The following is a 272,925-nucleotide window of genomic DNA, read 5'->3' on the forward strand; positions in this document are numbered from 1 at the left end:
TTAAGGTCGGGTACGTTGCCCTCTCCCAGCCTCCCCCCTCGGGTCAGAGCCTCAAGTGCGCCCATCCCCCAGTCGGTGCGCACCCACCCCATTCCTAATGGAGGTGTATGCCCATCCCCTCCCCCCACCCGCCCGACACCCACCCGATGAAGGTGATTCCTCTGTGTCCACTTAGGTGTCCATCGGTTCGTACCCATTTGCTGGTGAGCGCGAGCACGTGGTGCTCGTGTGTCCATTCTTGGGCTACCTGGCTTACTGGAACGGGTTCCAGCTCTGGCCAGGAGAACCACGAGAGGTGCCCTCTCACCGCTGCTCCTCCTAGCTGAATAGCACTCCGTGGTGTCCACGCGCCACATTTCATTTACGCACTCGTGGGTCGCTGGGCACTCGGGTCGCTTCCAGGTCTTTGCGATTGTGACTTGTGCCCTGACTCTAACCCTAACCCTTACCCAGCCCGTCTCCTCCTCGGCCCCTGCCTGACTGACTCCTTCCCGCCCGGCCTGTCACCTGTCACCGTCCTCTGCCCCTGCCTGACACGCTCCTCCCCGCCCGGGCCGTCACCGTCCTCGGCCCCTGCCTGACGGGGCTCCTCCGTCGCCTGGGCCTTCCAAGGGCTTGGTGTGGACGCTGGTTCCAGGACGCCCTCCCAGGAACCCGGTAGCAGGGCGGCCGCAGCGTCTCGCGCCACCCAACCGTCCGCCGGCCGGCGGCCGGCGCTAAGTGGCCTGCGGGGGACGTGCCCCCACTGTGGGGCGGGCGCCCAGCCTGGTGTCTTCTCTGAGGCCCCGTGGCTGCTTTTCCCCCCCGCAAGGGGAGAGCCGCGGAGGTGGGGACCGCCTCCTCGTGGGGACGTACACCCGGCTCTCCACGTCGGATTCCGGGGCTCTCTGTCCTGCCAGAAGGCCCAGCTGGCCTGCGGGTCCTTAGAGTGGCAAAAACATCCGAAAACTGAGATTGAGGGTCCGGTGGTTGTCTGCACTTTTGTGCTGGGCACCCCAGGGAGGCCCGGGGGCTGGCTGGACAACGCGGTCTGCTGGGCAGGGGGGGGGTGTGGAGGAGCAACTGATGCCCTTTGCACTTTGGGTAGCAAGTGTCTGAGGTGTCTCTGAGCCCTGCGCCATGTCGGGGGGGTGGGGGTGGGAGGTCGGGGGGGTGGAGGAGCAGGAGGAGGAGGAGGAGGAGGTGGGAAGGGCCGTGGCCTGCAGTCGTGTTCCCGGGGTGGCTTCTTCCACAGGCTGCTTGGCCTGGGCTCCCTGCACCTGGGCCTTTGGAGGACTGGCCCTGTGCTTGCCAACGCTTCCCCTGCAGGGACCCAGAGCTGGGAGGTTGCACCTCTCAGCCCTGGGTCGGGCAGAGCCCCAGCGGGCCATGCCCACAACCTCTCTCAGCACGGGTCCCCCAGAAGGCTCCTTTGGGACCAGGATTCTCTTGCGGGTGACTCTTTAAGGTCTGGCCCCTGGATGGAGGGGCACCAGGAGTAGAGGAGCAGGAAGGGGAAGCGGGTGGCCATGCGAGGGGACACTTTCAGGCCAAGTCCCAGCTTCAGCCTGATCCTCCTGGGAACCCCGGGGTGTACGTCACACCTCCTGGTTGTCCCGCTCTGAGACAAGGAGCCGGGCTTCGCATTCCCCCAGCAGCCAGTCGTGGGCTGAGGACACCTGGGGCGTTGGGAACTCCCTGGCTTCTCCTTGGCTTAACATCTGGAGCTGCTTGTGAATCGTGCCGCCACACACACCCGAGTGCAGGTGTCTTCTGCACAGACTGCGGGCCTCGCTCTTCTGAATGCCGCTAGCTCGCCACCCACCCACGGGTGAACCTGGTCAGGGTACTTTCTCTCGGGGGCAGACTCTGATCCTGGCGGGCTACCGGTGTTTCTGTTTGCTCGTTTCTTTCTTCCATTTCGGGAAAGGCTTCCTTACTGGGTGTGGAAATCTCCTATGCCTTTCCTCGCCTATTCTGTCAGCTTTAAAATTCTCTTTCAGTTGCCACCCTCACAGATGGATTAGGAAACTCTTTCCGGTGCACTCATTAGTGAAATGACCTCAATGAAGCTGGAATCCAATATCTAATCGCCGATTTTTAGCGAGTCCACACGCCAGGGTGGTCGGGGTCCAATGCAGCCCCGGCCAGGCCCAGGCCCCTTGGACCGGGCCACAGGAGGACACAGAGGAGGGTCCCGGCCCCCACGGTCGCGTTGCCGGCAGTTCTCCAAGGGCTTGGGCGTTTTCCAGAGGTAGGAGATGGAGGGGACTGATTTCTTCAGCGCCCCACAAACCACGCCACCCCACCCATGGGACACATCCCTAGAGAGAGAGAGAGACGCCCCATACACTCGCTCCCCTCCCCCATGCGCAGTGCCCCAGCCCGGGCCCGGGGTGAATAGGCGGCAGCCCACCCACAGGGTGGGGGGCGCAGCTGAAAGGGGTTGTCGGGGAGGGCGGCCCCTGCCTGGGGTCAAAGGGCGGGCGACCCGCGCGTGCGCAATCGGCGGCGGCGGCGGCGGCGGCGGCGGCGGCGGCGGCGGCGGCGGCGGCGGCGGCGGTGGGGGCGGCCACGAGCTGGGGGTGGGGGGCGGGTAGGTGAAGGAGGCTGGAAGGTCTCCACCTTGGCGAGTCCAGCAGTGGAGGCGCATCTTGTGTGAGTGTGAGTGAGTGAGTGTGAGTGTGAGTGTGTGTGTGTGTGTGTGTGTGTGTGTGTATAGAGAGACAGCCCCCCACCCCGGCCCGCCGCTCCCTGCCCGCCCCGCCCCGCCCCGCCTGTCACCCCCGTCCCACGGAGCCCGCCGGACCCGGCCGGTGAACTCAACAGGCCCGGCCCGGCGCCGGTCAGCGCCGGCGCGGGGCCTGGGGCGGGAGGAGGCGGCGGGGAAGCGCAGAGAGGCTCGGCTTCTTGAGCGGGGCAGGGGCGCCCTCCGCCGTCTAGGGCCACACCACCCTGAACGCGCCCGATCTCGTCTGGTCTCGGAAGCTAAGCAGGGTCGGGCCTGGTTAGTACTTGGATGGGAGACCGCCTGGGAATACCGGGTGCCGTAGGCTTCTTCTTCTTTTTTTTTTTGTTTTGCCTCTTGTTCTGTCCCCTTTCTGGGAGCGAGGCGGCGGCCCGGGGTGGGGGTCACCCCCACCCTCAGCGCCCGCCGCGGTGCCTGGCGCCCCAGCCCGCACCGTGGGGCCTCCTCTTGTCCCAAGCCGCGACACCGCCGTCACGCGGCAGCATGCGTGGCTTCTGGACTGTCAGGTCTCAGACCAAAGGTCTGCTCTGTGGGAACCGACACGCTGGAGGAAACCTTGAGAGTCTGAGAGGGGAGGGAGTTCCAGAAGAAGGCCAGGATGTCATTTTGAGGGAGTATGTGACCAGAACTCGTCCCGTTGCTTTTGGGGTTCTATGGGCTACACGTAGGAATCTTTGGTGGTGGCACCTGATGTTGGGGGATCCGGAGTCACACCCAGACCTGCTCCACAGGCCTCCTTTTACTTTTCTCTTCGGATTCATTATTTTTAAAAAGTGTCTCTTATCTCTATGATTGCATTTTCTTTTCTCTCTCTTTTCAAGCAGATGATGGGAGTCCAAGTATTAAGGTGACATGTGTTGCCCGTGCCCCCCTCCCCCCTGTGTTCTTATTCATTTACCTCTGATGTTGTTGCAGCGTATTGTGGGGGTACCAATGTTAAGGTCGGGTACGTTGCCCTCTCCCAGCCTCCCCCCTCGGGTCAGAGCCTCAAGTGCGCCCATCCCCCAGTCGGTGCGCACCCACCCCATTCCTAATGGAGGTGTATGCCCATCCCCTCCCCCCACCCGCCCGACACCCACCCGATGAAGGTGATTCCTCTGTGTCCACTTAGGTGTCCATCGGTTCGTACCCATTTGCTGGTGAGCGCGAGCACGTGGTGCTCGTGTGTCCATTCTTGGGCTACCTGGCTTACTGGAACGGGTTCCAGCTCTGGCCAGGAGAACCACGAGAGGTGCCCTCTCACCGCTGCTCCTCCTAGCTGAATAGCACTCCGTGGTGTCCACGCGCCACATTTCATTTACGCACTCGTGGGTCGCTGGGCACTCGGGTCGCTTCCAGGTCTTTGCGATTGTGACTTGTGCCCTGACTCTAACCCTAACCCTTACCCAGCCCGTCTCCTCCTCGGCCCCTGCCTGACTGACTCCTTCCCGCCCGGCCTGTCACCTGTCACCGTCCTCTGCCCCTGCCTGACACGCTCCTCCCCGCCCGGGCCGTCACCGTCCTCGGCCCCTGCCTGACGGGGCTCCTCCGTCGCCTGGGCCTTCCAAGGGCTTGGTGTGGACGCTGGTTCCAGGACGCCCTCCCAGGAACCCGGTAGCAGGGCGGCCGCAGCGTCTCGCGCCACCCAACCGTCCGCCGGCCGGCGGCCGGCGCTAAGTGGCCTGCGGGGGACGTGCCCCCACTGTGGGGCGGGCGCCCAGCCTGGTGTCTTCTCTGAGGCCCCGTGGCTGCTTTTCCCCCCCGCAAGGGGAGAGCCGCGGAGGTGGGGACCGCCTCCTCGTGGGGACGTACACCCGGCTCTCCACGTCGGATTCCGGGGCTCTCTGTCCTGCCAGAAGGCCCAGCTGGCCTGCGGGTCCTTAGAGTGGCAAAAACATCCGAAAACTGAGATTGAGGGTCCGGTGGTTGTCTGCACTTTTGTGCTGGGCACCCCAGGGAGGCCCGGGGGCTGGCTGGACAACGCGGTCTGCTGGGCAGGGGGGGGGTGTGGAGGAGCAACTGATGCCCTTTGCACTTTGGGTAGCAAGTGTCTGAGGTGTCTCTGAGCCCTGCGCCATGTCGGGGGGGTGGGGGTGGGAGGTCGGGGGGGTGGAGGAGCAGGAGGAGGAGGAGGAGGAGGTGGGAAGGGCCGTGGCCTGCAGTCGTGTTCCCGGGGTGGCTTCTTCCACAGGCTGCTTGGCCTGGGCTCCCTGCACCTGGGCCTTTGGAGGACTGGCCCTGTGCTTGCCAACGCTTCCCCTGCAGGGACCCAGAGCTGGGAGGTTGCACCTCTCAGCCCTGGGTCGGGCAGAGCCCCAGCGGGCCATGCCCACAACCTCTCTCAGCACGGGTCCCCCAGAAGGCTCCTTTGGGACCAGGATTCTCTTGCGGGTGACTCTTTAAGGTCTGGCCCCTGGATGGAGGGGCACCAGGAGTAGAGGAGCAGGAAGGGGAAGCGGGTGGCCATGCGAGGGGACACTTTCAGGCCAAGTCCCAGCTTCAGCCTGATCCTCCTGGGAACCCCGGGGTGTACGTCACACCTCCTGGTTGTCCCGCTCTGAGACAAGGAGCCGGGCTTCGCATTCCCCCAGCAGCCAGTCGTGGGCTGAGGACACCTGGGGCGTTGGGAACTCCCTGGCTTCTCCTTGGCTTAACATCTGGAGCTGCTTGTGAATCGTGCCGCCACACACACCCGAGTGCAGGTGTCTTCTGCACAGACTGCGGGCCTCGCTCTTCTGAATGCCGCTAGCTCGCCACCCACCCACGGGTGAACCTGGTCAGGGTACTTTCTCTCGGGGGCAGACTCTGATCCTGGCGGGCTACCGGTGTTTCTGTTTGCTCGTTTCTTTCTTCCATTTCGGGAAAGGCTTCCTTACTGGGTGTGGAAATCTCCTATGCCTTTCCTCGCCTATTCTGTCAGCTTTAAAATTCTCTTTCAGTTGCCACCCTCACAGATGGATTAGGAAACTCTTTCCGGTGCACTCATTAGTGAAATGACCTCAATGAAGCTGGAATCCAATATCTAATCGCCGATTTTTAGCGAGTCCACACGCCAGGGTGGTCGGGGTCCAATGCAGCCCCGGCCAGGCCCAGGCCCCTTGGACCGGGCCACAGGAGGACACAGAGGAGGGTCCCGGCCCCCACGGTCGCGTTGCCGGCAGTTCTCCAAGGGCTTGGGCGTTTTCCAGAGGTAGGAGATGGAGGGGACTGATTTCTTCAGCGCCCCACAAACCACGCCACCCCACCCATGGGACACATCCCTAGAGAGAGAGAGAGACGCCCCATACACTCGCTCCCCTCCCCCATGCGCAGTGCCCCAGCCCGGGCCCGGGGTGAATAGGCGGCAGCCCACCCACAGGGTGGGGGGCGCAGCTGAAAGGGGTTGTCGGGGAGGGCGGCCCCTGCCTGGGGTCAAAGGGCGGGCGACCCGCGCGTGCGCAATCGGCGGCGGCGGCGGCGGCGGCGGCGGCGGCGGCGGCGGCGGCGGCGGCGGTGGGGGCGGCCACGAGCTGGGGGTGGGGGGCGGGTAGGTGAAGGAGGCTGGAAGGTCTCCACCTTGGCGAGTCCAGCAGTGGAGGCGCATCTTGTGTGAGTGTGAGTGAGTGAGTGTGAGTGTGAGTGTGTGTGTGTGTGTGTGTGTGTGTGTGTATAGAGAGACAGCCCCCCACCCCGGCCCGCCGCTCCCTGCCCGCCCCGCCCCGCCCCGCCTGTCACCCCCGTCCCACGGAGCCCGCCGGACCCGGCCGGTGAACTCAACAGGCCCGGCCCGGCGCCGGTCAGCGCCGGCGCGGGGCCTGGGGCGGGAGGAGGCGGCGGGGAAGCGCAGAGAGGCTCGGCTTCTTGAGCGGGGCAGGGGCGCCCTCCGCCGTCTAGGGCCACACCACCCTGAACGCGCCCGATCTCGTCTGGTCTCGGAAGCTAAGCAGGGTCGGGCCTGGTTAGTACTTGGATGGGAGACCGCCTGGGAATACCGGGTGCCGTAGGCTTCTTCTTCTTTTTTTTTTTGTTTTGCCTCTTGTTCTGTCCCCTTTCTGGGAGCGAGGCGGCGGCCCGGGGTGGGGGTCACCCCCACCCTCAGCGCCCGCCGCGGTGCCTGGCGCCCCAGCCCGCACCGTGGGGCCTCCTCTTGTCCCAAGCCGCGACACCGCCGTCACGCGGCAGCATGCGTGGCTTCTGGACTGTCAGGTCTCAGACCAAAGGTCTGCTCTGTGGGAACCGACACGCTGGAGGAAACCTTGAGAGTCTGAGAGGGGAGGGAGTTCCAGAAGAAGGCCAGGATGTCATTTTGAGGGAGTATGTGACCAGAACTCGTCCCGTTGCTTTTGGGGTTCTATGGGCTACACGTAGGAATCTTTGGTGGTGGCACCTGATGTTGGGGGATCCGGAGTCACACCCAGACCTGCTCCACAGGCCTCCTTTTACTTTTCTCTTCGGATTCATTATTTTTAAAAAGTGTCTCTTATCTCTATGATTGCATTTTCTTTTCTCTCTCTTTTCAAGCAGATGATGGGAGTCCAAGTATTAAGGTGACATGTGTTGCCCGTGCCCCCCTCCCCCCTGTGTTCTTATTCATTTACCTCTGATGTTGTTGCAGCGTATTGTGGGGGTACCAATGTTAAGGTCGGGTACGTTGCCCTCTCCCAGCCTCCCCCCTCGGGTCAGAGCCTCAAGTGCGCCCATCCCCCAGTCGGTGCGCACCCACCCCATTCCTAATGGAGGTGTATGCCCATCCCCTCCCCCCACCCGCCCGACACCCACCCGATGAAGGTGATTCCTCTGTGTCCACTTAGGTGTCCATCGGTTCGTACCCATTTGCTGGTGAGCGCGAGCACGTGGTGCTCGTGTGTCCATTCTTGGGCTACCTGGCTTACTGGAACGGGTTCCAGCTCTGGCCAGGAGAACCACGAGAGGTGCCCTCTCACCGCTGCTCCTCCTAGCTGAATAGCACTCCGTGGTGTCCACGCGCCACATTTCATTTACGCACTCGTGGGTCGCTGGGCACTCGGGTCGCTTCCAGGTCTTTGCGATTGTGACTTGTGCCCTGACTCTAACCCTAACCCTTACCCAGCCCGTCTCCTCCTCGGCCCCTGCCTGACTGACTCCTTCCCGCCCGGCCTGTCACCTGTCACCGTCCTCTGCCCCTGCCTGACACGCTCCTCCCCGCCCGGGCCGTCACCGTCCTCGGCCCCTGCCTGACGGGGCTCCTCCGTCGCCTGGGCCTTCCAAGGGCTTGGTGTGGACGCTGGTTCCAGGACGCCCTCCCAGGAACCCGGTAGCAGGGCGGCCGCAGCGTCTCGCGCCACCCAACCGTCCGCCGGCCGGCGGCCGGCGCTAAGTGGCCTGCGGGGGACGTGCCCCCACTGTGGGGCGGGCGCCCAGCCTGGTGTCTTCTCTGAGGCCCCGTGGCTGCTTTTCCCCCCCGCAAGGGGAGAGCCGCGGAGGTGGGGACCGCCTCCTCGTGGGGACGTACACCCGGCTCTCCACGTCGGATTCCGGGGCTCTCTGTCCTGCCAGAAGGCCCAGCTGGCCTGCGGGTCCTTAGAGTGGCAAAAACATCCGAAAACTGAGATTGAGGGTCCGGTGGTTGTCTGCACTTTTGTGCTGGGCACCCCAGGGAGGCCCGGGGGCTGGCTGGACAACGCGGTCTGCTGGGCAGGGGGGGGGTGTGGAGGAGCAACTGATGCCCTTTGCACTTTGGGTAGCAAGTGTCTGAGGTGTCTCTGAGCCCTGCGCCATGTCGGGGGGGTGGGGGTGGGAGGTCGGGGGGGTGGAGGAGCAGGAGGAGGAGGAGGAGGAGGAGGAGGTGGGAAGGGCCGTGGCCTGCAGTCGTGTTCCCGGGGTGGCTTCTTCCACAGGCTGCTTGGCCTGGGCTCCCTGCACCTGGGCCTTTGGAGGACTGGCCCTGTGCTTGCCAACGCTTCCCCTGCAGGGACCCAGAGCTGGGAGGTTGCACCTCTCAGCCCTGGGTCGGGCAGAGCCCCAGCGGGCCATGCCCACAACCTCTCTCAGCACGGGTCCCCCAGAAGGCTCCTTTGGGACCAGGATTCTCTTGCGGGTGACTCTTTAAGGTCTGGCCCCTGGATGGAGGGGCACCAGGAGTAGAGGAGCAGGAAGGGGAAGCGGGTGGCCATGCGAGGGGACACTTTCAGGCCAAGTCCCAGCTTCAGCCTGATCCTCCTGGGAACCCCGGGGTGTACGTCACACCTCCTGGTTGTCCCGCTCTGAGACAAGGAGCCGGGCTTCGCATTCCCCCAGCAGCCAGTCGTGGGCTGAGGACACCTGGGGCGTTGGGAACTCCCTGGCTTCTCCTTGGCTTAACATCTGGAGCTGCTTGTGAATCGTGCCGCCACACACACCCGAGTGCAGGTGTCTTCTGCACAGACTGCGGGCCTCGCTCTTCTGAATGCCGCTAGCTCGCCACCCACCCACGGGTGAACCTGGTCAGGGTACTTTCTCTCGGGGGCAGACTCTGATCCTGGCGGGCTACCGGTGTTTCTGTTTGCTCGTTTCTTTCTTCCATTTCGGGAAAGGCTTCCTTACTGGGTGTGGAAATCTCCTATGCCTTTCCTCGCCTATTCTGTCAGCTTTAAAATTCTCTTTCAGTTGCCACCCTCACAGATGGATTAGGAAACTCTTTCCGGTGCACTCATTAGTGAAATGACCTCAATGAAGCTGGAATCCAATATCTAATCGCCGATTTTTAGCGAGTCCACACGCCAGGGTGGTCGGGGTCCAATGCAGCCCCGGCCAGGCCCAGGCCCCTTGGACCGGGCCACAGGAGGACACAGAGGAGGGTCCCGGCCCCCACGGTCGCGTTGCCGGCAGTTCTCCAAGGGCTTGGGCGTTTTCCAGAGGTAGGAGATGGAGGGGACTGATTTCTTCAGCGCCCCACAAACCACGCCACCCCACCCATGGGACACATCCCTAGAGAGAGAGAGAGACGCCCCATACACTCGCTCCCCTCCCCCATGCGCAGTGCCCCAGCCCGGGCCCGGGGTGAATAGGCGGCAGCCCACCCACAGGGTGGGGGGCGCAGCTGAAAGGGGTTGTCGGGGAGGGCGGCCCCTGCCTGGGGTCAAAGGGCGGGCGACCCGCGCGTGCGCAATCGGCGGCGGCGGCGGCGGCGGCGGCGGCGGCGGCGGCGGCGGTGGCGGCGGCGGTGGGGGCGGCCACGAGCTGGGGGTGGGGGGCGGGTAGGTGAAGGAGGCTGGAAGGTCTCCACCTTGGCGAGTCCAGCAGTGGAGGCGCATCTTGTGTGAGTGTGAGTGAGTGAGTGTGAGTGTGAGTGTGTGTGTGTGTGTGTGTGTGTGTGTGTATAGAGAGACAGCCCCCCACCCCGGCCCGCCGCTCCCTGCCCGCCCCGCCCCACCCCGCCTGTCACCCCCGTCCCACGGAGCCCGCCGGACCCGGCCGGTGAACTCAACAGGCCCGGCCCGGCGCCGGTCAGCGCCGGCGCGGGGCCTGGGGCGGGAGGAGGCGGCGGGGAAGCGCAGAGAGGCTCGGCTTCTTGAGCGGGGCAGGGGCGCCCTCCGCCGTCTAGGGCCACACCACCCTGAACGCGCCCGATCTCGTCTGGTCTCGGAAGCTAAGCAGGGTCGGGCCTGGTTAGTACTTGGATGGGAGACCGCCTGGGAATACCGGGTGCCGTAGGCTTCTTCTTTTTTTTTTTTTTGTTTTGCCTCTTGTTCTGTCCCCTTTCTGGGAGCGAGGCGGCGGCCCGGGGTGGGGGTCACCCCCACCCTCAGCGCCCGCCGCGGTGCCTGGCGCCCCAGCCCGCACCGTGGGGCCTCCTCTTGTCCCAAGCCGCGACACCGCCGTCACGCGGCAGCATGCGTGGCTTCTGGACTGTCAGGTCTCAGACCAAAGGTCTGCTCTGTGGGAACCGACACGCTGGAGGAAACCTTGAGAGTCTGAGAGGGGAGGGAGTTCCAGAAGAAGGCCAGGATGTCATTTTGAGGGAGTATGTGACCAGAACTCGTCCCGTTGCTTTTGGGGTTCTATGGGCTACACGTAGGAATCTTTGGTGGTGGCACCTGATGTTGGGGGATCCGGAGTCACACCCAGACCTGCTCCACAGGCCTCCTTTTACTTTTCTCTTCGGATTCATTATTTTTAAAAAGTGTCTCTTATCTCTATGATTGCATTTTCTTTTCTCTCTCTTTTCAAGCAGATGATGGGAGTCCAAGTATTAAGGTGACATGTGTTGCCCGTGCCCCCCTCCCCCCTGTGTTCTTATTCATTTACCTCTGATGTTGTTGCAGCGTATTGTGGGGGTACCAATGTTAAGGTCGGGTACGTTGCCCTCTCCCAGCCTCCCCCCTCGGGTCAGAGCCTCAAGTGCGCCCATCCCCCAGTCGGTGCGCACCCACCCCATTCCTAATGGAGGTGTATGCCCATCCCCTCCCCCCACCCGCCCGACACCCACCCGATGAAGGTGATTCCTCTGTGTCCACTTAGGTGTCCATCGGTTCGTACCCATTTGCTGGTGAGCGCGAGCACGTGGTGCTCGTGTGTCCATTCTTGGGCTACCTGGCTTACTGGAACGGGTTCCAGCTCTGGCCAGGAGAACCACGAGAGGTGCCCTCTCACCGCTGCTCCTCCTAGCTGAATAGCACTCCGTGGTGTCCACGCGCCACATTTCATTTACGCACTCGTGGGTCGCTGGGCACTCGGGTCGCTTCCAGGTCTTTGCGATTGTGACTTGTGCCCTGACTCTAACCCTAACCCTTACCCAGCCCGTCTCCTCCTCGGCCCCTGCCTGACTGACTCCTTCCCGCCCGGCCTGTCACCTGTCACCGTCCTCTGCCCCTGCCTGACACGCTCCTCCCCGCCCGGGCCGTCACCGTCCTCGGCCCCTGCCTGACGGGGCTCCTCCGTCGCCTGGGCCTTCCAAGGGCTTGGTGTGGACGCTGGTTCCAGGACGCCCTCCCAGGAACCCGGTAGCAGGGCGGCCGCAGCGTCTCGCGCCACCCAACCGTCCGCCGGCCGGCGGCCGGCGCTAAGTGGCCTGCGGGGGACGTGCCCCCACTGTGGGGCGGGCGCCCAGCCTGGTGTCTTCTCTGAGGCCCCGTGGCTGCTTTTCCCCCCCGCAAGGGGAGAGCCGCGGAGGTGGGGACCGCCTCCTCGTGGGGACGTACACCCGGCTCTCCACGTCGGATTCCGGGGCTCTCTGTCCTGCCAGAAGGCCCAGCTGGCCTGCGGGTCCTTAGAGTGGCAAAAACATCCGAAAACTGAGATTGAGGGTCCGGTGGTTGTCTGCACTTTTGTGCTGGGCACCCCAGGGAGGCCCGGGGGCTGGCTGGACAACGCGGTCTGCTGGGCAGGGGGGGGGGGTGTGGAGGAGCAACTGATGCCCTTTGCACTTTGGGTAGCAAGTGTCTGAGGTGTCTCTGAGCCCTGCGCCATGTCGGGGGGGTGGGGGTGGGAGGTCGGGGGGGTGGAGGAGCAGGAGGAGGAGGAGGAGGAGGTGGGAAGGGCCGTGGCCTGCAGTCGTGTTCCCGGGGTGGCTTCTTCCACAGGCTGCTTGGCCTGGGCTCCCTGCACCTGGGCCTTTGGAGGACTGGCCCTGTGCTTGCCAACGCTTCCCCTGCAGGGACCCAGAGCTGGGAGGTTGCACCTCTCAGCCCTGGGTCGGGCAGAGCCCCAGCGGGCCATGCCCACAACCTCTCTCAGCACGGGTCCCCCAGAAGGCTCCTTTGGGACCAGGATTCTCTTGCGGGTGACTCTTTAAGGTCTGGCCCCTGGATGGAGGGGCACCAGGAGTAGAGGAGCAGGAAGGGGAAGCGGGTGGCCATGCGAGGGGACACTTTCAGGCCAAGTCCCAGCTTCAGCCTGATCCTCCTGGGAACCCCGGGGTGTACGTCACACCTCCTGGTTGTCCCGCTCTGAGACAAGGAGCCGGGCTTCGCATTCCCCCAGCAGCCAGTCGTGGGCTGAGGACACCTGGGGCGTTGGGAACTCCCTGGCTTCTCCTTGGCTTAACATCTGGAGCTGCTTGTGAATCGTGCCGCCACACACACCCGAGTGCAGGTGTCTTCTGCACAGACTGCGGGCCTCGCTCTTCTGAATGCCGCTAGCTCGCCACCCACCCACGGGTGAACCTGGTCAGGGTACTTTCTCTCGGGGGCAGACTCTGATCCTGGCGGGCTACCGGTGTTTCTGTTTGCTCGTTTCTTTCTTCCATTTCGGGAAAGGCTTCCTTACTGGGTGTGGAAATCTCCTATGCCTTTCCTCGCCTATTCTGTCAGCTTTAAAATTCTCTTTCAGTTGCCACCCTCACAGATGGATTAGGAAACTCTTTCCGGTGCACTCATTAGTGAAATGACCTCAATGAAGCTGGAATCCAATATCTAATCGCCGATTTTTAGCGAGTCCACACGCCAGGGTGGTCGGGGTCCAATGCAGCCCCGGCCAGGCCCAGGCCCCTTGGACCGGGCCACAGGAGGACACAGAGGAGGGTCCCGGCCCCCACGGTCGCGTTGCCGGCAGTTCTCCAAGGGCTTGGGCGTTTTCCAGAGGTAGGAGATGGAGGGGACTGATTTCTTCAGCGCCCCACAAACCACGCCACCCCACCCATGGGACACATCCCTAGAGAGAGAGAGAGACGCCCCATACACTCGCTCCCCTCCCCCATGCGCAGTGCCCCAGCCCGGGCCCGGGGTGAATAGGCGGCAGCCCACCCACAGGGTGGGGGGCGCAGCTGAAAGGGGTTGTCGGGGAGGGCGGCCCCTGCCTGGGGTCAAAGGGCGGGCGACCCGCGCGTGCGCAATCGGCGGCGGCGGCGGCGGCGGCGGCGGGGGCGGCCACGAGCTGGGGGTGGGGGGCGGGTAGGTGAAGGAGGCTGGAAGGTCTCCACCTTGGCGAGTCCAGCAGTGGAGGCGCATCTTGTGTGAGTGTGAGTGAGTGAGTGTGAGTGTGAGTGTGTGTGTGTGTGTGTGTGTGTGTGTGTATAGAGAGACAGCCCCCCACCCCGGCCCGCCGCTCCCTGCCCGCCCCGCCCCGCCCCGCCTGTCACCCCCGTCCCACGGAGCCCGCCGGACCCGGCCGGTGAACTCAACAGGCCCGGCCCGGCGCCGGTCAGCGCCGGCGCGGGGCCTGGGGCGGGAGGAGGCGGCGGGGAAGCGCAGAGAGGCTCGGCTTCTTGAGCGGGGCAGGGGCGCCCTCCGCCGTCTAGGGCCACACCACCCTGAACGCGCCCGATCTCGTCTGGTCTCGGAAGCTAAGCAGGGTCGGGCCTGGTTAGTACTTGGATGGGAGACCGCCTGGGAATACCGGGTGCCGTAGGCTTCTTCTTCTTTTTTTTTTTGTTTTGCCTCTTGTTCTGTCCCCTTTCTGGGAGCGAGGCGGCGGCCCGGGGTGGGGGTCACCCCCACCCTCAGCGCCCGCCGCGGTGCCTGGCGCCCCAGCCCGCACCGTGGGGCCTCCTCTTGTCCCAAGCCGCGACACCGCCGTCACGCGGCAGCATGCGTGGCTTCTGGACTGTCAGGTCTCAGACCAAAGGTCTGCTCTGTGGGAACCGACACGCTGGAGGAAACCTTGAGAGTCTGAGAGGGGAGGGAGTTCCAGAAGAAGGCCAGGATGTCATTTTGAGGGAGTATGTGACCAGAACTCGTCCCGTTGCTTTTGGGGTTCTATGGGCTACACGTAGGAATCTTTGGTGGTGGCACCTGATGTTGGGGGATCCGGAGTCACACCCAGACCTGCTCCACAGGCCTCCTTTTACTTTTCTCTTCGGATTCATTATTTTTAAAAAGTGTCTCTTATCTCTATGATTGCATTTTCTTTTCTCTCTCTTTTCAAGCAGATGATGGGAGTCCAAGTATTAAGGTGACATGTGTTGCCCGTGCCCCCCTCCCCCCTGTGTTCTTATTCATTTACCTCTGATGTTGTTGCAGCGTATTGTGGGGGTACCAATGTTAAGGTCGGGTACGTTGCCCTCTCCCAGCCTCCCCCCTCGGGTCAGAGCCTCAAGTGCGCCCATCCCCCAGTCGGTGCGCACCCACCCCATTCCTAATGGAGGTGTATGCCCATCCCCTCCCCCCACCCGCCCGACACCCACCCGATGAAGGTGATTCCTCTGTGTCCACTTAGGTGTCCATCGGTTCGTACCCATTTGCTGGTGAGCGCGAGCACGTGGTGCTCGTGTGTCCATTCTTGGGCTACCTGGCTTACTGGAACGGGTTCCAGCTCTGGCCAGGAGAACCACGAGAGGTGCCCTCTCACCGCTGCTCCTCCTAGCTGAATAGCACTCCGTGGTGTCCACGCGCCACATTTCATTTACGCACTCGTGGGTCGCTGGGCACTCGGGTCGCTTCCAGGTCTTTGCGATTGTGACTTGTGCCCTGACTCTAACCCTAACCCTTACCCAGCCCGTCTCCTCCTCGGCCCCTGCCTGACTGACTCCTTCCCGCCCGGCCTGTCACCTGTCACCGTCCTCTGCCCCTGCCTGACACGCTCCTCCCCGCCCGGGCCGTCACCGTCCTCGGCCCCTGCCTGACGGGGCTCCTCCGTCGCCTGGGCCTTCCAAGGGCTTGGTGTGGACGCTGGTTCCAGGACGCCCTCCCAGGAACCCGGTAGCAGGGCGGCCGCAGCGTCTCGCGCCACCCAACCGTCCGCCGGCCGGCGGCCGGCGCTAAGTGGCCTGCGGGGGACGTGCCCCCACTGTGGGGCGGGCGCCCAGCCTGGTGTCTTCTCTGAGGCCCCGTGGCTGCTTTTCCCCCCCGCAAGGGGAGAGCCGCGGAGGTGGGGACCGCCTCCTCGTGGGGACGTACACCCGGCTCTCCACGTCGGATTCCGGGGCTCTCTGTCCTGCCAGAAGGCCCAGCTGGCCTGCGGGTCCTTAGAGTGGCAAAAACATCCGAAAACTGAGATTGAGGGTCCGGTGGTTGTCTGCACTTTTGTGCTGGGCACCCCAGGGAGGCCCGGGGGCTGGCTGGACAACGCGGTCTGCTGGGCAGGGGGGGGGGGTGTGGAGGAGCAACTGATGCCCTTTGCACTTTGGGTAGCAAGTGTCTGAGGTGTCTCTGAGCCCTGCGCCATGTCGGGGGGGTGGGGGTGGGAGGTCGGGGGGGTGGAGGAGCAGGAGGAGGAGGAGGAGGAGGTGGGAAGGGCCGTGGCCTGCAGTCGTGTTCCCGGGGTGGCTTCTTCCACAGGCTGCTTGGCCTGGGCTCCCTGCACCTGGGCCTTTGGAGGACTGGCCCTGTGCTTGCCAACGCTTCCCCTGCAGGGACCCAGAGCTGGGAGGTTGCACCTCTCAGCCCTGGGTCGGGCAGAGCCCCAGCGGGCCATGCCCACAACCTCTCTCAGCACGGGTCCCCCAGAAGGCTCCTTTGGGACCAGGATTCTCTTGCGGGTGACTCTTTAAGGTCTGGCCCCTGGATGGAGGGGCACCAGGAGTAGAGGAGCAGGAAGGGGAAGCGGGTGGCCATGCGAGGGGACACTTTCAGGCCAAGTCCCAGCTTCAGCCTGATCCTCCTGGGAACCCCAGGGTGTACGTCACACCTCCTGGTTGTCCCGCTCTGAGACAAGGAGCCGGGCTTCGCATTCCCCCAGCAGCCAGTCGTGGGCTGAGGACACCTGGGGCGTTGGGAACTCCCTGGCTTCTCCTTGGCTTAACATCTGGAGCTGCTTGTGAATCGTGCCGCCACACACACCCGAGTGCAGGTGTCTTCTGCACAGACTGCGGGCCTCGCTCTTCTGAATGCCGCTAGCTCGCCACCCACCCACGGGTGAACCTGGTCAGGGTACTTTCTCTCGGGGGCAGACTCTGATCCTGGCGGGCTACCGGTGTTTCTGTTTGCTCGTTTCTTTCTTCCATTTCGGGAAAGGCTTCCTTACTGGGTGTGGAAATCTCCTATGCCTTTCCTCGCCTATTCTGTCAGCTTTAAAATTCTCTTTCAGTTGCCACCCTCACAGATGGATTAGGAAACTCTTTCCGGTGCACTCATTAGTGAAATGACCTCAATGAAGCTGGAATCCAATATCTAATCGCCGATTTTTAGCGAGTCCACACGCCAGGGTGGTCGGGGTCCAATGCAGCCCCGGCCAGGCCCAGGCCCCTTGGACCGGGCCACAGGAGGACACAGAGGAGGGTCCCGGCCCCCACGGTCGCGTTGCCGGCAGTTCTCCAAGGGCTTGGGCGTTTTCCAGAGGTAGGAGATGGAGGGGACTGATTTCTTCAGCGCCCCACAAACCACGCCACCCCACCCATGGGACACATCCCTAGAGAGAGAGAGAGACGCCCCATACACTCGCTCCCCTCCCCCATGCGCAGTGCCCCAGCCCGGGCCCGGGGGAATAGGCGGCAGCCCACCCACAGGGTGGGGGGCGCAGCTGAAAGGGGTTGTCGGGGAGGGCGGCCCCTGCCTGGGGTCAAAGGGCGGGCGACCCGCGCGTGCGCAATCGGCGGCGGCGGCGGCGGCGGCGGCGGCGGCGGCGGCGGTGGGGGCGGCCACGAGCTGGGGGTGGGGGGCGGGTAGGTGAAGGAGGCTGGAAGGTCTCCACCTTGGCGAGTCCAGCAGTGGAGGCGCATCTTGTGTGAGTGTGAGTGAGTGAGTGTGAGTGTGAGTGTGTGTGTGTGTGTGTGTGTGTGTGTGTATAGAGAGACAGCCCCCCCACCCCGGCCCGCCGCTCCCTGCCCGCCCCGCCCCGCCCCGCCTGTCACCCCCGTCCCACGGAGCCCGCCGGACCCGGCCGGTGAACTCAACAGGCCCGGCCCGGCGCCGGTCAGCGCCGGCGCGGGGCCTGGGGCGGGAGGAGGCGGCGGGGAAGCGCAGAGAGGCTCGGCTTCTTGAGCGGGGCAGGGGCGCCCTCCGCCGTCTAGGGCCACACCACCCTGAACGCGCCCGATCTCGTCTGGTCTCGGAAGCTAAGCAGGGTCGGGCCTGGTTAGTACTTGGATGGGAGACCGCCTGGGAATACCGGGTGCCGTAGGCTTCTTCTTCTTTTTTTTTTTGTTTTGCCTCTTGTTCTGTCCCCTTTCTGGGAGCGAGGCGGCGGCCCGGGGTGGGGGTCACCCCCACCCTCAGCGCCCGCCGCGGTGCCTGGCGCCCCAGCCCGCACCGTGGGGCCTCCTCTTGTCCCAAGCCGCGACACCGCCGTCACGCGGCAGCATGCGTGGCTTCTGGACTGTCAGGTCTCAGACCAAAGGTCTGCTCTGTGGGAACCGACACGCTGGAGGAAACCTTGAGAGTCTGAGAGGGGAGGGAGTTCCAGAAGAAGGCCAGGATGTCATTTTGAGGGAGTATGTGACCAGAACTCGTCCCGTTGCTTTTGGGGTTCTATGGGCTACACGTAGGAATCTTTGGTGGTGGCACCTGATGTTGGGGGATCCGGAGTCACACCCAGACCTGCTCCACAGGCCTCCTTTTACTTTTCTCTTCGGATTCATTATTTTTAAAAAGTGTCTCTTATCTCTATGATTGCATTTTCTTTTCTCTCTCTTTTCAAGCAGATGATGGGAGTCCAAGTATTAAGGTGACATGTGTTGCCCGTGCCCCCCTCCCCCCTGTGTTCTTATTCATTTACCTCTGATGTTGTTGCAGCGTATTGTGGGGGTACCAATGTTAAGGTCGGGTACGTTGCCCTCTCCCAGCCTCCCCCCTCGGGTCAGAGCCTCAAGTGCGCCCATCCCCCAGTCGGTGCGCACCCACCCCATTCCTAATGGAGGTGTATGCCCATCCCCTCCCCCCACCCGCCCGACACCCACCCGATGAAGGTGATTCCTCTGTGTCCACTTAGGTGTCCATCGGTTCGTACCCATTTGCTGGTGAGCGCGAGCACGTGGTGCTCGTGTGTCCATTCTTGGGCTACCTGGCTTACTGGAACGGGTTCCAGCTCTGGCCAGGAGAACCACGAGAGGTGCCCTCTCACCGCTGCTCCTCCTAGCTGAATAGCACTCCGTGGTGTCCACGCGCCACATTTCATTTACGCACTCGTGGGTCGCTGGGCACTCGGGTCGCTTCCAGGTCTTTGCGATTGTGACTTGTGCCCTGACTCTAACCCTAACCCTTACCCAGCCCGTCTCCTCCTCGGCCCCTGCCTGACTGACTCCTTCCCGCCCGGCCTGTCACCTGTCACCGTCCTCTGCCCCTGCCTGACACGCTCCTCCCCGCCCGGGCCGTCACCGTCCTCGGCCCCTGCCTGACGGGGCTCCTCCGTCGCCTGGGCCTTCCAAGGGCTTGGTGTGGACGCTGGTTCCAGGACGCCCTCCCAGGAACCCGGTAGCAGGGCGGCCGCAGCGTCTCGCGCCACCCAACCGTCCGCCGGCCGGCGGCCGGCGCTAAGTGGCCTGCGGGGGACGTGCCCCCACTGTGGGGCGGGCGCCCAGCCTGGTGTCTTCTCTGAGGCCCCGTGGCTGCTTTTCCCCCCCGCAAGGGGAGAGCCGCGGAGGTGGGGACCGCCTCCTCGTGGGGACGTACACCCGGCTCTCCACGTCGGATTCCGGGGCTCTCTGTCCTGCCAGAAGGCCCAGCTGGCCTGCGGGTCCTTAGAGTGGCAAAAACATCCGAAAACTGAGATTGAGGGTCCGGTGGTTGTCTGCACTTTTGTGCTGGGCACCCCAGGGAGGCCCGGGGGCTGGCTGGACAACGCGGTCTGCTGGGCAGGGGGGGGGTGTGGAGGAGCAACTGATGCCCTTTGCACTTTGGGTAGCAAGTGTCTGAGGTGTCTCTGAGCCCTGCGCCATGTCGGGGGGGTGGGGGTGGGAGGTCGGGGGGGTGGAGGAGCAGGAGGAGGAGGAGGAGGAGGTGGGAAGGGCCGTGGCCTGCAGTCGTGTTCCCGGGGTGGCTTCTTCCACAGGCTGCTTGGCCTGGGCTCCCTGCACCTGGGCCTTTGGAGGACTGGCCCTGTGCTTGCCAACGCTTCCCCTGCAGGGACCCAGAGCTGGGAGGTTGCACCTCTCAGCCCTGGGTCGGGCAGAGCCCCAGCGGGCCATGCCCACAACCTCTCTCAGCACGGGTCCCCCAGAAGGCTCCTTTGGGACCAGGATTCTCTTGCGGGTGACTCTTTAAGGTCTGGCCCCTGGATGGAGGGGCACCAGGAGTAGAGGAGCAGGAAGGGGAAGCGGGTGGCCATGCGAGGGGACACTTTCAGGCCAAGTCCCAGCTTCAGCCTGATCCTCCTGGGAACCCCGGGGTGTACGTCACACCTCCTGGTTGTCCCGCTCTGAGACAAGGAGCCGGGCTTCGCATTCCCCCAGCAGCCAGTCGTGGGCTGAGGACACCTGGGGCGTTGGGAACTCCCTGGCTTCTCCTTGGCTTAACATCTGGAGCTGCTTGTGAATCGTGCCGCCACACACACCCGAGTGCAGGTGTCTTCTGCACAGACTGCGGGCCTCGCTCTTCTGAATGCCGCTAGCTCGCCACCCACCCACGGGTGAACCTGGTCAGGGTACTTTCTCTCGGGGGCAGACTCTGATCCTGGCGGGCTACCGGTGTTTCTGTTTGCTCGTTTCTTTCTTCCATTTCGGGAAAGGCTTCCTTACTGGGTGTGGAAATCTCCTATGCCTTTCCTCGCCTATTCTGTCAGCTTTAAAATTCTCTTTCAGTTGCCACCCTCACAGATGGATTAGGAAACTCTTTCCGGTGCACTCATTAGTGAAATGACCTCAATGAAGCTGGAATCCAATATCTAATCGCCGATTTTTAGCGAGTCCACACGCCAGGGTGGTCGGGGTCCAATGCAGCCCCGGCCAGGCCCAGGCCCCTTGGACCGGGCCACAGGAGGACACAGAGGAGGGTCCCGGCCCCCACGGTCGCGTTGCCGGCAGTTCTCCAAGGGCTTGGGCGTTTTCCAGAGGTAGGAGATGGAGGGGACTGATTTCTTCAGCGCCCCACAAACCACGCCACCCCACCCATGGGACACATCCCTAGAGAGAGAGAGAGACGCCCCATACACTCGCTCCCCTCCCCCATGCGCAGTGCCCCAGCCCGGGCCCGGGGTGAATAGGCGGCAGCCCACCCACAGGGTGGGGGGCGCAGCTGAAAGGGGTTGTCGGGGAGGGCGGCCCCTGCCTGGGGTCAAAGGGCGGGCGACCCGCGCGTGCGCAATCGGCGGCGGCGGCGGCGGCGGCGGCGGCGGCGGCGGCGGCGGCGGCGGCGGCGGCGGTGGGGGCGGCCACGAGCTGGGGGTGGGGGGCGGGTAGGTGAAGGAGGCTGGAAGGTCTCCACCTTGGCGAGTCCAGCAGTGGAGGCGCATCTTGTGTGAGTGTGAGTGAGTGAGTGTGAGTGTGAGTGTGTGTGTGTGTGTGTGTGTGTGTGTGTATAGAGAGACAGCCCCCCACCCCGGCCCGCCGCTCCCTGCCCGCCCCGCCCCGCCCCGCCTGTCACCCCCGTCCCACGGAGCCCGCCGGACCCGGCCGGTGAACTCAACAGGCCCGGCCCGGCGCCGGTCAGCGCCGGCGCGGGGCCTGGGGCGGGAGGAGGCGGCGGGGAAGCGCAGAGAGGCTCGGCTTCTTGAGCGGGGCAGGGGCGCCCTCCGCCGTCTAGGGCCACACCACCCTGAACGCGCCCGATCTCGTCTGGTCTCGGAAGCTAAGCAGGGTCGGGCCTGGTTAGTACTTGGATGGGAGACCGCCTGGGAATACCGGGTGCCGTAGGCTTCTTCTTCTTTTTTTTTTTGTTTTGCCTCTTGTTCTGTCCCCTTTCTGGGAGCGAGGCGGCGGCCCGGGGTGGGGGTCACCCCCACCCTCAGCGCCCGCCGCGGTGCCTGGCGCCCCAGCCCGCACCGTGGGGCCTCCTCTTGTCCCAAGCCGCGACACCGCCGTCACGCGGCAGCATGCGTGGCTTCTGGACTGTCAGGTCTCAGACCAAAGGTCTGCTCTGTGGGAACCGACACGCTGGAGGAAACCTTGAGAGTCTGAGAGGGGAGGGAGTTCCAGAAGAAGGCCAGGATGTCATTTTGAGGGAGTATGTGACCAGAACTCGTCCCGTTGCTTTTGGGGTTCTATGGGCTACACGTAGGAATCTTTGGTGGTGGCACCTGATGTTGGGGGATCCGGAGTCACACCCAGACCTGCTCCACAGGCCTCCTTTTACTTTTCTCTTCGGATTCATTATTTTTAAAAAGTGTCTCTTATCTCTATGATTGCATTTTCTTTTCTCTCTCTTTTCAAGCAGATGATGGGAGTCCAAGTATTAAGGTGACATGTGTTGCCCGTGCCCCCCTCCCCCCTGTGTTCTTATTCATTTACCTCTGATGTTGTTGCAGCGTATTGTGGGGGTACCAATGTTAAGGTCGGGTACGTTGCCCTCTCCCAGCCTCCCCCCTCGGGTCAGAGCCTCAAGTGCGCCCATCCCCCAGTCGGTGCGCACCCACCCCATTCCTAATGGAGGTGTATGCCCATCCCCTCCCCCCACCCGCCCGACACCCACCCGATGAAGGTGATTCCTCTGTGTCCACTTAGGTGTCCATCGGTTCGTACCCATTTGCTGGTGAGCGCGAGCACGTGGTGCTCGTGTGTCCATTCTTGGGCTACCTGGCTTACTGGAACGGGTTCCAGCTCTGGCCAGGAGAACCACGAGAGGTGCCCTCTCACCGCTGCTCCTCCTAGCTGAATAGCACTCCGTGGTGTCCACGCGCCACATTTCATTTACGCACTCGTGGGTCGCTGGGCACTCGGGTCGCTTCCAGGTCTTTGCGATTGTGACTTGTGCCCTGACTCTAACCCTAACCCTTACCCAGCCCGTCTCCTCCTCGGCCCCTGCCTGACTGACTCCTTCCCGCCCGGCCTGTCACCTGTCACCGTCCTCTGCCCCTGCCTGACACGCTCCTCCCCGCCCGGGCCGTCACCGTCCTCGGCCCCTGCCTGACGGGGCTCCTCCGTCGCCTGGGCCTTCCAAGGGCTTGGTGTGGACGCTGGTTCCAGGACGCCCTCCCAGGAACCCGGTAGCAGGGCGGCCGCAGCGTCTCGCGCCACCCAACCGTCCGCCGGCCGGCGGCCGGCGCTAAGTGGCCTGCGGGGGACGTGCCCCCACTGTGGGGCGGGCGCCCAGCCTGGTGTCTTCTCTGAGGCCCCGTGGCTGCTTTTCCCCCCCGCAAGGGGAGAGCCGCGGAGGTGGGGACCGCCTCCTCGTGGGGACGTACACCCGGCTCTCCACGTCGGATTCCGGGGCTCTCTGTCCTGCCAGAAGGCCCAGCTGGCCTGCGGGTCCTTAGAGTGGCAAAAACATCCGAAAACTGAGATTGAGGGTCCGGTGGTTGTCTGCACTTTTGTGCTGGGCACCCCAGGGAGGCCCGGGGGCTGGCTGGACAACGCGGTCTGCTGGGCAGGGGGGGGGTGTGGAGGAGCAACTGATGCCCTTTGCACTTTGGGTAGCAAGTGTCTGAGGTGTCTCTGAGCCCTGCGCCATGTCGGGGGGGTGGGGGTGGGAGGTCGGGGGGGTGGAGGAGCAGGAGGAGGAGGAGGAGGAGGAGGAGGTGGGAAGGGCCGTGGCCTGCAGTCGTGTTCCCGGGGTGGCTTCTTCCACAGGCTGCTTGGCCTGGGCTCCCTGCACCTGGGCCTTTGGAGGACTGGCCCTGTGCTTGCCAACGCTTCCCCTGCAGGGACCCAGAGCTGGGAGGTTGCACCTCTCAGCCCTGGGTCGGGCAGAGCCCCAGCGGGCCATGCCCACAACCTCTCTCAGCACGGGTCCCCCAGAAGGCTCCTTTGGGACCAGGATTCTCTTGCGGGTGACTCTTTAAGGTCTGGCCCCTGGATGGAGGGGCACCAGGAGTAGAGGAGCAGGAAGGGGAAGCGGGTGGCCATGCGAGGGGACACTTTCAGGCCAAGTCCCAGCTTCAGCCTGATCCTCCTGGGAACCCCGGGGTGTACGTCACACCTCCTGGTTGTCCCGCTCTGAGACAAGGAGCCGGGCTTCGCATTCCCCCAGCAGCCAGTCGTGGGCTGAGGACACCTGGGGCGTTGGGAACTCCCTGGCTTCTCCTTGGCTTAACATCTGGAGCTGCTTGTGAATCGTGCCGCCACACACACCCGAGTGCAGGTGTCTTCTGCACAGACTGCGGGCCTCGCTCTTCTGAATGCCGCTAGCTCGCCACCCACCCACGGGTGAACCTGGTCAGGGTACTTTCTCTCGGGGGCAGACTCTGATCCTGGCGGGCTACCGGTGTTTCTGTTTGCTCGTTTCTTTCTTCCATTTCGGGAAAGGCTTCCTTACTGGGTGTGGAAATCTCCTATGCCTTTCCTCGCCTATTCTGTCAGCTTTAAAATTCTCTTTCAGTTGCCACCCTCACAGATGGATTAGGAAACTCTTTCCGGTGCACTCATTAGTGAAATGACCTCAATGAAGCTGGAATCCAATATCTAATCGCCGATTTTTAGCGAGTCCACACGCCAGGGTGGTCGGGGTCCAATGCAGCCCCGGCCAGGCCCAGGCCCCTTGGACCGGGCCACAGGAGGACACAGAGGAGGGTCCCGGCCCCCACGGTCGCGTTGCCGGCAGTTCTCCAAGGGCTTGGGCGTTTTCCAGAGGTAGGAGATGGAGGGGACTGATTTCTTCAGCGCCCCACAAACCACGCCACCCCACCCATGGGACACATCCCTAGAGAGAGAGAGAGACGCCCCATACACTCGCTCCCCTCCCCCATGCGCAGTGCCCCAGCCCGGGCCCGGGGTGAATAGGCGGCAGCCCACCCACAGGGTGGGGGGCGCAGCTGAAAGGGGTTGTCGGGGAGGGCGGCCCCTGCCTGGGGTCAAAGGGCGGGCGACCCGCGCGTGCGCAATCGGCGGCGGCGGCGGCGGCGGCGGCGGGGGCGGCCACGAGCTGGGGGTGGGGGGCGGGTAGGTGAAGGAGGCTGGAAGGTCTCCACCTTGGCGAGTCCAGCAGTGGAGGCGCATCTTGTGTGAGTGTGAGTGAGTGAGTGTGAGTGTGAGTGTGTGTGTGTGTGTGTGTGTGTGTGTGTATAGAGAGACAGCCCCCCACCCCGGCCCGCCGCTCCCTGCCCGCCCCGCCCCACCCCGCCTGTCACCCCCGTCCCACGGAGCCCGCCGGACCCGGCCGGTGAACTCAACAGGCCCGGCCCGGCGCCGGTCAGCGCCGGCGCGGGGCCTGGGGCGGGAGGAGGCGGCGGGGAAGCGCAGAGAGGCTCGGCTTCTTGAGCGGGGCAGGGGCGCCCTCCGCCGTCTAGGGCCACACCACCCTGAACGCGCCCGATCTCGTCTGGTCTCGGAAGCTAAGCAGGGTCGGGCCTGGTTAGTACTTGGATGGGAGACCGCCTGGGAATACCGGGTGCCGTAGGCTTCTTCTTTTTTTTTTTTTTGTTTTGCCTCTTGTTCTGTCCCCTTTCTGGGAGCGAGGCGGCGGCCCGGGGTGGGGGTCACCCCCACCCTCAGCGCCCGCCGCGGTGCCTGGCGCCCCAGCCCGCACCGTGGGGCCTCCTCTTGTCCCAAGCCGCGACACCGCCGTCACGCGGCAGCATGCGTGGCTTCTGGACTGTCAGGTCTCAGACCAAAGGTCTGCTCTGTGGGAACCGACACGCTGGAGGAAACCTTGAGAGTCTGAGAGGGGAGGGAGTTCCAGAAGAAGGCCAGGATGTCATTTTGAGGGAGTATGTGACCAGAACTCGTCCCGTTGCTTTTGGGGTTCTATGGGCTACACGTAGGAATCTTTGGTGGTGGCACCTGATGTTGGGGGATCCGGAGTCACACCCAGACCTGCTCCACAGGCCTCCTTTTACTTTTCTCTTCGGATTCATTATTTTTAAAAAGTGTCTCTTATCTCTATGATTGCATTTTCTTTTCTCTCTCTTTTCAAGCAGATGATGGGAGTCCAAGTATTAAGGTGACATGTGTTGCCCGTGCCCCCCTCCCCCCTGTGTTCTTATTCATTTACCTCTGATGTTGTTGCAGCGTATTGTGGGGGTACCAATGTTAAGGTCGGGTACGTTGCCCTCTCCCAGCCTCCCCCCTCGGGTCAGAGCCTCAAGTGCGCCCATCCCCCAGTCGGTGCGCACCCACCCCATTCCTAATGGAGGTGTATGCCCATCCCCTCCCCCCACCCGCCCGACACCCACCCGATGAAGGTGATTCCTCTGTGTCCACTTAGGTGTCCATCGGTTCGTACCCATTTGCTGGTGAGCGCGAGCACGTGGTGCTCGTGTGTCCATTCTTGGGCTACCTGGCTTACTGGAACGGGTTCCAGCTCTGGCCAGGAGAACCACGAGAGGTGCCCTCTCACCGCTGCTCCTCCTAGCTGAATAGCACTCCGTGGTGTCCACGCGCCACATTTCATTTACGCACTCGTGGGTCGCTGGGCACTCGGGTCGCTTCCAGGTCTTTGCGATTGTGACTTGTGCCCTGACTCTAACCCTAACCCTTACCCAGCCCGTCTCCTCCTCGGCCCCTGCCTGACTGACTCCTTCCCGCCCGGCCTGTCACCTGTCACCGTCCTCTGCCCCTGCCTGACACGCTCCTCCCCGCCCGGGCCGTCACCGTCCTCGGCCCCTGCCTGACGGGGCTCCTCCGTCGCCTGGGCCTTCCAAGGGCTTGGTGTGGACGCTGGTTCCAGGACGCCCTCCCAGGAACCCGGTAGCAGGGCGGCCGCAGCGTCTCGCGCCACCCAACCGTCCGCCGGCCGGCGGCCGGCGCTAAGTGGCCTGCGGGGGACGTGCCCCCACTGTGGGGCGGGCGCCCAGCCTGGTGTCTTCTCTGAGGCCCCGTGGCTGCTTTTCCCCCCCGCAAGGGGAGAGCCGCGGAGGTGGGGACCGCCTCCTCGTGGGGACGTACACCCGGCTCTCCACGTCGGATTCCGGGGCTCTCTGTCCTGCCAGAAGGCCCAGCTGGCCTGCGGGTCCTTAGAGTGGCAAAAACATCCGAAAACTGAGATTGAGGGTCCGGTGGTTGTCTGCACTTTTGTGCTGGGCACCCCAGGGAGGCCCGGGGGCTGGCTGGACAACGCGGTCTGCTGGGCAGGGGGGGGGGTGTGGAGGAGCAACTGATGCCCTTTGCACTTTGGGTAGCAAGTGTCTGAGGTGTCTCTGAGCCCTGCGCCATGTCGGGGGGGTGGGGGTGGGAGGTCGGGGGGGTGGAGGAGCAGGAGGAGGAGGAGGAGGAGGTGGGAAGGGCCGTGGCCTGCAGTCGTGTTCCCGGGGTGGCTTCTTCCACAGGCTGCTTGGCCTGGGCTCCCTGCACCTGGGCCTTTGGAGGACTGGCCCTGTGCTTGCCAACGCTTCCCCTGCAGGGACCCAGAGCTGGGAGGTTGCACCTCTCAGCCCTGGGTCGGGCAGAGCCCCAGCGGGCCATGCCCACAACCTCTCTCAGCACGGGTCCCCCAGAAGGCTCCTTTGGGACCAGGATTCTCTTGCGGGTGACTCTTTAAGGTCTGGCCCCTGGATGGAGGGGCACCAGGAGTAGAGGAGCAGGAAGGGGAAGCGGGTGGCCATGCGAGGGGACACTTTCAGGCCAAGTCCCAGCTTCAGCCTGATCCTCCTGGGAACCCCGGGGTGTACGTCACACCTCCTGGTTGTCCCGCTCTGAGACAAGGAGCCGGGCTTCGCATTCCCCCAGCAGCCAGTCGTGGGCTGAGGACACCTGGGGCGTTGGGAACTCCCTGGCTTCTCCTTGGCTTAACATCTGGAGCTGCTTGTGAATCGTGCCGCCACACACACCCGAGTGCAGGTGTCTTCTGCACAGACTGCGGGCCTCGCTCTTCTGAATGCCGCTAGCTCGCCACCCACCCACGGGTGAACCTGGTCAGGGTACTTTCTCTCGGGGGCAGACTCTGATCCTGGCGGGCTACCGGTGTTTCTGTTTGCTCGTTTCTTTCTTCCATTTCGGGAAAGGCTTCCTTACTGGGTGTGGAAATCTCCTATGCCTTTCCTCGCCTATTCTGTCAGCTTTAAAATTCTCTTTCAGTTGCCACCCTCACAGATGGATTAGGAAACTCTTTCCGGTGCACTCATTAGTGAAATGACCTCAATGAAGCTGGAATCCAATATCTAATCGCCGATTTTTAGCGAGTCCACACGCCAGGGTGGTCGGGGTCCAATGCAGCCCCGGCCAGGCCCAGGCCCCTTGGACCGGGCCACAGGAGGACACAGAGGAGGGTCCCGGCCCCCACGGTCGCGTTGCCGGCAGTTCTCCAAGGGCTTGGGCGTTTTCCAGAGGTAGGAGATGGAGGGGACTGATTTCTTCAGCGCCCCACAAACCACGCCACCCCACCCATGGGACACATCCCTAGAGAGAGAGAGAGACGCCCCATACACTCGCTCCCCTCCCCCATGCGCAGTGCCCCAGCCCGGGCCCGGGGTGAATAGGCGGCAGCCCACCCACAGGGTGGGGGGCGCAGCTGAAAGGGGTTGTCGGGGAGGGCGGCCCCTGCCTGGGGTCAAAGGGCGGGCGACCCGCGCGTGCGCAATCGGCGGCGGCGGCGGCGGCGGCGGCGGCGGCGGCGGGGGCGGCCACGAGCTGGGGGTGGGGGGCGGGTAGGTGAAGGAGGCTGGAAGGTCTCCACCTTGGCGAGTCCAGCAGTGGAGGCGCATCTTGTGTGAGTGTGAGTGAGTGAGTGTGAGTGTGAGTGTGTGTGTGTGTGTGTGTGTGTGTGTGTATAGAGAGACAGCCCCCCCACCCCGGCCCGCCGCTCCCTGCCCGCCCCGCCCCGCCCCGCCTGTCACCCCCGTCCCACGGAGCCCGCCGGACCCGGCCGGTGAACTCAACAGGCCCGGCCCGGCGCCGGTCAGCGCCGGCGCGGGGCCTGGGGCGGGAGGAGGCGGCGGGGAAGCGCAGAGAGGCTCGGCTTCTTGAGCGGGGCAGGGGCGCCCTCCGCCGTCTAGGGCCACACCACCCTGAACGCGCCCGATCTCGTCTGGTCTCGGAAGCTAAGCAGGGTCGGGCCTGGTTAGTACTTGGATGGGAGACCGCCTGGGAATACCGGGTGCCGTAGGCTTCTTCTTTTTTTTTTTTTTGTTTTGCCTCTTGTTCTGTCCCCTTTCTGGGAGCGAGGCGGCGGCCCGGGGTGGGGGTCACCCCCACCCTCAGCGCCCGCCGCGGTGCCTGGCGCCCCAGCCCGCACCGTGGGGCCTCCTCTTGTCCCAAGCCGCGACACCGCCGTCACGCGGCAGCATGCGTGGCTTCTGGACTGTCAGGTCTCAGACCAAAGGTCTGCTCTGTGGGAACCGACACGCTGGAGGAAACCTTGAGAGTCTGAGAGGGGAGGGAGTTCCAGAAGAAGGCCAGGATGTCATTTTGAGGGAGTATGTGACCAGAACTCGTCCCGTTGCTTTTGGGGTTCTATGGGCTACACGTAGGAATCTTTGGTGGTGGCACCTGATGTTGGGGGATCCGGAGTCACACCCAGACCTGCTCCACAGGCCTCCTTTTACTTTTCTCTTCGGATTCATTATTTTTAAAAAGTGTCTCTTATCTCTATGATTGCATTTTCTTTTCTCTCTCTTTTCAAGCAGATGATGGGAGTCCAAGTATTAAGGTGACATGTGTTGCCCGTGCCCCCCTCCCCCCTGTGTTCTTATTCATTTACCTCTGATGTTGTTGCAGCGTATTGTGGGGGTACCAATGTTAAGGTCGGGTACGTTGCCCTCTCCCAGCCTCCCCCCTCGGGTCAGAGCCTCAAGTGCGCCCATCCCCCAGTCGGTGCGCACCCACCCCATTCCTAATGGAGGTGTATGCCCATCCCCTCCCCCCACCCGCCCGACACCCACCCGATGAAGGTGATTCCTCTGTGTCCACTTAGGTGTCCATCGGTTCGTACCCATTTGCTGGTGAGCGCGAGCACGTGGTGCTCGTGTGTCCATTCTTGGGCTACCTGGCTTACTGGAACGGGTTCCAGCTCTGGCCAGGAGAACCACGAGAGGTGCCCTCTCACCGCTGCTCCTCCTAGCTGAATAGCACTCCGTGGTGTCCACGCGCCACATTTCATTTACGCACTCGTGGGTCGCTGGGCACTCGGGTCGCTTCCAGGTCTTTGCGATTGTGACTTGTGCCCTGACTCTAACCCTAACCCTTACCCAGCCCGTCTCCTCCTCGGCCCCTGCCTGACTGACTCCTTCCCGCCCGGCCTGTCACCTGTCACCGTCCTCTGCCCCTGCCTGACACGCTCCTCCCCGCCCGGGCCGTCACCGTCCTCGGCCCCTGCCTGACGGGGCTCCTCCGTCGCCTGGGCCTTCCAAGGGCTTGGTGTGGACGCTGGTTCCAGGACGCCCTCCCAGGAACCCGGTAGCAGGGCGGCCGCAGCGTCTCGCGCCACCCAACCGTCCGCCGGCCGGCGGCCGGCGCTAAGTGGCCTGCGGGGGACGTGCCCCCACTGTGGGGCGGGCGCCCAGCCTGGTGTCTTCTCTGAGGCCCCGTGGCTGCTTTTCCCCCCCGCAAGGGGAGAGCCGCGGAGGTGGGGACCGCCTCCTCGTGGGGACGTACACCCGGCTCTCCACGTCGGATTCCGGGGCTCTCTGTCCTGCCAGAAGGCCCAGCTGGCCTGCGGGTCCTTAGAGTGGCAAAAACATCCGAAAACTGAGATTGAGGGTCCGGTGGTTGTCTGCACTTTTGTGCTGGGCACCCCAGGGAGGCCCGGGGGCTGGCTGGACAACGCGGTCTGCTGGGCAGGGGGGGGGGGGTGTGGAGGAGCAACTGATGCCCTTTGCACTTTGGGTAGCAAGTGTCTGAGGTGTCTCTGAGCCCTGCGCCATGTCGGGGGGGTGGGGGTGGGAGGTCGGGGGGGTGGAGGAGCAGGAGGAGGAGGAGGAGGAGGTGGGAAGGGCCGTGGCCTGCAGTCGTGTTCCCGGGGTGGCTTCTTCCACAGGCTGCTTGGCCTGGGCTCCCTGCACCTGGGCCTTTGGAGGACTGGCCCTGTGCTTGCCAACGCTTCCCCTGCAGGGACCCAGAGCTGGGAGGTTGCACCTCTCAGCCCTGGGTCGGGCAGAGCCCCAGCGGGCCATGCCCACAACCTCTCTCAGCACGGGTCCCCCAGAAGGCTCCTTTGGGACCAGGATTCTCTTGCGGGTGACTCTTTAAGGTCTGGCCCCTGGATGGAGGGGCACCAGGAGTAGAGGAGCAGGAAGGGGAAGCGGGTGGCCATGCGAGGGGACACTTTCAGGCCAAGTCCCAGCTTCAGCCTGATCCTCCTGGGAACCCCGGGGTGTACGTCACACCTCCTGGTTGTCCCGCTCTGAGACAAGGAGCCGGGCTTCGCATTCCCCCAGCAGCCAGTCGTGGGCTGAGGACACCTGGGGCGTTGGGAACTCCCTGGCTTCTCCTTGGCTTAACATCTGGAGCTGCTTGTGAATCGTGCCGCCACACACACCCGAGTGCAGGTGTCTTCTGCACAGACTGCGGGCCTCGCTCTTCTGAATGCCGCTAGCTCGCCACCCACCCACGGGTGAACCTGGTCAGGGTACTTTCTCTCGGGGGCAGACTCTGATCCTGGCGGGCTACCGGTGTTTCTGTTTGCTCGTTTCTTTCTTCCATTTCGGGAAAGGCTTCCTTACTGGGTGTGGAAATCTCCTATGCCTTTCCTCGCCTATTCTGTCAGCTTTAAAATTCTCTTTCAGTTGCCACCCTCACAGATGGATTAGGAAACTCTTTCCGGTGCACTCATTAGTGAAATGACCTCAATGAAGCTGGAATCCAATATCTAATCGCCGATTTTTAGCGAGTCCACACGCCAGGGTGGTCGGGGTCCAATGCAGCCCCGGCCAGGCCCAGGCCCCTTGGACCGGGCCACAGGAGGACACAGAGGAGGGTCCCGGCCCCCACGGTCGCGTTGCCGGCAGTTCTCCAAGGGCTTGGGCGTTTTCCAGAGGTAGGAGATGGAGGGGACTGATTTCTTCAGCGCCCCACAAACCACGCCACCCCACCCATGGGACACATCCCTAGAGAGAGAGAGAGACGCCCCATACACTCGCTCCCCTCCCCCATGCGCAGTGCCCCAGCCCGGGCCCGGGGTGAATAGGCGGCAGCCCACCCACAGGGTGGGGGGCGCAGCTGAAAGGGGTTGTCGGGGAGGGCGGCCCCTGCCTGGGGTCAAAGGGCGGGCGACCCGCGCGTGCGCAATCGGCGGCGGCGGCGGCGGCGGTGGGGGCGGCCACGAGCTGGGGGTGGGGGGCGGGTAGGTGAAGGAGGCTGGAAGGTCTCCACCTTGGCGAGTCCAGCAGTGGAGGCGCATCTTGTGTGAGTGTGAGTGTGAGTGTGTGTGTGTGTGTGTGTGTGTGTGTGTATAGAGAGACAGCCCCCCACCCCGGCCCGCCGCTCCCTGCCCGCCCCGCCCCGCCCCGCCCCGCCTGTCACCCCCGTCCCACGGAGCCCGCCGGACCCGGCCGGTGAACTCAACAGGCCCGGCCCGGCGCCGGTCAGCGCCGGCGCGGGGCCTGGGGCGGGAGGAGGCGGCGGGGAAGCGCAGAGAGGCTCGGCTTCTTGAGCGGGGCAGGGGCGCCCTCCGCCGTCTAGGGCCACACCACCCTGAACGCGCCCGATCTCGTCTGGTCTCGGAAGCTAAGCAGGGTCGGGCCTGGTTAGTACTTGGATGGGAGACCGCCTGGGAATACCGGGTGCCGTAGGCTTCTTCTTCTTTTTTTTTTTGTTTTGCCTCTTGTTCTGTCCCCTTTCTGGGAGCGAGGCGGCGGCCCGGGGTGGGGGTCACCCCCACCCTCAGCGCCCGCCGCGGTGCCTGGCGCCCCAGCCCGCACCGTGGGGCCTCCTCTTGTCCCAAGCCGCGACACCGCCGTCACGCGGCAGCATGCGTGGCTTCTGGACTGTCAGGTCTCAGACCAAAGGTCTGCTCTGTGGGAACCGACACGCTGGAGGAAACCTTGAGAGTCTGAGAGGGGAGGGAGTTCCAGAAGAAGGCCAGGATGTCATTTTGAGGGAGTATGTGACCAGAACTCGTCCCGTTGCTTTTGGGGTTCTATGGGCTACACGTAGGAATCTTTGGTGGTGGCACCTGATGTTGGGGGATCCGGAGTCACACCCAGACCTGCTCCACAGGCCTCCTTTTACTTTTCTCTTCGGATTCATTATTTTTAAAAAGTGTCTCTTATCTCTATGATTGCATTTTCTTTTCTCTCTCTTTTCAAGCAGATGATGGGAGTCCAAGTATTAAGGTGACATGTGTTGCCCGTGCCCCCCTCCCCCCTGTGTTCTTATTCATTTACCTCTCATGTTGTTGCAGCGTATTGTGGGGGTACCAATGTTAAGGTCGGGTACGTTGCCCTCTCCCAGCCTCCCCCCTCGGGTCAGAGCCTCAAGTGCGCCCATCCCCCAGTCGGTGCGCACCCACCCCATTCCTAATGGAGGTGTATGCCCATCCCCTCCCCCCACCCGCCCGACACCCACCCGATGAAGGTGATTCCTCTGTGTCCACTTAGGTGTCCATCGGTTCGTACCCATTTGCTGGTGAGCGCGAGCACGTGGTGCTCGTGTGTCCATTCTTGGGCTACCTGGCTTACTGGAACGGGTTCCAGCTCTGGCCAGGAGAACCACGAGAGGTGCCCTCTCACCGCTGCTCCTCCTAGCTGAATAGCACTCCGTGGTGTCCACGCGCCACATTTCATTTACGCACTCGTGGGTCGCTGGGCACTCGGGTCGCTTCCAGGTCTTTGCAATTGTGACTTGTGCCCTGACTCTAACCCTAACCCTTACCCAGCCCGTCTCCTCCTCGGCCCCTGCCTGACTGACTCCTTCCCGCCCGGCCTGTCACCTGTCACCGTCCTCTGCCCCTGCCTGACACGCTCCTCCCCGCCCGGGCCGTCACCGTCCTCGGCCCCTGCCTGACGGGGCTCCTCCGTCGCCTGGGCCTTCCAAGGGCTTGGTGTGGACGCTGGTTCCAGGACGCCCTCCCAGGAACCCGGTAGCAGGGCGGCCGCAGCGTCTCGCGCCACCCAACCGTCCGCCGGCCGGCGGCCGGCGCTAAGTGGCCTGCGGGGGACGTGCCCCCACTGTGGGGCGGGCGCCCAGCCTGGTGTCTTCTCTGAGGCCCCGTGGCTGCTTTTCCCCCCCGCAAGGGGAGAGCCGCGGAGGTGGGGACCGCCTCCTCGTGGGGACGTACACCCGGCTCTCCACGTCGGATTCCGGGGCTCTCTGTCCTGCCAGAAGGCCCAGCTGGCCTGCGGGTCCTTAGAGTGGCAAAAACATCCGAAAACTGAGATTGAGGGTCCGGTGGTTGTCTGCACTTTTGTGCTGGGCACCCCAGGGAGGCCCGGGGGCTGGCTGGACAACGCGGTCTGCTGGGCAGGGGGGGGGGTGTGGAGGAGCAACTGATGCCCTTTGCACTTTGGGTAGCAAGTGTCTGAGGTGTCTCTGAGCCCTGCGCCATGTCGGGGGGGTGGGGGTGGGAGGTCGGGGGGGTGGAGGAGCAGGAGGAGGAGGAGGAGGAGGTGGGAAGGGCCGTGGCCTGCAGTCGTGTTCCCGGGGTGGCTTCTTCCACAGGCTGCTTGGCCTGGGCTCCCTGCACCTGGGCCTTTGGAGGACTGGCCCTGTGCTTGCCAACGCTTCCCCTGCAGGGACCCAGAGCTGGGAGGTTGCACCTCTCAGCCCTGGGTCGGGCAGAGCCCCAGCGGGCCATGCCCACAACCTCTCTCAGCACGGGTCCCCCAGAAGGCTCCTTTGGGACCAGGATTCTCTTGCGGGTGACTCTTTAAGGTCTGGCCCCTGGATGGAGGGGCACCAGGAGTAGAGGAGCAGGAAGGGGAAGCGGGTGGCCATGCGAGGGGACACTTTCAGGCCAAGTCCCAGCTTCAGCCTGATCCTCCTGGAAACCCCGGGGTGTACGTCACACCTCCTGGTTGTCCCGCTCTGAGACAAGGAGCCGGGCTTCGCATTCCCCCAGCAGCCAGTCGTGGGCTGAGGACACCTGGGGCGTTGGGAACTCCCTGGCTTCTCCTTGGCTTAACATCTGGAGCTGCTTGTGAATCGTGCCGCCACACACACCCGAGTGCAGGTGTCTTCTGCACAGACTGCGGGCCTCGCTCTTCTGAATGCCGCTAGCTCGCCACCCACCCACGGGTGAACCTGGTCAGGGTACTTTCTCTCGGGGGCAGACTCTGATCCTGGCGGGCTACCGGTGTTTCTGTTTGCTCGTTTCTTTCTTCCATTTCGGGAAAGGCTTCCTTACTGGGTGTGGAAATCTCCTATGCCTTTCCTCGCCTATTCTGTCAGCTTTAAAATTCTCTTTCAGTTGCCACCCTCACAGATGGATTAGGAAACTCTTTCCGGTGCACTCATTAGTGAAATGACCTCAATGAAGCTGGAATCCAATATCTAATCGCCGATTTTTAGCGAGTCCACACGCCAGGGAGGTCGGGGTCCAATGCAGCCCCGGCCAGGCCCAGGCCCCTTGGACCGGGCCACAGGAGGACACAGAGGAGGGTCCCGGCCCCCACGGTCGCGTTGCCGGCAGTTCTCCAAGGGCTTGGGCGTTTTCCAGAGGTAGGAGATGGAGGGGACTGATTTCTTCAGCGCCCCACAAACCACGCCACCCCACCCATGGGACACATCCCTAGAGAGAGAGAGAGACGCCCCATACACTCGCTCCCCTCCCCCATGCGCAGTGCCCCAGCCCGGGCCCGGGGTGAATAGGCGGCAGCCCACCCACAGGGTGGGGGGCGCAGCTGAAAGGGGTTGTCGGGGAGGGCGGCCCCTGCCTGGGGTCAAAGGGCGGGCGACCCGCGCGTGCGCAATCGGCGGCGGCGGCGGCGGCGGTGGGGGCGGCCACGAGCTGGGGGTGGGGGGCGGGTAGGTGAAGGAGGCTGGAAGGTCTCCACCTTGGCGAGTCCAGCAGTGGAGGCGCATCTTGTGTGAGTGTGAGTGTGAGTGTGTGTGTGTGTGTGTGTGTGTGTGTGTATAGAGAGACAGCCCCCCACCCCGGCCCGCCGCTCCCTGCCCGCCCCGCCCCGCCCCGCCTGTCACCCCCGTCCCACGGAGCCCGCCGGACCCGGCCGGTGAACTCAACAGGCCCGGCCCGGCGCCGGTCAGCGCCGGCGCGGGGCCTGGGGCGGGAGGAGGCGGCGGGGAAGCGCAGAGAGGCTCGGCTTCTTGAGCGGGGCAGGGGCGCCCTCCGCCGTCTAGGGCCACACCACCCTGAACGCGCCCGATCTCGTCTGGTCTCGGAAGCTAAGCAGGGTCGGGCCTGGTTAGTACTTGGATGGGAGACCGCCTGGGAATACCGGGTGCCGTAGGCTTCTTCTTTTTTTTTTTTTTGTTTTGCCTCTTGTTCTGTCCCCTTTCTGGGAGCGAGGCGGCGGCCCGGGGTGGGGGTCACCCCCACCCTCAGCGCCCGCCGCGGTGCCTGGCGCCCCAGCCCGCACCGTGGGGCCTCCTCTTGTCCCAAGCCGCGACACCGCCGTCACGCGGCAGCATGCGTGGCTTCTGGACTGTCAGGTCTCAGACCAAAGGTCTGCTCTGTGGGAACCGACACGCTGGAGGAAACCTTGAGAGTCTGAGAGGGGAGGGAGTTCCAGAAGAAGGCCAGGATGTCATTTTGAGGGAGTATGTGACCAGAACTCGTCCCGTTGCTTTTGGGGTTCTATGGGCTACACGTAGGAATCTTTGGTGGTGGCACCTGATGTTGGGGGATCCGGAGTCACACCCAGACCTGCTCCACAGGCCTCCTTTTACTTTTCTCTTCGGATTCATTATTTTTAAAAAGTGTCTCTTATCTCTATGATTGCATTTTCTTTTCTCTCTCTTTTCAAGCAGATGATGGGAGTCCAAGTATTAAGGTGACATGTGTTGCCCGTGCCCCCCTCCCCCCTGTGTTGTTATTCATTTACCTCTGATGTTGTTGCAGCGTATTGTGGGGGTACCAATGTTAAGGTCGGGTACGTTGCCCTCTCCCAGCCTCCCCCCTCGGGTCAGAGCCTCAAGTGCGCCCATCCCCCAGTCGGTGCGCACCCACCCCATTCCTAATGGAGGTGTATGCCCATCCCCTCCCCCCACCCGCCCGACACCCACCCGATGAAGGTGATTCCTCTGTGTCCACTTAGGTGTCCATCGGTTCGTACCCATTTGCTGGTGAGCGCGAGCACGTGGTGCTCGTGTGTCCATTCTTGGGCTACCTGGCTTACTGGAACGGGTTCCAGCTCTGGCCAGGAGAACCACGAGAGGTGCCCTCTCACCGCTGCTCCTCCTAGCTGAATAGCACTCCGTGGTGTCCACGCGCCACATTTCATTTACGCACTCGTGGGTCGCTGGGCACTCGGGTCGCTTCCAGGTCTTTGCGATTGTGACTTGTGCCCTGACTCTAACCCTAACCCTTACCCAGCCCGTCTCCTCCTCGGCCCCTGCCTGACTGACTCCTTCCCGCCCGGCCTGTCACCTGTCACCGTCCTCTGCCCCTGCCTGACACGCTCCTCCCCGCCCGGGCCGTCACCGTCCTCGGCCCCTGCCTGACGGGGCTCCTCCGTCGCCTGGGCCTTCCAAGGGCTTGGTGTGGACGCTGGTTCCAGGACGCCCTCCCAGGAACCCGGTAGCAGGGCGGCCGCAGCGTCTCGCGCCACCCAACCGTCCGCCGGCCGGCGGCCGGCGCTAAGTGGCCTGCGGGGGACGTGCCCCCACTGTGGGGCGGGCGCCCAGCCTGGTGTCTTCTCTGAGGCCCCGTGGCTGCTTTTCCCCCCCGCAAGGGGAGAGCCGCGGAGGTGGGGACCGCCTCCTCGTGGGGACGTACACCCGGCTCTCCACGTCGGATTCCGGGGCTCTCTGTCCTGCCAGAAGGCCCAGCTGGCCTGCGGGTCCTTAGAGTGGCAAAAACATCCGAAAACTGAGATTGAGGGTCCGGTGGTTGTCTGCACTTTTGTGCTGGGCACCCCAGGGAGGCCCGGGGGCTGGCTGGACAACGCGGTCTGCTGGGCAGGGGGGGGGGTGTGGAGGAGCAACTGATGCCCTTTGCACTTTGGGTAGCAAGTGTCTGAGGTGTCTCTGAGCCCTGCGCCATGTCGGGGGGGTGGGGGTGGGAGGTCGGGGGGGTGGAGGAGCAGGAGGAGGAGGAGGAGGAGGTGGGAAGGGCCGTGGCCTGCAGTCGTGTTCCCGGGGTGGCTTCTTCCACAGGCTGCTTGGCCTGGGCTCCCTGCACCTGGGCCTTTGGAGGACTGGCCCTGTGCTTGCCAACGCTTCCCCTGCAGGGACCCAGAGCTGGGAGGTTGCACCTCTCAGCCCTGGGTCGGGCAGAGCCCCAGCGGGCCATGCCCACAACCTCTCTCAGCACGGGTCCCCCAGAAGGCTCCTTTGGGACCAGGATTCTCTTGCGGGTGACTCTTTAAGGTCTGGCCCCTGGATGGAGGGGCACCAGGAGTAGAGGAGCAGGAAGGGGAAGCGGGTGGCCATGCGAGGGGACACTTTCAGGCCAAGTCCCAGCTTCAGCCTGATCCTCCTGGGAACCCCGGGGTGTACGTCACACCTCCTGGTTGTCCCGCTCTGAGACAAGGAGCCGGGCTTCGCATTCCCCCAGCAGCCAGTCGTGGGCTGAGGACACCTGGGGCGTTGGGAACTCCCTGGCTTCTCCTTGGCTTAACATCTGGAGCTGCTTGTGAATCGTGCCGCCACACACACCCGAGTGCAGGTGTCTTCTGCACAGACTGCGGGCCTCGCTCTTCTGAATGCCGCTAGCTCGCCACCCACCCACGGGTGAACCTGGTCAGGGTACTTTCTCTCGGGGGCAGACTCTGATCCTGGCGGGCTACCGGTGTTTCTGTTTGCTCGTTTCTTTCTTCCATTTCGGGAAAGGCTTCCTTACTGGGTGTGGAAATCTCCTATGCCTTTCCTCGCCTATTCTGTCAGCTTTAAAATTCTCTTTCAGTTGCCACCCTCACAGATGGATTAGGAAACTCTTTCCGGTGCACTCATTAGTGAAATGACCTCAATGAAGCTGGAATCCAATATCTAATCGCCGATTTTTAGCGAGTCCACACGCCAGGGTGGTCGGGGTCCAATGCAGCCCCGGCCAGGCCCAGGCCCCTTGGACCGGGCCACAGGAGGACACAGAGGAGGGTCCCGGCCCCCACGGTCGCGTTGCCGGCAGTTCTCCAAGGGCTTGGGCGTTTTCCAGAGGTAGGAGATGGAGGGGACTGATTTCTTCAGCGCCCCACAAACCACGCCACCCCACCCATGGGACACATCCCTAGAGAGAGAGAGAGACGCCCCATACACTCGCTCCCCTCCCCCATGCGCAGTGCCCCAGCCCGGGCCCGGGGTGAATAGGCGGCAGCCCACCCACAGGGTGGGGGGCGCAGCTGAAAGGGGTTGTCGGGGAGGGCGGCCCCTGCCTGGGGTCAAAGGGCGGGCGACCCGCGCGTGCGCAATCGGCGGCGGCGGCGGCGGCGGCGGCGGCGGCGGCGGGGGCGGCCACGAGCTGGGGGTGGGGGGCGGGTAGGTGAAGGAGGCTGGAAGGTCTCCACCTTGGCGAGTCCAGCAGTGGAGGCGCATCTTGTGTGAGTGTGAGTGAGTGAGTGTGAGTGTGAGTGTGTGTGTGTGTGTGTGTGTGTGTGTGTATAGAGAGACAGCCCCCCCACCCCGGCCCGCCGCTCCCTGCCCGCCCCGCCCCGCCCCGCCTGTCACCCCCGTCCCACGGAGCCCGCCGGACCCGGCCGGTGAACTCAACAGGCCCGGCCCGGCGCCGGTCAGCGCCGGCGCGGGGCCTGGGGCGGGAGGAGGCGGCGGGGAAGCGCAGAGAGGCTCGGCTTCTTGAGCGGGGCAGGGGCGCCCTCCGCCGTCTAGGGCCACACCACCCTGAACGCGCCCGATCTCGTCTGGTCTCGGAAGCTAAGCAGGGTCGGGCCTGGTTAGTACTTGGATGGGAGACCGCCTGGGAATACCGGGTGCCGTAGGCTTCTTCTTTTTTTTTTTTTTGTTTTGCCTCTTGTTCTGTCCCCTTTCTGGGAGCGAGGCGGCGGCCCGGGGTGGGGGTCACCCCCACCCTCAGCGCCCGCCGCGGTGCCTGGCGCCCCAGCCCGCACCGTGGGGCCTCCTCTTGTCCCAAGCCGCGACACCGCCGTCACGCGGCAGCATGCGTGGCTTCTGGACTGTCAGGTCTCAGACCAAAGGTCTGCTCTGTGGGAACCGACACGCTGGAGGAAACCTTGAGAGTCTGAGAGGGGAGGGAGTTCCAGAAGAAGGCCAGGATGTCATTTTGAGGGAGTATGTGACCAGAACTCGTCCCGTTGCTTTTGGGGTTCTATGGGCTACACGTAGGAATCTTTGGTGGTGGCACCTGATGTTGGGGGATCCGGAGTCACACCCAGACCTGCTCCACAGGCCTCCTTTTACTTTTCTCTTCGGATTCATTATTTTTAAAAAGTGTCTCTTATCTCTATGATTGCATTTTCTTTTCTCTCTCTTTTCAAGCAGATGATGGGAGTCCAAGTATTAAGGTGACATGTGTTGCCCGTGCCCCCCTCCCCCCTGTGTTCTTATTCATTTACCTCTGATGTTGTTGCAGCGTATTGTGGGGGTACCAATGTTAAGGTCGGGTACGTTGCCCTCTCCCAGCCTCCCCCCTCGGGTCAGAGCCTCAAGTGCGCCCATCCCCCAGTCGGTGCGCACCCACCCCATTCCTAATGGAGGTGTATGCCCATCCCCTCCCCCCACCCGCCCGACACCCACCCGATGAAGGTGATTCCTCTGTGTCCACTTAGGTGTCCATCGGTTCGTACCCATTTGCTGGTGAGCGCGAGCACGTGGTGCTCGTGTGTCCATTCTTGGGCTACCTGGCTTACTGGAACGGGTTCCAGCTCTGGCCAGGAGAACCACGAGAGGTGCCCTCTCACCGCTGCTCCTCCTAGCTGAATAGCACTCCGTGGTGTCCACGCGCCACATTTCATTTACGCACTCGTGGGTCGCTGGGCACTCGGGTCGCTTCCAGGTCTTTGCGATTGTGACTTGTGCCCTGACTCTAACCCTAACCCTTACCCAGCCCGTCTCCTCCTCGGCCCCTGCCTGACTGACTCCTTCCCGCCCGGCCTGTCACCTGTCACCGTCCTCTGCCCCTGCCTGACACGCTCCTCCCCGCCCGGGCCGTCACCGTCCTCGGCCCCTGCCTGACGGGGCTCCTCCGTCGCCTGGGCCTTCCAAGGGCTTGGTGTGGACGCTGGTTCCAGGACGCCCTCCCAGGAACCCGGTAGCAGGGCGGCCGCAGCGTCTCGCGCCACCCAACCGTCCGCCGGCCGGCGGCCGGCGCTAAGTGGCCTGCGGGGGACGTGCCCCCACTGTGGGGCGGGCGCCCAGCCTGGTGTCTTCTCTGAGGCCCCGTGGCTGCTTTTCCCCCCCGCAAGGGGAGAGCCGCGGAGGTGGGGACCGCCTCCTCGTGGGGACGTACACCCGGCTCTCCACGTCGGATTCCGGGGCTCTCTGTCCTGCCAGAAGGCCCAGCTGGCCTGCGGGTCCTTAGAGTGGCAAAAACATCCGAAAACTGAGATTGAGGGTCCGGTGGTTGTCTGCACTTTTGTGCTGGGCACCCCAGGGAGGCCCGGGGGCTGGCTGGACAACGCGGTCTGCTGGGCAGGGGGGGGGGGGTGTGGAGGAGCAACTGATGCCCTTTGCACTTTGGGTAGCAAGTGTCTGAGGTGTCTCTGAGCCCTGCGCCATGTCGGGGGGGTGGGGGTGGGAGGTCGGGGGGGTGGAGGAGCAGGAGGAGGAGGAGGAGGAGGTGGGAAGGGCCGTGGCCTGCAGTCGTGTTCCCGGGGTGGCTTCTTCCACAGGCTGCTTGGCCTGGGCTCCCTGCACCTGGGCCTTTGGAGGACTGGCCCTGTGCTTGCCAACGCTTCCCCTGCAGGGACCCAGAGCTGGGAGGTTGCACCTCTCAGCCCTGGGTCGGGCAGAGCCCCAGCGGGCCATGCCCACAACCTCTCTCAGCACGGGTCCCCCAGAAGGCTCCTTTGGGACCAGGATTCTCTTGCGGGTGACTCTTTAAGGTCTGGCCCCTGGATGGAGGGGCACCAGGAGTAGAGGAGCAGGAAGGGGAAGCGGGTGGCCATGCGAGGGGACACTTTCAGGCCAAGTCCCAGCTTCAGCCTGATCCTCCTGGGAACCCCGGGGTGTACGTCACACCTCCTGGTTGTCCCGCTCTGAGACAAGGAGCCGGGCTTCGCATTCCCCCAGCAGCCAGTCGTGGGCTGAGGACACCTGGGGCGTTGGGAACTCCCTGGCTTCTCCTTGGCTTAACATCTGGAGCTGCTTGTGAATCGTGCCGCCACACACACCCGAGTGCAGGTGTCTTCTGCACAGACTGCGGGCCTCGCTCTTCTGAATGCCGCTAGCTCGCCACCCACCCACGGGTGAACCTGGTCAGGGTACTTTCTCTCGGGGGCAGACTCTGATCCTGGCGGGCTACCGGTGTTTCTGTTTGCTCGTTTCTTTCTTCCATTTCGGGAAAGGCTTCCTTACTGGGTGTGGAAATCTCCTATGCCTTTCCTCGCCTATTCTGTCAGCTTTAAAATTCTCTTTCAGTTGCCACCCTCACAGATGGATTAGGAAACTCTTTCCGGTGCACTCATTAGTGAAATGACCTCAATGAAGCTGGAATCCAATATCTAATCGCCGATTTTTAGCGAGTCCACACGCCAGGGTGGTCGGGGTCCAATGCAGCCCCGGCCAGGCCCAGGCCCCTTGGACCGGGCCACAGGAGGACACAGAGGAGGGTCCCGGCCCCCACGGTCGCGTTGCCGGCAGTTCTCCAAGGGCTTGGGCGTTTTCCAGAGGTAGGAGATGGAGGGGACTGATTTCTTCAGCGCCCCACAAACCACGCCACCCCACCCATGGGACACATCCCTAGAGAGAGAGAGAGACGCCCCATACACTCGCTCCCCTCCCCCATGCGCAGTGCCCCAGCCCGGGCCCGGGGTGAATAGGCGGCAGCCCACCCACAGGGTGGGGGGCGCAGCTGAAAGGGGTTGTCGGGGAGGGCGGCCCCTGCCTGGGGTCAAAGGGCGGGCGACCCGCGCGTGCGCAATCGGCGGCGGCGGCGGCGGCGGTGGGGGCGGCCACGAGCTGGGGGTGGGGGGCGGGTAGGTGAAGGAGGCTGGAAGGTCTCCACCTTGGCGAGTCCAGCAGTGGAGGCGCATCTTGTGTGAGTGTGAGTGTGAGTGTGTGTGTGTGTGTGTGTGTGTGTGTGTATAGAGAGACAGCCCCCCACCCCGGCCCGCCGCTCCCTGCCCGCCCCGCCCCGCCCCGCCCCGCCTGTCACCCCCGTCCCACGGAGCCCGCCGGACCCGGCCGGTGAACTCAACAGGCCCGGCCCGGCGCCGGTCAGCGCCGGCGCGGGGCCTGGGGCGGGAGGAGGCGGCGGGGAAGCGCAGAGAGGCTCGGCTTCTTGAGCGGGGCAGGGGCGCCCTCCGCCGTCTAGGGCCACACCACCCTGAACGCGCCCGATCTCGTCTGGTCTCGGAAGCTAAGCAGGGTCGGGCCTGGTTAGTACTTGGATGGGAGACCGCCTGGGAATACCGGGTGCCGTAGGCTTCTTCTTCTTTTTTTTTTTGTTTTGCCTCTTGTTCTGTCCCCTTTCTGGGAGCGAGGCGGCGGCCCGGGGTGGGGGTCACCCCCACCCTCAGCGCCCGCCGCGGTGCCTGGCGCCCCAGCCCGCACCGTGGGGCCTCCTCTTGTCCCAAGCCGCGACACCGCCGTCACGCGGCAGCATGCGTGGCTTCTGGACTGTCAGGTCTCAGACCAAAGGTCTGCTCTGTGGGAACCGACACGCTGGAGGAAACCTTGAGAGTCTGAGAGGGGAGGGAGTTCCAGAAGAAGGCCAGGATGTCATTTTGAGGGAGTATGTGACCAGAACTCGTCCCGTTGCTTTTGGGGTTCTATGGGCTACACGTAGGAATCTTTGGTGGTGGCACCTGATGTTGGGGGATCCGGAGTCACACCCAGACCTGCTCCACAGGCCTCCTTTTACTTTTCTCTTCGGATTCATTATTTTTAAAAAGTGTCTCTTATCTCTATGATTGCATTTTCTTTTCTCTCTCTTTTCAAGCAGATGATGGGAGTCCAAGTATTAAGGTGACATGTGTTGCCCGTGCCCCCCTCCCCCCTGTGTTCTTATTCATTTACCTCTCATGTTGTTGCAGCGTATTGTGGGGGTACCAATGTTAAGGTCGGGTACGTTGCCCTCTCCCAGCCTCCCCCCTCGGGTCAGAGCCTCAAGTGCGCCCATCCCCCAGTCGGTGCGCACCCACCCCATTCCTAATGGAGGTGTATGCCCATCCCCTCCCCCCACCCGCCCGACACCCACCCGATGAAGGTGATTCCTCTGTGTCCACTTAGGTGTCCATCGGTTCGTACCCATTTGCTGGTGAGCGCGAGCACGTGGTGCTCGTGTGTCCATTCTTGGGCTACCTGGCTTACTGGAACGGGTTCCAGCTCTGGCCAGGAGAACCACGAGAGGTGCCCTCTCACCGCTGCTCCTCCTAGCTGAATAGCACTCCGTGGTGTCCACGCGCCACATTTCATTTACGCACTCGTGGGTCGCTGGGCACTCGGGTCGCTTCCAGGTCTTTGCGATTGTGACTTGTGCCCTGACTCTAACCCTAACCCTTACCCAGCCCGTCTCCTCCTCGGCCCCTGCCTGACTGACTCCTTCCCGCCCGGCCTGTCACCTGTCACCGTCCTCTGCCCCTGCCTGACACGCTCCTCCCCGCCCGGGCCGTCACCGTCCTCGGCCCCTGCCTGACGGGGCTCCTCCGTCGCCTGGGCCTTCCAAGGGCTTGGTGTGGACGCTGGTTCCAGGACGCCCTCCCAGGAACCCGGTAGCAGGGCGGCCGCAGCGTCTCGCGCCACCCAACCGTCCGCCGGCCGGCGGCCGGCGCTAAGTGGCCTGCGGGGGACGTGCCCCCACTGTGGGGCGGGCGCCCAGCCTGGTGTCTTCTCTGAGGCCCCGTGGCTGCTTTTCCCCCCCGCAAGGGGAGAGCCGCGGAGGTGGGGACCGCCTCCTCGTGGGGACGTACACCCGGCTCTCCACGTCGGATTCCGGGGCTCTCTGTCCTGCCAGAAGGCCCAGCTGGCCTGCGGGTCCTTAGAGTGGCAAAAACATCCGAAAACTGAGATTGAGGGTCCGGTGGTTGTCTGCACTTTTGTGCTGGGCACCCCAGGGAGGCCCGGGGGCTGGCTGGACAACGCGGTCTGCTGGGCAGGGGGGGGGGTGTGGAGGAGCAACTGATGCCCTTTGCACTTTGGGTAGCAAGTGTCTGAGGTGTCTCTGAGCCCTGCGCCATGTCGGGGGGGTGGGGGTGGGAGGTCGGGGGGGTGGAGGAGCAGGAGGAGGAGGAGGAGGAGGTGGGAAGGGCCGTGGCCTGCAGTCGTGTTCCCGGGGTGGCTTCTTCCACAGGCTGCTTGGCCTGGGCTCCCTGCACCTGGGCCTTTGGAGGACTGGCCCTGTGCTTGCCAACGCTTCCCCTGCAGGGACCCAGAGCTGGGAGGTTGCACCTCTCAGCCCTGGGTCGGGCAGAGCCCCAGCGGGCCATGCCCACAACCTCTCTCAGCACGGGTCCCCCAGAAGGCTCCTTTGGGACCAGGATTCTCTTGCGGGTGACTCTTTAAGGTCTGGCCCCTGGATGGAGGGGCACCAGGAGTAGAGGAGCAGGAAGGGGAAGCGGGTGGCCATGCGAGGGGACACTTTCAGGCCAAGTCCCAGCTTCAGCCTGATCCTCCTGGAAACCCCGGGGTGTACGTCACACCTCCTGGTTGTCCCGCTCTGAGACAAGGAGCCGGGCTTCGCATTCCCCCAGCAGCCAGTCGTGGGCTGAGGACACCTGGGGCGTTGGGAACTCCCTGGCTTCTCCTTGGCTTAACATCTGGAGCTGCTTGTGAATCGTGCCGCCACACACACCCGAGTGCAGGTGTCTTCTGCACAGACTGCGGGCCTCGCTCTTCTGAATGCCGCTAGCTCGCCACCCACCCACGGGTGAACCTGGTCAGGGTACTTTCTCTCGGGGGCAGACTCTGATCCTGGCGGGCTACCGGTGTTTCTGTTTGCTCGTTTCTTTCTTCCATTTCGGGAAAGGCTTCCTTACTGGGTGTGGAAATCTCCTATGCCTTTCCTCGCCTATTCTGTCAGCTTTAAAATTCTCTTTCAGTTGCCACCCTCACAGATGGATTAGGAAACTCTTTCCGGTGCACTCATTAGTGAAATGACCTCAATGAAGCTGGAATCCAATATCTAATCGCCGATTTTTAGCGAGTCCACACGCCAGGGAGGTCGGGGTCCAATGCAGCCCCGGCCAGGCCCAGGCCCCTTGGACCGGGCCACAGGAGGACACAGAGGAGGGTCCCGGCCCCCACGGTCGCGTTGCCGGCAGTTCTCCAAGGGCTTGGGCGTTTTCCAGAGGTAGGAGATGGAGGGGACTGATTTCTTCAGCGCCCCACAAACCACGCCACCCCACCCATGGGACACATCCCTAGAGAGAGAGAGAGACGCCCCATACACTCGCTCCCCTCCCCCATGCGCAGTGCCCCAGCCCGGGCCCGGGGTGAATAGGCGGCAGCCCACCCACAGGGTGGGGGGCGCAGCTGAAAGGGGTTGTCGGGGAGGGCGGCCCCTGCCTGGGGTCAAAGGGCGGGCGACCCGCGCGTGCGCAATCGGCGGCGGCGGCGGCGGCGGTGGGGGCGGCCACGAGCTGGGGGTGGGGGGCGGGTAGGTGAAGGAGGCTGGAAGGTCTCCACCTTGGCGAGTCCAGCAGTGGAGGCGCATCTTGTGTGAGTGTGAGTGTGAGTGTGTGTGTGTGTGTGTGTGTGTGTGTGTATAGAGAGACAGCCCCCCACCCCGGCCCGCCGCTCCCTGCCCGCCCCGCCCCGCCCCGCCTGTCACCCCCGTCCCACGGAGCCCGCCGGACCCGGCCGGTGAACTCAACAGGCCCGGCCCGGCGCCGGTCAGCGCCGGCGCGGGGCCTGGGGCGGGAGGAGGCGGCGGGGAAGCGCAGAGAGGCTCGGCTTCTTGAGCGGGGCAGGGGCGCCCTCCGCCGTCTAGGGCCACACCACCCTGAACGCGCCCGATCTCGTCTGGTCTCGGAAGCTAAGCAGGGTCGGGCCTGGTTAGTACTTGGATGGGAGACCGCCTGGGAATACCGGGTGCCGTAGGCTTCTTCTTTTTTTTTTTTTTGTTTTGCCTCTTGTTCTGTCCCCTTTCTGGGAGCGAGGCGGCGGCCCGGGGTGGGGGTCACCCCCACCCTCAGCGCCCGCCGCGGTGCCTGGCGCCCCAGCCCGCACCGTGGGGCCTCCTCTTGTCCCAAGCCGCGACACCGCCGTCACGCGGCAGCATGCGTGGCTTCTGGACTGTCAGGTCTCAGACCAAAGGTCTGCTCTGTGGGAACCGACACGCTGGAGGAAACCTTGAGAGTCTGAGAGGGGAGGGAGTTCCAGAAGAAGGCCAGGATGTCATTTTGAGGGAGTATGTGACCAGAACTCGTCCCGTTGCTTTTGGGGTTCTATGGGCTACACGTAGGAATCTTTGGTGGTGGCACCTGATGTTGGGGGATCCGGAGTCACACCCAGACCTGCTCCACAGGCCTCCTTTTACTTTTCTCTTCGGATTCATTATTTTTAAAAAGTGTCTCTTATCTCTATGATTGCATTTTCTTTTCTCTCTCTTTTCAAGCAGATGATGGGAGTCCAAGTATTAAGGTGACATGTGTTGCCCGTGCCCCCCTCCCCCCTGTGTTGTTATTCATTTACCTCTGATGTTGTTGCAGCGTATTGTGGGGGTACCAATGTTAAGGTCGGGTACGTTGCCCTCTCCCAGCCTCCCCCCTCGGGTCAGAGCCTCAAGTGCGCCCATCCCCCAGTCGGTGCGCACCCACCCCATTCCTAATGGAGGTGTATGCCCATCCCCTCCCCCCACCCGCCCGACACCCACCCGATGAAGGTGATTCCTCTGTGTCCACTTAGGTGTCCATCGGTTCGTACCCATTTGCTGGTGAGCGCGAGCACGTGGTGCTCGTGTGTCCATTCTTGGGCTACCTGGCTTACTGGAACGGGTTCCAGCTCTGGCCAGGAGAACCACGAGAGGTGCCCTCTCACCGCTGCTCCTCCTAGCTGAATAGCACTCCGTGGTGTCCACGCGCCACATTTCATTTACGCACTCGTGGGTCGCTGGGCACTCGGGTCGCTTCCAGGTCTTTGCGATTGTGACTTGTGCCCTGACTCTAACCCTAACCCTTACCCAGCCCGTCTCCTCCTCGGCCCCTGCCTGACTGACTCCTTCCCGCCCGGCCTGTCACCTGTCACCGTCCTCTGCCCCTGCCTGACACGCTCCTCCCCGCCCGGGCCGTCACCGTCCTCGGCCCCTGCCTGACGGGGCTCCTCCGTCGCCTGGGCCTTCCAAGGGCTTGGTGTGGACGCTGGTTCCAGGACGCCCTCCCAGGAACCCGGTAGCAGGGCGGCCGCAGCGTCTCGCGCCACCCAACCGTCCGCCGGCCGGCGGCCGGCGCTAAGTGGCCTGCGGGGGACGTGCCCCCACTGTGGGGCGGGCGCCCAGCCTGGTGTCTTCTCTGAGGCCCCGTGGCTGCTTTTCCCCCCCGCAAGGGGAGAGCCGCGGAGGTGGGGACCGCCTCCTCGTGGGGACGTACACCCGGCTCTCCACGTCGGATTCCGGGGCTCTCTGTCCTGCCAGAAGGCCCAGCTGGCCTGCGGGTCCTTAGAGTGGCAAAAACATCCGAAAACTGAGATTGAGGGTCCGGTGGTTGTCTGCACTTTTGTGCTGGGCACCCCAGGGAGGCCCGGGGGCTGGCTGGACAACGCGGTCTGCTGGGCAGGGGGGGGGGTGTGGAGGAGCAACTGATGCCCTTTGCACTTTGGGTAGCAAGTGTCTGAGGTGTCTCTGAGCCCTGCGCCATGTCGGGGGGGTGGGGGTGGGAGGTCGGGGGGGTGGAGGAGCAGGAGGAGGAGGAGGAGGAGGTGGGAAGGGCCGTGGCCTGCAGTCGTGTTCCCGGGGTGGCTTCTTCCACAGGCTGCTTGGCCTGGGCTCCCTGCACCTGGGCCTTTGGAGGACTGGCCCTGTGCTTGCCAACGCTTCCCCTGCAGGGACCCAGAGCTGGGAGGTTGCACCTCTCAGCCCTGGGTCGGGCAGAGCCCCAGCGGGCCATGCCCACAACCTCTCTCAGCACGGGTCCCCCAGAAGGCTCCTTTGGGACCAGGATTCTCTTGCGGGTGACTCTTTAAGGTCTGGCCCCTGGATGGAGGGGCACCAGGAGTAGAGGAGCAGGAAGGGGAAGCGGGTGGCCATGCGAGGGGACACTTTCAGGCCAAGTCCCAGCTTCAGCCTGATCCTCCTGGGAACCCCGGGGTGTACGTCACACCTCCTGGTTGTCCCGCTCTGAGACAAGGAGCCGGGCTTCGCATTCCCCCAGCAGCCAGTCGTGGGCTGAGGACACCTGGGGCGTTGGGAACTCCCTGGCTTCTCCTTGGCTTAACATCTGGAGCTGCTTGTGAATCGTGCCGCCACACACACCCGAGTGCAGGTGTCTTCTGCACAGACTGCGGGCCTCGCTCTTCTGAATGCCGCTAGCTCGCCACCCACCCACGGGTGAACCTGGTCAGGGTACTTTCTCTCGGGGGCAGACTCTGATCCTGGCGGGCTACCGGTGTTTCTGTTTGCTCGTTTCTTTCTTCCATTTCGGGAAAGGCTTCCTTACTGGGTGTGGAAATCTCCTATGCCTTTCCTCGCCTATTCTGTCAGCTTTAAAATTCTCTTTCAGTTGCCACCCTCACAGATGGATTAGGAAACTCTTTCCGGTGCACTCATTAGTGAAATGACCTCAATGAAGCTGGAATCCAATATCTAATCGCCGATTTTTAGCGAGTCCACACGCCAGGGAGGTCGGGGTCCAATGCAGCCCCGGCCAGGCCCAGGCCCCTTGGACCGGGCCACAGGAGGACACAGAGGAGGGTCCCGGCCCCCACGGTCGCGTTGCCGGCAGTTCTCCAAGGGCTTGGGCGTTTTCCAGAGGTAGGAGATGGAGGGGACTGATTTCTTCAGCGCCCCACAAACCACGCCACCCCACCCATGGGACACATCCCTAGAGAGAGAGAGAGACGCCCCATACACTCGCTCCCCTCCCCCATGCGCAGTGCCCCAGCCCGGGCCCGGGGTGAATAGGCGGCAGCCCACCCACAGGGTGGGGGGCGCAGCTGAAAGGGGTTGTCGGGGAGGGCGGCCCCTGCCTGGGGTCAAAGGGCGGGCGACCCGCGCGTGCGCAATCGGCGGCGGCGGCGGCGGCGGGGGCGGCCACGAGCTGGGGGTGGGGGGCGGGTAGGTGAAGGAGGCTGGAAGGTCTCCACCTTGGCGAGTCCAGCAGTGGAGGCGCATCTTGTGTGAGTGTGAGTGAGTGAGTGTGAGTGTGAGTGTGTGTGTGTGTGTGTGTGTGTGTGTGTATAGAGAGACAGCCCCCCACCCCGGCCCGCCGCTCCCTGCCCGCCCCGCCCCGCCCCGCCTGTCACCCCCGTCCCACGGAGCCCGCCGGACCCGGCCGGTGAACTCAACAGGCCCGGCCCGGCGCCGGTCAGCGCCGGCGCGGGGCCTGGGGCGGGAGGAGGCGGCGGGGAAGCGCAGAGAGGCTCGGCTTCTTGAGCGGGGCAGGGGCGCCCTCCGCCGTCTAGGGCCACACCACCCTGAACGCGCCCGATCTCGTCTGGTCTCGGAAGCTAAGCAGGGTCGGGCCTGGTTAGTACTTGGATGGGAGACCGCCTGGGAATACCGGGTGCCGTAGGCTTCTTCTTCTTTTTTTTTTTGTTTTGCCTCTTGTTCTGTCCCCTTTCTGGGAGCGAGGCGGCGGCCCGGGGTGGGGGTCACCCCCACCCTCAGCGCCCGCCGCGGTGCCTGGCGCCCCAGCCCGCACCGTGGGGCCTCCTCTTGTCCCAAGCCGCGACACCGCCGTCACGCGGCAGCATGCGTGGCTTCTGGACTGTCAGGTCTCAGACCAAAGGTCTGCTCTGTGGGAACCGACACGCTGGAGGAAACCTTGAGAGTCTGAGAGGGGAGGGAGTTCCAGAAGAAGGCCAGGATGTCATTTTGAGGGAGTATGTGACCAGAACTCGTCCCGTTGCTTTTGGGGTTCTATGGGCTACACGTAGGAATCTTTGGTGGTGGCACCTGATGTTGGGGGATCCGGAGTCACACCCAGACCTGCTCCACAGGCCTCCTTTTACTTTTCTCTTCGGATTCATTATTTTTAAAAAGTGTCTCTTATCTCTATGATTGCATTTTCTTTTCTCTCTCTTTTCAAGCAGATGATGGGAGTCCAAGTATTAAGGTGACATGTGTTGCCCGTGCCCCCCTCCCCCCTGTGTTCTTATTCATTTACCTCTGATGTTGTTGCAGCGTATTGTGGGGGTACCAATGTTAAGGTCGGGTACGTTGCCCTCTCCCAGCCTCCCCCCTCGGGTCAGAGCCTCAAGTGCGCCCATCCCCCAGTCGGTGCGCACCCACCCCATTCCTAATGGAGGTGTATGCCCATCCCCTCCCCCCACCCGCCCGACACCCACCCGATGAAGGTGATTCCTCTGTGTCCACTTAGGTGTCCATCGGTTCGTACCCATTTGCTGGTGAGCGCGAGCACGTGGTGCTCGTGTGTCCATTCTTGGGCTACCTGGCTTACTGGAACGGGTTCCAGCTCTGGCCAGGAGAACCACGAGAGGTGCCCTCTCACCGCTGCTCCTCCTAGCTGAATAGCACTCCGTGGTGTCCACGCGCCACATTTCATTTACGCACTCGTGGGTCGCTGGGCACTCGGGTCGCTTCCAGGTCTTTGCGATTGTGACTTGTGCCCTGACTCTAACCCTAACCCTTACCCAGCCCGTCTCCTCCTCGGCCCCTGCCTGACTGACTCCTTCCCGCCCGGCCTGTCACCTGTCACCGTCCTCTGCCCCTGCCTGACACGCTCCTCCCCGCCCGGGCCGTCACCGTCCTCGGCCCCTGCCTGACGGGGCTCCTCCGTCGCCTGGGCCTTCCAAGGGCTTGGTGTGGACGCTGGTTCCAGGACGCCCTCCCAGGAACCCGGTAGCAGGGCGGCCGCAGCGTCTCGCGCCACCCAACCGTCCGCCGGCCGGCGGCCGGCACTAAGTGGCCTGCGGGGGACGTGCCCCCACTGTGGGGCGGGCGCCCAGCCTGGTGTCTTCTCTGAGGCCCCGTGGCTGCTTTTCCCCCCCGCAAGGGGAGAGCCGCGGAGGTGGGGACCGCCTCCTCGTGGGGACGTACACCCGGCTCTCCACGTCGGATTCCGGGGCTCTCTGTCCTGCCAGAAGGCCCAGCTGGCCTGCGGGTCCTTAGAGTGGCAAAAACATCCGAAAACTGAGATTGAGGGTCCGGTGGTTGTCTGCACTTTTGTGCTGGGCACCCCAGGGAGGCCCGGGGGCTGGCTGGACAACGCGGTCTGCTGGGCAGGGGGGGGGTGTGGAGGAGCAACTGATGCCCTTTGCACTTTGGGTAGCAAGTGTCTGAGGTGTCTCTGAGCCCTGCGCCATGTCGGGGGGGTGGGGGTGGGAGGTCGGGGGGGTGGAGGAGCAGGAGGAGGAGGAGGAGGAGGTGGGAAGGGCCGTGGCCTGCAGTCGTGTTCCCGGGGTGGCTTCTTCCACAGGCTGCTTGGCCTGGGCTCCCTGCACCTGGGCCTTTGGAGGACTGGCCCTGTGCTTGCCAACGCTTCCCCTGCAGGGACCCAGAGCTGGGAGGTTGCACCTCTCAGCCCTGGGTCGGGCAGAGCCCCAGCGGGCCATGCCCACAACCTCTCTCAGCACGGGTCCCCCAGAAGGCTCCTTTGGGACCAGGATTCTCTTGCGGGTGACTCTTTAAGGTCTGGCCCCTGGATGGAGGGGCACCAGGAGTAGAGGAGCAGGAAGGGGAAGCGGGTGGCCATGCGAGGGGACACTTTCAGGCCAAGTCCCAGCTTCAGCCTGATCCTCCTGGGAACCCCGGGGTGTACGTCACACCTCCTGGTTGTCCCGCTCTGAGACAAGGAGCCGGGCTTCGCATTCCCCCAGCAGCCAGTCGTGGGCTGAGGACACCTGGGGCGTTGGGAACTCCCTGGCTTCTCCTTGGCTTAACATCTGGAGCTGCTTGTGAATCGTGCCGCCACACACACCCGAGTGCAGGTGTCTTCTGCACAGACTGCGGGCCTCGCTCTTCTGAATGCCGCTAGCTCGCCACCCACCCACGGGTGAACCTGGTCAGGGTACTTTCTCTCGGGGGCAGACTCTGATCCTGGCGGGCTACCGGTGTTTCTGTTTGCTCGTTTCTTTCTTCCATTTCGGGAAAGGCTTCCTTACTGGGTGTGGAAATCTCCTATGCCTTTCCTCGCCTATTCTGTCAGCTTTAAAATTCTCTTTCAGTTGCCACCCTCACAGATGGATTAGGAAACTCTTTCCGGTGCACTCATTAGTGAAATGACCTCAATGAAGCTGGAATCCAATATCTAATCGCCGATTTTTAGCGAGTCCACACGCCAGGGTGGTCGGGGTCCAATGCAGCCCCGGCCAGGCCCAGGCCCCTTGGACCGGGCCACAGGAGGACACAGAGGAGGGTCCCGGCCCCCACGGTCGCGTTGCCGGCAGTTCTCCAAGGGCTTGGGCGTTTTCCAGAGGTAGGAGATGGAGGGGACTGATTTCTTCAGCGCCCCACAAACCACGCCACCCCACCCATGGGACACATCCCTAGAGAGAGAGAGAGACGCCCCATACACTCGCTCCCCTCCCCCATGCGCAGTGCCCCAGCCCGGGCCCGGGGTGAATAGGCGGCAGCCCACCCACAGGGTGGGGGGCGCAGCTGAAAGGGGTTGTCGGGGAGGGCGGCCCCTGCCTGGGGTCAAAGGGCGGGCGACCCGCGCGTGCGCAATCGGCGGCGGCGGCGGCGGCGGCGGCGGGGGCGGCCACGAGCTGGGGGTGGGGGGCGGGTAGGTGAAGGAGGCTGGAAGGTCTCCACCTTGGCGAGTCCAGCAGTGGAGGCGCATCTTGTGTGAGTGTGAGTGAGTGAGTGTGAGTGTGAGTGTGTGTGTGTGTGTGTGTGTGTGTGTGTATAGAGAGACAGCCCCCCACCCCGGCCCGCCGCTCCCTGCCCGCCCCGCCCCACCCCGCCTGTCACCCCCGTCCCACGGAGCCCGCCGGACCCGGCCGGTGAACTCAACAGGCCCGGCCCGGCGCCGGTCAGCGCCGGCGCGGGGCCTGGGGCGGGAGGAGGCGGCGGGGAAGCGCAGAGAGGCTCGGCTTCTTGAGCGGGGCAGGGGCGCCCTCCGCCGTCTAGGGCCACACCACCCTGAACGCGCCCGATCTCGTCTGGTCTCGGAAGCTAAGCAGGGTCGGGCCTGGTTAGTACTTGGATGGGAGACCGCCTGGGAATACCGGGTGCCGTAGGCTTCTTCTTTTTTTTTTTTTTGTTTTGCCTCTTGTTCTGTCCCCTTTCTGGGAGCGAGGCGGCGGCCCGGGGTGGGGGTCACCCCCACCCTCAGCGCCCGCCGCGGTGCCTGGCGCCCCAGCCCGCACCGTGGGGCCTCCTCTTGTCCCAAGCCGCGACACCGCCGTCACGCGGCAGCATGCGTGGCTTCTGGACTGTCAGGTCTCAGACCAAAGGTCTGCTCTGTGGGAACCGACACGCTGGAGGAAACCTTGAGAGTCTGAGAGGGGAGGGAGTTCCAGAAGAAGGCCAGGATGTCATTTTGAGGGAGTATGTGACCAGAACTCGTCCCGTTGCTTTTGGGGTTCTATGGGCTACACGTAGGAATCTTTGGTGGTGGCACCTGATGTTGGGGGATCCGGAGTCACACCCAGACCTGCTCCACAGGCCTCCTTTTACTTTTCTCTTCGGATTCATTATTTTTAAAAAGTGTCTCTTATCTCTATGATTGCATTTTCTTTTCTCTCTCTTTTCAAGCAGATGATGGGAGTCCAAGTATTAAGGTGACATGTGTTGCCCGTGCCCCCCTCCCCCCTGTGTTCTTATTCATTTACCTCTGATGTTGTTGCAGCGTATTGTGGGGGTACCAATGTTAAGGTCGGGTACGTTGCCCTCTCCCAGCCTCCCCCCTCGGGTCAGAGCCTCAAGTGCGCCCATCCCCCAGTCGGTGCGCACCCACCCCATTCCTAATGGAGGTGTATGCCCATCCCCTCCCCCCACCCGCCCGACACCCACCCGATGAAGGTGATTCCTCTGTGTCCACTTAGGTGTCCATCGGTTCGTACCCATTTGCTGGTGAGCGCGAGCACGTGGTGCTCGTGTGTCCATTCTTGGGCTACCTGGCTTACTGGAACGGGTTCCAGCTCTGGCCAGGAGAACCACGAGAGGTGCCCTCTCACCGCTGCTCCTCCTAGCTGAATAGCACTCCGTGGTGTCCACGCGCCACATTTCATTTACGCACTCGTGGGTCGCTGGGCACTCGGGTCGCTTCCAGGTCTTTGCGATTGTGACTTGTGCCCTGACTCTAACCCTAACCCTTACCCAGCCCGTCTCCTCCTCGGCCCCTGCCTCACTGACTCCCTCCCGCCCGGCCTGTCACCTGTCACCGTCCTCTGCCCCTGCCTGACACGCTCCTCCCCGCCCGGGCCGTCACCGTCCTCGGCCCCTGCCTGACGGGGCTCCTCCGTCGCCTGGGCCTTCCAAGGGCTTGGTGTGGACGCTGGTTCCAGGACGCCCTCCCAGGAACCCGGTAGCAGGGCGGCCGCAGCGTCTCGCGCCACCCAACCGTCCGCCGGCCGGCGGCCGGCGCTAAGTGGCCTGCGGGGGACGTGCCCCCACTGTGGGGCGGGCGCCCAGCCTGGTGTCTTCTCTGAGGCCCCGTGGCTGCTTTTCCCCCCCGCAAGGGGAGAGCCGCGGAGGTGGGGACCGCCTCCTCGTGGGGACGTACACCCGGCTCTCCACGTCGGATTCCGGGGCTCTCTGTCCTGCCAGAAGGCCCAGCTGGCCTGCGGGTCCTTAGAGTGGCAAAAACATCCGAAAACTGAGATTGAGGGTCCGGTGGTTGTCTGCACTTTTGTGCTGGGCACCCCAGGGAGGCCCGGGGGCTGGCTGGACAACGCGGTCTGCTGGGCGGGGGGGGGTGTGGAGGAGCAACTGATGCCCTTTGCACTTTGGGTAGCAAGTGTCTGAGGTGTCTCTGAGCCCTGCGCCATGTCGGGGGGGTGGGGGTGGGAGGTCGGGGGGGTGGAGGAGCAGGAGGAGGAGGAGGAGGAGGTGGGAAGGGCCGTGGCCTGCAGTCGTGTTCCCGGGGTGGCTTCTTCCACAGGCTGCTTGGCCTGGGCTCCCTGCACCTGGGCCTTTGGAGGACTGGCCCTGTGCTTGCCAACGCTTCCCCTGCAGGGACCCAGAGCTGGGAGGTTGCACCTCTCAGCCCTGGGTCGGGCAGAGCCCCAGCGGGCCATGCCCACAACCTCTCTCAGCACGGGTCCCCCAGAAGGCTCCTTTGGGACCAGGATTCTCTTGCGGGTGACTCTTTAAGGTCTGGCCCCTGGATGGAGGGGCACCAGGAGTAGAGGAGCAGGAAGGGGAAGCGGGTGGCCATGCGAGGGGACACTTTCAGGCCAAGTCCCAGCTTCAGCCTGATCCTCCTGGGAACCCCGGGGTGTACGTCACACCTCCTGGTTGTCCCGCTCTGAGACAAGGAGCCGGGCTTCGCATTCCCCCAGCAGCCAGTCGTGGGCTGAGGACACCTGGGGCGTTGGGAACTCCCTGGCTTCTCCTTGGCTTAACATCTGGAGCTGCTTGTGAATCGTGCCGCCACACACACCCGAGTGCAGGTGTCTTCTGCACAGACTGCGGGCCTCGCTCTTCTGAATGCCGCTAGCTCGCCACCCACCCACGGGTGAACCTGGTCAGGGTACTTTCTCTCGGGGGCAGACTCTGATCCTGGCGGGCTACCGGTGTTTCTGTTTGCTCGTTTCTTTCTTCCATTTCGGGAAAGGCTTCCTTACTGGGTGTGGAAATCTCCTATGCCTTTCCTCGCCTATTCTGTCAGCTTTAAAATTCTCTTTCAGTTGCCACCCTCACAGATGGATTAGGAAACTCTTTCCGGTGCACTCATTAGTGAAATGACCTCAATGAAGCTGGAATCCAATATCTAATCGCCGATTTTTAGCGAGTCCACACGCCAGGGTGGTCGGGGTCCAATGCAGCCCCGGCCAGGCCCAGGCCCCTTGGACCGGGCCACAGGAGGACACAGAGGAGGGTCCCGGCCCCCACGGTCGCGTTGCCGGCAGTTCTCCAAGGGCTTGGGCGTTTTCCAGAGGTAGGAGATGGAGGGGACTGATTTCTTCAGCGCCCCACAAACCACGCCACCCCACCCATGGGACACATCCCTAGAGAGAGAGAGAGACGCCCCATACACTCGCTCCCCTCCCCCATGCGCAGTGCCCCAGCCCGGGCCCGGGGTGAATAGGCGGCAGCCCACCCACAGGGTGGGGGGCGCAGCTGAAAGGGGTTGCCGGGGAGGGCGGCCCCTGCCTGGGGTCAAAGGGCGGGCGACCCGCGCGTGCGCAATCGGCGGCGGCGGCGGCGGCGGGGGCGGCCACGAGCTGGGGGTGGGGGGCGGGTAGGTGAAGGAGGCTGGAAGGTCTCCACCTTGGCGAGTCCAGCAGTGGAGGCGCATCTTGTGTGAGTGTGAGTGAGTGAGTGTGAGTGTGAGTGTGTGTGTGTGTGTGTGTGTGTGTGTGTATAGAGAGACAGCCCCCCACCCCGGCCCGCCGCTCCCTGCCCGCCCCGCCCCGCCCCGCCTGTCACCCCCGTCCCACGGAGCCCGCCGGACCCGGCCGGTGAACTCAACAGGCCCGGCCCGGCGCCGGTCAGCGCCGGCGCGGGGCCTGGGGCGGGAGGAGGCGGCGGGGAAGCGCAGAGAGGCTCGGCTTCTTGAGCGGGGCAGGGGCGCCCTCCGCCGTCTAGGGCCACACCACCCTGAACGCGCCCGATCTCGTCTGGTCTCGGAAGCTAAGCAGGGTCGGGCCTGGTTAGTACTTGGATGGGAGACCGCCTGGGAATACCGGGTGCCGTAGGCTTCTTCTTTTTTTTTTTTTTGTTTTGCCTCTTGTTCTGTCCCCTTTCTGGGAGCGAGGCGGCGGCCCGGGGTGGGGGTCACCCCCACCCTCAGCGCCCGCCGCGGTGCCTGGCGCCCCAGCCCGCACCGTGGGGCCTCCTCTTGTCCCAAGCCGCGACACCGCCGTCACGCGGCAGCATGCGTGGCTTCTGGACTGTCAGGTCTCAGACCAAAGGTCTGCTCTGTGGGAACCGACACGCTGGAGGAAACCTTGAGAGTCTGAGAGGGGAGGGAGTTCCAGAAGAAGGCCAGGATGTCATTTTGAGGGAGTATGTGACCAGAACTCGTCCCGTTGCTTTTGGGGTTCTATGGGCTACACGTAGGAATCTTTGGTGGTGGCACCTGATGTTGGGGGATCCGGAGTCACACCCAGACCTGCTCCACAGGCCTCCTTTTACTTTTCTCTTCGGATTCATTATTTTTAAAAAGTGTCTCTTATCTCTATGATTGCATTTTCTTTTCTCTCTCTTTTCAAGCAGATGATGGGAGTCCAAGTATTAAGGTGACATGTGTTGCCCGTGCCCCCCTCCCCCCTGTGTTCTTATTCATTTACCTCTGATGTTGTTGCAGCGTATTGTGGGGGTACCAATGTTAAGGTCGGGTACGTTGCCCTCTCCCAGCCTCCCCCCTCGGGTCAGAGCCTCAAGTGCGCCCATCCCCCAGTCGGTGCGCACCCACCCCATTCCTAATGGAGGTGTATGCCCATCCCCTCCCCCCACCCGCCCGACACCCACCCGATGAAGGTGATTCCTCTGTGTCCACTTAGGTGTCCATCGGTTCGTACCCATTTGCTGGTGAGCGCGAGCACGTGGTGCTCGTGTGTCCATTCTTGGGCTACCTGGCTTACTGGAACGGGTTCCAGCTCTGGCCAGGAGAACCACGAGAGGTGCCCTCTCACCGCTGCTCCTCCTAGCTGAATAGCACTCCGTGGTGTCCACGCGCCACATTTCATTTACGCACTCGTGGGTCGCTGGGCACTCGGGTCGCTTCCAGGTCTTTGCGATTGTGACTTGTGCCCTGACTCTAACCCTAACCCTTACCCAGCCCGTCTCCTCCTCGGCCCCTGCCTGACTGACTCCTTCCCGCCCGGCCTGTCACCTGTCACCGTCCTCTGCCCCTGCCTGACACGCTCCTCCCCGCCCGGGCCGTCACCGTCCTCGGCCCCTGCCTGACGGGGCTCCTCCGTCGCCTGGGCCTTCCAAGGGCTTGGTGTGGACGCTGGTTCCAGGACGCCCTCCTAGGAACCCGGTAGCAGGGCGGCCGCAGCGTCTCGCGCCACCCAACCGTCCGCCGGCCGGCGGCCGGCGCTAAGTGGCCTGCGGGGGACGTGCCCCCACTGTGGGGCGGGCGCCCAGCCTGGTGTCTTCTCTGAGGCCCCGTGGCTGCTTTTCCCCCCCGCAAGGGGAGAGCCGCGGAGGTGGGGACCGCCTCCTCGTGGGGACGTACACCCGGCTCTCCACGTCGGATTCCGGGGCTCTCTGTCCTGCCAGAAGGCCCAGCTGGCCTGCGGGTCCTTAGAGTGGCAAAAACATCCGAAAACTGAGATTGAGGGTCCGGTGGTTGTCTGCACTTTTGTGCTGGGCACCCCAGGGAGGCCCGGGGGCTGGCTGGACAACGCGGTCTGCTGGGCAGGGGGGGGGGGGTGTGGAGGAGCAACTGATGCCCTTTGCACTTTGGGTAGCAAGTGTCTGAGGTGTCTCTGAGCCCTGCGCCATGTCGGGGGGGTGGGGGTGGGAGGTCGGGGGGGTGGAGGAGCAGGAGGAGGAGGAGGAGGAGGTGGGAAGGGCCGTGGCCTGCAGTCGTGTTCCCGGGGTGGCTTCTTCCACAGGCTGCTTGGCCTGGGCTCCCTGCACCTGGGCCTTTGGAGGACTGGCCCTGTGCTTGCCAACGCTTCCCCTGCAGGGACCCAGAGCTGGGAGGTTGCACCTCTCAGCCCTGGGTCGGGCAGAGCCCCAGCGGGCCATGCCCACAACCTCTCTCAGCACGGGTCCCCCAGAAGGCTCCTTTGGGACCAGGATTCTCTTGCGGGTGACTCTTTAAGGTCTGGCCCCTGGATGGAGGGGCACCAGGAGTAGAGGAGCAGGAAGGGGAAGCGGGTGGCCATGCGAGGGGACACTTTCAGGCCAAGTCCCAGCTTCAGCCTGATCCTCCTGGGAACCCCGGGGTGTACGTCACACCTCCTGGTTGTCCCGCTCTGAGACAAGGAGCCGGGCTTCGCATTCCCCCAGCAGCCAGTCGTGGGCTGAGGACACCTGGGGCGTTGGGAACTCCCTGGCTTCTCCTTGGCTTAACATCTGGAGCTGCTTGTGAATCGTGCCGCCACACACACCCGAGTGCAGGTGTCTTCTGCACAGACTGCGGGCCTCGCTCTTCTGAATGCCGCTAGCTCGCCACCCACCCACGGGTGAACCTGGTCAGGGTACTTTCTCTCGGGGGCAGACTCTGATCCTGGCGGGCTACCGGTGTTTCTGTTTGCTCGTTTCTTTCTTCCATTTCGGGAAAGGCTTCCTTACTGGGTGTGGAAATCTCCTATGCCTTTCCTCGCCTATTCTGTCAGCTTTAAAATTCTCTTTCAGTTGCCACCCTCACAGATGGATTAGGAAACTCTTTCCGGTGCACTCATTAGTGAAATGACCTCAATGAAGCTGGAATCCAATATCTAATCGCCGATTTTTAGCGAGTCCACACGCCAGGGAGGTCGGGGTCCAATGCAGCCCCGGCCAGGCCCAGGCCCCTTGGACCGGGCCACAGGAGGACACAGAGGAGGGTCCCGGCCCCCACGGTCGTGTTGCCGGCAGTTCTTCAAGGGCTTGGGCGTTTTCCAGAGGTAGGAGATGGAGGGGACTGATTTCTTCAGCGCCCCACAAACCACGCCACCCCACCCATGGGACACATCCCTAGAGAGAGAGAGAGACGCCCCATACACTCGCTCCCCTCCCCCATGCGCAGTGCCCCAGCCCGGGCCCGGGGTGAATAGGCGGCAGCCCACCCACAGGGTGGGGGGCGCAGCTGAAAGGGGTTGTCGGGGAGGGCGGCCCCTGCCTGGGGTCAAAGGGCGGGCGACCCGCGCGTGCGCAATCGGCGGCGGCGGCGGCGGCGGTGGGGGCGGCCACGAGCTGGGGGTGGGGGGCGGGTAGGTGAAGGAGGCTGGAAGGTCTCCACCTTGGCGAGTCCAGCAGTGGAGGCGCATCTTGTGTGAGTGTGAGTGTGAGTGTGTGTGTGTGTGTGTGTGTGTGTGTGTATAGAGAGACAGCCCCCCACCCCGGCCCGCCGCTCCCTGCCCGCCCCGCCCCGCCCCGCCTGTCACCCCCGTCCCACGGAGCCCGCCGGACCCGGCCGGTGAACTCAACAGGCCCGGCCCGGCGCCGGTCAGCGCCGGCGCGGGGCCTGGGGCGGGAGGAGGCGGCGGGGAAGCGCAGAGAGGCTCGGCTTCTTGAGCGGGGCAGGGGCGCCCTCCGCCGTCTAGGGCCACACCACCCTGAACGCGCCCGATCTCGTCTGGTCTCGGAAGCTAAGCAGGGTCGGGCCTGGTTAGTACTTGGATGGGAGACCGCCTGGGAATACCGGGTGCCGTAGGCTTCTTCTTTTTTTTTTTTTTGTTTTGCCTCTTGTTCTGTCCCCTTTCTGGGAGCGAGGCGGCGGCCCGGGGTGGGGGTCACCCCCACCCTCAGCGCCCGCCGCGGTGCCTGGCGCCCCAGCCCGCACCGTGGGGCCTCCTCTTGTCCCAAGCCGCGACACCGCCGTCACGCGGCAGCATGCGTGGCTTCTGGACTGTCAGGTCTCAGACCAAAGGTCTGCTCTGTGGGAACCGACACGCTGGAGGAAACCTTGAGAGTCTGAGAGGGGAGGGAGTTCCAGAAGAAGGCCAGGATGTCATTTTGAGGGAGTATGTGACCAGAACTCGTCCCGTTGCTTTTGGGGTTCTATGGGCTACACGTAGGAATCTTTGGTGGTGGCACCTGATGTTGGGGGATCCGGAGTCACACCCAGACCTGCTCCACAGGCCTCCTTTTACTTTTCTCTTCGGATTCATTATTTTTAAAAAGTGTCTCTTATCTCTATGATTGCATTTTCTTTTCTCTCTCTTTTCAAGCAGATGATGGGAGTCCAAGTATTAAGGTGACATGTGTTGCCCGTGCCCCCCTCCCCCCTGTGTTGTTATTCATTTACCTCTGATGTTGTTGCAGCGTATTGTGGGGGTACCAATGTTAAGGTCGGGTACGTTGCCCTCTCCCAGCCTCCCCCCTCGGGTCAGAGCCTCAAGTGCGCCCATCCCCCAGTCGGTGCGCACCCACCCCATTCCTAATGGAGGTGTATGCCCATCCCCTCCCCCCACCCGCCCGACACCCACCCGATGAAGGTGATTCCTCTGTGTCCACTTAGGTGTCCATCGGTTCGTACCCATTTGCTGGTGAGCGCGAGCACGTGGTGCTCGTGTGTCCATTCTTGGGCTACCTGGCTTACTGGAACGGGTTCCAGCTCTGGCCAGGAGAACCACGAGAGGTGCCCTCTCACCGCTGCTCCTCCTAGCTGAATAGCACTCCGTGGTGTCCACGCGCCACATTTCATTTACGCACTCGTGGGTCGCTGGGCACTCGGGTCGCTTCCAGGTCTTTGCGATTGTGACTTGTGCCCTGACTCTAACCCTAACCCTTACCCAGCCCGTCTCCTCCTCGGCCCCTGCCTGACTGACTCCTTCCCGCCCGGCCTGTCACCTGTCACCGTCCTCTGCCCCTGCCTGACACGCTCCTCCCCGCCCGGGCCGTCACCGTCCTCGGCCCCTGCCTGACGGGGCTCCTCCGTCGCCTGGGCCTTCCAAGGGCTTGGTGTGGACGCTGGTTCCAGGACGCCCTCCCAGGAACCCGGTAGCAGGGCGGCCGCAGCGTCTCGCGCCACCCAACCGTCCGCCGGCCGGCGGCCGGCGCTAAGTGGCCTGCGGGGGACGTGCCCCCACTGTGGGGCGGGCGCCCAGCCTGGTGTCTTCTCTGAGGCCCCGTGGCTGCTTTTCCCCCCCGCAAGGGGAGAGCCGCGGAGGTGGGGACCGCCTCCTCGTGGGGACGTACACCCGGCTCTCCACGTCGGATTCCGGGGCTCTCTGTCCTGCCAGAAGGCCCAGCTGGCCTGCGGGTCCTTAGAGTGGCAAAAACATCCGAAAACTGAGATTGAGGGTCCGGTGGTTGTCTGCACTTTTGTGCTGGGCACCCCAGGGAGGCCCGGGGGCTGGCTGGACAACGCGGTCTGCTGGGCAGGGGGGGGGGTGTGGAGGAGCAACTGATGCCCTTTGCACTTTGGGTAGCAAGTGTCTGAGGTGTCTCTGAGCCCTGCGCCATGTCGGGGGGGTGGGGGTGGGAGGTCGGGGGGGTGGAGGAGCAGGAGGAGGAGGAGGAGGAGGTGGGAAGGGCCGTGGCCTGCAGTCGTGTTCCCGGGGTGGCTTCTTCCACAGGCTGCTTGGCCTGGGCTCCCTGCACCTGGGCCTTTGGAGGACTGGCCCTGTGCTTGCCAACGCTTCCCCTGCAGGGACCCAGAGCTGGGAGGTTGCACCTCTCAGCCCTGGGTCGGGCAGAGCCCCAGCGGGCCATGCCCACAACCTCTCTCAGCACGGGTCCCCCAGAAGGCTCCTTTGGGACCAGGATTCTCTTGCGGGTGACTCTTTAAGGTCTGGCCCCTGGATGGAGGGGCACCAGGAGTAGAGGAGCAGGAAGGGGAAGCGGGTGGCCATGCGAGGGGACACTTTCAGGCCAAGTCCCAGCTTCAGCCTGATCCTCCTGGGAACCCCGGGGTGTACGTCACACCTCCTGGTTGTCCCGCTCTGAGACAAGGAGCCGGGCTTCGCATTCCCCCAGCAGCCAGTCGTGGGCTGAGGACACCTGGGGCGTTGGGAACTCCCTGGCTTCTCCTTGGCTTAACATCTGGAGCTGCTTGTGAATCGTGCCGCCACACACACCCGAGTGCAGGTGTCTTCTGCACAGACTGCGGGCCTCGCTCTTCTGAATGCCGCTAGCTCGCCACCCACCCACGGGTGAACCTGGTCAGGGTACTTTCTCTCGGGGGCAGACTCTGATCCTGGCGGGCTACCGGTGTTTCTGTTTGCTCGTTTCTTTCTTCCATTTCGGGAAAGGCTTCCTTACTGGGTGTGGAAATCTCCTATGCCTTTCCTCGCCTATTCTGTCAGCTTTAAAATTCTCTTTCAGTTGCCACCCTCACAGATGGATTAGGAAACTCTTTCCGGTGCACTCATTAGTGAAATGACCTCAATGAAGCTGGAATCCAATATCTAATCGCCGATTTTTAGCGAGTCCACACGCCAGGGAGGTCGGGGTCCAATGCAGCCCCGGCCAGGCCCAGGCCCCTTGGACCGGGCCACAGGAGGACACAGAGGAGGGTCCCGGCCCCCACGGTCGCGTTGCCGGCAGTTCTCCAAGGGCTTGGGCGTTTTCCAGAGGTAGGAGATGGAGGGGACTGATTTCTTCAGCGCCCCACAAACCACGCCACCCCACCCATGGGACACATCCCTAGAGAGAGAGAGAGACGCCCCATACACTCGCTCCCCTCCCCCATGCGCAGTGCCCCAGCCCGGGCCCGGGGTGAATAGGCGGCAGCCCACCCACAGGGTGGGGGGCGCAGCTGAAAGGGGTTGTCGGGGAGGGCGGCCCCTGCCTGGGGTCAAAGGGCGGGCGACCCGCGCGTGCGCAATCGGCGGCGGCGGCGGCGGCGGCGGCGGCGGCGGCGGGGGCGGCCACGAGCTGGGGGTGGGGGGCGGGTAGGTGAAGGAGGCTGGAAGGTCTCCACCTTGGCGAGTCCAGCAGTGGAGGCGCATCTTGTGTGAGTGTGAGTGGGAGTGTGTGTGTGTGTGTGTGTGTGTGTGTGTATAGAGAGACAGCCCCCCACCCCGGCCCGCCGCTCCCTGCCCGCCCCGCCCCGCCCCGCCTGTCACCCCCGTCCCACGGAGCCCGCCGGACCCGGCCGGTGAACTCAACAGGCCCGGCCCGGCGCCGGTCAGCGCCGGCGCGGGGCCTGGGGCGGGAGGAGGCGGCGGGGAAGCGCAGAGAGGCTCGGCTTCTTGAGCGGGGCAGGGGCGCCCTCCGCCGTCTAGGGCCACACCACCCTGAACGCGCCCGATCTCGTCTGGTCTCGGAAGCTAAGCAGGGTCGGGCCTGGTTAGTACTTGGATGGGAGACCGCCTGGGAATACCGGGTGCCGTAGGCTTCTTCTTTTTTTTTTTTTTGTTTTGCCTCTTGTTCTGTCCCCTTTCTGGGAGCGAGGCGGCGGCCCGGGGTGGGGGTCACCCCCACCCTCAGCGCCCGCCGCGGTGCCTGGCGCCCCAGCCCGCACCGTGGGGCCTCCTCTTGTCCCAAGCCGCGACACCGCCGTCACGCGGCAGCATGCGTGGCTTCTGGACTGTCAGGTCTCAGACCAAAGGTCTGCTCTGTGGGAACCGACACGCTGGAGGAAACCTTGAGAGTCTGAGAGGGGAGGGAGTTCCAGAAGAAGGCCAGGATGTCATTTTGAGGGAGTATGTGACCAGAACTCGTCCCGTTGCTTTTGGGGTTCTATGGGCTACACGTAGGAATCTTTGGTGGTGGCACCTGATGTTGGGGGATCCGGAGTCACACCCAGACCTGCTCCACAGGCCTCCTTTTACTTTTCTCTTCGGATTCATTATTTTTAAAAAGTGTCTCTTATCTCTATGATTGCATTTTCTTTTCTCTCTCTTTTCAAGCAGATGATGGGAGTCCAAGTATTAAGGTGACATGTGTTGCCCGTGCCCCCCTCCCCCCTGTGTTGTTATTCATTTACCTCTGATGTTGTTGCAGCGTATTGTGGGGGTACCAATGTTAAGGTCGGGTACGTTGCCCTCTCCCAGCCTCCCCCCTCGGGTCAGAGCCTCAAGTGCGCCCATCCCCCAGTCGGTGCGCACCCACCCCATTCCTAATGGAGGTGTATGCCCATCCCCTCCCCCCACCCGCCCGACACCCACCCGATGAAGGTGATTCCTCTGTGTCCACTTAGGTGTCCATCGGTTCGTACCCATTTGCTGGTGAGCGCGAGCACGTGGTGCTCGTGTGTCCATTCTTGGGCTACCTGGCTTACTGGAACGGGTTCCAGCTCTGGCCAGGAGAACCACGAGAGGTGCCCTCTCACCGCTGCTCCTCCTAGCTGAATAGCACTCCGTGGTGTCCACGCGCCACATTTCATTTACGCACTCGTGGGTCGCTGGGCACTCGGGTCGCTTCCAGGTCTTTGCGATTGTGACTTGTGCCCTGACTCTAACCCTAACCCTTACCCAGCCCGTCTCCTCCTCGGCCCCTGCCTGACTGACTCCTTCCCGCCCGGCCTGTCACCTGTCACCGTCCTCTGCCCCTGCCTGACACGCTCCTCCCCGCCCGGGCCGTCACCGTCCTCGGCCCCTGCCTGACGGGGCTCCTCCGTCGCCTGGGCCTTCCAAGGGCTTGGTGTGGACGCTGGTTCCAGGACGCCCTCCCAGGAACCCGGTAGCAGGGCGGCCGCAGCGTCTCGCGCCACCCAACCGTCCGCCGGCCGGCGGCCGGCGCTAAGTGGCCTGCGGGGGACGTGCCCCCACTGTGGGGCGGGCGCCCAGCCTGGTGTCTTCTCTGAGGCCCCGTGGCTGCTTTTCCCCCCCGCAAGGGGAGAGCCGCGGAGGTGGGGACCGCCTCCTCGTGGGGACGTACACCCGGCTCTCCACGTCGGATTCCGGGGCTCTCTGTCCTGCCAGAAGGCCCAGCTGGCCTGCGGGTCCTTAGAGTGGCAAAAACATCCGAAAACTGAGATTGAGGGTCCGGTGGTTGTCTGCACTTTTGTGCTGGGCACCCCAGGGAGGCCCGGGGGCTGGCTGGACAACGCGGTCTGCTGGGCAGGGGGGGGGGTGTGGAGGAGCAACTGATGCCCTTTGCACTTTGGGTAGCAAGTGTCTGAGGTGTCTCTGAGCCCTGCGCCATGTCGGGGGGGTGGGGGTGGGAGGTCGGGGGGGTGGAGGAGCAGGAGGAGGAGGAGGAGGAGGTGGGAAGGGCCGTGGCCTGCAGTCGTGTTCCCGGGGTGGCTTCTTCCACAGGCTGCTTGGCCTGGGCTCCCTGCACCTGGGCCTTTGGAGGACTGGCCCTGTGCTTGCCAACGCTTCCCCTGCAGGGACCCAGAGCTGGGAGGTTGCACCTCTCAGCCCTGGGTCGGGCAGAGCCCCAGCGGGCCATGCCCACAACCTCTCTCAGCACGGGTCCCCCAGAAGGCTCCTTTGGGACCAGGATTCTCTTGCGGGTGACTCTTTAAGGTCTGGCCCCTGGATGGAGGGGCACCAGGAGTAGAGGAGCAGGAAGGGGAAGCGGGTGGCCATGCGAGGGGACACTTTCAGGCCAAGTCCCAGCTTCAGCCTGATCCTCCTGGGAACCCCGGGGTGTACGTCACACCTCCTGGTTGTCCCGCTCTGAGACAAGGAGCCGGGCTTCGCATTCCCCCAGCAGCCAGTCGTGGGCTGAGGACACCTGGGGCGTTGGGAACTCCCTGGCTTCTCCTTGGCTTAACATCTGGAGCTGCTTGTGAATCGTGCCGCCACACACACCCGAGTGCAGGTGTCTTCTGCACAGACTGCGGGCCTCGCTCTTCTGAATGCCGCTAGCTCGCCACCCACCCACGGGTGAACCTGGTCAGGGTACTTTCTCTCGGGGGCAGACTCTGATCCTGGCGGGCTACCGGTGTTTCTGTTTGCTCGTTTCTTTCTTCCATTTCGGGAAAGGCTTCCTTACTGGGTGTGGAAATCTCCTATGCCTTTCCTCGCCTATTCTGTCAGCTTTAAAATTCTCTTTCAGTTGCCACCCTCACAGATGGATTAGGAAACTCTTTCCGGTGCACTCATTAGTGAAATGACCTCAATGAAGCTGGAATCCAATATCTAATCGCCGATTTTTAGCGAGTCCACACGCCAGGGTGGTCGGGGTCCAATGCAGCCCCGGCCAGGCCCAGGCCCCTTGGACCGGGCCACAGGAGGACACAGAGGAGGGTCCCGGCCCCCACGGTCGCGTTGCCGGCAGTTCTCCAAGGGCTTGGGCGTTTTCCAGAGGTAGGAGATGGAGGGGACTGATTTCTTCAGCGCCCCACAAACCACGCCACCCCACCCATGGGACACATCCCTAGAGAGAGAGAGAGACGCCCCATACACTCGCTCCCCTCCCCCATGCGCAGTGCCCCAGCCCGGGCCCGGGGGAATAGGCGGCAGCCCACCCACAGGGTGGGGGGCGCAGCTGAAAGGGGTTGTCGGGGAGGGCGGCCCCTGCCTGGGGTCAAAGGGCGGGCGACCCGCGCGTGCGCAATCGGCGGCGGCGGCGGCGGCGGCGGCGGCGGCGGTGGGGGCGGCCACGAGCTGGGGGTGGGGGGCGGGTAGGTGAAGGAGGCTGGAAGGTCTCCACCTTGGCGAGTCCAGCAGTGGAGGCGCATCTTGTGTGAGTGTGAGTGAGTGAGTGTGAGTGTGAGTGTGTGTGTGTGTGTGTGTGTGTGTGTGTATAGAGAGACAGCCCCCCACCCCGGCCCGCCGCTCCCTGCCCGCCCCGCCCCGCCCCGCCTGTCACCCCCGTCCCACGGAGCCCGCCGGACCCGGCCGGTGAACTCAACAGGCCCGGCCCGGCGCCGGTCAGCGCCGGCGCGGGGCCTGGGGCGGGAGGAGGCGGCGGGGAAGCGCAGAGAGGCTCGGCTTCTTGAGCGGGGCAGGGGCGCCCTCCGCCGTCTAGGGCCACACCACCCTGAACGCGCCCGATCTCGTCTGGTCTCGGAAGCTAAGCAGGGTCGGGCCTGGTTAGTACTTGGATGGGAGACCGCCTGGGAATACCGGGTGCCGTAGGCTTCTTCTTTTTTTTTTTTTTTGTTTTGCCTCTTGTTCTGTCCCCTTTCTGGGAGCGAGGCGGCGGCCCGGGGTGGGGGTCACCCCCACCCTCAGCGCCCGCCGCGGTGCCTGGCGCCCCAGCCCGCACCGTGGGGCCTCCTCTTGTCCCAAGCCGCGACACCGCCGTCACGCGGCAGCATGCGTGGCTTCTGGACTGTCAGGTCTCAGACCAAAGGTCTGCTCTGTGGGAACCGACACGCTGGAGGAAACCTTGAGAGTCTGAGAGGGGAGGGAGTTCCAGAAGAAGGCCAGGATGTCATTTTGAGGGAGTATGTGACCAGAACTCGTCCCGTTGCTTTTGGGGTTCTATGGGCTACACGTAGGAATCTTTGGTGGTGGCACCTGATGTTGGGGGATCCGGAGTCACACCCAGACCTGCTCCACAGGCCTCCTTTTACTTTTCTCTTCGGATTCATTATTTTTAAAAAGTGTCTCTTATCTCTATGATTGCATTTTCTTTTCTCTCTCTTTTCAAGCAGATGATGGGAGTCCAAGTATTAAGGTGACATGTGTTGCCCGTGCCCCCCTCCCCCCTGTGTTGTTATTCATTTACCTCTGATGTTGTTGCAGCGTATTGTGGGGGTACCAATGTTAAGGTCGGGTACGTTGCCCTCTCCCAGCCTCCCCCCTCGGGTCAGAGCCTCAAGTGCGCCCATCCCCCAGTCGGTGCGCACCCACCCCATTCCTAATGGAGGTGTATGCCCATCCCCTCCCCCCACCCGCCCGACACCCACCCGATGAAGGTGATTCCTCTGTGTCCACTTAGGTGTCCATCGGTTCGTACCCATTTGCTGGTGAGCGCGAGCACGTGGTGCTCGTGTGTCCATTCTTGGGCTACCTGGCTTACTGGAACGGGTTCCAGCTCTGGCCAGGAGAACCACGAGAGGTGCCCTCTCACCGCTGCTCCTCCTAGCTGAATAGCACTCCGTGGTGTCCACGCGCCACATTTCATTTACGCACTCGTGGGTCGCTGGGCACTCGGGTCGCTTCCAGGTCTTTGCGATTGTGACTTGTGCCCTGACTCTAACCCTAACCCTTACCCAGCCCGTCTCCTCCTCGGCCCCTGCCTGACTGACTCCTTCCCGCCCGGCCTGTCACCTGTCACCGTCCTCTGCCCCTGCCTGACACGCTCCTCCCCGCCCGGGCCGTCACCGTCCTCGGCCCCTGCCTGACGGGGCTCCTCCGTCGCCTGGGCCTTCCAAGGGCTTGGTGTGGACGCTGGTTCCAGGACGCCCTCCCAGGAACCCGGTAGCAGGGCGGCCGCAGCGTCTCGCGCCACCCAACCGTCCGCCGGCCGGCGGCCGGCGCTAAGTGGCCTGCGGGGGACGTGCCCCCACTGTGGGGCGGGCGCCCAGCCTGGTGTCTTCTCTGAGGCCCCGTGGCTGCTTTTCCCCCCCGCAAGGGGAGAGCCGCGGAGGTGGGGATCGCCTCCTCGTGGGGACGTACACCCGGCTCTCCACGTCGGATTCCGGGGCTCTCTGTCCTGCCAGAAGGCCCAGCTGGCCTGCGGGTCCTTAGAGTGGCAAAAACATCCGAAAACTGAGATTGAGGGTCCGGTGGTTGTCTGCACTTTTGTGCTGGGCACCCCAGGGAGGCCCGGGGGCTGGCTGGACAACGCGGTCTGCTGGGCAGGGGGGGGGGTGTGGAGGAGCAACTGATGCCCTTTGCACTTTGGGTAGCAAGTGTCTGAGGTGTCTCTGAGCCCTGCGCCATGTCGGGGGGGTGGGGGTGGGAGGTCGGGGGGGTGGAGGAGCAGGAGGAGGAGGAGGAGGAGGTGGGAAGGGCCGTGGCCTGCAGTCGTGTTCCCGGGGTGGCTTCTTCCACAGGCTGCTTGGCCTGGGCTCCCTGCACCTGGGCCTTTGGAGGACTGGCCCTGTGCTTGCCAACGCTTCCCCTGCAGGGACCCAGAGCTGGGAGGTTGCACCTCTCAGCCCTGGGTCGGGCAGAGCCCCAGCGGGCCATGCCCACAACCTCTCTCAGCACGGGTCCCCCAGAAGGCTCCTTTGGGACCAGGATTCTCTTGCGGGTGACTCTTTAAGGTCTGGCCCCTGGATGGAGGGGCACCAGGAGTAGAGGAGCAGGAAGGGGAAGCGGGTGGCCATGCGAGGGGACACTTTCAGGCCAAGTCCCAGCTTCAGCCTGATCCTCCTGGGAACCCCGGGGTGTACGTCACACCTCCTGGTTGTCCCGCTCTGAGACAAGGAGCCGGGCTTCGCATTCCCCCAGCAGCCAGTCGTGGGCTGAGGACACCTGGGGCGTTGGGAACTCCCTGGCTTCTCCTTGGCTTAACATCTGGAGCTGCTTGTGAATCGTGCCGCCACACACACCCGAGTGCAGGTGTCTTCTGCACAGACTGCGGGCCTCGCTCTTCTGAATGCCGCTAGCTCGCCACCCACCCACGGGTGAACCTGGTCAGGGTACTTTCTCTCGGGGGCAGACTCTGATCCTGGCGGGCTACCGGTGTTTCTGTTTGCTCGTTTCTTTCTTCCATTTCGGGAAAGGCTTCCTTACTGGGTGTGGAAATCTCCTATGCCTTTCCTCGCCTATTCTGTCAGCTTTAAAATTCTCTTTCAGTTGCCACCCTCACAGATGGATTAGGAAACTCTTTCCGGTGCACTCATTAGTGAAATGACCTCAATGAAGCTGGAATCCAATATCTAATCGCCGATTTTTAGCGAGTCCACACGCCAGGGTGGTCGGGGTCCAATGCAGCCCCGGCCAGGCCCAGGCCCCTTGGACCGGGCCACAGGAGGACACAGAGGAGGGTCCCGGCCCCCACGGTCGCGTTGCCGGCAGTTCTCCAAGGGCTTGGGCGTTTTCCAGAGGTAGGAGATGGAGGGGACTGATTTCTTCAGCGCCCCACAAACCACGCCACCCCACCCATGGGACACATCCCTAGAGAGAGAGAGAGACGCCCCATACACTCGCTCCCCTCCCCCATGCGCAGTGCCCCAGCCCGGGCCCGGGGGAATAGGCGGCAGCCCACCCACAGGGTGGGGGGCGCAGCTGAAAGGGGTTGTCGGGGAGGGCGGCCCCTGCCTGGGGTCAAAGGGCGGGCGACCCGCGCGTGCGCAATCGGCGGCGGCGGCGGCGGCGGCGGCGGCGGCGGTGGGGGCGGCCACGAGCTGGGGGTGGGGGGCGGGTAGGTGAAGGAGGCTGGAAGGTCTCCACCTTGGCGAGTCCAGCAGTGGAGGCGCATCTTGTGTGAGTGTGAGTGAGTGAGTGTGAGTGTGAGTGTGTGTGTGTGTGTGTGTGTGTGTGTGTATAGAGAGACAGCCCCCCACCCCGGCCCGCCGCTCCCTGCCCGCCCCGCCCCGCCCCGCCTGTCACCCCCGTCCCACGGAGCCCGCCGGACCCGGCCGGTGAACTCAACAGGCCCGGCCCGGCGCCGGTCAGCGCCGGCGCGGGGCCTGGGGCGGGAGGAGGCGGCGGGGAAGCGCAGAGAGGCTCGGCTTCTTGAGCGGGGCAGGGGCGCCCTCCGCCGTCTAGGGCCACACCACCCTGAACGCGCCCGATCTCGTCTGGTCTCGGAAGCTAAGCAGGGTCGGGCCTGGTTAGTACTTGGATGGGAGACCGCCTGGGAATACCGGGTGCCGTAGGCTTCTTCTTTTTTTTTTTTTTGTTTTGCCTCTTGTTCTGTCCCCTTTCTGGGAGCGAGGCGGCGGCCCGGGGTGGGGGTCACCCCCACCCTCAGCGCCCGCCGCGGTGCCTGGCGCCCCAGCCCGCACCGTGGGGCCTCCTCTTGTCCCAAGCCGCGACACCGCCGTCACGCGGCAGCATGCGTGGCTTCTGGACTGTCAGGTCTCAGACCAAAGGTCTGCTCTGTGGGAACCGACACGCTGGAGGAAACCTTGAGAGTCTGAGAGGGGAGGGAGTTCCAGAAGAAGGCCAGGATGTCATTTTGAGGGAGTATGTGACCAGAACTCGTCCCGTTGCTTTTGGGGTTCTATGGGCTACACGTAGGAATCTTTGGTGGTGGCACCTGATGTTGGGGGATCCGGAGTCACACCCAGACCTGCTCCACAGGCCTCCTTTTACTTTTCTCTTCGGATTCATTATTTTTAAAAAGTGTCTCTTATCTCTATGATTGCATTTTCTTTTCTCTCTCTTTTCAAGCAGATGATGGGAGTCCAAGTATTAAGGTGACATGTGTTGCCCGTGCCCCCCTCCCCCCTGTGTTCTTATTCATTTACCTCTGATGTTGTTGCAGCGTATTGTGGGGGTACCAATGTTAAGGTCGGGTACGTTGCCCTCTCCCAGCCTCCCCCCTCGGGTCAGAGCCTCAAGTGCGCCCATCCCCCAGTCGGTGCGCACCCACCCCATTCCTAATGGAGGTGTATGCCCATCCCCTCCCCCCACCCGCCCGACACCCACCCGATGAAGGTGATTCCTCTGTGTCCACTTAGGTGTCCATCGGTTCGTACCCATTTGCTGGTGAGCGCGAGCACGTGGTGCTCGTGTGTCCATTCTTGGGCTACCTGGCTTACTGGAACGGGTTCCAGCTCTGGCCAGGAGAACCACGAGAGGTGCCCTCTCACCGCTGCTCCTCCTAGCTGAATAGCACTCCGTGGTGTCCACGCGCCACATTTCATTTACGCACTCGTGGGTCGCTGGGCACTCGGGTCGCTTCCAGGTCTTTGCGATTGTGACTTGTGCCCTGACTCTAACCCTAACCCTTACCCAGCCCGTCTCCTCCTCGGCCCCTGCCTGACTGACTCCTTCCCGCCCGGCCTGTCACCTGTCACCGTCCTCTGCCCCTGCCTGACACGCTCCTCCCCGCCCGGGCCGTCACCGTCCTCGGCCCCTGCCTGACGGGGCTCCTCCGTCGCCTGGGCCTTCCAAGGGCTTGGTGTGGACGCTGGTTCCAGGACGCCCTCCCAGGAACCCGGTAGCAGGGCGGCCGCAGCGTCTCGCGCCACCCAACCGTCCGCCGGCCGGCGGCCGGCGCTAAGTGGCCTGCGGGGGACGTGCCCCCACTGTGGGGCGGGCGCCCAGCCTGGTGTCTTCTCTGAGGCCCCGTGGCTGCTTTTCCCCCCCGCAAGGGGAGAGCCGCGGAGGTGGGGACCGCCTCCTCGTGGGGACGTACACCCGGCTCTCCACGTCGGATTCCGGGGCTCTCTGTCCTGCCAGAAGGCCCAGCTGGCCTGCGGGTCCTTAGAGTGGCAAAAACATCCGAAAACTGAGATTGAGGGTCCGGTGGTTGTCTGCACTTTTGTGCTGGGCACCCCAGGGAGGCCCGGGGGCTGGCTGGACAACGCGGTCTGCTGGGCAGGGGGGGGGGGGTGTGGAGGAGCAACTGATGCCCTTTGCACTTTGGGTAGCAAGTGTCTGAGGTGTCTCTGAGCCCTGCGCCATGTCGGGGGGGTGGGGGTGGGAGGTCGGGGGGGTGGAGGAGCAGGAGGAGGAGGAGGAGGAGGTGGGAAGGGCCGTGGCCTGCAGTCGTGTTCCCGGGGTGGCTTCTTCCACAGGCTGCTTGGCCTGGGCTCCCTGCACCTGGGCCTTTGGAGGACTGGCCCTGTGCTTGCCAACGCTTCCCCTGCAGGGACCCAGAGCTGGGAGGTTGCACCTCTCAGCCCTGGGTCGGGCAGAGCCCCAGCGGGCCATGCCCACAACCTCTCTCAGCACGGGTCCCCCAGAAGGCTCCTTTGGGACCAGGATTCTCTTGCGGGTGACTCTTTAAGGTCTGGCCCCTGGATGGAGGGGCACCAGGAGTAGAGGAGCAGGAAGGGGAAGCGGGTGGCCATGCGAGGGGACACTTTCAGGCCAAGTCCCAGCTTCAGCCTGATCCTCCTGGGAACCCCGGGGTGTACGTCACACCTCCTGGTTGTCCCGCTCTGAGACAAGGAGCCGGGCTTCGCATTCCCCCAGCAGCCAGTCGTGGGCTGAGGACACCTGGGGCGTTGGGAACTCCCTGGCTTCTCCTTGGCTTAACATCTGGAGCTGCTTGTGAATCGTGCCGCCACACACACCCGAGTGCAGGTGTCTTCTGCACAGACTGCGGGCCTCGCTCTTCTGAATGCCGCTAGCTCGCCACCCACCCACGGGTGAACCTGGTCAGGGTACTTTCTCTCGGGGGCAGACTCTGATCCTGGCGGGCTACCGGTGTTTCTGTTTGCTCGTTTCTTTCTTCCATTTCGGGAAAGGCTTCCTTACTGGGTGTGGAAATCTCCTATGCCTTTCCTCGCCTATTCTGTCAGCTTTAAAATTCTCTTTCAGTTGCCACCCTCACAGATGGATTAGGAAACTCTTTCCGGTGCACTCATTAGTGAAATGACCTCAATGAAGCTGGAATCCAATATCTAATCGCCGATTTTTAGCGAGTCCACACGCCAGGGTGGTCGGGGTCCAATGCAGCCCCGGCCAGGCCCAGGCCCCTTGGACCGGGCCACAGGAGGACACAGAGGAGGGTCCCGGCCCCCACGGTCGCGTTGCCGGCAGTTCTCCAAGGGCTTGGGCGTTTTCCAGAGGTAGGAGATGGAGGGGACTGATTTCTTCAGCGCCCCACAAACCACGCCACCCCACCCATGGGACACATCCCTAGAGAGAGAGAGAGACGCCCCATACACTCGCTCCCCTCCCCCATGCGCAGTGCCCCAGCCCGGGCCCGGGGTGAATAGGCGGCAGCCCACCCACAGGGTGGGGGGCGCAGCTGAAAGGGGTTGTCGGGGAGGGCGGCCCCTGCCTGGGGTCAAAGGGCGGGCGACCCGCGCGTGCGCAATCGGCGGCGGCGGCGGCGGCGGCGGCGGCGGCGGCGGGGGCGGCCACGAGCTGGGGGTGGGGGGCGGGTAGGTGAAGGAGGCTGGAAGGTCTCCACCTTGGCGAGTCCAGCAGTGGAGGCGCATCTTGTGTGAGTGTGAGTGAGTGAGTGTGAGTGTGAGTGTGTGTGTGTGTGTGTGTGTGTGTGTATAGAGAGACAGCCCCCCACCCCGGCCCGCCGCTCCCTGCCCGCCCCGCCCCACCCCGCCTGTCACCCCCGTCCCACGGAGCCCGCCGGACCCGGCCGGTGAACTCAACAGGCCCGGCCCGGCGCCGGTCAGCGCCGGCGCGGGGCCTGGGGCGGGAGGAGGCGGCGGGGAAGCGCAGAGAGGCTCGGCTTCTTGAGCGGGGCAGGGGCGCCCTCCGCCGTCTAGGGCCACACCACCCTGAACGCGCCCGATCTCGTCTGGTCTCGGAAGCTAAGCAGGGTCGGGCCTGGTTAGTACTTGGATGGGAGACCGCCTGGGAATACCGGGTGCCGTAGGCTTCTTCTTTTTTTTTTTTTTGTTTTGCCTCTTGTTCTGTCCCCTTTCTGGGAGCGAGGCGGCGGCCCGGGGTGGGGGTCACCCCCACCCTCAGCGCCCGCCGCGGTGCCTGGCGCCCCAGCCCGCACCGTGGGGCCTCCTCTTGTCCCAAGCCGCGACACCGCCGTCACGCGGCAGCATGCGTGGCTTCTGGACTGTCAGGTCTCAGACCAAAGGTCTGCTCTGTGGGAACCGACACGCTGGAGGAAACCTTGAGAGTCTGAGAGGGGAGGGAGTTCCAGAAGAAGGCCAGGATGTCATTTTGAGGGAGTATGTGACCAGAACTCGTCCCGTTGCTTTTGGGGTTCTATGGGCTACACGTAGGAATCTTTGGTGGTGGCACCTGATGTTGGGGGATCCGGAGTCACACCCAGACCTGCTCCACAGGCCTCCTTTTACTTTTCTCTTCGGATTCATTATTTTTAAAAAGTGTCTCTTATCTCTATGATTGCATTTTCTTTTCTCTCTCTTTTCAAGCAGATGATGGGAGTCCAAGTATTAAGGTGACATGTGTTGCCCGTGCCCCCCTCCCCCCTGTGTTCTTATTCATTTACCTCTGATGTTGTTGCAGCGTATTGTGGGGGTACCAATGTTAAGGTCGGGTACGTTGCCCTCTCCCAGCCTCCCCCCTCGGGTCAGAGCCTCAAGTGCGCCCATCCCCCAGTCGGTGCGCACCCACCCCATTCCTAATGGAGGTGTATGCCCATCCCCTCCCCCCACCCGCCCGACACCCACCCGATGAAGGTGATTCCTCTGTGTCCACTTAGGTGTCCATCGGTTCGTACCCATTTGCTGGTGAGCGCGAGCACGTGGTGCTCGTGTGTCCATTCTTGGGCTACCTGGCTTACTGGAACGGGTTCCAGCTCTGGCCAGGAGAACCACGAGAGGTGCCCTCTCACCGCTGCTCCTCCTAGCTGAATAGCACTCCGTGGTGTCCACGCGCCACATTTCATTTACGCACTCGTGGGTCGCTGGGCACTCGGGTCGCTTCCAGGTCTTTGCGATTGTGACTTGTGCCCTGACTCTAACCCTAACCCTTACCCAGCCCGTCTCCTCCTCGGCCCCTGCCTGACTGACTCCTTCCCGCCCGGCCTGTCACCTGTCACCGTCCTCTGCCCCTGCCTGACACGCTCCTCCCCGCCCGGGCCGTCACCGTCCTCGGCCCCTGCCTGACGGGGCTCCTCCGTCGCCTGGGCCTTCCAAGGGCTTGGTGTGGACGCTGGTTCCAGGACGCCCTCCCAGGAACCCGGTAGCAGGGCGGCCGCAGCGTCTCGCGCCACCCAACCGTCCGCCGGCCGGCGGCCGGCGCTAAGTGGCCTGCGGGGGACGTGCCCCCACTGTGGGGCGGGCGCCCAGCCTGGTGTCTTCTCTGAGGCCCCGTGGCTGCTTTTCCCCCCCGCAAGGGGAGAGCCGCGGAGGTGGGGACCGCCTCCTCGTGGGGACGTACACCCGGCTCTCCACGTCGGATTCCGGGGCTCTCTGTCCTGCCAGAAGGCCCAGCTGGCCTGCGGGTCCTTAGAGTGGCAAAAACATCCGAAAACTGAGATTGAGGGTCCGGTGGTTGTCTGCACTTTTGTGCTGGGCACCCCAGGGAGGCCCGGGGGCTGGCTGGACAACGCGGTCTGCTGGGCGGGGGGGGGGTGTGGAGGAGCAACTGATGCCCTTTGCACTTTGGGTAGCAAGTGTCTGAGGTGTCTCTGAGCCCTGCGCCATGTCGGGGGGGTGGGGGTGGGAGGTCGGGGGGGTGGAGGAGCAGGAGGAGGAGGAGGAGGAGGTGGGAAGGGCCGTGGCCTGCAGTCGTGTTCCCGGGGTGGCTTCTTCCACAGGCTGCTTGGCCTGGGCTCCCTGCACCTGGGCCTTTGGAGGACTGGCCCTGTGCTTGCCAACGCTTCCCCTGCAGGGACCCAGAGCTGGGAGGTTGCACCTCTCAGCCCTGGGTCGGGCAGAGCCCCAGCGGGCCATGCCCACAACCTCTCTCAGCACGGGTCCCCCAGAAGGCTCCTTTGGGACCAGGATTCTCTTGCGGGTGACTCTTTAAGGTCTGGCCCCTGGATGGAGGGGCACCAGGAGTAGAGGAGCAGGAAGGGGAAGCGGGTGGCCATGCGAGGGGACACTTTCAGGCCAAGTCCCAGCTTCAGCCTGATCCTCCTGGGAACCCCGGGGTGTACGTCACACCTCCTGGTTGTCCCGCTCTGAGACAAGGAGCCGGGCTTCGCATTCCCCCAGCAGCCAGTCGTGGGCTGAGGACACCTGGGGCGTTGGGAACTCCCTGGCTTCTCCTTGGCTTAACATCTGGAGCTGCTTGTGAATCGTGCCGCCACACACACCCGAGTGCAGGTGTCTTCTGCACAGACTGCGGGCCTCGCTCTTCTGAATGCCGCTAGCTCGCCACCCACCCACGGGTGAACCTGGTCAGGGTACTTTCTCTCGGGGGCAGACTCTGATCCTGGCGGGCTACCGGTGTTTCTGTTTGCTCGTTTCTTTCTTCCATTTCGGGAAAGGCTTCCTTACTGGGTGTGGAAATCTCCTATGCCTTTCCTCGCCTATTCTGTCAGCTTTAAAATTCTCTTTCAGTTGCCACCCTCACAGATGGATTAGGAAACTCTTTCCGGTGCACTCATTAGTGAAATGACCTCAATGAAGCTGGAATCCAATATCTAATCGCCGATTTTTAGCGAGTCCACACGCCAGGGTGGTCGGGGTCCAATGCAGCCCCGGCCAGGCCCAGGCCCCTTGGACCGGGCCACAGGAGGACACAGAGGAGGGTCCCGGCCCCCACGGTCGCGTTGCCGGCAGTTCTCCAAGGGCTTGGGCGTTTTCCAGAGGTAGGAGATGGAGGGGACTGATTTCTTCAGCGCCCCACAAACCACGCCACCCCACCCATGGGACACATCCCTAGAGAGAGAGAGAGACGCCCCATACACTCGCTCCCCTCCCCCATGCGCAGTGCCCCAGCCCGGGCCCGGGGGAATAGGCGGCAGCCCACCCACAGGGTGGGGGGCGCAGCTGAAAGGGGTTGTCGGGGAGGGCGGCCCCTGCCTGGGGTCAAAGGGCGGGCGACCCGCGCGTGCGCAATCGGCGGCGGCGGCGGCGGCGGCGGCGGCGGTGGGGGCGGCCACGAGCTGGGGGTGGGGGGCGGGTAGGTGAAGGAGGCTGGAAGGTCTCCACCTTGGCGAGTCCAGCAGTGGAGGCGCATCTTGTGTGAGTGTGAGTGAGTGAGTGTGAGTGTGAGTGTGTGTGTGTGTGTGTGTGTGTGTGTGTATAGAGAGACAGCCCCCCACCCCGGCCCGCCGCTCCCTGCCCGCCCCGCCCCGCCCCGCCTGTCACCCCCGTCCCACGGAGCCCGCCGGACCCAGCCGGTGAACTCAACAGGCCCGGCCCGGCGCCGGTCAGCGCCGGCGCGGGGCCTGGGGCGGGAGGAGGCGGCGGGGAAGCGCAGAGAGGCTCGGCTTCTTGAGCGGGGCAGGGGCGCCCTCCGCCGTCTAGGGCCACACCACCCTGAACGCGCCCGATCTCGTCTGGTCTCGGAAGCTAAGCAGGGTCGGGCCTGGTTAGTACTTGGATGGGAGACCGCCTGGGAATACCGGGTGCCGTAGGCTTCTTCTTCTTTTTTTTTTTGTTTTGCCTCTTGTTCTGTCCCCTTTCTGGGAGCGAGGCGGCGGCCCGGGGTGGGGGTCACCCCCACCCTCAGCGCCCGCCGCGGTGCCTGGCGCCCCAGCCCGCACCGTGGGGCCTCCTCTTGTCCCAAGCCGCGACACCGCCGTCACGCGGCAGCATGCGTGGCTTCTGGACTGTCAGGTCTCAGACCAAAGGTCTGCTCTGTGGGAACCGACACGCTGGAGGAAACCTTGAGAGTCTGAGAGGGGAGGGAGTTCCAGAAGAAGGCCAGGATGTCATTTTGAGGGAGTATGTGACCAGAACTCGTCCCGTTGCTTTTGGGGTTCTATGGGCTACACGTAGGAATCTTTGGTGGTGGCACCTGATGTTGGGGGATCCGGAGTCACACCCAGACCTGCTCCACAGGCCTCCTTTTACTTTTCTCTTCGGATTCATTATTTTTAAAAAGTGTCTCTTATCTCTATGATTGCATTTTCTTTTCTCTCTCTTTTCAAGCAGATGATGGGAGTCCAAGTATTAAGGTGACATGTGTTGCCCGTGCCCCCCTCCCCCCTGTGTTCTTATTCATTTACCTCTGATGTTGTTGCAGCGTATTGTGGGGGTACCAATGTTAAGGTCGGGTACGTTGCCCTCTCCCAGCCTCCCCCCTCGGGTCAGAGCCTCAAGTGCGCCCATCCCCCAGTCGGTGCGCACCCACCCCATTCCTAATGGAGGTGTATGCCCATCCCCTCCCCCCACCCGCCCGACACCCACCCGATGAAGGTGATTCCTCTGTGTCCACTTAGGTGTCCATCGGTTCGTACCCATTTGCTGGTGAGCGCGAGCACGTGGTGCTCGTGTGTCCATTCTTGGGCTACCTGGCTTACTGGAACGGGTTCCAGCTCTGGCCAGGAGAACCACGAGAGGTGCCCTCTCACCGCTGCTCCTCCTAGCTGAATAGCACTCCGTGGTGTCCACGCGCCACATTTCATTTACGCACTCGTGGGTGGCTGGGCACTCGGGTCGCTTCCAGGTCTTTGCGATTGTGACTTGTGCCCTGACTCTAACCCTAACCCTTACCCAGCCCGTCTCCTCCTCGGCCCCTGCCTGACTGACTCCTTCCCGCCCGGCCTGTCACCTGTCACCGTCCTCTGCCCCTGCCTGACACGCTCCTCCCCGCCCGGGCCGTCACCGTCCTCGGCCCCTGCCTGACGGGGCTCCTCCGTCGCCTGGGCCTTCCAAGGGCTTGGTGTGGACGCTGGTTCCAGGACGCCCTCCCAGGAACCCGGTAGCAGGGCGGCCGCAGCGTCTCGCGCCACCCAACCGTCCGCCGGCCGGCGGCCGGCGCTAAGTGGCCTGCGGGGGACGTGCCCCCACTGTGGGGCGGGCGCCCAGCCTGGTGTCTTCTCTGAGGCCCCGTGGCTGCTTTTCCCCCCCGCAAGGGGAGAGCCGCGGAGGTGGGGACCGCCTCCTCGTGGGGACGTACACCCGGCTCTCCACGTCGGATTCCGGGGCTCTCTGTCCTGCCAGAAGGCCCAGCTGGCCTGCGGGTCCTTAGAGTGGCAAAAACATCCGAAAACTGAGATTGAGGGTCCGGTGGTTGTCTGCACTTTTGTGCTGGGCACCCCAGGGAGGCCCGGGGGCTGGCTGGACAACGCGGTCTGCTGGGCAGGGGGGGGGGTGTGGAGGAGCAACTGATGCCCTTTGCACTTTGGGTAGCAAGTGTCTGAGGTGTCTCTGAGCCCTGCGCCATGTCGGGGGGGTGGGGGTGGGAGGTCGGGGGGTGGAGGAGCAGGAGGAGGAGGAGGAGGAGGTGGGAAGGGCCGTGGCCTGCAGTCGTGTTCCCGGGGTGGCTTCTTCCACAGGCTGCTTGGCCTGGGCTCCCTGCACCTGGGCCTTTGGAGGACTGGCCCTGTGCTTGCCAACGCTTCCCCTGCAGGGACCCAGAGCTGGGAGGTTGCACCTCTCAGCCCTGGGTCGGGCAGAGCCCCAGCGGGCCATGCCCACAACCTCTCTCAGCACGGGTCCCCCAGAAGGCTCCTTTGGGACCAGGATTCTCTTGCGGGTGACTCTTTAAGGTCTGGCCCCTGGATGGAGGGGCACCAGGAGTAGAGGAGCAGGAAGGGGAAGCGGGTGGCCATGCGAGGGGACACTTTCAGGCCAAGTCCCAGCTTCAGCCTGATCCTCCTGGGAACCCCGGGGTGTACGTCACACCTCCTGGTTGTCCCGCTCTGAGACAAGGAGCCGGGCTTCGCATTCCCCCAGCAGCCAGTCGTGGGCTGAGGACACCTGGGGCGTTGGGAACTCCCTGGCTTCTCCTTGGCTTAACATCTGGAGCTGCTTGTGAATCGTGCCGCCACACACACCCGAGTGCAGGTGTCTTCTGCACAGACTGCGGGCCTCGCTCTTCTGAATGCCGCTAGCTCGCCACCCACCCACGGGTGAACCTGGTCAGGGTACTTTCTCTCGGGGGCAGACTCTGATCCTGGCGGGCTACCGGTGTTTCTGTTTGCTCGTTTCTTTCTTCCATTTCGGGAAAGGCTTCCTTACTGGGTGTGGAAATCTCCTATGCCTTTCCTCGCCTATTCTGTCAGCTTTAAAATTCTCTTTCAGTTGCCACCCTCACAGATGGATTAGGAAACTCTTTCCGGTGCACTCATTAGTGAAATGACCTCAATGAAGCTGGAATCCAATATCTAATCGCCGATTTTTAGCGAGTCCACACGCCAGGGTGGTCGGGGTCCAATGCAGCCCCGGCCAGGCCCAGGCCCCTTGGACCGGGCCACAGGAGGACACAGAGGAGGGTCCCGGCCCCCACGGTCGCGTTGCCGGCAGTTCTCCAAGGGATTGGGCGTTTTCCAGAGGTAGGAGATGGAGGGGACTGATTTCTTCAGCGCCCCACAAACCACGCCACCCCACCCATGGGACACATCCCTAGAGAGAGAGAGAGACGCCCCATACACTCGCTCCCCTCCCCCATGCGCAGTGCCCCAGCCCGGGCCCGGGGAATAGGCGGCAGCCCACCCACAGGGTGGGGGGCGCAGCTGAAAGGGGTTGTCGGGGAGGGCGGCCCCTGCCTGGGGTCAAAGGGCGGGCGACCCGCGCGTGCGCAATCGGCGGCGGCGGCGGCGGCGGTGGGGGCGGCCACGAGCTGGGGGTGGGGGGCGGGTAGGTGAAGGAGGCTGGAAGGTCTCCACCTTGGCGAGTCCAGCAGTGGAGGCGCATCTTGTGTGAGTGTGAGTGTGAGTGTGTGTGTGTGTGTGTGTGTGTGTGTGTATAGAGAGACAGCCCCCCACCCCGGCCCGCCGCTCCCTGCCCGCCCCGCCCCGCCCCGCCTGTCACCCCCGTCCCACGGAGCCCGCCGGACCCGGCCGGTGAACTCAACAGGCCCGGCCCGGCGCCGGTCAGCGCCGGCGCGGGGCCTGGGGCGGGAGGAGGCGGCGGGGAAGCGCAGAGAGGCTCGGCTTCTTGAGCGGGGCAGGGGCGCCCTCCGCCGTCTAGGGCCACACCACCCTGAACGCGCCCGATCTCGTCTGGTCTCGGAAGCTAAGCAGGGTCGGGCCTGGTTAGTACTTGGATGGGAGACCGCCTGGGAATACCGGGTGCCGTAGGCTTCTTCTTCTTTTTTTTTTTGTTTTGCCTCTTGTTCTGTCCCCTTTCTGGGAGCGAGGCGGCGGCCCGGGGTGGGGGTCACCCCCACCCTCAGCGCCCGCCGCGGTGCCTGGCGCCCCAGCCCGCACCGTGGGGCCTCCTCTTGTCCCAAGCCGCGACACCGCCGTCACGCGGCAGCATGCGTGGCTTCTGGACTGTCAGGTCTCAGACCAAAGGTCTGCTCTGTGGGAACCGACACGCTGGAGGAAACCTTGAGAGTCTGAGAGGGGAGGGAGTTCCAGAAGAAGGCCAGGATGTCATTTTGAGGGAGTATGTGACCAGAACTCGTCCCGTTGCTTTTGGGGTTCTATGGGCTACACGTAGGAATCTTTGGTGGTGGCACCTGATGTTGGGGGATCCGGAGTCACACCCAGACCTGCTCCACAGGCCTCCTTTTACTTTTCTCTTCGGATTCATTATTTTTAAAAAGTGTCTCTTATCTCTATGATTGCATTTTCTTTTCTCTCTCTTTTCAAGCAGATGATGGGAGTCCAAGTATTAAGGTGACATGTGTTGCCCGTGCCCCCCTCCCCCCTGTGTTCTTATTCATTTACCTCTGATGTTGTTGCAGCGTATTGTGGGGGTACCAATGTTAAGGTCGGGTACGTTGCCCTCTCCCAGCCTCCCCCCTCGGGTCAGAGCCTCAAGTGCGCCCATCCCCCAGTCGGTGCGCACCCACCCCATTCCTAATGGAGGTGTATGCCCATCCCCTCCCCCCACCCGCCCGACACCCACCCGATGAAGGTGATTCCTCTGTGTCCACTTAGGTGTCCATCGGTTCGTACCCATTTGCTGGTGAGCGCGAGCACGTGGTGCTCGTGTGTCCATTCTTGGGCTACCTGGCTTACTGGAACGGGTTCCAGCTCTGGCCAGGAGAACCACGAGAGGTGCCCTCTCACCGCTGCTCCTCCTAGCTGAATAGCACTCCGTGGTGTCCACGCGCCACATTTCATTTACGCACTCGTGGGTCGCTGGGCACTCGGGTCGCTTCCAGGTCTTTGCGATTGTGACTTGTGCCCTGACTCTAACCCTAACCCTTACCCAGCCCGTCTCCTCCTCGGCCCCTGCCTGACTGACTCCTTCCCGCCCGGCCTGTCACCTGTCACCGTCCTCTGCCCCTGCCTGACACGCTCCTCCCCGCCCGGGCCGTCACCGTCCTCGGCCCCTGCCTGACGGGGCTCCTCCGTCGCCTGGGCCTTCCAAGGGCTTGGTGTGGACGCTGGTTCCAGGACGCCCTCCCAGGAACCCGGTAGCAGGGCGGCCGCAGCGTCTCGCGCCACCCAACCGTCCGCCGGCCGGCGGCCGGCGCTAAGTGGCCTGCGGGGGACGTGCCCCCACTGTGGGGCGGGCGCCCAGCCTGGTGTCTTCTCTGAGGCCCCGTGGCTGCTTTTCCCCCCCGCAAGGGGAGAGCCGCGGAGGTGGGGACCGCCTCCTCGTGGGGACGTACACCCGGCTCTCCACGTCGGATTCCGGGGCTCTCTGTCCTGCCAGAAGGCCCAGCTGGCCTGCGGGTCCTTAGAGTGGCAAAAACATCCGAAAACTGAGATTGAGGGTCCGGTGGTTGTCTGCACTTTTGTGCTGGGCACCCCAGGGAGGCCCGGGGGCTGGCTGGACAACGCGGTCTGCTGGGCAGGGGGGGGTGTGGAGGAGCAACTGATGCCCTTTGCACTTTGGGTAGCAAGTGTCTGAGGTGTCTCTGAGCCCTGCGCCATGTCGGGGGGGTGGGGGTGGGAGGTCGGGGGGGTGGAGGAGCAGGAGGAGGAGGAGGAGGAGGTGGGAAGGGCCGTGGCCTGCAGTCGTGTTCCCGGGGTGGCTTCTTCCACAGGCTGCTTGGCCTGGGCTCCCTGCACCTGGGCCTTTGGAGGACTGGCCCTGTGCTTGCCAACGCTTCCCCTGCAGGGACCCAGAGCTGGGAGGTTGCACCTCTCAGCCCTGGGTCGGGCAGAGCCCCAGCGGGCCATGCCCACAACCTCTCTCAGCACGGGTCCCCCAGAAGGCTCCTTTGGGACCAGGATTCTCTTGCGGGTGACTCTTTAAGGTCTGGCCCCTGGATGGAGGGGCACCAGGAGTAGAGGAGCAGGAAGGGGAAGCGGGTGGCCATGCGAGGGGACACTTTCAGGCCAAGTCCCAGCTTCAGCCTGATCCTCCTGGGAACCCCGGGGTGTACGTCACACCTCCTGGTTGTCCCGCTCTGAGACAAGGAGCCGGGCTTCGCATTCCCCCAGCAGCCAGTCGTGGGCTGAGGACACCTGGGGCGTTGGGAACTCCCTGGCTTCTCCTTGGCTTAACATCTGGAGCTGCTTGTGAATCGTGCCGCCACACACACCCGAGTGCAGGTGTCTTCTGCACAGACTGCGGGCCTCGCTCTTCTGAATGCCGCTAGCTCGCCACCCACCCACGGGTGAACCTGGTCAGGGTACTTTCTCTCGGGGGCAGACTCTGATCCTGGCGGGCTACCGGTGTTTCTGTTTGCTCGTTTCTTTCTTCCATTTCGGGAAAGGCTTCCTTACTGGGTGTGGAAATCTCCTATGCCTTTCCTCGCCTATTCTGTCAGCTTTAAAATTCTCTTTCAGTTGCCACCCTCACAGATGGATTAGGAAACTCTTTCCGGTGCACTCATTAGTGAAATGACCTCAATGAAGCTGGAATCCAATATCTAATCGCCGATTTTTAGCGAGTCCACACGCCAGGGAGGTCGGGGTCCAATGCAGCCCCGGCCAGGCCCAGGCCCCTTGGACCGGGCCACAGGAGGACACAGAGGAGGGTCCCGGCCCCCACGGTCGCGTTGCCGGCAGTTCTCCAAGGGCTTGGGCGTTTTCCAGAGGTAGGAGATGGAGGGGACTGATTTCTTCAGCGCCCCACAAACCACGCCACCCCACCCATGGGACACATCCCTAGAGAGAGAGAGAGACGCCCCATACACTCGCTCCCCTCCCCCATGCGCAGTGCCCCAGCCCGGGCCCGGGGTGAATAGGCGGCAGCCCACCCACAGGGTGGGGGGCGCAGCTGAAAGGGGTTGTCGGGGAGGGCGGCCCCTGCCTGGGGTCAAAGGGCGGGCGACCCGCGCGTGCGCAATCGGCGGCGGCGGCGGCGGCGGGGGCGGCCACGAGCTGGGGGTGGGGGGCGGGTAGGTGAAGGAGGCTGGAAGGTCTCCACCTTGGCGAGTCCAGCAGTGGAGGCGCATCTTGTGTGAGTGTGAGTGAGTGAGTGTGAGTGTGAGTGTGTGTGTGTGTGTGTGTGTGTGTGTGTATAGAGAGACAGCCCCCCACCCCGGCCCGCCGCTCCCTGCCCGCCCCGCCCCGCCCCGCCTGTCACCCCCGTCCCACGGAGCCCGCCGGACCCGGCCGGTGAACTCAACAGGCCCGGCCCGGCGCCGGTCAGCGCCGGCGCGGGGCCTGGGGCGGGAGGAGGCGGCGGGGAAGCGCAGAGAGGCTCGGCTTCTTGAGCGGGGCAGGGGCGCCCTCCGCCGTCTAGGGCCACACCACCCTGAACGCGCCCGATCTCGTCTGGTCTCGGAAGCTAAGCAGGGTCGGGCCTGGTTAGTACTTGGATGGGAGACCGCCTGGGAATACCGGGTGCCGTAGGCTTCTTCTTCTTTTTTTTTTTGTTTTGCCTCTTGTTCTGTCCCCTTTCTGGGAGCGAGGCGGCGGCCCGGGGTGGGGGTCACCCCCACCCTCAGCGCCCGCCGCGGTGCCTGGCGCCCCAGCCCGCACCGTGGGGCCTCCTCTTGTCCCAAGCCGCGACACCGCCGTCACGCGGCAGCATGCGTGGCTTCTGGACTGTCAGGTCTCAGACCAAAGGTCTGCTCTGTGGGAACCGACACGCTGGAGGAAACCTTGAGAGTCTGAGAGGGGAGGGAGTTCCAGAAGAAGGCCAGGATGTCATTTTGAGGGAGTATGTGACCAGAACTCGTCCCGTTGCTTTTGGGGTTCTATGGGCTACACGTAGGAATCTTTGGTGGTGGCACCTGATGTTGGGGGATCCGGAGTCACACCCAGACCTGCTCCACAGGCCTCCTTTTACTTTTCTCTTCGGATTCATTATTTTTAAAAAGTGTCTCTTATCTCTATGATTGCATTTTCTTTTCTCTCTCTTTTCAAGCAGATGATGGGAGTCCAAGTATTAAGGTGACATGTGTTGCCCGTGCCCCCCTCCCCCCTGTGTTCTTATTCATTTACCTCTGATGTTGTTGCAGCGTATTGTGGGGGTACCAATGTTAAGGTCGGGTACGTTGCCCTCTCCCAGCCTCCCCCCTCGGGTCAGAGCCTCAAGTGCGCCCATCCCCCAGTCGGTGCGCACCCACCCCATTCCTAATGGAGGTGTATGCCCATCCCCTCCCCCCACCCGCCCGACACCCACCCGATGAAGGTGATTCCTCTGTGTCCACTTAGGTGTCCATCGGTTCGTACCCATTTGCTGGTGAGCGCGAGCACGTGGTGCTCGTGTGTCCATTCTTGGGCTACCTGGCTTACTGGAACGGGTTCCAGCTCTGGCCAGGAGAACCACGAGAGGTGCCCTCTCACCGCTGCTCCTCCTAGCTGAATAGCACTCCGTGGTGTCCACGCGCCACATTTCATTTACGCACTCGTGGGTCGCTGGGCACTCGGGTCGCTTCCAGGTCTTTGCGATTGTGACTTGTGCCCTGACTCTAACCCTAACCCTTACCCAGCCCGTCTCCTCCTCGGCCCCTGCCTGACTGACTCCTTCCCGCCCGGCCTGTCACCTGTCACCGTCCTCTGCCCCTGCCTGACACGCTCCTCCCCGCCCGGGCCGTCACCGTCCTCGGCCCCTGCCTGACGGGGCTCCTCCGTCGCCTGGGCCTTCCAAGGGCTTGGTGTGGACGCTGGTTCCAGGACGCCCTCCCAGGAACCCGGTAGCAGGGCGGCCGCAGCGTCTCGCGCCACCCAACCGTCCGCCGGCCGGCGGCCGGCGCTAAGTGGCCTGCGGGGGACGTGCCCCCACTGTGGGGCGGGCGCCCAGCCTGGTGTCTTCTCTGAGGCCCCGTGGCTGCTTTTCCCCCCCGCAAGGGGAGAGCCGCGGAGGTGGGGACCGCCTCCTCGTGGGGACGTACACCCGGCTCTCCACGTCGGATTCCGGGGCTCTCTGTCCTGCCAGAAGGCCCAGCTGGCCTGCGGGTCCTTAGAGTGGCAAAAACATCCGAAAACTGAGATTGAGGGTCCGGTGGTTGTCTGCACTTTTGTGCTGGGCACCCCAGGGAGGCCCGGGGGCTGGCTGGACAACGCGGTCTGCTGGGCAGGGGGGGGGGTGTGGAGGAGCAACTGATGCCCTTTGCACTTTGGGTAGCAAGTGTCTGAGGTGTCTCTGAGCCCTGCGCCATGTCGGGGGGGTGGGGGTGGGAGGTCGGGGGGTGGAGGAGCAGGAGGAGGAGGAGGAGGAGGTGGGAAGGGCCGTGGCCTGCAGTCGTGTTCCCGGGGTGGCTTCTTCCACAGGCTGCTTGGCCTGGGCTCCCTGCACCTGGGCCTTTGGAGGACTGGCCCTGTGCTTGCCAACGCTTCCCCTGCAGGGACCCAGAGCTGGGAGGTTGCACCTCTCAGCCCTGGGTCGGGCAGAGCCCCAGCGGGCCATGCCCACAACCTCTCTCAGCACGGGTCCCCCAGAAGGCTCCTTTGGGACCAGGATTCTCTTGCGGGTGACTCTTTAAGGTCTGGCCCCTGGATGGAGGGGCACCAGGAGTAGAGGAGCAGGAAGGGGAAGCGGGTGGCCATGCGAGGGGACACTTTCAGGCCAAGTCCCAGCTTCAGCCTGATCCTCCTGGGAACCCCGGGGTGTACGTCACACCTCCTGGTTGTCCCGCTCTGAGACAAGGAGCCGGGCTTCGCATTCCCCCAGCAGCCAGTCGTGGGCTGAGGACACCTGGGGCGTTGGGAACTCCCTGGCTTCTCCTTGGCTTAACATCTGGAGCTGCTTGTGAATCGTGCCGCCACACACACCCGAGTGCAGGTGTCTTCTGCACAGACTGCGGGCCTCGCTCTTCTGAATGCCGCTAGCTCGCCACCCACCCACGGGTGAACCTGGTCAGGGTACTTTCTCTCGGGGGCAGACTCTGATCCTGGCGGGCTACCGGTGTTTCTGTTTGCTCGTTTCTTTCTTCCATTTCGGGAAAGGCTTCCTTACTGGGTGTGGAAATCTCCTATGCCTTTCCTCGCCTATTCTGTCAGCTTTAAAATTCTCTTTCAGTTGCCACCCTCACAGATGGATTAGGAAACTCTTTCCGGTGCACTCATTAGTGAAATGACCTCAATGAAGCTGGAATCCAATATCTAATCGCCGATTTTTAGCGAGTCCACACGCCAGGGTGGTCGGGGTCCAATGCAGCCCCGGCCAGGCCCAGGCCCCTTGGACCGGGCCACAGGAGGACACAGAGGAGGGTCCCGGCCCCCACGGTCGCGTTGCCGGCAGTTCTCCAAGGGATTGGGCGTTTTCCAGAGGTAGGAGATGGAGGGGACTGATTTCTTCAGCGCCCCACAAACCACGCCACCCCACCCATGGGACACATCCCTAGAGAGAGAGAGAGACGCCCCATACACTCGCTCCCCTCCCCCATGCGCAGTGCCCCAGCCCGGGCCCCGGGGAATAGGCGGCAGCCCACCCACAGGGTGGGGGGCGCAGCTGAAAGGGGTTGTCGGGGAGGGCGGCCCCTGCCTGGGGTCAAAGGGCGGGCGACCCGCGCGTGCGCAATCGGCGGCGGCGGCGGCGGCGGTGGGGGCGGCCACGAGCTGGGGGTGGGGGGCGGGTAGGTGAAGGAGGCTGGAAGGTCTCCACCTTGGCGAGTCCAGCAGTGGAGGCGCATCTTGTGTGAGTGTGAGTGTGAGTGTGTGTGTGTGTGTGTGTGTGTGTGTGTATAGAGAGACAGCCCCCCACCCCGGCCCGCCGCTCCCTGCCCGCCCCGCCCCGCCCCGCCTGTCACCCCCGTCCCACGGAGCCCGCCGGACCCGGCCGGTGAACTCAACAGGCCCGGCCCGGCGCCGGTCAGCGCCGGCGCGGGGCCTGGGGCGGGAGGAGGCGGCGGGGAAGCGCAGAGAGGCTTGGCTTCTTGAGCGGGGCAGGGGCGCCCTCCGCCGTCTAGGGCCACACCACCCTGAACGCGCCCGATCTCGTCTGGTCTCGGAAGCTAAGCAGGGTCGGGCCTGGTTAGTACTTGGATGGGAGACCGCCTGGGAATACCGGGTGCCGTAGGCTTCTTCTTCTTTTTTTTTTTGTTTTGCCTCTTGTTCTGTCCCCTTTCTGGGAGCGAGGCGGCGGCCCGGGGTGGGGGTCACCCCCACCCTCAGCGCCCGCCGCGGTGCCTGGCGCCCCAGCCCGCACCGTGGGGCCTCCTCTTGTCCCAAGCCGCGACACCGCCGTCACGCGGCAGCATGCGTGGCTTCTGGACTGTCAGGTCTCAGACCAAAGGTCTGCTCTGTGGGAACCGACACGCTGGAGGAAACCTTGAGAGTCTGAGAGGGGAGGGAGTTCCAGAAGAAGGCCAGGATGTCATTTTGAGGGAGTATGTGACCAGAACTCGTCCCGTTGCTTTTGGGGTTCTATGGGCTACACGTAGGAATCTTTGGTGGTGGCACCTGATGTTGGGGGATCCGGAGTCACACCCAGACCTGCTCCACAGGCCTCCTTTTACTTTTCTCTTCGGATTCATTATTTTTAAAAAGTGTCTCTTATCTCTATGATTGCATTTTCTTTTCTCTCTCTTTTCAAGCAGATGATGGGAGTCCAAGTATTAAGGTGACATGTGTTGCCCGTGCCCCCCTCCCCCCTGTGTTCTTATTCATTTACCTCTGATGTTGTTGCAGCGTATTGTGGGGGTACCAATGTTAAGGTCGGGTACGTTGCCCTCTCCCAGCCTCCCCCCTCGGGTCAGAGCCTCAAGTGCGCCCATCCCCCAGTCGGTGCGCACCCACCCCATTCCTAATGGAGGTGTATGCCCATCCCCTCCCCCCACCCGCCCGACACCCACCCGATGAAGGTGATTCCTCTGTGTCCACTTAGGTGTCCATCGGTTCGTACCCATTTGCTGGTGAGCGCGAGCACGTGGTGCTCGTGTGTCCATTCTTGGGCTACCTGGCTTACTGGAACGGGTTCCAGCTCTGGCCAGGAGAACCACGAGAGGTGCCCTCTCACCGCTGCTCCTCCTAGCTGAATAGCACTCCGTGGTGTCCACGCGCCACATTTCATTTACGCACTCGTGGGTCGCTGGGCACTCGGGTCGCTTCCAGGTCTTTGCGATTGTGACTTGTGCCCTGACTCTAACCCTAACCCTTACCCAGCCCGTCTCCTCCTCGGCCCCTGCCTGACTGACTCCTTCCCGCCCGGCCTGTCACCTGTCACCGTCCTCTGCCCCTGCCTGACACGCTCCTCCCCGCCCGGGCCGTCACCGTCCTCGGCCCCTGCCTGACGGGGCTCCTCCGTCGCCTGGGCCTTCCAAGGGCTTGGTGTGGACGCTGGTTCCAGGACGCCCTCCCAGGAACCCGGTAGCAGGGCGGCCGCAGCGTCTCGCGCCACCCAACCGTCCGCCGGCCGGCGGCCGGCGCTAAGTGGCCTGCGGGGGACGTGCCCCCACTGTGGGGCGGGCGCCCAGCCTGGTGTCTTCTCTGAGGCCCCGTGGCTGCTTTTCCCCCCCGCAAGGGGAGAGCCGCGGAGGTGGGGACCGCCTCCTCGTGGGGACGTACACCCGGCTCTCCACGTCGGATTCCGGGGCTCTCTGTCCTGCCAGAAGGCCCAGCTGGCCTGCGGGTCCTTAGAGTGGCAAAAACATCCGAAAACTGAGATTGAGGGTCCGGTGGTTGTCTGCACTTTTGTGCTGGGCACCCCAGGGAGGCCCGGGGGCTGGCTGGACAACGCGGTCTGCTGGGCAGGGGGGGGGTGTGGAGGAGCAACTGATGCCCTTTGCACTTTGGGTAGCAAGTGTCTGAGGTGTCTCTGAGCCCTGCGCCATGTCGGGGGGGTGGGGGTGGGAGGTCGGGGGGGTGGAGGAGCAGGAGGAGGAGGAGGAGGAGGTGGGAAGGGCCGTGGCCTGCAGTCGTGTTCCCGGGGTGGCTTCTTCCACAGGCTGCTTGGCCTGGGCTCCCTGCACCTGGGCCTTTGGAGGACTGGCCCTGTGCTTGCCAACGCTTCCCCTGCAGGGACCCAGAGCTGGGAGGTTGCACCTCTCAGCCCTGGGTCGGGCAGAGCCCCAGCGGGCCATGCCCACAACCTCTCTCAGCACGGGTCCCCCAGAAGGCTCCTTTGGGACCAGGATTCTCTTGCGGGTGACTCTTTAAGGTCTGGCCCCTGGATGGAGGGGCACCAGGAGTAGAGGAGCAGGAAGGGGAAGCGGGTGGCCATGCGAGGGGACACTTTCAGGCCAAGTCCCAGCTTCAGCCTGATCCTCCTGGGAACCCCGGGGTGTACGTCACACCTCCTGGTTGTCCCGCTCTGAGACAAGGAGCCGGGCTTCGCATTCCCCCAGCAGCCAGTCGTGGGCTGAGGACACCTGGGGCGTTGGGAACTCCCTGGCTTCTCCTTGGCTTAACATCTGGAGCTGCTTGTGAATCGTGCCGCCACACACACCCGAGTGCAGGTGTCTTCTGCACAGACTGCGGGCCTCGCTCTTCTGAATGCCGCTAGCTCGCCACCCACCCACGGGTGAACCTGGTCAGGGTACTTTCTCTCGGGGGCAGACTCTGATCCTGGCGGGCTACCGGTGTTTCTGTTTGCTCGTTTCTTTCTTCCATTTCGGGAAAGGCTTCCTTACTGGGTGTGGAAATCTCCTATGCCTTTCCTCGCCTATTCTGTCAGCTTTAAAATTCTCTTTCAGTTGCCACCCTCACAGATGGATTAGGAAACTCTTTCCGGTGCACTCATTAGTGAAATGACCTCAATGAAGCTGGAATCCAATATCTAATCGCCGATTTTTAGCGAGTCCACACGCCAGGGTGGTCGGGGTCCAATGCAGCCCCGGCCAGGCCCAGGCCCCTTGGACCGGGCCACAGGAGGACACAGAGGAGGGTCCCGGCCCCCACGGTCGCGTTGCCGGCAGTTCTCCAAGGGCTTGGGCGTTTTCCAGAGGTAGGAGATGGAGGGGACTGATTTCTTCAGCGCCCCACAAACCACGCCACCCCACCCATGGGACACATCCCTAGAGAGAGAGAGAGACGCCCCATACACTCGCTCCCCTCCCCCATGCGCAGTGCCCCAGCCCGGGCCCGGGGTGAATAGGCGGCAGCCCACCCACAGGGTGGGGGGCGCAGCTGAAAGGGGTTGTCGGGGAGGGCGGCCCCTGCCTGGGGTCAAAGGGCGGGCGACCCGCGCGTGCGCAATCGGCGGCGGCGGCGGCGGCGGCGGCGGCGGCGGCGGTGGGGGCGGCCACGAGCTGGGGGTGGGGGGCGGGTAGGTGAAGGAGGCTGGAAGGTCTCCACCTTGGCGAGTCCAGCAGTGGAGGCGCATCTTGTGTGAGTGTGAGTGAGTGAGTGTGAGTGTGAGTGTGTGTGTGTGTGTGTGTGTGTGTGTGTATAGAGAGACAGCCCCCCACCCCGGCCCGCCGCTCCCTGCCCGCCCCGCCCCGCCCCGCCTGTCACCCCCGTCCCACGGAGCCCGCCGGACCCGGCCGGTGAACTCAACAGGCCCGGCCCGGCGCCGGTCAGCGCCGGCGCGGGGCCTGGGGCGGGAGGAGGCGGCGGGGAAGCGCAGAGAGGCTCGGCTTCTTGAGCGGGGCAGGGGCGCCCTCCGCCGTCTAGGGCCACACCACCCTGAACGCGCCCGATCTCGTCTGGTCTCGGAAGCTAAGCAGGGTCGGGCCTGGTTAGTACTTGGATGGGAGACCGCCTGGGAATACCGGGTGCCGTAGGCTTCTTCTTCTTTTTTTTTTTGTTTTGCCTCTTGTTCTGTCCCCTTTCTGGGAGCGAGGCGGCGGCCCGGGGTGGGGGTCACCCCCACCCTCAGCGCCCGCCGCGGTGCCTGGCGCCCCAGCCCGCACCGTGGGGCCTCCTCTTGTCCCAAGCCGCGACACCGCCGTCACGCGGCAGCATGCGTGGCTTCTGGACTGTCAGGTCTCAGACCAAAGGTCTGCTCTGTGGGAACCGACACGCTGGAGGAAACCTTGAGAGTCTGAGAGGGGAGGGAGTTCCAGAAGAAGGCCAGGATGTCATTTTGAGGGAGTATGTGACCAGAACTCGTCCCGTTGCTTTTGGGGTTCTATGGGCTACACGTAGGAATCTTTGGTGGTGGCACCTGATGTTGGGGGATCCGGAGTCACACCCAGACCTGCTCCACAGGCCTCCTTTTACTTTTCTCTTCGGATTCATTATTTTTAAAAAGTGTCTCTTATCTCTATGATTGCATTTTCTTTTCTCTCTCTTTTCAAGCAGATGATGGGAGTCCAAGTATTAAGGTGACATGTGTTGCCCGTGCCCCCCTCCCCCCTGTGTTCTTATTCATTTACCTCTGATGTTGTTGCAGCGTATTGTGGGGGTACCAATGTTAAGGTCGGGTACGTTGCCCTCTCCCAGCCTCCCCCCTCGGGTCAGAGCCTCAAGTGCGCCCATCCCCCAGTCGGTGCGCACCCACCCCATTCCTAATGGAGGTGTATGCCCATCCCCTCCCCCCACCCGCCCGACACCCACCCGATGAAGGTGATTCCTCTGTGTCCACTTAGGTGTCCATCGGTTCGTACCCATTTGCTGGTGAGCGCGAGCACGTGGTGCTCGTGTGTCCATTCTTGGGCTACCTGGCTTACTGGAACGGGTTCCAGCTCTGGCCAGGAGAACCACGAGAGGTGCCCTCTCACCGCTGCTCCTCCTAGCTGAATAGCACTCCGTGGTGTCCACGCGCCACATTTCATTTACGCACTCGTGGGTCGCTGGGCACTCGGGTCGCTTCCAGGTCTTTGCGATTGTGACTTGTGCCCTGACTCTAACCCTAACCCTTACCCAGCCCGTCTCCTCCTCGGCCCCTGCCTGACTGACTCCTTCCCGCCCGGCCTGTCACCTGTCACCGTCCTCTGCCCCTGCCTGACACGCTCCTCCCCGCCCGGGCCGTCACCGTCCTCGGCCCCTGCCTGACGGGGCTCCTCCGTCGCCTGGGCCTTCCAAGGGCTTGGTGTGGACGCTGGTTCCAGGACGCCCTCCCAGGAACCCGGTAGCAGGGCGGCCGCAGCGTCTCGCGCCACCCAACCGTCCGCCGGCCGGCGGCCGGCGCTAAGTGGCCTGCGGGGGACGTGCCCCCACTGTGGGGCGGGCGCCCAGCCTGGTGTCTTCTCTGAGGCCCCGTGGCTGCTTTTCCCCCCCGCAAGGGGAGAGCCGCGGAGGTGGGGACCGCCTCCTCGTGGGGACGTACACCCGGCTCTCCACGTCGGATTCCGGGGCTCTCTGTCCTGCCAGAAGGCCCAGCTGGCCTGCGGGTCCTTAGAGTGGCAAAAACATCCGAAAACTGAGATTGAGGGTCCGGTGGTTGTCTGCACTTTTGTGCTGGGCACCCCAGGGAGGCCCGGGGGCTGGCTGGACAACGCGGTCTGCTGGGCAGGGGGGGGTGTGGAGGAGCAACTGATGCCCTTTGCACTTTGGGTAGCAAGTGTCTGAGGTGTCTCTGAGCCCTGCGCCATGTCGGGGGGGTGGGGGTGGGAGGTCGGGGGGGTGGAGGAGCAGGAGGAGGAGGAGGAGGAGGTGGGAAGGGCCGTGGCCTGCAGTCGTGTTCCCGGGGTGGCTTCTTCCACAGGCTGCTTGGCCTGGGCTCCCTGCACCTGGGCCTTTGGAGGACTGGCCCTGTGCTTGCCAACGCTTCCCCTGCAGGGACCCAGAGCTGGGAGGTTGCACCTCTCAGCCCTGGGTCGGGCAGAGCCCCAGCGGGCCATGCCCACAACCTCTCTCAGCACGGGTCCCCCAGAAGGCTCCTTTGGGACCAGGATTCTCTTGCGGGTGACTCTTTAAGGTCTGGCCCCTGGATGGAGGGGCACCAGGAGTAGAGGAGCAGGAAGGGGAAGCGGGTGGCCATGCGAGGGGACACTTTCAGGCCAAGTCCCAGCTTCAGCCTGATCCTCCTGGGAACCCCGGGGTGTACGTCACACCTCCTGGTTGTCCCGCTCTGAGACAAGGAGCCGGGCTTCGCATTCCCCCAGCAGCCAGTCGTGGGCTGAGGACACCTGGGGCGTTGGGAACTCCCTGGCTTCTCCTTGGCTTAACATCTGGAGCTGCTTGTGAATCGTGCCGCCACACACACCCGAGTGCAGGTGTCTTCTGCACAGACTGCGGGCCTCGCTCTTCTGAATGCCGCTAGCTCGCCACCCACCCACGGGTGAACCTGGTCAGGGTACTTTCTCTCGGGGGCAGACTCTGATCCTGGCGGGCTACCGGTGTTTCTGTTTGCTCGTTTCTTTCTTCCATTTCGGGAAAGGCTTCCTTACTGGGTGTGGAAATCTCCTATGCCTTTCCTCGCCTATTCTGTCAGCTTTAAAATTCTCTTTCAGTTGCCACCCTCACAGATGGATTAGGAAACTCTTTCCGGTGCACTCATTAGTGAAATGACCTCAATGAAGCTGGAATCCAATATCTAATCGCCGATTTTTAGCGAGTCCACACGCCAGGGTGGTCGGGGTCCAATGCAGCCCCGGCCAGGCCCAGGCCCCTTGGACCGGGCCACAGGAGGACACAGAGGAGGGTCCCGGCCCCCACGGTCGCGTTGCCGGCAGTTCTCCAAGGGCTTGGGCGTTTTCCAGAGGTAGGAGATGGAGGGGACTGATTTCTTCAGCGCCCCACAAACCACGCCACCCCACCCATGGGACACATCCCTAGAGAGAGAGAGAGACGCCCCATACACTCGCTCCCCTCCCCCATGCGCAGTGCCCCAGCCCGGGCCCGGGGTGAATAGGCGGCAGCCCACCCACAGGGTGGGGGGCGCAGCTGAAAGGGGTTGTCGGGGAGGGCGGCCCCTGCCTGGGGTCAAAGGGCGGGCGACCCGCGCGTGCGCAATCGGCGGCGGCGGCGGCGGCGGCGGCGGCGGCGGCGGTGGGGGCGGCCACGAGCTGGGGGTGGGGGGCGGGTAGGTGAAGGAGGCTGGAAGGTCTCCACCTTGGCGAGTCCAGCAGTGGAGGCGCATCTTGTGTGAGTGTGAGTGAGTGAGTGTGAGTGTGAGTGTGTGTGTGTGTGTGTGTGTGTGTGTGTATAGAGAGACAGCCCCCCACCCCGGCCCGCCGCTCCCTGCCCGCCCCGCCCCGCCCCGCCTGTCACCCCCGTCCCACGGAGCCCGCCGGACCCGGCCGGTGAACTCAACAGGCCCGGCCCGGCGCCGGTCAGCGCCGGCGCGGGGCCTGGGGCGGGAGGAGGCGGCGGGGAAGCGCAGAGAGGCTCGGCTTCTTGAGCGGGGCAGGGGCGCCCTCCGCCGTCTAGGGCCACACCACCCTGAACGCGCCCGATCTCGTCTGGTCTCGGAAGCTAAGCAGGGTCGGGCCTGGTTAGTACTTGGATGGGAGACCGCCTGGGAATACCGGGTGCCGTAGGCTTCTTCTTCTTTTTTTTTTTGTTTTGCCTCTTGTTCTGTCCCCTTTCTGGGAGCGAGGCGGCGGCCCGGGGTGGGGGTCACCCCCACCCTCAGCGCCCGCCGCGGTGCCTGGCGCCCCAGCCCGCACCGTGGGGCCTCCTCTTGTCCCAAGCCGCGACACCGCCGTCACGCGGCAGCATGCGTGGCTTCTGGACTGTCAGGTCTCAGACCAAAGGTCTGCTCTGTGGGAACCGACACGCTGGAGGAAACCTTGAGAGTCTGAGAGGGGAGGGAGTTCCAGAAGAAGGCCAGGATGTCATTTTGAGGGAGTATGTGACCAGAACTCGTCCCGTTGCTTTTGGGGTTCTATGGGCTACACGTAGGAATCTTTGGTGGTGGCACCTGATGTTGGGGGATCCGGAGTCACACCCAGACCTGCTCCACAGGCCTCCTTTTACTTTTCTCTTCGGATTCATTATTTTTAAAAAGTGTCTCTTATCTCTATGATTGCATTTTCTTTTCTCTCTCTTTTCAAGCAGATGATGGGAGTCCAAGTATTAAGGTGACATGTGTTGCCCGTGCCCCCCTCCCCCCTGTGTTCTTATTCATTTACCTCTGATGTTGTTGCAGCGTATTGTGGGGGTACCAATGTTAAGGTCGGGTACGTTGCCCTCTCCCAGCCTCCCCCCTCGGGTCAGAGCCTCAAGTGCGCCCATCCCCCAGTCGGTGCGCACCCACCCCATTCCTAATGGAGGTGTATGCCCATCCCCTCCCCCCACCCGCCCGACACCCACCCGATGAAGGTGATTCCTCTGTGTCCACTTAGGTGTCCATCGGTTCGTACCCATTTGCTGGTGAGCGCGAGCACGTGGTGCTCGTGTGTCCATTCTTGGGCTACCTGGCTTACTGGAACGGGTTCCAGCTCTGGCCAGGAGAACCACGAGAGGTGCCCTCTCACCGCTGCTCCTCCTAGCTGAATAGCACTCCGTGGTGTCCACGCGCCACATTTCATTTACGCACTCGTGGGTCGCTGGGCACTCGGGTCGCTTCCAGGTCTTTGCGATTGTGACTTGTGCCCTGACTCTAACCCTAACCCTTACCCAGCCCGTCTCCTCCTCGGCCCCTGCCTGACTGACTCCTTCCCGCCCGGCCTGTCACCTGTCACCGTCCTCTGCCCCTGCCTGACACGCTCCTCCCCGCCCGGGCCGTCACCGTCCTCGGCCCCTGCCTGACGGGGCTCCTCCGTCGCCTGGGCCTTCCAAGGGCTTGGTGTGGACGCTGGTTCCAGGACGCCCTCCCAGGAACCCGGTAGCAGGGCGGCCGCAGCGTCTCGCGCCACCCAACCGTCCGCCGGCCGGCGGCCGGCGCTAAGTGGCCTGCGGGGGACGTGCCCCCACTGTGGGGCGGGCGCCCAGCCTGGTGTCTTCTCTGAGGCCCCGTGGCTGCTTTTCCCCCCCGCAAGGGGAGAGCCGCGGAGGTGGGGACCGCCTCCTCGTGGGGACGTACACCCGGCTCTCCACGTCGGATTCCGGGGCTCTCTGTCCTGCCAGAAGGCCCAGCTGGCCTGCGGGTCCTTAGAGTGGCAAAAACATCCGAAAACTGAGATTGAGGGTCCGGTGGTTGTCTGCACTTTTGTGCTGGGCACCCCAGGGAGGCCCGGGGGCTGGCTGGACAACGCGGTCTGCTGGGCAGGGGGGGGGTGTGGAGGAGCAACTGATGCCCTTTGCACTTTGGGTAGCAAGTGTCTGAGGTGTCTCTGAGCCCTGCGCCATGTCGGGGGGGTGGGGGTGGGAGGTCGGGGGGGTGGAGGAGCAGGAGGAGGAGGAGGAGGAGGTGGGAAGGGCCGTGGCCTGCAGTCGTGTTCCCGGGGTGGCTTCTTCCACAGGCTGCTTGGCCTGGGCTCCCTGCACCTGGGCCTTTGGAGGACTGGCCCTGTGCTTGCCAACGCTTCCCCTGCAGGGACCCAGAGCTGGGAGGTTGCACCTCTCAGCCCTGGGTCGGGCAGAGCCCCAGCGGGCCATGCCCACAACCTCTCTCAGCACGGGTCCCCCAGAAGGCTCCTTTGGGACCAGGATTCTCTTGCGGGTGACTCTTTAAGGTCTGGCCCCTGGATGGAGGGGCACCAGGAGTAGAGGAGCAGGAAGGGGAAGCGGGTGGCCATGCGAGGGGACACTTTCAGGCCAAGTCCCAGCTTCAGCCTGATCCTCCTGGGAACCCCGGGGTGTACGTCACACCTCCTGGTTGTCCCGCTCTGAGACAAGGAGCCGGGCTTCGCATTCCCCCAGCAGCCAGTCGTGGGCTGAGGACACCTGGGGCGTTGGGAACTCCCTGGCTTCTCCTTGGCTTAACATCTGGAGCTGCTTGTGAATCGTGCCGCCACACACACCCGAGTGCAGGTGTCTTCTGCACAGACTGCGGGCCTCGCTCTTCTGAATGCCGCTAGCTCGCCACCCACCCACGGGTGAACCTGGTCAGGGTACTTTCTCTCGGGGGCAGACTCTGATCCTGGCGGGCTACCGGTGTTTCTGTTTGCTCGTTTCTTTCTTCCATTTCGGGAAAGGCTTCCTTACTGGGTGTGGAAATCTCCTATGCCTTTCCTCGCCTATTCTGTCAGCTTTAAAATTCTCTTTCAGTTGCCACCCTCACAGATGGATTAGGAAACTCTTTCCGGTGCACTCATTAGTGAAATGACCTCAATGAAGCTGGAATCCAATATCTAATCGCCGATTTTTAGCGAGTCCACACGCCAGGGTGGTCGGGGTCCAATGCAGCCCCGGCCAGGCCCAGGCCCCTTGGACCGGGCCACAGGAGGACACAGAGGAGGGTCCCGGCCCCCACGGTCGCGTTGCCGGCAGTTCTCCAAGGGCTTGGGCGTTTTCCAGAGGTAGGAGATGGAGGGGACTGATTTCTTCAGCGCCCCACAAACCACGCCACCCCACCCATGGGACACATCCCTAGAGAGAGAGAGAGACGCCCCATACACTCGCTCCCCTCCCCCATGCGCAGTGCCCCAGCCCGGGCCCGGGGGAATAGGCGGCAGCCCACCCACAGGGTGGGGGGCGCAGCTGAAAGGGGTTGTCGGGGAGGGCGGCCCCTGCCTGGGGTCAAAGGGCGGGCGACCCGCGCGTGCGCAATCGGCGGCGGCGGCGGCGGCGGCGGCGGCGGCGGCGGTGGGGGCGGCCACGAGCTGGGGGTGGGGGGCGGGTAGGTGAAGGAGGCTGGAAGGTCTCCACCTTGGCGAGTCCAGCAGTGGAGGCGCATCTTGTGTGAGTGTGAGTGAGTGAGTGTGAGTGTGAGTGTGTGTGTGTGTGTGTGTGTGTGTGTGTATAGAGAGACAGCCCCCCACCCCGGCCCGCCGCTCCCTGCCCGCCCCGCCCCGCCCCGCCTGTCACCCCCGTCCCACGGAGCCCGCCGGACCCAGCCGGTGAACTCAACAGGCCCGGCCCGGCGCCGGTCAGCGCCGGCGCGGGGCCTGGGGCGGGAGGAGGCGGCGGGGAAGCGCAGAGAGGCTCGGCTTCTTGAGCGGGGCAGGGGCGCCCTCCGCCGTCTAGGGCCACACCACCCTGAACGCGCCCGATCTCGTCTGGTCTCGGAAGCTAAGCAGGGTCGGGCCTGGTTAGTACTTGGATGGGAGACCGCCTGGGAATACCGGGTGCCGTAGGCTTCTTCTTCTTTTTTTTTTTGTTTTGCCTCTTGTTCTGTCCCCTTTCTGGGAGCGAGGCGGCGGCCCGGGGTGGGGGTCACCCCCACCCTCAGCGCCCGCCGCGGTGCCTGGCGCCCCAGCCCGCACCGTGGGGCCTCCTCTTGTCCCAAGCCGCGACACCGCCGTCACGCGGCAGCATGCGTGGCTTCTGGACTGTCAGGTCTCAGACCAAAGGTCTGCTCTGTGGGAACCGACACGCTGGAGGAAACCTTGAGAGTCTGAGAGGGGAGGGAGTTCCAGAAGAAGGCCAGGATGTCATTTTGAGGGAGTATGTGACCAGAACTCGTCCCGTTGCTTTTGGGGTTCTATGGGCTACACGTAGGAATCTTTGGTGGTGGCACCTGATGTTGGGGGATCCGGAGTCACACCCAGACCTGCTCCACAGGCCTCCTTTTACTTTTCTCTTCGGATTCATTATTTTTAAAAAGTGTCTCTTATCTCTATGATTGCATTTTCTTTTCTCTCTCTTTTCAAGCAGATGATGGGAGTCCAAGTATTAAGGTGACATGTGTTGCCCGTGCCCCCCTCCCCCCTGTGTTCTTATTCATTTACCTCTGATGTTGTTGCAGCGTATTGTGGGGGTACCAATGTTAAGGTCGGGTACGTTGCCCTCTCCCAGCCTCCCCCCTCGGGTCAGAGCCTCAAGTGCGCCCATCCCCCAGTCGGTGCGCACCCACCCCATTCCTAATGGAGGTGTATGCCCATCCCCTCCCCCCACCCGCCCGACACCCACCCGATGAAGGTGATTCCTCTGTGTCCACTTAGGTGTCCATCGGTTCGTACCCATTTGCTGGTGAGCGCGAGCACGTGGTGCTCGTGTGTCCATTCTTGGGCTACCTGGCTTACTGGAACGGGTTCCAGCTCTGGCCAGGAGAACCACGAGAGGTGCCCTCTCACCGCTGCTCCTCCTAGCTGAATAGCACTCCGTGGTGTCCACGCGCCACATTTCATTTACGCACTCGTGGGTCGCTGGGCACTCGGGTCGCTTCCAGGTCTTTGCGATTGTGACTTGTGCCCTGACTCTAACCCTAACCCTTACCCAGCCCGTCTCCTCCTCGGCCCCTGCCTGACTGACTCCTTCCCGCCCGGCCTGTCACCTGTCACCGTCCTCTGCCCCTGCCTGACACGCTCCTCCCCGCCCGGGCCGTCACCGTCCTCGGCCCCTGCCTGACGGGGCTCCTCCGTCGCCTGGGCCTTCCAAGGGCTTGGTGTGGACGCTGGTTCCAGGACGCCCTCCCAGGAACCCGGTAGCAGGGCGGCCGCAGCGTCTCGCGCCACCCAACCGTCCGCCGGCCGGCGGCCGGCGCTAAGTGGCCTGCGGGGGACGTGCCCCCACTGTGGGGCGGGCGCCCAGCCTGGTGTCTTCTCTGAGGCCCCGTGGCTGCTTTTCCCCCCCGCAAGGGGAGAGCCGCGGAGGTGGGGACCGCCTCCTCGTGGGGACGTACACCCGGCTCTCCACGTCGGATTCCGGGGCTCTCTGTCCTGCCAGAAGGCCCAGCTGGCCTGCGGGTCCTTAGAGTGGCAAAAACATCCGAAAACTGAGATTGAGGGTCCGGTGGTTGTCTGCACTTTTGTGCTGGGCACCCCAGGGAGGCCCGGGGGCTGGCTGGACAACGCGGTCTGCTGGGCAGGGGGGGGTGTGGAGGAGCAACTGATGCCCTTTGCACTTTGGGTAGCAAGTGTCTGAGGTGTCTCTGAGCCCTGCGCCATGTCGGGGGGGTGGGGGTGGGAGGTCGGGGGGGTGGAGGAGCAGGAGGAGGAGGAGGAGGAGGTGGGAAGGGCCGTGGCCTGCAGTCGTGTTCCCGGGGTGGCTTCTTCCACAGGCTGCTTGGCCTGGGCTCCCTGCACCTGGGCCTTTGGAGGACTGGCCCTGTGCTTGCCAACGCTTCCCCTGCAGGGACCCAGAGCTGGGAGGTTGCACCTCTCAGCCCTGGGTCGGGCAGAGCCCCAGCGGGCCATGCCCACAACCTCTCTCAGCACGGGTCCCCCAGAAGGCTCCTTTGGGACCAGGATTCTCTTGCGGGTGACTCTTTAAGGTCTGGCCCCTGGATGGAGGGGCACCAGGAGTAGAGGAGCAGGAAGGGGAAGCGGGTGGCCATGCGAGGGGACACTTTCAGGCCAAGTCCCAGCTTCAGCCTGATCCTCCTGGGAACCCCGGGGTGTACGTCACACCTCCTGGTTGTCCCGCTCTGAGACAAGGAGCCGGGCTTCGCATTCCCCCAGCAGCCAGTCGTGGGCTGAGGACACCTGGGGCGTTGGGAACTCCCTGGCTTCTCCTTGGCTTAACATCTGGAGCTGCTTGTGAATCGTGCCGCCACACACACCCGAGTGCAGGTGTCTTCTGCACAGACTGCGGGCCTCGCTCTTCTGAATGCCGCTAGCTCGCCACCCACCCACGGGTGAACCTGGTCAGGGTACTTTCTCTCGGGGGCAGACTCTGATCCTGGCGGGCTACCGGTGTTTCTGTTTGCTCGTTTCTTTCTTCCATTTCGGGAAAGGCTTCCTTACTGGGTGTGGAAATCTCCTATGCCTTTCCTCGCCTATTCTGTCAGCTTTAAAATTCTCTTTCAGTTGCCACCCTCACAGATGGATTAGGAAACTCTTTCCGGTGCACTCATTAGTGAAATGACCTCAATGAAGCTGGAATCCAATATCTAATCGCCGATTTTTAGCGAGTCCACACGCCAGGGTGGTCGGGGTCCAATGCAGCCCCGGCCAGGCCCAGGCCCCTTGGACCGGGCCACAGGAGGACACAGAGGAGGGTCCCGGCCCCCACGGTCGCGTTGCCGGCAGTTCTCCAAGGGCTTGGGCGTTTTCCAGAGGTAGGAGATGGAGGGGACTGATTTCTTCAGCGCCCCACAAACCACGCCACCCCACCCATGGGACACATCCCTAGAGAGAGAGAGAGACGCCCCATACACTCGCTCCCCTCCCCCATGCGCAGTGCCCCAGCCCGGGCCCGGGGTGAATAGGCGGCAGCCCACCCACAGGGTGGGGGGCGCAGCTGAAAGGGGTTGTCGGGGAGGGCGGCCCCTGCCTGGGGTCAAAGGGCGGGCGACCCGCGCGTGCGCAATCGGCGGCGGCGGCGGTGGGGGCGGCCACGAGCTGGGGGTGGGGGGCGGGTAGGTGAAGGAGGCTGGAAGGTCTCCACCTTGGCGAGTCCAGCAGTGGAGGCGCATCTTGTGTGAGTGTGAGTGAGTGAGTGTGAGTGTGAGTGTGTGTGTGTGTGTGTGTGTGTGTGTGTATAGAGAGACAGCCCCCCACCCCGGCCCGCCGCTCCCTGCCCGCCCCGCCCCGCCCCGCCTGTCACCCCCGTCCCACGGAGCCCGCCGGACCCGGCCGGTGAACTCAACAGGCCCGGCCCGGCGCCGGTCAGCGCCGGCGCGGGGCCTGGGGCGGGAGGAGGCGGCGGGGAAGCGCAGAGAGGCTCGGCTTCTTGAGCGGGGCAGGGGCGCCCTCCGCCGTCTAGGGCCACACCACCCTGAACGCGCCCGATCTCGTCTGGTCTCGGAAGCTAAGCAGGGTCGGGCCTGGTTAGTACTTGGATGGGAGACCGCCTGGGAATACCGGGTGCCGTAGGCTTCTTCTTCTTTTTTTTTTTGTTTTGCCTCTTGTTCTGTCCCCTTTCTGGGAGCGAGGCGGCGGCCCGGGGTGGGGGTCACCCCCACCCTCAGCGCCCGCCGCGGTGCCTGGCGCCCCAGCCCGCACCGTGGGGCCTCCTCTTGTCCCAAGCCGCGACACCGCCGTCACGCGGCAGCATGCGTGGCTTCTGGACTGTCAGGTCTCAGACCAAAGGTCTGCTCTGTGGGAACCGACACGCTGGAGGAAACCTTGAGAGTCTGAGAGGGGAGGGAGTTCCAGAAGAAGGCCAGGATGTCATTTTGAGGGAGTATGTGACCAGAACTCGTCCCGTTGCTTTTGGGGTTCTATGGGCTACACGTAGGAATCTTTGGTGGTGGCACCTGATGTTGGGGGATCCGGAGTCACACCCAGACCTGCTCCACAGGCCTCCTTTTACTTTTCTCTTCGGATTCATTATTTTTAAAAAGTGTCTCTTATCTCTATGATTGCATTTTCTTTTCTCTCTCTTTTCAAGCAGATGATGGGAGTCCAAGTATTAAGGTGACATGTGTTGCCCGTGCCCCCCTCCCCCCTGTGTTCTTATTCATTTACCTCTGATGTTGTTGCAGCGTATTGTGGGGGTACCAATGTTAAGGTCGGGTACGTTGCCCTCTCCCAGCCTCCCCCCTCGGGTCAGAGCCTCAAGTGCGCCCATCCCCCAGTCGGTGCGCACCCACCCCATTCCTAATGGAGGTGTATGCCCATCCCCTCCCCCCACCCGCCCGACACCCACCCGATGAAGGTGATTCCTCTGTGTCCACTTAGGTGTCCATCGGTTCGTACCCATTTGCTGGTGAGCGCGAGCACGTGGTGCTCGTGTGTCCATTCTTGGGCTACCTGGCTTACTGGAACGGGTTCCAGCTCTGGCCAGGAGAACCACGAGAGGTGCCCTCTCACCGCTGCTCCTCCTAGCTGAATAGCACTCCGTGGTGTCCACGCGCCACATTTCATTTACGCACTCGTGGGTCGCTGGGCACTCGGGTCGCTTCCAGGTCTTTGCGATTGTGACTTGTGCCCTGACTCTAACCCTAACCCTTACCCAGCCCGTCTCCTCCTCGGCCCCTGCCTGACTGACTCCTTCCCGCCCGGCCTGTCACCTGTCACCGTCCTCTGCCCCTGCCTGACACGCTCCTCCCCGCCCGGGCCGTCACCGTCCTCGGCCCCTGCCTGACGGGGCTCCTCCGTCGCCTGGGCCTTCCAAGGGCTTGGTGTGGACGCTGGTTCCAGGACGCCCTCCCAGGAACCCGGTAGCAGGGCGGCCGCAGCGTCTCGCGCCACCCAACCGTCCGCCGGCCGGCGGCCGGCGCTAAGTGGCCTGCGGGGGACGTGCCCCCACTGTGGGGCGGGCGCCCAGCCTGGTGTCTTCTCTGAGGCCCCGTGGCTGCTTTTCCCCCCCGCAAGGGGAGAGCCGCGGAGGTGGGGACCGCCTCCTCGTGGGGACGTACACCCGGCTCTCCACGTCGGATTCCGGGGCTCTCTGTCCTGCCAGAAGGCCCAGCTGGCCTGCGGGTCCTTAGAGTGGCAAAAACATCCGAAAACTGAGATTGAGGGTCCGGTGGTTGTCTGCACTTTTGTGCTGGGCACCCCAGGGAGGCCCGGGGGCTGGCTGGACAACGCGGTCTGCTGGGCAGGGGGGGGGTGTGGAGGAGCAACTGATGCCCTTTGCACTTTGGGTAGCAAGTGTCTGAGGTGTCTCTGAGCCCTGCGCCATGTCGGGGGGGTGGGGGTGGGAGGTCGGGGGGGTGGAGGAGCAGGAGGAGGAGGAGGAGGAGGTGGGAAGGGCCGTGGCCTGCAGTCGTGTTCCCGGGGTGGCTTCTTCCACAGGCTGCTTGGCCTGGGCTCCCTGCACCTGGGCCTTTGGAGGACTGGCCCTGTGCTTGCCAACGCTTCCCCTGCAGGGACCCAGAGCTGGGAGGTTGCACCTCTCAGCCCTGGGTCGGGCAGAGCCCCAGCGGGCCATGCCCACAACCTCTCTCAGCACGGGTCCCCCAGAAGGCTCCTTTGGGACCAGGATTCTCTTGCGGGTGACTCTTTAAGGTCTGGCCCCTGGATGGAGGGGCACCAGGAGTAGAGGAGCAGGAAGGGGAAGCGGGTGGCCATGCGAGGGGACACTTTCAGGCCAAGTCCCAGCTTCAGCCTGATCCTCCTGGGAACCCCGGGGTGTACGTCACACCTCCTGGTTGTCCCGCTCTGAGACAAGGAGCCGGGCTTCGCATTCCCCCAGCAGCCAGTCGTGGGCTGAGGACACCTGGGGCGTTGGGAACTCCCTGGCTTCTCCTTGGCTTAACATCTGGAGCTGCTTGTGAATCGTGCCGCCACACACACCCGAGTGCAGGTGTCTTCTGCACAGACTGCGGGCCTCGCTCTTCTGAATGCCGCTAGCTCGCCACCCACCCACGGGTGAACCTGGTCAGGGTACTTTCTCTCGGGGGCAGACTCTGATCCTGGCGGGCTACCGGTGTTTCTGTTTGCTCGTTTCTTTCTTCCATTTCGGGAAAGGCTTCCTTACTGGGTGTGGAAATCTCCTATGCCTTTCCTCGCCTATTCTGTCAGCTTTAAAATTCTCTTTCAGTTGCCACCCTCACAGATGGATTAGGAAACTCTTTCCGGTGCACTCATTAGTGAAATGACCTCAATGAAGCTGGAATCCAATATCTAATCGCCGATTTTTAGCGAGTCCACACGCCAGGGTGGTCGGGGTCCAATGCAGCCCCGGCCAGGCCCAGGCCCCTTGGACCGGGCCACAGGAGGACACAGAGGAGGGTCCCGGCCCCCACGGTCGCGTTGCCGGCAGTTCTCCAAGGGCTTGGGCGTTTTCCAGAGGTAGGAGATGGAGGGGACTGATTTCTTCAGCGCCCCACAAACCACGCCACCCCACCCATGGGACACATCCCTAGAGAGAGAGAGAGACGCCCCATACACTCGCTCCCCTCCCCCATGCGCAGTGCCCCAGCCCGGGCCCGGGGTGAATAGGCGGCAGCCCACCCACAGGGTGGGGGGCGCAGCTGAAAGGGGTTGTCGGGGAGGGCGGCCCCTGCCTGGGGTCAAAGGGCGGGCGACCCGCGCGTGCGCAATCGGCGGCGGCGGCGGCGGCGGCGGCGGGGGCGGCCACGAGCTGGGGGTGGGGGGCGGGTAGGTGAAGGAGGCTGGAAGGTCTCCACCTTGGCGAGTCCAGCAGTGGAGGCGCATCTTGTGTGAGTGTGAGTGAGTGAGTGTGAGTGTGAGTGTGTGTGTGTGTGTGTGTGTGTGTGTGTGTATAGAGAGACAGCCCCCCACCCCGGCCCGCCGCTCCCTGCCCGCCCCGCCCCACCCCGCCTGTCACCCCCGTCCCACGGAGCCCGCCGGACCCGGCCGGTGAACTCAACAGGCCCGGCCCGGCGCCGGTCAGCGCCGGCGCGGGGCCTGGGGCGGGAGGAGGCGGCGGGGAAGCGCAGAGAGGCTCGGCTTCTTGAGCGGGGCAGGGGCGCCCTCCGCCGTCTAGGGCCACACCACCCTGAACGCGCCCGATCTCGTCTGGTCTCGGAAGCTAAGCAGGGTCGGGCCTGGTTAGTACTTGGATGGGAGACCGCCTGGGAATACCGGGTGCCGTAGGCTTCTTCTTTTTTTTTTTTTTGTTTTGCCTCTTGTTCTGTCCCCTTTCTGGGAGCGAGGCGGCGGCCCGGGGTGGGGGTCACCCCCACCCTCAGCGCCCGCCGCGGTGCCTGGCGCCCCAGCCCGCACCGTGGGGCCTCCTCTTGTCCCAAGCCGCGACACCGCCGTCACGCGGCAGCATGCGTGGCTTCTGGACTGTCAGGTCTCAGACCAAAGGTCTGCTCTGTGGGAACCGACACGCTGGAGGAAACCTTGAGAGTCTGAGAGGGGAGGGAGTTCCAGAAGAAGGCCAGGATGTCATTTTGAGGGAGTATGTGACCAGAACTCGTCCCGTTGCTTTTGGGGTTCTATGGGCTACACGTAGGAATCTTTGGTGGTGGCACCTGATGTTGGGGGATCCGGAGTCACACCCAGACCTGCTCCACAGGCCTCCTTTTACTTTTCTCTTCGGATTCATTATTTTTAAAAAGTGTCTCTTATCTCTATGATTGCATTTTCTTTTCTCTCTCTTTTCAAGCAGATGATGGGAGTCCAAGTATTAAGGTGACATGTGTTGCCCGTGCCCCCCTCCCCCCTGTGTTCTTATTCATTTACCTCTGATGTTGTTGCAGCGTATTGTGGGGGTACCAATGTTAAGGTCGGGTACGTTGCCCTCTCCCAGCCTCCCCCCTCGGGTCAGAGCCTCAAGTGCGCCCATCCCCCAGTCGGTGCGCACCCACCCCATTCCTAATGGAGGTGTATGCCCATCCCCTCCCCCCACCCGCCCGACACCCACCCGATGAAGGTGATTCCTCTGTGTCCACTTAGGTGTCCATCGGTTCGTACCCATTTGCTGGTGAGCGCGAGCACGTGGTGCTCGTGTGTCCATTCTTGGGCTACCTGGCTTACTGGAACGGGTTCCAGCTCTGGCCAGGAGAACCACGAGAGGTGCCCTCTCACCGCTGCTCCTCCTAGCTGAATAGCACTCCGTGGTGTCCACGCGCCACATTTCATTTACGCACTCGTGGGTCGCTGGGCACTCGGGTCGCTTCCAGGTCTTTGCGATTGTGACTTGTGCCCTGACTCTAACCCTAACCCTTACCCAGCCCGTCTCCTCCTCGGCCCCTGCCTGACTGACTCCTTCCCGCCCGGCCTGTCACCTGTCACCGTCCTCTGCCCCTGCCTGACACGCTCCTCCCCGCCCGGGCCGTCACCGTCCTCGGCCCCTGCCTGACGGGGCTCCTCCGTCGCCTGGGCCTTCCAAGGGCTTGGTGTGGACGCTGGTTCCAGGACGCCCTCCCAGGAACCCGGTAGCAGGGCGGCCGCAGCGTCTCGCGCCACCCAACCGTCCGCCGGCCGGCGGCCGGCGCTAAGTGGCCTGCGGGGGACGTGCCCCCACTGTGGGGCGGGCGCCCAGCCTGGTGTCTTCTCTGAGGCCCCGTGGCTGCTTTTCCCCCCCGCAAGGGGAGAGCCGCGGAGGTGGGGACCGCCTCCTCGTGGGGACGTACACCCGGCTCTCCACGTCGGATTCCGGGGCTCTCTGTCCTGCCAGAAGGCCCAGCTGGCCTGCGGGTCCTTAGAGTGGCAAAAACATCCGAAAACTGAGATTGAGGGTCCGGTGGTTGTCTGCACTTTTGTGCTGGGCACCCCAGGGAGGCCCGGGGGCTGGCTGGACAACGCGGTCTGCTGGGCAGGGGGGGGGGGTGTGGAGGAGCAACTGATGCCCTTTGCACTTTGGGTAGCAAGTGTCTGAGGTGTCTCTGAGCCCTGCGCCATGTCGGGGGGGTGGGGGTGGGAGGTCGGGGGGGTGGAGGAGCAGGAGGAGGAGGAGGAGGAGGTGGGAAGGGCCGTGGCCTGCAGTCGTGTTCCCGGGGTGGCTTCTTCCACAGGCTGCTTGGCCTGGGCTCCCTGCACCTGGGCCTTTGGAGGACTGGCCCTGTGCTTGCCAACGCTTCCCCTGCAGGGACCCAGAGCTGGGAGGTTGCACCTCTCAGCCCTGGGTCGGGCAGAGCCCCAGCGGGCCATGCCCACAACCTCTCTCAGCACGGGTCCCCCAGAAGGCTCCTTTGGGACCAGGATTCTCTTGCGGGTGACTCTTTAAGGTCTGGCCCCTGGATGGAGGGGCACCAGGAGTAGAGGAGCAGGAAGGGGAAGCGGGTGGCCATGCGAGGGGACACTTTCAGGCCAAGTCCCAGCTTCAGCCTGATCCTCCTGGGAACCCCGGGGTGTACGTCACACCTCCTGGTTGTCCCGCTCTGAGACAAGGAGCCGGGCTTCGCATTCCCCCAGCAGCCAGTCGTGGGCTGAGGACACCTGGGGCGTTGGGAACTCCCTGGCTTCTCCTTGGCTTAACATCTGGAGCTGCTTGTGAATCGTGCCGCCACACACACCCGAGTGCAGGTGTCTTCTGCACAGACTGCGGGCCTCGCTCTTCTGAATGCCGCTAGCTCGCCACCCACCCACGGGTGAACCTGGTCAGGGTACTTTCTCTCGGGGGCAGACTCTGATCCTGGCGGGCTACCGGTGTTTCTGTTTGCTCGTTTCTTTCTTCCATTTCGGGAAAGGCTTCCTTACTGGGTGTGGAAATCTCCTATGCCTTTCCTCGCCTATTCTGTCAGCTTTAAAATTCTCTTTCAGTTGCCACCCTCACAGATGGATTAGGAAACTCTTTCCGGTGCACTCATTAGTGAAATGACCTCAATGAAGCTGGAATCCAATATCTAATCGCCGATTTTTAGCGAGTCCACACGCCAGGGTGGTCGGGGTCCAATGCAGCCCCGGCCAGGCCCAGGCCCCTTGGACCGGGCCACAGGAGGACACAGAGGAGGGTCCCGGCCCCCACGGTCGCGTTGCCGGCAGTTCTCCAAGGGCTTGGGCGTTTTCCAGAGGTAGGAGATGGAGGGGACTGATTTCTTCAGCGCCCCACAAACCACGCCACCCCACCCATGGGACACATCCCTAGAGAGAGAGAGAGACGCCCCATACACTCGCTCCCCTCCCCCATGCGCAGTGCCCCAGCCCGGGCCCGGGGTGAATAGGCGGCAGCCCACCCACAGGGTGGGGGGCGCAGCTGAAAGGGGTTGTCGGGGAGGGCGGCCCCTGCCTGGGGTCAAAGGGCGGGCGACCCGCGCGTGCGCAATCGGCGGCGGCGGCGGCGGCGGCGGCGGCGGCGGCGGGGGCGGCCACGAGCTGGGGGTGGGGGGCGGGTAGGTGAAGGAGGCTGGAAGGTCTCCACCTTGGCGAGTCCAGCAGTGGAGGCGCATCTTGTGTGAGTGTGAGTGAGTGAGTGTGAGTGTGAGTGTGTGTGTGTGTGTGTGTGTGTGTGTGTGTATAGAGAGACAGCCCCCCACCCCGGCCCGCCGCTCCCTGCCCGCCCCGCCCCACCCCGCCTGTCACCCCCGTCCCACGGAGCCCGCCGGACCCGGCCGGTGAACTCAACAGGCCCGGCCCGGCGCCGGTCAGCGCCGGCGCGGGGCCTGGGGCGGGAGGAGGCGGCGGGGAAGCGCAGAGAGGCTCGGCTTCTTGAGCGGGGCAGGGGCGCCCTCCGCCGTCTAGGGCCACACCACCCTGAACGCGCCCGATCTCGTCTGGTCTCGGAAGCTAAGCAGGGTCGGGCCTGGTTAGTACTTGGATGGGAGACCGCCTGGGAATACCGGGTGCCGTAGGCTTCTTCTTCTTTTTTTTTTTGTTTTGCCTCTTGTTCTGTCCCCTTTCTGGGAGCGAGGCGGCGGCCCGGGGTGGGGGTCACCCCCACCCTCAGCGCCCGCCGCGGTGCCTGGCGCCCCAGCCCGCACCGTGGGGCCTCCTCTTGTCCCAAGCCGCGACACCGCCGTCACGCGGCAGCATGCGTGGCTTCTGGACTGTCAGGTCTCAGACCAAAGGTCTGCTCTGTGGGAACCGACACGCTGGAGGAAACCTTGAGAGTCTGAGAGGGGAGGGAGTTCCAGAAGAAGGCCAGGATGTCATTTTGAGGGAGTATGTGACCAGAACTCGTCCCGTTGCTTTTGGGGTTCTATGGGCTACACGTAGGAATCTTTGGTGGTGGCACCTGATGTTGGGGGATCCGGAGTCACACCCAGACCTGCTCCACAGGCCTCCTTTTACTTTTCTCTTCGGATTCATTATTTTTAAAAAGTGTCTCTTATCTCTATGATTGCATTTTCTTTTCTCTCTCTTTTCAAGCAGATGATGGGAGTCCAAGTATTAAGGTGACATGTGTTGCCCGTGCCCCCCTCCCCCCTGTGTTCTTATTCATTTACCTCTGATGTTGTTGCAGCGTATTGTGGGGGTACCAATGTTAAGGTCGGGTACGTTGCCCTCTCCCAGCCTCCCCCCTCGGGTCAGAGCCTCAAGTGCGCCCATCCCCCAGTCGGTGCGCACCCACCCCATTCCTAATGGAGGTGTATGCCCATCCCCTCCCCCCACCCGCCCGACACCCACCCGATGAAGGTGATTCCTCTGTGTCCACTTAGGTGTCCATCGGTTCGTACCCATTTGCTGGTGAGCGCGAGCACGTGGTGCTCGTGTGTCCATTCTTGGGCTACCTGGCTTACTGGAACGGGTTCCAGCTCTGGCCAGGAGAACCACGAGAGGTGCCCTCTCACCGCTGCTCCTCCTAGCTGAATAGCACTCCGTGGTGTCCACGCGCCACATTTCATTTACGCACTCGTGGGTCGCTGGGCACTCGGGTCGCTTCCAGGTCTTTGCGATTGTGACTTGTGCCCTGACTCTAACCCTAACCCTTACCCAGCCCGTCTCCTCCTCGGCCCCTGCCTGACTGACTCCTTCCCGCCCGGCCTGTCACCTGTCACCGTCCTCTGCCCCTGCCTGACACGCTCCTCCCCGCCCGGGCCGTCACCGTCCTCGGCCCCTGCCTGACGGGGCTCCTCCGTCGCCTGGGCCTTCCAAGGGCTTGGTGTGGACGCTGGTTCCAGGACGCCCTCCCAGGAACCCGGTAGCAGGGCGGCCGCAGCGTCTCGCGCCACCCAACCGTCCGCCGGCCGGCGGCCGGCGCTAAGTGGCCTGCGGGGGACGTGCCCCCACTGTGGGGCGGGCGCCCAGCCTGGTGTCTTCTCTGAGGCCCCGTGGCTGCTTTTCCCCCCCGCAAGGGGAGAGCCGCGGAGGTGGGGACCGCCTCCTCGTGGGGACGTACACCCGGCTCTCCACGTCGGATTCCGGGGCTCTCTGTCCTGCCAGAAGGCCCAGCTGGCCTGCGGGTCCTTAGAGTGGCAAAAACATCCGAAAACTGAGATTGAGGGTCCGGTGGTTGTCTGCACTTTTGTGCTGGGCACCCCAGGGAGGCCCGGGGGCTGGCTGGACAACGCGGTCTGCTGGGCAGGGGGGGGTGTGGAGGAGCAACTGATGCCCTTTGCACTTTGGGTAGCAAGTGTCTGAGGTGTCTCTGAGCCCTGCGCCATGTCGGGGGGGTGGGGGTGGGAGGTCGGGGGGGTGGAGGAGCAGGAGGAGGAGGAGGAGGAGGTGGGAAGGGCCGTGGCCTGCAGTCGTGTTCCCGGGGTGGCTTCTTCCACAGGCTGCTTGGCCTGGGCTCCCTGCACCTGGGCCTTTGGAGGACTGGCCCTGTGCTTGCCAACGCTTCCCCTGCAGGGACCCAGAGCTGGGAGGTTGCACCTCTCAGCCCTGGGTCGGGCAGAGCCCCAGCGGGCCATGCCCACAACCTCTCTCAGCACGGGTCCCCCAGAAGGCTCCTTTGGGACCAGGATTCTCTTGCGGGTGACTCTTTAAGGTCTGGCCCCTGGATGGAGGGGCACCAGGAGTAGAGGAGCAGGAAGGGGAAGCGGGTGGCCATGCGAGGGGACACTTTCAGGCCAAGTCCCAGCTTCAGCCTGATCCTCCTGGGAACCCCGGGGTGTACGTCACACCTCCTGGTTGTCCCGCTCTGAGACAAGGAGCCGGGCTTCGCATTCCCCCAGCAGCCAGTCGTGGGCTGAGGACACCTGGGGCGTTGGGAACTCCCTGGCTTCTCCTTGGCTTAACATCTGGAGCTGCTTGTGAATCGTGCCGCCACACACACCCGAGTGCAGGTGTCTTCTGCACAGACTGCGGGCCTCGCTCTTCTGAATGCCGCTAGCTCGCCACCCACCCACGGGTGAACCTGGTCAGGGTACTTTCTCTCGGGGGCAGACTCTGATCCTGGCGGGCTACCGGTGTTTCTGTTTGCTCGTTTCTTTCTTCCATTTCGGGAAAGGCTTCCTTACTGGGTGTGGAAATCTCCTATGCCTTTCCTCGCCTATTCTGTCAGCTTTAAAATTCTCTTTCAGTTGCCACCCTCACAGATGGATTAGGAAACTCTTTCCGGTGCACTCATTAGTGAAATGACCTCAATGAAGCTGGAATCCAATATCTAATCGCCGATTTTTAGCGAGTCCACACGCCAGGGTGGTCGGGGTCCAATGCAGCCCCGGCCAGGCCCAGGCCCCTTGGACCGGGCCACAGGAGGACACAGAGGAGGGTCCCGGCCCCCACGGTCGCGTTGCCGGCAGTTCTCCAAGGGCTTGGGCGTTTTCCAGAGGTAGGAGATGGAGGGGACTGATTTCTTCAGCGCCCCACAAACCACGCCACCCCACCCATGGGACACATCCCTAGAGAGAGAGAGAGACGCCCCATACACTCGCTCCCCTCCCCCATGCGCAGTGCCCCAGCCCGGGCCCGGGGTGAATAGGCGGCAGCCCACCCACAGGGTGGGGGGCGCAGCTGAAAGGGGTTGTCGGGGAGGGCGGCCCCTGCCTGGGGTCAAAGGGCGGGCGACCCGCGCGTGCGCAATCGGCGGCGGCGGCGGTGGGGGCGGCCACGAGCTGGGGGTGGGGGGCGGGTAGGTGAAGGAGGCTGGAAGGTCTCCACCTTGGCGAGTCCAGCAGTGGAGGCGCATCTTGTGTGAGTGTGAGTGAGTGAGTGTGAGTGTGAGTGTGTGTGTGTGTGTGTGTGTGTGTGTGTATAGAGAGACAGCCCCCCACCCCGGCCCGCCGCTCCCTGCCCGCCCCGCCCCGCCCCGCCTGTCACCCCCGTCCCACGGAGCCCGCCGGACCCGGCCGGTGAACTCAACAGGCCCGGCCCGGCGCCGGTCAGCGCCGGCGCGGGGCCTGGGGCGGGAGGAGGCGGCGGGGAAGCGCAGAGAGGCTCGGCTTCTTGAGCGGGGCAGGGGCGCCCTCCGCCGTCTAGGGCCACACCACCCTGAACGCGCCCGATCTCGTCTGGTCTCGGAAGCTAAGCAGGGTCGGGCCTGGTTAGTACTTGGATGGGAGACCGCCTGGGAATACCGGGTGCCGTAGGCTTCTTCTTCTTTTTTTTTTTGTTTTGCCTCTTGTTCTGTCCCCTTTCTGGGAGCGAGGCGGCGGCCCGGGGTGGGGGTCACCCCCACCCTCAGCGCCCGCCGCGGTGCCTGGCGCCCCAGCCCGCACCGTGGGGCCTCCTCTTGTCCCAAGCCGCGACACCGCCGTCACGCGGCAGCATGCGTGGCTTCTGGACTGTCAGGTCTCAGACCAAAGGTCTGCTCTGTGGGAACCGACACGCTGGAGGAAACCTTGAGAGTCTGAGAGGGGAGGGAGTTCCAGAAGAAGGCCAGGATGTCATTTTGAGGGAGTATGTGACCAGAACTCGTCCCGTTGCTTTTGGGGTTCTATGGGCTACACGTAGGAATCTTTGGTGGTGGCACCTGATGTTGGGGGATCCGGAGTCACACCCAGACCTGCTCCACAGGCCTCCTTTTACTTTTCTCTTCGGATTCATTATTTTTAAAAAGTGTCTCTTATCTCTATGATTGCATTTTCTTTTCTCTCTCTTTTCAAGCAGATGATGGGAGTCCAAGTATTAAGGTGACATGTGTTGCCCGTGCCCCCCTCCCCCCTGTGTTCTTATTCATTTACCTCTGATGTTGTTGCAGCGTATTGTGGGGGTACCAATGTTAAGGTCGGGTACGTTGCCCTCTCCCAGCCTCCCCCCTCGGGTCAGAGCCTCAAGTGCGCCCATCCCCCAGTCGGTGCGCACCCACCCCATTCCTAATGGAGGTGTATGCCCATCCCCTCCCCCCACCCGCCCGACACCCACCCGATGAAGGTGATTCCTCTGTGTCCACTTAGGTGTCCATCGGTTCGTACCCATTTGCTGGTGAGCGCGAGCACGTGGTGCTCGTGTGTCCATTCTTGGGCTACCTGGCTTACTGGAACGGGTTCCAGCTCTGGCCAGGAGAACCACGAGAGGTGCCCTCTCACCGCTGCTCCTCCTAGCTGAATAGCACTCCGTGGTGTCCACGCGCCACATTTCATTTACGCACTCGTGGGTCGCTGGGCACTCGGGTCGCTTCCAGGTCTTTGCGATTGTGACTTGTGCCCTGACTCTAACCCTAACCCTTACCCAGCCCGTCTCCTCCTCGGCCCCTGCCTGACTGACTCCTTCCCGCCCGGCCTGTCACCTGTCACCGTCCTCTGCCCCTGCCTGACACGCTCCTCCCCGCCCGGGCCGTCACCGTCCTCGGCCCCTGCCTGACGGGGCTCCTCCGTCGCCTGGGCCTTCCAAGGGCTTGGTGTGGACGCTGGTTCCAGGACGCCCTCCCAGGAACCCGGTAGCAGGGCGGCCGCAGCGTCTCGCGCCACCCAACCGTCCGCCGGCCGGCGGCCGGCGCTAAGTGGCCTGCGGGGGACGTGCCCCCACTGTGGGGCGGGCGCCCAGCCTGGTGTCTTCTCTGAGGCCCCGTGGCTGCTTTTCCCCCCCGCAAGGGGAGAGCCGCGGAGGTGGGGACCGCCTCCTCGTGGGGACGTACACCCGGCTCTCCACGTCGGATTCCGGGGCTCTCTGTCCTGCCAGAAGGCCCAGCTGGCCTGCGGGTCCTTAGAGTGGCAAAAACATCCGAAAACTGAGATTGAGGGTCCGGTGGTTGTCTGCACTTTTGTGCTGGGCACCCCAGGGAGGCCCGGGGGCTGGCTGGACAACGCGGTCTGCTGGGCAGGGGGGGGGTGTGGAGGAGCAACTGATGCCCTTTGCACTTTGGGTAGCAAGTGTCTGAGGTGTCTCTGAGCCCTGCGCCATGTCGGGGGGGTGGGGGTGGGAGGTCGGGGGGGTGGAGGAGCAGGAGGAGGAGGAGGAGGAGGTGGGAAGGGCCGTGGCCTGCAGTCGTGTTCCCGGGGTGGCTTCTTCCACAGGCTGCTTGGCCTGGGCTCCCTGCACCTGGGCCTTTGGAGGACTGGCCCTGTGCTTGCCAACGCTTCCCCTGCAGGGACCCAGAGCTGGGAGGTTGCACCTCTCAGCCCTGGGTCGGGCAGAGCCCCAGCGGGCCATGCCCACAACCTCTCTCAGCACGGGTCCCCCAGAAGGCTCCTTTGGGACCAGGATTCTCTTGCGGGTGACTCTTTAAGGTCTGGCCCCTGGATGGAGGGGCACCAGGAGTAGAGGAGCAGGAAGGGGAAGCGGGTGGCCATGCGAGGGGACACTTTCAGGCCAAGTCCCAGCTTCAGCCTGATCCTCCTGGGAACCCCGGGGTGTACGTCACACCTCCTGGTTGTCCCGCTCTGAGACAAGGAGCCGGGCTTCGCATTCCCCCAGCAGCCAGTCGTGGGCTGAGGACACCTGGGGCGTTGGGAACTCCCTGGCTTCTCCTTGGCTTAACATCTGGAGCTGCTTGTGAATCGTGCCGCCACACACACCCGAGTGCAGGTGTCTTCTGCACAGACTGCGGGCCTCGCTCTTCTGAATGCCGCTAGCTCGCCACCCACCCACGGGTGAACCTGGTCAGGGTACTTTCTCTCGGGGGCAGACTCTGATCCTGGCGGGCTACCGGTGTTTCTGTTTGCTCGTTTCTTTCTTCCATTTCGGGAAAGGCTTCCTTACTGGGTGTGGAAATCTCCTATGCCTTTCCTCGCCTATTCTGTCAGCTTTAAAATTCTCTTTCAGTTGCCACCCTCACAGATGGATTAGGAAACTCTTTCCGGTGCACTCATTAGTGAAATGACCTCAATGAAGCTGGAATCCAATATCTAATCGCCGATTTTTAGCGAGTCCACACGCCAGGGTGGTCGGGGTCCAATGCAGCCCCGGCCAGGCCCAGGCCCCTTGGACCGGGCCACAGGAGGACACAGAGGAGGGTCCCGGCCCCCACGGTCGCGTTGCCGGCAGTTCTCCAAGGGCTTGGGCGTTTTCCAGAGGTAGGAGATGGAGGGGACTGATTTCTTCAGCGCCCCACAAACCACGCCACCCCACCCATGGGACACATCCCTAGAGAGAGAGAGAGACGCCCCATACACTCGCTCCCCTCCCCCATGCGCAGTGCCCCAGCCCGGGCCCGGGGTGAATAGGCGGCAGCCCACCCACAGGGTGGGGGGCGCAGCTGAAAGGGGTTGTCGGGGAGGGCGGCCCCTGCCTGGGGTCAAAGGGCGGGCGACCCGCGCGTGCGCAATCGGCGGCGGCGGCGGCGGCGGCGGCGGGGGCGGCCACGAGCTGGGGGTGGGGGGCGGGTAGGTGAAGGAGGCTGGAAGGTCTCCACCTTGGCGAGTCCAGCAGTGGAGGCGCATCTTGTGTGAGTGTGAGTGAGTGAGTGTGAGTGTGAGTGTGTGTGTGTGTGTGTGTGTGTGTGTGTGTATAGAGAGACAGCCCCCCACCCCGGCCCGCCGCTCCCTGCCCGCCCCGCCCCACCCCGCCTGTCACCCCCGTCCCACGGAGCCCGCCGGACCCGGCCGGTGAACTCAACAGGCCCGGCCCGGCGCCGGTCAGCGCCGGCGCGGGGCCTGGGGCGGGAGGAGGCGGCGGGGAAGCGCAGAGAGGCTCGGCTTCTTGAGCGGGGCAGGGGCGCCCTCCGCCGTCTAGGGCCACACCACCCTGAACGCGCCCGATCTCGTCTGGTCTCGGAAGCTAAGCAGGGTCGGGCCTGGTTAGTACTTGGATGGGAGACCGCCTGGGAATACCGGGTGCCGTAGGCTTCTTCTTTTTTTTTTTTTTGTTTTGCCTCTTGTTCTGTCCCCTTTCTGGGAGCGAGGCGGCGGCCCGGGGTGGGGGTCACCCCCACCCTCAGCGCCCGCCGCGGTGCCTGGCGCCCCAGCCCGCACCGTGGGGCCTCCTCTTGTCCCAAGCCGCGACACCGCCGTCACGCGGCAGCATGCGTGGCTTCTGGACTGTCAGGTCTCAGACCAAAGGTCTGCTCTGTGGGAACCGACACGCTGGAGGAAACCTTGAGAGTCTGAGAGGGGAGGGAGTTCCAGAAGAAGGCCAGGATGTCATTTTGAGGGAGTATGTGACCAGAACTCGTCCCGTTGCTTTTGGGGTTCTATGGGCTACACGTAGGAATCTTTGGTGGTGGCACCTGATGTTGGGGGATCCGGAGTCACACCCAGACCTGCTCCACAGGCCTCCTTTTACTTTTCTCTTCGGATTCATTATTTTTAAAAAGTGTCTCTTATCTCTATGATTGCATTTTCTTTTCTCTCTCTTTTCAAGCAGATGATGGGAGTCCAAGTATTAAGGTGACATGTGTTGCCCGTGCCCCCCTCCCCCCTGTGTTCTTATTCATTTACCTCTGATGTTGTTGCAGCGTATTGTGGGGGTACCAATGTTAAGGTCGGGTACGTTGCCCTCTCCCAGCCTCCCCCCTCGGGTCAGAGCCTCAAGTGCGCCCATCCCCCAGTCGGTGCGCACCCACCCCATTCCTAATGGAGGTGTATGCCCATCCCCTCCCCCCACCCGCCCGACACCCACCCGATGAAGGTGATTCCTCTGTGTCCACTTAGGTGTCCATCGGTTCGTACCCATTTGCTGGTGAGCGCGAGCACGTGGTGCTCGTGTGTCCATTCTTGGGCTACCTGGCTTACTGGAACGGGTTCCAGCTCTGGCCAGGAGAACCACGAGAGGTGCCCTCTCACCGCTGCTCCTCCTAGCTGAATAGCACTCCGTGGTGTCCACGCGCCACATTTCATTTACGCACTCGTGGGTCGCTGGGCACTCGGGTCGCTTCCAGGTCTTTGCGATTGTGACTTGTGCCCTGACTCTAACCCTAACCCTTACCCAGCCCGTCTCCTCCTCGGCCCCTGCCTGACTGACTCCTTCCCGCCCGGCCTGTCACCTGTCACCGTCCTCTGCCCCTGCCTGACACGCTCCTCCCCGCCCGGGCCGTCACCGTCCTCGGCCCCTGCCTGACGGGGCTCCTCCGTCGCCTGGGCCTTCCAAGGGCTTGGTGTGGACGCTGGTTCCAGGACGCCCTCCCAGGAACCCGGTAGCAGGGCGGCCGCAGCGTCTCGCGCCACCCAACCGTCCGCCGGCCGGCGGCCGGCGCTAAGTGGCCTGCGGGGGACGTGCCCCCACTGTGGGGCGGGCGCCCAGCCTGGTGTCTTCTCTGAGGCCCCGTGGCTGCTTTTCCCCCCCGCAAGGGGAGAGCCGCGGAGGTGGGGACCGCCTCCTCGTGGGGACGTACACCCGGCTCTCCACGTCGGATTCCGGGGCTCTCTGTCCTGCCAGAAGGCCCAGCTGGCCTGCGGGTCCTTAGAGTGGCAAAAACATCCGAAAACTGAGATTGAGGGTCCGGTGGTTGTCTGCACTTTTGTGCTGGGCACCCCAGGGAGGCCCGGGGGCTGGCTGGACAACGCGGTCTGCTGGGCAGGGGGGGGGGGTGTGGAGGAGCAACTGATGCCCTTTGCACTTTGGGTAGCAAGTGTCTGAGGTGTCTCTGAGCCCTGCGCCATGTCGGGGGGGTGGGGGTGGGAGGTCGGGGGGGTGGAGGAGCAGGAGGAGGAGGAGGAGGAGGTGGGAAGGGCCGTGGCCTGCAGTCGTGTTCCCGGGGTGGCTTCTTCCACAGGCTGCTTGGCCTGGGCTCCCTGCACCTGGGCCTTTGGAGGACTGGCCCTGTGCTTGCCAACGCTTCCCCTGCAGGGACCCAGAGCTGGGAGGTTGCACCTCTCAGCCCTGGGTCGGGCAGAGCCCCAGCGGGCCATGCCCACAACCTCTCTCAGCACGGGTCCCCCAGAAGGCTCCTTTGGGACCAGGATTCTCTTGCGGGTGACTCTTTAAGGTCTGGCCCCTGGATGGAGGGGCACCAGGAGTAGAGGAGCAGGAAGGGGAAGCGGGTGGCCATGCGAGGGGACACTTTCAGGCCAAGTCCCAGCTTCAGCCTGATCCTCCTGGGAACCCCGGGGTGTACGTCACACCTCCTGGTTGTCCCGCTCTGAGACAAGGAGCCGGGCTTCGCATTCCCCCAGCAGCCAGTCGTGGGCTGAGGACACCTGGGGCGTTGGGAACTCCCTGGCTTCTCCTTGGCTTAACATCTGGAGCTGCTTGTGAATCGTGCCGCCACACACACCCGAGTGCAGGTGTCTTCTGCACAGACTGCGGGCCTCGCTCTTCTGAATGCCGCTAGCTCGCCACCCACCCACGGGTGAACCTGGTCAGGGTACTTTCTCTCGGGGGCAGACTCTGATCCTGGCGGGCTACCGGTGTTTCTGTTTGCTCGTTTCTTTCTTCCATTTCGGGAAAGGCTTCCTTACTGGGTGTGGAAATCTCCTATGCCTTTCCTCGCCTATTCTGTCAGCTTTAAAATTCTCTTTCAGTTGCCACCCTCACAGATGGATTAGGAAACTCTTTCCGGTGCACTCATTAGTGAAATGACCTCAATGAAGCTGGAATCCAATATCTAATCGCCGATTTTTAGCGAGTCCACACGCCAGGGTGGTCGGGGTCCAATGCAGCCCCGGCCAGGCCCAGGCCCCTTGGACCGGGCCACAGGAGGACACAGAGGAGGGTCCCGGCCCCCACGGTCGCGTTGCCGGCAGTTCTCCAAGGGCTTGGGCGTTTTCCAGAGGTAGGAGATGGAGGGGACTGATTTCTTCAGCGCCCCACAAACCACGCCACCCCACCCATGGGACACATCCCTAGAGAGAGAGAGAGACGCCCCATACACTCGCTCCCCTCCCCCATGCGCAGTGCCCCAGCCCGGGCCCGGGGTGAATAGGCGGCAGCCCACCCACAGGGTGGGGGGCGCAGCTGAAAGGGGTTGTCGGGGAGGGCGGCCCCTGCCTGGGGTCAAAGGGCGGGCGACCCGCGCGTGCGCAATCGGCGGCGGCGGCGGCGGCGGCGGCGGCGGCGGCGGGGGCGGCCACGAGCTGGGGGTGGGGGGCGGGTAGGTGAAGGAGGCTGGAAGGTCTCCACCTTGGCGAGTCCAGCAGTGGAGGCGCATCTTGTGTGAGTGTGAGTGAGTGAGTGTGAGTGTGAGTGTGTGTGTGTGTGTGTGTGTGTGTGTGTGTATAGAGAGACAGCCCCCCACCCCGGCCCGCCGCTCCCTGCCCGCCCCGCCCCACCCCGCCTGTCACCCCCGTCCCACGGAGCCCGCCGGACCCGGCCGGTGAACTCAACAGGCCCGGCCCGGCGCCGGTCAGCGCCGGCGCGGGGCCTGGGGCGGGAGGAGGCGGCGGGGAAGCGCAGAGAGGCTCGGCTTCTTGAGCGGGGCAGGGGCGCCCTCCGCCGTCTAGGGCCACACCACCCTGAACGCGCCCGATCTCGTCTGGTCTCGGAAGCTAAGCAGGGTCGGGCCTGGTTAGTACTTGGATGGGAGACCGCCTGGGAATACCGGGTGCCGTAGGCTTCTTCTTCTTTTTTTTTTTGTTTTGCCTCTTGTTCTGTCCCCTTTCTGGGAGCGAGGCGGCGGCCCGGGGTGGGGGTCACCCCCACCCTCAGCGCCCGCCGCGGTGCCTGGCGCCCCAGCCCGCACCGTGGGGCCTCCTCTTGTCCCAAGCCGCGACACCGCCGTCACGCGGCAGCATGCGTGGCTTCTGGACTGTCAGGTCTCAGACCAAAGGTCTGCTCTGTGGGAACCGACACGCTGGAGGAAACCTTGAGAGTCTGAGAGGGGAGGGAGTTCCAGAAGAAGGCCAGGATGTCATTTTGAGGGAGTATGTGACCAGAACTCGTCCCGTTGCTTTTGGGGTTCTATGGGCTACACGTAGGAATCTTTGGTGGTGGCACCTGATGTTGGGGGATCCGGAGTCACACCCAGACCTGCTCCACAGGCCTCCTTTTACTTTTCTCTTCGGATTCATTATTTTTAAAAAGTGTCTCTTATCTCTATGATTGCATTTTCTTTTCTCTCTCTTTTCAAGCAGATGATGGGAGTCCAAGTATTAAGGTGACATGTGTTGCCCGTGCCCCCCTCCCCCCTGTGTTCTTATTCATTTACCTCTGATGTTGTTGCAGCGTATTGTGGGGGTACCAATGTTAAGGTCGGGTACGTTGCCCTCTCCCAGCCTCCCCCCTCGGGTCAGAGCCTCAAGTGCGCCCATCCCCCAGTCGGTGCGCACCCACCCCATTCCTAATGGAGGTGTATGCCCATCCCCTCCCCCCACCCGCCCGACACCCACCCGATGAAGGTGATTCCTCTGTGTCCACTTAGGTGTCCATCGGTTCGTACCCATTTGCTGGTGAGCGCGAGCACGTGGTGCTCGTGTGTCCATTCTTGGGCTACCTGGCTTACTGGAACGGGTTCCAGCTCTGGCCAGGAGAACCACGAGAGGTGCCCTCTCACCGCTGCTCCTCCTAGCTGAATAGCACTCCGTGGTGTCCACGCGCCACATTTCATTTACGCACTCGTGGGTCGCTGGGCACTCGGGTCGCTTCCAGGTCTTTGCGATTGTGACTTGTGCCCTGACTCTAACCCTAACCCTTACCCAGCCCGTCTCCTCCTCGGCCCCTGCCTGACTGACTCCTTCCCGCCCGGCCTGTCACCTGTCACCGTCCTCTGCCCCTGCCTGACACGCTCCTCCCCGCCCGGGCCGTCACCGTCCTCGGCCCCTGCCTGACGGGGCTCCTCCGTCGCCTGGGCCTTCCAAGGGCTTGGTGTGGACGCTGGTTCCAGGACGCCCTCCCAGGAACCCGGTAGCAGGGCGGCCGCAGCGTCTCGCGCCACCCAACCGTCCGCCGGCCGGCGGCCGGCGCTAAGTGGCCTGCGGGGGACGTGCCCCCACTGTGGGGCGGGCGCCCAGCCTGGTGTCTTCTCTGAGGCCCCGTGGCTGCTTTTCCCCCCCGCAAGGGGAGAGCCGCGGAGGTGGGGACCGCCTCCTCGTGGGGACGTACACCCGGCTCTCCACGTCGGATTCCGGGGCTCTCTGTCCTGCCAGAAGGCCCAGCTGGCCTGCGGGTCCTTAGAGTGGCAAAAACATCCGAAAACTGAGATTGAGGGTCCGGTGGTTGTCTGCACTTTTGTGCTGGGCACCCCAGGGAGGCCCGGGGGCTGGCTGGACAACGCGGTCTGCTGGGCAGGGGGGGGGGTGTGGAGGAGCAACTGATGCCCTTTGCACTTTGGGTAGCAAGTGTCTGAGGTGTCTCTGAGCCCTGCGCCATGTCGGGGGGGTGGGGGTGGGAGGTCGGGGGGGTGGAGGAGCAGGAGGAGGAGGAGGAGGAGGTGGGAAGGGCCGTGGCCTGCAGTCGTGTTCCCGGGGTGGCTTCTTCCACAGGCTGCTTGGCCTGGGCTCCCTGCACCTGGGCCTTTGGAGGACTGGCCCTGTGCTTGCCAACGCTTCCCCTGCAGGGACCCAGAGCTGGGAGGTTGCACCTCTCAGCCCTGGGTCGGGCAGAGCCCCAGCGGGCCATGCCCACAACCTCTCTCAGCACGGGTCCCCCAGAAGGCTCCTTTGGGACCAGGATTCTCTTGCGGGTGACTCTTTAAGGTCTGGCCCCTGGATGGAGGGGCACCAGGAGTAGAGGAGCAGGAAGGGGAAGCGGGTGGCCATGCGAGGGGACACTTTCAGGCCAAGTCCCAGCTTCAGCCTGATCCTCCTGGGAACCCCGGGGTGTACGTCACACCTCCTGGTTGTCCCGCTCTGAGACAAGGAGCCGGGCTTCGCATTCCCCCAGCAGCCAGTCGTGGGCTGAGGACACCTGGGGCGTTGGGAACTCCCTGGCTTCTCCTTGGCTTAACATCTGGAGCTGCTTGTGAATCGTGCCGCCACACACACCCGAGTGCAGGTGTCTTCTGCACAGACTGCGGGCCTCGCTCTTCTGAATGCCGCTAGCTCGCCACCCACCCACGGGTGAACCTGGTCAGGGTACTTTCTCTCGGGGGCAGACTCTGATCCTGGCGGGCTACCGGTGTTTCTGTTTGCTCGTTTCTTTCTTCCATTTCGGGAAAGGCTTCCTTACTGGGTGTGGAAATCTCCTATGCCTTTCCTCGCCTATTCTGTCAGCTTTAAAATTCTCTTTCAGTTGCCACCCTCACAGATGGATTAGGAAACTCTTTCCGGTGCACTCATTAGTGAAATGACCTCAATGAAGCTGGAATCCAATATCTAATCGCCGATTTTTAGCGAGTCCACACGCCAGGGTGGTCGGGGTCCAATGCAGCCCCGGCCAGGCCCAGGCCCCTTGGACCGGGCCACAGGAGGACACAGAGGAGGGTCCCGGCCCCCACGGTCGCGTTGCCGGCAGTTCTCCAAGGGCTTGGGCGTTTTCCAGAGGTAGGAGATGGAGGGGACTGATTTCTTCAGCGCCCCACAAACCACGCCACCCCACCCATGGGACACATCCCTAGAGAGAGAGAGAGACGCCCCATACACTCGCTCCCCTCCCCCATGCGCAGTGCCCCAGCCCGGGCCCGGGGTGAATAGGCGGCAGCCCACCCACAGGGTGGGGGGCGCAGCTGAAAGGGGTTGTCGGGGAGGGCGGCCCCTGCCTGGGGTCAAAGGGCGGGCGACCCGCGCGTGCGCAATCGGCGGCGGCGGCGGCGGCGGCGGCGGCGGGGGCGGCCACGAGCTGGGGGTGGGGGGCGGGTAGGTGAAGGAGGCTGGAAGGTCTCCACCTTGGCGAGTCCAGCAGTGGAGGCGCATCTTGTGTGAGTGTGAGTGAGTGAGTGTGAGTGTGAGTGTGTGTGTGTGTGTGTGTGTGTGTGTGTGTATAGAGAGACAGCCCCCCACCCCGGCCCGCCGCTCCCTGCCCGCCCCGCCCCACCCCGCCTGTCACCCCCGTCCCACGGAGCCCGCCGGACCCGGCCGGTGAACTCAACAGGCCCGGCCCGGCGCCGGTCAGCGCCGGCGCGGGGCCTGGGGCGGGAGGAGGCGGCGGGGAAGCGCAGAGAGGCTCGGCTTCTTGAGCGGGGCAGGGGCGCCCTCCGCCGTCTAGGGCCACACCACCCTGAACGCGCCCGATCTCGTCTGGTCTCGGAAGCTAAGCAGGGTCGGGCCTGGTTAGTACTTGGATGGGAGACCGCCTGGGAATACCGGGTGCCGTAGGCTTCTTCTTTTTTTTTTTTTTGTTTTGCCTCTTGTTCTGTCCCCTTTCTGGGAGCGAGGCGGCGGCCCGGGGTGGGGGTCACCCCCACCCTCAGCGCCCGCCGCGGTGCCTGGCGCCCCAGCCCGCACCGTGGGGCCTCCTCTTGTCCCAAGCCGCGACACCGCCGTCACGCGGCAGCATGCGTGGCTTCTGGACTGTCAGGTCTCAGACCAAAGGTCTGCTCTGTGGGAACCGACACGCTGGAGGAAACCTTGAGAGTCTGAGAGGGGAGGGAGTTCCAGAAGAAGGCCAGGATGTCATTTTGAGGGAGTATGTGACCAGAACTCGTCCCGTTGCTTTTGGGGTTCTATGGGCTACACGTAGGAATCTTTGGTGGTGGCACCTGATGTTGGGGGATCCGGAGTCACACCCAGACCTGCTCCACAGGCCTCCTTTTACTTTTCTCTTCGGATTCATTATTTTTAAAAAGTGTCTCTTATCTCTATGATTGCATTTTCTTTTCTCTCTCTTTTCAAGCAGATGATGGGAGTCCAAGTATTAAGGTGACATGTGTTGCCCGTGCCCCCCTCCCCCCTGTGTTCTTATTCATTTACCTCTGATGTTGTTGCAGCGTATTGTGGGGGTACCAATGTTAAGGTCGGGTACGTTGCCCTCTCCCAGCCTCCCCCCTCGGGTCAGAGCCTCAAGTGCGCCCATCCCCCAGTCGGTGCGCACCCACCCCATTCCTAATGGAGGTGTATGCCCATCCCCTCCCCCCACCCGCCCGACACCCACCCGATGAAGGTGATTCCTCTGTGTCCACTTAGGTGTCCATCGGTTCGTACCCATTTGCTGGTGAGCGCGAGCACGTGGTGCTCGTGTGTCCATTCTTGGGCTACCTGGCTTACTGGAACGGGTTCCAGCTCTGGCCAGGAGAACCACGAGAGGTGCCCTCTCACCGCTGCTCCTCCTAGCTGAATAGCACTCCGTGGTGTCCACGCGCCACATTTCATTTACGCACTCGTGGGTCGCTGGGCACTCGGGTCGCTTCCAGGTCTTTGCGATTGTGACTTGTGCCCTGACTCTAACCCTAACCCTTACCCAGCCCGTCTCCTCCTCGGCCCCTGCCTGACTGACTCCTTCCCGCCCGGCCTGTCACCTGTCACCGTCCTCTGCCCCTGCCTGACACGCTCCTCCCCGCCCGGGCCGTCACCGTCCTCGGCCCCTGCCTGACGGGGCTCCTCCGTCGCCTGGGCCTTCCAAGGGCTTGGTGTGGACGCTGGTTCCAGGACGCCCTCCCAGGAACCCGGTAGCAGGGCGGCCGCAGCGTCTCGCGCCACCCAACCGTCCGCCGGCCGGCGGCCGGCGCTAAGTGGCCTGCGGGGGACGTGCCCCCACTGTGGGGCGGGCGCCCAGCCTGGTGTCTTCTCTGAGGCCCCGTGGCTGCTTTTCCCCCCCGCAAGGGGAGAGCCGCGGAGGTGGGGACCGCCTCCTCGTGGGGACGTACACCCGGCTCTCCACGTCGGATTCCGGGGCTCTCTGTCCTGCCAGAAGGCCCAGCTGGCCTGCGGGTCCTTAGAGTGGCAAAAACATCCGAAAACTGAGATTGAGGGTCCGGTGGTTGTCTGCACTTTTGTGCTGGGCACCCCAGGGAGGCCCGGGGGCTGGCTGGACAACGCGGTCTGCTGGGCAGGGGGGGGGGGTGTGGAGGAGCAACTGATGCCCTTTGCACTTTGGGTAGCAAGTGTCTGAGGTGTCTCTGAGCCCTGCGCCATGTCGGGGGGGTGGGGGTGGGAGGTCGGGGGGGTGGAGGAGCAGGAGGAGGAGGAGGAGGAGGTGGGAAGGGCCGTGGCCTGCAGTCGTGTTCCCGGGGTGGCTTCTTCCACAGGCTGCTTGGCCTGGGCTCCCTGCACCTGGGCCTTTGGAGGACTGGCCCTGTGCTTGCCAACGCTTCCCCTGCAGGGACCCAGAGCTGGGAGGTTGCACCTCTCAGCCCTGGGTCGGGCAGAGCCCCAGCGGGCCATGCCCACAACCTCTCTCAGCACGGGTCCCCCAGAAGGCTCCTTTGGGACCAGGATTCTCTTGCGGGTGACTCTTTAAGGTCTGGCCCCTGGATGGAGGGGCACCAGGAGTAGAGGAGCAGGAAGGGGAAGCGGGTGGCCATGCGAGGGGACACTTTCAGGCCAAGTCCCAGCTTCAGCCTGATCCTCCTGGGAACCCCGGGGTGTACGTCACACCTCCTGGTTGTCCCGCTCTGAGACAAGGAGCCGGGCTTCGCATTCCCCCAGCAGCCAGTCGTGGGCTGAGGACACCTGGGGCGTTGGGAACTCCCTGGCTTCTCCTTGGCTTAACATCTGGAGCTGCTTGTGAATCGTGCCGCCACACACACCCGAGTGCAGGTGTCTTCTGCACAGACTGCGGGCCTCGCTCTTCTGAATGCCGCTAGCTCGCCACCCACCCACGGGTGAACCTGGTCAGGGTACTTTCTCTCGGGGGCAGACTCTGATCCTGGCGGGCTACCGGTGTTTCTGTTTGCTCGTTTCTTTCTTCCATTTCGGGAAAGGCTTCCTTACTGGGTGTGGAAATCTCCTATGCCTTTCCTCGCCTATTCTGTCAGCTTTAAAATTCTCTTTCAGTTGCCACCCTCACAGATGGATTAGGAAACTCTTTCCGGTGCACTCATTAGTGAAATGACCTCAATGAAGCTGGAATCCAATATCTAATCGCCGATTTTTAGCGAGTCCACACGCCAGGGTGGTCGGGGTCCAATGCAGCCCCGGCCAGGCCCAGGCCCCTTGGACCGGGCCACAGGAGGACACAGAGGAGGGTCCCGGCCCCCACGGTCGCGTTGCCGGCAGTTCTCCAAGGGCTTGGGCGTTTTCCAGAGGTAGGAGATGGAGGGGACTGATTTCTTCAGCGCCCCACAAACCACGCCACCCCACCCATGGGACACATCCCTAGAGAGAGAGAGAGACGCCCCATACACTCGCTCCCCTCCCCCATGCGCAGTGCCCCAGCCCGGGCCCGGGGTGAATAGGCGGCAGCCCACCCACAGGGTGGGGGGCGCAGCTGAAAGGGGTTGTCGGGGAGGGCGGCCCCTGCCTGGGGTCAAAGGGCGGGCGACCCGCGCGTGCGCAATCGGCGGCGGCGGCGGCGGCGGCGGCGGCGGCGGGGGCGGCCACGAGCTGGGGGTGGGGGGCGGGTAGGTGAAGGAGGCTGGAAGGTCTCCACCTTGGCGAGTCCAGCAGTGGAGGCGCATCTTGTGTGAGTGTGAGTGAGTGAGTGTGAGTGTGAGTGTGTGTGTGTGTGTGTGTGTGTGTGTGTGTATAGAGAGACAGCCCCCCACCCCGGCCCGCCGCTCCCTGCCCGCCCCGCCCCACCCCGCCTGTCACCCCCGTCCCACGGAGCCCGCCGGACCCGGCCGGTGAACTCAACAGGCCCGGCCCGGCGCCGGTCAGCGCCGGCGCGGGGCCTGGGGCGGGAGGAGGCGGCGGGGAAGCGCAGAGAGGCTCGGCTTCTTGAGCGGGGCAGGGGCGCCCTCCGCCGTCTAGGGCCACACCACCCTGAACGCGCCCGATCTCGTCTGGTCTCGGAAGCTAAGCAGGGTCGGGCCTGGTTAGTACTTGGATGGGAGACCGCCTGGGAATACCGGGTGCCGTAGGCTTCTTCTTTTTTTTTTTTTTGTTTTGCCTCTTGTTCTGTCCCCTTTCTGGGAGCGAGGCGGCGGCCCGGGGTGGGGGTCACCCCCACCCTCAGCGCCCGCCGCGGTGCCTGGCGCCCCAGCCCGCACCGTGGGGCCTCCTCTTGTCCCAAGCCGCGACACCGCCGTCACGCGGCAGCATGCGTGGCTTCTGGACTGTCAGGTCTCAGACCAAAGGTCTGCTCTGTGGGAACCGACACGCTGGAGGAAACCTTGAGAGTCTGAGAGGGGAGGGAGTTCCAGAAGAAGGCCAGGATGTCATTTTGAGGGAGTATGTGACCAGAACTCGTCCCGTTGCTTTTGGGGTTCTATGGGCTACACGTAGGAATCTTTGGTGGTGGCACCTGATGTTGGGGGATCCGGAGTCACACCCAGACCTGCTCCACAGGCCTCCTTTTACTTTTCTCTTCGGATTCATTATTTTTAAAAAGTGTCTCTTATCTCTATGATTGCATTTTCTTTTCTCTCTCTTTTCAAGCAGATGATGGGAGTCCAAGTATTAAGGTGACATGTGTTGCCCGTGCCCCCCTCCCCCCTGTGTTCTTATTCATTTACCTCTGATGTTGTTGCAGCGTATTGTGGGGGTACCAATGTTAAGGTCGGGTACGTTGCCCTCTCCCAGCCTCCCCCCTCGGGTCAGAGCCTCAAGTGCGCCCATCCCCCAGTCGGTGCGCACCCACCCCATTCCTAATGGAGGTGTATGCCCATCCCCTCCCCCCACCCGCCCGACACCCACCCGATGAAGGTGATTCCTCTGTGTCCACTTAGGTGTCCATCGGTTCGTACCCATTTGCTGGTGAGCGCGAGCACGTGGTGCTCGTGTGTCCATTCTTGGGCTACCTGGCTTACTGGAACGGGTTCCAGCTCTGGCCAGGAGAACCACGAGAGGTGCCCTCTCACCGCTGCTCCTCCTAGCTGAATAGCACTCCGTGGTGTCCACGCGCCACATTTCATTTACGCACTCGTGGGTCGCTGGGCACTCGGGTCGCTTCCAGGTCTTTGCGATTGTGACTTGTGCCCTGACTCTAACCCTAACCCTTACCCAGCCCGTCTCCTCCTCGGCCCCTGCCTGACTGACTCCTTCCCGCCCGGCCTGTCACCTGTCACCGTCCTCTGCCCCTGCCTGACACGCTCCTCCCCGCCCGGGCCGTCACCGTCCTCGGCCCCTGCCTGACGGGGCTCCTCCGTCGCCTGGGCCTTCCAAGGGCTTGGTGTGGACGCTGGTTCCAGGACGCCCTCCCAGGAACCCGGTAGCAGGGCGGCCGCAGCGTCTCGCGCCACCCAACCGTCCGCCGGCCGGCGGCCGGCGCTAAGTGGCCTGCGGGGGACGTGCCCCCACTGTGGGGCGGGCGCCCAGCCTGGTGTCTTCTCTGAGGCCCCGTGGCTGCTTTTCCCCCCCGCAAGGGGAGAGCCGCGGAGGTGGGGACCGCCTCCTCGTGGGGACGTACACCCGGCTCTCCACGTCGGATTCCGGGGCTCTCTGTCCTGCCAGAAGGCCCAGCTGGCCTGCGGGTCCTTAGAGTGGCAAAAACATCCGAAAACTGAGATTGAGGGTCCGGTGGTTGTCTGCACTTTTGTGCTGGGCACCCCAGGGAGGCCCGGGGGCTGGCTGGACAACGCGGTCTGCTGGGCAGGGGGGGGGGGTGTGGAGGAGCAACTGATGCCCTTTGCACTTTGGGTAGCAAGTGTCTGAGGTGTCTCTGAGCCCTGCGCCATGTCAGGGGGGTGGGGGTGGGAGGTCGGGGGGGTGGAGGAGCAGGAGGAGGAGGAGGAGGAGGTGGGAAGGGCCGTGGCCTGCAGTCGTGTTCCCGGGGTGGCTTCTTCCACAGGCTGCTTGGCCTGGGCTCCCTGCACCTGGGCCTTTGGAGGACTGGCCCTGTGCTTGCCAACGCTTCCCCTGCAGGGACCCAGAGCTGGGAGGTTGCACCTCTCAGCCCTGGGTCGGGCAGAGCCCCAGCGGGCCATGCCCACAACCTCTCTCAGCACGGGTCCCCCAGAAGGCTCCTTTGGGACCAGGATTCTCTTGCGGGTGACTCTTTAAGGTCTGGCCCCTGGATGGAGGGGCACCAGGAGTAGAGGAGCAGGAAGGGGAAGCGGGTGGCCATGCGAGGGGACACTTTCAGGCCAAGTCCCAGCTTCAGCCTGATCCTCCTGGGAACCCCGGGGTGTACGTCACACCTCCTGGTTGTCCCGCTCTGAGACAAGGAGCCGGGCTTCGCATTCCCCCAGCAGCCAGTCGTGGGCTGAGGACACCTGGGGCGTTGGGAACTCCCTGGCTTCTCCTTGGCTTAACATCTGGAGCTGCTTGTGAATCGTGCCGCCACACACACCCGAGTGCAGGTGTCTTCTGCACAGACTGCGGGCCTCGCTCTTCTGAATGCCGCTAGCTCGCCACCCACCCACGGGTGAACCTGGTCAGGGTACTTTCTCTCGGGGGCAGACTCTGATCCTGGCGGGCTACCGGTGTTTCTGTTTGCTCGTTTCTTTCTTCCATTTCGGGAAAGGCTTCCTTACTGGGTGTGGAAATCTCCTATGCCTTTCCTCGCCTATTCTGTCAGCTTTAAAATTCTCTTTCAGTTGCCACCCTCACAGATGGATTAGGAAACTCTTTCCGGTGCACTCATTAGTGAAATGACCTCAATGAAGCTGGAATCCAATATCTAATCGCCGATTTTTAGCGAGTCCACACGCCAGGGTGGTCGGGGTCCAATGCAGCCCCGGCCAGGCCCAGGCCCCTTGGACCGGGCCACAGGAGGACACAGAGGAGGGTCCCGGCCCCCACGGTCGCGTTGCCGGCAGTTCTCCAAGGGCTTGGGCGTTTTCCAGAGGTAGGAGATGGAGGGGACTGATTTCTTCAGCGCCCCACAAACCACGCCACCCCACCCATGGGACACATCCCTAGAGAGAGAGAGAGACGCCCCATACACTCGCTCCCCTCCCCCATGCGCAGTGCCCCAGCCCGGGCCCGGGGTGAATAGGCGGCAGCCCACCCACAGGGTGGGGGGCGCAGCTGAAAGGGGTTGTCGGGGAGGGCGGCCCCTGCCTGGGGTCAAAGGGCGGGCGACCCGCGCGTGCGCAATCGGCGGCGGCGGCGGCGGCGGCGGCGGCGGCGGCGGGGGCGGCCACGAGCTGGGGGTGGGGGGCGGGTAGGTGAAGGAGGCTGGAAGGTCTCCACCTTGGCGAGTCCAGCAGTGGAGGCGCATCTTGTGTGAGTGTGAGTGAGTGAGTGTGAGTGTGAGTGTGTGTGTGTGTGTGTGTGTGTGTGTGTGTATAGAGAGACAGCCCCCCACCCCGGCCCGCCGCTCCCTGCCCGCCCCGCCCCACCCCGCCTGTCACCCCCGTCCCACGGAGCCCGCCGGACCCGGCCGGTGAACTCAACAGGCCCGGCCCGGCGCCGGTCAGCGCCGGCGCGGGGCCTGGGGCGGGAGGAGGCGGCGGGGAAGCGCAGAGAGGCTCGGCTTCTTGAGCGGGGCAGGGGCGCCCTCCGCCGTCTAGGGCCACACCACCCTGAACGCGCCCGATCTCGTCTGGTCTCGGAAGCTAAGCAGGGTCGGGCCTGGTTAGTACTTGGATGGGAGACCGCCTGGGAATACCGGGTGCCGTAGGCTTCTTCTTCTTTTTTTTTTTGTTTTGCCTCTTGTTCTGTCCCCTTTCTGGGAGCGAGGCGGCGGCCCGGGGTGGGGGTCACCCCCACCCTCAGCGCCCGCCGCGGTGCCTGGCGCCCCAGCCCGCACCGTGGGGCCTCCTCTTGTCCCAAGCCGCGACACCGCCGTCACGCGGCAGCATGCGTGGCTTCTGGACTGTCAGGTCTCAGACCAAAGGTCTGCTCTGTGGGAACCGACACGCTGGAGGAAACCTTGAGAGTCTGAGAGGGGAGGGAGTTCCAGAAGAAGGCCAGGATGTCATTTTGAGGGACTATGTGACCAGAACTCGTCCCGTTGCTTTTGGGGTTCTATGGGCTACACGTAGGAATCTTTGGTGGTGGCACCTGATGTTGGGGGATCCGGAGTCACACCCAGACCTGCTCCACAGGCCTCCTTTTACTTTTCTCTTCGGATTCATTATTTTTAAAAAGTGTCTCTTATCTCTATGATTGCATTTTCTTTTCTCTCTCTTTTCAAGCAGATGATGGGAGTCCAAGTATTAAGGTGACATGTGTTGCCCGTGCCCCCCTCCCCCCTGTGTTCTTATTCATTTACCTCTCATGTTGTTGCAGCGTATTGTGGGGGTACCAATGTTAAGGTCGGGTACGTTGCCCTCTCCCAGCCTCCCCCCTCGGGTCAGAGCCTCAAGTGCGCCCATCCCCCAGTCGGTGCGCACCCACCCCATTCCTAATGGAGGTGTATGCCCATCCCCTCCCCCCACCCGCCCGACACCCACCCGATGAAGGTGATTCCTCTGTGTCCACTTAGGTGTCCATCGGTTCGTACCCATTTGCTGGTGAGCGCGAGCACGTGGTGCTCGTGTGTCCATTCTTGGGCTACCTGGCTTACTGGAACGGGTTCCAGCTCTGGCCAGGAGAACCACGAGAGGTGCCCTCTCACCGCTGCTCCTCCTAGCTGAATAGCACTCCGTGGTGTCCACGCGCCACATTTCATTTACGCACTCGTGGGTCGCTGGGCACTCGGGTCGCTTCCAGGTCTTTGCGATTGTGACTTGTGCCCTGACTCTAACCCTAACCCTTACCCAGCCCGTCTCCTCCTCGGCCCCTGCCTGACTGACTCCTTCCCGCCCGGCCTGTCACCTGTCACCGTCCTCTGCCCCTGCCTGACACGCTCCTCCCCGCCCGGGCCGTCACCGTCCTCGGCCCCTGCCTGACGGGGCTCCTCCGTCGCCTGGGCCTTCCAAGGGCTTGGTGTGGACGCTGGTTCCAGGACGCCCTCCCAGGAACCCGGTAGCAGGGCGGCCGCAGCGTCTCGCGCCACCCAACCGTCCGCCGGCCGGCGGCCGGCGCTAAGTGGCCTGCGGGGGACGTGCCCCCACTGTGGGGCGGGCGCCCAGCCTGGTGTCTTCTCTGAGGCCCCGTGGCTGCTTTTCCCCCCCGCAAGGGGAGAGCCGCGGAGGTGGGGACCGCCTCCTCGTGGGGACGTACACCCGGCTCTCCACGTCGGATTCCGGGGCTCTCTGTCCTGCCAGAAGGCCCAGCTGGCCTGCGGGTCCTTAGAGTGGCAAAAACATCCGAAAACTGAGATTGAGGGTCCGGTGGTTGTCTGCACTTTTGTGCTGGGCACCCCAGGGAGGCCCGGGGGCTGGCTGGACAACGCGGTCTGCTGGGCAGGGGGGGGGTGTGGAGGAGCAACTGATGCCCTTTGCACTTTGGGTAGCAAGTGTCTGAGGTGTCTCTGAGCCCTGCGCCATGTCGGGGGGGTGGGGGTGGGAGGTCGGGGGGGTGGAGGAGCAGGAGGAGGAGGAGGAGGAGGTGGGAAGGGCCGTGGCCTGCAGTCGTGTTCCCGGGGTGGCTTCTTCCACAGGCTGCTTGGCCTGGGCTCCCTGCACCTGGGCCTTTGGAGGACTGGCCCTGTGCTTGCCAACGCTTCCCCTGCAGGGACCCAGAGCTGGGAGGTTGCACCTCTCAGCCCTGGGTCGGGCAGAGCCCCAGCGGGCCATGCCCACAACCTCTCTCAGCACGGGTCCCCCAGAAGGCTCCTTTGGGACCAGGATTCTCTTGCGGGTGACTCTTTAAGGTCTGGCCCCTGGATGGAGGGGCACCAGGAGTAGAGGAGCAGGAAGGGGAAGCGGGTGGCCATGCGAGGGGACACTTTCAGGCCAAGTCCCAGCTTCAGCCTGATCCTCCTGGGAACCCCGGGGTGTACGTCACACCTCCTGGTTGTCCCGCTCTGAGACAAGGAGCCGGGCTTCGCATTCCCCCAGCAGCCAGTCGTGGGCTGAGGACACCTGGGGCGTTGGGAACTCCCTGGCTTCTCCTTGGCTTAACATCTGGAGCTGCTTGTGAATCGTGCCGCCACACACACCCGAGTGCAGGTGTCTTCTGCACAGACTGCGGGCCTCGCTCTTCTGAATGCCGCTAGCTCGCCACCCACCCACGGGTGAACCTGGTCAGGGTACTTTCTCTCGGGGGCAGACTCTGATCCTGGCGGGCTACCGGTGTTTCTGTTTGCTCGTTTCTTTCTTCCATTTCGGGAAAGGCTTCCTTACTGGGTGTGGAAATCTCCTATGCCTTTCCTCGCCTATTCTGTCAGCTTTAAAATTCTCTTTCAGTTGCCACCCTCACAGATGGATTAGGAAACTCTTTCCGGTGCACTCATTAGTGAAATGACCTCAATGAAGCTGGAATCCAATATCTAATCGCCGATTTTTAGCGAGTCCACACGCCAGGGTGGTCGGGGTCCAATGCAGCCCCGGCCAGGCCCAGGCCCCTTGGACCGGGCCACAGGAGGACACAGAGGAGGGTCCCGGCCCCCACGGTCGCGTTGCCGGCAGTTCTCCAAGGGCTTGGGCGTTTTCCAGAGGTAGGAGATGGAGGGGACTGATTTCTTCAGCGCCCCACAAACCACGCCACCCCACCCATGGGACACATCCCTAGAGAGAGAGAGAGACGCCCCATACACTCGCTCCCCTCCCCCATGCGCAGTGCCCCAGCCCGGGCCCGGGGTGAATAGGCGGCAGCCCACCCACAGGGTGGGGGGCGCAGCTGAAAGGGGTTGTCGGGGAGGGCGGCCCCTGCCTGGGGTCAAAGGGCGGGCGACCCGCGCGTGCGCAATCGGCGGCGGCGGCGGCGGCGGCGGCGGGGGCGGCCACGAGCTGGGGGTGGGGGGCGGGTAGGTGAAGGAGGCTGGAAGGTCTCCACCTTGGCGAGTCCAGCAGTGGAGGCGCATCTTGTGTGAGTGTGAGTGAGTGAGTGTGAGTGTGAGTGTGTGTGTGTGTGTGTGTGTGTGTGTGTGTATAGAGAGACAGCCCCCCACCCCGGCCCGCCGCTCCCTGCCCGCCCCGCCCCGCCCCGCCTGTCACCCCCGTCCCACGGAGCCCGCCGGACCCGGCCGGTGAACTCAACAGGCCCGGCCCGGCGCCGGTCAGCGCCGGCGCGGGGCCTGGGGCGGGAGGAGGCGGCGGGGAAGCGCAGAGAGGCTCGGCTTCTTGAGCGGGGCAGGGGCGCCCTCCGCCGTCTAGGGCCACACCACCCTGAACGCGCCCGATCTCGTCTGGTCTCGGAAGCTAAGCAGGGTCGGGCCTGGTTAGTACTTGGATGGGAGACCGCCTGGGAATACCGGGTGCCGTAGGCTTCTTCTTCTTTTTTTTTTTGTTTTGCCTCTTGTTCTGTCCCCTTTCTGGGAGCGAGGCGGCGGCCCGGGGTGGGGGTCACCCCCACCCTCAGCGCCCGCCGCGGTGCCTGGCGCCCCAGCCCGCACCGTGGGGCCTCCTCTTGTCCCAAGCCGCGACACCGCCGTCACGCGGCAGCATGCGTGGCTTCTGGACTGTCAGGTCTCAGACCAAAGGTCTGCTCTGTGGGAACCGACACCTGGAGGAAACCTTGAGAGTCTGAGAGGGGAGGGAGTTCCAGAAGAAGGCCAGGATGTCATTTTGAGGGAGTATGTGACCAGAACTCGTCCCGTTGCTTTTGGGGTTCTATGGGCTACACGTAGGAATCTTTGGTGGTGGCACCTGATGTTGGGGGATCCGGAGTCACACCCAGACCTGCTCCACAGGCCTCCTTTTACTTTTCTCTTCGGATTCATTATTTTTAAAAAGTGTCTCTTATCTCTATGATTGCATTTTCTTTTCTCTCTCTTTTCAAGCAGATGATGGGAGTTCCAAGTATTAAGGTGACATGTGTTGCCCGTGCCCCCCTCCCCCCTGTGTTCTTATTCATTTACCTCTGATGTTGTTGCAGCGTATTGTGGGGGTACCAATGTTAAGGTCGGGTACGTTGCCCTCTCCCAGCCTCCCCCCTCGGGTCAGAGCCTCAAGTGCGCCCATCCCCCAGTCGGTGCGCACCCCCCCCATTCCTAATGGAGGTGTATGCCCATCCCCTCCCCCCACCCGCCCGACACCCACCCGATGAAGGTGATTCCTCTGTGTCCACTTAGGTGTCCATCGGTTCGTACCCATTTGCTGGTGAGCGCGAGCACGTGGTGCTCGTGTGTCCATTCTTGGGCTACCTGGCTTACTGGAACGGGTTCCAGCTCTGGCCAGGAGAACCACGAGAGGTGCCCTCTCACCGCTGCTCCTCCTAGCTGAATAGCACTCCGTGGTGTCCACGCGCCACATTTCATTTACGCACTCGTGGGTCGCTGGGCACTCGGGTCGCTTCCAGGTCTTTGCGATTGTGACTTGTGCCCTGACTCTAACCCTAACCCTTACCCAGCCCGTCTCCTCCTCGGCCCCTGCCTGACTGACTCCTTCCCGCCCGGCCTGTCACCTGTCACCGTCCTCTGCCCCTGCCTGACACGCTCCTCCCCGCCCGGGCCGTCACCGTCCTCGGCCCCTGCCTGACGGGGCTCCTCCGTCGCCTGGGCCTTCCAAGGGCTTGGTGTGGACGCTGGTTCCAGGACGCCCTCCCAGGAACCCGGTAGCAGGGCGGCCGCAGCGTCTCGCGCCACCCAACCGTCCGCCGGCCGGCGGCCGGCGCTAAGTGGCCTGCGGGGGACGTGCCCCCACTGTGGGGCGGGCGCCCAGCCTGGTGTCTTCTCTGAGGCCCCGTGGCTGCTTTTCCCCCCCGCAAGGGGAGAGCCGCGGAGGTGGGGACCGCCTCCTCGTGGGGACGTACACCCGGCTCTCCACGTCGGATTCCGGGGCTCTCTGTCCTGCCAGAAGGCCCAGCTGGCCTGCGGGTCCTTAGAGTGGCAAAAACATCCGAAAACTGAGATTGAGGGTCCGGTGGTTGTCTGCACTTTTGTGCTGGGCACCCCAGGGAGGCCCGGGGGCTGGCTGGACAACGCGGTCTGCTGGGCGGGGGGGGGGTGTGGAGGAGCAACTGATGCCCTTTGCACTTTGGGTAGCAAGTGTCTGAGGTGTCTCTGAGCCCTGCGCCATGTCGGGGGGGTGGGGGTGGGAGGTCGGGGGGGTGGAGGAGCAGGAGGAGGAGGAGGAGGAGGTGGGAAGGGCCGTGGCCTGCAGTCGTGTTCCCGGGGTGGCTTCTTCCACAGGCTGCTTGGCCTGGGCTCCCTGCACCTGGGCCTTTGGAGGACTGGCCCTGTGCTTGCCAACGCTTCCCCTGCAGGGACCCAGAGCTGGGAGGTTGCACCTCTCAGCCCTGGGTCGGGCAGAGCCCCAGCGGGCCATGCCCACAACCTCTCTCAGCACGGGTCCCCCAGAAGGCTCCTTTGGGACCAGGATTCTCTTGCGGGTGACTCTTTAAGGTCTGGCCCCTGGATGGAGGGGCACCAGGAGTAGAGGAGCAGGAAGGGGAAGCGGGTGGCCATGCGAGGGGACACTTTCAGGCCAAGTCCCAGCTTCAGCCTGATCCTCCTGGGAACCCCGGGGTGTACGTCACACCTCCTGGTTGTCCCGCTCTGAGACAAGGAGCCGGGCTTCGCATTCCCCCAGCAGCCAGTCGTGGGCTGAGGACACCTGGGGCGTTGGGAACTCCCTGGCTTCTCCTTGGCTTAACATCTGGAGCTGCTTGTGAATCGTGCCGCCACACACACCCGAGTGCAGGTGTCTTCTGCACAGACTGCGGGCCTCGCTCTTCTGAATGCCGCTAGCTCGCCACCCACCCACGGGTGAACCTGGTCAGGGTACTTTCTCTCGGGGGCAGACTCTGATCCTGGCGGGCTACCGGTGTTTCTGTTTGCTCGTTTCTTTCTTCCATTTCGGGAAAGGCTTCCTTACTGGGTGTGGAAATCTCCTATGCCTTTCCTCGCCTATTCTGTCAGCTTTAAAATTCTCTTTCAGTTGCCACCCTCACAGATGGATTAGGAAACTCTTTCCGGTGCACTCATTAGTGAAATGACCTCAATGAAGCTGGAATCCAATATCTAATCGCCGATTTTTAGCGAGTCCACACGCCAGGGTGGTCGGGGTCCAATGCAGCCCCGGCCAGGCCCAGGCCCCTTGGACCGGGCCACAGGAGGACACAGAGGAGGGTCCCGGCCCCCACGGTCGCGTTGCCGGCAGTTCTCCAAGGGCTTGGGCGTTTTCCAGAGGTAGGAGATGGAGGGGACTGATTTCTTCAGCGCCCCACAAACCACGCCACCCCACCCATGGGACACATCCCTAGAGAGAGAGAGAGACGCCCCATACACTCGCTCCCCTCCCCCATGCGCAGTGCCCCAGCCCGGGCCCGGGGTGAATAGGCGGCAGCCCACCCACAGGGTGGGGGGCGCAGCTGAAAGGGGTTGTCGGGGAGGGCGGCCCCTGCCTGGGGTCAAAGGGCGGGCGACCCGCGCGTGCGCAATCGGCGGCGGCGGCGGCGGCGGCGGCGGGGGCGGCCACGAGCTGGGGGTGGGGGGCGGGTAGGTGAAGGAGGCTGGAAGGTCTCCACCTTGGCGAGTCCAGCAGTGGAGGCGCATCTTGTGTGAGTGTGAGTGAGTGAGTGTGAGTGTGAGTGTGTGTGTGTGTGTGTGTGTGTGTGTGTGTATAGAGAGACAGCCCCCCACCCCGGCCCGCCGCTCCCTGCCCGCCCCGCCCCGCCCCGCCTGTCACCCCCGTCCCACGGAGCCCGCCGGACCCGGCCGGTGAACTCAACAGGCCCGGCCCGGCGCCGGTCAGCGCCGGCGCGGGGCCTGGGGCGGGAGGAGGCGGCGGGGAAGCGCAGAGAGGCTCGGCTTCTTGAGCGGGGCAGGGGCGCCCTCCGCCGTCTAGGGCCACACCACCCTGAACGCGCCCGATCTCGTCTGGTCTCGGAAGCTAAGCAGGGTCGGGCCTGGTTAGTACTTGGATGGGAGACCGCCTGGGAATACCGGGTGCCGTAGGCTTCTTCTTCTTTTTTTTTTTGTTTTGCCTCTTGTTCTGTCCCCTTTCTGGGAGCGAGGCGGCGGCCCGGGGTGGGGGTCACCCCCACCCTCAGCGCCCGCCGCGGTGCCTGGCGCCCCAGCCCGCACCGTGGGGCCTCCTCTTGTCCCAAGCCGCGACACCGCCGTCACGCGGCAGCATGCGTGGCTTCTGGACTGTCAGGTCTCAGACCAAAGGTCTGCTCTGTGGGAACCGACACGCTGGAGGAAACCTTGAGAGTCTGAGAGGGGAGGGAGTTCCAGAAGAAGGCCAGGATGTCATTTTGAGGGAGTATGTGACCAGAACTCGTCCCGTTGCTTTTGGGGTTCTATGGGCTACACGTAGGAATCTTTGGTGGTGGCACCTGATGTTGGGGGATCCGGAGTCACACCCAGACCTGCTCCACAGGCCTCCTTTTACTTTTCTCTTCGGATTCATTATTTTTAAAAAGTGTCTCTTATCTCTATGATTGCATTTTCTTTTCTCTCTCTTTTCAAGCAGATGATGGGAGTCCAAGTATTAAGGTGACATGTGTTGCCCGTGCCCCCCTCCCCCCTGTGTTCTTATTCATTTACCTCTGATGTTGTTGCAGCGTATTGTGGGGGTACCAATGTTAAGGTCGGGTACGTTGCCCTCTCCCAGCCTCCCCCCTCGGGTCAGAGCCTCAAGTGCGCCCATCCCCCAGTCGGTGCGCACCCACCCCATTCCTAATGGAGGTGTATGCCCATCCCCTCCCCCCACCCGCCCGACACCCACCCGATGAAGGTGATTCCTCTGTGTCCACTTAGGTGTCCATCGGTTCGTACCCATTTGCTGGTGAGCGCGAGCACGTGGTGCTCGTGTGTCCATTCTTGGGCTACCTGGCTTACTGGAACGGGTTCCAGCTCTGGCCAGGAGAACCACGAGAGGTGCCCTCTCACCGCTGCTCCTCCTAGCTGAATAGCACTCCGTGGTGTCCACGCGCCACATTTCATTTACGCACTCGTGGGTCGCTGGGCACTCGGGTCGCTTCCAGGTCTTTGCGATTGTGACTTGTGCCCTGACTCTAACCCTAACCCTTACCCAGCCCGTCTCCTCCTCGGCCCCTGCCTGACTGACTCCTTCCCGCCCGGCCTGTCACCTGTCACCGTCCTCTGCCCCTGCCTGACACGCTCCTCCCCGCCCGGGCCGTCACCGTCCTCGGCCCCTGCCTGACGGGGCTCCTCCGTCGCCTGGGCCTTCCAAGGGCTTGGTGTGGACGCTGGTTCCAGGACGCCCTCCCAGGAACCCGGTAGCAGGGCGGCCGCAGCGTCTCGCGCCACCCAACCGTCCGCCGGCCGGCGGCCGGCGCTAAGTGGCCTGCGGGGGACGTGCCCCCACTGTGGGGCGGGCGCCCAGCCTGGTGTCTTCTCTGAGGCCCCGTGGCTGCTTTTCCCCCCCGCAAGGGGAGAGCCGCGGAGGTGGGGACCGCCTCCTCGTGGGGACGTACACCCGGCTCTCCACGTCGGATTCCGGGGCTCTCTGTCCTGCCAGAAGGCCCAGCTGGCCTGCGGGTCCTTAGAGTGGCAAAAACATCCGAAAACTGAGATTGAGGGTCCGGTGGTTGTCTGCACTTTTGTGCTGGGCACCCCAGGGAGGCCCGGGGGCTGGCTGGACAACGCGGTCTGCTGGGCGGGGGGGGGGTGTGGAGGAGCAACTGATGCCCTTTGCACTTTGGGTAGCAAGTGTCTGAGGTGTCTCTGAGCCCTGCGCCATGTCGGGGGGGTGGGGGTGGGAGGTCGGGGGGGTGGAGGAGCAGGAGGAGGAGGAGGAGGAGGTGGGAAGGGCCGTGGCCTGCAGTCGTGTTCCCGGGGTGGCTTCTTCCACAGGCTGCTTGGCCTGGGCTCCCTGCACCTGGGCCTTTGGAGGACTGGCCCTGTGCTTGCCAACGCTTCCCCTGCAGGGACCCAGAGCTGGGAGGTTGCACCTCTCAGCCCTGGGTCGGGCAGAGCCCCAGCGGGCCATGCCCACAACCTCTCTCAGCACGGGTCCCCCAGAAGGCTCCTTTGGGACCAGGATTCTCTTGCGGGTGACTCTTTAAGGTCTGGCCCCTGGATGGAGGGGCACCAGGAGTAGAGGAGCAGGAAGGGGAAGCGGGTGGCCATGCGAGGGGACACTTTCAGGCCAAGTCCCAGCTTCAGCCTGATCCTCCTGGGAACCCCGGGGTGTACGTCACACCTCCTGGTTGTCCCGCTCTGAGACAAGGAGCCGGGCTTCGCATTCCCCCAGCAGCCAGTCGTGGGCTGAGGACACCTGGGGCGTTGGGAACTCCCTGGCTTCTCCTTGGCTTAACATCTGGAGCTGCTTGTGAATCGTGCCGCCACACACACCCGAGTGCAGGTGTCTTCTGCACAGACTGCGGGCCTCGCTCTTCTGAATGCCGCTAGCTCGCCACCCACCCACGGGTGAACCTGGTCAGGGTACTTTCTCTCGGGGGCAGACTCTGATCCTGGCGGGCTACCGGTGTTTCTGTTTGCTCGTTTCTTTCTTCCATTTCGGGAAAGGCTTCCTTACTGGGTGTGGAAATCTCCTATGCCTTTCCTCGCCTATTCTGTCAGCTTTAAAATTCTCTTTCAGTTGCCACCCTCACAGATGGATTAGGAAACTCTTTCCGGTGCACTCATTAGTGAAATGACCTCAATGAAGCTGGAATCCAATATCTAATCGCCGATTTTTAGCGAGTCCACACGCCAGGGTGGTCGGGGTCCAATGCAGCCCCGGCCAGGCCCAGGCCCCTTGGACCGGGCCACAGGAGGACACAGAGGAGGGTCCCGGCCCCCACGGTCGCGTTGCCGGCAGTTCTCCAAGGGCTTGGGCGTTTTCCAGAGGTAGGAGATGGAGGGGACTGATTTCTTCAGCGCCCCACAAACCACGCCACCCCACCCATGGGACACATCCCTAGAGAGAGAGAGAGACGCCCCATACACTCGCTCCCCTCCCCCATGCGCAGTGCCCCAGCCCGGGCCCGGGGTGAATAGGCGGCAGCCCACCCACAGGGTGGGGGGCGCAGCTGAAAGGGGTTGTCGGGGAGGGCGGCCCCTGCCTGGGGTCAAAGGGCGGGCGACCCGCGCGTGCGCAATCGGCGGCGGCGGCGGCGGCGGCGGCGGGGGCGGCCACGAGCTGGGGGTGGGGGGCGGGTAGGTGAAGGAGGCTGGAAGGTCTCCACCTTGGCGAGTCCAGCAGTGGAGGCGCATCTTGTGTGAGTGTGAGTGAGTGAGTGTGAGTGTGAGTGTGTGTGTGTGTGTGTGTGTGTGTGTGTGTATAGAGAGACAGCCCCCCACCCCGGCCCGCCGCTCCCTGCCCGCCCCGCCCCGCCCCGCCTGTCACCCCCGTCCCACGGAGCCCGCCGGACCCGGCCGGTGAACTCAACAGGCCCGGCCCGGCGCCGGTCAGCGCCGGCGCGGGGCCTGGGGCGGGAGGAGGCGGCGGGGAAGCGCAGAGAGGCTCGGCTTCTTGAGCGGGGCAGGGGCGCCCTCCGCCGTCTAGGGCCACACCACCCTGAACGCGCCCGATCTCGTCTGGTCTCGGAAGCTAAGCAGGGTCGGGCCTGGTTAGTACTTGGATGGGAGACCGCCTGGGAATACCGGGTGCCGTAGGCTTCTTCTTCTTTTTTTTTTTGTTTTGCCTCTTGTTCTGTCCCCTTTCTGGGAGCGAGGCGGCGGCCCGGGGTGGGGGTCACCCCCACCCTCAGCGCCCGCCGCGGTGCCTGGCGCCCCAGCCCGCACCGTGGGGCCTCCTCTTGTCCCAAGCCGCGACACCGCCGTCACGCGGCAGCATGCGTGGCTTCTGGACTGTCAGGTCTCAGACCAAAGGTCTGCTCTGTGGGAACCGACACGCTGGAGGAAACCTTGAGAGTCTGAGAGGGGAGGGAGTTCCAGAAGAAGGCCAGGATGTCATTTTGAGGGAGTATGTGACCAGAACTCGTCCCGTTGCTTTTGGGGTTCTATGGGCTACACGTAGGAATCTTTGGTGGTGGCACCTGATGTTGGGGGATCCGGAGTCACACCCAGACCTGCTCCACAGGCCTCCTTTTACTTTTCTCTTCGGATTCATTATTTTTAAAAAGTGTCTCTTATCTCTATGATTGCATTTTCTTTTCTCTCTCTTTTCAAGCAGATGATGGGAGTCCAAGTATTAAGGTGACATGTGTTGCCCGTGCCCCCCTCCCCCCTGTGTTCTTATTCATTTACCTCTGATGTTGTTGCAGCGTATTGTGGGGGTACCAATGTTAAGGTCGGGTACGTTGCCCTCTCCCAGCCTCCCCCCTCGGGTCAGAGCCTCAAGTGCGCCCATCCCCCAGTCGGTGCGCACCCACCCCATTCCTAATGGAGGTGTATGCCCATCCCCTCCCCCCACCCGCCCGACACCCACCCGATGAAGGTGATTCCTCTGTGTCCACTTAGGTGTCCATCGGTTCGTACCCATTTGCTGGTGAGCGCGAGCACGTGGTGCTCGTGTGTCCATTCTTGGGCTACCTGGCTTACTGGAACGGGTTCCAGCTCTGGCCAGGAGAACCACGAGAGGTGCCCTCTCACCGCTGCTCCTCCTAGCTGAATAGCACTCCGTGGTGTCCACGCGCCACATTTCATTTACGCACTCGTGGGTCGCTGGGCACTCGGGTCGCTTCCAGGTCTTTGCGATTGTGACTTGTGCCCTGACTCTAACCCTAACCCTTACCCAGCCCGTCTCCTCCTCGGCCCCTGCCTGACTGACTCCTTCCCGCCCGGCCTGTCACCTGTCACCGTCCTCTGCCCCTGCCTGACACGCTCCTCCCCGCCCGGGCCGTCACCGTCCTCGGCCCCTGCCTGACGGGGCTCCTCCGTCGCCTGGGCCTTCCAAGGGCTTGGTGTGGACGCTGGTTCCAGGACGCCCTCCCAGGAACCCGGTAGCAGGGCGGCCGCAGCGTCTCGCGCCACCCAACCGTCCGCCGGCCGGCGGCCGGCGCTAAGTGGCCTGCGGGGGACGTGCCCCCACTGTGGGGCGGGCGCCCAGCCTGGTGTCTTCTCTGAGGCCCCGTGGCTGCTTTTCCCCCCCGCAAGGGGAGAGCCGCGGAGGTGGGGACCGCCTCCTCGTGGGGACGTACACCCGGCTCTCCACGTCGGATTCCGGGGCTCTCTGTCCTGCCAGAAGGCCCAGCTGGCCTGCGGGTCCTTAGAGTGGCAAAAACATCCGAAAACTGAGATTGAGGGTCCGGTGGTTGTCTGCACTTTTGTGCTGGGCACCCCAGGGAGGCCCGGGGGCTGGCTGGACAACGCGGTCTGCTGGGCGGGGGGGGGGTGTGGAGGAGCAACTGATGCCCTTTGCACTTTGGGTAGCAAGTGTCTGAGGTGTCTCTGAGCCCTGCGCCATGTCGGGGGGGTGGGGGTGGGAGGTCGGGGGGGTGGAGGAGCAGGAGGAGGAGGAGGAGGAGGTGGGAAGGGCCGTGGCCTGCAGTCGTGTTCCCGGGGTGGCTTCTTCCACAGGCTGCTTGGCCTGGGCTCCCTGCACCTGGGCCTTTGGAGGACTGGCCCTGTGCTTGCCAACGCTTCCCCTGCAGGGACCCAGAGCTGGGAGGTTGCACCTCTCAGCCCTGGGTCGGGCAGAGCCCCAGCGGGCCATGCCCACAACCTCTCTCAGCACGGGTCCCCCAGAAGGCTCCTTTGGGACCAGGATTCTCTTGCGGGTGACTCTTTAAGGTCTGGCCCCTGGATGGAGGGGCACCAGGAGTAGAGGAGCAGGAAGGGGAAGCGGGTGGCCATGCGAGGGGACACTTTCAGGCCAAGTCCCAGCTTCAGCCTGATCCTCCTGGGAACCCCGGGGTGTACGTCACACCTCCTGGTTGTCCCGCTCTGAGACAAGGAGCCGGGCTTCGCATTCCCCCAGCAGCCAGTCGTGGGCTGAGGACACCTGGGGCGTTGGGAACTCCCTGGCTTCTCCTTGGCTTAACATCTGGAGCTGCTTGTGAATCGTGCCGCCACACACACCCGAGTGCAGGTGTCTTCTGCACAGACTGCGGGCCTCGCTCTTCTGAATGCCGCTAGCTCGCCACCCACCCACGGGTGAACCTGGTCAGGGTACTTTCTCTCGGGGGCAGACTCTGATCCTGGCGGGCTACCGGTGTTTCTGTTTGCTCGTTTCTTTCTTCCATTTCGGGAAAGGCTTCCTTACTGGGTGTGGAAATCTCCTATGCCTTTCCTCGCCTATTCTGTCAGCTTTAAAATTCTCTTTCAGTTGCCACCCTCACAGATGGATTAGGAAACTCTTTCCGGTGCACTCATTAGTGAAATGACCTCAATGAAGCTGGAATCCAATATCTAATCGCCGATTTTTAGCGAGTCCACACGCCAGGGTGGTCGGGGTCCAATGCAGCCCCGGCCAGGCCCAGGCCCCTTGGACCGGGCCACAGGAGGACACAGAGGAGGGTCCCGGCCCCCACGGTCGCGTTGCCGGCAGTTCTCCAAGGGCTTGGGCGTTTTCCAGAGGTAGGAGATGGAGGGGACTGATTTCTTCAGCGCCCCACAAACCACGCCACCCCACCCATGGGACACATCCCTAGAGAGAGAGAGAGACGCCCCATACACTCGCTCCCCTCCCCCATGCGCAGTGCCCCAGCCCGGGCCCGGGGTGAATAGGCGGCAGCCCACCCACAGGGTGGGGGGCGCAGCTGAAAGGGGTTGTCGGGGAGGGCGGCCCCTGCCTGGGGTCAAAGGGCGGGCGACCCGCGCGTGCGCAATCGGCGGCGGCGGCGGCGGCGGCGGCGGCGGGGGCGGCCACGAGCTGGGGGTGGGGGGCGGGTAGGTGAAGGAGGCTGGAAGGTCTCCACCTTGGCGAGTCCAGCAGTGGAGGCGCATCTTGTGTGAGTGTGAGTGAGTGAGTGTGAGTGTGAGTGTGTGTGTGTGTGTGTGTGTGTGTGTGTGTATAGAGAGACAGCCCCCCACCCCGGCCCGCCGCTCCCTGCCCGCCCCGCCCCGCCCCGCCTGTCACCCCCGTCCCACGGAGCCCGCCGGACCCGGCCGGTGAACTCAACAGGCCCGGCCCGGCGCCGGTCAGCGCCGGCGCGGGGCCTGGGGCGGGAGGAGGCGGCGGGGAAGCGCAGAGAGGCTCGGCTTCTTGAGCGGGGCAGGGGCGCCCTCCGCCGTCTAGGGCCACACCACCCTGAACGCGCCCGATCTCGTCTGGTCTCGGAAGCTAAGCAGGGTCGGGCCTGGTTAGTACTTGGATGGGAGACCGCCTGGGAATACCGGGTGCCGTAGGCTTCTTCTTCTTTTTTTTTTTGTTTTGCCTCTTGTTCTGTCCCCTTTCTGGGAGCGAGGCGGCGGCCCGGGGTGGGGGTCACCCCCACCCTCAGCGCCCGCCGCGGTGCCTGGCGCCCCAGCCCGCACCGTGGGGCCTCCTCTTGTCCCAAGCCGCGACACCGCCGTCACGCGGCAGCATGCGTGGCTTCTGGACTGTCAGGTCTCAGACCAAAGGTCTGCTCTGTGGGAACCGACACGCTGGAGGAAACCTTGAGAGTCTGAGAGGGGAGGGAGTTCCAGAAGAAGGCCAGGATGTCATTTTGAGGGAGTATGTGACCAGAACTCGTCCCGTTGCTTTTGGGGTTCTATGGGCTACACGTAGGAATCTTTGGTGGTGGCACCTGATGTTGGGGGATCCGGAGTCACACCCAGACCTGCTCCACAGGCCTCCTTTTACTTTTCTCTTCGGATTCATTATTTTTAAAAAGTGTCTCTTATCTCTATGATTGCATTTTCTTTTCTCTCTCTTTTCAAGCAGATGATGGGAGTCCAAGTATTAAGGTGACATGTGTTGCCCGTGCCCCCCTCCCCCCTGTGTTCTTATTCATTTACCTCTGATGTTGTTGCAGCGTATTGTGGGGGTACCAATGTTAAGGTCGGGTACGTTGCCCTCTCCCAGCCTCCCCCCTCGGGTCAGAGCCTCAAGTGCGCCCATCCCCCAGTCGGTGCGCACCCACCCCATTCCTAATGGAGGTGTATGCCCATCCCCTCCCCCCACCCGCCCGACACCCACCCGATGAAGGTGATTCCTCTGTGTCCACTTAGGTGTCCATCGGTTCGTACCCATTTGCTGGTGAGCGCGAGCACGTGGTGCTCGTGTGTCCATTCTTGGGCTACCTGGCTTACTGGAACGGGTTCCAGCTCTGGCCAGGAGAACCACGAGAGGTGCCCTCTCACCGCTGCTCCTCCTAGCTGAATAGCACTCCGTGGTGTCCACGCGCCACATTTCATTTACGCACTCGTGGGTCGCTGGGCACTCGGGTCGCTTCCAGGTCTTTGCGATTGTGACTTGTGCCCTGACTCTAACCCTAACCCTTACCCAGCCCGTCTCCTCCTCGGCCCCTGCCTGACTGACTCCTTCCCGCCCGGCCTGTCACCTGTCACCGTCCTCTGCCCCTGCCTGACACGCTCCTCCCCGCCCGGGCCGTCACCGTCCTCGGCCCCTGCCTGACGGGGCTCCTCCGTCGCCTGGGCCTTCCAAGGGCTTGGTGTGGACGCTGGTTCCAGGACGCCCTCCCAGGAACCCGGTAGCAGGGCGGCCGCAGCGTCTCGCGCCACCCAACCGTCCGCCGGCCGGCGGCCGGCGCTAAGTGGCCTGCGGGGGACGTGCCCCCACTGTGGGGCGGGCGCCCAGCCTGGTGTCTTCTCTGAGGCCCCGTGGCTGCTTTTCCCCCCCGCAAGGGGAGAGCCGCGGAGGTGGGGACCGCCTCCTCGTGGGGACGTACACCCGGCTCTCCACGTCGGATTCCGGGGCTCTCTGTCCTGCCAGAAGGCCCAGCTGGCCTGCGGGTCCTTAGAGTGGCAAAAACATCCGAAAACTGAGATTGAGGGTCCGGTGGTTGTCTGCACTTTTGTGCTGGGCACCCCAGGGAGGCCCGGGGGCTGGCTGGACAACGCGGTCTGCTGGGCGGGGGGGGGGTGTGGAGGAGCAACTGATGCCCTTTGCACTTTGGGTAGCAAGTGTCTGAGGTGTCTCTGAGCCCTGCGCCATGTCGGGGGGGTGGGGGTGGGAGGTCGGGGGGGTGGAGGAGCAGGAGGAGGAGGAGGAGGAGGTGGGAAGGGCCGTGGCCTGCAGTCGTGTTCCCGGGGTGGCTTCTTCCACAGGCTGCTTGGCCTGGGCTCCCTGCACCTGGGCCTTTGGAGGACTGGCCCTGTGCTTGCCAACGCTTCCCCTGCAGGGACCCAGAGCTGGGAGGTTGCACCTCTCAGCCCTGGGTCGGGCAGAGCCCCAGCGGGCCATGCCCACAACCTCTCTCAGCACGGGTCCCCCAGAAGGCTCCTTTGGGACCAGGATTCTCTTGCGGGTGACTCTTTAAGGTCTGGCCCCTGGATGGAGGGGCACCAGGAGTAGAGGAGCAGGAAGGGGAAGCGGGTGGCCATGCGAGGGGACACTTTCAGGCCAAGTCCCAGCTTCAGCCTGATCCTCCTGGGAACCCCGGGGTGTACGTCACACCTCCTGGTTGTCCCGCTCTGAGACAAGGAGCCGGGCTTCGCATTCCCCCAGCAGCCAGTCGTGGGCTGAGGACACCTGGGGCGTTGGGAACTCCCTGGCTTCTCCTTGGCTTAACATCTGGAGCTGCTTGTGAATCGTGCCGCCACACACACCCGAGTGCAGGTGTCTTCTGCACAGACTGCGGGCCTCGCTCTTCTGAATGCCGCTAGCTCGCCACCCACCCACGGGTGAACCTGGTCAGGGTACTTTCTCTCGGGGGCAGACTCTGATCCTGGCGGGCTACCGGTGTTTCTGTTTGCTCGTTTCTTTCTTCCATTTCGGGAAAGGCTTCCTTACTGGGTGTGGAAATCTCCTATGCCTTTCCTCGCCTATTCTGTCAGCTTTAAAATTCTCTTTCAGTTGCCACCCTCACAGATGGATTAGGAAACTCTTTCCGGTGCACTCATTAGTGAAATGACCTCAATGAAGCTGGAATCCAATATCTAATCGCCGATTTTTAGCGAGTCCACACGCCAGGGTGGTCGGGGTCCAATGCAGCCCCGGCCAGGCCCAGGCCCCTTGGACCGGGCCACAGGAGGACACAGAGGAGGGTCCCGGCCCCCACGGTCGCGTTGCCGGCAGTTCTCCAAGGGCTTGGGCGTTTTCCAGAGGTAGGAGATGGAGGGGACTGATTTCTTCAGCGCCCCACAAACCACGCCACCCCACCCATGGGACACATCCCTAGAGAGAGAGAGAGACGCCCCATACACTCGCTCCCCTCCCCCATGCGCAGTGCCCCAGCCCGGGCCCGGGGTGAATAGGCGGCAGCCCACCCACAGGGTGGGGGGCGCAGCTGAAAGGGGTTGTCGGGGAGGGCGGCCCCTGCCTGGGGTCAAAGGGCGGGCGACCCGCGCGTGCGCAATCGGCGGCGGCGGCGGCGGCGGCGGCGGCGGGGGCGGCCACGAGCTGGGGGTGGGGGGCGGGTAGGTGAAGGAGGCTGGAAGGTCTCCACCTTGGCGAGTCCAGCAGTGGAGGCGCATCTTGTGTGAGTGTGAGTGAGTGAGTGTGAGTGTGAGTGTGTGTGTGTGTGTGTGTGTGTGTGTGTGTATAGAGAGACAGCCCCCCACCCCGGCCCGCCGCTCCCTGCCCGCCCCGCCCCGCCCCGCCTGTCACCCCCGTCCCACGGAGCCCGCCGGACCCGGCCGGTGAACTCAACAGGCCCGGCCCGGCGCCGGTCAGCGCCGGCGCGGGGCCTGGGGCGGGAGGAGGCGGCGGGGAAGCGCAGAGAGGCTCGGCTTCTTGAGCGGGGCAGGGGCGCCCTCCGCCGTCTAGGGCCACACCACCCTGAACGCGCCCGATCTCGTCTGGTCTCGGAAGCTAAGCAGGGTCGGGCCTGGTTAGTACTTGGATGGGAGACCGCCTGGGAATACCGGGTGCCGTAGGCTTCTTCTTCTTTTTTTTTTTGTTTTGCCTCTTGTTCTGTCCCCTTTCTGGGAGCGAGGCGGCGGCCCGGGGTGGGGGTCACCCCCACCCTCAGCGCCCGCCGCGGTGCCTGGCGCCCCAGCCCGCACCGTGGGGCCTCCTCTTGTCCCAAGCCGCGACACCGCCGTCACGCGGCAGCATGCGTGGCTTCTGGACTGTCAGGTCTCAGACCAAAGGTCTGCTCTGTGGGAACCGACACGCTGGAGGAAACCTTGAGAGTCTGAGAGGGGAGGGAGTTCCAGAAGAAGGCCAGGATGTCATTTTGAGGGAGTATGTGACCAGAACTCGTCCCGTTGCTTTTGGGGTTCTATGGGCTACACGTAGGAATCTTTGGTGGTGGCACCTGATGTTGGGGGATCCGGAGTCACACCCAGACCTGCTCCACAGGCCTCCTTTTACTTTTCTCTTCGGATTCATTATTTTTAAAAAGTGTCTCTTATCTCTATGATTGCATTTTCTTTTCTCTCTCTTTTCAAGCAGATGATGGGAGTCCAAGTATTAAGGTGACATGTGTTGCCCGTGCCCCCCTCCCCCCTGTGTTCTTATTCATTTACCTCTGATGTTGTTGCAGCGTATTGTGGGGGTACCAATGTTAAGGTCGGGTACGTTGCCCTCTCCCAGCCTCCCCCCTCGGGTCAGAGCCTCAAGTGCGCCCATCCCCCAGTCGGTGCGCACCCACCCCATTCCTAATGGAGGTGTATGCCCATCCCCTCCCCCCACCCGCCCGACACCCACCCGATGAAGGTGATTCCTCTGTGTCCACTTAGGTGTCCATCGGTTCGTACCCATTTGCTGGTGAGCGCGAGCACGTGGTGCTCGTGTGTCCATTCTTGGGCTACCTGGCTTACTGGAACGGGTTCCAGCTCTGGCCAGGAGAACCACGAGAGGTGCCCTCTCACCACTGCTCCTCCTAGCTGAATAGCACTCCGTGGTGTCCACGCGCCACATTTCATTTACGCACTCGTGGGTCGCTGGGCACTCGGGTCGCTTCCAGGTCTTTGCGATTGTGACTTGTGCCCTGACTCTAACCCTAACCCTTACCCAGCCCGTCTCCTCCTCGGCCCCTGCCTGACTGACTCCTTCCCGCCCGGCCTGTCACCTGTCACCGTCCTCTGCCCCTGCCTGACACGCTCCTCCCCGCCCGGGCCGTCACCGTCCTCGGCCCCTGCCTGACGGGGCTCCTCCGTCGCCTGGGCCTTCCAAGGGCTTGGTGTGGACGCTGGTTCCAGGACGCCCTCCCAGGAACCCGGTAGCAGGGCGGCCGCAGCGTCTCGCGCCACCCAACCGTCCGCCGGCCGGCGGCCGGCGCTAAGTGGCCTGCGGGGGACGTGCCCCCACTGTGGGGCGGGCGCCCAGCCTGGTGTCTTCTCTGAGGCCCCGTGGCTGCTTTTCCCCCCCGCAAGGGGAGAGCCGCGGAGGTGGGGACCGCCTCCTCGTGGGGACGTACACCCGGCTCTCCACGTCGGATTCCGGGGCTCTCTGTCCTGCCAGAAGGCCCAGCTGGCCTGCGGGTCCTTAGAGTGGCAAAAACATCCGAAAACTGAGATTGAGGGTCCGGTGGTTGTCTGCACTTTTGTGCTGGGCACCCCAGGGAGGCCCGGGGGCTGGCTGGACAACGCGGTCTGCTGGGCAGGGGGGGGGTGTGGAGGAGCAACTGATGCCCTTTGCACTTTGGGTAGCAAGTGTCTGAGGTGTCTCTGAGCCCTGCGCCATGTCGGGGGGGTGGGGGTGGGAGGTCGGGGGGGTGGAGGAGCAGGAGGAGGAGGAGGAGGAGGTGGGAAGGGCCGTGGCCTGCAGTCGTGTTCCCGGGGTGGCTTCTTCCACAGGCTGCTTGGCCTGGGCTCCCTGCACCTGGGCCTTTGGAGGACTGGCCCTGTGCTTGCCAACGCTTCCCCTGCAGGGACCCAGAGCTGGGAGGTTGCACCTCTCAGCCCTGGGTCGGGCAGAGCCCCAGCGGGCCATGCCCACAACCTCTCTCAGCACGGGTCCCCCAGAAGGCTCCTTTGGGACCAGGATTCTCTTGCGGGTGACTCTTTAAGGTCTGGCCCCTGGATGGAGGGGCACCAGGAGTAGAGGAGCAGGAAGGGGAAGCGGGTGGCCATGCGAGGGGACACTTTCAGGCCAAGTCCCAGCTTCAGCCTGATCCTCCTGGGAACCCCGGGGTGTACGTCACACCTCCTGGTTGTCCCGCTCTGAGACAAGGAGCCGGGCTTCGCATTCCCCCAGCAGCCAGTCGTGGGCTGAGGACACCTGGGGCGTTGGGAACTCCCTGGCTTCTCCTTGGCTTAACATCTGGAGCTGCTTGTGAATCGTGCCGCCACACACACCCGAGTGCAGGTGTCTTCTGCACAGACTGCGGGCCTCGCTCTTCTGAATGCCGCTAGCTCGCCACCCACCCACGGGTGAACCTGGTCAGGGTACTTTCTCTCGGGGGCAGACTCTGATCCTGGCGGGCTACCGGTGTTTCTGTTTGCTCGTTTCTTTCTTCCATTTCGGGAAAGGCTTCCTTACTGGGTGTGGAAATCTCCTATGCCTTTCCTCGCCTATTCTGTCAGCTTTAAAATTCTCTTTCAGTTGCCACCCTCACAGATGGATTAGGAAACTCTTTCCGGTGCACTCATTAGTGAAATGACCTCAATGAAGCTGGAATCCAATATCTAATCGCCGATTTTTAGCGAGTCCACACGCCAGGGTGGTCGGGGTCCAATGCAGCCCCGGCCAGGCCCAGGCCCCTTGGACCGGGCCACAGGAGGACACAGAGGAGGGTCCCGGCCCCCACGGTCGCGTTGCCGGCAGTTCTCCAAGGGATTGGGCGTTTTCCAGAGGTAGGAGATGGAGGGGACTGATTTCTTCAGCGCCCCACAAACCACGCCACCCCACCCATGGGACACATCCCTAGAGAGAGAGAGAGACGCCCCATACACTCGCTCCCCTCCCCCATGCGCAGTGCCCCAGCCCGGGCCCCGGGGAATAGGCGGCAGCCCACCCACAGGGTGGGGGGCGCAGCTGAAAGGGGTTGTCGGGGAGGGCGGCCCCTGCCTGGGGTCAAAGGGCGGGCGACCCGCGCGTGCGCAATCGGCGGCGGCGGCGGCGGCGGTGGGGGCGGCCACGAGCTGGGGGTGGGGGGCGGGTAGGTGAAGGAGGCTGGAAGGTCTCCACCTTGGCGAGTCCAGCAGTGGAGGCGCATCTTGTGTGAGTGTGAGTGTAAGTGTGTGTGTGTGTGTGTGTGTGTGTGTGTATAGAGAGACAGCCCCCCACCCCGGCCCGCCGCTCCCTGCCCGCCCCGCCCCGCCCCGCCTGTCACCCCCGTCCCACGGAGCCCGCCGGACCCGGCCGGTGAACTCAACAGGCCCGGCCCGGCGCCGGTCAGCGCCGGCGCGGGGCCTGGGGCGGGAGGAGGCGGCGGGGAAGCGCAGAGAGGCTCGGCTTCTTGAGCGGGGCAGGGGCGCCCTCCGCCGTCTAGGGCCACACCACCCTGAACGCGCCCGATCTCGTCTGGTCTCGGAAGCTAAGCAGGGTCGGGCCTGGTTAGTACTTGGATGGGAGACCGCCTGGGAATACCGGGTGCCGTAGGCTTCTTCTTCTTTTTTTTTTTGTTTTGCCTCTTGTTCTGTCCCCTTTCTGGGAGCGAGGCGGCGGCCCGGGGTGGGGGTCACCCCCACCCTCAGCGCCCGCCGCGGTGCCTGGCGCCCCAGCCCGCACCGTGGGGCCTCCTCTTGTCCCAAGCCGCGACACCGCCGTCACGCGGCAGCATGCGTGGCTTCTGGACTGTCAGGTCTCAGACCAAAGGTCTGCTCTGTGGGAACCGACACGCTGGAGGAAACCTTGAGAGTCTGAGAGGGGAGGGAGTTCCAGAAGAAGGCCAGGATGTCATTTTGAGGGAGTATGTGACCAGAACTCGTCCCGTTGCTTTTGGGGTTCTATGGGCTACACGTAGGAATCTTTGGTGGTGGCACCTGATGTTGGGGGATCCGGAGTCACACCCAGACCTGCTCCACAGGCCTCCTTTTACTTTTCTCTTCGGATTCATTATTTTTAAAAAGTGTCTCTTATCTCTATGATTGCATTTTCTTTTCTCTCTCTTTTCAAGCAGATGATGGGAGTCCAAGTATTAAGGTGACATGTGTTGCCCGTGCCCCCCTCCCCCCTGTGTTCTTATTCATTTACCTCTGATGTTGTTGCAGCGTATTGTGGGGGTACCAATGTTAAGGTCGGGTACGTTGCCCTCTCCCAGCCTCCCCCCTCGGGTCAGAGCCTCAAGTGCGCCCATCCCCCAGTCGGTGCGCACCCACCCCATTCCTAATGGAGGTGTATGCCCATCCCCTCCCCCCACCCGCCCGACACCCACCCGATGAAGGTGATTCCTCTGTGTCCACTTAGGTGTCCATCGGTTCGTACCCATTTGCTGGTGAGCGCGAGCACGTGGTGCTCGTGTGTCCATTCTTGGGCTACCTGGCTTACTGGAACGGGTTCCAGCTCTGGCCAGGAGAACCACGAGAGGTGCCCTCTCACCGCTGCTCCTCCTAGCTGAATAGCACTCCGTGGTGTCCACGCGCCACATTTCATTTACGCACTCGTGGGTCGCTGGGCACTCGGGTCGCTTCCAGGTCTTTGCGATTGTGACTTGTGCCCTGACTCTAACCCTAACCCTTACCCAGCCCGTCTCCTCCTCGGCCCCTGCCTGACTGACTCCTTCCCGCCCGGCCTGTCACCTGTCACCGTCCTCTGCCCCTGCCTGACACGCTCCTCCCCGCCCGGGCCGTCACCGTCCTCGGCCCCTGCCTGACGGGGCTCCTCCGTCGCCTGGGCCTTCCAAGGGCTTGGTGTGGACGCTGGTTCCAGGACGCCCTCCCAGGAACCCGGTAGCAGGGCGGCCGCAGCGTCTCGCGCCACCCAACCGTCCGCCGGCCGGCGGCCGGCGCTAAGTGGCCTGCGGGGGACGTGCCCCCACTGTGGGGCGGGCGCCCAGCCTGGTGTCTTCTCTGAGGCCCCGTGGCTGCTTTTCCCCCCCGCAAGGGGAGAGCCGCGGAGGTGGGGACCGCCTCCTCGTGGGGACGTACACCCGGCTCTCCACGTCGGATTCCGGGGCTCTCTGTCCTGCCAGAAGGCCCAGCTGGCCTGCGGGTCCTTAGAGTGGCAAAAACATCCGAAAACTGAGATTGAGGGTCCGGTGGTTGTCTGCACTTTTGTGCTGGGCACCCCAGGGAGGCCCGGGGGCTGGCTGGACAACGCGGTCTGCTGGGCAGGGGGGGGGGGTGTGGAGGAGCAACTGATGCCCTTTGCACTTTGGGTAGCAAGTGTCTGAGGTGTCTCTGAGCCCTGCGCCATGTCGGGGGGGTGGGGGTGGGAGGTCGGGGGGGTGGAGGAGCAGGAGGAGGAGGAGGAGGAGGTGGGAAGGGCCGTGGCCTGCAGTCGTGTTCCCGGGGTGGCTTCTTCCACAGGCTGCTTGGCCTGGGCTCCCTGCACCTGGGCCTTTGGAGGACTGGCCCTGTGCTTGCCAACGCTTCCCCTGCAGGGACCCAGAGCTGGGAGGTTGCACCTCTCAGCCCTGGGTCGGGCAGAGCCCCAGCGGGCCATGCCCACAACCTCTCTCAGCACGGGTCCCCCAGAAGGCTCCTTTGGGACCAGGATTCTCTTGCGGGTGACTCTTTAAGGTCTGGCCCCTGGATGGAGGGGCACCAGGAGTAGAGGAGCAGGAAGGGGAAGCGGGTGGCCATGCGAGGGGACACTTTCAGGCCAAGTCCCAGCTTCAGCCTGATCCTCCTGGGAACCCCAGGGTGTACGTCACACCTCCTGGTTGTCCCGCTCTGAGACAAGGAGCCGGGCTTCGCATTCCCCCAGCAGCCAGTCGTGGGCTGAGGACACCTGGGGCGTTGGGAACTCCCTGGCTTCTCCTTGGCTTAACATCTGGAGCTGCTTGTGAATCGTGCCGCCACACACACCCGAGTGCAGGTGTCTTCTGCACAGACTGCGGGCCTCGCTCTTCTGAATGCCGCTAGCTCGCCACCCACCCACGGGTGAACCTGGTCAGGGTACTTTCTCTCGGGGGCAGACTCTGATCCTGGCGGGCTACCGGTGTTTCTGTTTGCTCGTTTCTTTCTTCCATTTCGGGAAAGGCTTCCTTACTGGGTGTGGAAATCTCCTATGCCTTTCCTCGCCTATTCTGTCAGCTTTAAAATTCTCTTTCAGTTGCCACCCTCACAGATGGATTAGGAAACTCTTTCCGGTGCACTCATTAGTGAAATGACCTCAATGAAGCTGGAATCCAATATCTAATCGCCGATTTTTAGCGAGTCCACACGCCAGGGTGGTCGGGGTCCAATGCAGCCCCGGCCAGGCCCAGGCCCCTTGGACCGGGCCACAGGAGGACACAGAGGAGGGTCCCGGCCCCCACGGTCGCGTTGCCGGCAGTTCTCCAAGGGCTTGGGCGTTTTCCAGAGGTAGGAGATGGAGGGGACTGATTTCTTCAGCGCCCCACAAACCACGCCACCCCACCCATGGGACACATCCCTAGAGAGAGAGAGAGACGCCCCATACACTCGCTCCCCTCCCCCATGCGCAGTGCCCCAGCCCGGGCCCGGGGGAATAGGCGGCAGCCCACCCACAGGGTGGGGGGCGCAGCTGAAAGGGGTTGTCGGGGAGGGCGGCCCCTGCCTGGGGTCAAAGGGCGGGCGACCCGCGCGTGCGCAATCGGCGGCGGCGGCGGCGGCGGCGGCGGCGGCGGCGGTGGGGGCGGCCACGAGCTGGGGGTGGGGGGCGGGTAGGTGAAGGAGGCTGGAAGGTCTCCACCTTGGCGAGTCCAGCAGTGGAGGCGCATCTTGTGTGAGTGTGAGTGAGTGAGTGTGAGTGTGAGTGTGTGTGTGTGTGTGTGTGTGTGTGTGTATAGAGAGACAGCCCCCCCACCCCGGCCCGCCGCTCCCTGCCCGCCCCGCCCCGCCCCGCCTGTCACCCCCGTCCCACGGAGCCCGCCGGACCCGGCCGGTGAACTCAACAGGCCCGGCCCGGCGCCGGTCAGCGCCGGCGCGGGGCCTGGGGCGGGAGGAGGCGGCGGGGAAGCGCAGAGAGGCTCGGCTTCTTGAGCGGGGCAGGGGCGCCCTCCGCCGTCTAGGGCCACACCACCCTGAACGCGCCCGATCTCGTCTGGTCTCGGAAGCTAAGCAGGGTCGGGCCTGGTTAGTACTTGGATGGGAGACCGCCTGGGAATACCGGGTGCCGTAGGCTTCTTCTTCTTTTTTTTTTTGTTTTGCCTCTTGTTCTGTCCCCTTTCTGGGAGCGAGGCGGCGGCCCGGGGTGGGGGTCACCCCCACCCTCAGCGCCCGCCGCGGTGCCTGGCGCCCCAGCCCGCACCGTGGGGCCTCCTCTTGTCCCAAGCCGCGACACCGCCGTCACGCGGCAGCATGCGTGGCTTCTGGACTGTCAGGTCTCAGACCAAAGGTCTGCTCTGTGGGAACCGACACGCTGGAGGAAACCTTGAGAGTCTGAGAGGGGAGGGAGTTCCAGAAGAAGGCCAGGATGTCATTTTGAGGGAGTATGTGACCAGAACTCGTCCCGTTGCTTTTGGGGTTCTATGGGCTACACGTAGGAATCTTTGGTGGTGGCACCTGATGTTGGGGGATCCGGAGTCACACCCAGACCTGCTCCACAGGCCTCCTTTTACTTTTCTCTTCGGATTCATTATTTTTAAAAAGTGTCTCTTATCTCTATGATTGCATTTTCTTTTCTCTCTCTTTTCAAGCAGATGATGGGAGTCCAAGTATTAAGGTGACATGTGTTGCCCGTGCCCCCCTCCCCCCTGTGTTCTTATTCATTTACCTCTGATGTTGTTGCAGCGTATTGTGGGGGTACCAATGTTAAGGTCGGGTACGTTGCCCTCTCCCAGCCTCCCCCCTCGGGTCAGAGCCTCAAGTGCGCCCATCCCCCAGTCGGTGCGCACCCACCCCATTCCTAATGGAGGTGTATGCCCATCCCCTCCCCCCACCCGCCCGACACCCACCCGATGAAGGTGATTCCTCTGTGTCCACTTAGGTGTCCATCGGTTCGTACCCATTTGCTGGTGAGCGCGAGCACGTGGTGCTCGTGTGTCCATTCTTGGGCTACCTGGCTTACTGGAACGGGTTCCAGCTCTGGCCAGGAGAACCACGAGAGGTGCCCTCTCACCGCTGCTCCTCCTAGCTGAATAGCACTCCGTGGTGTCCACGCGCCACATTTCATTTACGCACTCGTGGGTCGCTGGGCACTCGGGTCGCTTCCAGGTCTTTGCGATTGTGACTTGTGCCCTGACTCTAACCCTAACCCTTACCCAGCCCGTCTCCTCCTCGGCCCCTGCCTGACTGACTCCTTCCCGCCCGGCCTGTCACCTGTCACCGTCCTCTGCCCCTGCCTGACACGCTCCTCCCCGCCCGGGCCGTCACCGTCCTCGGCCCCTGCCTGACGGGGCTCCTCCGTCGCCTGGGCCTTCCAAGGGCTTGGTGTGGACGCTGGTTCCAGGACGCCCTCCCAGGAACCCGGTAGCAGGGCGGCCGCAGCGTCTCGCGCCACCCAACCGTCCGCCGGCCGGCGGCCGGCGCTAAGTGGCCTGCGGGGGACGTGCCCCCACTGTGGGGCGGGCGCCCAGCCTGGTGTCTTCTCTGAGGCCCCGTGGCTGCTTTTCCCCCCCGCAAGGGGAGAGCCGCGGAGGTGGGGACCGCCTCCTCGTGGGGACGTACACCCGGCTCTCCACGTCGGATTCCGGGGCTCTCTGTCCTGCCAGAAGGCCCAGCTGGCCTGCGGGTCCTTAGAGTGGCAAAAACATCCGAAAACTGAGATTGAGGGTCCGGTGGTTGTCTGCACTTTTGTGCTGGGCACCCCAGGGAGGCCCGGGGGCTGGCTGGACAACGCGGTCTGCTGGGCAGGGGGGGGGTGTGGAGGAGCAACTGATGCCCTTTGCACTTTGGGTAGCAAGTGTCTGAGGTGTCTCTGAGCCCTGCGCCATGTCGGGGGGGTGGGGGTGGGAGGTCGGGGGGGTGGAGGAGCAGGAGGAGGAGGAGGAGGAGGTGGGAAGGGCCGTGGCCTGCAGTCGTGTTCCCGGGGTGGCTTCTTCCACAGGCTGCTTGGCCTGGGCTCCCTGCACCTGGGCCTTTGGAGGACTGGCCCTGTGCTTGCCAACGCTTCCCCTGCAGGGACCCAGAGCTGGGAGGTTGCACCTCTCAGCCCTGGGTCGGGCAGAGCCCCAGCGGGCCATGCCCACAACCTCTCTCAGCACGGGTCCCCCAGAAGGCTCCTTTGGGACCAGGATTCTCTTGCGGGTGACTCTTTAAGGTCTGGCCCCTGGATGGAGGGGCACCAGGAGTAGAGGAGCAGGAAGGGGAAGCGGGTGGCCATGCGAGGGGACACTTTCAGGCCAAGTCCCAGCTTCAGCCTGATCCTCCTGGGAACCCCGGGGTGTACGTCACACCTCCTGGTTGTCCCGCTCTGAGACAAGGAGCCGGGCTTCGCATTCCCCCAGCAGCCAGTCGTGGGCTGAGGACACCTGGGGCGTTGGGAACTCCCTGGCTTCTCCTTGGCTTAACATCTGGAGCTGCTTGTGAATCGTGCCGCCACACACACCCGAGTGCAGGTGTCTTCTGCACAGACTGCGGGCCTCGCTCTTCTGAATGCCGCTAGCTCGCCACCCACCCACGGGTGAACCTGGTCAGGGTACTTTCTCTCGGGGGCAGACTCTGATCCTGGCGGGCTACCGGTGTTTCTGTTTGCTCGTTTCTTTCTTCCATTTCGGGAAAGGCTTCCTTACTGGGTGTGGAAATCTCCTATGCCTTTCCTCGCCTATTCTGTCAGCTTTAAAATTCTCTTTCAGTTGCCACCCTCACAGATGGATTAGGAAACTCTTTCCGGTGCACTCATTAGTGAAATGACCTCAATGAAGCTGGAATCCAATATCTAATCGCCGATTTTTAGCGAGTCCACACGCCAGGGTGGTCGGGGTCCAATGCAGCCCCGGCCAGGCCCAGGCCCCTTGGACCGGGCCACAGGAGGACACAGAGGAGGGTCCCGGCCCCCACGGTCGCGTTGCCGGCAGTTCTCCAAGGGCTTGGGCGTTTTCCAGAGGTAGGAGATGGAGGGGACTGATTTCTTCAGCGCCCCACAAACCACGCCACCCCACCCATGGGACACATCCCTAGAGAGAGAGAGAGACGCCCCATACACTCGCTCCCCTCCCCCATGCGCAGTGCCCCAGCCCGGGCCCGGGGTGAATAGGCGGCAGCCCACCCACAGGGTGGGGGGCGCAGCTGAAAGGGGTTGTCGGGGAGGGCGGCCCCTGCCTGGGGTCAAAGGGCGGGCGACCCGCGCGTGCGCAATCGGCGGCGGCGGCGGCGGCGGCGGCGGCGGCGGCGGCGGCGGCGGCGGTGGGGGCGGCCACGAGCTGGGGGTGGGGGGCGGGTAGGTGAAGGAGGCTGGAAGGTCTCCACCTTGGCGAGTCCAGCAGTGGAGGCGCATCTTGTGTGAGTGTGAGTGAGTGAGTGTGAGTGTGAGTGTGTGTGTGTGTGTGTGTGTGTGTGTGTATAGAGAGACAGCCCCCCACCCCGGCCCGCCGCTCCCTGCCCGCCCCGCCCCGCCCCGCCTGTCACCCCCGTCCCACGGAGCCCGCCGGACCCGGCCGGTGAACTCAACAGGCCCGGCCCGGCGCCGGTCAGCGCCGGCGCGGGGCCTGGGGCGGGAGGAGGCGGCGGGGAAGAGCAGAGAGGCTCGGCTTCTTGAGCGGGGCAGGGGCGCCCTCCGCCGTCTAGGGCCACACCACCCTGAACGCGCCCGATCTCGTCTGGTCTCGGAAGCTAAGCAGGGTCGGGCCTGGTTAGTACTTGGATGGGAGACCGCCTGGGAATACCGGGTGCCGTAGGCTTCTTCTTCTTTTTTTTTTTGTTTTGCCTCTTGTTCTGTCCCCTTTCTGGGAGCGAGGCGGCGGCCCGGGGTGGGGGTCACCCCCACCCTCAGCGCCCGCCGCGGTGCCTGGCGCCCCAGCCCGCACCGTGGGGCCTCCTCTTGTCCCAAGCCGCGACACCGCCGTCACGCGGCAGCATGCGTGGCTTCTGGACTGTCAGGTCTCAGACCAAAGGTCTGCTCTGTGGGAACCGACACGCTGGAGGAAACCTTGAGAGTCTGAGAGGGGAGGGAGTTCCAGAAGAAGGCCAGGATGTCATTTTGAGGGAGTATGTGACCAGAACTCGTCCCGTTGCTTTTGGGGTTCTATGGGCTACACGTAGGAATCTTTGGTGGTGGCACCTGATGTTGGGGGATCCGGAGTCACACCCAGACCTGCTCCACAGGCCTCCTTTTACTTTTCTCTTCGGATTCATTATTTTTAAAAAGTGTCTCTTATCTCTATGATTGCATTTTCTTTTCTCTCTCTTTTCAAGCAGATGATGGGAGTCCAAGTATTAAGGTGACATGTGTTGCCCGTGCCCCCCTCCCCCCTGTGTTCTTATTCATTTACCTCTGATGTTGTTGCAGCGTATTGTGGGGGTACCAATGTTAAGGTCGGGTACGTTGCCCTCTCCCAGCCTCCCCCCTCGGGTCAGAGCCTCAAGTGCGCCCATCCCCCAGTCGGTGCGCACCCACCCCATTCCTAATGGAGGTGTATGCCCATCCCCTCCCCCCACCCGCCCGACACCCACCCGATGAAGGTGATTCCTCTGTGTCCACTTAGGTGTCCATCGGTTCGTACCCATTTGCTGGTGAGCGCGAGCACGTGGTGCTCGTGTGTCCATTCTTGGGCTACCTGGCTTACTGGAACGGGTTCCAGCTCTGGCCAGGAGAACCACGAGAGGTGCCCTCTCACCGCTGCTCCTCCTAGCTGAATAGCACTCCGTGGTGTCCACGCGCCACATTTCATTTACGCACTCGTGGGTCGCTGGGCACTCGGGTCGCTTCCAGGTCTTTGCGATTGTGACTTGTGCCCTGACTCTAACCCTAACCCTTACCCAGCCCGTCTCCTCCTCGGCCCCTGCCTGACTGACTCCTTCCCGCCCGGCCTGTCACCTGTCACCGTCCTCTGCCCCTGCCTGACACGCTCCTCCCCGCCCGGGCCGTCACCGTCCTCGGCCCCTGCCTGACGGGGCTCCTCCGTCGCCTGGGCCTTCCAAGGGCTTGGTGTGGACGCTGGTTCCAGGACGCCCTCCCAGGAACCCGGTAGCAGGGCGGCCGCAGCGTCTCGCGCCACCCAACCGTCCGCCGGCCGGCGGCCGGCGCTAAGTGGCCTGCGGGGGACGTGCCCCCACTGTGGGGCGGGCGCCCAGCCTGGTGTCTTCTCTGAGGCCCCGTGGCTGCTTTTCCCCCCCGCAAGGGGAGAGCCGCGGAGGTGGGGACCGCCTCCTCGTGGGGACGTACACCCGGCTCTCCACGTCGGATTCCGGGGCTCTCTGTCCTGCCAGAAGGCCCAGCTGGCCTGCGGGTCCTTAGAGTGGCAAAAACATCCGAAAACTGAGATTGAGGGTCCGGTGGTTGTCTGCACTTTTGTGCTGGGCACCCCAGGGAGGCCCGGGGGCTGGCTGGACAACGCGGTCTGCTGGGCGGGGGGGGGGTGTGGAGGAGCAACTGATGCCCTTTGCACTTTGGGTAGCAAGTGTCTGAGGTGTCTCTGAGCCCTGCGCCATGTCGGGGGGGTGGGGGTGGGAGGTCGGGGGGGTGGAGGAGCAGGAGGAGGAGGAGGAGGAGGTGGGAAGGGCCGTGGCCTGCAGTCGTGTTCCCGGGGTGGCTTCTTCCACAGGCTGCTTGGCCTGGGCTCCCTGCACCTGGGCCTTTGGAGGACTGGCCCTGTGCTTGCCAACGCTTCCCCTGCAGGGACCCAGAGCTGGGAGGTTGCACCTCTCAGCCCTGGGTCGGGCAGAGCCCCAGCGGGCCATGCCCACAACCTCTCTCAGCACGGGTCCCCCAGAAGGCTCCTTTGGGACCAGGATTCTCTTGCGGGTGACTCTTTAAGGTCTGGCCCCTGGATGGAGGGGCACCAGGAGTAGAGGAGCAGGAAGGGGAAGCGGGTGGCCATGCGAGGGGACACTTTCAGGCCAAGTCCCAGCTTCAGCCTGATCCTCCTGGGAACCCCGGGGTGTACGTCACACCTCCTGGTTGTCCCGCTCTGAGACAAGGAGCCGGGCTTCGCATTCCCCCAGCAGCCAGTCGTGGGCTGAGGACACCTGGGGCGTTGGGAACTCCCTGGCTTCTCCTTGGCTTAACATCTGGAGCTGCTTGTGAATCGTGCCGCCACACACACCCGAGTGCAGGTGTCTTCTGCACAGACTGCGGGCCTCGCTCTTCTGAATGCCGCTAGCTCGCCACCCACCCACGGGTGAACCTGGTCAGGGTACTTTCTCTCGGGGGCAGACTCTGATCCTGGCGGGCTACCGGTGTTTCTGTTTGCTCGTTTCTTTCTTCCATTTCGGGAAAGGCTTCCTTACTGGGTGTGGAAATCTCCTATGCCTTTCCTCGCCTATTCTGTCAGCTTTAAAATTCTCTTTCAGTTGCCACCCTCACAGATGGATTAGGAAACTCTTTCCGGTGCACTCATTAGTGAAATGACCTCAATGAAGCTGGAATCCAATATCTAATCGCCGATTTTTAGCGAGTCCACACGCCAGGGTGGTCGGGGTCCAATGCAGCCCCGGCCAGGCCCAGGCCCCTTGGACCGGGCCACAGGAGGACACAGAGGAGGGTCCCGGCCCCCACGGTCGCGTTGCCGGCAGTTCTCCAAGGGCTTGGGCGTTTTCCAGAGGTAGGAGATGGAGGGGACTGATTTCTTCAGCGCCCCACAAACCACGCCACCCCACCCATGGGACACATCCCTAGAGAGAGAGAGAGACGCCCCATACACTCGCTCCCCTCCCCCATGCGCAGTGCCCCAGCCCGGGCCCGGGGTGAATAGGCGGCAGCCCACCCACAGGGTGGGGGGCGCAGCTGAAAGGGGTTGTCGGGGAGGGCGGCCCCTGCCTGGGGTCAAAGGGCGGGCGACCCGCGCGTGCGCAATCGGCGGCGGCGGCGGCGGGGGCGGCGGCGGCGGCGGCGGCGGCGGCGGCGGCGGCGGTGGGGGCGGCCACGAGCTGGGGGTGGGGGGCGGGTAGGTGAAGGAGGCTGGAAGGTCTCCACCTTGGCGAGTCCAGCAGTGGAGGCGCATCTTGTGTGAGTGTGAGTGAGTGAGTGTGAGTGTGAGTGTGTGTGTGTGTGTGTGTGTGTGTGTGTATAGAGAGACAGCCCCCCACCCCGGCCCGCCGCTCCCTGCCCGCCCCGCCCCGCCCCGCCTGTCACCCCCGTCCCACGGAGCCCGCCGGACCCGGCCGGTGAACTCAACAGGCCCGGCCCGGCGCCGGTCAGCGCCGGCGCGGGGCCTGGGGCGGGAGGAGGCGGCGGGGAAGCGCAGAGAGGCTCGGCTTCTTGAGCGGGGCAGGGGCGCCCTCCGCCGTCTAGGGCCACACCACCCTGAACGCGCCCGATCTCGTCTGGTCTCGGAAGCTAAGCAGGGTCGGGCCTGGTTAGTACTTGGATGGGAGACCGCCTGGGAATACCGGGTGCCGTAGGCTTCTTCTTCTTTTTTTTTTTGTTTTGCCTCTTGTTCTGTCCCCTTTCTGGGAGCGAGGCGGCGGCCCGGGGTGGGGGTCACCCCCACCCTCAGCGCCCGCCGCGGTGCCTGGCGCCCCAGCCCGCACCGTGGGGCCTCCTCTTGTCCCAAGCCGCGACACCGCCGTCACGCGGCAGCATGCGTGGCTTCTGGACTGTCAGGTCTCAGACCAAAGGTCTGCTCTGTGGGAACCGACACGCTGGAGGAAACCTTGAGAGTCTGAGAGGGGAGGGAGTTCCAGAAGAAGGCCAGGATGTCATTTTGAGGGAGTATGTGACCAGAACTCGTCCCGTTGCTTTTGGGGTTCTATGGGCTACACGTAGGAATCTTTGGTGGTGGCACCTGATGTTGGGGGATCCGGAGTCACACCCAGACCTGCTCCACAGGCCTCCTTTTACTTTTCTCTTCGGATTCATTATTTTTAAAAAGTGTCTCTTATCTCTATGATTGCATTTTCTTTTCTCTCTCTTTTCAAGCAGATGATGGGAGTCCAAGTATTAAGGTGACATGTGTTGCCCGTGCCCCCCTCCCCCCTGTGTTCTTATTCATTTACCTCTGATGTTGTTGCAGCGTATTGTGGGGGTACCAATGTTAAGGTCGGGTACGTTGCCCTCTCCCAGCCTCCCCCCTCGGGTCAGAGCCTCAAGTGCGCCCATCCCCCAGTCGGTGCGCACCCACCCCATTCCTAATGGAGGTGTATGCCCATCCCCTCCCCCCACCCGCCCGACACCCACCCGATGAAGGTGATTCCTCTGTGTCCACTTAGGTGTCCATCGGTTCGTACCCATTTGCTGGTGAGCGCGAGCACGTGGTGCTCGTGTGTCCATTCTTGGGCTACCTGGCTTACTGGAACGGGTTCCAGCTCTGGCCAGGAGAACCACGAGAGGTGCCCTCTCACCGCTGCTCCTCCTAGCTGAATAGCACTCCGTGGTGTCCACGCGCCACATTTCATTTACGCACTCGTGGGTCGCTGGGCACTCGGGTCGCTTCCAGGTCTTTGCGATTGTGACTTGTGCCCTGACTCTAACCCTAACCCTTACCCAGCCCGTCTCCTCCTCGGCCCCTGCCTGACTGACTCCTTCCCGCCCGGCCTGTCACCTGTCACCGTCCTCTGCCCCTGCCTGACACGCTCCTCCCCGCCCGGGCCGTCACCGTCCTCGGCCCCTGCCTGACGGGGCTCCTCCGTCGCCTGGGCCTTCCAAGGGCTTGGTGTGGACGCTGGTTCCAGGACGCCCTCCCAGGAACCCGGTAGCAGGGCGGCCGCAGCGTCTCGCGCCACCCAACCGTCCGCCGGCCGGCGGCCGGCGCTAAGTGGCCTGCGGGGGACGTGCCCCCACTGTGGGGCGGGTGCCCAGCCTGGTGTCTTCTCTGAGGCCCCGTGGCTGCTTTTCCCCCCCGCAAGGGGAGAGCCGCGGAGGTGGGGACCGCCTCCTCGTGGGGACGTACACCCGGCTCTCCACGTCGGATTCCGGGGCTCTCTGTCCTGCCAGAAGGCCCAGCTGGCCTGCGGGTCCTTAGAGTGGCAAAAACATCCGAAAACTGAGATTGAGGGTCCGGTGGTTGTCTGCACTTTTGTGCTGGGCACCCCAGGGAGGCCCGGGGGCTGGCTGGACAACGCGGTCTGCTGGGCGGGGGGGGGGTGTGGAGGAGCAACTGATGCCCTTTGCACTTTGGGTAGCAAGTGTCTGAGGTGTCTCTGAGCCCTGCGCCATGTCGGGGGGGTGGGGGTGGGAGGTCGGGGGGGTGGAGGAGCAGGAGGAGGAGGAGGAGGAGGTGGGAAGGGCCGTGGCCTGCAGTCGTGTTCCCGGGGTGGCTTCTTCCACAGGCTGCTTGGCCTGGGCTCCCTGCACCTGGGCCTTTGGAGGACTGGCCCTGTGCTTGCCAACGCTTCCCCTGCAGGGACCCAGAGCTGGGAGGTTGCACCTCTCAGCCCTGGGTCGGGCAGAGCCCCAGCGGGCCATGCCCACAACCTCTCTCAGCACGGGTCCCCCAGAAGGCTCCTTTGGGACCAGGATTCTCTTGCGGGTGACTCTTTAAGGTCTGGCCCCTGGATGGAGGGGCACCAGGAGTAGAGGAGCAGGAAGGGGAAGCGGGTGGCCATGCGAGGGGACACTTTCAGGCCAAGTCCCAGCTTCAGCCTGATCCTCCTGGGAACCCCGGGGTGTACGTCACACCTCCTGGTTGTCCCGCTCTGAGACAAGGAGCCGGGCTTCGCATTCCCCCAGCAGCCAGTCGTGGGCTGAGGACACCTGGGGCGTTGGGAACTCCCTGGCTTCTCCTTGGCTTAACATCTGGAGCTGCTTGTGAATCGTGCCGCCACACACACCCGAGTGCAGGTGTCTTCTGCACAGACTGCGGGCCTCGCTCTTCTGAATGCCGCTAGCTCGCCACCCACCCACGGGTGAACCTGGTCAGGGTACTTTCTCTCGGGGGCAGACTCTGATCCTGGCGGGCTACCGGTGTTTCTGTTTGCTCGTTTCTTTCTTCCATTTCGGGAAAGGCTTCCTTACTGGGTGTGGAAATCTCCTATGCCTTTCCTCGCCTATTCTGTCAGCTTTAAAATTCTCTTTCAGTTGCCACCCTCACAGATGGATTAGGAAACTCTTTCCGGTGCACTCATTAGTGAAATGACCTCAATGAAGCTGGAATCCAATATCTAATCGCCGATTTTTAGCGAGTCCACACGCCAGGGTGGTCGGGGTCCAATGCAGCCCCGGCCAGGCCCAGGCCCCTTGGACCGGGCCACAGGAGGACACAGAGGAGGGTCCCGGCCCCCACGGTCGCGTTGCCGGCAGTTCTCCAAGGGCTTGGGCGTTTTCCAGAGGTAGGAGATGGAGGGGACTGATTTCTTCAGCGCCCCACAAACCACGCCACCCCACCCATGGGACACATCCCTAGAGAGAGAGAGAGACGCCCCATACACTCGCTCCCCTCCCCCATGCGCAGTGCCCCAGCCCGGGCCCGGGGTGAATAGGCGGCAGCCCACCCACAGGGTGGGGGGCGCAGCTGAAAGGGGTTGTCGGGGAGGGCGGCCCCTGCCTGGGGTCAAAGGGCGGGCGACCCGCGCGTGCGCAATCGGCGGCGGCGGCGGTGGGGGCGGCCACGAGCTGGGGGTGGGGGGCGGGTAGGTGAAGGAGGCTGGAAGGTCTCCACCTTGGCGAGTCCAGCAGTGGAGGCGCATCTTGTGTGAGTGTGAGTGAGTGAGTGTGAGTGTGAGTGTGTGTGTGTGTGTGTGTGTGTGTGTATAGAGAGACAGCCCCCCACCCCGGCCCGCCGCTCCCTGCCCGCCCCGCCCCGCCCCGCCTGTCACCCCCGTCCCACGGAGCCCGCCGGACCCGGCCGGTGAACTCAACAGGCCCGGCCCGGCGCCGGTCAGCGCCGGCGCGGGGCCTGGGGCGGGAGGAGGCGGCGGGGAAGCGCAGAGAGGCTCGGCTTCTTGAGCGGGGCAGGGGCGCCCTCCGCCGTCTAGGGCCACACCACCCTGAACGCGCCCGATCTCGTCTGGTCTCGGAAGCTAAGCAGGGTCGGGCCTGGTTAGTACTTGGATGGGAGACCGCCTGGGAATACCGGGTGCCGTAGGCTTCTTCTTCTTTTTTTTTTTGTTTTGCCTCTTGTTCTGTCCCCTTTCTGGGAGCGAGGCGGCGGCCCGGGGTGGGGGTCACCCCCACCCTCAGCGCCCGCCGCGGTGCCTGGCGCCCCAGCCCGCACCGTGGGGCCTCCTCTTGTCCCAAGCCGCGACACCGCCGTCACGCGGCAGCATGCGTGGCTTCTGGACTGTCAGGTCTCAGACCAAAGGTCTGCTCTGTGGGAACCGACACGCTGGAGGAAACCTTGAGAGTCTGAGAGGGGAGGGAGTTCCAGAAGAAGGCCAGGATGTCATTTTGAGGGAGTATGTGACCAGAACTCGTCCCGTTGCTTTTGGGGTTCTATGGGCTACACGTAGGAATCTTTGGTGGTGGCACCTGATGTTGGGGGATCCGGAGTCACACCCAGACCTGCTCCACAGGCCTCCTTTTACTTTTCTCTTCGGATTCATTATTTTTAAAAAGTGTCTCTTATCTCTATGATTGCATTTTCTTTTCTCTCTCTTTTCAAGCAGATGATGGGAGTCCAAGTATTAAGGTGACATGTGTTGCCCGTGCCCCCCTCCCCCCTGTGTTCTTATTCATTTACCTCTGATGTTGTTGCAGCGTATTGTGGGGGTACCAATGTTAAGGTCGGGTACGTTGCCCTCTCCCAGCCTCCCCCCTCGGGTCAGAGCCTCAAGTGCGCCCATCCCCCAGTCGGTGCGCACCCACCCCATTCCTAATGGAGGTGTATGCCCATCCCCTCCCCCCACCCGCCCGACACCCACCCGATGAAGGTGATTCCTCTGTGTCCACTTAGGTGTCCATCGGTTCGTACCCATTTGCTGGTGAGCGCGAGCACGTGGTGCTCGTGTGTCCATTCTTGGGCTACCTGGCTTACTGGAACGGGTTCCAGCTCTGGCCAGGAGAACCACGAGAGGTGCCCTCTCACCGCTGCTCCTCCTAGCTGAATAGCACTCCGTGGTGTCCACGCGCCACATTTCATTTACGCACTCGTGGGTCGCTGGGCACTCGGGTCGCTTCCAGGTCTTTGCGATTGTGACTTGTGCCCTGACTCTAACCCTAACCCTTACCCAGCCCGTCTCCTCCTCGGCCCCTGCCTGACTGACTCCTTCCCGCCCGGCCTGTCACCTGTCACCGTCCTCTGCCCCTGCCTGACACGCTCCTCCCCGCCCGGGCCGTCACCGTCCTCGGCCCCTGCCTGACGGGGCTCCTCCGTCGCCTGGGCCTTCCAAGGGCTTGGTGTGGACGCTGGTTCCAGGACGCCCTCCCAGGAACCCGGTAGCAGGGCGGCCGCAGCGTCTCGCGCCACCCAACCGTCCGCCGGCCGGCGGCCGGCGCTAAGTGGCCTGCGGGGGACGTGCCCCCACTGTGGGGCGGGCGCCCAGCCTGGTGTCTTCTCTGAGGCCCCGTGGCTGCTTTTCCCCCCCGCAAGGGGAGAGCCGCGGAGGTGGGGACCGCCTCCTCGTGGGGACGTACACCCGGCTCTCCACGTCGGATTCCGGGGCTCTCTGTCCTGCCAGAAGGCCCAGCTGGCCTGCGGGTCCTTAGAGTGGCAAAAACATCCGAAAACTGAGATTGAGGGTCCGGTGGTTGTCTGCACTTTTGTGCTGGGCACCCCAGGGAGGCCCGGGGGCTGGCTGGACAACGCGGTCTGCTGGGCAGGGGGGGGGGGTGTGGAGGAGCAACTGATGCCCTTTGCACTTTGGGTAGCAAGTGTCTGAGGTGTCTCTGAGCCCTGCGCCATGTCGGGGGGGTGGGGGTGGGAGGTCGGGGGGGTGGAGGAGCAGGAGGAGGAGGAGGAGGAGGTGGGAAGGGCCGTGGCCTGCAGTCGTGTTCCCGGGGTGGCTTCTTCCACAGGCTGCTTGGCCTGGGCTCCCTGCACCTGGGCCTTTGGAGGACTGGCCCTGTGCTTGCCAACGCTTCCCCTGCAGGGACCCAGAGCTGGGAGGTTGCACCTCTCAGCCCTGGGTCGGGCAGAGCCCCAGCGGGCCATGCCCACAACCTCTCTCAGCACGGGTCCCCCAGAAGGCTCCTTTGGGACCAGGATTCTCTTGCGGGTGACTCTTTAAGGTCTGGCCCCTGGATGGAGGGGCACCAGGAGTAGAGGAGCAGGAAGGGGAAGCGGGTGGCCATGCGAGGGGACACTTTCAGGCCAAGTCCCAGCTTCAGCCTGATCCTCCTGGGAACCCCGGGGTGTACGTCACACCTCCTGGTTGTCCCGCTCTGAGACAAGGAGCCGGGCTTCGCATTCCCCCAGCAGCCAGTCGTGGGCTGAGGACACCTGGGGCGTTGGGAACTCCCTGGCTTCTCCTTGGCTTAACATCTGGAGCTGCTTGTGAATCGTGCCGCCACACACACCCGAGTGCAGGTGTCTTCTGCACAGACTGCGGGCCTCGCTCTTCTGAATGCCGCTAGCTCGCCACCCACCCACGGGTGAACCTGGTCAGGGTACTTTCTCTCGGGGGCAGACTCTGATCCTGGCGGGCTACCGGTGTTTCTGTTTGCTCGTTTCTTTCTTCCATTTCGGGAAAGGCTTCCTTACTGGGTGTGGAAATCTCCTATGCCTTTCCTCGCCTATTCTGTCAGCTTTAAAATTCTCTTTCAGTTGCCACCCTCACAGATGGATTAGGAAACTCTTTCCGGTGCACTCATTAGTGAAATGACCTCAATGAAGCTGGAATCCAATATCTAATCGCCGATTTTTAGCGAGTCCACACGCCAGGGTGGTCGGGGTCCAATGCAGCCCCGGCCAGGCCCAGGCCCCTTGGACCGGGCCACAGGAGGACACAGAGGAGGGTCCCGGCCCCCACGGTCGCGTTGCCGGCAGTTCTCCAAGGGCTTGGGCGTTTTCCAGAGGTAGGAGATGGAGGGGACTGATTTCTTCAGCGCCCCACAAACCACGCCACCCCACCCATGGGACACATCCCTAGAGAGAGAGAGAGACGCCCCATACACTCGCTCCCCTCCCCCATGCGCAGTGCCCCAGCCCGGGCCCGGGGGAATAGGCGGCAGCCCACCCACAGGGTGGGGGGCGCAGCTGAAAGGGGTTGTCGGGGAGGGCGGCCCCTGCCTGGGGTCAAAGGGCGGGCGACCCGCGCGTGCGCAATCGGCGGCGGCGGCGGCGGCGGCGGCGGCGGCGGCGGTGGGGGCGGCCACGAGCTGGGGGTGGGGGGCGGGTAGGTGAAGGAGGCTGGAAGGTCTCCACCTTGGCGAGTCCAGCAGTGGAGGCGCATCTTGTGTGAGTGTGAGTGAGTGAGTGTGAGTGTGAGTGTGTGTGTGTGTGTGTGTGTGTGTGTGTATAGAGAGACAGCCCCCCCACCCCGGCCCGCCGCTCCCTGCCCGCCCCGCCCCGCCCCGCCTGTCACCCCCGTCCCACGGAGCCCGCCGGACCCGGCCGGTGAACTCAACAGGCCCGGCCCGGCGCCGGTCAGCGCCGGCGCGGGGCCTGGGGCGGGAGGAGGCGGCGGGGAAGCGCAGAGAGGCTCGGCTTCTTGAGCGGGGCAGGGGCGCCCTCCGCCGTCTAGGGCCACACCACCCTGAACGCGCCCGATCTCGTCTGGTCTCGGAAGCTAAGCAGGGTCGGGCCTGGTTAGTACTTGGATGGGAGACCGCCTGGGAATACCGGGTGCCGTAGGCTTCTTCTTCTTTTTTTTTTTGTTTTGCCTCTTGTTCTGTCCCCTTTCTGGGAGCGAGGCGGCGGCCCGGGGTGGGGGTCACCCCCACCCTCAGCGCCCGCCGCGGTGCCTGGCGCCCCAGCCCGCACCGTGGGGCCTCCTCTTGTCCCAAGCCGCGACACCGCCGTCACGCGGCAGCATGCGTGGCTTCTGGACTGTCAGGTCTCAGACCAAAGGTCTGCTCTGTGGGAACCGACACGCTGGAGGAAACCTTGAGAGTCTGAGAGGGGAGGGAGTTCCAGAAGAAGGCCAGGATGTCATTTTGAGGGAGTATGTGACCAGAACTCGTCCCGTTGCTTTTGGGGTTCTATGGGCTACACGTAGGAATCTTTGGTGGTGGCACCTGATGTTGGGGGATCCGGAGTCACACCCAGACCTGCTCCACAGGCCTCCTTTTACTTTTCTCTTCGGATTCATTATTTTTAAAAAGTGTCTCTTATCTCTATGATTGCATTTTCTTTTCTCTCTCTTTTCAAGCAGATGATGGGAGTCCAAGTATTAAGGTGACATGTGTTGCCCGTGCCCCCCTCCCCCCTGTGTTCTTATTCATTTACCTCTGATGTTGTTGCAGCGTATTGTGGGGGTACCAATGTTAAGGTCGGGTACGTTGCCCTCTCCCAGCCTCCCCCCTCGGGTCAGAGCCTCAAGTGCGCCCATCCCCCAGTCGGTGCGCACCCACCCCATTCCTAATGGAGGTGTATGCCCATCCCCTCCCCCCACCCGCCCGACACCCACCCGATGAAGGTGATTCCTCTGTGTCCACTTAGGTGTCCATCGGTTCGTACCCATTTGCTGGTGAGCGCGAGCACGTGGTGCTCGTGTGTCCATTCTTGGGCTACCTGGCTTACTGGAACGGGTTCCAGCTCTGGCCAGGAGAACCACGAGAGGTGCCCTCTCACCGCTGCTCCTCCTAGCTGAATAGCACTCCGTGGTGTCCACGCGCCACATTTCATTTACGCACTCGTGGGTCGCTGGGCACTCGGGTCGCTTCCAGGTCTTTGCGATTGTGACTTGTGCCCTGACTCTAACCCTAACCCTTACCCAGCCCGTCTCCTCCTCGGCCCCTGCCTGACTGACTCCTTCCCGCCCGGCCTGTCACCTGTCACCGTCCTCTGCCCCTGCCTGACACGCTCCTCCCCGCCCGGGCCGTCACCGTCCTCGGCCCCTGCCTGACGGGGCTCCTCCGTCGCCTGGGCCTTCCAAGGGCTTGGTGTGGACGCTGGTTCCAGGACGCCCTCCCAGGAACCCGGTAGCAGGGCGGCCGCAGCGTCTCGCGCCACCCAACCGTCCGCCGGCCGGCGGCCGGCGCTAAGTGGCCTGCGGGGGACGTGCCCCCACTGTGGGGCGGGCGCCCAGCCTGGTGTCTTCTCTGAGGCCCCGTGGCTGCTTTTCCCCCCCGCAAGGGGAGAGCCGCGGAGGTGGGGACCGCCTCCTCGTGGGGACGTACACCCGGCTCTCCACGTCGGATTCCGGGGCTCTCTGTCCTGCCAGAAGGCCCAGCTGGCCTGCGGGTCCTTAGAGTGGCAAAAACATCCGAAAACTGAGATTGAGGGTCCGGTGGTTGTCTGCACTTTTGTGCTGGGCACCCCAGGGAGGCCCGGGGGCTGGCTGGACAACGCGGTCTGCTGGGCAGGGGGGGGGTGTGGAGGAGCAACTGATGCCCTTTGCACTTTGGGTAGCAAGTGTCTGAGGTGTCTCTGAGCCCTGCGCCATGTCGGGGGGGTGGGGGTGGGAGGTCGGGGGGGTGGAGGAGCAGGAGGAGGAGGAGGAGGAGGTGGGAAGGGCCGTGGCCTGCAGTCGTGTTCCCGGGGTGGCTTCTTCCACAGGCTGCTTGGCCTGGGCTCCCTGCACCTGGGCCTTTGGAGGACTGGCCCTGTGCTTGCCAACGCTTCCCCTGCAGGGACCCAGAGCTGGGAGGTTGCACCTCTCAGCCCTGGGTCGGGCAGAGCCCCAGCGGGCCATGCCCACAACCTCTCTCAGCACGGGTCCCCCAGAAGGCTCCTTTGGGACCAGGATTCTCTTGCGGGTGACTCTTTAAGGTCTGGCCCCTGGATGGAGGGGCACCAGGAGTAGAGGAGCAGGAAGGGGAAGCGGGTGGCCATGCGAGGGGACACTTTCAGGCCAAGTCCCAGCTTCAGCCTGATCCTCCTGGGAACCCCGGGGTGTACGTCACACCTCCTGGTTGTCCCGCTCTGAGACAAGGAGCCGGGCTTCGCATTCCCCCAGCAGCCAGTCGTGGGCTGAGGACACCTGGGGCGTTGGGAACTCCCTGGCTTCTCCTTGGCTTAACATCTGGAGCTGCTTGTGAATCGTGCCGCCACACACACCCGAGTGCAGGTGTCTTCTGCACAGACTGCGGGCCTCGCTCTTCTGAATGCCGCTAGCTCGCCACCCACCCACGGGTGAACCTGGTCAGGGTACTTTCTCTCGGGGGCAGACTCTGATCCTGGCGGGCTACCGGTGTTTCTGTTTGCTCGTTTCTTTCTTCCATTTCGGGAAAGGCTTCCTTACTGGGTGTGGAAATCTCCTATGCCTTTCCTCGCCTATTCTGTCAGCTTTAAAATTCTCTTTCAGTTGCCACCCTCACAGATGGATTAGGAAACTCTTTCCGGTGCACTCATTAGTGAAATGACCTCAATGAAGCTGGAATCCAATATCTAATCGCCGATTTTTAGCGAGTCCACACGCCAGGGTGGTCGGGGTCCAATGCAGCCCCGGCCAGGCCCAGGCCCCTTGGACCGGGCCACAGGAGGACACAGAGGAGGGTCCCGGCCCCCACGGTCGCGTTGCCGGCAGTTCTCCAAGGGCTTGGGCGTTTTCCAGAGGTAGGAGATGGAGGGGACTGATTTCTTCAGCGCCCCACAAACCACGCCACCCCACCCATGGGACACATCCCTAGAGAGAGAGAGAGACGCCCCATACACTCGCTCCCCTCCCCCATGCGCAGTGCCCCAGCCCGGGCCCGGGGTGAATAGGCGGCAGCCCACCCACAGGGTGGGGGGCGCAGCTGAAAGGGGTTGTCGGGGAGGGCGGCCCCTGCCTGGGGTCAAAGGGCGGGCGACCCGCGCGTGCGCAATCGGCGGCGGCGGCGGCGGCGGCGGCGGCGGCGGCGGCGGCGGCGGCGGTGGGGGCGGCCACGAGCTGGGGGTGGGGGGCGGGTAGGTGAAGGAGGCTGGAAGGTCTCCACCTTGGCGAGTCCAGCAGTGGAGGCGCATCTTGTGTGAGTGTGAGTGAGTGAGTGTGAGTGTGAGTGTGTGTGTGTGTGTGTGTGTGTGTGTGTATAGAGAGACAGCCCCCCACCCCGGCCCGCCGCTCCCTGCCCGCCCCGCCCCGCCCCGCCTGTCACCCCCGTCCCACGGAGCCCGCCGGACCCGGCCGGTGAACTCAACAGGCCCGGCCCGGCGCCGGTCAGCGCCGGCGCGGGGCCTGGGGCGGGAGGAGGCGGCGGGGAAGCGCAGAGAGGCTCGGCTTCTTGAGCGGGGCAGGGGCGCCCTCCGCCGTCTAGGGCCACACCACCCTGAACGCGCCCGATCTCGTCTGGTCTCGGAAGCTAAGCAGGGTCGGGCCTGGTTAGTACTTGGATGGGAGACCGCCTGGGAATACCGGGTGCCGTAGGCTTCTTCTTCTTTTTTTTTTTGTTTTGCCTCTTGTTCTGTCCCCTTTCTGGGAGCGAGGCGGCGGCCCGGGGTGGGGGTCACCCCCACCCTCAGCGCCCGCCGCGGTGCCTGGCGCCCCAGCCCGCACCGTGGGGCCTCCTCTTGTCCCAAGCCGCGACACCGCCGTCACGCGGCAGCATGCGTGGCTTCTGGACTGTCAGGTCTCAGACCAAAGGTCTGCTCTGTGGGAACCGACACGCTGGAGGAAACCTTGAGAGTCTGAGAGGGGAGGGAGTTCCAGAAGAAGGCCAGGATGTCATTTTGAGGGAGTATGTGACCAGAACTCGTCCCGTTGCTTTTGGGGTTCTATGGGCTACACGTAGGAATCTTTGGTGGTGGCACCTGATGTTGGGGGATCCGGAGTCACACCCAGACCTGCTCCACAGGCCTCCTTTTACTTTTCTCTTCGGATTCATTATTTTTAAAAAGTGTCTCTTATCTCTATGATTGCATTTTCTTTTCTCTCTCTTTTCAAGCAGATGATGGGAGTCCAAGTATTAAGGTGACATGTGTTGCCCGTGCCCCCCTCCCCCCTGTGTTCTTATTCATTTACCTCTGATGTTGTTGCAGCGTATTGTGGGGGTACCAATGTTAAGGTCGGGTACGTTGCCCTCTCCCAGCCTCCCCCCTCGGGTCAGAGCCTCAAGTGCGCCCATCCCCCAGTCGGTGCGCACCCACCCCATTCCTAATGGAGGTGTATGCCCATCCCCTCCCCCCACCCGCCCGACACCCACCCGATGAAGGTGATTCCTCTGTGTCCACTTAGGTGTCCATCGGTTCGTACCCATTTGCTGGTGAGCGCGAGCACGTGGTGCTCGTGTGTCCATTCTTGGGCTACCTGGCTTACTGGAACGGGTTCCAGCTCTGGCCAGGAGAACCACGAGAGGTGCCCTCTCACCGCTGCTCCTCCTAGCTGAATAGCACTCCGTGGTGTCCACGCGCCACATTTCATTTACGCACTCGTGGGTCGCTGGGCACTCGGGTCGCTTCCAGGTCTTTGCGATTGTGACTTGTGCCCTGACTCTAACCCTAACCCTTACCCAGCCCGTCTCCTCCTCGGCCCCTGCCTGACTGACTCCTTCCCGCCCGGCCTGTCACCTGTCACCGTCCTCTGCCCCTGCCTGACACGCTCCTCCCCGCCCGGGCCGTCACCGTCCTCGGCCCCTGCCTGACGGGGCTCCTCCGTCGCCTGGGCCTTCCAAGGGCTTGGTGTGGACGCTGGTTCCAGGACGCCCTCCCAGGAACCCGGTAGCAGGGCGGCCGCAGCGTCTCGCGCCACCCAACCGTCCGCCGGCCGGCGGCCGGCGCTAAGTGGCCTGCGGGGGACGTGCCCCCACTGTGGGGCGGGCGCCCAGCCTGGTGTCTTCTCTGAGGCCCCGTGGCTGCTTTTCCCCCCCGCAAGGGGAGAGCCGCGGAGGTGGGGACCGCCTCCTCGTGGGGACGTACACCCGGCTCTCCACGTCGGATTCCGGGGCTCTCTGTCCTGCCAGAAGGCCCAGCTGGCCTGCGGGTCCTTAGAGTGGCAAAAACATCCGAAAACTGAGATTGAGGGTCCGGTGGTTGTCTGCACTTTTGTGCTGGGCACCCCAGGGAGGCCCGGGGGCTGGCTGGACAACGCGGTCTGCTGGGCGGGGGGGGGGTGTGGAGGAGCAACTGATGCCCTTTGCACTTTGGGTAGCAAGTGTCTGAGGTGTCTCTGAGCCCTGCGCCATGTCGGGGGGGTGGGGGTGGGAGGTCGGGGGGGTGGAGGAGCAGGAGGAGGAGGAGGAGGAGGTGGGAAGGGCCGTGGCCTGCAGTCGTGTTCCCGGGGTGGCTTCTTCCACAGGCTGCTTGGCCTGGGCTCCCTGCACCTGGGCCTTTGGAGGACTGGCCCTGTGCTTGCCAACGCTTCCCCTGCAGGGACCCAGAGCTGGGAGGTTGCACCTCTCAGCCCTGGGTCGGGCAGAGCCCCAGCGGGCCATGCCCACAACCTCTCTCAGCACGGGTCCCCCAGAAGGCTCCTTTGGGACCAGGATTCTCTTGCGGGTGACTCTTTAAGGTCTGGCCCCTGGATGGAGGGGCACCAGGAGTAGAGGAGCAGGAAGGGGAAGCGGGTGGCCATGCGAGGGGACACTTTCAGGCCAAGTCCCAGCTTCAGCCTGATCCTCCTGGGAACCCCGGGGTGTACGTCACACCTCCTGGTTGTCCCGCTCTGAGACAAGGAGCCGGGCTTCGCATTCCCCCAGCAGCCAGTCGTGGGCTGAGGACACCTGGGGCGTTGGGAACTCCCTGGCTTCTCCTTGGCTTAACATCTGGAGCTGCTTGTGAATCGTGCCGCCACACACACCCGAGTGCAGGTGTCTTCTGCACAGACTGCGGGCCTCGCTCTTCTGAATGCCGCTAGCTCGCCACCCACCCACGGGTGAACCTGGTCAGGGTACTTTCTCTCGGGGGCAGACTCTGATCCTGGCGGGCTACCGGTGTTTCTGTTTGCTCGTTTCTTTCTTCCATTTCGGGAAAGGCTTCCTTACTGGGTGTGGAAATCTCCTATGCCTTTCCTCGCCTATTCTGTCAGCTTTAAAATTCTCTTTCAGTTGCCACCCTCACAGATGGATTAGGAAACTCTTTCCGGTGCACTCATTAGTGAAATGACCTCAATGAAGCTGGAATCCAATATCTAATCGCCGATTTTTAGCGAGTCCACACGCCAGGGTGGTCGGGGTCCAATGCAGCCCCGGCCAGGCCCAGGCCCCTTGGACCGGGCCACAGGAGGACACAGAGGAGGGTCCCGGCCCCCACGGTCGCGTTGCCGGCAGTTCTCCAAGGGCTTGGGCGTTTTCCAGAGGTAGGAGATGGAGGGGACTGATTTCTTCAGCGCCCCACAAACCACGCCACCCCACCCATGGGACACATCCCTAGAGAGAGAGAGAGACGCCCCATACACTCGCTCCCCTCCCCCATGCGCAGTGCCCCAGCCCGGGCCCGGGGTGAATAGGCGGCAGCCCACCCACAGGGTGGGGGGCGCAGCTGAAAGGGGTTGTCGGGGAGGGCGGCCCCTGCCTGGGGTCAAAGGGCGGGCGACCCGCGCGTGCGCAATCGGCGGCGGCGGCGGCGGGGGCGGCGGCGGCGGCGGCGGCGGCGGCGGCGGCGGCGGTGGGGGCGGCCACGAGCTGGGGGTGGGGGGCGGGTAGGTGAAGGAGGCTGGAAGGTCTCCACCTTGGCGAGTCCAGCAGTGGAGGCGCATCTTGTGTGAGTGTGAGTGAGTGAGTGTGAGTGTGAGTGTGTGTGTGTGTGTGTGTGTGTGTGTGTATAGAGAGACAGCCCCCCACCCCGGCCCGCCGCTCCCTGCCCGCCCCGCCCCGCCCCGCCTGTCACCCCCGTCCCACGGAGCCCGCCGGACCCGGCCGGTGAACTCAACAGGCCCGGCCCGGCGCCGGTCAGCGCCGGCGCGGGGCCTGGGGCGGGAGGAGGCGGCGGGGAAGCGCAGAGAGGCTCGGCTTCTTGAGCGGGGCAGGGGCGCCCTCCGCCGTCTAGGGCCACACCACCCTGAACGCGCCCGATCTCGTCTGGTCTCGGAAGCTAAGCAGGGTCGGGCCTGGTTAGTACTTGGATGGGAGACCGCCTGGGAATACCGGGTGCCGTAGGCTTCTTCTTCTTTTTTTTTTTGTTTTGCCTCTTGTTCTGTCCCCTTTCTGGGAGCGAGGCGGCGGCCCGGGGTGGGGGTCACCCCCACCCTCAGCGCCCGCCGCGGTGCCTGGCGCCCCAGCCCGCACCGTGGGGCCTCCTCTTGTCCCAAGCCGCGACACCGCCGTCACGCGGCAGCATGCGTGGCTTCTGGACTGTCAGGTCTCAGACCAAAGGTCTGCTCTGTGGGAACCGACACGCTGGAGGAAACCTTGAGAGTCTGAGAGGGGAGGGAGTTCCAGAAGAAGGCCAGGATGTCATTTTGAGGGAGTATGTGACCAGAACTCGTCCCGTTGCTTTTGGGGTTCTATGGGCTACACGTAGGAATCTTTGGTGGTGGCACCTGATGTTGGGGGATCCGGAGTCACACCCAGACCTGCTCCACAGGCCTCCTTTTACTTTTCTCTTCGGATTCATTATTTTTAAAAAGTGTCTCTTATCTCTATGATTGCATTTTCTTTTCTCTCTCTTTTCAAGCAGATGATGGGAGTCCAAGTATTAAGGTGACATGTGTTGCCCGTGCCCCCCTCCCCCCTGTGTTCTTATTCATTTACCTCTGATGTTGTTGCAGCGTATTGTGGGGGTACCAATGTTAAGGTCGGGTACGTTGCCCTCTCCCAGCCTCCCCCCTCGGGTCAGAGCCTCAAGTGCGCCCATCCCCCAGTCGGTGCGCACCCACCCCATTCCTAATGGAGGTGTATGCCCATCCCCTCCCCCCACCCGCCCGACACCCACCCGATGAAGGTGATTCCTCTGTGTCCACTTAGGTGTCCATCGGTTCGTACCCATTTGCTGGTGAGCGCGAGCACGTGGTGCTCGTGTGTCCATTCTTGGGCTACCTGGCTTACTGGAACGGGTTCCAGCTCTGGCCAGGAGAACCACGAGAGGTGCCCTCTCACCGCTGCTCCTCCTAGCTGAATAGCACTCCGTGGTGTCCACGCGCCACATTTCATTTACGCACTCGTGGGTCGCTGGGCACTCGGGTCGTTTCCAGGTCTTTGCGATTGTGACTTGTGCCCTGACTCTAACCCTAACCCTTACCCAGCCCGTCTCCTCCTCGGCCCCTGCCTGACTGACTCCTTCCCGCCCGGCCTGTCACCTGTCACCGTCCTCTGCCCCTGCCTGACACGCTCCTCCCCGCCCGGGCCGTCACCGTCCTCGGCCCCTGCCTGACGGGGCTCCTCCGTCGCCTGGGCCTTCCAAGGGCTTGGTGTGGACGCTGGTTCCAGGACGCCCTCCCAGGAACCCGGTAGCAGGGCGGCCGCAGCGTCTCGCGCCACCCAACCGTCCGCCGGCCGGCGGCCGGCGCTAAGTGGCCTGCGGGGGACGTGCCCCCACTGTGGGGCGGGCGCCCAGCCTGGTGTCTTCTCTGAGGCCCCGTGGCTGCTTTTCCCCCCCGCAAGGGGAGAGCCGCGGAGGTGGGGACCGCCTCCTCGTGGGGACGTACACCCGGCTCTCCACGTCGGATTCCGGGGCTCTCTGTCCTGCCAGAAGGCCCAGCTGGCCTGCGGGTCCTTAGAGTGGCAAAAACATCCGAAAACTGAGATTGAGGGTCCGGTGGTTGTCTGCACTTTTGTGCTGGGCACCCCAGGGAGGCCCGGGGGCTGGCTGGACAACGCGGTCTGCTGGGCGGGGGGGGGGTGTGGAGGAGCAACTGATGCCCTTTGCACTTTGGGTAGCAAGTGTCTGAGGTGTCTCTGAGCCCTGCGCCATGTCGGGGGGGTGGGGGTGGGAGGTCGGGGGGGTGGAGGAGCAGGAGGAGGAGGAGGAGGAGGTGGGAAGGGCCGTGGCCTGCAGTCGTGTTCCCGGGGTGGCTTCTTCCACAGGCTGCTTGGCCTGGGCTCCCTGCACCTGGGCCTTTGGAGGACTGGCCCTGTGCTTGCCAACGCTTCCCCTGCAGGGACCCAGAGCTGGGAGGTTGCACCTCTCAGCCCTGGGTCGGGCAGAGCCCCAGCGGGCCATGCCCACAACCTCTCTCAGCACGGGTCCCCCAGAAGGCTCCTTTGGGACCAGGATTCTCTTGCGGGTGACTCTTTAAGGTCTGGCCCCTGGATGGAGGGGCACCAGGAGTAGAGGAGCAGGAAGGGGAAGCGGGTGGCCATGCGAGGGGACACTTTCAGGCCAAGTCCCAGCTTCAGCCTGATCCTCCTGGGAACCCCGGGGTGTACGTCACACCTCCTGGTTGTCCCGCTCTGAGACAAGGAGCCGGGCTTCGCATTCCCCCAGCAGCCAGTCGTGGGCTGAGGACACCTGGGGCGTTGGGAACTCCCTGGCTTCTCCTTGGCTTAACATCTGGAGCTGCTTGTGAATCGTGCCGCCACACACACCCGAGTGCAGGTGTCTTCTGCACAGACTGCGGGCCTCGCTCTTCTGAATGCCGCTAGCTCGCCACCCACCCACGGGTGAACCTGGTCAGGGTACTTTCTCTCGGGGGCAGACTCTGATCCTGGCGGGCTACCGGTGTTTCTGTTTGCTCGTTTCTTTCTTCCATTTCGGGAAAGGCTTCCTTACTGGGTGTGGAAATCTCCTATGCCTTTCCTCGCCTATTCTGTCAGCTTTAAAATTCTCTTTCAGTTGCCACCCTCACAGATGGATTAGGAAACTCTTTCCGGTGCACTCATTAGTGAAATGACCTCAATGAAGCTGGAATCCAATATCTAATCGCCGATTTTTAGCGAGTCCACACGCCAGGGTGGTCGGGGTCCAATGCAGCCCCGGCCAGGCCCAGGCCCCTTGGACCGGGCCACAGGAGGACACAGAGGAGGGTCCCGGCCCCCACGGTCGCGTTGCCGGCAGTTCTCCAAGGGCTTGGGCGTTTTCCAGAGGTAGGAGATGGAGGGGACTGATTTCTTCAGCGCCCCACAAACCACGCCACCCCACCCATGGGACACATCCCTAGAGAGAGAGAGAGACGCCCCATACACTCGCTCCCCTCCCCCATGCGCAGTGCCCCAGCCCGGGCCCGGGGTGAATAGGCGGCAGCCCACCCACAGGGTGGGGGGCGCAGCTGAAAGGGGTTGTCGGGGAGGGCGGCCCCTGCCTGGGGTCAAAGGGCGGGCGACCCGCGCGTGCGCAATCGGCGGCGGCGGCGGTGGGGGCGGCCACGAGCTGGGGGTGGGGGGCGGGTAGGTGAAGGAGGCTGGAAGGTCTCCACCTTGGCGAGTCCAGCAGTGGAGGCGCATCTTGTGTGAGTGTGAGTGAGTGAGTGTGAGTGTGAGTGTGTGTGTGTGTGTGTGTGTGTGTGTGTATAGAGAGACAGCCCCCCACCCCGGCCCGCCGCTCCCTGCCCGCCCCGCCCCGCCCCGCCTGTCACCCCCGTCCCACGGAGCCCGCCGGACCCGGCCGGTGAACTCAACAGGCCCGGCCCGGCGCCGGTCAGCGCCGGCGCGGGGCCTGGGGCGGGAGGAGGCGGCGGGGAAGCGCAGAGAGGCTCGGCTTCTTGAGCGGGGCAGGGGCGCCCTCCGCCGTCTAGGGCCACACCACCCTGAACGCGCCCGATCTCGTCTGGTCTCGGAAGCTAAGCAGGGTCGGGCCTGGTTAGTACTTGGATGGGAGACCGCCTGGGAATACCGGGTGCCGTAGGCTTCTTCTTCTTTTTTTTTTTGTTTTGCCTCTTGTTCTGTCCCCTTTCTGGGAGCGAGGCGGCGGCCCGGGGTGGGGGTCACCCCCACCCTCAGCGCCCGCCGCGGTGCCTGGCGCCCCAGCCCGCACCGTGGGGCCTCCTCTTGTCCCAAGCCGCGACACCGCCGTCACGCGGCAGCATGCGTGGCTTCTGGACTGTCAGGTCTCAGACCAAAGGTCTGCTCTGTGGGAACCGACACGCTGGAGGAAACCTTGAGAGTCTGAGAGGGGAGGGAGTTCCAGAAGAAGGCCAGGATGTCATTTTGAGGGAGTATGTGACCAGAACTCGTCCCGTTGCTTTTGGGGTTCTATGGGCTACACGTAGGAATCTTTGGTGGTGGCACCTGATGTTGGGGGATCCGGAGTCACACCCAGACCTGCTCCACAGGCCTCCTTTTACTTTTCTCTTCGGATTCATTATTTTTAAAAAGTGTCTCTTATCTCTATGATTGCATTTTCTTTTCTCTCTCTTTTCAAGCAGATGATGGGAGTCCAAGTATTAAGGTGACATGTGTTGCCCGTGCCCCCCTCCCCCCTGTGTTCTTATTCATTTACCTCTGATGTTGTTGCAGCGTATTGTGGGGGTACCAATGTTAAGGTCGGGTACGTTGCCCTCTCCCAGCCTCCCCCCTCGGGTCAGAGCCTCAAGTGCGCCCATCCCCCAGTCGGTGCGCACCCACCCCATTCCTAATGGAGGTGTATGCCCATCCCCTCCCCCCACCCGCCCGACACCCACCCGATGAAGGTGATTCCTCTGTGTCCACTTAGGTGTCCATCGGTTCGTACCCATTTGCTGGTGAGCGCGAGCACGTGGTGCTCGTGTGTCCATTCTTGGGCTACCTGGCTTACTGGAACGGGTTCCAGCTCTGGCCAGGAGAACCACGAGAGGTGCCCTCTCACCGCTGCTCCTCCTAGCTGAATAGCACTCCGTGGTGTCCACGCGCCACATTTCATTTACGCACTCGTGGGTCGCTGGGCACTCGGGTCGCTTCCAGGTCTTTGCGATTGTGACTTGTGCCCTGACTCTAACCCTAACCCTTACCCAGCCCGTCTCCTCCTCGGCCCCTGCCTGACTGACTCCTTCCCGCCCGGCCTGTCACCTGTCACCGTCCTCTGCCCCTGCCTGACACGCTCCTCCCCGCCCGGGCCGTCACCGTCCTCGGCCCCTGCCTGACGGGGCTCCTCCGTCGCCTGGGCCTTCCAAGGGCTTGGTGTGGACGCTGGTTCCAGGACGCCCTCCCAGGAACCCGGTAGCAGGGCGGCCGCAGCGTCTCGCGCCACCCAACCGTCCGCCGGCCGGCGGCCGGCGCTAAGTGGCCTGCGGGGGACGTGCCCCCACTGTGGGGCGGGCGCCCAGCCTGGTGTCTTCTCTGAGGCCCCGTGGCTGCTTTTCCCCCCCGCAAGGGGAGAGCCGCGGAGGTGGGGACCGCCTCCTCGTGGGGACGTACACCCGGCTCTCCACGTCGGATTCCGGGGCTCTCTGTCCTGCCAGAAGGCCCAGCTGGCCTGCGGGTCCTTAGAGTGGCAAAAACATCCGAAAACTGAGATTGAGGGTCCGGTGGTTGTCTGCACTTTTGTGCTGGGCACCCCAGGGAGGCCCGGGGGCTGGCTGGACAACGCGGTCTGCTGGGCGGGGGGGGGGTGTGGAGGAGCAACTGATGCCCTTTGCACTTTGGGTAGCAAGTGTCTGAGGTGTCTCTGAGCCCTGCGCCATGTCGGGGGGGTGGGGGTGGGAGGTCGGGGGGGTGGAGGAGCAGGAGGAGGAGGAGGAGGAGGTGGGAAGGGCCGTGGCCTGCAGTCGTGTTCCCGGGGTGGCTTCTTCCACAGGCTGCTTGGCCTGGGCTCCCTGCACCTGGGCCTTTGGAGGACTGGCCCTGTGCTTGCCAACGCTTCCCCTGCAGGGACCCAGAGCTGGGAGGTTGCACCTCTCAGCCCTGGGTCGGGCAGAGCCCCAGCGGGCCATGCCCACAACCTCTCTCAGCACGGGTCCCCCAGAAGGCTCCTTTGGGACCAGGATTCTCTTGCGGGTGACTCTTTAAGGTCTGGCCCCTGGATGGAGGGGCACCAGGAGTAGAGGAGCAGGAAGGGGAAGCGGGTGGCCATGCGAGGGGACACTTTCAGGCCAAGTCCCAGCTTCAGCCTGATCCTCCTGGGAACCCCGGGGTGTACGTCACACCTCCTGGTTGTCCCGCTCTGAGACAAGGAGCCGGGCTTCGCATTCCCCCAGCAGCCAGTCGTGGGCTGAGGACACCTGGGGCGTTGGGAACTCCCTGGCTTCTCCTTGGCTTAACATCTGGAGCTGCTTGTGAATCGTGCCGCCACACACACCCGAGTGCAGGTGTCTTCTGCACAGACTGCGGGCCTCGCTCTTCTGAATGCCGCTAGCTCGCCACCCACCCACGGGTGAACCTGGTCAGGGTACTTTCTCTCGGGGGCAGACTCTGATCCTGGCGGGCTACCGGTGTTTCTGTTTGCTCGTTTCTTTCTTCCATTTCGGGAAAGGCTTCCTTACTGGGTGTGGAAATCTCCTATGCCTTTCCTCGCCTATTCTGTCAGCTTTAAAATTCTCTTTCAGTTGCCACCCTCACAGATGGATTAGGAAACTCTTTCCGGTGCACTCATTAGTGAAATGACCTCAATGAAGCTGGAATCCAATATCTAATCGCCGATTTTTAGCGAGTCCACACGCCAGGGTGGTCGGGGTCCAATGCAGCCCCGGCCAGGCCCAGGCCCCTTGGACCGGGCCACAGGAGGACACAGAGGAGGGTCCCGGCCCCCACGGTCGCGTTGCCGGCAGTTCTCCAAGGGCTTGGGCGTTTTCCAGAGGTAGGAGATGGAGGGGACTGATTTCTTCAGCGCCCCACAAACCACGCCACCCCACCCATGGGACACATCCCTAGAGAGAGAGAGAGACGCCCCATACACTCGCTCCCCTCCCCCATGCGCAGTGCCCCAGCCCGGGCCCGGGGTGAATAGGCGGCAGCCCACCCACAGGGTGGGGGGCGCAGCTGAAAGGGGTTGTCGGGGAGGGCGGCCCCTGCCTGGGGTCAAAGGGCGGGCGACCCGCGCGTGCGCAATCGGCGGCGGCGGCGGCGGCGGCGGCGGGGGCGGCCACGAGCTGGGGGTGGGGGGCGGGTAGGTGAAGGAGGCTGGAAGGTCTCCACCTTGGCGAGTCCAGCAGTGGAGGCGCATCTTGTGTGAGTGTGAGTGAGTGAGTGTGAGTGTGAGTGTGTGTGTGTGTGTGTGTGTGTGTGTGTGTATAGAGAGACAGCCCCCCACCCCGGCCCGCCGCTCCCTGCCCGCCCCGCCCCACCCCGCCTGTCACCCCCGTCCCACGGAGCCCGCCGGACCCGGCCGGTGAACTCAACAGGCCCGGCCCGGCGCCGGTCAGCGCCGGCGCGGGGCCTGGGGCGGGAGGAGGCGGCGGGGAAGCGCAGAGAGGCTCGGCTTCTTGAGCGGGGCAGGGGCGCCCTCCGCCGTCTAGGGCCACACCACCCTGAACGCGCCCGATCTCGTCTGGTCTCGGAAGCTAAGCAGGGTCGGGCCTGGTTAGTACTTGGATGGGAGACCGCCTGGGAATACCGGGTGCCGTAGGCTTCTTCTTTTTTTTTTTTTTGTTTTGCCTCTTGTTCTGTCCCCTTTCTGGGAGCGAGGCGGCGGCCCGGGGTGGGGGTCACCCCCACCCTCAGCGCCCGCCGCGGTGCCTGGCGCCCCAGCCCGCACCGTGGGGCCTCCTCTTGTCCCAAGCCGCGACACCGCCGTCACGCGGCAGCATGCGTGGCTTCTGGACTGTCAGGTCTCAGACCAAAGGTCTGCTCTGTGGGAACCGACACGCTGGAGGAAACCTTGAGAGTCTGAGAGGGGAGGGAGTTCCAGAAGAAGGCCAGGATGTCATTTTGAGGGAGTATGTGACCAGAACTCGTCCCGTTGCTTTTGGGGTTCTATGGGCTACACGTAGGAATCTTTGGTGGTGGCACCTGATGTTGGGGGATCCGGAGTCACACCCAGACCTGCTCCACAGGCCTCCTTTTACTTTTCTCTTCGGATTCATTATTTTTAAAAAGTGTCTCTTATCTCTATGATTGCATTTTCTTTTCTCTCTCTTTTCAAGCAGATGATGGGAGTCCAAGTATTAAGGTGACATGTGTTGCCCGTGCCCCCCTCCCCCCTGTGTTCTTATTCATTTACCTCTGATGTTGTTGCAGCGTATTGTGGGGGTACCAATGTTAAGGTCGGGTACGTTGCCCTCTCCCAGCCTCCCCCCTCGGGTCAGAGCCTCAAGTGCGCCCATCCCCCAGTCGGTGCGCACCCACCCCATTCCTAATGGAGGTGTATGCCCATCCCCTCCCCCCACCCGCCCGACACCCACCCGATGAAGGTGATTCCTCTGTGTCCACTTAGGTGTCCATCGGTTCGTACCCATTTGCTGGTGAGCGCGAGCACGTGGTGCTCGTGTGTCCATTCTTGGGCTACCTGGCTTACTGGAACGGGTTCCAGCTCTGGCCAGGAGAACCACGAGAGGTGCCCTCTCACCGCTGCTCCTCCTAGCTGAATAGCACTCCGTGGTGTCCACGCGCCACATTTCATTTACGCACTCGTGGGTCGCTGGGCACTCGGGTCGCTTCCAGGTCTTTGCGATTGTGACTTGTGCCCTGACTCTAACCCTAACCCTTACCCAGCCCGTCTCCTCCTCGGCCCCTGCCTGACTGACTCCTTCCCGCCCGGCCTGTCACCTGTCACCGTCCTCTGCCCCTGCCTGACACGCTCCTCCCCGCCCGGGCCGTCACCGTCCTCGGCCCCTGCCTGACGGGGCTCCTCCGTCGCCTGGGCCTTCCAAGGGCTTGGTGTGGACGCTGGTTCCAGGACGCCCTCCCAGGAACCCGGTAGCAGGGCGGCCGCAGCGTCTCGCGCCACCCAACCGTCCGCCGGCCGGCGGCCGGCGCTAAGTGGCCTGCGGGGGACGTGCCCCCACTGTGGGGCGGGCGCCCAGCCTGGTGTCTTCTCTGAGGCCCCGTGGCTGCTTTTCCCCCCCGCAAGGGGAGAGCCGCGGAGGTGGGGACCACCTCCTCGTGGGGACGTACACCCGGCTCTCCACGTCGGATTCCGGGGCTCTCTGTCCTGCCAGAAGGCCCAGCTGGCCTGCGGGTCCTTAGAGTGGCAAAAACATCCGAAAACTGAGATTGAGGGTCCGGTGGTTGTCTGCACTTTTGTGCTGGGCACCCCAGGGAGGCCCGGGGGCTGGCTGGACAACGCGGTCTGCTGGGCAGGGGGGGGGGGTGTGGAGGAGCAACTGATGCCCTTTGCACTTTGGGTAGCAAGTGTCTGAGGTGTCTCTGAGCCCTGCGCCATGTCGGGGGGGTGGGGGTGGGAGGTCGGGGGGGTGGAGGAGCAGGAGGAGGAGGAGGAGGAGGTGGGAAGGGCCGTGGCCTGCAGTCGTGTTCCCGGGGTGGCTTCTTCCACAGGCTGCTTGGCCTGGGCTCCCTGCACCTGGGCCTTTGGAGGACTGGCCCTGTGCTTGCCAACGCTTCCCCTGCAGGGACCCAGAGCTGGGAGGTTGCACCTCTCAGCCCTGGGTCGGGCAGAGCCCCAGCGGGCCATGCCCACAACCTCTCTCAGCACGGGTCCCCCAGAAGGCTCCTTTGGGACCAGGATTCTCTTGCGGGTGACTCTTTAAGGTCTGGCCCCTGGATGGAGGGGCACCAGGAGTAGAGGAGCAGGAAGGGGAAGCGGGTGGCCATGCGAGGGGACACTTTCAGGCCAAGTCCCAGCTTCAGCCTGATCCTCCTGGGAACCCCGGGGTGTACGTCACACCTCCTGGTTGTCCCGCTCTGAGACAAGGAGCCGGGCTTCGCATTCCCCCAGCAGCCAGTCGTGGGCTGAGGACACCTGGGGCGTTGGGAACTCCCTGGCTTCTCCTTGGCTTAACATCTGGAGCTGCTTGTGAATCGTGCCGCCACACACACCCGAGTGCAGGTGTCTTCTGCACAGACTGCGGGCCTCGCTCTTCTGAATGCCGCTAGCTCGCCACCCACCCACGGGTGAACCTGGTCAGGGTACTTTCTCTCGGGGGCAGACTCTGATCCTGGCGGGCTACCGGTGTTTCTGTTTGCTCGTTTCTTTCTTCCATTTCGGGAAAGGCTTCCTTACTGGGTGTGGAAATCTCCTATGCCTTTCCTCGCCTATTCTGTCAGCTTTAAAATTCTCTTTCAGTTGCCACCCTCACAGATGGATTAGGAAACTCTTTCCGGTGCACTCATTAGTGAAATGACCTCAATGAAGCTGGAATCCAATATCTAATCGCCGATTTTTAGCGAGTCCACACGCCAGGGTGGTCGGGGTCCAATGCAGCCCCGGCCAGGCCCAGGCCCCTTGGACCGGGCCACAGGAGGACACAGAGGAGGGTCCCGGCCCCCACGGTCGCGTTGCCGGCAGTTCTCCAAGGGCTTGGGCGTTTTCCAGAGGTAGGAGATGGAGGGGACTGATTTCTTCAGCGCCCCACAAACCACGCCACCCCACCCATGGGACACATCCCTAGAGAGAGAGAGAGACGCCCCATACACTCGCTCCCCTCCCCCATGCGCAGTGCCCCAGCCCGGGCCCGGGGTGAATAGGCGGCAGCCCACCCACAGGGTGGGGGGCGCAGCTGAAAGGGGTTGTCGGGGAGGGCGGCCCCTGCCTGGGGTCAAAGGGCGGGCGACCCGCGCGTGCGCAATCGGCGGCGGCGGCGGCGGCGGCGGCGGCGGCGGCGGGGGCGGCCACGAGCTGGGGGTGGGGGGCGGGTAGGTGAAGGAGGCTGGAAGGTCTCCACCTTGGCGAGTCCAGCAGTGGAGGCGCATCTTGTGTGAGTGTGAGTGAGTGAGTGTGAGTGTGAGTGTGTGTGTGTGTGTGTGTGTGTGTGTGTGTATAGAGAGACAGCCCCCCACCCCGGCCCGCCGCTCCCTGCCCGCCCCGCCCCACCCCGCCTGTCACCCCCGTCCCACGGAGCCCGCCGGACCCGGCCGGTGAACTCAACAGGCCCGGCCCGGCGCCGGTCAGCGCCGGCGCGGGGCCTGGGGCGGGAGGAGGCGGCGGGGAAGCGCAGAGAGGCTCGGCTTCTTGAGCGGGGCAGGGGCGCCCTCCGCCGTCTAGGGCCACACCACCCTGAACGCGCCCGATCTCGTCTGGTCTCGGAAGCTAAGCAGGGTCGGGCCTGGTTAGTACTTGGATGGGAGACCGCCTGGGAATACCGGGTGCCGTAGGCTTCTTCTTTTTTTTTTTTTTGTTTTGCCTCTTGTTCTGTCCCCTTTCTGGGAGCGAGGCGGCGGCCCGGGGTGGGGGTCACCCCCACCCTCAGCGCCCGCCGCGGTGCCTGGCGCCCCAGCCCGCACCGTGGGGCCTCCTCTTGTCCCAAGCCGCGACACCGCCGTCACGCGGCAGCATGCGTGGCTTCTGGACTGTCAGGTCTCAGACCAAAGGTCTGCTCTGTGGGAACCGACACGCTGGAGGAAACCTTGAGAGTCTGAGAGGGGAGGGAGTTCCAGAAGAAGGCCAGGATGTCATTTTGAGGGAGTATGTGACCAGAACTCGTCCCGTTGCTTTTGGGGTTCTATGGGCTACACGTAGGAATCTTTGGTGGTGGCACCTGATGTTGGGGGATCCGGAGTCACACCCAGACCTGCTCCACAGGCCTCCTTTTACTTTTCTCTTCGGATTCATTATTTTTAAAAAGTGTCTCTTATCTCTATGATTGCATTTTCTTTTCTCTCTCTTTTCAAGCAGATGATGGGAGTCCAAGTATTAAGGTGACATGTGTTGCCCGTGCCCCCCTCCCCCCTGTGTTCTTATTCATTTACCTCTGATGTTGTTGCAGCGTATTGTGGGGGTACCAATGTTAAGGTCGGGTACGTTGCCCTCTCCCAGCCTCCCCCCTCGGGTCAGAGCCTCAAGTGCGCCCATCCCCCAGTCGGTGCGCACCCACCCCATTCCTAATGGAGGTGTATGCCCATCCCCTCCCCCCACCCGCCCGACACCCACCCGATGAAGGTGATTCCTCTGTGTCCACTTAGGTGTCCATCGGTTCGTACCCATTTGCTGGTGAGCGCGAGCACGTGGTGCTCGTGTGTCCATTCTTGGGCTACCTGGCTTACTGGAACGGGTTCCAGCTCTGGCCAGGAGAACCACGAGAGGTGCCCTCTCACCGCTGCTCCTCCTAGCTGAATAGCACTCCGTGGTGTCCACGCGCCACATTTCATTTACGCACTCGTGGGTCGCTGGGCACTCGGGTCGCTTCCAGGTCTTTGCGATTGTGACTTGTGCCCTGACTCTAACCCTAACCCTTACCCAGCCCGTCTCCTCCTCGGCCCCTGCCTGACTGACTCCTTCCCGCCCGGCCTGTCACCTGTCACCGTCCTCTGCCCCTGCCTGACACGCTCCTCCCCGCCCGGGCCGTCACCGTCCTCGGCCCCTGCCTGACGGGGCTCCTCCGTCGCCTGGGCCTTCCAAGGGCTTGGTGTGGACGCTGGTTCCAGGACGCCCTCCCAGGAACCCGGTAGCAGGGCGGCCGCAGCGTCTCGCGCCACCCAACCGTCCGCCGGCCGGCGGCCGGCGCTAAGTGGCCTGCGGGGGACGTGCCCCCACTGTGGGGCGGGCGCCCAGCCTGGTGTCTTCTCTGAGGCCCCGTGGCTGCTTTTCCCCCCCGCAAGGGGAGAGCCGCGGAGGTGGGGACCGCCTCCTCGTGGGGACGTACACCCGGCTCTCCACGTCGGATTCCGGGGCTCTCTGTCCTGCCAGAAGGCCCAGCTGGCCTGCGGGTCCTTAGAGTGGCAAAAACATCCGAAAACTGAGATTGAGGGTCCGGTGGTTGTCTGCACTTTTGTGCTGGGCACCCCAGGGAGGCCCGGGGGCTGGCTGGACAACGCGGTCTGCTGGGCAGGGGGGGGGGGTGTGGAGGAGCAACTGATGCCCTTTGCACTTTGGGTAGCAAGTGTCTGAGGTGTCTCTGAGCCCTGCGCCATGTCGGGGGGGTGGGGGTGGGAGGTCGGGGGGGTGGAGGAGCAGGAGGAGGAGGAGGAGGAGGTGGGAAGGGCCGTGGCCTGCAGTCGTGTTCCCGGGGTGGCTTCTTCCACAGGCTGCTTGGCCTGGGCTCCCTGCACCTGGGCCTTTGGAGGACTGGCCCTGTGCTTGCCAACGCTTCCCCTGCAGGGACCCAGAGCTGGGAGGTTGCACCTCTCAGCCCTGGGTCGGGCAGAGCCCCAGCGGGCCATGCCCACAACCTCTCTCAGCACGGGTCCCCCAGAAGGCTCCTTTGGGACCAGGATTCTCTTGCGGGTGACTCTTTAAGGTCTGGCCCCTGGATGGAGGGGCACCAGGAGTAGAGGAGCAGGAAGGGGAAGCGGGTGGCCATGCGAGGGGACACTTTCAGGCCAAGTCCCAGCTTCAGCCTGATCCTCCTGGGAACCCCGGGGTGTACGTCACACCTCCTGGTTGTCCCGCTCTGAGACAAGGAGCCGGGCTTCGCATTCCCCCAGCAGCCAGTCGTGGGCTGAGGACACCTGGGGCGTTGGGAACTCCCTGGCTTCTCCTTGGCTTAACATCTGGAGCTGCTTGTGAATCGTGCCGCCACACACACCCGAGTGCAGGTGTCTTCTGCACAGACTGCGGGCCTCGCTCTTCTGAATGCCGCTAGCTCGCCACCCACCCACGGGTGAACCTGGTCAGGGTACTTTCTCTCGGGGGCAGACTCTGATCCTGGCGGGCTACCGGTGTTTCTGTTTGCTCGTTTCTTTCTTCCATTTCGGGAAAGGCTTCCTTACTGGGTGTGGAAATCTCCTATGCCTTTCCTCGCCTATTCTGTCAGCTTTAAAATTCTCTTTCAGTTGCCACCCTCACAGATGGATTAGGAAACTCTTTCCGGTGCACTCATTAGTGAAATGACCTCAATGAAGCTGGAATCCAATATCTAATCGCCGATTTTTAGCGAGTCCACACGCCAGGGTGGTCGGGGTCCAATGCAGCCCCGGCCAGGCCCAGGCCCCTTGGACCGGGCCACAGGAGGACACAGAGGAGGGTCCCGGCCCCCACGGTCGCGTTGCCGGCAGTTCTCCAAGGGCTTGGGCGTTTTCCAGAGGTAGGAGATGGAGGGGACTGATTTCTTCAGCGCCCCACAAACCACGCCACCCCACCCATGGGACACATCCCTAGAGAGAGAGAGAGACGCCCCATACACTCGCTCCCCTCCCCCATGCGCAGTGCCCCAGCCCGGGCCCGGGGTGAATAGGCGGCAGCCCACCCACAGGGTGGGGGGCGCAGCTGAAAGGGGTTGTCGGGGAGGGCGGCCCCTGCCTGGGGTCAAAGGGCGGGCGACCCGCGCGTGCGCAATCGGCGGCGGCGGCGGCGGCGGGGGCGGCCACGAGCTGGGGGTGGGGGGCGGGTAGGTGAAGGAGGCTGGAAGGTCTCCACCTTGGCGAGTCCAGCAGTGGAGGCGCATCTTGTGTGAGTGTGAGTGAGTGAGTGTGAGTGTGAGTGTGTGTGTGTGTGTGTGTGTGTGTGTGTGTATAGAGAGACAGCCCCCCACCCCGGCCCGCCGCTCCCTGCCCGCCCCGCCCCGCCCCGCCTGTCACCCCCGTCCCACGGAGCCCGCCGGACCCGGCCGGTGAACTCAACAGGCCCGGCCCGGCGCCGGTCAGCGCCGGCGCGGGGCCTGGGGCGGGAGGAGGCGGCGGGGAAGCGCAGAGAGGCTCGGCTTCTTGAGCGGGGCAGGGGCGCCCTCCGCCGTCTAGGGCCACACCACCCTGAACGCGCCCGATCTCGTCTGGTCTCGGAAGCTAAGCAGGGTCGGGCCTGGTTAGTACTTGGATGGGAGACCGCCTGGGAATACCGGGTGCCGTAGGCTTCTTCTTCTTTTTTTTTTTGTTTTGCCTCTTGTTCTGTCCCCTTTCTGGGAGCGAGGCGGCGGCCCGGGGTGGGGGTCACCCCCACCCTCAGCGCCCGCCGCGGTGCCTGGCGCCCCAGCCCGCACCGTGGGGCCTCCTCTTGTCCCAAGCCGCGACACCGCCGTCACGCGGCAGCATGCGTGGCTTCTGGACTGTCAGGTCTCAGACCAAAGGTCTGCTCTGTGGGAACCGACACGCTGGAGGAAACCTTGAGAGTCTGAGAGGGGAGGGAGTTCCAGAAGAAGGCCAGGATGTCATTTTGAGGGAGTATGTGACCAGAACTCGTCCCGTTGCTTTTGGGGTTCTATGGGCTACACGTAGGAATCTTTGGTGGTGGCACCTGATGTTGGGGGATCCGGAGTCACACCCAGACCTGCTCCACAGGCCTCCTTTTACTTTTCTCTTCGGATTCATTATTTTTAAAAAGTGTCTCTTATCTCTATGATTGCATTTTCTTTTCTCTCTCTTTTCAAGCAGATGATGGGAGTCCAAGTATTAAGGTGACATGTGTTGCCCGTGCCCCCCTCCCCCCTGTGTTCTTATTCATTTACCTCTGATGTTGTTGCAGCGTATTGTGGGGGTACCAATGTTAAGGTCGGGTACGTTGCCCTCTCCCAGCCTCCCCCCTCGGGTCAGAGCCTCAAGTGCGCCCATCCCCCAGTCGGTGCGCACCCACCCCATTCCTAATGGAGGTGTATGCCCATCCCCTCCCCCCACCCGCCCGACACCCACCCGATGAAGGTGATTCCTCTGTGTCCACTTAGGTGTCCATCGGTTCGTACCCATTTGCTGGTGAGCGCGAGCACGTGGTGCTCGTGTGTCCATTCTTGGGCTACCTGGCTTACTGGAACGGGTTCCAGCTCTGGCCAGGAGAACCACGAGAGGTGCCCTCTCACCGCTGCTCCTCCTAGCTGAATAGCACTCCGTGGTGTCCACGCGCCACATTTCATTTACGCACTCGTGGGTCGCTGGGCACTCGGGTCGCTTCCAGGTCTTTGCGATTGTGACTTGTGCCCTGACTCTAACCCTAACCCTTACCCAGCCCGTCTCCTCCTCGGCCCCTGCCTGACTGACTCCTTCCCGCCCGGCCTGTCACCTGTCACCGTCCTCTGCCCCTGCCTGACACGCTCCTCCCCGCCCGGGCCGTCACCGTCCTCGGCCCCTGCCTGACGGGGCTCCTCCGTCGCCTGGGCCTTCCAAGGGCTTGGTGTGGACGCTGGTTCCAGGACGCCCTCCCAGGAACCCGGTAGCAGGGCGGCCGCAGCGTCTCGCGCCACCCAACCGTCCGCCGGCCGGCGGCCGGCGCTAAGTGGCCTGCGGGGGACGTGCCCCCACTGTGGGGCGGGCGCCCAGCCTGGTGTCTTCTCTGAGGCCCCGTGGCTGCTTTTCCCCCCCGCAAGGGGAGAGCCGCGGAGGTGGGGACCGCCTCCTCGTGGGGACGTACACCCGGCTCTCCACGTCGGATTCCGGGGCTCTCTGTCCTGCCAGAAGGCCCAGCTGGCCTGCGGGTCCTTAGAGTGGCAAAAACATCCGAAAACTGAGATTGAGGGTCCGGTGGTTGTCTGCACTTTTGTGCTGGGCACCCCAGGGAGGCCCGGGGGCTGGCTGGACAACGCGGTCTGCTGGGCAGGGGGGGGGTGTGGAGGAGCAACTGATGCCCTTTGCACTTTGGGTAGCAAGTGTCTGAGGTGTCTCTGAGCCCTGCGCCATGTCGGGGGGGTGGGGGTGGGAGGTCGGGGGGGTGGAGGAGCAGGAGGAGGAGGAGGAGGAGGTGGGAAGGGCCGTGGCCTGCAGTCGTGTTCCCGGGGTGGCTTCTTCCACAGGCTGCTTGGCCTGGGCTCCCTGCACCTGGGCCTTTGGAGGACTGGCCCTGTGCTTGCCAACGCTTCCCCTGCAGGGACCCAGAGCTGGGAGGTTGCACCTCTCAGCCCTGGGTCGGGCAGAGCCCCAGCGGGCCATGCCCACAACCTCTCTCAGCACGGGTCCCCCAGAAGGCTCCTTTGGGACCAGGATTCTCTTGCGGGTGACTCTTTAAGGTCTGGCCCCTGGATGGAGGGGCACCAGGAGTAGAGGAGCAGGAAGGGGAAGCGGGTGGCCATGCGAGGGGACACTTTCAGGCCAAGTCCCAGCTTCAGCCTGATCCTCCTGGGAACCCCGGGGTGTACGTCACACCTCCTGGTTGTCCCGCTCTGAGACAAGGAGCCGGGCTTCGCATTCCCCCAGCAGCCAGTCGTGGGCTGAGGACACCTGGGGCGTTGGGAACTCCCTGGCTTCTCCTTGGCTTAACATCTGGAGCTGCTTGTGAATCGTGCCGCCACACACACCCGAGTGCAGGTGTCTTCTGCACAGACTGCGGGCCTCGCTCTTCTGAATGCCGCTAGCTCGCCACCCACCCACGGGTGAACCTGGTCAGGGTACTTTCTCTCGGGGGCAGACTCTGATCCTGGCGGGCTACCGGTGTTTCTGTTTGCTCGTTTCTTTCTTCCATTTCGGGAAAGGCTTCCTTACTGGGTGTGGAAATCTCCTATGCCTTTCCTCGCCTATTCTGTCAGCTTTAAAATTCTCTTTCAGTTGCCACCCTCACAGATGGATTAGGAAACTCTTTCCGGTGCACTCATTAGTGAAATGACCTCAATGAAGCTGGAATCCAATATCTAATCGCCGATTTTTAGCGAGTCCACACGCCAGGGTGGTCGGGGTCCAATGCAGCCCCGGCCAGGCCCAGGCCCCTTGGACCGGGCCACAGGAGGACACAGAGGAGGGTCCCGGCCCCCACGGTCGCGTTGCCGGCAGTTCTCCAAGGGCTTGGGCGTTTTCCAGAGGTAGGAGATGGAGGGGACTGATTTCTTCAGCGCCCCACAAACCACGCCACCCCACCCATGGGACACATCCCTAGAGAGAGAGAGAGACGCCCCATACACTCGCTCCCCTCCCCCATGCGCAGTGCCCCAGCCCGGGCCCGGGGTGAATAGGCGGCAGCCCACCCACAGGGTGGGGGGCGCAGCTGAAAGGGGTTGTCGGGGAGGGCGGCCCCTGCCTGGGGTCAAAGGGCGGGCGACCCGCGCGTGCGCAATCGGCGGCGGCGGCGGCGGCGGCGGCGGGGGCGGCCACGAGCTGGGGGTGGGGGGCGGGTAGGTGAAGGAGGCTGGAAGGTCTCCACCTTGGCGAGTCCAGCAGTGGAGGCGCATCTTGTGTGAGTGTGAGTGAGTGAGTGTGAGTGTGAGTGTGTGTGTGTGTGTGTGTGTGTGTGTGTGTATAGAGAGACAGCCCCCCACCCCGGCCCGCCGCTCCCTGCCCGCCCCGCCCCACCCCGCCTGTCACCCCCGTCCCACGGAGCCCGCCGGACCCGGCCGGTGAACTCAACAGGCCCGGCCCGGCGCCGGTCAGCGCCGGCGCGGGGCCTGGGGCGGGAGGAGGCGGCGGGGAAGCGCAGAGAGGCTCGGCTTCTTGAGCGGGGCAGGGGCGCCCTCCGCCGTCTAGGGCCACACCACCCTGAACGCGCCCGATCTCGTCTGGTCTCGGAAGCTAAGCAGGGTCGGGCCTGGTTAGTACTTGGATGGGAGACCGCCTGGGAATACCGGGTGCCGTAGGCTTCTTCTTTTTTTTTTTTTTGTTTTGCCTCTTGTTCTGTCCCCTTTCTGGGAGCGAGGCGGCGGCCCGGGGTGGGGGTCACCCCCACCCTCAGCGCCCGCCGCGGTGCCTGGCGCCCCAGCCCGCACCGTGGGGCCTCCTCTTGTCCCAAGCCGCGACACCGCCGTCACGCGGCAGCATGCGTGGCTTCTGGACTGTCAGGTCTCAGACCAAAGGTCTGCTCTGTGGGAACCGACACGCTGGAGGAAACCTTGAGAGTCTGAGAGGGGAGGGAGTTCCAGAAGAAGGCCAGGATGTCATTTTGAGGGAGTATGTGACCAGAACTCGTCCCGTTGCTTTTGGGGTTCTATGGGCTACACGTAGGAATCTTTGGTGGTGGCACCTGATGTTGGGGGATCCGGAGTCACACCCAGACCTGCTCCACAGGCCTCCTTTTACTTTTCTCTTCGGATTCATTATTTTTAAAAAGTGTCTCTTATCTCTATGATTGCATTTTCTTTTCTCTCTCTTTTCAAGCAGATGATGGGAGTCCAAGTATTAAGGTGACATGTGTTGCCCGTGCCCCCCTCCCCCCTGTGTTCTTATTCATTTACCTCTGATGTTGTTGCAGCGTATTGTGGGGGTACCAATGTTAAGGTCGGGTACGTTGCCCTCTCCCAGCCTCCCCCCTCGGGTCAGAGCCTCAAGTGCGCCCATCCCCCAGTCGGTGCGCACCCACCCCATTCCTAATGGAGGTGTATGCCCATCCCCTCCCCCCACCCGCCCGACACCCACCCGATGAAGGTGATTCCTCTGTGTCCACTTAGGTGTCCATCGGTTCGTACCCATTTGCTGGTGAGCGCGAGCACGTGGTGCTCGTGTGTCCATTCTTGGGCTACCTGGCTTACTGGAACGGGTTCCAGCTCTGGCCAGGAGAACCACGAGAGGTGCCCTCTCACCGCTGCTCCTCCTAGCTGAATAGCACTCCGTGGTGTCCACGCGCCACATTTCATTTACGCACTCGTGGGTCGCTGGGCACTCGGGTCGCTTCCAGGTCTTTGCGATTGTGACTTGTGCCCTGACTCTAACCCTAACCCTTACCCAGCCCGTCTCCTCCTCGGCCCCTGCCTGACTGACTCCTTCCCGCCCGGCCTGTCACCTGTCACCGTCCTCTGCCCCTGCCTGACACGCTCCTCCCCGCCCGGGCCGTCACCGTCCTCGGCCCCTGCCTGACGGGGCTCCTCCGTCGCCTGGGCCTTCCAAGGGCTTGGTGTGGACGCTGGTTCCAGGACGCCCTCCCAGGAACCCGGTAGCAGGGCGGCCGCAGCGTCTCGCGCCACCCAACCGTCCGCCGGCCGGCGGCCGGCGCTAAGTGGCCTGCGGGGGACGTGCCCCCACTGTGGGGCGGGCGCCCAGCCTGGTGTCTTCTCTGAGGCCCCGTGGCTGCTTTTCCCCCCCGCAAGGGGAGAGCCGCGGAGGTGGGGACCGCCTCCTCGTGGGGACGTACACCCGGCTCTCCACGTCGGATTCCGGGGCTCTCTGTCCTGCCAGAAGGCCCAGCTGGCCTGCGGGTCCTTAGAGTGGCAAAAACATCCGAAAACTGAGATTGAGGGTCCGGTGGTTGTCTGCACTTTTGTGCTGGGCACCCCAGGGAGGCCCGGGGGCTGGCTGGACAACGCGGTCTGCTGGGCAGGGGGGGGGTTTGGAGGAGCAACTGATGCCCTTTGCACTTTGGGTAGCAAGTGTCTGAGGTGTCTCTGAGCCCTGCGCCATGTCGGGGGGGGGGTGGGAGGTGGGGGGGTTGAGGAGCAGGAGGAGGAGGAGGAGGAGGTGGGAAGGGCCGTGGCCTGCAGTCGTGTTCCCGGGGTGGCTTCTTCCACAGGCTGCTTGGCCTGGGCTCCCTGCACCTGGGCCTTTGGAGGACTGGCCCTGTGCTTGCCAACGCTTCCCCTGCAGGGACCCAGAGCTGGGAGGTGGCATCTCTCAGCCCTGGGTCGGGCAGAGCCCCAGCGGGCCATGCCCACAACCTCTCTCAGCACGGGTCCCCCAGAAGGCTCCTTTGGGACCAGGATTCTCTTGCGGGTGACTCTTTAAGGTCTGGCCCCTGGATGGAGGGGCACCAGGAGTAGAGGAACAGGAAGGGGAAGGGGGTGGCCATGCGAGGGGACACTTTCAGGCCAAGTCCCAGCTTCAGCCTGATCCTCCTGGGAACCCCACTCTGAGACAAGGAGCCGGGCTTCGCATTCCCCCAGCAGCCAGTCGTGGGCTGAGGACACCTGGGGCGTTGGGAACTCCCTGGCTTCTCCTTGGCTTAACATCTGTAGTTGCTTGTGAATTGTGCCGCCACACACACCCGAGTGCAGGTGTCTTCTGCACAGACTGCGGGCCTGGCTCTTCAAATGCCGCCAGCTCACGACCCACCCACGGGTGAACCTGGTCAGGGTACTTTCTCTCAGGGGCAGACTCTGATCCGGGCGGGCTACCGGTGTCTCTGTTTGCTCGTTTCTTTCTTCCATTTCGTGAAAGTCTTCCTTGCTGGGTGTGGATATCTCCTATGCCTTTCCTCGCCTATTCTGTCAGCTTTAAAATTCTCTTTCAGTTGCAACCCTCAAAGATGGATTAGGAAACTCTTTCCGGTGCACTCATTAGTGAAATGACCTCAATGAAGCTGGAATCCAATATCTAATCGCCGACTTTTACCGAGTCCACACGCCAGGGTGGTCGGGGTCCAATGCAGCCCCGGCCAGGTCCAGGCCCCTTGGACCGGGCCACAGGAGGACACAGAGGATGGTCCCGGCCCCCACGAAGCGGTGCTGGCAGTTCTCCACGGGCTTGGGCGTTTTCCAGAGGTAGGAGATGGAGGGGACTGATTTCTTCAGCGCCCCACAAACCACGCCACCCCACCCCACCCATGGGCACATCCCCAGAGAGAGACGCCCCATACACTGGCTCCCCTCCCCCTTGCGCTGTGCCCCAGCCCTGGCCCTGGGGAATAGGTGGCAGCCCACCCACAGGGCGAGGGGGGGCGCAGCTGAAAGGGGTTGTGGGGGAGGGCGGCCCCTGGCTGGGGTCAAAGGGCGAGCGTCCCGCGCGTGCGCAGTCAGCGGTGGCCACGCTCTGGGGGTGGGCAGCTGGTAGGTTAAGGAGGCGAGGGGGACTGGGAGGGTTCCACCTTGGCGAGTCCAGCCATGGAGGCGCATCTTGTGTGAGTGTGAGTGAGTGTGAGTGTGTGTGTGTGTGTGTGTATAGAGAGACAGCCCCCCACCCCGCCCCGCCCCGCCCCGCCCATCAACCCCTTCCGTCCCTGGGAGCCCGCCAGACCAGGCGGCGAACTCAACAGGCCCGGCCCGGCTCGGAGCCTGGGGCGGGAGGAGGCGGCGGGGAAGCGCAGAGAGGCTCGGCTTCTTGAGCGGGGCAGGGGCGCCCTCCGCTGTCTAGGGCCACACCACCCTGAACGCCCCCGATCTCGTCTGGTCTCGGAAGCTAAGCAGGGTCGGGCCTGGTTAGTACTTGGATGGGTGACCGCCTGGGTATACCGGGTGCCACAGGCTGCTTCTTCTTTTTTTTTTTTTTGCCTCTTGTTCTGTCCCCTTTCTGGGAGCATGGCGGCGGCCCGGGGTGGGGGTGACGCCTACCCTCAGCGCCCGCCTTGGTGCCTGGCGCCCCAGCCCGCACCGTGGGGCCTCCTCTTGTCCCAAGCCGCGACACCGCCGCCACGCGGCAGCATGCGTGGCTTCTGGACTGTCAGGTCTCAGACCAAAGGTCTGGCACCCTGTCTGACCGTCCCCCATGGGTGTGTGGACACACCCAGATCGACACTGCGCACGGCCTGCCCAACTCCCATGGGTGTGTGGAAACAGCTAGATCCACACAGAGCCCTGCCTTCCTGTCACCCACGGGTGAGTGGACACAGCCTTATCCACACTGCGCCCTGCCTGCCTGTGTCCCTTTGGTGTGTGGACACAGCCAGTTCCACACTGCGCCCTGACTGCCCGTCTCCCGTGGGTGAGTTTACAGTCACATCCACACTGTGCCCTGTCCGCCTGTCTCTGCTGGGTGTGTGGACACAACAAGTTCCACACAGCGCCCTGCCACCCGTCTCCCGTTGGTGAGGGGACACAATAAATCCACACGGCGCCCAGCCTACATGTCTCCCGTGGGTGAGTGGACACAGCCACGTCCACACAGCGTCCTGCCTACCCGTCTCTGTTTGATGTGTGGACACAGCAAGTTCCACACTGCTCCCTGTCTGCCCGTGTCCCGTGGGTGTGTGGACAATGACAGTTCCACACATAGCCCAGCCTGCATGTCACCCATGGGTGAGTGGATACAGCAAGTTCCACACTGCGCCCTGTCTGCCCGTTTGCCGTATGTCTGTGGACACAGAAAGTTCCACACAGAGCCCTGCCTGCCCGCCTCCCGTTGGTTTGTGGACACAGCCAGTTCCACACTGCACCCTGACTGCCTGTCTCTGGTGGGTGAGTGGACACAGCCACATCCACACAGCACCCTGCCTGCCCGTCTCCCGTGGGTGAGTGGACACAGCCACATCCACACAGCGCCCTTCCTGCCCCTCTCCCGTGGGTGAGTGGACACAGCCACATGCAAACTGTGACCTGCCAGCCCATCTCCCGTGGGAGAGTGGACACTGCCAGTTCCACACTGCGCCCTACCTGACCGTCTCCCGTGGGTGTGTGGACACAGCCACATCCACACAGCACCCTGGCTGACCGCCTCCCATGGGTGTGTGAACCCAGCCAGTTCCACACTGCGCCCTGCCTGCCCATCTCCCGTGGGTGAGTGGACACAGACAGATCCCCACATCGCCCAGCCGCCCGTCTCCCATCGGTGAGTGGACACAGCCAAATCGTCACGGTGCCCAGCCTGCCCATCTACGGTGGGTGAGTAGACACAGCCACATCCACACAGCACCCTGCCTGACAGTCTTTCATGGGTGTGTGGACACAGCCAGTTCCACACAGCGCTCTTCCTGCCCATCTCCCGTGGGTGTGTGGACACAGCCAGATCCACACAGCGCCTTGCCTGCCCGTCACCCGTGGGTGAGTAGACACAGCTAGTTCCACACTGTGCCCTGCCTGCCCATCTCGCGTATGTGAGTGGACACAGCCACATCCATACTGCGCCCTGCCTGCCCGTCTCCCATGGGTGTGTGGACACAACCAGTTCCATACTGCTCCCTGTCTGCCTGTCACCCATGGGTGAGTGGACACAGCCAGTTCCATACTGCGCCCTGCCTGCCCGTCTCCCATGGGTGTGTGGACAAGGGAAGATCCACACTGCGCCTTACCTGCCGGTCATCCATGGATGAGTGGACACTGAAAGTTCCACACTGTGCCCTACCTTCCCGTCTCTCATGGGTGAGTAGACACAGCCACATCCACACTGCGCCCTGCCTGCCTGTCTCACGCAGGTGTGTGGACACGGCAAGATCCACACTGCGCTCTCCTGCCCGTCTCCCGTGGGTGAATGGACATAGCCACATCCACACTGCGCCCTTGTGCCCGACTCCCGTGGGTGAGTGGACACAGTCAAATCCAAACTGTGCCCTACCTGCCCGTCTCCAGTGGGTGTGTGGACACAGTCATTCCACAAAGCGCGATGCCTGCCCGTCTCTCATGGGTGTGTGGACACAGACTGATCCACACCACGCCCAGCCTGCCCTTCTCCTGTGGGTGAGTGGACACAGCCAAATTTACTCTGCGCCCTGCTTGCCCATCTCCCATGGGTGTGTGGACACAGCCAGTTCCACACTGCACCCTGCCTGTCCATCACCCCTGTGTGAGTGGACACAGCCAGAATCACACTGCGCCGTGCCTGCCCGTCTCCCATGGGAGTGTGGACACAGCAAGATCCACACTGCACCCTGCCTGCCCGTCTCCCGTGGGTGTGTGGACACAGCCAGTTCCACACTGTGCCCTGCCTGCCCTTCACCCATGGGTGAGTGGACACAGCCAGTTCCACAATGCGCCCAGCCTGCCCGTCTCCCGTGGGTGTGTGGACACAGCCAGTTCCATAATGCGCCCTACCTTCCCGTCTCCCGTGGGTGTGTGGACACAGCCAGTTCCACACTGCGCCCTGCAAGTCCATCACCCGTGGGTGAGTGGACACAGCCAGATTCACACTGCGCCGTGCCTGCCCATCTGCCATGGGAGTGTGGACACAGCCAGATCCACACGGCTCCCAGCATGCCCGTCTCCCGTGGGTGTGTTGACACAGCCACATCCACACAGCACCCTGCCTGACCGTCTCCCGTGGGTGAGTAGACACAGCCAGTTCCACACTGTGCCCTGCCTGCCCGTCTCCCGTGGGTGAATGGAGACAGCCACATCCACACATGCCCTGCCTGCCCTTGTCTGATGGGTGAGTGGACACAGCCATTTCCACACTGCGTCCTGCTTGACCGTCACCCATGGGTGAGTGATCACAGCCAGATCCACACTGCACCCTGCCTGCCCGTCTCCCGTGGGTGAGTGGACACAGCCAGATCGTCACGGTGCCCAGCCTGCCCATCTCGTGTGGGTGAGTGGACACAGCCACATCCACACAGCACCCTTCCTGCCAGTCTCACGTGGGTGAGTGGACACAGCCAGATCCACACAGCGCCCTGCCTGAACGTATTCCATGGGTGTGTGGAAACAGCCAGATCCACACAGCGCCCTGCCTGCCCGTCTCCCGTGGGTAAGTAGACACAGCTAGTTCCACACTGCGCCCTGCCTGCCCATCTTCCGTGGGTGAGTGGGGACATCCACATCCACACAGCGCCCTGCCTGGCCGTCTCCGGTGGGGGTGTGTACACAGCCAGTTCCACACTGGGCCCTGCCTGCCCGTCACGCATGTGTGAGTGGACACAGCCAGATGTACACTGCGCCCTGCCTGCAAGTCTCCCGTGTGTGTGAGGACACAGCCAGATCCACACGGCGCCCAGCCTGCCCTTCTCCCGTTGGTGTGTGGACACGGCAAGATCCACACTGTGCCCTGCCTGCCCATCTCCCATGGGTGATTGGACACAGCCACATCCACCCCACGCCCAGCCTGCCCTTCTCCCGTGGGTGAGTGGACACAGCCAAATTTACTCTGCGCCCTGCTTGCCCATCTCCCGTGGGTGTGTGGACACAGCCAGTTCCACACTGTGCCCTGCCTGCCCATCACCCATGGGTGAGTGGACACAGCCAGTTCCACAATGCGCCCTGCCTTCCCGTCTCCCATGGGTGTGTGGACACAACCAGATCCACACGGCGCCCAGCCTGCCCGTCTCCCGTGGGTGTGTGGACACAGCCAGTTCCATAATGCGCCCTGCCTTCCCGTCTCCCGTGGGTGTGTGGACACAGCCAGTTCCACACTGCGCCCTGCAAGTCCATCACCCGTGGGTGAGTGGACACAGCCAGATTCACACTGCGCCGTGCCTGCCCGTCTCCCATGGGAGTGTGGACACAGCCAGATCCACACGGCTCCCAGCCTGCCCGTCTCCCGTGGGTGTGTTGACACAGCCACATCCACACAGCACCCTGCCTGCCCGTCTCCGGTGGGTGTGTGGACACAGCCGGATCCACACAGCGCCCTGCCTGCCCGTATCCGGTGGGTGAGTGGACACAGCCACATCAACACAGCACCCTTTCTGATCATCTCCCATGGATGTGTGGACACAGCATGTTCCACACAGCGCCCTGCCTGCCCATCTGCCATGGGTGAGTGGACAGAGCTAGATCCACACAGCGCCCTGCCTGCCCGTCTACCGTGGGTCAGTGGAAACAGCCAGATCTACACTGCGCCCTGCCTTCCCATCTCCCGTGGGTGAGTGGACACAGCCACATCCACACTGCAACCTGCCATCCCGTCTCCCGTGGGTGAGTGGACACGGCAAGATCCACACTGCACCCTGCCTCCCCGTCTCCCGTGGGTGTGTGGACACGGCAAGATCGACACTGCGCCCTGCCTCCCTGTCTCCTGTGGGTGAGTGGACACAGCCAGTTCCACACAGCGCCCTGCCTGACCGTATCCCATGGGTAAGTGGACACACCCAGATCCAAACAGCGCCCTGCCTTCCCGTCTACGGTGGGTGTGTGGACAAAGCCAGATCCACACAGAGCTCTGCCTGCCCATCACCCATGGGTGAGTGGACACAGTCAGATCCACACTGCGCCCTGCCTGCCCGTCTCCCGTGGGTGAGTGGAAACAGCAGGATCCACAATGCACGCTGCCTGCCCATCTCCCGTGGGTGAGTGGACAGAGCCAGATACACACGGCACCCAGCCTGCCCGTCTCCCATTGGTGAATGGACACAGCCACATCCACAAAGCACCTTGCCTGACCATCTCCCATGGGTGTGTGGACACAGCAAGTTCCACACTGCGCTCTGCCTGCCCGTCTACCGTGGGTGAGTGGACACAGCCAGATCCACACTGCGCTCTGCCTGCCCGTCCCCCATGGGTAATTGGACACAGCCAGACCCACACAGCGCCCTGCCTGCCCGTCACCCATGGGTGACTGGACACAGCCAGATCCACACTGCGCCCTGCCTGTCCGACACCCGAGGGTGTGTGGACATGGCAAGATCCATACTGCGCCCTGCTAGCCCGTCTCCCGTGGGTGAGTGGACACAGCCAGATCCACACTGTGCCCTGCCTGCCCATCTCCGGCAGGTGTGTGGACACAGCAGCTTCCATACTGCGCCCTGTCTGCCCGTCACCCATGGGTGAGTGGACATAGGCAGTTCCACATTGCGCCCTACCTGCCCGTCGCCCGTGGGTGAGTAGACACAGCCAGTTCCACACTGCGCCATGCCTGCCCGTCTCCCGTGGGTGTGTGGACACAGGCAGATCCATACTGCGCCCTGCCTCACCGTCTCCCGTGGGTGTGTGGACACAGCCTGATCCACACAGCACCCTGCCTGACCGTCTTCCATGGGTGAGTGGACACAGCCAGATCCACACTGCGCCCTGCCTGCCCATTTCCTGGGGGTATGTGGACACAGCCAGATCCACACAGTGCCCTGCCTGCCCGTCTCCCGTGGGTGTGTGGACATGGCAAGATCCACACTGCGCCCTGCCAGCCCATCTCCCGTGGGTGAGTGGACACAGCCAGATCCACAATGCGCCCTGCCTGCCCGTCTCCGGTGGTTGTGTGGACACAGCAAGTTCCACACAGCGCCCTACCTGCCCGTCTTCCGTGGGTGTGTGGACACAGCCAGATCCACACTGCGCCCTGCCTGCCCATGTTCCGTGGGTGACTGAGGACAGCCACATCCACACAGAGCCCTTCCTGCCAGTCTCCGGTGGGTGTGTGGACACTGCCAGTTCCACACTGCGCCCTGCCTGCTCGTCACCCATGGGTGAGTGGACACAGCCAGATCCACACTGCGCCCTGCCTGCCCGTCTCCCGGGGGGGTGTGGACACAACCAGATCCACACGGCGCCCAGCCTGCCCGTCTCCGGTGGGTGTGTGGACACAGCCATTTCCACACTGCGCCCTGCCTGCCCGTCACCCATGGGTGAGTGGACACGGCCACATCCACACTGCACCCTGCCTGCCCATCTCCCGTGGGTGTGTGGACACGGCCAGATCTACACAGCGCCCTGCCTGCCCATCTCCCGTGGGTGTGTGGACAGAGGTAGATCCACACAGCGCCCTGCCTGCCCGTCACCCATGGGTAATTGGACACAGCCAGATCCACACAGCGCCCTGCCTGCCCGTCTTCCGTGGGTTAGTGGACACAGCCAGATCCACACTGCGCCCTGACTGCTCGTCTCTGGTGGGTGTGTGGACACAGCAAGTTTCACACAGCGCCCTACCTGCCCGTCTCTCGTGGGTGTGTGGACACAGCTAGATCCACACAGCACCCTGCCTGACCATCTCCCATGGGCTGTGGACACAGCCAGTTCCACACAGAGCCCTGTTGCCCGTCTCCTGGTAAGTGGACAAGCCAGATCCACAGAGCGCCCTGCCTGCCCGTCTACCGTGAGTGAGTGGCCACAGCCTAATCCCCACAGTGCCCTGTCTGACCGTATCCCTTGGGTGTTTGGAGACAGCCAGATCCACACAGCGCCCTGCCTGCCCGTCTCCGGTGGCTGTGTGGACACAGGCAGATCCACACAGAGCTCTGCCTGCCCGTAACACATGGCTGAGTGGAAACAGTCAGATCCAAACTGCGCCCTGCCTGCCCGTCTCCCGTGGGTGAGTAGACATAGCCAGATCCACACTGCGCCCTGCCTGCCCATCTCCCGTGGGTGAGTGGACACAGCCATTTCCACACTGCGCCCAGCCTGCCCGTCTCACGTGGGTGAGTGGAACAGCCACATCCACAAGGCACCCTGCCTGACCGTCTCCCATGGGTGTGTGGACACAGCCAGTTCCACACAGCGACCTGCCTGCCCATCTCCCGTGGGTTAGTGGACACAACCATATCAACACAGCGCCCTGCCTGCCCGTCTCCCGAGGGTGTGTGGACAAGCCAGATCCACACTGCGCCCTGCCTGCCTGTCTCCCGTGGTTGTGTGGACACGACAAGATCCACACTGCGCCCTGCCAGCCGATCTCCCGTGGGTGAGTGGACACAGCCAGATCCACACTGCGCCCTGCGTGCCCGTCTCTGGTGGGTGTGTGGACACGACAAGATCCACACTGCGCCCTGCCAGCCCATCTCCCGTGGGTGAGTGGAGACAGCCATATCCACACAGCGCCCTGCCTGCCCATCTCCTGTGGGTGAGTGGACACAGCCAGATCCACACAGCGCCCTGACTGCCCGTCTCCCATGGATGTGTGGACACGGCCACATCGACACTGCGCCCTGCCTCCCCGTATCCCGTGGGTGTGTGGACACGGCCATATCTACACAGCGCCCTGCCTGCCCATCACCCGTGGGTGACTGTACACAGCCAGATCCACACAGCGCCCTGCCTGCCTGTCTACCTTGGGTGTGTGGACACAGCCAGATCTACACAGCGCCCTGCCTGTGGGTGTGTGGACACGGCCATATCTACACAGCGCCCTGCCTTGGGTGTGTGGACACGGCCATATCTACGCAGCGCCCTGCCTGCCTGCCTGTCTACCTTGGGTGTGTGGACACTGCCAGATCTACACAGCGCCCTGCCTTGGGTGTGTGGACACGGCCATATCTACACAGCGCCCTGCCTGCCCATCACCCGTGGGTGACTGTACACAGCCAGATCCACACAGTGCCCTGCCTGCCTGTCTACCTTGGGTGTGTCCACACAGCACCCTGCCTGACCGTCCCCCATGGGTAATTGGACACAGCCAGACCCACACAGCGCCCTGCCTGCCCATCTCCCGTGGGTGTGTGGACACGGCAAGATCCACACAGCGCCCTGCCTGCCCATCTCCCGTGGGTTAGTGGACACAGCCAGATCCACACACCGCCTTGCCTGACCGTCTCCCATGGGCTGTGTAGACAGCCAGTTCCACACAGAGCCCTGCTTGCCCGTCTCCCGTGGGTGAGTGGACAAGCCAGATCCACAGAGCGCCCTGTCTGCCCATCTACCGTGAGTGAGTGGACACAGCCAGATCCACACAGTGCCCTGCCTGACCGTATCCCTTGGGTGTGTGGACACAGCCAGATCTACACAGCACCCTGCCTGCCCGTCTCCGGTGGGTGTGTGGACTCAGGCAGATCCACACAGAGCTCTGCCTGCTCGTAACCCATGGGTGAGTGGACACAGTCTGATCCACACTGCGCCCTTCCTGCCCGTTTCCCGTGGGTGAGTGGACATAGCCAGATGCACACTGCGCCCTGCCTGTCTGTCTCTCGTGGGTGAGTGGACACAGCCAGATCCACACGGCGCCCAGCCTGCCCATCTCGGGTGGGTGAGTGGACACAGCCACATCCACAGAGCACCCTGCCTGACCGTCTCCCATGGGTGTGTGGACACAGCCAGTTCCACACAGCGACCTGCCTGACCGTCTCCCGTGGGTGAGTGGACACAGCCAGATCCACACAGCGCCCTGCCTTCCCGTCTACAGTGGGTGTGTGGACACGGCCACATACAGAATGCCCCCTGCCTGTCCGTCTCCTGTGGGTTTGTGGACACGGCCAGATCCACACTGCGCCCTGCCTACCCATCTCCCGTGGGTGAATGGACACGGCCACATCCACACTGCACCCTGCCTGCCCGTCTCCCATGGGTGTGTGGACACGGCCAGATCCACACAGCGCCCTGCCTGCCCGTCTCTCGTGGGTGAGTGGACACAGCCAGATCCACACAGCGCAATGCCTGACCGTACCCATTTGTGAATATACACAGCCAGATCGACACGGTGCCCAGCCTGCCCATCTATGGTGGGTGAGTGGATACAGCCACATCCACACAGCACCCTGCGTAACAGTCTCCCATGGGTGTGTGGACACAGCCAGTTCCACACTACGCCCCGCCTGCCCCTCTCCGGTGGGTATGTGGACACAGCAAGTTCCACACAGTGCCCTTCCTACCCATCTCCGTTGTGTATGTAGACACCGCCAGATCCAAACAGCGCCCTGCCTGACCGTATCCATGGGTGTGTGGAAACAGCCAGATCCACACTGCGCCGTGCCTGCCCATGCTCCGTGGGTGACTGAGGACAGCCACATCCACACAGAGCCCTACCTGCCCGTCTCCCTTGGGTGTGTGGACACTGCCAGTTCCACACTGCACCATGCCTGTCTCCCGTGGATGTGTGGACAAGGCCACATCCACACTGCGCCCTGCCTGCCCATCTCCCATGGGTGTGTGGATACGGGCAGATCTACACAGCGCCTAGCCTGCCCATCTCCCGTGGGTGAGTGGACACGGCCAGATACACACAGCGCCTGCCTGCCCATCTCCCGTGGGTGTGTGGACAGAGCCAGATCCACACAGCGCCCTGCCTGCCCGTCCCCCATGGGTAATTGGACACAGCCAGACCCACACAGCGCCCTGCCTGCCCATCTCCCGTAGCTGTGTGGACACGGCAAGATCCACACAGCGCCCTGCCTGCCCGTCTCCCGTGGGTTAGTGGACACAGCCAGATCCACACTGCGCCCTGCCTGCTTGTCTCTGGTGAGTGTGTGGACACAGCCAGATCCACACACCGCCCTGCCTGACCGTCTCCCATGGGGTGTGTAGACAGCCAGTTCCACACAGAGCCCTGCTTGCCCGTCTCCCGTGGGTGAGTGGACACAGCCCGTCCCACAGAGCGCCCTACCTTCCTCTCTACCATGGGTGAGTGGACAGCGCCAGATCCAGACCGTGCCTGCCTGCCCGTCTCCCGTGGGTGAGTGGACACTGCCAGTTCCACACAGCGCCCTACCTACCCGTCACTAGTGGGTCAGTGGACACAGCCAGTTCCACACAGCGCCATCCCTGCCCATCAACCGTGGGTGAGTGGACACTGCCACTTACACACAGAACCCTACCTGCGTGTCATCCGTGGGTGAGTGGACACTGCCAGTTCCACACCACGCAATGCCTGCCCGTGTCCCGTGGGTGAGTGGACACTGCCAGTATAAAACAGTGCCCTGCCTGCCCGTCCGCCGTGGGTGAGTGGACAAGGCCAGTTCCACACAGTGCCTTACCTACCCATCACCCATGGGTCAGTGGACACAGCCCATCCCACAGAGCGCCCTACCTGCCTCTCTTCCATGGGTGGGTGGACAGCGCCAGTTCCACACCGCGCCCTGCCTGCCCATCAACCGTCAGTGAGTGGACACTGCCAGTTCCACACAGCGCCCTACCTGCCCGTCAACCGTCAGAGAGTGGACACTGCCAGTTCCACACAGCGCCCTGCCTGCCCGTCTCCCGTGGGTGAGTGGACACTGCCAGTTCCACACAGCGCCCTACCTGCCCGTCAGCCGTGGGTCAGTAGACACAGTCTGTCCCACAGAGCGCCGTACCTGCCTCTCTACCATGGGTGTGTGGACAGCGCCTGTTCCACATTGCACCCTGCCTGCCCGTCTCCCGTCCGTGAGTGGACACAGGCAGTTCCACACAGCTCCATATCTGCCCGTCTCCCGTGGGTCAGTGGACACGGACAGGTCAACAGAGTGACCGTCCTGTCCGTTTCCCGTTGGAGAGTGGACACTGCCAGTTCCACACAGCGCCCTACCTGTCCGTTAACTGTGGGTGAGTGGACACTGCCAGTTCCACACCACGCTCTGCCTGCCCGTGGGTGAGTGGACAGAGCCAGGTCAACACAGTGACCGGCCTGCCCGTATCCCGTGGGTGAGTGGACACTGCCAGTTCCACACAGCGCCCTGCCTGCCCTTCTCCCATGTGTGAGTGGACTCAGCCAGTTAAACACAGCTACCTGTCTGCCTGTCTCCCGTGTTTGAGTGGACACTGCCAATTCCGCACAGCGCCCTACCTGCCCGTCACTTCTGGGTCAGTGGACACAGCCAGTTCCACACAGCGCCCTCCCTGCCCATCAACCGTGGGTGAGTGGACACTGCCAGTTCAACACAGCGCCCTGCCTGCCCATCTCCCGTGTGTGAGTGGATTCAGCCAGTTCAACCCAGCGACCTGCCTGCCTGTCTCCCGTGGGTGAGTGGACACTGCCAGTTCCACACAGCGCCCTACCTGCCTGTCACCCATGGGTCAGTGGACAGAGCCAATTCCACACAGCGCCCTACCTGCCATCAGCCGTCGGTGAGTGGACACTGCCAGTTCAACACAGCGCCCTGCCTGCCCGTCCCGCGTGGGTGAGTGGACAAAGCCAGTGTCACACAGCGCCCTACGTGCCCGTCAACCGTAGGTGAGTGGACACTGCCAGTTCCACACCGCACCCTGCATGCCCGTGTCTGGTGCCTGAGTGGACAAAGCCCGGTAAACACAGTGACCTGCCTTTCCGTCTCCTGTGGGTGAGTGGACAGCGCCAGATCCACACCGCGCCCTACCTGCCCGTCACCCGTGGGTCAGTGGACACAGATAGTACCACACAGCGCCCTACTTGACCATCAACCATGGGTGAGTGGACACTGCCACTTCCACACAGCGCCCTTCCTGCCTGTCACCCGTGGGTTAGTGGACACAGCCAGTTCCACACAGCGCCCTACCTGCCCGTCAGCCGTTGGTGAGTGGACACTGCCAGTTCCACACCACGCCCTGCCTGCCCATGTCCCGTGTGTGATGGACACTGCCAGTTCAACACAGCACCTTGCCTGCCCATCTCCCCTGTGTGAGTGTACACAGCCAGTTCAACACAGCGCCCTACCTGCCCGTCCCCCGTGGGTGAGTGGACAAAGCCAGTTCCACACAGTGCCTTACCTACCCGTCACCCGTGGGACATTTGACACAGCCCGTCCCACAGAGCGCCCTACCTGCCTCTCTACCATGGGTGAGTGGACAGCGCCAGTTCCACACCGCACCCTCCCTGCCCGTCTCCCGTGGGTGAGTGGACACTGCCAGTTCCACACAGCGCCCTACCTGCCCGTCAGCCGTGGGTGAGTGGACATTGCCAGTTCCACACCATGCCCTGCCTGCCCGTGTCCCGTGGGTGAGTGGACACTGCCAGTACAAAACAGCACCCTGCCTGCCCGTCCCCCGTGGGTGAGTGGACAAAGCCACTTCCACACAGTGCTTTACCTACCCGTCACCCATGGCTAAGTGGACACAGCCCGTCCGACAGAGTGCCCTACCTGCCTCTCTACCATGGGTGAGTGGACAGCGCCAGTTCCACACCGTGCACTGCATGCCCGTCTCCCGTGGGTGAGTGGACACTGCCAGTTCCACACAGCGGCCTACCTGCCCATCACCCGTGGGTCAGTAGACACAGCCAGTTCCACACAGCGCCCTACCTGCCCGTCAACTGTAGGTGAGTGGACACTGCCAGTTCCACACCGCGCCCTGCATGCCCGTGTCTGGTGCGTGAGTGGACACAGCCCGGTCAACACAGTGACTTGCCTTCCCGTCTCCCGTGGGTGAGTGGACAGGGCCAGATCCACACTGCGCCCTACCTGCCCGTCACCCGTGGGTCAGTGGACACAGCCAGTACCACACAGCGCCCTACCTGACCGTGAACCGTGGGTGAGTGGACACTGCCACTTCCACACAGCGCCCTACCTGCCTGTCACCCGTGGGTCAGTGGACACAGCCAGTTCCACACAGCGCCCTACCTGCCCGTCAGCCGTGGGTGAGTGGACACTGCCAGTTCCACACCACGCCCTGCCTACCCGTGTCCCATGTGTGAGTGGACACTGCCAGTTCAACACAGCGCCTTGCCTGCCCATCTCCCCTGTGTGAGTGTACACAGCCAGTTCAACACAGCGCCCTACCTGCCCGTCCCCCGTGGGTGAGTGGACAAAGCCAGTTCCACACAGTGCCTTACCTACCCGTAACCCGTGGGACATTGGACACAGCCCGTCCAACAGAGCGCCCTACCTGCCTCTCTACCATGGGTGATTGGACAGTGCCAGTTCTACACCGCGCCCTTCCTACCCGTGTCCCGTGTGTGAGTGGACACAGCCAGTTCAACACAGCGACCTGCCTGCCCGTCTCCTATGGGTGAGTGGACACTGCCAGTTCCACACAGTGCCTAACCTACCTGTCACCCGAGGGTCAGTGGACACAGCCGGTCCCACAGAGCGCCCTACCTGCCTCTCTACCATGGGTGAGTGTACAGCGCCTGTTCCATATTGCGCCCTCCCTGTCCGTTTCCCGTCGGGGAGTGGACACTGCCAGTTCAACACAGCGCCCTGCCTGCCCGTCTTCCATGGGTGAGTGGACACAGCCAGTTCCACACAGCGCCCGACCTGCCCGACTCCCGTAGGTGAGTGGACACAGCCAGGTCAACACAGTGACCTGCATGCCCGTCTCCCGTGGGTGACTGGACATTGCCAGTTCAACACAGCGCCCTGCCTGCGCATCTCCCGTGTGTGAGTGGACATAGCGAGTTCAACACAGCGAACTGCTTTCCCGTCTCCCGTGGGTGAGTGGACACTGCCAGTTCCACACAGCGCCCTACTTGCCTGTAACCCATGGGTCAGTGGACAGAGCCAGTTCCATACAGCGCCCTACCTGCCCATCAGCAGTGGGTGAGTGGACACTGCCAGTTCCACACCGCGCCCTGCCTGCCCGTGTCCCGTGGGTGAGTAGACACTGCCAGTACAAAACAGCGCCCTGGCTACCCGTCTCCCGTGTGTGTATGGACACAGCCAGTTCCACACAGCGCCCTACCTGCCCGTCACCCATGGGTCAGTGGACACAGCCAGTTCCACACAGCGCCTTACCTGCCCGTAACCTGTAGGTGAGTGGACCAAGCCAATTCCACACAGTGCCTTACCTACTCCTCACCCGTGGGTCAGTGGACACAGCCCGTCCCACAGAGCGCCCTACCTGCCTCTCTACCATGGGTGAGTGGACAGCGCCTGTTCCACATTGCACCCTGCCTGCCCGTCTCCCGTCGCTGAGTGGACACAGCCAGTTCCACACAGCGCCCTTTCTGCCCGTCTCCCGTGGGTCAGTGGACACAGCCAGGTCAACACGGTGACCTGCCTGCCCATCTCCCGTGGGTGAGTGGACACTGCCAGTTCAACACAGCGCCCTGCCTGCCCGTCTCCCATGTGTGAGTGGACACAGCCAGTTCAACACAGTGCCCTGCCTGCCCCTCTCTCGTGTGTGACTAGACACTGTCAGTTCCTCACCGCGCGCTACCTGCCTGTCACCCGTGGGTCAGTGGACACAGCCAGGTCCACACAGTGCCCTACCTGCTCGTCACCCGTGGGTTAGTGGACACAGCCCGTCCCACGAACTGCCCTACCTGCCTCTTTACCATGGGTGAGTGGACAGTGCCTTTTCCACATTCTGCCCTGCCTGCCCGTCTCCCGTCGGTGAGTGGACACAGCCAGTTCCACACAGCGCCGTATATGCCCGTCTCCCGTGGGTGAGTGGACAAAGCCAGTTCCACACAGTGCCTTACCTACCCATCACCCGTGGGTCAGTGGACACAGCCAGTTCCACACAGCGCCCTATCTGCCCGTCACCCGTGGGTCAGTGGACACAGCCAGTTCCACAAAGCGCCCTACCTGCCCGTCAACCTTGGGTGATTGGACAGTGCCAGTTCCACAGAGTGCCCTAGTTGCCTGCCACCCATGGGTCAGTGGACATAGCTAGTTCCACACTGCGCCTTACCTGCCCGTCAACCTTGTGTCAGTGGACACTGCCAGTTCCACACCACGCCCTGCCTGCCCGTGTCCCGTGGGTGAGTGGACACTGCCAGTTCAACACAGCGACCTGCCTGCCCGTCTCCCATGGGTGAGTTGACACTGCTAGTTCCACACAGCGCCCTACCTGCCCGTCACCCATGGGTCAGTGGACACAGCCAGTTCCACACAGCGCCCTACCTGCCCGTAACCCGTGGGTGAGTGACAGCGCCTGTTCCACATTGCACCCTGCCTGCACGTCTCCCGTCGCTGAGTGGACACAGCCAGTTCCACACAGCGCCCTTTCTGCCCGTCTCCCGTGGGTCAGTGGACACAGCCAGGTCAACACAGTGACCTGCCTGCCCGTCTCCCGTGGGTGAGTGGACACTGCCAGTTCAACACAGCGCCCTGCCTGCCCGTCTCCCATGTGTGAGTGGACACAGCCAGTTCAACACAGCGCCCTGCCTGCCCCTCTCTCGTGTGTGACTGGACACTGCCAGTTCCTCACTGTGCCCTACCTGCCTGTCACCCGTGGGTCAGTGGACACAGCCAGGTCCACACAGTGCCCTACCTGCTCGTCACCCGTGGGTCAGTGGACACAGCCCGTCCTACGAAGTGCCCTACCTGCCTCTTTACCATGGGTGAGTGGACAGTGCCTTTTCCACATTCCGCCCTGCCTGCCCGTCTCCCGTCGGTGAGTGGACACAGCCAGTTCCACACAGCGCCGTATATGCCCGTCTCCCGTGGGTCAGTGGACAAAGCCAGTTCCACACAGTGCCTTACCTACACGTCACCCGCGGGTCAGTGGACACAGCCAGTTCCACACAGTGCCTTACCTACACGTCACCCGCGGGTCAGTGGACACAGCCAGTTCCACACAGCGCCCTACCTGCCCGTCAACCTTGGGTGAGTGGACAGTGCCAGTTCCACACAGCGCCCTACCTGCCTGTCACCCGTGGGTCAGTGGACATAGCCAGTTCCACACTGCGCCTTACCTGCCCGTCAACCTTGTGTCAGTGGACACTGCCAGTTCCACACCACGACCTGCCTGCCCGTGTCCCGTGGGTGAGTGGACACTGCCAGTACAAAACAGCGCCCTGCCTGTCCGTCCCCCGTGGGTGAGGGGACAAAGCCAGTTCCACACACTGCCTTACCTACCCGTCACCCATGGGTCAGTGGACACAGCCCATCGCACAGAGCGCCCTACCTGTCTCTCTACCATGGGTGAGTGGACAGCGCCAGTTCCACACCACGCCCTGCCTGCCCGTCTCCTGTGGGTGAGTGGACACTGCCAGTTCCACACAGCGCCCTACCTGCCCGTCACCCGTGGGTCAGTGGATACAGCCAGTTCCATACAGCGCCCTACCTGCACGTCAACAGTCAGTTAGTGGACACTGCCAGTTCCACACCACGCCCTGCCTGCCCGTGTCCCGTGGGTGAGTGGACACTGCCAGTACAAAACAGTGCCCTGTCTGCCCATCTCCCGTGGGTGAGTGGACACTGCCATTTCCACACAGCGCCCTATCTGCCTGTCACCCGTGGGTCAGTGGACACAGCCAGTTCCACACAGCGCCCTACCTGCCCGTCACCCGTGGGTCAGTGGACACAGCCCGTCCCACAGAGCGCCCTACCTGCCTCTCTACCATGGGTGAGTGGACAGCGCCTATTTCACATAGTGCCCTGCCTGTCCGTTTCCCGTCGGTGAGTGGACACTACTAGTTCAACACAGCGACCTGCCTGCCCGTCTCCCGTGGGTGAGTGGACACTGCCACTTCCACACAGCACCATACCTTCCCGTCACCCTTGGGTCAGTGGACAAGCCAGTTCCACACAGCGCCCTATCTGCCAGTCAACCGTGGGTGAGTGGACACTGCCAGTTCCACACCACGCCCTGCCTGCCTGTGTCCCGTGGGTGAGTGGACACAGCCAGTTCCACACAGTGCCCTACCTGCCCGTCACCCGTCAGTCAGTGGACACAGCACGTCCCACAGAGCGCCCTACCTGCCTCTATACCATGGGTGAGTGGACAGGGCCTGTTCCACATTGTGCCCTGCCTGCCCGTCTCCCTTCGGTGAGTGGACACAGGCAGTTCCACACAGCGCCCTATCTGCCCGTATCCCATGGGTCAGTGGATACAGCCAGGTCAACACAGTGACCTTCCTGCCCGTCTCCCGTGGGTGAGTTGACATTGCTAGTTCAACACAGCGCCCTGCATGCCCGTCTCCCGTGTGTGAGTGGACACAGCCAGTTCAACACAGCGACCTGCCTGCCCGTCTCCCGTGGGTGAGTGGACACTGCCAGTTCCACACAGCGACCTGCCTGCCCGTCTCCCGTGGGTGAGTGGACACTGCCAGTTCCACACAGCACCCTACCTGCCCGTCACCCGTGGGTTAGTGGACACAGCCAGTTCCACACAGCGCCCTACCTGCCCGTCAGCCGTGGGTGAGTTGACACTGCCAGTTCCACACAGCGCCCTACCTGCCCATCACCCGTGGGTCAGTGGACACAGCCCGTCCCACAGAGCGCCCTACCTACCTCTCTACCATGGGTGAGTGGACAGCGCCTGTTCCACATTGCGCCCTGCCTGCCCGTCTCCCGTCGGTGAGTGGACACAGTCAGTTCCACACAGCGCCCTGCCTGCCCGTCTCCAGTGTGTTAGTGGACACAGCCAGTTCAACACAGCGACCTGCCTGCCAGTCCCCCGTTGGTGAGTGGAGAAAGCCAGTTCCACACAGTGCCTTACCTACCCGTCACCCGTGGGTCAGTGGACACAGCCCGTCCCACAGAGCGCCCTACCTGCCTCACTACCATGGGTGAGTGGACAGCGCCAGTTCCACACCGCGCCCGGCCTGCCCGTCTCCCGTGGGTGAGTGGACACTGCCAGTTCCACACAGCGCCCTACCTGCCCGTCAACCTTGGGTGAGTGGACACTGCCAGTTCCACACAGCGCCCTACCTGCCTGTCACCCGTGGGTCAGTGGACACAGCCAGTTCCACAGAGCGCCCGACCTCCCCGTCAACCGTGGGTGAGTGGACACTGCCAGTTCCACAATGCGACCTGCTTGCCCATCTCCCATGGGTGAGTGGACACTGCCAGTTCCACACAGCGCCCTACCTGCCTGTGTCCCGTGGGTGAGTGGACACAGCCAGTTCCACACAGCGCCCTACCTGCCCGTCACCCTTGCATCAGTGGACACAGCACGTCCCACAGAACGCCCTACCTGCCTCTATACCATGGGTGAGTGGACAGGGCCTGTTCCACATTGTGCCCTGCCTGCCCATCTCCCGTCGGTGAGTGGACAAAGGCAGTTCCACACAGCGCCCTATCTGCCTGTATCCCATGGGTCAGTGGATACAGCCAGGTCAACACAGTGACCTTCCTGCCCGTCTCCCGTGGGTGAGTTGACATTGCCAGTCCAACACAGCGCCCTGCATGCCCGTCTCCCATGTGTGAGTGGACACAGCCAGTTCAACACAGCGACCTGCCTGCCCATCTCCCGTGGGTGAGTGGACACTGCCAGTTCCAAACAACACCCTACCTGCCCGTCACCCATGGGTCAGTGAACTCAGCCGGTTCCACACAGCGCCCTACCTGGCCGTCAACCGTGGGTGAGTGGACACAGCCAGTTCCACACAGCGCTCCACCTGCCTGTCAGTCATGGGTGAGTGGACACTGCCAGTTCCACACCACGCCCTGCCTGCTTGTGTCCAGTGGGTGGGTGGACACTGCCAGTACAAAACAGCGCCCTGCCTGCCCGCCCCCGTGGATGAGTGGACAAAGCCAGTTCCACACAGTGCTTTACCTACCCGTCACCCGTGCGTCAGTGGACACAGCCCGTCCCACAGAGCGCCCTACCTGCCTCTCTACCATGGGTGAGTGGACAGCGCCAGTTCCACACCACGCCCTGCCTGCCCGTCTCCTGTGGGTTAGTGGACACTGCCAGTTCCACAGAGTGCCCTATCTGCCCATCACACGTTGGTCAGTGGACACAGCCAATACCACACAGCGCCCTACCTGCCCGACAACCGTGGGTGAGTGGACACTGCCAGTTCCACACAGCGCCCTACCTGCCTGTCACCCGTGGGTCAGTGGACACAGCCAGTTCCACACAGCGCCCTACCTGCCCGTCAGCCGTGGGTGAGTGGACACTGCCAGTTCCACACCACGCCCTGCCTGCCCGTGTCCCGTGTGTGAGTGGACACAGCCAGGTCAACACAGTGACCTGCCTGCCCGTCTCCCGTGGGTGAGTGGACACTGCCAGTTCAACACAGCTCCCTGGCTGTGAGTCTCCCGTGTGTGAGTGGACACAGCAGTTCAACACAGTGACGTGCCTGCCCGTCTCCCGTGGGTGAGTGGACAAAGCCAGTTCCACACAGTGCCTTACCTACCCTTCACCCGTGGGTCAGTGGACACAGCCCATCCCACAGAGTGCACTACCTGCCTCTCTACCATGGGTGAGTGGACAGCCCCAGTTCCACACCGCGCCCTGCCTGCCCATCACCCGTGGGTGAGTGGACACTGCCAGTTCCACACAGCGTCCTACCTGCCCGTCACCCGTGGGTCAGTGGACACAGCCAGTTCCACACAGCGCCCTACCTGCCCGTCAACCGTGGGTGAGTGGACACTGCCACTACCACACAGCGCCCTACCTGCCGTCTACCGTAGGTGAGTGGACCTGCCAGTTCCAAACCGCGTCCTGTCTGCCTGTGTCCCATGGGTGAGTGGAGACTGCCAATCCAACACAGCGCCCTGCCTGCCCGTCTTTCATGGGCGAGTGGACACAGTGAAATCCACACAGCGCTCTACCTGCCCGTCACCCGTGGGTCAGTGGACACTGCACGTCCCACAGAGTGCCCTACCTGCCTCTCTACCATGGGTGAGTGTACAGCGCCTGTTCCACATTGCGCTCTGCCTGCCCGTCTCCCATCGGTGAGTGGACACAGCCAGTTCCACATAGCGCCCTATCTGCCCGTCTCCCGTGGGTCAGTGGACACAGCCAGGTAAACACAGTGACCTGCCTGCCCGTCTCCCGTGGGTGAGTTTACATTGCCAGTTCAACACAGCGCCCTGCCTGCCCGTCTCCTGTGTGTGAGTTGACACAGCCAGTTCCACACCGGTCCCTGCCTGCCCGTTACCCGTGGGTCAGTGGACACACCCCATTCCACACAGTGCCCTAATGCCCATCTACCGTGGGTGAGTGGACACAACCAGTTCCACATCGCGGCCTGCCTGCCCATCTCCCGTAGGTGAGTGGACACTGCCAGTTCCACACAGTGCCCTACCTGCCAGTCACCCGTGGGTCAGTGGACACAGCCAGTTCCACACAGTGCCCTACCTTCCCGTCAGCCGTGGGTGAGTGGACAAAGCCAGTTCAACACAGCGACCTGCCTGCCTGTCACCCGTTGGTCAGTGGACACAGCCCTTCCCACAGAGCGCCCTACCTTCCTCCCTACCATGGGTGAGTGGACATCGTCTGTTCCACATAGTGCCCTGCCTGTCCGTTTCCTGTCGTTGAGTGGACACTGCCAGTTCATCACAGCGACCTGCCTGCCCGTCTCCAGTTGGTGAGTGGACACAGCCAGTTCCACACAGCGCCCTACCTGCCCGTCAACTGTGGGTGAGTGGACACTGCCAGTTCCACACCGCGCTCTGCCTGCCCGTGTCCCGGGGGTGAGAGGACACAGCCAGGTGAACACAGTGACCTGCCTGCCCATCTCTGTGGGTGAGTGGACACTGCCAGTTCAACACAGCGCACTGCCTGCCCGTCTTCCGTGTGTGAGTGGACACAGCCAGTTCAACACAGCGACCTGCCTGCCCGTCTCCCATGGGTGAGTGGACACTGCTAGTTCCACGCAGCTCCCCACCTGCCTGTCACCCATTGGACAGTGGACACAGCCAGTTCCACACAGTGCCCTACATGCCTGTGTCCTGTGGGTGAGAGGACACAGCCAGGTCAACACAGTGACCTGCCTGCCCGTCTCCCGTGGGTGAGTGGACACTGCCAGTTCAACACAGCGCCCTGCATGCCCGTCTTCCGTGAGTGAGTGGACACAGCCAGTTCAACACAGCGACCTGCCTGCCCGTCTCCCGTGGGAGAGGACACTGCTAGTTCCACACCGCGCCCTACATGCCCGTCACCCGTGAGTCAGTGGACACAGCCCGTCCCACAGAGCGCCCTACCTGCCTCTCTACCATGGGTGAGTGACAGCGCCTGTTCCACATTGCACCCTGCCTGCCCGTCTCCCGTCGCTGAGTGGACACAGCCAGTTCCACACAGCGCCCTTTCTGCCCGTCTCCCGTGGGTCAGTGGACACAGCCAGGTCAACACAGTGACCTGCCTGCCGGTCTACCGTGGGTGAGTGGACACAGTCACATCCACACTGTGCCCTACCTGCCCGTCTCCCTTGGGTGTGTGGACTCAGCCCGATCCACTAGGCGCCCAGCCTGCCCGTCTCCCGTGGGTGTGTGGACAAGGCACATCCACACAGCATTCTGCCTCACCGTCTCCCGTGGGTGTGTGGATACAGCCACATCCACACTGCGCCCTGCCTGCCCATCTCCTGTGGGTGAGTGGACACAGCCAGTTCCACACAGAGCTCTGCCTGTCCCTCTCCCATGGGTGAGTGGACACAGCAACATCCACACTGAGTCCTGCCTGCCCGTCTCGTGGGTGAGTGGACACAGCCGGATCCACACCGCACCCGGCCTGACCGTATCCCATGGGTGTGGGAAAACAGCCAGATCCACACCGCACCCGTCCTGCCCATCTCCCGTGGGTGAGTGGACACAGCCAGTTCCAAACTGTGCCCTACCTGCCCGTCTCCCGTGGGTGAGTGGACACAGCCACATCCACACTGCGCCCTGCCTGCCCCTCTCTCGTGGGTGTGTGGACACGGCAAGATCCACACTGCGCCCTGCCTGTCCGTCTCCCATGGGTGAGTGGACACACCCAGTTCCACACTGCGCCTACCTGCCCGTCTCCCGTGGGTGAGTGGACACAGACACAACCACACAGCGCACTGCCTGCCCCTTTTCGTGGGTGAGTGTACACGGCCAGATCCACACTGCGCAGTGCCTGCCCATCTACCGTGGGTGTGTGGACACGGCCAGATCCACACAGCGCCCTGCCTGCCCGTCTCCCGTGGGTGAGTGGACACAGCCAGATCCACACAGCGCAATGCCTGCCCGTCTCTTGTGGGTGAGTGGACACAGCCAGATCCACACAGCACCCTGCCTGACCGTATCCCATTTGTGAATGTACACAGCCAGATCGACACGGTGCCCAGCCTGCTCATCTCCGTTGGGTGAGTGTATACAGCCACATCCACACAGCACCCTGCGTAACAGTCTCCCATGGGTGTGTGGACACAGCCAGTTCCACACTACGCCCCGCCTGCCCATCTCCGGTGGGTGTGTGGACACAGCCAGTTCCAAATTGTGCCCTGCCGGCCCATCACCCATGTTTGAGTGGACACAGCTAGTTCCACACTGCGCCATACCTGCCCGTCTCCCATGGGTGAGTGGACACAGCAACATCCACACTGAGTCCTGCCTGCCCGTCTCGTGGGTGAGTGGACACAGCCGGATCCACACCACGCCCGGCCTGACCGTCTCCCATGGGTGTGTGGACACAGCCAGTTCCACACAGCGACCTTCCTGACCGTCTCCCGTGGGTGAGTGGACACAGCCAGATTCACACAGCGCCCGGCCTGCCTGTCTCCCGTGGATGTGTGGACATGGCCAGATACACACAGTGCCTGCCTGTCCATCTCCAGTGGGTGTGTGGACAGAGCCAGATCCACACAGCGCCCTGCCTGCCCATCCCCCATGGGTAATTGGACACAGCCAGATCCACACGGCGCCCAGCCTGCCCATCTCCCGTGGGTGAGTGGACACAGGCACATCCACAGAGCACCCTGACTGACCGTCTCCCATGGGTCTGTGGATACAGCCAGTTCCACACAGCGACCTTCCTGACCGTCTCCCGTGGGTGAGTGGACACAGCCAGATCCACACAGCGCCCTGCCAGCCCATATCCCGTGGGTGAGTGGACACAGCCAGATCCACACAGCGCCCTGCCTGCCCATCTCCCGTGGGTGTGTGGACACGGCCACATCGACACTGCGCACTGCCTGCCCATCTCCCATGGGTGTGTGGACATGGCAAGATCCACACTGCGCCCTGCCTGCCCGTCTCCCGTGGGTGTGTGGACACACCCAGATCAACACAGCGCACGGCCTGCCCGTCTCCCATGGGTGTGTGGACACAGCCAGTTCCACACTGCGCCCTGCCTGCCCGTAACCCATGGGTGAGTGGACACAGCCAGATCCACAATGCTCCCTGCTTGCCCATCTCCCTTTGGTGTGTGCACACAGCCTGTTTCACACTGCGCCCTGACTGCCCGTATCTCGTTGGTGAGTGGACACAGCCAGTTCCACACTGCGCCCTACCTGCCGGTCTCCCGTGGGTGAGTGGACACAGCCACATCCACACTGCACCCTGCCAGCCTATCTCCCGTGGATGTGTGGACACGGCCACATCCACACTGCGCCCTGCCTGCCCATCTCCCGTGGGTGTGTGGATACGGGCAGATCTACACAGCGCCCTGCCTGCCCGTCTCCCGTGGGTGTGTGGACACAGCCAGATCCACACAGCGCCCTGCCTGCCCGTCTCCCGAGGGTGTGTGGACACAGCCATTTCCACACTGCGCCCTGCCTGCCGGTCTCCCGTGGGTGTGTGGACACGACAAGATCCACACTGCGCCCTGCCTGCCCATCTCCCGTGGGTGTGTGGACACAGCCACATCGAATCTGCACACTGCTTGCCCGTCTCCCGTGGGTGTGTGGACCTGGCAAGATCCACACTGCGCTCTGCCAGCCCGTCTCCCGTGGGTGAGTGGATACAGCCAGATCCACACCGCAACTGCCTGCCCCTCTTCCGTGGGTTAGTGGACACAGCCAGATCCACACAGCACCCTACCTGCCCCTCTGCCGTGGGTGTGTGGACACAGCCAGATCCACACGGCACACAGCCAGCCCGTCTCCCGTGGGTGAGTGGACACAGCCACATCCACCCAGCCTCCTGCCTGACTGTCTCCCATGGGTGAGTGGACACACCCAGATCCACACAGCGCCCTACCTTCCCTTCTCCGGTGGGTGTGTGGACACAACCAGATTTACACAGAGCTCTGCCTGCCCATCACCCATGGGTGAGTGGACACAGTCATATCCACACTGCGCCCTGCCTTCCCGTCTCCCGTGGGTGAGTGGACACAGCCGGTTCTACACTACGCCCAGTGTGCCCGTCACCCATGGGTGAGTGGACACAGCCAGTTCCACACTGTGCCTTGCCTGCCCGTCTCCCGTGGGTGTGTGGACACGGCAAGATCCACACTGCACCCTACCTGCCTGTATCCCGTGGGTGAGTGGACACAGCCGGTTCCACACTGCGCCCTTCCTGCCCATCTCTTGTGGGTGAGTGGACACAGCCACATCCACAACGTGCCCTGCCTGTACGTCTCCTGGGGGTGTGTGGACACAGCCACATCCACACAATAACCTTCATGACCGTATCCCATGGTTGTGTGGGAACATCTAGATCCACACAGCGCCTTGCCTGCCCGTCTCCTGAGGGTGTGTAGACACAGCCAGTTCCACACTGCTCCCTGCCTGCCATCTCCCGTGGGTGTGTGGACACAGCCAGATCCACACAGCGCCCTGCCTGCCCGTCCCACATGGGTAATTGGACACAGCCAGACCCACACAGCGCCCTGCCTGCCCATCTCCCGTGGCTGTGTGGACACGGCAAGATCCACACAGCGCCCTGCCTGCCCGTCTCCCGTGGGTTAGTGGACACAGCCAGATCCACACTGCGCCCTGCCTGCTTGTCTCTGGTGAGTGTGTGGACACAGCAAGTTCCACACAGCGCCCTGCCTGACCGTCTCCCATGGGCTGTGTAGACAGCCAGTTCCACACAGAGCCCTGCTTGCCCGTCTCCCGTGGGTGAGTGGACACAGCCAGTTCCACACTGCGCCCTGCCTGCCCGTCTCCCGTGGGTGTGTGGACACACCCAGATCAACACAGCGCACGGCCTGCCAGTCTCCCATGGGTGTGTGGACACACCCAGATCAACACAGCGCACGGCCTGCCCGTCTCCCATGGGTGTGTGGTCACAGCCAGTTCCACACTGCGCCCTGCCTGCCCGTCACCCATGGGTGAGTGGACACAGCCAGATCCACACTGCGCCCTGCCTGCCCGACTTCCGTGGGTGTGTGGACACACCCAGTTCCACACTGCGCCCTTCATGCCCATCTCTAATCGGTGTGGGGACACATCCACATCAACTCAGCACCCAGCCTGCCCGTCTCCCGTGGGTGAGTGGACACAGCCAGATCAACACAGCGCACGGCCTGCCCGTCTCCCATGGGTGTGTGGACACAGCCAGTTCCACACTGCACCCTGCCTGCCCGTCACCCATGGGTGAGTGGACACAGCCAGATCCACACTGCACCCTGCCTGCCCGTCTCCCGTGGGTGTGTGGACATTGCCATTTCTACACAGAGCCCTGCCTGCTCCTCTCCGGTGGGTGTGTGGACACAGCCAGTTCCAAATTGTGCCCTGCCGGCCCATCACCCATGTTTGAGTGGACACAGCTAGTTCCACACTGCGCCCTACCTGCCCGTCTCCCATGGGTAAGTGGATACAGCTACATCCACACTGCGCCCTGACTGCCCGTCTCCCGTGGGTTTATGGACACGGCAAGATCCACACTGTGCCCTGCCTGCCCGTCTCCTGTGGGTGTGTGGACACAGCCAGATCCACACGGCACCCAGCCTGCCCGTCTCCCGTGTGTGAGTGGACACAGCCAGATCCACACTGCGCCCTGCCTGCCCGTCTCGCGTGGGTGTGTGGTCACAGCAAGTTCCACACAGAGCTCTGCCTGCCCGTCTCCGGTGCTTGTGTGGACACAGGTAGTTCACTCTGTGCCCTGACTGCCCATCACCCATGGGTGAGTGGAAACAGCCAGATCCACATGGCACCCAGCTTGCCCGTCTCCCATGTGTGAGTGGACACAGCCACATCCACACAGCGCCCTGCCTGCCCGTCTCCCATGGGTGAGTGGACACAGCCACATCCACACTGCACACTGTCTGCCCGTCACCCATGGGTGAGTGGACAAAACCAGTTCCACACTGCACCCTGCCTGCCCATCCTCGGTGGGTGTGTGGACACGGCAAGATCCACACTTTGCCCTACCTGCCCGTCGCCCATGTGTGAGTGGACATAGCAAGTTCCACACTCTGCCCTACCTTCCCGTCTCCCGTGGGTGAGTGGAAACAGCCACATCCACAAAGCGCCCTTCCTGCCAGTCTCCAGTGGGTATGTGGACACAGCAAGTTCCACACTGTGCCCTGACTGCTCGTCTCCCGTGGGTGTGTGGACACGGCCAGATCCACACAGCACCCTGCCAGACCGTGCCCCATGGGTGCGTGGACACAGCCAGTTCCACACTGAGCCATGCCTGCCCGTCTCCTGTGGGTGAGTGGACACAGCCAGTTCCACACAGCGCCCAGCCTGCCCATCTCCCTTGGGTGTGTGGACACAGCCAGATCCACACAGCAACCTGCCTGACCATTTTCCAAGGGTTTGTGGACACAGCCTGTTCCAACTGCGCCCTGCCTGCCCATCTCCCGTTGGTGTGTGGACACACCCAGATCCACACAGCGCCCTGCCTGCCTGTCTCCTTTGGGTGAGTGGACACAGCCAAGTCCACAGAGCGCCCTGCCTGCCCATCTCCTGTGGGTCAGTGGAAAAAGCCATGTCCACACAGCGCCCTTGCTGCCAGTCTCCGGTGGGTGTGTGGACACAGCAAGTTCCACAATGCGCCCTGCATGCCCGTCACCCATGGGTGAGTGGACACAGCCAGATCCACAATGCTCCCTGCTTGCCCATCTCCCTTTGGTGTCTGCACACAGCCTGTTTCACACTGCGCCCTGACTGCCCGTATCTCGTTGGTGAGTGGACACAGCCAGTTCCACACTGCGCCCTACCTGCCGGTCTCCCGTGGGTGAGTGGACACAGCCACATCCACACTGCGCCCGGCCTTCCCGTCTCACTTGGGTCATTGGACACAGCCAGTTCCACACTGCGCCCAGCCTGCCGGTCTACCGGGGGTGAGTGGACACAGTCACATCCACACTGTGCCCTACCTGCCCGTCTCCCTTGGGTGTGTGGACTCAGCCCGATCCACTAGGCGCCCAGCCTGCCCGTCTCCCGTGGGTGTGTGGACAAGCCACATCCACACAGCATTCTGCCTCACCGTCTCCCGTGGGTGTGTGGATACAGCCACATCCACACTGCGCCCTGCCTGCCCATCTCCCGTGGGTGAGTGGACACAGCCAGTTCCACACAGAGCTCTGCCTGCCCGTCTCCCATGGGTGAGTGGACACAGCAACATCCACACTGAGTCCTGCCTGCCCGTCTCATGGGTGAGTGGACACAGCCAGATCCACACCGCGCCCGGCCTGACCGTATCCCATGGGTGTGGGGAAACAGCCAGTTCCAACTGCGCCCTGCCTGCCCGTCTCCCGTGGGTGTGTGGACACACCCAATCCACACAGCGCCCTGCCTGCCCGTCTCCCGTGAATCAGTGGAAACAGCCATGTCCACACAGCGCCCTTCCTGCCCATCTCCAGTGGGTGTGTGGACACAGCAAGTTCCACACTGTGCCCTGCCTGACCATCATCCATAGGTGTGTGGACACAGCCAGTTCCACACACCACCCTGCCTGCCTGTCTCCCATGGGTGTGTGGATACGGGAAGATCCTCACAGCGTCTGCTCTGTGGGAACCGACACGCTGGAGGAAACCTTGAGAGTCTGAGAGGGGAGGGAGTTCCAGAAGAAGGCCAGGAGGTCATTTTGAGGGAGTATGTGACCAGAACTCGTCCCATTGCTTTTGGAGTTCTATGGGCTACACGTAGGAATCTTTGGTGGTGGCACCTGATGTTGGGGGATCCGGAGTCACACCCAGACCTGCTCCACAGGCCTCCTTTTACTTTTCTCTTCGGATTCATTATTTTTAAAAAGTGTCTCTTACCTCTATCATTGCATTTTCTTTTCTCTCTCTTTTCAAGCAGATGATGGGAGTACAAGTATTCAGGTGACATGTGTTGCCCGTGCCCCCCTCCCCCCTGTGCTCTTATTCATTTACCTCGGATGTCGTTCCAGCGTATTGTGGGGGTACCAATGTTAAGGTCGGGTACGTTGCCCTCTCCCAACCTCCCCCCTCGGGTCAGAGCTTCAAGTGTGCCCATCCCCCAGTCGGTGCGCACCCACCCCATTCCTAATGGAGGTGTATGCCCATCCCCTCCCCCCACCCGCCCAACACCCACCCGATGAAGATGATTCCTCTCGGTCCACTTAGGTGTCCATCCGTTCCTACCAATTTGCTGGTGAGCGTGCTCACGTGGTGCTCGTGTGTCCATTCTTGGGATACTTGGCTTACTGGAACGGGTTCCAGCTCTGGCCAGGAGAACCACGAGAGGTGCCCCCTCACCGCTGCTCCTCATAGCCGAATAGCACTCTGTGGTGTCCACGCCCCACATTTTATTAATGCACTCCTGGATGGATGGGCACTCGGGTCGCTTCCACATCTTTGCGATTGTGAATTGTGCCCTAACTGTAACCCTAACCCTTACCCAGCCCGTCTCCTCTGCCCCTGCCTGACGCACTCCTCCCCGGCGAGGCCCGTCACTGTCCTGGGCCCCCGCCTGACCGGCTCCTTCCCGCCCGGCCTGTCACCCTCCTCGGCCCCTGCCTGACCGACACATTCCCGCCCGGCCTGTCACCGTCCTCTGCCCCTGTCTGACATACTCCTTCCCGCTCCTCCTGTCACCGTCCTCGGCCCATGCCTGACAGGCTCCTCCATCTCCTGGGTCTTCCAAGGCTTGGTGTGGACGCTGCTTCCAGGAAGCCCTCCAGAAACCCGGCAGCAGGGTGGCGGTAGCAGTGTCCAGCAGCCGTCCCTAAGTCGCGTGCGGGGGACGTGCCCCCGCTGTGCCTCGGGGGCCCAGCCTGGTGTCTTCCCTGAGGCACTGCGGCTGCCGCTCCCCGCAAGGGGAGAGCCGCGGAGGTGGGGACCGCCTCCTCGTGGGGACGTACACCCAGCTCTCCACATCGGATTCCGGGGCTCTCTGTCCTGCCAGAAGGCCCAGCTGGCCTGCGGGTCCTTAGAGTGGAAAAAACATCGGAAAACTGAGATTGAGGGTCCGGTGGGTGTCTGCACTTTTGTGCTGGGCACCCCAGGGAGGCCCGGGGGCTGGCTGGACAACGCGGTTTGCTGGGCGGTGGGGGGAGGGGGGGCGTTGTTTGGAGGAGCAACTGATGTCCTTTGCACTTTGGGTAGCAAGTGTCTGAGGTGTCTCTGAGCCCTGCGCCATGTGGAGGGGGGTGGGAGTCCGGGGGGGTGGAGGAGCAGGAGGAGGAGGTGGGAAGGGCCGTGGCCTGCAGTCGTGTTCCCAGGGTGGCTTCTTCCACAGGCTGCTTGGCCTGGGCTCCCTGCACCTGGGCCTTTGGAGGACTGGCCCTGTGCTTGCCAACGCTTCCCCTGCAGGGACCTAGAGCTGGGAGGTTGCATCTCTCAGCTCTGGGTCGGGCAGAGCCCCAGCGGGCCATGCCCACAACCTCTCTCAGCACGGGTCCCCCAGAAGGCTCCTTTGGGACCAGGATTCTCTTGCGGGTGACTCTTTAAGGTCTGGCCCCTGGATGGAGGGGCACCAGGAGTAGAGGAGCAGGAAGGGGAAGGGGGTGGCCATGCGAGGGGACACTTTGAGGCCAAGTCCCAGCTTCAGCCTGATCCTCCTGGGAACCTCGCTCTGAGACAAGGAGCCGGGCTTCGCATTCCCACAGCAGCCAGTCGTGGGCTGAGGACACCTGGGGGGTTGGGAACTCCCTGGCTTCTCCTTGGCTTAACATCTGGAGCTGCTTGTGAATTGTGCCGCCACACACACCCGAGTGCCGGTGTCTTCCGTACAGACTGCGGGCCTCGCTCTTCTGAAGGCCGCCAGCTCGCCACCCACCCACGGGTGAACCTGGTCAGGGTACTTTCTCTCAGGGGCAGACTCTGATCCGGTCGGGCTAACTGTGTCTCTGTTTGCTCGTTTCTTTCTTCCATTTCGGGAAAGTCTTCCTTTCTGGGTGTGGAAATCTCCTATGCCTTTCCTCGCCTATTCTGTCAGCTTTAAAATTCTCTTTCAGTTGCCACCCTCACAGATGGATTAGGAAACTCTTTCCGGTGCACTCATTAGTGAAATGACCTCAATGAAGCTGGAATCCAATATCTAATCACCGATTTTTAGCAAGTCCACACGCCAGGGTGGTCGGGGTCCAATGCAGCCCCGGCCAGGCCCAGGCCCCTTGGACCGGGCCACAGGAGGACACAGAGGAGGGTCCCGGCCCCACCGTCGCGGTGCGGGCAGTTCTCCACGGGCTTGGGCGTTTTCCAGAGGTAGGAGATGGAGGGGACTGATTTCTTCAGCGCCCCACAAACCACGCCACCCCACCCCACCCATGGGACACATCCCCAGAGAGAGACGCCCCATACACTGGCTCCCCTCCCCCTTGCACTGTGCCCCAGCCCTGGCCCGGGGGAATAGGCGGCAGCCCACCCACAGGGCGAGGGGGGGCGCAGCTGAAAGGGGTTGTGGGGGAGGGCGGCCCCTGGCTGGGGTCAAAGGGCGAGCGTCCCCGGGTGCGCAGTCACGCGCTGGGGGTGGGCAGCGGGTAGGTGAAGGAGGCCGGGGGAGGAGACGAGGGGGGCTGGAAGGGCTCCACCTTGGCGAGTCCAGCCATGGAGGCGCATCTCGTGTGAGTGTGAGTGAGTGTGAGTGTGTGTGTGTGTGTATAGAGAGACAGCCCCCCACCCCGCCCCGCCCTGCCCCTCCCCGCCCATCACCCCCTTCCGTCCCTGGGAGCCCATGGGGCCTGGGGCGGGAGGAGGCGGCGGGGAAGCACAGAGAGGCTCGGCTTCTTGAGCGGGGCAGGGGCGCCCTCCACAGTCTAGGGCCACACCACCCTGAACGCCCCTGATCTAGTCTGATCTCGTCTGGTCTCGGAAGCTAAGCAGGGTCGGGCCATCGTTAGTACTTGGCTGGGAGACCGCCTGGGCATACCGGGTGCCACAGGCTGCTGCTTCTTCTTTTTTTTTTTTTGCCTCTTGTTCTGTCCCCTTTCTGGGAGCGCGGCGGCGGCCGGGGTGGGGGTGACCCCAACCCTCGGCGCCCGCCGTGGTGCCTGGTGCGCCAGCCCTCACCGTTGGGCCTCCTCTTGTCCCAAGCCGCGACACCGCCGCCACGCGGCAGCATGCGTGGCATCTGGACTCTCAGGTCTCAGACCAAAGGTCTGGCACCCTGTCTGACCGTCCCCCATGGGTGTGTGGACACACCCAGATCGACACAGCGCACGGCCTGCCCATCTCCCATGGGTGTGTGGAAACAGCTAGATCCACTCAGAGCCCTGCCTTCCTGTCACCCACGGGTGAGTGGACACAGCCTGATCCACACTGCGCCCTGCCTGCCTGTGTCCCTTTGGTGTGTGGACACAGCCAGTTCCACACTGCGCCCTGCCTGCCCGTCTCCCGTGGGTGTGTGGACAAGGGAAGATCCACACTGCGCCTTACCTGCCGGTCATCCATGGATGAGTGGACACTGAACGTTCCACACTGTGCCCTACCTTCCCGTCTCTCGTGGGTGAGTAGACACAGCCACATCCACACTGCGCCCTGCCTCCCTGTCTCCTGTGGGTGAGTGGACACAGCCAGTTCCACACAGCGCCCTGCCTGACCGTATCCCATGGGTAAGTGGACACACCCAGATCCAAACAGCGCCCTGCCTTCCCGTCTCCAGTGGGTGTGTGGACAAAGCCAGATCCACACAGAGCTCTGCCTGCCCATCACCCATGGGTGAGTGGACACAGTCAGATCCACAATGCGCCCTGCCTGCCCGTCTCCCGTGGGTGAGTGGAAACAGCAGGATCCACACTGTGCGCTGCCTGCCCATCTCCCGTGGGTGAGTGGACAGAGACAGATACACACGGCGCCCAGCCTGCCCGTCTCCCATTGGTGAGTGGACACAGCCACATCCACAAAGCACCTTGCCTGACCATCTCCCATGGGTGTGTGGACACAGCAAGTTCCACTCTGCGCTCTGCCTGCCCGTCTCCCGTGGGTGAGTGGACACAGCCACATCCACACTGCGCCCTGCCTCCCGTTTACCGTGGGTGTGTGGACACACCAGTTCCACACTGCACCCTGTCTGCCCGACACCCCTGGGTGAGTGGAACCAGCCAGTTCAACACTGGGCCCTGCCTGCCCGTCTCCCATGAGTGTGTGGACACGGCAAGATCCACACTGTGCCCTACCTGCCCGTCTCCTGTGGTTGAGTGGACACAGCCAGTTCCACACTGCGCCCTGCCTGCCCGTCTCCCGTGGGTGAGTAGACACAGCCAGATCCACACAGCGCCCTGCCTGCCCGTCTCCCGTGGGTGAGTAGACACAGCCAGATCCACACAGCGCCGCGACCTGCCTGCCCGTCTCCCGTGGGTTAGTGGACATAGCCAGATCCACACAGTGCCCTGCCTGTCCGTCTCTCATGAGTGTGTCGACACAACCAGATCCACACGGCGCCCAGCCTGCACGTCTCCCATGGGTGTGTGGACACAGCCAGATACACACAGCGCCCTGCCTGCCCGTCTCCCGTGGGTGAGTGGACACAGCCAGATCGTCACGGTGCCCAGCCTGCCCATCTCGTGTGGGTGAGTGGACACAGCCACATCCACACAGCACCCTTCCTGCCAGTCTCACGTGGGTGAGTGGACACAGCCAGATCCACACAGCGCCCAACTGAAAGTATCCCATGGGTGTGTGGAAACAGCCAGATCCACACAGCGCCCTGCCTGCCCGTCTCCCGTGGGTAAGTAGACACAGCTAGTTCCACACTGCGCCCTGCCTGCCCATCTTCCGTGGGTGAGTGGGGACATCCACATCCACACAGCGCCCTGCCTGCCCGTCTCCGGTGGGGGTGTGTACACAGCCAGTTCCACACTGGGCCCTGCCTGCCCGTCACGCATGGGTGAGTGGACACAGCCAGATGTACACTGCGCCCTGCCTGCAAGTCTCCCGTGTGTGTGAGGACACAGCCAGATCCACACGGCGCCCAGCCTGCCCTTCTCCCGTTGGTGTGTGGACACGGCAAGATCCACACTGCGCCCTGCCTGCCCATCTCCCATGGGTGATTGGACACAGCCACATCCACACTACGCCCTGCCTGCCCGTCTCCCATGGGTGAGTGGACACAGCCAGATCCACACTGCGACCTGCCTGCCCATCTCCCATACGTGAGTGGACACAGCCAGATCCACACTGCGCCCTGCCTGCCCGTCTCCCATGGGTGAGTGGACACAGCCACATCCACACTGTGCCCTGCCTGCCCATCTCCCGTGGGTGTGTGGACACGGCAAGATCCAAACTGCGCCCTGCCTGCCCGTCTCCCATGGGTGTGTGGACACAGCCAGTTCCACACTGCGCCCTGCCTGCCCGTCACCCATTGGAGATTGGACAAGCCAGATCCACACTGCACCCTGCCTGCCCATCTCCCGTGGTTGAGTGGACACAGCCAGTTCCACACTGCACCCAGACTGCCCGTCTCCCGTGGGTGAGTGGACACAGCCAGTTCCACACTGCGCCCTGCCTGCCAGTCTCCTTTGGGTGAGTGGAGATAGCCACATCCACACAGCGCCCTGCCTGCCCGTCTCTTGTGGCTGTGTGTACACAGCCATTTCCACACTGCGCCCTGCTTGCCCGTCAACCATGTGTAAGTGGACACAGCCAGATCCACACAGCACCCTGCCTGCCCGTCTCCGGTGGGTGTGTGGACACAGCCATATCCACACAGCGCCCTGCCTGCCCGTCTCCCATGGGTGAGTGGACACAGCCAGATCTACACTGCGCCCTGCCTGCCCGTCTCCGGTGGGTGTGTGGACACAGCCAGATCCACACAGCGCCCTGCCTGCCCGTCTCCGGTGGGTGAGTGGACACAGCCACATCCACACAGCACCCTTTCTGACCATCTCCCATGGATGTGTGGACACAGCATGTTCCACACAGCGCCCTGCCTGCCCATCTGCCGTGGGTGAGTGGACAGAGCCAGATCCACATAGCGCCCTCCCTGCCCGTCTCCCGTGGCTGTGTGGACACTGCAAGATCGACACTGCGCCCTGCCTCCCTGTCTCCTGTGGGTGAGTGGACACAGTCAGTTCCACACAGCGCCCTGCCTGACCGTATCCCATGGGTAAGTGGACACACCCAGATCCAAACAGCGCCCTGCCTTCCCGTCTCCAGTGGGTGTGTGGACAAAGCCAGATCCACACAGAGCTCTGCCTGCCCATCACCCATGGGTGAGTGGACACAGTCAGATCCACAATGCGCCCTGCCTGCCCGTCTCCCGTGGGTGAGTGGAAACAGCAGGATCCACACTGCGCGCTGCCTGCCCATCTCCCGTGGGTGAGTGGACAGAGCCAGATACACACGGCGCCCAGCCTGCCCGTCTCCCATTGGTGAGTGGACACAGCCACATCCACAAAGCACCTTGCCTGACCATCTCCCATGGGTGTGTGGACACAGCAAGTTCCACTCTGCGCACTGCCTGCCTGTCTCCCGTGGGTGAGTGGACACAGCCACATCCACACTGCGCCCTGCCTCCCGTTTACCGTGGGTGTGTGGACACACCAGTTCCACACTGCACCCTGTCTGCCCGACACCCCTGGGTGAGTGGAACCAGCCAGTTCAACACTGGGCCCTGCCTGCCCGTCTCCCATGAGTGTGTGGACACGGCAAGATCCACACTGTGCCCTACCTGCCCGTCTCCTGTAGTTGAGTGGACACAGCCAGTTCCACACTGCGCCCTGCCTGCCCGTCTCCCATGGGTGAGTAGACAGAGCCAGATCCACACAGTTCCCTGCCTGTCCGTCTCTCATGAGTGTGTCGACACAACCAGATCCACACGGCGCCCAGCCTGCACCTCTCCCATGGGTGTGTGGACACAGCCAGATACACACAGCGCCCTGCCTGCCCGTCTCCCGTGGGTGAGTGGACACAGCCAGATCCACACTGCACCCTGCCTGCCCGTCTCCCATGGGTTAGTGGACACAGCCAGATACACACAGCGCCCTGCCTGCACGTCTCCCATGGGTGTGTGGACACGGCCAGAACCACACTGCACTCTGCATGCCCGTCTCCCGTGGGTGTGTGGACACAGCGAGTTCCACACAGAACCCTGCCTGGCAGTCTCCCATGGGTGTGTGCACACAGCCGGATCCACACGACGCCCAGCCTGCCCGTCTCCCATGGGTGTGTGGACACAGTCAGATGCACACGGCACCCAACCTGCCCGTCTCCCGTGTGAGTGGGCACAGCCACATCTATACTGCGCCCTGCCTGCCCGTCTCTGGTGAGTGTGTGGACACAGCACATTCCATACTGGGCCCTGTCTGCCCATCACCCATGGGTGAGTGGACATAGCCAGTTCCACACTGCGCCCTGCCTGTCTGTCTCGTGGGTGAGTGGACACAGCCAGTTCAACACAGCGCCCTACCTGACGTCTCAGGTGGTTGTGTGGACACAGCAAGTTCCACACTGCACCCTGCCTGCCCTTCTCCCGTGGGTGAGTGGACACAGCCACATTCACACTGCGCTGTGCCTGCCCGTCTCCCATGCGTGTGTGGACACAGCAAGATCCACTCTGTGCCCTGCCTATGCGTCTCCCGTTGGTGTGTGGACACAGCCAGTTCCACACAGAGCCCTTCCTGCCCGTCTCCCGTGGGTGAGTGGACATAGCCAGTTCCACACTGTGCTCTGCATGCCCATTTCCCGTGGGTGAGTGGACACAGCCACATCCACTCTGCGACCTTCCTGTACATCTCCCGTGGGTGAGTGGACACAGACAGTTCCACACTGCGCCCTGCCTGCCCTCTCCTGTGGGTGTGTGGACAAAGCCACATCCACAAAGCGCCCTGCCTGCCCATCTCCCGGGGGTGTTTGGATATGGCCAGTTCCAGACTGCGCCCTACCTGCCCGTCTCCCGTTGGTGAGTGGACACAGCCATATTCACCGTGCGCCCTGCCTGCCCATCTCCCGAAGGTGTGTGGACACAGCCAGATCCACACGGCGCCCAGCGTGCCTGTCTCCCGTGGGTGTGTGGACACAGCCACATCCACAGAGCACCCTGCCGGACCGTCTCCCATGTGTGTGTGGAAACAGACAGATACACAGCGCCCTGCCTGCCCGTCTCCCGTGGGTGAGTGGACACAGCCACATCCACACTGCGCCCTGCCTGCCCATCTCCCATGGGTGTGTGGACACGGCCAGATCCACACAGCGCCCTGCCTGCCCGTCTCCTGTGGGTGAGTGGACACAGCCACATTCACACTGCACCGTGCCTGCCCGTCTCCCATGGGTGTGTGGACACAGCAAGATCCACTCTGCGCCCTGCCTGTCCGTCTCCCGTGGGTGAGTGGACACAGCCAGTTCCACACAGAGCCCTTCCTGCCTGTCTCCCACGGGTGAGTGGACACAGCCAGTTCAACACTGTGCCCTTCCTGCCCGTCTCCCGTGGGTGAGTGGACACAGCCATATCCACACTGCGCCCTGCCTACCCGTCTCCCGTGGGTGAGTGGACAGAGCCACATCCACACTGTGACGTTCCTGTACGTCTCCCGTGGGTGAGTGGACACAGCCAGATCCCCACAGCGCCCTGCCTGACCGTATCCCATTTGTGAATGTACACAGCCAGATCAACACGGTGCCCAGCCTGCCCATCTCCGGTGGGTGAGTGGACACAGCCACATCCACACAGCACGCTGCCTAATAGTCTCCCATGGGCGTGTGGATACAGCCAGTTCCACACTACGCCCTGTCTGCCCATATCTGGTGGGTTTGTGGACACAGCAAGTTCCACACAGCGCCCTTCCTGCCCGTCCCCTTGGGTGTGTGGTCACAGCCAGATCCAAACAGCGCCCTGCCTGCCCGTCTCCCATGGTTGAGTAGAAACAGCCAGTTCCACACTGCGCCCTGCCTGCCCATGTTCTGTGGGTGAGTGGAGACAGCCACATCCACACAGAGCCTTTCCTGCCCATCTCTGGTGGGTGTGTGGACACAGCCAGATCCACACAGCGCCCTGCCTGCCCATCTCCTGTGGGTGAGTGGACACAGCCAGATCCACACAGCGCCCTGACTGCCCGTCTCCCGTGGATGTGTGGACACGGCCACATCGACACTGCGCCCTGCCTGCCCATCTCCCGTGGGTGTGTGGACACAGCCAGATCCACACAGCGCCCTGCCTGCCCGTCACCCATGGGTGACTGGACACAGCCAGATCCACACTGCGCCCTGCCTGCCCGACACCCGAGGGTGTGTGGACATGGCAAGATCCATACTGCGCCCTGCTAGCCCGTCTCCCGTGGGTGAGTGGACACAGCTAGATCCACACTGTGCCCTGCCTGCCCGTCCCCCATGGGTAATTGGACACAGCCAGATCCACACTGCGCCCTGCCTGTCCGACACCCAAGGGTGTGTGGACATGGCAAGATCCATACTGCGCCCTGCTAGCCCGTCTCCCGTGGGTGAGTGGACACAGCCAGATCCACACTGCGCCCTGCCTGCCCATCTCCGGTGGGTGTGTGGACACAGCAGCTTCCATACTGCGCCCTGTCTGCCCGTCACCCATGGGTGTGTGGACATAGGCAGTTCCACATTGCGCCCTACCTGCCCGTCGCCCGTGGGTGAGTAGACACAGCCAGTTCCACACTGCGCCATGCCTGCCCGTCTCCCGTGGGTGTGTGGACACAGGCAGATCCATACTGCGCCCTGCCTCACCGTCTCCCATGGGTGTGTGGACATAGCCTGATCCACACAGCACCCTGCCTGACCGTCTCCCATGGGTGTGTGGACACAGCCAGTTCCACACAGCGCCCTGCCTGCCCATCTCCATTTTGTGAGTGGACACAGCCAGATCCACACAGCGTCCTGCCTGCCCCTCTCCGGTGGGTATGTGGACACAGCAAGTTCCACACAGCGCCCTTCCTGCCCATCTCCGTTGTGTATGTGGACACCGCCAGATCCAAACAGCGCCCTGCCTGACCGTATCCATGGGTGTGTGGAAACAGCCAGATCCACACTGCGCCCTGCCTGCCCATGTTCCGTGGGTGACTGAGGACAGCCACATCCACACAGAGCCCTACCTGCCCGTCTCCCTTGGGTGTGTGGACTCAGCCCGATCCACTAGGCACCCAGCCTGCCCGTCTCCCGTGGGTGTGTGGACAAGCCTTATCCACACAGCATTCTGCCTGACCGTCTCCCATGGGTGTGTGGACACAGCCAGTTCCACACTACGCCCGCCTGCCCATCTCCGGTGGGTGTGTGGACACAGAAAGTTCCACACAGCGCCCTTCATGCCAGTCTCCGTTGTGTATGTGGACACAGCCAGATCCAAACAGCGCCCTGCCTGACCGTATCCATGGGTGTGTGGAAACAGCCAGATCCACACAGCGCCCTGCCTGCCCATGTTCCGTGGGTGACTGAGAACAGCTACATCCACACAGAGCCCTTCCTGCCCGTCTCCGGTGGGTGTGTGGACACTGCCAGTTCCACACTGCGCCCTGCCTGCCCATCACCCATGGGTGAGTGGACACAACCAGATCCACACGGCGCCCAGCCTGCCCGTCTCCGGTGGGTGTGTGGACACAGCCATTTCCACACTGTCCCCTGCCTGCCCGTCACCCATGGGTGAGGGGACACGGCCACATCCACACTGCGCCCTGCCTGCCCATCTCTCGTGGGTGTGTGGACACAGCCAGATCTACACAGCGCCCTGCCTGACCATCCCCCATGGGCTGTGGACACAGCCAGTTCCACACTGCGCCCTGCCTGCCCATCTCCTGTGGGTGAGTGGACAAGCCAGATCCACAGAGCGCCCTGCCTGCCCGTCTACCGTGAGTGGCCACAGCCAGTTCCACACAGTGCCCTGCCTGACCGTATCCCTTGGGTGTTTGGAGACAGCCAGATCCACACAGCGCCCTGCCTGCCCGTCTCCGGTGGCTGTGTGGACACAGGCAGATCCACACAGAGCTCTGCCTGCCCGTAACCCATGGGTGAGTGGAAACAGTCAGATCCAAACTGCGCCCTGCCTGCCCATCTCCTGTGGGTGAGTAGACATAGCCAGATCCACACTGCGCCCTGCCTGCCCGTCTACCGTGGGTGTGTGGACACGGCCACATCCAGACTGCCCCCTGCCTGCCCGTCTCCTGAGGGTGTGTGGACAAGCCAGATCCACACTGCGCCCTGCCTGTCCATCTCCCGTGGGTGTTTGGACACGACAAATCCACACTGCGTCCTGCCAGATCATCTCCCGTGGGTGAGTGGACACAGCCAGATCCACACTGCGCCCTGCGTGCCCGTCTCCCGTGGGAGTGTGGACACGACAAGATCCACACTGCGCTCTGCCAGCCCATCTCCCGTGGGTGAGTGGACACAGCCAGATCCACAGAGCGCCCTGCCCGACCGTATCCCTTGGGTGTGTGGAAACAGCCATGTCCACACAGCGTCCTTCCTGCCCGTCTCCCGTGGGTGAGTAGAAACAGCCAGTTCCACCCTGCGCCCTGCCTGCCCGTCTCCCGTGGGTGAGTGGAGACAGCCACAAGCACACAGCGCCCTGCCTTCCCATCTCTGGTGGGTGTGTGGACACAGCCATTTCCACACTGCGCCATGCCTGCTTGTCACCCATGGGTGAGTGATCACAGCCAGATCCACACTGCCCCTGCCTGCCCGTCTCCCGTGGGTGTGTTGACACTGCCAGTTCTACACAGAGCCCTGCCGGCCCTTCTCTGGTGGGTGTGTGGACACAGCCTGTTCCACACTGCGCCCTGCCTGCCCGTCTCCCGTGGGTGTGTGGTCACAGCCAGATCCACACAGAGCCCTGCCTGCCCGTCTCCGGTGCGTGTGTGGACACAGCCAGTTCCACACTGCACCTTTCCTGCCCATCACTCATGGGTGTGTGGACACAGCAAGATCCACACTGCGCCCTGCCTGCCCGTCGCCCATGTGTGAGTGGACACAGCCAGTTCTACACAGAGACCTGCCTGCCCGTCTCCCGTGGGTGAGTGGACACAGCCACATCCACACTGCGCCAGTCGTGGGCTGCGGACACCTGGGGCGTTGGGAACTCCCTGGCTTCTCTTTGGATTACCATTTGGAGCTGCTTGGGAATTGTGCCGCCACACACACCCGAGTGCAGGTGTCTTCTGCACAGACTGCGGGCCTCGCTCTTCTGAATGCCGCTAGCTCGCCACCCACCCACGGGTGAACCTGGTCAGGGTACTTTCTCTCAGGGGCAGACTCTGATCCGGGCGGGCTACCGGTGTCTCTGTTTGCTCGTTTCTTTCTTCCGTTTCGGGAAAGGCTTCCTTACTGGGTGTGGAAATCTCCTATGCCTTTCCTCGCCTATTCTGTCAGCTTTAAAATTCTCTTTCAGTTGCCACCCTCACAGATGGATTAGGAAACTCTTTTCGGTGCATTCATTAGTGAAAAGACCTCAATGAAGCTCGAATCCAATATCTAATCGCCGACTTTTAGCAAGTCCACACCCCAGGGTGGTTGGGGTCCAATGCAGCCCCGGCCAGGCCCAGGCCCCTTGGACTGGGCCACAGGAGGACACAGAGCAGGGTCCCGGCCCCCACGGTCGCGGTGCCGGCATTCTCCAAGGGCTTGGGGATTTTCCAGAGGTAGGAGATGGAGGGGACTGATTTCTTCAGCGCCCCACAGGCGCCCCACCCCACCCCACCCATGGGACACATCCCGAGAGAGAGAGAGAGACGCCCCTACACTCGCTCGCCTCCCCCATGCGCTGTGCCACAGCCCTGGCCCGGGGGAATAGGCGGCAGCCCACCCACAGGGCTGGGGGCGCAGGTGAAAGGGGTTGTGCGCGAGGCCGGCCCGTGGCTGGGGGCAAAGGGCGAGCGCCCCACGCGTGCGCAGTCAGCGGCGGCCGGCGCCCTGGGAGTGGGGAGCGGGTAGGTGAAGGAGGCGAGGTGAGGAGAAGAGGGGGGCTGGAAGGTCCCCACCTTGGCGGGTCCAGCCGTGGAGGCACATCGTGTGTGTGTGTGTGTGTGTGTGTGTGTGTGTGTGTGCGTCTGTGTCTGTGTGTCTGTGTGTCTGTGTGTCTGTGTGTGGAGAGACAGCCCCCCACCCCGCCCCGTCCCTCACCTCAGTCCCGCGAACTCAACAGGCCCTGTCCGACCGGCGAACTAAACAGGCCCGGCCCGGCGCAGGGCAGAGCTATCGCGGGGAAGTGCAGTGAGACTCGGCTTCTTGAGCGGGGCAGGGGCGCCCTCCGCCGTCTAAGGCCACACCACCCTGAACGCTTCCCATCTCTTCTGATCTCCGAAGCTAAGCAGCTTCCGTCCTGGTTAGTACTTGCATGGGAGACCGCCTGGGAATACCGGGTGCCGGAGGCTTTTTTTTTTCTTTACTTTTCTTTTTTTTTTGCCTCTCATTCTGTCCCCTTTCTGGGAGTGCTACTGCGGTGGCGGCGGCGGGTCCCGCGGATCACCCCCACCCTCAGCGCCCCCCGGGGTGCCTGCCACCACAGCCCACACCGTGGGGCCTCCTCTTGTCCCGAGCCGCGGCACCGCCGCCACGCCACGCGGCAGCATGCGTGCCATCTGGACTGTCAGGTCTCAGACCAAAGGTCTGGTCTGTGGGAACCGACACGCTGGAGGAAACCTTGAGAGTCTGAGAGGGGAGGGAGTTCCGGAAGCATTCCAGGATGTAATTTGAGGGAGTATGTGACCAGAACTCGTCCCGTTGCTTTCGGGGTTCTATGGGCTACACCTAGGAATCTTTGGTGGTGGCACCAGATGTTGGGGGATCCGGAGTCACACCCAGACCTGCTCCACAGGCCTCCTTTTACTTTTCTTTTCGGATTCATTTTCTTAAAAAGTGTCTCTTATCTCTATTATTGCATTTTCTTTTCTCTCTCTTTCCAAGCAGATGATGGGAGTCCAAGCATTGAGGTGACATGTATTGCCCCTGCCCCCCAGCCCCTGTTTTCTTATTCATTTATTTCTCATTTTCTCCCAGCCTATTGTGAGGGTACCAAGGTTAAGGTCAGGTGCATTGCTCTTTCCCCGCCTCCCCCCTCGGGTCAGAGCTCCAAGCGCGCCCATCCCCCAGTTGGTGCGCACCCACCCCCTCCCTAATGGATGTGTATGTCCACCCCCTCCCCACGCCCGCCCGACACCCACCCGATGAAGGTGATTCCCCTCTGTCCACTTAGGTGTCCATCCGTTCCTACCAATTTGCTGGTGAGCGCGCTCACGTGGTGCTCGTGTGTCCATTCTTGGGATACTTGGCTTACTGGAACGGGTTCCAGCTCTGGCCAGGAGAGCACGAGAGGTGCCCTCTCGCCGCTGCTCCTCATAGCCGAATAGCACTCCGTGGTGTCCACGCGCCACATGTTATTAATGCACTCCTGGATGGATGGGCACTCGGGTCGCTTCCACATCTTTGCGATTGTGAATTGTGCCCTAACTGTAACCCTAACCCTTACCCAGCCCGTCTCCTCTGCCCCTGCCTGACGCGCTCCTCCCCGGCCAGGCCCGTCACTGTCCTGGGCCCCTGCCTGACCGGCTCCTTCCCGCCCGGCCTGTCACCATCCTCTGCCCCTGCCTGACACCCTCCTCCCCGCCCGGCCCCTCACCTCGGCCCCTGCCTGACTCGCTCCTCCCCACCCGGCCGGTCACCGTCCTGGGCCCCTGCCTGACCGGCTCCTTCCCGCCCGGCCTGTCACCGTCCTCTGCCCCTGCCTTACACGCTCCTCCCCGCCCGTCACCCTCCTAGGACCCTGCCTGACCGGCTCCTCCATCGCCTGGGCCTTCCAAGGGCTTGGTGTGGACGCTGCTTCCAGGAAGCCCTCCGGGAACCCGGCAGCAGGGCGGCCTCAGCAGTCTGGCTCAGGCGCCCCGCTGTGCCGAGGGGGCCCAGCCTGGTGTCTTCCCTGAGGCCCTGCAGCTGCCGCTCCCCGCAAGGGGAGAGCCGGGGAGGTGGGGACCGCCTCCTGATGGGGACGTACACGCAGCTCTCCACGTCGGATTCCGGGGCTCTCTGTCCTGCCCGAAGGCCCAGCTGGCCTGCGGGTCCTTAGAGTGGCAGAAACATCCTCAAGCTGACATCGCGAGTCCGGTGGTTGTCTGCACTTTTGTGTGGGCACCCCAGGGAGGCCCAGGGGCTGGCTGGACAACGCGGTCTGCTCGGGTGCTTTGGAGTAGCAACCGATGCCCTGTGGACTTTGGTAGCAGCGTCTGAGGTGTCTCTGAGCCCTGCGCCATGTCGGGGGTGGGGAGGAGGAGGTGGAGGAGGAGGAGGAGGAAGAGGAGTGGGGGGAGGGAGGGGCCGTGACCTGCAGTCGTGTTCCCGGGGTGGCACGGCATGTGGCTTCTTGCACAGGCTGCTTGGCCTGGGCTCCCTGCACCTGGGCCTTTGGAGGACTGGCCCAGTGCTTGCCAACACTTCCTGCAGGGACCCAGAGCTGGGAGGTTGCATCTCCCAGCCCTGGGTCGGGCAGAGCCCCAGCGGGCCATGCCCACAAGCTCTCTCAACACGGGTCCCCCAGAGGGCTTCTTTGGGACCAGGATTCTCTTGCGGGTGACTCTTTAAGGTCTGGCCCCTGGATGGAGGGGCACCAGGGGTAGAGGAGCCGGAAGCGGAAGGGGGTGCCCATGCGAGGGGACACTTTCAGGCCAAGTCCCAGCTTCAGCCTCATCCTCCTGGGAACCCCCGGAGTGGACATCACACCTCCTGGTTGTCCCGCTCTGAGACAAGGAGCCGGGCTTCGCATTCCCACAGCAGCCAGTCGTGGGCTGCGGACACCTGGGGCGTTGGGAACTCCCTGGCTTCTCTTTGGATTACCATTTGGAGCTGCTTGGGAATTGTGCCGCCACACACACCCGAGTGCAGGTGTCTTCTGCACAGACTGCGGGCCTCGCTCTTCTGAATGCCGCTAGCTCGCCACCCACCCACGGGTGAACCTGGTCAGGGTACTTTCTCTCGGGGGCAGACTCTGATCCGGGCGGGCTACCGGTGTTTCTGTTTGCTCGTTTCTTTCTTCCGTTTCGGGAAAGGCTTCCTTACTGGGTGTGGAAATCTCCTATGCCTTTCCTCGCCTATTCTGTCAGCTTTAAAATTCTCTTTCAGTTGCCACCCTCACAGATGGATTAGGAAACTCTTTTCGGTGCATTCATTAGTGAAAAGACCTCAATGAAGCTCGAATCCAATATCTAATCGCCGACTTTTAGCAAGTCCACACCCCAGGGTGGTTGGGGTCCAATGCAGCCCCGGCCAGGCCCAGGCCCCTTGGACTGGGCCACAGGAGGACACAGAGCAGGGTCCCGGCCCCCACGGTCGCGGTGCCGGCATTCTCCAAGGGCTTGGGGGTTTTCCAGAGGTAGGAGATGGAGGGGACTGATTTCTTCAGCGCCCCACAGGCCACGCCACCCCACCCCACCCATGGGACACATCCCGAGAGACGCCCCTACACTCGCTCGCCTCCCCCATGCGCTGTGCCGCAGCCCTGGCCCGGGGGAATAGGCGGCAGCCCACCCACAGGGCTGGGGGCGCAGGTGAAAGGGGTTGTGCGCGAGGCCGGCCCGTGGCTGGGGGCAAAGGGCGAGCGCCCCACGCGTGCGCAGTCAGCGGCGGCCGGCGCCCTGGGAGTGGGGAGCGGGTAGGTGAAGGAGGCGAGGTGAGGAGAGGAGGGGGGCTGGAAGGTCCCCACCTTGGCGGGTCCAGCCGTGGAGGCACATCGTGTGTGTGTGTGTGTTTGTGTGTGTGTCTGTGTCTGTGTGTCTGTGTGTCTGTGTGTCTGTGTGTCTGTGTGTGGAGAGACAGCCCCCCACCCCGCCCCGTCCCTCACCTCAGTCCCGCGAACTCAACAGGCCCTGTCCGACCGGCGAACTCAACAGGCCCGGCCCGGCGCGGGGCAGAGCTATCGCGGGGAAGTGCAGTGAGACTCGGCTTCTTGAGCGGGGCAGGGGCGCCCTCCGCCGTCTAAGGCCACACCACCCTGAACGCTTCCCATCTCTTCTGATCTCCGAAGCTAAGCAGCTTCCGTCCTGGTTAGTACTTGCATGGGAGACCGCCTGGGAATACCGGGTGCCGGAGGCTTTTTTTTTCTTTACTTTTCTTTTTTTTTTGCCTCTCATTCTGTCCCCTTTCTGGGAGTGCTACTGCGGTGGCGGCGGCGGGTCCCGCGGATCACCCCCACCCTCAGCGCCCCCCGGGGTGCCTGCCACCACAGCCCACACCGTGGGGCCTCCTCTTGTCCCGAGCCGCGGCACCGCCGCCACGCCACGCGGCAGCATGCGTGCCATCTGGACTGTCAGGTCTCAGACCAAAGGTCTGGTCTGTGGGAACCGACACGCTGGAGGAAACCTTGAGAGTCTGAGAGGGGAGGGAGTTCCGGAAGCATTCCAGGATGTAATTTGAGGGAGTATGTGACCAGAACTCGTCCCGTTGCTTTCGGGGTTCTATGGGCTACACCTAGGAATCTTTGGTGGTGGCACCAGATGTTGGGGGATCCAGAGTCACACCCAGACCTGCTCCACAGGCCTCCTTTTACTTTTCTTTTCGGATTCATTTTCTTAAAAAGTGTCTCTTATCTCTATTATTGCATTTTCTTTTCTCTCTCTTTCCAAGCAGATGATGGGAGTCCAAGCATTGAGGTGACATGTATTGCCCCTGCCCCCCAGCCCCTGTTTTCTTATTCATTTATTTCTCATTTTCTCCCAGCCTATTGTGAGGGTACCAAGGTTAAGGTCAGGTGCATTGCTCTTTCCCCGCCTCCCCCCTCGGGTCAGAGCTCCAAGCGTGCCCATCCCCCAGTTGGTGCGCACCCACCCCCTCCCTAATGGATGTGTATGTCCACCCCCTCCCCACGCCTGCCCGACACCCACCCGATGAAGGTGATTCCCCTCTGTCCACTTAGGTGTCCATCCGTTCCTACCAATTTGCTGGTGAGCGCGCTCACGTGGTGCTCGTGTGTCCATTCTTGGGATACTTGGCTTACTGGAACGGTTTCCAGCTCTGGCTAGGAGAACACGAGAGGTGCCCTCTCGCCACTGCTCCTCATAGCCGAATAGCACTCCGTGGTGTCCACGCGCCACATGTTATTAATGCACTCCTGGATGGATGGGCACTCGGTTCGCTTCCACATCTTTGTGATTGTGAATTGTGCTCTAACTGTAACCCTTTCCCTTTCCCAACCCCTCTCCTCTACCCCTGCCTGACGTGCTCCTCCCTGGCCAGGCTTGTCACTGTCCTGGGCCCTTTCCTGACTGGCTCTTTCCCGACAGGCCTGTTTCCGTCCTCTGCCCCTGCCTTACACGCTCCTCCTTGCCCGGTCCGTCACTTTGCCCCTGCCTCATTCGCTTTTTCTCACTCTTCCCTTCACTGTCCTTGGCCTCTGCAGGACGGTCTCCTCTGTCACCTGGGCCTTCCAAGGTCTTGTTGTGGACGTTGGTTCAGGACGCCCTCCAGGAAACTCTTGTGTTCTCCTGGCCAGAGCTGGAACCCGTGACAGTAAGCCAGGTATCCTAGAATGTACAATCGAGTACCATGTGCCCTCACCAGCAATCAGGTGCCAGCAGTTATCTCTGCCTGGCTGGGTCTGTTGAGTTCCTCTCCAGGCCACACAGACTCCCTGGGCATGGGTACCGGGCAAATGCGGGGTGCTGGGTCGAGCAGGCTTTTCTCGTCCTCACATGTTGCGTTTCTACTGTGGATCGGCCTAGGTGGAGCCTTCAACACCCTGTCTCCGTGCCTTCCTTCCTTCATCTGGGGCCCAAACGGTACTGGGCTCCGCCCACCCTACCCATCCACAACCCCCAGCGCGCTGGTGACTGCGCATGGGCGCTGTGCCTCCTGTGGCTGCTCTCTGGGACAACCCTTTTCAGCTGTGACCTCTCTCGGTGGGGCTGCATCTTATTAACCTGGGCCCGGGCTGGGGCACCGCGCATGGGGAACCATTTTATTTTCGTCTCTTTTTCTTATAAGAACACTTTATGGAAATAGTCTTAGTCCCTACTTTGCAGAGGGAAAACAGGGACTCAGAAAGGCACAGCCACTCAACCAGGATCACAAAGCTGCGTGTGGCATGGCTGAGGCTCAGGCTGGAGCCTGCATTGTTATTCCCCCTTGATATTTGCATTTTCTCTTTATCAGTAATTGGCAGATGAAAGGCTTTATCATCCAGTTGAAAGTATCCCAAGCATTTGCTCAAAGAGGGGGAGGAGGTTATTTTGGGCCAAATGGGGAAGGGCCAAGCCCCTTGTGCTCCTGGTGTTGGCTAATTGTCCCAGCATTGCGGACAGTAGGTGAGCTTAAGGTACTTACCAAACACACGTACTTTTTCATTTAGGGAAACTCCGCCTGGCCAGTGGCATTTGAAACCATAATAATGATTTCCTGAACCCTCCTGCTCCTTCACACGAAAGGCCCAGTCAAATCCTGCCTGAGTTTTTCCCCCATTCCTTCATTTCTTCACTCATCAAAGGTTGATTGAGCAGCTCTGGGCGCAAAGACAGAGGGGATAGAGAAAAGAAGAAACAGCTCCAATTGTAGGCATACCCCGGCCTTGACAGGGCGATGGACAGGTGGCTTCCTGAGGAAAGGACTGACTTCAGTTGGAGATCTCAGAAATCAGGATCCAGGATTTCAAATGGTTAAATAATTGATGTTGTTAATAGCTCCTAAATTTTGAGAACTTAATTATGTCTATGAGCAAAACCCCATACATTTGCTGTCTCTTTGAATCCTCAACAGAGTTCCGTGAGGCAAAGACTGTAATTCCCCACTTTTATGTTGAGGCTCAAAGATGGTCAAGATGCTTGGCAAAATTGTGCAGCTATGAAATAACAGCGCCATGATTTGAATCCAGAGCTTGTAGGAATCCACTGCTCAGACCACAGCCACTAAGGTAAGGTTCCCTGCAGGGCTGTCCCACACAACACGTTTTCCAGGTGTACGCATGGTTTCATATGTCAGTGCTCCATGTCTAGTTTAGCTTCATATGTTTTCACTGTAAGCTTTTAAAATGCAATTACTGAATAATGGCCTTTCAGATGGTACCATTTCTTTTTAGATTTGAAATTGTAGTAAAAATAACCCCTGAAAAAAAAAATTCTGACACATGTACAAACATTGAGCATACTATGCATAATAACAACCTAGTAACACCTGAAAATTGTTTATGAAAGAACTTATTGTTTCTTATGTGTCTTTACAGGAAACTTTACCATTGCTTAAGCTCTCAGAGAATAGCAAGCCTATATGCGAATAAACTTCCTAGAATGGAGTTAAGGCTAGTGTTAGGGTTAGTATTAGGGTTAAGGTTAGGATTGCCGATGAAACTTCGTTATGAAAGGACTGACTGTTTCTTATGTGCATTTGAGGGCAAGGTCTACATTTTGCTTTAGTTCTCTGAGAACACGAAGCGTGAGCACAATCCACTCTAGCTGCATTCTCTAAGTGACTGTACACATTTTACTATGGCAATTACTAATGAAAGAACTTACTGTTCCTTATATGGCTTTGACAGGAATCTCTGCACCCTGCTTAAGCTCTCAGAATAGCAAACCTATAAGCAATGTGCTTTGTTATATAGGGTTAGTATTAACTTTTGCGTTAAGGATAGTATTGCACAGGAAACTTCTTTTTGAAAGACCGTAGTGTTTCTTATGTGCTTTTAACTGAAATCTCTACACACAGCATCAGTTCTCAGAAGGGTTTAGACAACGCATGTTTTAACTTCTGTTTCTAAGTGATGGTAAACATTTTCTCATTAAAATTTTCTATGAAAGAACTTATTTTTTTTAGTTTGTGTTTGCTGAGAAAATCTACACACCCCTTGCTTGCTCAGAGTGCTAGACAGCGCACTCCCTAAGTTACGGTTAGAGGTTGGATTGCCTATGAAAATTCTTTTTGAAAGCATTTAATATTTGTTATGTGTGTTGGAAAGCAAACTCTAGACACTACTTCAGTTCTCAGAGAATAGCAATGCTAGACCACGAGCGTCCTAGCAAGGATGTGTTTGGATTGCCTATATAAATTCTTTATGAAAGCGTTTACTGTTTGTTATGTATGTTTGAAACAAACTAGAGAGAGTGTCGTTTTGTTGCCCAAACTACAGTGCATGCCCTGGCTTCAGCCTAGCTCACAGCAACCTTAATCTCCTGGGCTCAAACGATCCTCCTGCTTCAGCCTCCTGAGTATCTGGGAATACTGGCATGCACCACCATGACTGTATTTTTTCTATACATATTATTGGCCAATCAATTTTTTTCTATTTATAGCAGAGATGGTGTCTTGCACTTGCTCAGGTTGGATTCCAACTCCTGACTTCAAGCAATCTGCCCGCATTGGGCTCCCAGAGTACTAGGATTACAGTGGTAAGCCACCACGCCCGGCTCCTTAGTGACTTTAAACATTTTCTTTTGGAAATTCATTTTGAAATGACTCACTATTATTTCCTTTGTGTGTGTGTGTGTGTGAGTGTGTGTGTGTGTATGTGAAGAACTGTTATTTTTTATTTCGGCATAGTATGTGGGTACGGCTTTTAAGGTTTCCAAAAATGCCCTTTCCCCCCCAAGTCTGTGTTTCCAGCGTGACCATCCCCAAGATGGTGCACATCTCACTCTTTATGTATACACGCGCCCCCCGCCCCCTTCTCACCTGCCCAATATGCTATCACTGTAGTACCTATGTGTCCACTTAGGTGCTGATCAGTTAATACCAGTTTGCTGGTGAGTATATATGGTGCTTGTTTTTCCATTCCTGGGATACTTAATTTAGTTCCAGCTTCATTTAGGTTCCACCTCTACCAGGAAAATATAAGATGTGCTATATCAGCGTTGTTTTATGAGCTGAATAGTACTCCATGGGATACGTATACGAATTTTGTTAATCTATTCTTGGATCGATGGACACTAGAGCTGTTTCCACAGTCTTGCAATTATGAATTCTGCTGCTATAAACATTCGACTGCAGGTGTCTTTTTTGTAGAGTGTCATTGGATCTTTTGATAGATGCCCAGTAATGGGATTGCTGGATCAAAGGGTACATCCACTTGTATCGCTTTGAGGTATCTCCATATTGTTTTCCACGGAGGTAGAACTGGTTTGCAGCCCCACCAGCAGTTCCTTTCTCCGACACCCAGGCCAGCATTTATTGTTTGGAGAATTTTTCATATAGGCCATTCTCACTGGTGTTAAGTGATATCTCACTGTGGTTTTGATTTGCATTCCCCTGATGATTAGAGATGTTGATCATTTTCGCATGTTTGCCTGCTTGCTTCTTTCTTCTTTAGAAAAGTTTCTGTTCAAGTGCCTTGCCCACTTTTGAATAGAGTTACTTGACGTTTCTTGCTGATATTCGTGAGTTCTAAGTATATTCGAATAAGCCACTTATCAGATGTGTAGGATGCATTTTCTCCCATTCTGTAGGTTGTCTACTTTCATGACTATTTCTTATCTGTGCAGAAGCTTTTTCGTTTGATCATGTCCCATTTATTTCTTTTTGTTGCTGCTGTGATTGCATTTGCGGACTTCATAAACTCGATGTTAATGAGAGTGTTTCCAAATTTTCTTCTCGAATTCTAGTACCTTAGGTTTAAGTCTGTTACCCAGCGTGAGTTGAGTTTTGTGAGAGGTGAAAGGTGTGGGTCCTGTTTTAGCATTCTACAGGTGGCTATCCTCTTTTCCCACCATTTATAGAAACGGGATACTCCTCCCAACGTATGTTTTTGTCTGCTTTGTCAAAGATTAGATGGCTATATGTGGATGGTTTTATATCAAAATTCTCAGATCTGAGCCACTGGCCAATATTCCTATATTTTTCCAATATCAGATTGATATAGTTTGATATCTGGCATATTAATACCGCCAACATTGTTTATGTTACCTAGAATTGCTTTTCACATTCGTGGTCTTCTTTGGTTCCATACGAAGCATAAAATTATTTTTTCTATATCTGTGAAGAATGCTAATGGGATTTTAATAGGTATTTTACTATGTGTATAAATCAGTTTGGGTAGTTTAAACATTTTAATGAGGTTCAGTCTGCCAATCCATGAGCATGTTATGTATTTTCATCTGTTTACATGCTCTGCTATTTCATTCCTCAGTGTTTCATAGTTCACCCTGTAGCAGTCTTTTGCCTCGTATATTAAGTATATTCCTGGGCACTTTAATTTCTTTGTAGCTATTCTGATGGGAATTGAGTCTCTGTTATGGTTCTCAATTTGATTGTTGGCGTGTATGAATGCCTCTGATATCTGTGTATTGATTTTGTATTCTAACACTTTACTAAATTCATTTATTAGCTCCAGGTGTTTCTTGGTTGAATGTTTGGGGTATATCATATCATCAGCAAACAGTGAAAGTTTGATCTCTTCTGCTCCTATTTGGATACTTTTTTTTTTGAGACAGAGTCTCGCTTTGTTGCACAGGCTAGAGTGAGTGCCGTGGCGTCAGCCTAGCTCACTGCAACCTCAAACTCCTGGGCTCAAGCAATCCTCCTGCCTCAGCCTCCCAAGTAGCTGGGACTACAGGCATGCGCCACCACGCCCGGCTAATTTTATATATATATATTTGTTGGCCAATTAATTTCTTTCTATTTATAGTAGAGACGGGGTGTTGCTCTTGCTCAAGCTGGTTTTGAACTCCTGACCTTGAGCAATCCGCCCATTCGGCCTCCCAGAATGCTAGGATTACAGGCTTGAGCCACCGCGCCCGGCCTATTTGGATACTTTTAATTGCCCTTTCTTGTCTGATTGCCGTAGCTATGACTTCCACGACTATGATGTATAGTAGTGGAGTTTGTGGGCAGCCTTGTCTGGTTCCCGTTCTAAATGGGAATGCTTTCAATTTTTCTTCATTCAATATGATGTTGGCTATGGGTCTGTCATATATGGTTTGTATCATTTTTAGGTATGTATTTTATTAAGTGTTCGTATCTTGAAAAGATGTTGACTTTTGTAAAAAGCTTTCTCTGCGTCTTTGAAAGAATCACGTGGTCTTTGTTTTTGCTTCTGTATATGTGGTGAATTGCATTTATAGATTTACGTATGTTGAACGTATCCTTCCCTGCATCGCAGGTATGAAGTCCACTTGGTCGTGATGTATTATTTTTTTTGATAAGCGTCTGGATTCGGTTAGCTATGATTTTGTTGTTTGTAACATGTTTGTTTGTTTGCATCTATATTCATTAGGGATATTGGTCTGTAGATTTCTTTTTTGTTGCGTCCTTTCCTGGCTTTGGTATCAAAGTAATACTTGCTTCATAAAAGGTGTCGGGGAGGTTTCCATTCTCTATGTTGTGGACTAATTTCTGCAAAATAGGCACTAGTTCTTTTGTTCTAAGTGTGATAAAATTCCGGTGTGAAACCACCTCGATTGGGACATTTTAGGTAGATTTTTAATTGCTGTTACTATTTCAGCTCTTGAGATTCGTCTGTCCAGGATATCTATTTCTTCCTGCTTGAGCCTAGGGAGACAGTGTGTTTCTAGAAATTTGTCCACTTCCTCCCCATGTTCCCGTTTGTGTGCATAAAGATTTTTGAAGTATTCATAAATTATATGTTGTATCTCCTTGGGATGAGTTATGATAGTCCTTTTTTATTCCTGATGTAGATTAGAGATTTCTATGTTCTGCTTTTCTTTTGGCGTGAGCTAATGTCGAGTTAATTATGTGTATTATTTCTAAGAACCAACTTTCTGTTTTATTAATCTTCAGAATAGCTTTCCCGTTTTCAGTTTCGTTTAGTTCTGATATGGTCTTGTTGATTTCAGTCCTCCTGCTGGATTTGAGGTTGGTGTTGTTCTTTTACCAGTTCATTGAGTTGTTTCATTAGATTTTGGATTTGTGATCTCCTTGACTTTTGGTTATAGGCATTTATGGAAATAAACTTTCCTCTCAGAACGGCTTTAGCTGTGCCACAGAGGATTTGATAACATGTCTCTCGGTCATTTTGCTCATAGAATTTTTTATTTCCGCCTTTTTTTGTTGTTGTGAGAGAGTCTCGCTTTGTTGCCCATGCTAGAGTGAGTGTCGTGGAATCAGCCTAGCTCACAGCAACCTAAAACCCCTGGGTTCAAGCAATCCTGCTGCCTCAGCCTCCTGAGTAGCTAGAACGTCAGATATGCGACACCATGCCTGGCTAATATTTTCTATATGTATCAGTTGGCCAATTAATTTTTTTCTTTTTATAGTAGAGACGGATTGTTGATCTTGCTCAGGTTGGTTTCAAATTCCTCATCTTGAGTTATCCACCGGATCGGCCTCCCAGAGTGCAAGAATTACAGGCGTGAGCCTCCGCACCCTGCTTATTTCTATCGTGATATGTTCATTTATGAACTAATCATTTAGTAGGAGATTGTTTCAACCCTTTTTGTTGAAATGTGACTTTCAGTTAGGTTTGTTTCTTCTTTTAGTCCACTGTGATCAGAGAAATACATGGTATGATTTCTATTTTTTAAAATTTCTTGATGTTTACTTTGTGTCCTAGGGTATGGTCCATGTTAGAGAATGTCCCCTGAGCTGAGGTGAAGAACATATATTAATGGATTTTGGGTAGAATGTCCTGTAAATGTCAGTGAGATTCAAATGTACTAGAATTCTTTTTTAAGTCCATTATTTATTAGTTTTCTCTTTAACGGATCTCTCTTGTGCTGTCAGTGAAGTGTTGAAATCTCTGGTGATTATGGAGTTGCTATTAATCAAGTTGCTTAGAGCGAGTAAGGTTTGCTATATGAATCAGGGTGCACCTAAGTTGGTTGCATAATATTTAAAATTGTTGTCCCTTCTTGTTGAACTAGTCCTTCACCTTTATATGACCATCTTTCTCTTTCACTACCTTTGTTGGTTTAAAAACTAAGTCGTCTAAAATGAGAACAGCCATGCCAGCCTTCTTTTTGCCTCCACTTGTTGAAACACTGATCTCCACCCTTTTACCTTCAGTGTATATACATCTTTACAGGTTAGATGTGTTTCCTGATGGCAGCATATACTTGACCTCTATTTTCTTATCCAGTCAGCCAGCGTATGTCTCTTGAGTGGAGAGTTTAAGCCATTCACATTTATTGATAGAATTGATAGATAAGGTAGATTACTGTTCATTCTGTTGGTTTAAATATTCTTGCTTTGATTTTTGTATCGAACCATTGTAATATCTGGCCTTTATTCTTTGGATGTAGGTTGTTTCTAATCGTGAGTCTTTATTATGGTGTTCTGTGCGTAACACTTTTTTGAGTACCTCTTTTAGGGCTGGTCTTGGTGAATTCTCGGAGATTTATTGAATTCTGTGCCTATCTGAGAATGTCTTAATGTCTCCTTCATATATAAAGGCACTATTATTTCTCTTGTGTCTTTGAGGGCAGTTTACACACTTCTTCAGCTCTTAGAGAAACGCAAGTGTATATGCAATGCATGGCATAAGATAGGGCTAGGTTGATGGTTACACTCAGGGTTACGATTGGTTTGACAAAGAATCTCCTATATCAAAGAACTTACTATTGCTTGTTTGTTTCACGAGATCCACACACTGCTTCACCTCTGAGAGACTAGAAAGCATACAGGCAACGTAATTTCTGGGTTTCTTACGTTTACATTTAGCCTTAGTGTTCAGGTTGCCTAAGAACATTTCTTGAAAGAACTTAATTTTTCTTATGTGCATTTCAGAGAAAACTGTACACACTGCTTCAGTTCTGAGAAACCAAACGTATAAACAATGCACTTTCTAGCTGCTTTCTCAAAGTGTAAGTAAACATGAAAAATCTTTATCTTATGAATTTCACCGGAAACAGTACCCTTTGCTACAGCTCTCAGAAAATAGCGTGTAAAAGGCATGCTTCTCACACATGGGTTAGGTTTAGCATTTAAGTTAGGATACAGTTGCCAATGATCCTTTTCTGAAAAAAACATACTGTTTCTCAGGCGTGTTTTGCAGCAATCTCTATACACTGCTTCCGTTGTCTGAGAAAAGCAAGAGTATACATAACTAACTTTCCACTTGTTTTCTCGAAAGGATAGTAAATATTTGCTTACAAAAATTTGTCGCGCCCGCCTCGCCAGCAAGGAAGACGCGGCAACCGGAGTTCTTCTGACAGCGCTTTAATGGGGATTGCTTAGCTGATTATGTGCGGAAGACGCCGAGGCGTTCTCGGCGGCTGCTTATAAAGGCAGTAAGTACACTGGGCATTGTCTGATTGGATAAGGCACTTGGAAGGGAGGAGACAAACTCTGCACATGCGCTGAGCACTTGTTTGTCAGACTAACAGCAGGGTTTGACCAGGAAGCGGGCGCCATCTTGGAATGGCATTGCCACCGCGCCCCACATCTCCCCCTATTTTATTAATTAAATGAGAACTGAGCAACCGTTTAGCAAGGATGCAGAGCCTCACTTACCCAACAACAACCACCTTACCTCGTGCAATGAGCAAAACTCTGAGATTTGCAAAGGCTGGTTGTGGGACTGGGGACATGCCTTCTCTGGTGCAAAGGCCCTGTCTGCCAAATGCCTGTTGGTAGGAGCGGGTGCAACCCAAACCTAGGCTAACCCTTAAGCATGGTCAACCACACCTGTGTAGACTGTCCCAGTTCAATTGCAGCAAATGCCTGTGCCAACACCACATGGTCCCTCCGTCTCTGGGCCTGCAGCCTACAGATGCACCACAGTCCGCCAACAGCCGCAACGATCAGCAAAACGGCCACGGCTGCAAGACCGGACCATTCCTTCAGATGATGGGTGGCTTGTTGAATCCATGCTGTCAGTCCTGTGGCAAGGCTCAGATCCACACGAGTGGAGTTCACGTGCATGATGGCCAGTCTCAGGTCTCTGAGTGAGGAATCAAACTGTGCAGACCAGTTGCCTGTTAGAGCGGCAAAGGTAAAGTTCTCATAGAGCACAGAAGTGACACAGAGGCCGGTCATTCTCCACTCACAACCCAGCTGCGCAAGCTGCCAAAGAGTGTCCACCTGGTCCTGTACTAAATCCACTCGCTGATTAATCCCACCCTTCACATGGGCATTCAGAGTGGCTTGAGTGTCGAGGGCTGCGGCTACTCCAGCAGATAGATTGTTGATAGCCTGAGCAGTATGAATCGCAGCTGTGATCCCGAAATCTCTGCGAGATCTAAACAGAGTCATAGAGCTAGGAGCTTTAACAGGAACAGGAATGTATCAGTAGTCAAGCAGGCATCTCCTCTGTCTTCTGTCCTGTCCTTTCCTTTGTCATTTTTATTTTTGGTACCTTTACGTCTCTTTCTCTCCCTTTTCTCTTTTCTTTCTCTCCCTTTTTCTTCTTTCTCTCCCTTTTTCTTCTTTCTCTCCCTTTTCTCCTTTCTCTTTCTCTCCCTTTTCTCCTTTCTCTTTCTTCTTTCTCTACCTTTGCAGGTCGGGCTGCGCTATCCCTCCCTGCATTTTCCTTTTTTGAGCTCTATATTCCTTTTTTCCACCTTTTACCGCGGTACCTCCCTTACTGCTTCTCTCTGAGCTTGCTTCTTGCAAGTCACTCAGTGCACTTTGGCTAGCTGCTACGCGCGGGCCTGAAGTCTCATCATACAGGCATTTCATGATAATAGGCCACAAAAGGTGCCGCAGCAGAATATTACCCATTTTTTGGAAGCAGGGGAGTTTTGGCCGTCCCACACGTCAGTTCTGAACTCTACCTCTTCCGAGGTCGTCTTCCGCTATGCCTCAAAGTTGTTTCAAGTTCCCGGGTTTCGGCACCACTTGTCGCGCCCGCCTCGCCAGCAAGGAAGACGCGGCAACCGGAGTTCTTCTGACAGCGCTTTAATGGGGATTGCTTAGCTGATTATGTGCGGAAGACGCCGAGGCGTTCTCGGCGGCTGCTTATAAAGGCAGTAAGTACACTGGGCATTGTCTGATTGGATAAGGCACTTGGAAGGGTAGGAGACAAACTCTGCACATGTGCTGAGCACTTGTTTGTCAGACTAACAGCAGGGTTTGACCAGGAAGCGGGCGCCATCTTGGAATGGCGTTGCCACAGCGCCCCACAAAAATTCTTGATTAAGACGTACTGTTTCCTTTGTGTCTTTGACAAGAAGCTCTAAACACTACTTCAGTTCTCAGAGATGAAGCGAATAGACCACGCACTTTATCTAAGTATGTGCAAATATTTTTATGAGTATACACTCTGTGAAAGAATTTACAGTTTCTTCTGTGCCTTTGACAGGAATCTCTACTTCTTCGTGTCTCAGAATGAATAAAGTGGATAGTGCACATTCTAGCTCCGCTAGTGACCTCAACGTTCGCCTTGGGATATTATTTATGTCATAGCTTACTATTTTTATATGCATTTGAAATCAAACTTTTCCCAATGCCCCAGTTCTCAGGGGAAAGCAAGTGTCTAGCAACGTTCTCTATTTGGATGTACACAATTTTCTTTGGACAATTTTTGTGAAAGAACTTATTTACTTAAATTTTTTCTTTTTTTTGAGACATTGCCTCACATGGGTGACCTGTTAGAGTGAGTGCCGTGCCGTCAGTCACGCTCACAGCAACCTCAGACTTCTGGGTTCAGGCGATCTTCTTGCTAGAACCTTCCGAGTAGCTGGGATTACAGGCATCGCCACCATGCCCGGCTAATTTTTTATATATATTTTAGTTGGCCAATTAAATTCTTCCTATTTTTAGTAGATACGGGGTCTTCCTCTTGCACAGGCTAGTTTCGAACTCCTGATCTTGAGCCTTCCTCCCACCTCGGTCTGCCAGAGTGCTAGAATTACAGGCCTGAGCCACCGTGCCCGGCCTTCTTAAGTGTTTCTTACTAGAATCTCTATAGACTACCTCAGTTCTCAGGGAAGAACAAGCCTGGAAGCAAGGCACTTTACAGCTGCCTGTCTAAGTCACTTTAATATTTGCCTATGGTAGCGCTTTGTGAGAGGACTTACTGTGTCCTATGTGCCCCGGGCATAAACTCTCCACCGTGATTCAATTCTTATGGAAGAAGAAACCTATAAGCAATGCACTTTAGAGCCAGTTTCTTTACGTCCCTGTATACATTTGTATATCCAAGTTTTCTATGAAAGAACGTAAGGTTTCTTATGTGCATTTGCCAGAAAACTCCATATATTGCCTTAGTTGTTAGAAAAGAATTAACTGATGGGAATATCCCTTTCTGGCTCATTTGTGTACGTTATTGTAAATATTGTATTTGGAATATTTTATGAAAGAACTAAATATGTCTACGTGCATTATAAGGAAACTTTACTGTTACAGTTTTAAGACAAGAAGTATCGGTAAATCAGGGCACTTTTACGCTCCCTTGTCTAATTAGATTTATTTGTATATGGAAGTTTTCTGTTTAAGAAATTACTGGGTCTGGCATGCATTTAAAACAAAAGGCTACAAGTGGTTTTCATTCTAAGATAAGAACAAGCCGATAAGAAATGAAGTTTCTAGTTTCATTGTCTAAGTCACTGTAAACATTTATATTTAGATGTTCTCTATGAGAGAACACTATGTTTCTTGTATGCATTTGTCAATACAGCTTCCACATTCCTTCAGATCTCAGGAAACAAATCCTTGCGGAAATCGCTATCTACTTGATTATATCTATCTAAGTGATTTTTATATCATATCTATCTAAGCGATTTTTAACATTTGTATATGGAAATTATTTAGAAAGAACTTAATGTTCCTTATATGCGTTCGTCAAAATACACTGCTCCAGTTCTCAGTGAACAAACATGTAAGAAATCACCTTTCTATATCCTCTGTCTTAGTCACTGTACACATGTCAGTATGAATTCCTTTATGAGAGAACTTAACGTTTCCTATAGGCATGTGTGAAAATATCTCACACACTACTTTAGTTCTCAGAGAACAAATCTATAAGCAACGTCCTTTGGGTAGCTCCTTTGTGTAAATCACTGGAAACATTTGTATATGTTCTTTATGAAAGAACTTTATTTTTTTCTCCATGTTTATGAAAACTATCTACACATTGCTTCAGTTCTCTGAGAACAAGCACACAAACAAAGCAATCTATATGATATGCCTTTTTTGACCTTAAACATTTATATATATAAATTCTTTATCGAAGAACTTAATGTTTTTCCTCACCATTTGTGAATAAACTGTACATACTGCTTCAGTTCTCCGAGAACAAGCGAATAAACACGGTACTTTCTATCTGCTATGTCTAAGTCACTGTAAACTTTTGCATATTAAAGTTCTTTATGAAAGAAATTGTTTCCCATACACATTTGTGAAAACACTGTACACATTGCTTCAGTTTTCAGAGAACAAGCTTGTAAGCCAACGCTTCATCTCTTTCGTGACTGTAAACATCTGTATAAGAAAGTTTTTTATGAAAGAAAGTAAGCGTTAGTCAATACACTCTACCCACTTATTCAGTTTTCAGAGAAGAAAAAGCATATAAGCAAGATAATTTCTATCTCCTTTGTTTAAGTCACTACACATTTCCACATTGAAGTTGATTATAAAACAAAGGTTTCTTTATATGCTTTTGCCAATACATTCTACTCAGTATTCAGTTCTCAGAGAAGAAGCCAATGACCAAGACCGTTTGTACATACTTTTTCTTAGTCACTTTTAACATTTGCTTATGGAAGTTCTTTATGAAATAACCTAATTTTTTCTCTCCTCCTTTGTGATAACACTGCTTCAGTTTTTAAAAAAAGACGAGCTTATAAGCAAAATAGTTTCTATCTTGTTTTTGTAAATTTTGTGATTGTAAACATTCGGTCTCCTTTTTGTCTCTCTTGTCTCTGTTATTTTTTAGGTGACTAAAATAAACATTTGTATATGAAAATTTTTTATGAGAGAATGGGTTTCTTATATACCTTTGTCAGAATACCGTACACGCTACTAAAGTTCTCAAAGAAAAACGAGTATATTTATATAAATAAGGTTCTATCTCTTTTGTCCGGACTTTTAACATGTGCATATGACAGATCTTAGTGTTATAGGCATTTGCAAAACACCACTGACACGACTTCAAGTATCCGACAAAAACAAGCAAAGAAGGCACTTTCTGTTTTCTTTGTCTAAGTAACTGTATGCATTTGTATGTGGAAATTTTTATGAAAGAACGTAATGATTCGGTTACATGTTTGTCAATACCCACTGCCTAAGTTTTCATAGAACAAATTATTTCTATCGCCTTTATATGTATGGAAATTCTTTTTAAAAGAAACATGCTTTTTTGATGTTTGTGCAAGCAATGTCCACATAGCTTTAGTTCTCAAAGAACAACAAGCATATACTGAAGGCACTTTCTTTCTTCTTGGTCCAACACACTCTATATTCATATATGGAAATTCTTTATGAAAAGCAGTGAATGTTTCCTTTAAACGTTAGTGAAAACTGTCCACAGTGCTTCAATTCTCAGAGAAGAAAAAACATATATGCAAGGCACCACCTCTTTAGTCTAATTCACTATCAATATTTACATATGGACGTTATTTATGAAAAAACAATTTCTTATATGAGTTTGTGAAAACAATGTAGACAGATCTTCAGTACTCGGAGACAAAGCCTATAAAAAGCAATTTGCTCTCTCATTTGTCCAAGTCATTGCCAATATCTATATAAGGGAGTTGTTTATGGAAGAACTGTATGTTTCTTATATGTGTTGTGAATATAATTTACACAGTGTTTCAATTTTCAGAGAAGAAAACGAGTCATTTATGAAAGAACTTATTGCTTATACGAGTACGGGAAAACAGTGTACACAGTTGTTCCTCTCTGAAAGGTAGTTTCTATCCCCCTTCTCAATCTCTCTGTAAACATTTATACATGTAATTTCTTTATTGAGAACATTTCTTTCTGTGTATTTTTGAAAATAATTTACACTGTGTTCTCAGTGATAAAATATCTCACAAGCAACGCATTCTCAACTTAGTCTAAGTCACTCTAAAAATGTAATATGTGCGTTCTTCATGAGTAAATGTATGTATATGTGTTTGTCGAAACAATGTACAGGTTGGTACAGTTCTCAGACAAGACCGAGCATACAAGCAAGGCACTATCTCCTTTGACTAAGTCTCTGAAAACATTTACATATGGAAGTTCTTTACGAACGAACGAATGTTTCTTATATGTGTTTGTGCAAACCAGGTACACAGTTCTTCAGTTCTCAGAGATAAAAGACACTTTCATTTTATCTCGGAGATGAAAGACACTTTCTATCTCCTTTGTTTAAGTCACTGTCCACACATATAAACTTCGTTAAACAACTGAATGTTTCTTACACACCTTAGCGAAAACTAGTTAGAATTTGCTTCACGTTTTAGAGAAGAGCAAACATGTGAGCAGGGCATTTTCCAGCTCCTTTTCTTCGTCATGGTAAATACTCATATGTGGAAGTCTTATTTGAAAGAAGTGTTTCCTATTTGCCTTTGTAAAAACAATGTAAATAGTTCTTCAGTTCTCACGGAAGAACCAGCATATATGCAAAACATTTTCTCTCTCATTTCCTACGTCACTGAGAACATTTACATATGGAAGTTTTATGTAAAACTTTGAAACGAATCCTATAACCTTTTGTGAAAACCATACACAACGGAAATGCAGCTCTCAGAGAACAATAAGCGTATACGCAATACTCTTTCTCGTCTTCTAAGCCACTGTAATCATATATTGTAAGTGGGAGTTTCCTTATGAGAGCACTCTGATTCTTAAGTGTGCTTATGAAAACACGGGACCCAGGTCTTCCGTACTCAGAGAAGAAGCATATAACCAAGGTAATTTCTCTCCAAGTTGTCTAAGTCATTGCAAACATTTATAAATGGATTTTGTTTTTGAAGCAACTGTGTTTCTTATATGCGTTTATGAAAACAATGTAGATTGAGATTCAGTTCTCAGAGAACCGCATGAACAACACTTTCTACGTCCTTTGTCTAAGTCGCTGTAACACATATACAGTAATTTATGAAAGAACTCTTTCTTATATATGTTAGTGACAACTGTGACAAAGTGCTGCAATTCTTAGAGAAGAACAAACTTTTTTATTAATTCATTTATTAGGGAAGAACAAGAGTATATGCAAGGCACATTCTGTAACCTTCATCTAAGTCACTGTAAATATTTACATATGGGAATTAATTACCAAAGAGCTGTATGTTTCTGATATGTGTTTGTGAGAATGTTTACAGTTCTTCAGTTCTCAGAGATCAAAGGCATATACAAGGCACTTTCCGTTTCTTTTTGTAACTCCCTGTAAACATTTATATATATTGGTTCCTTCTGTACAAACTGGATGATTCTCATATGGGTTTGTGAGAACGAAACACCGTTTCGGTTCTCAGAAACGAACACGAGTACAATAAATTAACTTCCTATCTCTATTTCTGTTGTCATAGATTAAAAAAGAATATAAGCTAGACACTTTCTATCCTATATGTCACTGACATATAAGTCACGTGAGATTTCTTCATTAAAGAACTATACGTTTCTTATTGTGAAAACAAAGTACACAGTTTTTCAGTTCTCAAAGATCAAGTATATAAGCAAGGCACTTTCGATCTTCTTTTCGTAAGTCACTACAAATATTGGCATATAAAGTTCTTTATGAATCAACTGAATGTTTCTTTTGTACGTCAGTGAAAACCGTGTACAAAGTGCTTCAATTCTTACAGAAGAAAAAACATAAGAGTTCCTTAACATTTGTGTAAGTCACTGAAATTTATATGGGAGTTTGTTATGAAAGAAGAGTTTTTTCTTATATCTGTTTCTGAAATCAATGTACACAGTTCTTCAGTTGTCAGAGAAGATCAAGCTTATAAGCAAGGTATTTTCTCCCGCATTTGTCTAAGTCAATACCATTTATATATGGAAGAATGAATGAACCATATATATGTGTGTTAAAACAATGTATACAGGTATTCAGTGCACAAGAGAACAAGTGTATAAAAATTCCATTTTCTCTCATTTGTCTGAGTTTATTTATATATGGGATTTCTTTATGAAGAAAAATATGATTCTTACATGCATTTTGGAAAACAAGGTACACTTTACTTTCTCAGAAATGATTAATCACATAAGCAACAAACTTTATACCAACTTGTTCTAAGTATTTATATCTGGCGGTTTATGAAAGAATAGAATGATCATTATATACTTTTGTGAAAACAATGTAACCAAATATTCGTTTCTGAAGGAAGAACAAAACGTATAAACAAGATATTTTCTCACTGATTTTTCTAAGTCATTGCAAACATTTACTTGAGAGTTCTTTCTGAAGGAACTATAGTTTATATGCCTTTGTGAAAACATTCACTGAGTTTCAGTTCTCACAAAAAAAAATCCCTTAACGAACGCATTCAACTTCGTCTAAGTCACTGCTAACATTTAAGTATAAACTTCTTCCTGAACCCGATGCTTCTTATATACTTTAGTGTAGTGTACAGAGTATTTTAATTCTTAGAGATGAAAAAATATATACACAAAAAGTTTCTATCTCCTTTGTCTAGGTCTCTGTTAATTGTGGAAGTTCTATACGAAAACAGAGTCTCATAAATGCGTTTGTAAAAACAATGTGCACAGGGTTTCAGTACCTGTAGAACACGCACATAAGAAATGCACTTTATGTTTATTACCATTGTCTGTCACCGTAGAAATTTATATACAGAAGTTGTTTATGAAGAAGTGAATGTTTCTTATATACTTTTCTGAAACCAATAAATTATGGTTTCCATTTCACAGAGAAGATGCAAGCGTGTAAGCAAAGACCCTTCTATCTCCTTTGTCTAACTCTTGTCAATTTTTTATCAAAGAACGGTTTCATATACGTTAGTTAAGTGTACAAGTGCTTCCATTCTTGGAGAAAAATATTAGCAAAGCTGATTCTGTCGCCTTTCTATAAGTCTATGAATATATTTATATATGGAAATTCTATACGAAACGAATGTTTGTTATATGCGTTTGTGAAAACAATGTACACAGGTCTTCTCATAGAACAAGCGTATAAACAGGATCCATTCTGGGTTATTGATACATGTGGGTGTTATTTATGAAAGAACAGAATGAACGTTATATGCGTGTGTGGAAACAATGTACACTTTGTTTCAGTACTCAGGGAAGAACAAACATGTACGCAAGCACTTTCTATCTGAATTGTCTTAGTTACTGCAACTAATATGTGGAAGTTCTTTATGAAAAACCTGAATGTACCTTACATGCGTTTGTCAAAATCTTGTACATAGTTTTTCAGTTCTCAAAGAAAAACAAGCATATAAAGAAGTCACAGTCTCCTTTAAGTCTTTGCAAAGGGGAATCATTTATATAAGAACTGTGCTTCTTATATGTGTTTATGACCGCAAAGTACGTGGTTTCAGTTTACACTGAAAAACAAGTGTAATAGGCACTTATAACCTTTGTGTAAGTCACTGTAAAGATTTTGTATATCGCATTTTTTTTATGAAAAATCCTCAGGTTCCAGCCGACGACGTGAGTCACGGGCGTTAGAGGGCGAGGCTTAGAAATGAAGAAACAACAAAAAGATGGAGACAGGAGGACGGAGTCCTTGGTGACTGCCGCGCCTTATTTCCGTTGCTATATTTATACAGATAAGAACAAAAGAGAAGCGAAATGCAAAGGAACAGGTGTTATATGTCTTTATTAAACCAGAGAACAAAACAGTTCTTGTTTCTTTCAACCTTACCTCACTTTGATATCCCTTTCCCTCGCTTAAGCAGTTTTCTAATCCTCAACATTTTTCTGATATACAAAAAGCTACAAATACTCAACTATGATTACTCAAGACAATTCAAGGAAAAGAGCACCCAAGCGTTATTAACAATTCTGGGAAAGGAGTGTGTAGGGCTTCGGTGGCGGCTATAAGGTACTAGGGCTGTGTGCACAGGGTTACCCAGTGACCTTCTATAATTGCTACTGCTATCTCCAGCACCCTCCGTGAGCTGGAATAAAGGCCAAGACTGTCAGAGCGCTGATTCCAGGCGCCAGGTGCTATTTCTCATGAACCCCAGTGTTCCGGGCACCAACCGCACTTTAACGCTCCCGTTTTCGGGATAGCTCCCTACACCTCCCCCTTCCCTTTATAATTAATTGGAGGCTTGCTGTTAAACTTTGCACGTTATTGGAGTGTATGGCAGCTTTACAGACAAAATATTCTTAGCAATCAGTGGCAGTAGAAGAGGCGTAACACACAAAATTACCACGGGAAGAACAGAAGCTCAAATAATCATAAAGAATAAGCTTTAAAATTTCCAAAAGATGGAACATGTCCTAAGACTTGATTGAGAAAACTTCGCGCTTTTGTGGAAATGCTAGTATTAAAGTGGAGTCTCCAACATGCCTATTTCTTGATGATGTTGGAGCCAATCTATACGGATTGCCATTTACGGATTGCCAGATCCCTGCCAGGTGATTTTGGATTTTAGCTCAATTATAGTTACTCTCTTTATAAGGTTTGGGAGTTACACAAATCCACTGATAATTGTGGCAGTGGAGATGGCTACGTAGCTGAACTCCTTGTACTTCCTCTCCCAGAATCGGGACCACATCTTATAAAGCATCCAGTGGTCTTCAATCTTCTTATCAATATGCTCTTGGGTACCCAATGCCTGAGTGACATTTTAAGAGATATTATTGAAATAATTGGCAATTTTTTATCTCTTGTGTCAACGCCAATCCAGCCGCAGCATTGGATCCTAGTACAGTAACAAGAGCTACAATGGTAGTTATGAGTAGCCCAATAAATCTTTTAAGCCTTAGCTATATAGCGTTCACCTCCTTCCACATTTGCAATCTTTTATCATCAAACCAGAGACATTAGCTGGAACCCCACAAAGGTGGGGCGGTATAACACAACCATTCTATCAGAATAGGCAAGGGATTGTATACAATTAATTAGTTGACAATTAAGGCATGATATTCCAAAACCATGAGTGACAGTACGAATATTCACAATGCCTATCATGAATACAAAAGTTCAGGGACACAGGCAGAAATAGTCGTTAGGCGTATTTTTGGGGTAGAGTCCACCGCACTCTCTTGCAGAAGATTGACCAGTTCCTGTAGTCCTTTGGCGTATTTTTGGGGTAGAATCCACCACACTCTCTTGCAAAGAATTGACCAGTTCCTGCAACAAGTTTGCAGAGACTAGTCTGGTATACCTTTGAAGGAGTTATCCATAGCCCCTCAACACAACCCTTGTCTCCCAAATAGCCATTGTGAGTTATTGCAGTGGTCCAATCATATATGCTCTGAGTCGTCCCGAGAATAGGAATCTTAGTTGCAGTTGGTTCACGGAAACTTCACAGCACGTGCAGGGTAGAAGCAACCAGCTCCTTTTCACAGCGAAGTATTCCGGGCGGCGGTGGCAAATAAGAGGGCCAGAAAATTGCCTGTCTAAACTTGACATAGAGTCCATTTAACACCATTTATATTGTAATATACATAAGTAGGTAAAAGAACACAGCCTGGAAAATAAACTTCACGGTGAAAACAAATAAGAATATCAGGGTATAATTATAAGCAGATACCAGCATGCTGGATGTGATCATTAGCGGGTGCTCTCAGAGACCTGGGATCACTGCCAAGCACAACACAATCTCCCCAGCCCACCGGGTGGAGTAAAACGGGGTCTGATATATAAGTCCAATAGGCGTCCATAGCAGGGTTACCACAGCTAAAAACAAGGTCAAAGAATTCAATGGCTGTCCTGTCGCTCGAACCAGCTAAGAAGCAATCTCAGTAAGTCTCAATCTGACTTCAAGACGGCAGCAGAGCTTGTCTAGTTGTCATCCTAACTGGAGGTTGCTGGTCGACCTGCAGCTTCTGTGTCTTCATCCTGCTTTCTATGGAGGGATCCTGCTTGGCTTACTAGCCTCTCCAGGAGCGGGAACGGGCCCTCAGCATCTTGTTGAAATACACAAACATGACCTCGACTCCAAATAACAACTGGATCCGGTCCTGACCACTGGCTAGTCAGTGGATCCTTACACCCAACCAACGGCGTGTCTTTGTTGGAATTAGTACACCAAAACCGCTGGGTTGCTGAACGATCTTCTTTGTCTAAAATTAAAAAATTTAAAATAACGAGATCATGGTTTAGATAATTCTTGGGGGCGGGGGGGCGTTAGGTGGTACAGATCCACCTTTTTCATTTTCAAAAGTTGATTTTTGAGAGTCTAGTGGGCACGTTCTACAATGCTTTGTCCTTGGCCGTTATTAGAATTTTCTGATTTATGACTGATCCCCATTTTCGGTAAGAATGTTTGAAATTTGTGACCCGTGTATCCAGGGTCATTGTCTGTTTTTATACAATTAGGCTGGCCCATTGATCCAAAGCATCGGAGGCAATGGGCTACACAATGTTTACCAGCCTCGCCTAATTGAAATGTGGCCATTAAAAATCCAGAATAAGTGTCTATGTTCAGATGAACATATTTTAATCAACCCAGAGAAGTAATAAACGTCACATCCATTTGCCATAAGTGGTTAGATAAAAGGCCTCTGGTATTAACACCATAATGGGGGACAGGGAGTAACTGAGAACAGGAAGAACAAGATTTTACAATTTTTCGAGCCGCTTCTCTAGAGATATTGAACTGTTGCTTGAGAGCGCTGCTATTTGGTTGTGCAAAGCATGGGACTGCTATGCCAACTACGCTTAACAAAATAAGAAGAGTTTCGTTCTAGAAGCAAGATATACAATTTTATATCCTTCGTCGAGGGGACCAGGCAGGTGGGAATGAGCACGAAGGTGCCCATAGAAAGATCTTCCTGTACGTGAGTGAATGAGGGATTGCAAGGCTCGAAACAATTTCTGAACAGTATATTTGAAGTCCCATAAAGGTCACATTCTCTATGACTTGGAGCGCCAGAATCACATAATGACTATATGAATAAAGGTTAACAGGCGTAGCATGGGTGGCCTCTAAAGCTAAAAAAACAGCCTGCAATTCGACCTCTTGAGACGAAGAAAACACAGTGTGCCAATATTTTGTGTCATCTTTAACTGAATAGACTCCATACCATTAGAAGAACCCTCTGTAAAAATCAGAACAGCATTGTCAAGGGGTACAAGAGAAACTTGGGCAACAAAGTAAAACGGATATAGGCTAGCAAAATGTAACAACTTATCAGGGGCGTAATGGTTATCAATTTTTCCAGGATAATTGGCCAGGGCTATGGCTCAGGAGTCACTATGCTGGAACAACCACTCCTGCTGCAGACTAGGAAAAGGAACAAAAAAAGTGTGGCTCTTTACCAAGTAATTTGCAGGATTATGAACGGAGCAGGTGGATTAAGGTACCAACCGTCTCATAATAAGGAGTTAGAACTTTAGAGGGATAGGAGGGTAAATGTAGCCAAATTAGTGGTGCCTATTGATAGACAACTGCTGTGGGAGTAGGAGAGTTGTGCAAAACATAGCCAGCCCATTCCAAGTTATAGTTTACATCGGGAACATGTTGGCGGCACAATTCCTGTTTTACTAATTTTAAAGATTGCCTCCCGTCAGAGGTTAATGGACTAGGAGAATTGCTAGAGGAGAATTAGGGTCGAATCCAATTGATATCCCCCAGAAGTCTTTGGAAATCATTAAGAGTTTTTAAGCCATCTTTACGAATTTGAATTCTTTGGTTAATAAAATGGTATTTATGCAGTTGGTATCCCAAATAACAATAAGGAGGGTGTCCCTGCACCTTTTCCTGAGCAATGACAACTCCCTGTTTAATTGTGCTGTTTCATGATCAAAAACTTGCAGTAAGAATCCTTCATCTGCATATCCATATAGTGGATGATATACACAGTAGGATATTTGATTCTAGTAGCAAACCATTGGCAACAAATCTTTGGCACAAGTTCGGGCTATACAAATAAACTCTCAGAGCCTGCATAAAATCTCTTTCCGAATGATTAACGGGTAGAGCAAGTCGAACATCTGGTTGGAATTGTCTGACTGTTCTTACTCAACACAGTTAAGCAATTCACTACTGTTCAGGATTACGGGTTTAGCCTATCCCTTGGAGCGAACCAACGGCTTCCTGCTTGGGCCACAGGAGGGCCAGTGTTGCTCAGTGACAACAGAAAACTCAGCTTCAGTATCTACAATTCCTTTAAATGCCTTACCATTCACCCACAAAACCATTTCAGGCTTATTCCTAGTAGTAGCATCCAGTAAGCATCCGAGAAGCAAAATGCAGAGGGTACCCTGGTTTGTTGCGATTGTACTTTACCAAGGGATATAAAAGAAATTAAAACAAGCTGAGCAATGTGCTGGCCAGGATTGACAACAGAAATAGAGCTGAGAGGAGTACAAAACTTTAATTTCTCTTGTATAATCCTGATCTATAATTCCCGATGTCACCAGTAAGCTGTTCAAAGTGATACTGCTTCTACCTAATAACAAGCTTATAGCAGCATTTTGAATAAGAAGTTTTTGCATATTTTTTAAATTTTCTAATTCCTTAAAGGTTATGGGCCTGATAGTATGCCAGGGGTTTAGACAATTCCGAATAAGATTTCAAAGATAAAAAGCGTCCACAGGAACCTTCTCAGGTTCATGGGCTGAGTAATAGTCCTGCAATTTAACTCTTACTTCTTCTAAGTATTGAAATTTACCGTTCCTTCTTCAGGGCACCAAAGACATACTTCTACAAAACTTGAAAAATTTTCCAACTGCTTTTTTCCTATTTTAACACTGCGGGCCCGAAGCATAGTCTTCAACACTTCAACAAACAACATTCTACTAGTTCTTTGTCCCATAATTTCTTACTCTTATCAATTACACTCTCTGCCCTACACACCTTTCTTTATATAACAGGCGGCCTTCCACGGGCAGCGGCCTCCACCGAATCCCCTTGTCACTATGTACCACTGAAGGCAGTCTCGGAGAGAGGGTTTCCTATACAGGCCACCGCCTGCCGGTGCCAGCCGGCGACGTGCATCACGTGGAGTTATGGGGCGAGGCTGAGAAATGAAGAGACAAGAAGATTGGGATGGGAGGACGGAGTACTTGGTGACTGCCGCGCCTCGTTTATTACCGTTGCTGTATTTATACGGATAAAACCAAATGAGAAGCGAAATACAAAGGAACAGTTAGTATGTCTTCACTAAACCCGAAAACAAAAGTTCCGGTTTTTTCAAACTTAGCTCACTTTGATAGCCGTTTCACTCGCTTAAGCAGTTTTGTAATCTACAACTTAACTGTTTTCTGATATCAAAAAAGATACATTCAGCCGGGCGCGATTGCTCAAGCCTGTAATCCTAGTATTCTGGGAGGCTGAGGCGGGCAGATTGCTCGAGGTTAGGAGTTCGAAACCAGCCTGAGCAAGAGTAAAACCCTGTC

At 61.4% G+C, this 272,925-nt stretch overlaps 55 non-coding genes and 1 pseudogene across 55 annotated transcripts; all 56 read left to right on the plus strand.

The window, feature by feature from the left end:
- Positions 1 to 2,916: 2,916 nt before the first annotated feature.
- On the plus strand, positions 2,917 to 3,035 carry LOC142875216 (5S ribosomal RNA). Its single transcript, XR_012922636.1, has one exon. It is a non-coding gene; the product is annotated as a 5S ribosomal RNA (ribosomal RNA).
- A 3,539-nt stretch (positions 3,036 to 6,574) lies between these two features.
- LOC142875228 (5S ribosomal RNA) lies at positions 6,575 to 6,693 on the plus strand. Its single transcript, XR_012922637.1, has one exon. It is a non-coding gene; the product is annotated as a 5S ribosomal RNA (ribosomal RNA).
- Positions 6,694 to 10,241: 3,548 nt separating this feature from the next.
- LOC142875232 (5S ribosomal RNA) lies at positions 10,242 to 10,360 on the plus strand. The gene has a single exon (XR_012922639.1). It is a non-coding gene; the product is annotated as a 5S ribosomal RNA (ribosomal RNA).
- A 3,514-nt stretch (positions 10,361 to 13,874) lies between these two features.
- On the plus strand, positions 13,875 to 13,993 carry LOC142875233 (5S ribosomal RNA). Its single transcript, XR_012922640.1, has one exon. It is a non-coding gene; the product is annotated as a 5S ribosomal RNA (ribosomal RNA).
- Positions 13,994 to 17,522: 3,529 nt separating this feature from the next.
- LOC142875235 (5S ribosomal RNA) lies at positions 17,523 to 17,641 on the plus strand. Its single transcript, XR_012922641.1, has one exon. It is a non-coding gene; the product is annotated as a 5S ribosomal RNA (ribosomal RNA).
- Positions 17,642 to 21,186: 3,545 nt separating this feature from the next.
- Positions 21,187 to 21,305, plus strand: LOC142875236 (5S ribosomal RNA). The gene has a single exon (XR_012922642.1). It is a non-coding gene; the product is annotated as a 5S ribosomal RNA (ribosomal RNA).
- A 3,518-nt stretch (positions 21,306 to 24,823) lies between these two features.
- Positions 24,824 to 24,942, plus strand: LOC142875237 (5S ribosomal RNA). Its single transcript, XR_012922643.1, has one exon. It is a non-coding gene; the product is annotated as a 5S ribosomal RNA (ribosomal RNA).
- Positions 24,943 to 28,465: 3,523 nt separating this feature from the next.
- Positions 28,466 to 28,584, plus strand: LOC142875238 (5S ribosomal RNA). The gene has a single exon (XR_012922644.1). It is a non-coding gene; the product is annotated as a 5S ribosomal RNA (ribosomal RNA).
- Positions 28,585 to 32,087: 3,503 nt separating this feature from the next.
- On the plus strand, positions 32,088 to 32,206 carry LOC142875239 (5S ribosomal RNA). The gene has a single exon (XR_012922645.1). It is a non-coding gene; the product is annotated as a 5S ribosomal RNA (ribosomal RNA).
- A 3,496-nt stretch (positions 32,207 to 35,702) lies between these two features.
- LOC142875240 (5S ribosomal RNA) lies at positions 35,703 to 35,821 on the plus strand. The gene has a single exon (XR_012922646.1). It is a non-coding gene; the product is annotated as a 5S ribosomal RNA (ribosomal RNA).
- Positions 35,822 to 39,344: 3,523 nt separating this feature from the next.
- LOC142875241 (5S ribosomal RNA) lies at positions 39,345 to 39,463 on the plus strand. Its single transcript, XR_012922647.1, has one exon. It is a non-coding gene; the product is annotated as a 5S ribosomal RNA (ribosomal RNA).
- A 3,503-nt stretch (positions 39,464 to 42,966) lies between these two features.
- Positions 42,967 to 43,085, plus strand: LOC142875242 (5S ribosomal RNA). The gene has a single exon (XR_012922648.1). It is a non-coding gene; the product is annotated as a 5S ribosomal RNA (ribosomal RNA).
- Positions 43,086 to 46,581: 3,496 nt separating this feature from the next.
- On the plus strand, positions 46,582 to 46,700 carry LOC142875244 (5S ribosomal RNA). The gene has a single exon (XR_012922650.1). It is a non-coding gene; the product is annotated as a 5S ribosomal RNA (ribosomal RNA).
- A 3,507-nt stretch (positions 46,701 to 50,207) lies between these two features.
- LOC142875250 (5S ribosomal RNA) lies at positions 50,208 to 50,326 on the plus strand. Its single transcript, XR_012922653.1, has one exon. It is a non-coding gene; the product is annotated as a 5S ribosomal RNA (ribosomal RNA).
- A 3,512-nt stretch (positions 50,327 to 53,838) lies between these two features.
- On the plus strand, positions 53,839 to 53,957 carry LOC142875262 (5S ribosomal RNA). Its single transcript, XR_012922661.1, has one exon. It is a non-coding gene; the product is annotated as a 5S ribosomal RNA (ribosomal RNA).
- Positions 53,958 to 57,462: 3,505 nt separating this feature from the next.
- Positions 57,463 to 57,581, plus strand: LOC142875274 (5S ribosomal RNA). Its single transcript, XR_012922671.1, has one exon. It is a non-coding gene; the product is annotated as a 5S ribosomal RNA (ribosomal RNA).
- A 3,498-nt stretch (positions 57,582 to 61,079) lies between these two features.
- Positions 61,080 to 61,198, plus strand: LOC142875286 (5S ribosomal RNA). Its single transcript, XR_012922682.1, has one exon. It is a non-coding gene; the product is annotated as a 5S ribosomal RNA (ribosomal RNA).
- A 3,508-nt stretch (positions 61,199 to 64,706) lies between these two features.
- On the plus strand, positions 64,707 to 64,825 carry LOC142875298 (5S ribosomal RNA). Its single transcript, XR_012922693.1, has one exon. It is a non-coding gene; the product is annotated as a 5S ribosomal RNA (ribosomal RNA).
- A 3,521-nt stretch (positions 64,826 to 68,346) lies between these two features.
- LOC142875310 (5S ribosomal RNA) lies at positions 68,347 to 68,465 on the plus strand. Its single transcript, XR_012922700.1, has one exon. It is a non-coding gene; the product is annotated as a 5S ribosomal RNA (ribosomal RNA).
- Positions 68,466 to 71,987: 3,522 nt separating this feature from the next.
- LOC142875323 (5S ribosomal RNA) lies at positions 71,988 to 72,106 on the plus strand. Its single transcript, XR_012922712.1, has one exon. It is a non-coding gene; the product is annotated as a 5S ribosomal RNA (ribosomal RNA).
- Positions 72,107 to 75,628: 3,522 nt separating this feature from the next.
- On the plus strand, positions 75,629 to 75,747 carry LOC142875335 (5S ribosomal RNA). Its single transcript, XR_012922722.1, has one exon. It is a non-coding gene; the product is annotated as a 5S ribosomal RNA (ribosomal RNA).
- Positions 75,748 to 79,264: 3,517 nt separating this feature from the next.
- On the plus strand, positions 79,265 to 79,383 carry LOC142875347 (5S ribosomal RNA). Its single transcript, XR_012922728.1, has one exon. It is a non-coding gene; the product is annotated as a 5S ribosomal RNA (ribosomal RNA).
- A 3,493-nt stretch (positions 79,384 to 82,876) lies between these two features.
- On the plus strand, positions 82,877 to 82,995 carry LOC142875360 (5S ribosomal RNA). Its single transcript, XR_012922742.1, has one exon. It is a non-coding gene; the product is annotated as a 5S ribosomal RNA (ribosomal RNA).
- A 3,505-nt stretch (positions 82,996 to 86,500) lies between these two features.
- On the plus strand, positions 86,501 to 86,619 carry LOC142875367 (5S ribosomal RNA). Its single transcript, XR_012922746.1, has one exon. It is a non-coding gene; the product is annotated as a 5S ribosomal RNA (ribosomal RNA).
- Positions 86,620 to 90,113: 3,494 nt separating this feature from the next.
- On the plus strand, positions 90,114 to 90,232 carry LOC142875368 (5S ribosomal RNA). Its single transcript, XR_012922747.1, has one exon. It is a non-coding gene; the product is annotated as a 5S ribosomal RNA (ribosomal RNA).
- A 3,524-nt stretch (positions 90,233 to 93,756) lies between these two features.
- LOC142875369 (5S ribosomal RNA) lies at positions 93,757 to 93,875 on the plus strand. The gene has a single exon (XR_012922748.1). It is a non-coding gene; the product is annotated as a 5S ribosomal RNA (ribosomal RNA).
- A 3,523-nt stretch (positions 93,876 to 97,398) lies between these two features.
- LOC142875370 (5S ribosomal RNA) lies at positions 97,399 to 97,517 on the plus strand. Its single transcript, XR_012922749.1, has one exon. It is a non-coding gene; the product is annotated as a 5S ribosomal RNA (ribosomal RNA).
- Positions 97,518 to 101,040: 3,523 nt separating this feature from the next.
- LOC142874991 (5S ribosomal RNA) lies at positions 101,041 to 101,159 on the plus strand. The gene has a single exon (XR_012922571.1). It is a non-coding gene; the product is annotated as a 5S ribosomal RNA (ribosomal RNA).
- Positions 101,160 to 104,661: 3,502 nt separating this feature from the next.
- Positions 104,662 to 104,780, plus strand: LOC142874993 (5S ribosomal RNA). The gene has a single exon (XR_012922572.1). It is a non-coding gene; the product is annotated as a 5S ribosomal RNA (ribosomal RNA).
- Positions 104,781 to 108,294: 3,514 nt separating this feature from the next.
- On the plus strand, positions 108,295 to 108,413 carry LOC142874994 (5S ribosomal RNA). Its single transcript, XR_012922573.1, has one exon. It is a non-coding gene; the product is annotated as a 5S ribosomal RNA (ribosomal RNA).
- A 3,525-nt stretch (positions 108,414 to 111,938) lies between these two features.
- Positions 111,939 to 112,057, plus strand: LOC142874995 (5S ribosomal RNA). The gene has a single exon (XR_012922574.1). It is a non-coding gene; the product is annotated as a 5S ribosomal RNA (ribosomal RNA).
- A 3,502-nt stretch (positions 112,058 to 115,559) lies between these two features.
- Positions 115,560 to 115,678, plus strand: LOC142874996 (5S ribosomal RNA). Its single transcript, XR_012922575.1, has one exon. It is a non-coding gene; the product is annotated as a 5S ribosomal RNA (ribosomal RNA).
- A 3,514-nt stretch (positions 115,679 to 119,192) lies between these two features.
- On the plus strand, positions 119,193 to 119,311 carry LOC142874998 (5S ribosomal RNA). The gene has a single exon (XR_012922578.1). It is a non-coding gene; the product is annotated as a 5S ribosomal RNA (ribosomal RNA).
- A 3,525-nt stretch (positions 119,312 to 122,836) lies between these two features.
- LOC142874999 (5S ribosomal RNA) lies at positions 122,837 to 122,955 on the plus strand. Its single transcript, XR_012922579.1, has one exon. It is a non-coding gene; the product is annotated as a 5S ribosomal RNA (ribosomal RNA).
- A 3,518-nt stretch (positions 122,956 to 126,473) lies between these two features.
- On the plus strand, positions 126,474 to 126,592 carry LOC142875000 (5S ribosomal RNA). The gene has a single exon (XR_012922580.1). It is a non-coding gene; the product is annotated as a 5S ribosomal RNA (ribosomal RNA).
- A 3,522-nt stretch (positions 126,593 to 130,114) lies between these two features.
- Positions 130,115 to 130,233, plus strand: LOC142875001 (5S ribosomal RNA). The gene has a single exon (XR_012922581.1). It is a non-coding gene; the product is annotated as a 5S ribosomal RNA (ribosomal RNA).
- A 3,525-nt stretch (positions 130,234 to 133,758) lies between these two features.
- LOC142875002 (5S ribosomal RNA) lies at positions 133,759 to 133,877 on the plus strand. The gene has a single exon (XR_012922582.1). It is a non-coding gene; the product is annotated as a 5S ribosomal RNA (ribosomal RNA).
- A 3,514-nt stretch (positions 133,878 to 137,391) lies between these two features.
- LOC142875004 (5S ribosomal RNA) lies at positions 137,392 to 137,510 on the plus strand. Its single transcript, XR_012922583.1, has one exon. It is a non-coding gene; the product is annotated as a 5S ribosomal RNA (ribosomal RNA).
- A 3,514-nt stretch (positions 137,511 to 141,024) lies between these two features.
- LOC142875005 (5S ribosomal RNA) lies at positions 141,025 to 141,143 on the plus strand. Its single transcript, XR_012922584.1, has one exon. It is a non-coding gene; the product is annotated as a 5S ribosomal RNA (ribosomal RNA).
- A 3,514-nt stretch (positions 141,144 to 144,657) lies between these two features.
- On the plus strand, positions 144,658 to 144,776 carry LOC142875006 (5S ribosomal RNA). The gene has a single exon (XR_012922585.1). It is a non-coding gene; the product is annotated as a 5S ribosomal RNA (ribosomal RNA).
- A 3,517-nt stretch (positions 144,777 to 148,293) lies between these two features.
- Positions 148,294 to 148,412, plus strand: LOC142875007 (5S ribosomal RNA). Its single transcript, XR_012922586.1, has one exon. It is a non-coding gene; the product is annotated as a 5S ribosomal RNA (ribosomal RNA).
- A 3,517-nt stretch (positions 148,413 to 151,929) lies between these two features.
- LOC142875008 (5S ribosomal RNA) lies at positions 151,930 to 152,048 on the plus strand. The gene has a single exon (XR_012922587.1). It is a non-coding gene; the product is annotated as a 5S ribosomal RNA (ribosomal RNA).
- A 3,494-nt stretch (positions 152,049 to 155,542) lies between these two features.
- Positions 155,543 to 155,661, plus strand: LOC142875010 (5S ribosomal RNA). The gene has a single exon (XR_012922589.1). It is a non-coding gene; the product is annotated as a 5S ribosomal RNA (ribosomal RNA).
- Positions 155,662 to 159,187: 3,526 nt separating this feature from the next.
- LOC142875011 (5S ribosomal RNA) lies at positions 159,188 to 159,306 on the plus strand. Its single transcript, XR_012922590.1, has one exon. It is a non-coding gene; the product is annotated as a 5S ribosomal RNA (ribosomal RNA).
- Positions 159,307 to 162,842: 3,536 nt separating this feature from the next.
- LOC142875012 (5S ribosomal RNA) lies at positions 162,843 to 162,961 on the plus strand. Its single transcript, XR_012922591.1, has one exon. It is a non-coding gene; the product is annotated as a 5S ribosomal RNA (ribosomal RNA).
- Positions 162,962 to 166,506: 3,545 nt separating this feature from the next.
- On the plus strand, positions 166,507 to 166,625 carry LOC142875013 (5S ribosomal RNA). Its single transcript, XR_012922592.1, has one exon. It is a non-coding gene; the product is annotated as a 5S ribosomal RNA (ribosomal RNA).
- Positions 166,626 to 170,126: 3,501 nt separating this feature from the next.
- Positions 170,127 to 170,245, plus strand: LOC142875015 (5S ribosomal RNA). Its single transcript, XR_012922593.1, has one exon. It is a non-coding gene; the product is annotated as a 5S ribosomal RNA (ribosomal RNA).
- Positions 170,246 to 173,771: 3,526 nt separating this feature from the next.
- LOC142875016 (5S ribosomal RNA) lies at positions 173,772 to 173,890 on the plus strand. The gene has a single exon (XR_012922594.1). It is a non-coding gene; the product is annotated as a 5S ribosomal RNA (ribosomal RNA).
- Positions 173,891 to 177,426: 3,536 nt separating this feature from the next.
- Positions 177,427 to 177,545, plus strand: LOC142875017 (5S ribosomal RNA). Its single transcript, XR_012922595.1, has one exon. It is a non-coding gene; the product is annotated as a 5S ribosomal RNA (ribosomal RNA).
- Positions 177,546 to 181,090: 3,545 nt separating this feature from the next.
- On the plus strand, positions 181,091 to 181,209 carry LOC142875018 (5S ribosomal RNA). The gene has a single exon (XR_012922596.1). It is a non-coding gene; the product is annotated as a 5S ribosomal RNA (ribosomal RNA).
- A 3,503-nt stretch (positions 181,210 to 184,712) lies between these two features.
- LOC142875019 (5S ribosomal RNA) lies at positions 184,713 to 184,831 on the plus strand. The gene has a single exon (XR_012922598.1). It is a non-coding gene; the product is annotated as a 5S ribosomal RNA (ribosomal RNA).
- A 3,514-nt stretch (positions 184,832 to 188,345) lies between these two features.
- On the plus strand, positions 188,346 to 188,464 carry LOC142875020 (5S ribosomal RNA). The gene has a single exon (XR_012922599.1). It is a non-coding gene; the product is annotated as a 5S ribosomal RNA (ribosomal RNA).
- A 3,525-nt stretch (positions 188,465 to 191,989) lies between these two features.
- Positions 191,990 to 192,108, plus strand: LOC142875022 (5S ribosomal RNA). The gene has a single exon (XR_012922601.1). It is a non-coding gene; the product is annotated as a 5S ribosomal RNA (ribosomal RNA).
- Positions 192,109 to 195,618: 3,510 nt separating this feature from the next.
- On the plus strand, positions 195,619 to 195,737 carry LOC142875023 (5S ribosomal RNA). Its single transcript, XR_012922602.1, has one exon. It is a non-coding gene; the product is annotated as a 5S ribosomal RNA (ribosomal RNA).
- A 3,514-nt stretch (positions 195,738 to 199,251) lies between these two features.
- Positions 199,252 to 199,370, plus strand: LOC142875024 (5S ribosomal RNA). The gene has a single exon (XR_012922603.1). It is a non-coding gene; the product is annotated as a 5S ribosomal RNA (ribosomal RNA).
- Positions 199,371 to 202,779: 3,409 nt separating this feature from the next.
- LOC142875187 (uncharacterized) lies at positions 202,780 to 202,898 on the plus strand (annotated as a pseudogene).
- The last annotated feature ends 70,027 nt before the right edge of the window (positions 202,899 to 272,925 follow it).

Source organism: Microcebus murinus, chromosome 13 (assembly GCF_040939455.1).
Source record: "Microcebus murinus isolate Inina chromosome 13, M.murinus_Inina_mat1.0, whole genome shotgun sequence".
NCBI lineage: Eukaryota > Metazoa > Chordata > Mammalia > Primates > Cheirogaleidae > Microcebus > Microcebus murinus.